The 278,460-nt window shown below is 47.7% G+C and overlaps 8 protein-coding genes, 2 long non-coding RNA genes and 1 pseudogene across 27 annotated transcripts; 5 read left to right on the forward strand and 6 right to left on the reverse strand.

The window, feature by feature from the left end:
• The first annotated feature begins 4,910 nt into the window (after window positions 1–4,910).
• Window positions 4,911–28,565, forward strand: Smtn (smoothelin). 6 transcript variants are annotated; one of them, XM_048343311.1, is made up of 21 exons: window positions 4,911–5,055; window positions 6,838–6,968; window positions 11,706–11,854; window positions 12,450–12,543; window positions 12,637–12,715; window positions 12,798–12,895; window positions 13,767–14,087; window positions 14,171–14,243; window positions 14,852–14,923; window positions 15,012–15,533; window positions 15,716–15,888; window positions 18,833–18,985; window positions 19,087–19,162; window positions 20,183–20,347; window positions 20,433–20,495; window positions 20,677–20,752; window positions 22,740–22,913; window positions 23,124–23,241; window positions 24,165–24,316; window positions 25,288–25,452; window positions 28,276–28,414. In XM_048343311.1, exons 2-20 carry the CDS (start codon window positions 6,918–6,920, stop codon window positions 25,430–25,432), a joined length of 2,754 nt encoding a protein of 917 aa, XP_048199268.1. In that variant the 5' UTR covers window positions 4,911–5,055; window positions 6,838–6,917; the 3' UTR covers window positions 25,433–25,452; window positions 28,276–28,414. The 6 variants fall into 6 exon arrangements, with proteins under 6 accessions (XP_048199268.1, XP_048199267.1, XP_048199269.1 ...); XM_048343310.1 differs by lacking the exon at window positions 25,288–25,452 and having other exon boundaries at window positions 28,276–28,565; XM_048343315.1 differs by lacking the exons at window positions 4,911–5,055; window positions 25,288–25,452 and adding an exon at window positions 17,757–17,849 and having other exon boundaries at window positions 6,903–6,968; window positions 28,276–28,565.
• Window positions 28,566–28,641: 76 nt separating this feature from the next.
• On the reverse strand, window positions 28,642–31,221 carry Selenom (selenoprotein M). Its single transcript, XM_048343316.1, has 5 exons — window positions 31,010–31,221; window positions 29,794–29,829; window positions 29,560–29,594; window positions 29,167–29,245; window positions 28,642–29,089 (listed from the first exon to the last, which is right to left on the reverse strand). The coding sequence occupies exons 1-5, from the start codon at window positions 31,136–31,138 to the stop codon at window positions 28,931–28,933; spliced, it is 438 nt and encodes a 145-aa protein (XP_048199273.1). The 5' UTR covers window positions 31,139–31,221; the 3' UTR covers window positions 28,642–28,930.
• Window positions 31,222–39,346: 8,125 nt separating this feature from the next.
• Window positions 39,347–40,524, reverse strand: LOC125349298. The gene is made up of 3 exons (XR_007210501.1): window positions 40,445–40,524; window positions 40,086–40,235; window positions 39,347–39,502 (listed from the first exon to the last, which is right to left on the reverse strand). It is a non-coding gene; the product is annotated as an uncharacterized LOC125349298 (long non-coding RNA).
• On the forward strand, window positions 40,300–52,529 carry Inpp5j (inositol polyphosphate-5-phosphatase J). 5 transcript variants are annotated; one of them, XR_007210500.1, is made up of 13 exons: window positions 40,300–40,909; window positions 42,408–43,669; window positions 43,933–44,046; window positions 44,170–44,278; window positions 44,499–44,615; window positions 45,084–45,259; window positions 45,573–45,684; window positions 45,854–45,963; window positions 46,367–46,550; window positions 51,001–51,138; window positions 51,246–51,346; window positions 51,472–51,576; window positions 51,733–51,768. XR_007210500.1 is itself a non-coding variant. In XM_048343317.1 (13 exons), the coding sequence occupies exons 1-13, from the start codon at window positions 40,805–40,807 to the stop codon at window positions 52,243–52,245; spliced, it is 3,123 nt and encodes a 1,040-aa protein (XP_048199274.1). In that variant the 5' UTR covers window positions 40,300–40,804; the 3' UTR covers window positions 52,246–52,529. The 5 variants fall into 5 exon arrangements, 4 of the variants coding, with proteins under 4 accessions (XP_048199274.1, XP_048199275.1, XP_048199277.1 ...); XM_048343317.1 differs by having other exon boundaries at window positions 51,269–51,346; window positions 51,733–52,529; XM_048343318.1 differs by having other exon boundaries at window positions 40,300–40,849; window positions 51,269–51,346; window positions 51,733–52,529.
• Window positions 52,530–52,893: 364 nt separating this feature from the next.
• Window positions 52,894–61,387, reverse strand: Pla2g3 (phospholipase A2 group III). The gene is made up of 7 exons (XM_048343321.1): window positions 60,874–61,387; window positions 59,474–59,606; window positions 59,105–59,239; window positions 58,374–58,660; window positions 56,364–56,493; window positions 56,138–56,254; window positions 52,894–54,269 (listed from the first exon to the last, which is right to left on the reverse strand). The coding sequence occupies exons 1-7, from the start codon at window positions 61,385–61,387 to the stop codon at window positions 54,071–54,073; spliced, it is 1,515 nt and encodes a 504-aa protein (XP_048199278.1). The 3' UTR covers window positions 52,894–54,070.
• A 21,425-nt stretch (window positions 61,388–82,812) lies between these two features.
• Rnf185 (ring finger protein 185) lies at window positions 82,813–118,804 on the forward strand. 2 transcript variants are annotated; one of them, XM_048343328.1, is made up of 7 exons: window positions 82,813–82,915; window positions 102,579–102,802; window positions 105,445–105,463; window positions 107,712–107,824; window positions 109,074–109,128; window positions 114,457–114,574; window positions 116,498–118,804. In XM_048343328.1, exons 2-7 carry the CDS (start codon window positions 102,627–102,629, stop codon window positions 116,593–116,595), a joined length of 579 nt encoding a protein of 192 aa, XP_048199285.1. In that variant the 5' UTR covers window positions 82,813–82,915; window positions 102,579–102,626; the 3' UTR covers window positions 116,596–118,804. The 2 variants fall into 2 exon arrangements, with proteins under 2 accessions (XP_048199285.1, XP_048199286.1); XM_048343329.1 differs by lacking the exons at window positions 82,813–82,915; window positions 105,445–105,463 and having other exon boundaries at window positions 102,749–102,802.
• On the forward strand, window positions 97,583–98,282 carry LOC125349302 (annotated as a pseudogene).
• A 5,900-nt stretch (window positions 118,805–124,704) lies between the features above and the next one.
• On the forward strand, window positions 124,705–192,429 carry Limk2 (LIM domain kinase 2). Of its 3 annotated transcripts, XM_048343323.1 has the most exons (16): window positions 124,705–124,878; window positions 140,255–140,351; window positions 171,479–171,614; window positions 172,390–172,499; window positions 173,841–174,029; window positions 174,453–174,558; window positions 174,746–174,942; window positions 177,375–177,561; window positions 178,497–178,583; window positions 180,473–180,604; window positions 180,825–180,881; window positions 183,363–183,428; window positions 185,144–185,318; window positions 185,993–186,048; window positions 186,644–186,801; window positions 190,692–192,429. In XM_048343323.1, exons 1-16 carry the CDS (start codon window positions 124,863–124,865, stop codon window positions 190,834–190,836), a joined length of 1,914 nt encoding a protein of 637 aa, XP_048199280.1. In that variant the 5' UTR covers window positions 124,705–124,862; the 3' UTR covers window positions 190,837–192,429. The 3 variants fall into 3 exon arrangements, with proteins under 3 accessions (XP_048199280.1, XP_048199282.1, XP_048199281.1); XM_048343325.1 differs by lacking the exons at window positions 124,705–124,878; window positions 140,255–140,351 and adding an exon at window positions 150,045–150,576; XM_048343324.1 differs by lacking the exons at window positions 124,705–124,878; window positions 140,255–140,351 and adding an exon at window positions 160,950–161,484.
• Window positions 167,426–182,917, reverse strand: LOC125349303. The gene is made up of 3 exons (XR_007210502.1): window positions 181,843–182,917; window positions 174,131–174,138; window positions 167,426–168,523 (listed from the first exon to the last, which is right to left on the reverse strand). It is a non-coding gene; the product is annotated as an uncharacterized LOC125349303 (long non-coding RNA).
• A 2,032-nt stretch (window positions 192,430–194,461) lies between the features above and the next one.
• On the reverse strand, window positions 194,462–212,488 carry Pik3ip1 (phosphoinositide-3-kinase interacting protein 1). Of its 2 annotated transcripts, none has more exons than XM_048343327.1 (6): window positions 211,330–212,488; window positions 210,299–210,421; window positions 210,079–210,198; window positions 208,543–208,740; window positions 208,359–208,437; window positions 194,462–195,748 (listed from the first exon to the last, which is right to left on the reverse strand). In XM_048343327.1, the coding sequence occupies exons 1-6, from the start codon at window positions 211,397–211,399 to the stop codon at window positions 195,544–195,546; spliced, it is 795 nt and encodes a 264-aa protein (XP_048199284.1). In that variant the 5' UTR covers window positions 211,400–212,488; the 3' UTR covers window positions 194,462–195,543. The 2 variants fall into 2 exon arrangements, with proteins under 2 accessions (XP_048199284.1, XP_048199283.1); XM_048343326.1 differs by having other exon boundaries at window positions 208,543–208,743; window positions 211,330–211,803.
• A 29,162-nt stretch (window positions 212,489–241,650) lies between these two features.
• Window positions 241,651–262,741, reverse strand: Patz1 (POZ/BTB and AT hook containing zinc finger 1). Of its 5 annotated transcripts, none has more exons than XM_048343334.1 (5): window positions 260,116–262,741; window positions 258,695–258,758; window positions 252,220–252,391; window positions 243,767–243,904; window positions 241,651–242,311 (listed from the first exon to the last, which is right to left on the reverse strand). In XM_048343334.1, the coding sequence occupies exons 1-5, from the start codon at window positions 261,384–261,386 to the stop codon at window positions 241,893–241,895; spliced, it is 2,064 nt and encodes a 687-aa protein (XP_048199291.1). In that variant the 5' UTR covers window positions 261,387–262,741; the 3' UTR covers window positions 241,651–241,892. The 5 variants fall into 5 exon arrangements, with proteins under 5 accessions (XP_048199291.1, XP_048199288.1, XP_048199289.1 ...); XM_048343332.1 differs by having other exon boundaries at window positions 242,127–242,311; window positions 243,767–243,839; window positions 260,116–262,497; XM_048343331.1 differs by lacking the exon at window positions 243,767–243,904 and having other exon boundaries at window positions 260,116–262,488.
• Between the last annotated feature and the right edge of the window lie 15,719 nt (window positions 262,742–278,460).

The following is a 278,460-nucleotide window of genomic DNA, read 5'->3' on the forward strand; positions in this document are numbered from 1 at the left end:
TGGGGATATGGCCTAGTGGCAAGAGTGCCTGCCTCGTATACATGAGGCCCTGGGTTCAATTCCCCAGCACCACATATACAGAAAACGGCCAGAAGGGGCGCTGTGGCTCAAGTGGCAGAGTGCTAGCCTTGAGCAAACAGGAAGCCAGGGACAGTGCTCAGGCCCTGAGTCCAAGCCCCAGGACTGGCCAAAAAAAAAAAAAAGAACAAAGTTGGAAGACTGGGCACTGGTGGCTCACACCTGTAATCCTAGCTACTCAGGAGGCTGAGATCTGAGGATTAGGGTTCAAAGCCAGCTGGGGCAGGAAAGTCTGTGAGACTCTTACCTCAAATGAACCACCAGAAAACGAAGTGTATCTGTGGCTCAAATTTACCAATTTGAGTGCTAGCCTTGAGCTCAGGGACAGGCCCTGAGTTTAAAAAAAAAATAATAATAATAAAGAACAAAGCTGGGTGCAGTAGCTCATACCTATAATCCCAAGAATGAGGGAGGTAAAAGTTAGGAGGGTCTCATTTCAAGACCAGCTCAAAAAGTAAGCAATACTCCATCTCATTCTTTAGCTGAATGTAGTGGTATAATCTGGTCATCCCAGCTATAAGGTTTAGTGTAAGTAGGAGCATCAAGGCCCAGGCTGGCCCAGGCAGAAATGCAAAACACTTTTCCAAAAATAAAGCTAAAAGGGGCTGGGGATATAGCCTAGTGGCAAGAGTGCCTGCCTCGGATACACGAGGCCCTAGGTTCGATTCCCCAGCACCACATATACAGAAAACGGCCAGAAGGGGCGCTGTGGCTCAAGTGGCAGTGTGCTAGCCTTGAGCGGGAAGAAGCCAGGGACAGTGCTCAGGCCCTGAGTCCAAGACCCAGGACTGGCCAAAAAATAAAAATAAATAAATAAAATAAAGCTAAAAGGACTGGGGAGTGACTCAAGTGGCAGAGCACCTGCCTAGAGACTGAAAGGACCTTAGTTTGACCTCAATGACACTGAAAAACAAAACAAAATGAAAAAATAAAAAAAAGAGTCAAGGGTGTGGCTTAGCCTGAAACTCAAGCTACGGGGACCGTAGTGATAAATTGCCACACATCTGTTACAAAGGATGAGTGCAAGAGATGGCCCAACCCATCAGATGACAACTGCACGGTGCCCCTCGCGAGCCCAGATTCTCCCCTTCACCCAGGTACCACGGGACCCCTTAGAAGTCACTCAAGTCCAGCCTGGCCCAGCCAGAGCTCTTCCCTGGGTCTATGAGGCTGTTCTGGAGTTCCTTGCTGCCTGGCAAGCCCGGAAGCTTGAGTGACACTGTTGCCCAGAGCAACAGCAGCTTGATGACATCATGGAGGCGATGGCCTTGCTGAACAGGTTTGAGAACCAGGTCCTCCAATCCTCCTCTTTGGGCTGTGACCTTGGGAACCTCCAGTTCTGCCCATGAGGAGGCTCACACACCTTGGACCCATACAACACCAGCAAGAACCAGCTCTTGGCCCAATGCAGTGGTACATACCTATAATCTAAGCTGTAGGAGGTGGGGATAGGAGAATCAAGATCCAAAGCTGACCTGGGCAAAAAGCATGAGACCCTATCTGAAAAACAACTTAAAACCAACATGACTTGGGGCATGGCCCAACTGGTAGAGTGCTTGCTTTGCAAGCATAAGTCCCTGAATTCCACCCACAGTACCACCAAAGAGAACACAACCAGTGCTCCTCAAGGGCCCCTGTGTTCCAGCCTTATTTGCCTGCTCTCCTCTACAAAGTCCTCACTACTCTGCCTCCCTCTGTACTCACACTCTCTTCCCCAGGCTGCAGGTCTTTGCTTCTCTCCACAAACCAAAGCCAGTGAGAGCTCTGCTGTCTGTATCTTCTAGAGTCCAGAAACCATGTCTCCATGCTGTGGGACTCCAAACACACACACACACACACACACACACACACACACACACACTACCACCTGAGCCATAGCTCCACCTCCAGCTGTTTGCTGGTTCATTGGAGATAAGAGGCTCATGAACTTTTCTTTCAGGCTGGCTTCAAACTTTGATCCTCAGATGTCAGCCTCCTGAGTAGCTAGGGTTACAACAGTGAGCCATCAGCCCCTGGCATGTGGATCTGTATTCTGTTCTACCAGCTTGGTATGATATATTCATTTCAGGACTAGAGTATGGAACAAAATATTACCCTTGGCCCCTGAGCTGCTCCAGAGACTCTCCATTCTGCCAGTTGGGTCTGGAATTCATGCTTAGGTCTGGAAGAATCAAAAGCCTTCCCGTTATAGCCCATTCTTTTAGGATGACCTGAAACAGATCTGTGCAACCCCTTCTTTTTCTAGAAAAGCAGCTGGAGGCCTAGGCCTCCCAGTGGCCTTCAAGAGTGATCCACCCTGATCACTTGGCATTCAAAGCCCATCTCACACAGATCTAACCTTCCCCCGTCCCTCATTTTCTGTTCTACCTGCAGCCCCTTCTCTTCCTTTTCCCACTTACAGGCCTTTCCCATTCACAGTTCCTCTGCCAAAATGCTCTTCCATGCCTTTCCCATTTCTCTAGAGTTTCCTTTGCACTCATGTTTAAGATCAGTTTGTACATTACCTCCTCTGAGAAGCCTTCCAGGATCCCCATACACACACCCCACACCCCCATCCAAAAAGCAGCAAGGTGGAAAGAAGAGTCTTCAGCTTTAGGTAGAATTCAACTGTTTGTATGCCACTAGTGGCCCAAGATACCTTCACTTCCTTGATCTTCCACTTCCTTCTCTGTTGAACCAGGCTCTATCTTGCAATGGTTGTCTGACATGTAATAGGTGCTAGACAAAACATCTCCTGATGTTTACTCTTTCCTGGGCTGTGGCTGTCCACCTTCTCAGTTTCAGCACTGGACTGCCCTTTGATCTCTAGATCACTGCTATCACCAGTCACCTCACTCCCTCACCCAGCATCACTCCCAGGAGGAAGAGAAAAAAGCACACAGCAGGTTTGGAGGTAGACACAGCCATAAGGGGATTACCTGTGGGCCAGGACATCTGCATTATCATGGCACCACCGGGAGTGAATGACTGCCAGTGAGACATGCATCCATCCACCCAGATACCTGTATAATTCCTCAGCAGAGCTACAGAGCTAACATGGAGCTGGCCACTCATTGGAGCCTACAACTGCCACTCAAGCAGACCCTGAGACTCTCAGGAGAAATTTAGGTGTGCCCTATTAGAAAAAGTGGTCCTAAGGGGCACCTAAGGTTTTCAGTGCAACACAGATGTCCTTGGAAGGCTCTCTGAGGTCCTGGGACCTTAAACTAATCCTCCAAACTAGGCTCTGTCTGCCCTTCCTCCCTGATGATGGGAAGGTCACTTCTTTCTTTGCACCTTAGTTTTCCAATGTGTAAAATGGGATTATTTCTCAAAAAAAAAGGCTGGGCACCGTCAGCTCATGCTGTAATCTTAAGTACTCAGGAGGTTGAGATATGAAGATTGAGGTTCAAAGCCAGGCTGAGCAAGAAAGTCCATGAGACTCTTATCTCAATCACTAAAAACGGGGGCAGTGGAGCTATGGCTCAAGTAGTAGAGCACTAGCCTTGAGCAGAAAAAGCTCAGGGACAGCAAGTACCCAGGCCCTGAGTCCAAGACCCAGTACCAGAACCAAAATAAGAAAGGAGGAGGAGGAGGAGGAGGAGGAGGAGGAGGAGGAGGAGGAGGAGGAGGAGGAGGAGGAGGAGGAGGAGGAGGAGGAGGAGGAGGAGGAGGAGGAGGAGGAGGAGGAGAGAAGATAAGAGGAGGAGATGAGATGACAGATGAGGGAGTTTGGGTGGATAACAATCCTTTCCTTGGATGTGTGTTTATTGGAAGATCACCATGGAGCTGAACCTAGGGACTTCCACAGTAACACTGACTGCCCCACCATCCCATGTCACAAAGCACAGATGCTAGATTCCGAAGGTGGCATGAATCACAGCTCCACTACCTGTGTGCCTTTGTCCTCATATGTATAATAGAACAACAATGCAGGTATCATTTAATTATGAGGATTCATGCGCTTGGTGCATAACAAGTACAAAAGAAATGAGTTGGTGTTTTTATAGTGTGTATTGGACAGTCAGGACTCCCTTCCCCACTCCATCAGCCTGAGCACCACCCCTCTTTGGTCTCCAGTCCTCACCCTAGGGTGGCTTTCCCTAGTGGGTCTAAGCTCGAGTTTCCTGATTGGACTCCTTGTTTGATCTTGGCAATGTTGGTTCTCTCTGGGCCGCAACTGTGCCCTCCTTGTTCAGTGACCGTCTGGAGTCCATACTGTGTTTAGGACACCAACGCTTCAAGAAGCAAACTCGTGTCGTGCGGGGCTGGGAAGGAAGAAGCAGGCTGGGCGAAGGGCGTGTCTGTGCAAAGCTGTGTGGGCCCGGGGAGCACGTGCATCGTGACCAGTCCTCTCCCCGCAGGTTCAGCACCGTGCCAAAGCGCCGCTAGCCACTGGGTCCCTGCTCTCCAGGGACCCGGACCTGGTGTCCCCAAAGCAGCCACCTCCGAGACCGAACACTGACGTCAGAAATGGGTGGTGGGGGGGGGGGGGGGACGAGTTCTCGTGAACAAAGGGGAAGGCGGGGAGGAGTTGTCCTGATGGCTTTGGTGCGCCTACGATCCCAGGTCACTTATCAGCTCAGGGAACCCTATGCGACCTTGGCATAGATCCTGCATCCAACCTCCCGCACCGACGCCCACACCACTCCGCCAGACACAGCACAGCAGCGCCAGGACTACAATACCCGACACCCTTAGCACGGGAGGGGTGGGGCCTCTCCTTGAGGCGTGGCCTTCAAATTGAATTCCCCCAATGAATCACGAGAGTGGGCTGGGCCAAGCTACGGATTGGCTGGGCCGGCGGGACGGGGCGGAGCCAGAGAGTCGGCTGGCGGGGCTGGACAGGCGGCTGTAGCACAAGTCCAGCGGACGGTTGCTGAGCAGACCTGGGGTGCCGGGTCGCGGCGCTTCCCGCTGGACCGTCGCTACTACATCTGTCAGGTCTCCAGCAAGCGAAATCGAGCCCGCGCCGGACCGGGCAGACCGGACTGAGAGGTGGGTGTGCGGACATCGGGGCAACACCAGGACCCTCACCCCCGACGGGTTCAGGGAGGGTGGAACACGGATATCTAGACGGGGCTTCTGGAACCCTCAGACCGGGGAACCCTCTCCCCAGCCAGTCACGGGAACTCTAAGCCATGGGGTGTTTGGCGGGGAGAACACCCACGGATCTCTCACACGCTGTACGATCCCCAGGGTTGTTCTTTTAAGGGGGGCAGATACCTTCGGGGGAAGCTCCACAGACAGACTCCGGGGGCCCCCTTCACAATCTCCTGGGGACCCGTCTGTGTCCCCTGGAGGGAAAGCTAGGACTGCCCGGGGGCAGAGGTGGGAGTCCCTAAGGAAGAAAAGATTTCTCACAGTCCCCCTAGGTTAGATACTGTCCTTCCCAAGAAGGAATAAACAGACAGGAGAACGTGCAGAAAGTCCACAGTGCCTAAGGCTCCCGAAGTGACACTTTTGGAGAAGGGAGGGTTACCAAAAGTAAACAGAGTGAGGGACAAGGACCCTAACAAAAGAGGTTGGGAAGCTGACACCCATCTGAGCCTACCAGGATGGAAGAGGTAAACAGACTTGAACAGGCAGGACCAGGAAAACCCCAACCAAGTGGATTTAGGACTCCCCCAGACTAAGTCACCCAAGATGGGGTGACTCCTCAAATGACTGTTCTGGAGAGGGAAGAAGAGGTGATTGAAAGGATGAATCAACTGGGAAGAGGGGGGGGTATTCTGAAGCCATTTCAGTCACTTTATATTAACTAAGCACATAGGTATGCTGGGCCATGGGCTTTCAAATTCCACAAAGACTTTGGAGCTCAAGGAGGAAGGAGAGTGTTGTTCTGGGATCCTGGGATGGGACAGAGAGGCACATTTTGATGGATGGGGATGGGACAAGGGTGAAGTGCCCTGGGCTCCTTGGAGCACTTTGGATGGGGGGGGGGGATGTCTTCAGAAGGGGGAAGTGTGTAAGATTTTTAATTAAATTCCTTCCTGCCCTTTGAGTTTTTTGAGTTCGTCCTTCCCACCCCACCCACCCAATGACAAATCTCTGGCCCTGTTTCCCATCCTCTCGAGTTTGCTTGAAGACTAGAGGTTGAGCGGTTCAGCTTCTGAAGGACATGCAGCATGCCAGCCGGGAAATGAATTGGAATTGGCAAAAGGAGCTGGGTGCCAGTACACCTGGCTTCATAAGATCAGACAGTTGGGAAGAGAGAAGGGTGTGGCTCAGAATTGATAGGTGTGTAGCTCCCATACCTGGGGTGAATGAAAATGACCAAAGCAGCCAGGACTAGGCTATGGGCTGAGCCCGTAGCCACAAACTGAGTTTATGGGGGGGGGGGGGGGAGGAGCAGGAGCAGGGGAGAGAGGCTGGGAGGGCCTTAGGGATGGGTAGGTGGGGCAGGAAACTGTGGAGACTGGCTGTGCACCCCCTGGTGGTGATCACAGCTTGGGTGGGCCTCAGTAGATCCTGCTTCTGAATCTAGTTCTAGGCCCTTTCTCTTTTCTGTTTGAGGCATTCAGACAGAATGCCAGCCTAGACCACACAGCAGACTGGCAGTCAAGCTGGCAAGGCTAGAACAGGGACACCTATTCTTGAAACGGAATTGGTACGTTTTCCAGGGAACCACCCTAGGAGAGGAGACCACTCCCAACTTGGAGCCACAGCACAGGACAAACACAGATACTCATGAGTTAGAGGGAAATGGAGGCACCAGTGCCCAAGTGCTTGTGGTTTCTAGAAGCTCCAGCAGTCCTAACTCCTGTCTGTCTCCTGCAGACTCCTCTGAGCTGGTGTCAGGTGCCATAGACACTGGGGATCTCACCAGGAGGTGACACACAAAGCTAGAGGCCTGCAAGATGGCAGATGACGCCTTAGCCGGGCTGGATGAGGGAGCCCTCCGGAAACTGGTAAGCGGCCCCATATAACACTATTGTGGCGGTGGGCAAAACCAAGCCAAGAAGGTAGGGGGCCAGTCGGCTGACAGAAAGAGGTGATGGTGGAGTGGTCTGAAGGGAGGGTCAGGACAACAGAGCCATGCTGGTTCCATGTGGCTGATGCAGAGGCCCTTGTGGCATGCGCCTCCTGTCCATGCCAGGTGCTAAGGCCTGACTCCTCCCAGTCCCCGGGCCCCCACCACCTGTTTAAACAGTAACTGCCATGGACTCGCCCATGTGCAGTCACAGGTGTGGGAAGGCTGGATCTGCCTGCCCCTGCCCAGCAACAGCCTGAGCAGTACCCACCTCTGGAAGCTGGCCCAATGATAATGATTAATAATAACAGGGCACAGCAGGGGGTATGCCTGGGGCTGGGGACCCCAGCTCACAGAATGTTCACAACTCCACTCAGTTGAAATCACCTGCCTGAAGGCACCCAGTTTGGAGTTGTGCCAGGATCCAAACCCAGAGAGGGCCATGGGGGTACCAAGAGTCCTGAGAAACACAAAGCTGGAGGAACCTATAAACACACTGCGGGGTGTGACTTCTGGTCTGTCGTTTTCCCACTCTGCACCTCCATTTCTTTACCTTTAAAATGGGAGGGAAAGGTGTGTGAACACAAAATCTAGGACCCGAGATTGGCATATGAGTGGAACAAGGTATGGGCCCAAGATTTAGGCAGGATGGGTCACATCCATCCCCCCACTCCCTCCCAACTTCTTTCTATCCCATGCAAGGAGGGCTGGAAGGCAACCCAGCACAGCGGGGATGTGCCCACCAGCAGAGCCAGGCAGCAGCTGACTTGGAGGAGGAGCCTAGCCCCCCCATCCCCCCCTGCTGCCCAGTCTCTGACCCTTGCCCAGAGGAGAAAATTAAAGATTTACTTTCCCTATTTTGAGTGATCCACTCCACCCTCATACCATCCCACTGGAAGCAAAGGCTGGAGCCCACTCACCCGCCCCAACAATTGCCTCGGGGGCCGGTGCCTTGTGTTCTGGGGGCTGGGCAGGCCTTGGGAGTGCAGAGAACCTGTTGCCTCCACCCGGGTATCTGCGGCCTCCATCTGCCCCTGCCAGGTAGCAACCAGGAGACGGAGGTGCGTTTCCAAAGGTGCCCGGCAGACAAGGCAGCTCCACCTCCCCTTCACGAGTCCAGTCTTGACCGGGGTAGCAGAGCCAGTGGGTTCCAGACACAAAACCAGGCCGGGTCTCCGCGCATGCCCATCGCTCCGGACCCACCCTGGAACTCGGGGCTCTCCAGCCGCCAGACCCCACTCCCGCCCTCCTCCTGCAAGCTTTGGGCGCTGGGGAAGGATTTCCAGAAGAAATCGAAGCGGTGATTTAAATCGAACTATTCCGCTCTCCCTTCCAACACACACACACACACACTCCGCAAAGCCTTGCCCTCCCCGAGATTCAGTCCCGCACCGCCCGCCGCCATGACGCCTCGGCACCGCCGAGGGTCACCGCCCGCGCCGCCCGTCCCCTCCCGGCCCCGGCCCCGGCCCCGCCGGCCTCGTGGCAGGAACCCGGGCGTCCCGAGCCCGGCTCCTCCCCGCGGGGACGGGCCTTAAAAGGGAAAGCCGGGCCGCTCCGCCCCTCTGCGCCCCCGCCGGCTGCGGGATCGCGGCAGCTGTTTCCGGCCTCGGCTCCCGCACATTCCTGAGGACGGGGCGCGGGGCTCCTGGGACCCGACGCACGCCCGTCCGCCCACCCCCGCCCCGGCGGGGTGACCCGGGGGAGCGGCCGGGGCTGTGGGCTCGGTTTCCCCTCTGTAGAAGGGACGTGCAGGGGGGCGGGAGGGGGGGTTTCCTGTCTGCGCCCGCCGGGCGCCCCGCGGGAGGCTGGGGCCGGCGGGGCAGGGCCTGCCCTGCAGCATCCCCTGGCGAGGCCTCGCTCCGCGCTCTGCGGGGGGGCCCCCGAGGGCCATCCAGGCCCTGGGATGGGGTGATGGGTGCAGATGGGGAGACTGAGGCCCATGGGGAAGCTGGGCCTGCCAGGCGACCCCTAGCTGTGAGAGCAGCAAGTGCTCATAGACCCTCCTCCCTTCCCGGGGAGGAGGAAGCACCTTCTTTCCTCCCTGGAGAATTTCACTAAGGCAGTTTCGGAAACCTCCCTTTTCCCCTTCCCCTTCCCACCCCCCCCCCCCGGTGGACAATGGCCCTTTGTACTTCTTCCCTCCCTCCCACAGCCCCCTCCGCACACAGGGAACGCTGGACACCGCAGAGACACTGTGGTGTGACCTTAGCCTGCAGGCCCAAAGAGAAAGGTCATTCTGGGAGGTGACCAGTGGGAATAGGTTTATGCCCAGGCCAACTGGAAGGAATCGGCGGGCGGTGTGTGTGTGTGGGGGGGGGGGGCGGGGTTCCCAATTTCCAAATGGAGACGCTAAGGTTCCTAGGGGTTGCAGCAATGGACAAGTGTCTAGGCTTTTTGTGCGGGGAGGACCCTATTTTTGAAGCTCAGAGCTAAGAATATTGGGAATGGGGACCCAGGAGACAGAGGGATAAGCATTGTGCCTCTGGGTCTCTACCTTTGGCAAAGGACTGTCAATCCCCAATCTCCAAGTATTAGGGGGAGGTGATCCCCCTTCTCCCTCACTGCCTCAGTAGGTCCCCTTAGGCTTTACCATCTCTTCAGCCAGGCCAGAAAGATCCCCAACACATTTCCAGGAGCCTCAGGGCTCCCCACCATAACAAGCTGGTTAGTCTAGGACAGGTCCTGGAGTCAGAAGTCCTGGGTTCATATTTTGCTTCTGTGATTTGATCATGAGCAAAGCACTTCTCCCTGAGATTTGGTTTCCTCTTCTGTCAGATGGCATAAAACACGTAGGGATTTTGAAGAGGAAGACAGAACACAAAGTCTGGCACAGTTTCTAGTAAATATGTCCTGTCCTTCCTATTCTTCATTTGCTATCTCTCCCTTTTCCTGTTTGGCTAGCATATACAAGGGAGATCCCACTCCCAAGCCCTGCTCCATCACTATCCATAAGCGGGAGGTGGGAGCCATTGTCCCATATGACTAATAAAGGACAAATAAAAAGATATGCCCCTGACCACCCATTGAGGGCTGAACTGGGTGGGGATTCTGGCTTGAGCTTGGGGGACCCTCTCATAGCTTCTCCGCAATGGGAAGCATGGAGGGCTCCATGTCACACACTCCACGCCCTTCACACTAATCCAGTTGTCTCTTGGCAGTGTTGAGTCAGCTCATACTCTATGCGAAAACCCATCTATCACGGCCCTTTACCATCTGGCTACCTGCACCATAGCAGGAAGGAAGGATGATGGAAGGGGAGGCCAGAAAGGAAGAGAAGAGGGGGCTCCTTGGCTAGAAGCTGTGAATGATTTGGGAGCAAGTAAAGGCAGAAGAAATCTGCCATTACTCAGGTCCCATCTGTCTATCATACCGGAAGCTTAGCACTAGGCGGCCTTCCTGGAGAGGCCCAGACTAGTCCTCTCCCTTGAGCAACACAGGATCCTTGTAAGATGGCTCTACCCAGTGGGTTGGGGGAGGCACCAGGATTGGCTGACTCAGCTCAGAGAAGTTACCCTTTTCTAGACCTGGTTATACAAGCCACACTTCATTTCCCAGGGACTTGAGAACTCAGAAACTGGTGGGAGCTCCTGTCCCCCATAAACAAACACCTTCTCTACAGCTCTGGTAGCCAGAGAGCCAGCTGCAATCTCTCTGGGAGATTGACCCTCTCACTCTGGGCCCTGGCTCCTCCGATAGTGGCTAGTGCTAGGTAAAAGACAGTGCAAGGAATAATATATATACTACATACCATATATAATACATATTATAATATATGGTATATATTATTCAATACATAGTTATATAATAGTTATATAAATAATATAATGATATAATGTAATAATATAATATAATATAATATAATGATATAATGTAATGATATAATAAGTAATATTATATAAATGTTATGTAATTATATTATATATATGTATATTCCCAGCCAGGCAGGGACTTAACTCTTAAGCACTTGCTCCTTTCTCATTTCTCCTGTCATCCCCTCCAACAGGGCTATGGTACTGAGATATACCATGAAAGTATCCAGGAATCCTTGTTAATATAGGGGTTATCTCCTTCCTGCCTTTCCTGGCTCTTGGGTTTATTTATTTATTTATTTATTATTTTTTGGCCAGTCCTGGGCCTTGGACTCAGGGCCTGAGCACACTGTCCCTGGCTTCTTCCTGCTCAAAGCTAGCACTCTGCCACCTGAGCCACAGCGCCACTTCTGGCCGTTTTCCATATATGTGGTGCTGGGGAATCGAACCGAGAGCTTCATGTGTAGGAGGCAAGCGCTCTTGCCACTAGGCCATATTCCCAGCCCCTGGCTCTTGGGTTTAATGAAGGGCTAGGATCGGGGGACAGGAGTCAAGTCTCAGGAAAGGGTGTCTAGCTGCTTGTTACCTGATCAGGTGGGTGGCTGCCGGCTGAGCACTCACAGAGAGTGCTCTACAAACCACAATGCCCAGCAGGCTTGCCAAGATCCCTGGTGCCCTGAGCTGGGTCACCCCCTTTGGACCCTGGGTGGGTGGTCAGGCACGTGAAGGGCTTGCCACAGAGGGAGTAGAGACAGGCCACTCATTGTGCCCTAGGCAGAGCCGTGGGCAGCTGGTGCCAACCCTCTCCCCACCCCTCTATGACCAAAATGACCTGCCTCCCTCTCTCCTGCCTCCCTTTGCAGTTAGAGGTCACAGCGGATCTGGCAGAGCGGCGACGAATCCGCTCCGCCATCCGAGAGCTGCAGCGTCAGGAGCTGGAACGGGAGGAGGAGGCCCTAGCATCCAAGCGCTTCCGTGCCGAGCGGCAGGACAACAAAGAGAATTGGCTTCAGTGAGTGGCAGAGGGGGTGGACCTGCAGGTGTGAGAGGGAATGGGTGCTAGGGTGGGTGTGGGCACAGGTGTGCCTGCTGACTGTGCAGGGGTAGAGTGTGCACACTTTGGGAATACACTGGGATGTTTGCGGGTGTGGCCCTGGTGGTGATTGCCTGGCTATGGGGTGTGGTTAATCCATCTGGGCAATGATTTTATTTGTTGGTTGGTTGGTTTTTGTCTTGGGGCTCAAGGCTTGGGCACTGTCCCTGAGCTTTTCTCTCTACCACTTTAAGCCACAGCTCCAACTTCTGGTTTTATGATGGTTCATTGGAGATAAGAGTCTCATGGACTTTGCTGCCCAGGCTGGCTTTGAACCACAGTCCTCAGATCTTAGCCTCCTGAGTAGCTAGGATTATAGGCATGAGCCACCAGCGCCCAGTTCTAGGCAGTGGTTTTAGTACCCACATCTAGGAGTATATATGAATCAGCATGTAGCTAGAGTGGCTGCAGAGACAGCTCCAGGCCCCTCTGCCAAGGCCCAGGGTCCCTTGAGTCCCATTGCTTCCCCAACTTGGCCATAGATATGGTCGTTACAATCATGGTGTCCCCACAGCTCTGAGCAGCGCGAAGCCGAGCAGCGAGCTGCCCTGGCACAGTTGGCAGGGCAGCTGGAGTCCATGAATGATGTGGAGGAATTGACTACACTGGTGAGGCCCAGGCCAGGGCAGGGAAAGTGGGGACAGGGCAGGTGAAGGCCTGCAATCTCACAGCCCCACAACTGACTTGCCTCTCGCTCACAGCTGCGGAGTGCCGGTGAGTATGAAGAGCGCAAACTGATCCGAGCTGCCATCCGCCGTGTCCGGGCTCAGGAGATTGAGGGTGAGTGTTCTGTCTTGGTCCCACTGCTCTGATGCCTATAGCATCTCCTAGCCCTCGCTTGACATTGCCCCTGCCCTTCTAGCCGCCACCCTGGCTGGGAGATTGGGCAGCGGACGTCCCAACAGCAGCTCCAGAGAGGACAGAGAGGAGCAAGCAGCACACAGGCCAGACCGGCGTGAGGTGGGGAGTGCGAACATGGGAGGGTGGCTCATGGGTTCCAGTCATACAGAATGCCCATGTATCTTTGCTGCACTGGTTTTGGCTGTGAGGGGGCGTCCCGCCTGTGTTCGGAGGGAACACTGGAGCTTTTTCTCAGGCCTCTTCCCACTTTCAGGCACTTCCTACCACATGCCTGCACTCTGGGCTGTGATTCTGTCCAGGCCTTCTCAAAGCCTGTATCTTGGGGACACCTGGGCCCTTCTCTTGCCTCCTCCTCTTTCCACCCCCACCCTGCCATCCCGCCTGCAGCCAGAAAGATCTCCTGAAATTTAAGTTTGACTTAGAACATCCTCCCCACCCCTAAACCTGTCCCTAGGCTGCCCTTGCCCTCCAGACAGCCCGCACACCCTTACCTTGGCTCAGCAGGGTCACAGCGCCAGGCTCCAGGTGACTGGTGGAGCACTGTTCCCAGAGTCTCCTCTGTTCGCCAGGAGTGTGAGAGAGAAGCTGGGCCATGCAAGTTCCCGAGATGACCAGCAGAGGCCGCTGGGTCCCCAGGCCTTGCAGAGCAGCCTGATGAAAGAGGCTGAGGCCAGAATCAGTAGCCTCTACTCTAGACATCTATTAGGAACCAAAGTCCCCAGGAGTTCCCTTCCCATTGACATGAGGACCTGAGCCTGTCTCAACTGCCTTGCCTAGGCAGTGCCAGGAGATGGGGGGGAGTAGAGATCGGAGACTACACCATGCTTATGCCACTGTGCCCACAGGAAGCCAGGCCCACCCCTCTGCTTTGCATGCCCTGCCCTGAGTACCTGCCAGCCTGGCCCTCCATAGGCTCAGGTAACAGTATAGGTCAGGGAAGCTTTGGTTGCATTTGACGGGTCCCCCACAGGTACCTGAACAGGAAGAACGACAGCAGCAGACAAAAGTCCCCGAGTCAATCCCAACCCCTGAGGACACCAGCCAGGATGTGACCACAGTGACAGTCCTGCTTGCAGCCCCACCTGAAGACACACCCAGCTCACCTGCCTCGCCTGATAGTATCCCCATCGTTGCTTCTCCTGAGCCTCTGCTCGAGCCTGCTGGGGCCCAGTGTCCTGCAGCTGAGGCTCCAGGAAGCGCTGAGCCACCTCTCAGCCCTGCACAGGCCCCCAGCCCTGAGCCCCCAGGGTCGCCATCACCTTCCAGCACTGAGAGGCAGCAGGGGGACAAGGTGAGTTTGGATGAGGGTCAGAGTTTCCAATCAGGTGAGCCAGCCTGGGAGACGACCCTGCCTATATTATGTCTCCTCTGCAGCTCCTGCCTGGCTCCACCGAGTTTTCCTCTGCCCAGAGTCCTATGAGGGGCCCCTCCAACACCAAGAGAACAGGTGAGGATGGATCCCAGCTTGGGTAGCCACTGGCATCTGCCTTCCCCTGTCCCAACCTCTCTTTTTTTCTGCCTGGACAGCTCCGCTTCCTCAGGTCCAGGCCGTCCTGGACACTGCCCACCTCCCCTCCACCCCCGCCACTGCCCCTGAAGTGTCCCCGCCCCTGGCCAGGCCCACCCCTGCCACCCATGGCCAGAGGCCTCCCTGCAGCCTTGAAAGGCAACAGGCCTCAGGCACATTCTTCTCCCCAATAAGGGAGTGCACCCATCTCCCAGCCAGATCCCATGGGCAGTGCTGGCCAGGGGGCTGTCCCCATCACCATCCCTAGGGAGGACCTGGACACCTTCCTGCAGCCCAAATCTAGCTCTAGCTCCTAAGAGGACCCAAGTGACCCTGGGGTTGGTTGGTGCTGGAGTAGAAGGAGGCCCTGTAGGGGAGAGATGCAGTTGAGTGAGCAGGCCTTAACAATGGATGATGTAGGATGGGTGTGGAGGTTGGGGGGCACAAGGGGATTGGGAAGTTATGGACATGTGGAAGGGAGAAATATGAAAAGTGGAGCCCTCCTCATAATCCACTTTCCTTCCCCCCCTCCCCCCACAAACTTCCAGACCTGGCTGGACCCCAAACCTGTCAACGCTCCCTGTCTGTGCTTAGCCCCCGACAGCCAGCCCAGAATCAAGGTACTAGTTTGCCAGTTCTTAACCAGCCACAATCTCTGGGCAGTCCTTTTCCCATTCAGCCACTGACAGAATCTCTTGTTCCTTCCAGTGTCCACTCCTCTTGCCAGCGGACCTTCTTCATTCCAGCGGGCTGGTTCTGTGAGAGATCGTGTCCGCAAGTTTACAGTTGATTCTCCTATGGCTGCCAGGCTCCAGGATGGCCCACCCCGGGCAGCTCTCACTTCCTTGACTCCCGCAAGACTCCTTGGCCCCTCCCTCATCAGCACCACTTCTGCCTCCTCCTCCTCCTCGAGCAGCTCCTCCTCTCAAGGCCCTAGTAACACCTCCTCCCAATTCAGCAAAGAGCGGAGAGGAACAGCTCAGCCCCTGGCCCAGCTTCAGAGCTGCCCCCAGGGGGAGGGCCCTGAGAGGCGGGGCTTGGCTGCCAGGTCCTTTGAAAACAGAGCAGGGGGGCCCAGGACCTGCTCAGAGGAGCCCAGTGCCCCACTGCCCGCCGGCACTGCAGAATCAGGGGGCAGTATGAAGACCACATTCACCATCGAGATCAAGGATGGCCGTGGCCAGGCCTCCTCGGGCCGGGTGCTGCTCCCTGCAGGCAGCCAGAGGGCAGGTAGGCCTCCCCCACTGCCTCCCCTGGGCTAGGTGGGAGTATCTGCAGCACCTAGCTCTGCACATGCAACAAGGTGTTGCTGCCAGGGCTCAGGGTGTCTCCAGAGGGTGCACTGGGTGCCATTGATCTTGGCTGGTGCCTCCCTATCCCTCCACCTGACAGCATCCCTTCTTCTCACCCAGAACTGACACTAGGGCTACGGACGCCCCCCACCCTCCTAAGCAGCAGCAGTGGGAGCAAGAGCACCATCACCCATGTCAGCCACCCTGGGACCCCAGCCCGGCTGGGCAGTGTCACCCGTGTCACCACCTTCAGCCGTTCCTCTCCTGGTAGCCGAGGAGGCTGCAGCATTAAGGTAAGACGGTCGCTCCCCATCCATCAGTGTCACTTATGTGGCTTAATGGTGTCGTCGTCAGCAGGGTTCCTCTGCTTGGCTCTTCTACTGGACACATAGAGAAACTGAGTTTCAGATCTGGAAGGAAAGTGGCCACAGGACAGTTGGTTGATGCCAGAGCTAAGATGAAACCATCATGTATCAGCCACCAGGCTCTTTCTTCTTCTCACAACACTGATCTTTGATCTTGATTAAGAATTGGTTGTTTCATGCCTAATAAACAGATGGGAAAACTGAGGCACTGAGGGGTTGATTAGGGCTTGCTGTCTCCTTCCTGAGGCATGCCATGCTTCCACCCCATGCTGGACATCTTTCCTGAGTGGTTAAGCAGCTCATAGGCTCATCCAAGATCATCCATTAGAAGATTAGAGATGAGTGATTAGCATCTGCGTCAGAAGCCTTGCTGGGGACTAACAGGCAGGGGGGCAGCAGGCAGGTGAGGCAGCAGCCTAGCAGGTGCGGGGGCGGGGGGGGGGGAACTGAATACGCCTCATCCTTCCATTATTCATTCCCAAGCCTGGGATAGCCTGGCCAGGAGCTCAGCTAGGAAGGGGATCCCCAACAGGCCACCCTGCTGCCCAGGTAATGTCCTCTGCGCTGAGCTGGAGACTGAATGGGATTATGGCTGAGGTGAGGCACTGGAACCATCTTTAGTCTTCTGAGAAATGACCTAGAAAGAATGAGGGGGTAAGGAAGCACTCTTCTTCCACCAAAGCAGGCCCCAGCTGAGCTCTGCCAGGGGCTTGGGATGGGGTGGCCAGAGAGGTGGTTGCAGCTAAGGCCCTTGGAGTAGATGGAAGGTACCAGAGTAAGATTTGGATCTGGCATCATCAATTTGCCTTAGTTTCCCCAACTAAGGGGAGCAGATGGTGTGTCTGTAAGGCACTTGCTCAAAGTCTGGAGTTGGATCTTGGCACCGTGGACAGGCTACAGGACATTTATCTTAGATCCAAATTATTTTGTACAAGCAGATCACTCAAGAACCAGCCTCTCTGTGCCTCTGTTTTCCCCCAGCAATTCAAGACTTTCTAACAGAGGGCAGAGACAGGCAGGCTGGAGAGTCTGGTGGACTGCATTCTCATAGTCAGTATACACGGTGACTCAGACAGATCTAGCTGCTACTTCCTGCCTCAGTTTTCCTACCTGTGAGGCACAGGGCCCTGGTCACACTGTTCCATCAGAACAGCGGCTTGGCTGTGCTGCAGGTTTGTGATCTCTGTAGGGCCAGGCCTGGCGGCCTGCCTGGTTGAGCAGGCCTCCCCTCCCCCACTGTCCCCTTCACAGAGGCGCCCAGAATAGGTTTCTATTTGGGCTGCAGCCTCCAGCTGGCTGGTGGCAGGCTGAGAGGCCAGCAGGGGCGGGGCAGGCCCGCTGCCCTTGCTTTCGCCCTCAGACCAACTGCAAAGACTCCATCTGACACTGCCAGCCTAGACAGCAGCCCCAGCTACCATCCCACCATTACGCCCCACAGAGTCCCCCCTAGTGCTATGCCGGGGGTCCCTGGACCTGGGCCTGGGCCTGACATGGCTGTGGTCTTGGAGGAACGATTGAGCCAGGCGTTGCAGGAACTGCAGGCAGTGGCTGAAGCTGGCCGGGCAGCCGTGACCCAGGCAGCAGATGAAGCCCTAGCCTCCGTGCAGCCAATAGCCCAGGCAGCTGAAGAGCTGCAAGCAGAGACTGCAGCCCTGAGCCGGCGGTTGGATGCACTGAGCAGGCAGGTGGAGGTGCTGAGCCTACGGCTGGGGGTCCCACTCGTACTGGATCTGGAACCTGAGCTGGAGCCCAGTGAGTTGTTCCTGGCTGCGGCAGACCCTGAGGCCCTGTTTCAGGCAGCTGAGGATGCTGGGACCCCCGTGGCCCACCCGCCTGCCTTCAGCACCCGCCGCCACTCCTCCACCGGCCCCACCCATACCAGCAGTCTCGTAAGTCCCACAGCAAGGGGGGGGGGGTGGATTTGAGCTAGGCCTGCTTCTACTGAATGGCCTGCTCTGAGCTTCAATTTACCTCTCTGAACAGGGGACTAGGGCACTGGGGCTCAAAGATTGAAATAAGATGTCAGGCTCTTGCCCTGAGGCACGTGTGGCAGCTGCCTTGGCAGCTCCTGGCATGGCCTAGCCCCTGCCCCCACCTCTATATGCCTCCTCTCCCCCCAGCCCCGCATCCAAGCCAGAAACAGCTGCCATCTTGGCTCTCCTTACCCTCATGGCAGATAGAGGGTCCCTGCCAGGAGGGGCGGAGCTGTAATAGTTGGCCTGAGACTTTGGCTTCAAGGGGATGGGAAGATACCTTGGGATTGGGGGGATGGGAACTAAGCTGGGGCAAGAGGTCCGTTAGAGGGTAGTTGCTCACAGGGGTGGAGGATGGGGGCAGATGTGGTAACAGAAGAGAGCTTCAGCAAGGTCTTGGCTGAGGGCAGCCCCAGTCAGGCACCTGGGTAAGAGCCCTAGGGCCTGGGTACAGCCCCCTTGACAAGGGAGTGTGGATTAGGGGCCAGGGTGGCCCAGACCTCAGAACTTGGTAAGATACAGCTCAGCCTGCCTGGGAGGGAGCTGGAAATGAAGCAGTAGGGGGAAAAAAATCAAGTTAAGGAATTCGTTTATCTTCAGCTCAGACCCCAGGTCACAGTGCACACATAGTAGGACAATGAATAAGTCAAGCAGCTACCTTGAGCCTCAGCTTTCCCTTCTGTTCAGTGGCAACAAGGAAATCCCTAGCACTTGTACAAGCGATTGCTACCATACTAATACTGCTACCGATAGGATTCCTGTGATTCTGGCTGTGTGGGAAGTTCTGCAATAAATTGTCACTGTCTCTTCCCTCCTCTCAACATCATCATGGCCATCGTGGGCAGGCAGGCTGGTAGGCTATAGTAGATGTCATTTATATGCACTCTCCCCACCCAAAGATGGAGCCAGAGCCGGTGGAGCCCGCCTCTACAGCAGTGGAAGTGGCTAATGGCACAGAGCAGACCCGTGGGGACAAAGCAGTAGAGGGACGGAGCCCCCTGAGCCCTGAGGAGTTGATGGCCATTGAAGATGAAGGTGTCCTGGACAAGATGGTATGGCAGATCTATTGGGCTAGGGACTGGCAAAGGGATGGGGCGGGGGGTGGGGTGGGGATCTGAAGGCTCCAGATGTAGAACGACATCTCTATCTGCAGCTAGATCAGGCTACGGATTTTGAGGAGAGGAAGCTCATCCGGGCAGCACTCCGTGAATTACGACAAAGGAAGAGAGGTAGAGAGACAGTTGCTTAACTTAAATTTAGCTGCTTGCTCGCCCAGCTGTTCTGCTCACTCATGGGGTCCAGCAACATATAACTGCCCTGGTCAGCTTCGCCCTACACCCAGCCCTTCCTTGCTCCAGCAGCTCCCTCCTCTAGCTGCTTCTCTTCTCTCAGCTACTCTATCCTTGGGCCCATTTGCTTTCCCACTTTGGTCAACCAACAACTCCTTCCATGAATCCAAATCCTCCTCTTCCTCCTCCTTTTCTTCTTCTTCCTCCTCCTCCCTAGTTACTGTCCTCCCCAAGGGCCATCAATGGCCACCTTCGCCTGTGGCCCTACCCAGCTTTCCTTTTCCTGAACCCAGCTCTTTCCTCCCCTGACCCTCCCTCCCTGGATCTCGCTGTTCTCTTCCTGATTCCAGATTCATTTACTTCTCCAGATCCTTGTTACTCCCTCCTTCTTCCAGGGCCCACTGCTGGCTGCCCCAGCCTCTGTGCCCTCCCCCCCGCCCCCCAAGGAACCCAGTTGTCTCCTTCACTAGCTTCCCTCTCAGCTGCTCTTTCTCTGGATTTGACTGATTCTCAGATACCTCCAACTCGTCCCTCCCTAGATCAAGAGCCTTTCTCCCAGCTGCACTTCTTCCCTGTAAGGCCCATTTGAAAGCCCATTCAACCATGGTGTTCACCCAACTCCTTCTTTGGAATCAGCTGCTCCCCCTCCCTAGGATTAGATACTCCCACCAGGCTCAGCTTCTCATTCCCATAGAAATATGGATCCAACTACCCCTTTGTGGTATTTCATATTTCCAGCTGTCTTATATTGCCTGAATCCATCACCCCCAATATGCACCCTGCTCTGTTCCCAGCAGTGGCTTTTCCCCTCCCCTCCACCATCCCCAGAGCAGCCCTTGTTACCTACTTGTGTCATTGGGGTTTCTAACAAGCTGCCCTCTACCCCCATTGTGTGTGCCCTGTGTGCTGTGTGGGCACTGGGTGACCCTTCTGGGCATGCATGGGGCATTCCCCACCCAGACCAGCGAGACAAAGAGCGGGAACGGCGGCTCCAAGAGGCCCGGGCACGGCCAGGGCAAAGCCGAACCAACACAACCACAGAGACTACCACAAGGCACAGCCAGAGGACAGCCGACGGCTCGGCGGTCAGCACGGTGACTAAGACTGAGCGGCTCGTCCACTCCAGTAAGGGGCCAAACCGGGCTCAGGGTGGGTTCAGGTTGAGCCCTGGTACCTGTCACACCTGTCCTCTCATCTCTGTTACCTCCAGATGATGGCACAAGGACAGCCCGCACCACCATGGTGGAGTCCAGTTTTGTGAGGCGCTCCGAGAGTAAGGCCACCTGACAGCACCCCGTGCCTTCCTGCTCTCGCCTCTTCCGGGTCTCTTCAAGTGCTCTCTCTGCATCTTCAACTCCTACTTGCTCTTCTCTGCCTGTGTCTGTCACCACCCCTCCCTGACACCTGATATACAGCCCAGGCCCTCAGCCTTCTCTCATTCCTCTTCATTGCAGATGGCAGTGGTAGCACCACTGTGCAAACCAAGACCTATTCCTCCTCATCAGCTTCTTCCTCCAAGAAAATGGGCAGGTAAGCACAAGTACCCACTCTGGGGGTTGTTCAGGGCCTCACTGCATACTCATTCTGCAGTGGGGCAAACTGAGATGCTAGGCATACAGTTAAGCAGGGGAAAATCCAGTCATGCCACACCCACTTGCTTTGTGATCTCCCTTAATCCTCAGCCACACCAAGGGGGAGGACGTGTGGTGGTGTGGGCGGCTCAGGGAAGCTAGAGTCTTGCCTATGGTCTGAGTGGCAATATTGAGCCTTTTTTTTTGTTGTTTGTTTGGTTTTTTTTGGCCAGTCCTGGGGCTTGGACTCAGGGCCTGAGCACTGTCCCTGGCTTCTTTTTGCTCAAGGCTAGCACTCTGCCACTTGAGCCGCAGCGCCACTTCTGGCCATTTTCTGTATATGTGGTGCTGGGGAATCGAACCCAGGGCCTCATGTATATGAGGCAGGCACTCTTGCCACTAGGCCATATCCCCAGCCCCCAATATTGAGCCTTTGATGAGGCCTATTTACAACACTGAGCCGTTTGCAGGTCACAGAGCACCTTGATGTCTTCAAGTGCTCATGAGACAGGAGATCTCCATGTTAGAGAGGATGGTAGAGCCTGGCAGAAGGCAGGAATTGGGGCCAGGTGTCATGGCACACACCTATAATCCCAGCTAATTGAGAGGCAGAGGCAGGAGGATCAAAGTCCAAGATCTTGGCAAAAGCACAAGATCCTGGGGCTGGGAATATGGCCTAGTGGCAAGAGTGCTTGCCTCGTGTACATGAAGCCCTGGGTTAGATTCCTCAGCACCACATATATAGAAAATGGCCAGAAGTGCCGCTGTGGCTCAAGTGGCAGAGTGCTAGCCTTGAGCAAAAAAAAAAAAAAAAAAAAAAAGCACAAGATCCTATCTGAAAAGCCAACTAAAAGTAATAAGACCTTTGGGGGTGTGGCTCAAGTGGTAGAGCACTTACCTAGCAGGCACAAAGCCAAGTTTGAACCACACTAAAAAAGGAAGGAAAGAAAGAAGGCAGGGAGGGAGCAAAGGAGGGAAAGAAGGAAGGAAGGGAGGGAGGGAGGAAGGAAGGGAGGAAAGAAGGAAGGGAGGGAGAGAGGAAGGAAGGGAGGAAAGAAGGAAGGGAGGGAGGGAGGGAAAAAGAAAGCAGGGACTAGATCAGAATCCAGCAGAGAACTGTTAAGTTCCAGAGTCTTAAATTCCATGACATTTGAGTTCCAGCTATGTTCCCATATCTTCTGAAATCTTAGACAAGGGGGCTCAACTTTCTTAAGTTTAGTAGAGACATAACTTGAATCCCACTCTCCTCCCCTGAAGTTGAAATGACACACTAGGAGGTTGGAGGAATGGCTCAGGAAGAGAGAGTTGCCTAGCTTCTGGGGAGCCTGGGTTCCTTCCCCAGCTTAGCAGAAAAGAAAATGAAGGCACTGAGCTACTATTATGTTGATGATTATTGTTCATGTACTGGTCTTTTTTTTTTTTTTTTTTTTTTTGCCAGTCCTAGGGCTTGGACTCAGGGCCGGCCTGGGCACTGTCCCTGAGCTTCTTTTGCTCAAGGCTAGTGCTCTACCTCTTGAGCCACAGCGCCACTTCTGGCTTTTTCTGAGTATGTGGTACTGAGGAATGGAACCCAGGGCTTCATGCATGGTAGGCAAGCATTCTAACCCTAAGCCACATTCCCAGCCTCTGGACTGGTCATTTTTATTCATCAAGAGTGCCCAGATTCTGTCACCTGTGACAATACAAAGAACTTCTCAGAAAGCTGCTGGGGGCCAGCTTGAGTGGAAGAGCTTGGGTCCCCAACTTCCTGTCCTTTGAGTTTTAGTGCCTGTGTGAATATGGGCATAATGAGGACCCTCCTACCTCACTGCCCCAAGTTGCTGGTGGTGAAGATGGGGGGGGGGGCGGGGGCGTTAGACACAATACCAGACCCCTCCATCAGCAAGCAGTGATGGAGCTGCTTGCTCCTCTTCTTCTGGCCTAACAGCCATTTTCCCACCCTCCAGCATCTTTGACCGAGAGGACCAGGCCAGTGCAAGGCCTGGTAGCCTAGCAGCACTTGAGAAACGCCAGGCAGAGAAGAAGAAAGAACTGATGAAGGCACAGAGTCTGCCCAAGACTTCAGCATCCCAAGCGCGCAAGGCCATGATTGAGAAGCTGGAGAAAGAGGGCACTGCAGGGTGAGTGGCTGAGGGGTAGGGGACAGTGTATTAGGGGGTGGGTCCTGGTGACGTCAGAGGGTGGGGCCTTATTGGGGATGGGCGGGGCAAAAAAAAGCTGCTGGGCTTTGTGGTGGGAAGGTCATGAGCAAGCCTGGGGTCTGCAGTTTGTGCCACTCTGGTGGTGGGCCCTGAACTTGTGACTCTTATCCATCTCCCACCCACCTACAGAAGCCCTGGAGGACCCCGCACACCTGTGCAGCGTTCCACCAGCTTCGGGGTCCCCAATGCCAACAGCATCAAGCAGATGTTGCTGGATTGGTGCCGAGCCAAGACCCGAGGCTACGAGGTGAGCTCGAGGAAACCCAGTGGTCTAGAGCCCTCCCCACCGCCTACCCTCCCCCCCCAAAGCTTAGGATACCCATCCCAGAAAAACACACCCTCCTGTACTTTCTAGCCGTCTGTGCACTGTAGGGGACTCAGAAAGCCTTTGGGGATGGGGACATTGAAGTTCAAAATTGATATGTGGGGGGAGGGAAGCTCAGGTGCTTGAGAACTTTACGTTCTATCCCCAGTCCTGCAAAAGAAGAGTCAAGCTTGGCATATAATGGTGTATAATGAGATCCTACTTAAAAGGAAGAAAGGGAAAACAAAAACACATGTTGTGGCTTAAATTCCAGAATAAGATGAAGTGGCAGGGTCCCTTGGGCATATCAGAGGTGTGGTTCAAGGCCCAATTCTATTCTTTTTCTTTTTCTTTTTGCCAGTCCTGGGCCTTGGACTCAGGGCCTGAGCACTGTCCCTGGCTTCTTTTTGCTCAAGGCTAGCACTCTGCCACTTGAGTCACAGCGCCACTTCTGGCCATTTTCTGTATATGTGGTGCTGGGGAATCGAACCTAGGGCTTTCATGTATATGAGGCAAGCGCTCTTGCCACTAGGCCATATCCCCAGCGCCCCCAATTCTATTCTTGGAGTCCTCTCTTTGCACTGTGGAGGCACTGGGTACATTCTGTGGCCCTGAGTGACACTGGGCTTCCTGGTAGTGCTGTCCCCCTAAGCCACAGACCTGGGAGCTGAAAAACAGAATTGGGGAGTCTGTTCTGACTGCTGTTCACCCCCTGGGAAGCCTTGAGCAAAGCTCCCACGTCTCTTTGAGCCCAGGTCCCTAGGTCTGGAATGCTGAAACAGTGGGGCGGGGGGGGGGGGGCAATGGGTGTGGAATTCTCCCCCCCCGGGGGGGGGGGTCCTGACCAGTCTTCCTTCCACCTGTAGCACGTGGACATCCAGAACTTCTCCTCCAGCTGGAGTGATGGGATGGCCTTTTGTGCTCTGGTACACAACTTCTTTCCTGAGGCCTTCGACTATGGCCAGCTGAGCCCGCAGAACCGGCGCCAGAACTTTGAGGTGGCCTTCTCCTCCGCTGAGTAAGTGGGGGGTCCACAGCCCTGCTGCTGTCGCCTGGGCTCTGCTGCCCCAAGACCTTCCCCCTCCCTGGAAGGGACCAGCGGGACTGTGGGTCTGCAGTGAGACCCCCCTTCCCCAGAGAGTCCTTGTCCTTCCCTGTCCACCTGCTGCTGAGTGTGCCCAGTGCCCGCCGGAAGGAAGGAGCGGCAGGCAAACCTACCAGCCCAGGCCAAAGCCTATCAGGTGGCCCTGTCCATCTCCCCTCCCCTCCTTCTGCTCCTTCTCCTTCCTTTCTCCCTTCCTCTGTCCTGCTCTCCTCCAACTCTCACAAGAGCTTCCGGCTCCCACGGGATCCCGGCGGGAGATTCCAAAAGGAGGCTCCTGGCCCCGGGCGCCGTGCCCGCTCAGCCTATATAGATGCTGCCAGAGCTTATATAGGACATAACAAGCCCTCCACTTTGGAATCGTTGCCCCTCTGCTCACCTCACCCTAGCACCCTCCTCCATCTCTTAACTTCTCTCCCCATTCTCATTCTGGTTCCTTCCAGATTTCTTCCTCCTCCTTCTCCTCCTCCCCCACTTCCTCTCACGCCTCCCTCACCCCCCCACCCTTCCCTGGGGCACAGCCCTTCCTTTCCAACCTCAGCTCCAAGTGTCCTCCTTCCCCACCCTCCTCATTCCCCGCTTGTCCCAAGAATTCTCTGCACCTGTGACTGGTTTGTCCCCACCCCTGTCTGCATCGCACACCATTAGTGATGGGTAGTGAGCAAGCACGTCCACCATGGGGAAGGGGCATGCGGGGGGCTGGCAGACTGCGGCACTGAGAACGTAACTGAACTCTTGTCTCTGTGTGTGTGTATGTGTATGTGTGTCTCTCTCTGTTCTCCTCCCTTCTCTCTTCTTGGCCTTTCCCTCCCCTCCTCCCCTATCTTCCTCCCACTGGGCCCTCTGTCTCCCCTGCCTCCCCTTCCCCGGCCCCCTACCCTCCCCAGGACCCATGCGGACTGCCCGCAGCTCCTGGATACAGAGGACATGGTGCGGCTTCGAGAGCCTGACTGGAAGTGCGTGTACACGTACATCCAGGAGTTCTACCGCTGTCTGGTCCAGAAGGGGCTGGTAAAAACCAAAAAGTCCTAACCCCTGCTCGGGGCCCCACGGTGAGAAACGCCACCTCTCCCACCTGCCCTGTTGCACTGGAGTCTGCTCATCCGGGCACAGAGAGGGGCTGGGAAGTGGGGGTGGGGTGGGGGTGGAGGGCTGCAGGGAGACACTTGTAAAAGTCAGGGGAGGCAGACAGGACTTTGTCTTCTGGTGCTTCAGGGCTCAGCAGGTAAAATCATTGTCAATGATCATTGATAATGAGCCAGATGAGGAGGAGTATGATGGAGATCAGGAGCCCAAGGGGCACACAACCCCCTGTGCCCACGTGACCCCCCACAGGCTGCAGGCTCACCTGCTAGACAGAGAACATGACTGTAGGAAAGGAAGTGGAGCCTGGGTGTGAGGTTAGAGGAAGGGGCGGGGCCACAGTCACTACATTAAATTTCCTCCTGAGGACAGCAGGAATCCTAAAAGCTATCTCAACAGGCTGGCTGGCTGGCTTCAGGTTAACATTCTACAACAATCTTTGGGAAGAAGCCTTGGAAGAACCAGATGGCTAGAGCTGCATCAGAAGCAAAGGGGTCAGGATTCCTGATAGATGTGTTTGGGAAGGGAAAGGAGGGACCATGTGGATTCTGGAGACGTGGTGGTGTTTTACCCCAAAGTGAGGAGCTTGGGAACAAGGCCAGTTTAACAAGAAAAGGTTTCTGGCTAGGATTATGGATTTTTCCCAAGCCAGCTACAGCTTTCCTCTCGTCATTCTACTTCAGGATCCCAGTAGAGAATTCCAGACAAATTCAGAGACGGGGAGAGGTGGGCTCAAGTGGATCCTCAGGGGTGGAGGGTTCTGGATCAGATCCAGGGCTCCAAACTGAGATTTCAGTGACACTTTTTCTTCTCCTAAGATTTTTCCCAACCATATTCTAGATAGAAGTAAAAATAGAGATCCGGCAGGGAGCAAAGGGGTTGCCCAAAGTAATGAGTCAAGGGAAGAGCCAAGTGGGGTGCCCTCAGATGCCTTTCCACAGGCCTGGGTCATTGTGGGAACAGCCCACATATGCTCCCATAGTCAGAGGTGCAGGTAAGGGAATATGCGCTTGGTGCAGTGTCTAGGTCATATATGGACTGAGGAGCAGCTGCCCAGTAGCCTGGAGGGGAGAAAGACCTATTGCGAACTCCAATCTTCTTGGAAAGTGTGACTCAGCTGTACTGTTGTACTGTTGCTGCAGTTGCCTGGTGTTTGGCCTGTCACTGGGGCAGCCTGAGCCCAGAGCCGTGCTGCCCCAGTGTAAACAATGGCTTTATAAGGTCTCCAGGGAAGGCACCAGGGGTGGGAGGGAGCTCCAGGTTGGGGGAGGGAGGCCTTGGGATTCCCGGGAAGATAACCACCACTGGAAGACACTTCAGAGAGAGGCTGCCTTGGTACCATGCTACAGCTGGGGAAACAAGCCCAGTTGTGGGGCAAGGATGACCCCAAGGGCAGGCACAGCAGCAGCAGAGCCAGGTACCTGTCACTCATCTGAAGTGTTTTTAAGGCTTCAGATAAGGTAGGGAATGATTCTATTGTTTATAGAAAGGAGGAAAGAGTCCCAGAACAGAGCAGGCTCTTATCCAACAACCACAGAAGGGAAGATCGGGGTTAGAACTTGGAAAAAAAAAAAAACACAAACAACAGAGGTTCTCTGTCTCTCAGGTTTCTTGAAAGAGTCCAGTGAAGCTACGAGAAGACCCTACCCCTACCACAGTGCTGGGTTTGGTTGTGAAGGTCTTAGCCTGTTTTGTGTCTTGGAAATGGGAGTCTTTCCTGCCAAAGCAAACTCAACCAGCAGCAGTGACAGGGTGCTTGTTGTATGCCAGGCATGGTAGGCAGAAGAACACAAGGAATAAAGTGGGAGTGATCTTGTTAGGCAGGTGTGGTGGTGCAAGACCTGGAGGTAAAATCTGGAGACAGAAGGATCTCAGATTTGAGACCAGCCTGGACGACAGTGTGAGACTATATCCAAAAACCAGAAAGGATCAAAAAGAGTCTAGGAGAGGAAGGGAAACAGAGCCATAGAGCCCACTCTGCCTTTAGAGTTCTGGATTGTCTGTTGCATAAAAGCCACATCCTACTCCATCTAGGGACGTGGGGTCTTCAGACAAATAGTATCTATGGCTGGGGCCTGTGTCCCCTCAGGCCAGCCCTGCATCAACCCACTTGAGGCTTAAAGCAAAACAGCTCCTCTGCTCTGACTCAGTTTCTCTAGGTGTAAAGAATACTTGCACTCTTAAGGATGGTCAGATAGGCCATCACACCCTTGAGCATTGATGATACCAGTTGGTACTGGTAGGGGGTCCTCAGGTGACTCTCCTGATCTAGTGAGGGCAGGTGACAAGGGTTAGAGAGCCACTTCACACACACACACACACGCACGCACACGGGCCCCCATTCCCAGCAGCAGGGTTGTCCCTGAGGGAAGGACAAGGGTTCCACGACCTCTTGGCAGGAAGCACCAGGTCAGACAGTTGGCAGATAATCATCAGGGATCATGGGAGTGAGTCTTGGTGCTGGCTATGGAGGAAGATTTGCCAACAATGAATGCCCTCGGGGTGTGCTAGCCCGACTGAGAGGCCTCTACCACCCGGAGTGTGCCATGGGGGTGGGCAGGAGACGAAGGTGGGCTAGGTCTGCCGCCAGGACTGGAGAGCCGACACCTGCCGGACACGGTGGGACACGGCCCTTTCCCCCACCTCGCCGGCCTCGCTTCTACCACAAGGGTTGCCTTTGGGCTTGGGCTGGTGGGGCCGGGGCTTGCCGCCTTCCTCGAAGACTTCGGGGTAGAGGGGTGCAGGAAGCTGGCCGCGCTGAGAACTACCCCACTCCTCCCCGCTTCCCGTAGGATGCTGGTGGACTGTGTACCCCTGGTGGAGGTGGACGACATGATGATCATGGGCAAGAAGCCCGACCCCAAGTGCGTGTTCACCTACGTGCAGTCGCTCTACAACCACCTGCGGCGCCACGAGCTGCGCATGCGCGGCAAGAACGTCTAGCGCCTCCCTCCCGACGCCGCGGCCCCGCCCTTCCCGCACCGTCCGCTCGCAGCGCGCCTGCGCACTGCCGCCTCGTCGGCCGCGGCCGCCTCCCCGGCAAGCACACGCTGCGTTTTGATAAATTATTGGTTTTCAACGATCCGGACTCGTCTCTCTGCCTCTCTCGAGGGAGTGGGTGCCCGTGGGGTGGGTCCTCAGCTCGCGTGCCCGGGCAGGTAAAGCTATGCCGGGTCTCCGGATGGTCTCCCCTGTGCCCGACTTCCCCCCACGCCCCCCGCCTGGAAAGGAAAGCGGAGTCTCAGGAAAGGCGGGAGCGTTTTAATGGAGCTGGACTGGGGGGTGGAGGGGAGGGACGGGGAGCGGGAGGAACCTCCCCCGTTCCTGCCCGGCTCGGGGACGCAGCGTCGGCCCTCAGCAAGGGAGATGCTCCCGGGGTGCTGAGCGCTTCATTCTGTCTCCGGGGCTCAGGCAGGGTGCTCCTAGCTCGCCGAGGCTCCGGACCTGTCACAGGTCGGCGCGATCCGAAGCGGCCTCGGGGGTCTTGGCCGGCGCCCACACGTACTCGGGGGGCACCTGCGCGTCCGGCGCCGACTTGCGGTAGAAGCCGAGCTCCTGCACCAGCGCGTTGATCTCCTCGCGAGTCATTTCGCTAAGTGGGATGCGCTGGAGCAAGGGGGAAGGGGCGTGGTCAGCGTCAGGGCCCCGGCCCCGCCCCTGCCCCGCCCCTCCTCAGGCCTCACCTCGAGCTCCGCGAAGCGACGATCCAACAGCACGAGTTCAGGGTCTGCCCCAGGGAGGTGTTTCATCACCAGGTTGTGGCTGAAGGGGTTGTTAAGGTGGGTAGGAGTTGGCAGGAGGAGTTGGTTTGGTATGTGAACCACACTGCTTCCTCTGCTGCGCGCACACGGGAACCAAGATCCCCGTTTACAGGGAGAAGATGTAGGGTTCAGAGCTATAAAGGACCCTTCTCTCCATCAGTCAGGCTTCTTATCCAATTTGGACACCATCTCAGAATCTTCTGGATGGTCAATACCACTCAATTCCACTTGTTAGAGGAAAACCCACCTGCCATCTCTATCTTCAAAGGTGCCTGGTGCCCTCCTTATTCCCCTTTCCCTCAAACAAAAGGATACTAGAGTGGAATGTCCTGGGTGACGAAGGCCTTCACCTGGGGGAGAGAACAGAGGATCAAAGAACATGATCCCTAACCCTTTCCCAGGTGAAAAATAAATCCAGTGAGGTCATCCAGCAAGTCAGGCCAGGGCTCCTGACCATGAATTCTCCTGTCCCCAGTCACTGAGACCACATTGCCCTCTCCTCAAGAGGTTCAGGGGCACAGAACCAGGGACCTCTTCCTTCAAACTCACCTCCTTTAGGCGATTCAGCTGTCATCCTCCACAGGTCTGGAGGTGGACAAAAAAATTGAGATGTCAGGAGGCCTGCATGTGTCTTCAGCCCAACAACCCCCCTCCCCGCCATGAAGAGCAATTGCCAAAGTGAGAAGGAGACTGTGGGCCCTTGTGCACAGAAGCACTGTATAGAAGGGGAAGATCAGGCCTAGAGACACCAGGGGAAACAGGAGCAAGGCCAGAGACCCAGAGGGGGCTGGCCCGCCCTGGGGCTCTAGCCTATACATCCTATTTATTCTTAATTCTCAGTACCCAAGAGACAAATATAATGACCCTGATCCTCTCAGGCCTCCCTAGGCCTGCCCTTTGGTCTCAGAAACTCAAAGGATAGGCAGACTTGGAGGAAATAGCTCAGAACTGCCTTGGGGGCCCCTATTAGAGGCATCTGCCATCTGGTCCCTACGCTACCCTAGGCCAGTCCTGCCAGCCACCTGCAGCCTGGCCCCACAGACCATCTGGTTGCTTCCCTGATTTGAGAGGATGGGAGAACTCCTTCAGGGAAGTCTACTTCCCAACAGGAGTCAGGATGCCAGTACTGCCCATTCCATACCTACCTTATCCTATCATCTTTTGTCAGAAAGCTAAGGGGCCCAGAGAGAGCTTGTGGGGGACAGGGAGGGGAATTTCCTGGGGGTAGCTGTGAAATGAAGTACTGGTAACCACGTTTCCGGCAGGCCCCCGTTTCCCAGCTCCTGCTTAGTGGAGGGGGCACCCAGAAAGACTTTCCTTCCCCCAGAGGAAGGAAGAAAGACTGTAGAGCTCCAGGCCCCAAAACTGGGACAGGGTGGGAATCCCAAGGGGGGGGGGAGGAATTTGGGAGTGATGGGGGTGTGGGAGTGAAGTTGGGTTCTGATGGGCCAGCTTGAGAGTCAACACCTGGGAAAGAGAAGATTGGGCCAATATGTCCAGGCTCCTCTGTCAGGCCAGATTGTGTAAAGGGCCTGCAGTGCGGCCAGATTAGAAGCAGAACAAAGGTTCAGAATGCAGGGCCACAAGATCGAGTCTCAGCCTTCCTCATGGAGACTAAGCATCCCATGGCTGGAGAGCAAAACGGGTCTCAGAGCCATGGGGGAGTCGGAGGTCTGAGTGTCCCTAGGGCTAGACGGAGCCATCATCCCAGGAATATGATGTTGCAGGGTTGTGGGGCCCAAGTGTCGGGAGCCGGCGCACTCACCTCCACCCGGGCCCGGGCCAGGCCTTGAAGACGATTCCAGTCCGGCCGGTAGCTGGTGGCAGCAGTGGCTGGAGCCACAAGCGCCGCGAGAAGCAGTAGCAGAGGCGGCGGCGGCAGCTGGAGGTTCATTGGTACCTGGCTGGCAGTGAGTAGATCCGCAGGCTGGAGGAGAAACCAGCCGGCCGCTGCGCCACGTCTTGGCCCTCGGGCTCGGCCCCGCCCCCACGAGAGGCCACGCCCTTCTGGAAAGACCACGCCCCCAAGAGCGCTAGGTCTCCGCCCCCCTGCCCTCCTCCCCCTCCCCGGGGCTCAGAAATGTCCCAGCTTGGTCTCTGCGTGTGGATGCATCCAGACAGAGCCACCTTGCGCCACCAGAGGGTGCAGGCAGACCGTAGGCTTCAGATCCTTAAGTTGAGGACAGGGAAAGTGAAGCCTGGGGGGAAATCCTGATTTGTACTTCTGATGTCTCTGGATGAAATTTCTATCCAAGTTTCGGTTCCTCAGAGCACGCATAGCAGCAATAGGAATATCGCCTATCCCGTGCCCTCCACCCAGGAGGAGGCTAAAGTAGATAAAAGAGTTACTGTGTAATAAAGCTTATGAGAACAGTATCTAGTCTGCACTGGCTTTCATTCTTCCTTACCTCTTCAAGGCCTCCGGAACTCTGTCCTGCAGCCTTGGGAAGCAGGCTCAGAAAGCTGAAGTGGATTCTGTTATGGAGATGAGATTTAAGCCCCAAAACATTCCTTCCCTCATCTCCCCAGATCAAAGATGATGAAATCTGGGTGCTGTTTTGCTTCTCATGTCTTCCACAGACACAGGAAGTAGTCAGCTCTTTGTCACAGCTGTGGGTCCAGCTGACCTGGACTTGGAAATCTTAGAAGTTAGATTTGCATCTGTACAGAACACACACACACACACACACACACACACACACACACACACAGAGAGAGAGAGAGAGAGAGAGAGAGACTTTCTCCTCATTCCAACCAGTACAGTATAACAATTACTTACATAGCATAAAAGTACACGGGAAGATGGATGGATGTAGGTTATATGCAAATACTAAGACATTTTATATAAGGGACTGAAGTCCTCAGATTTCAGATTTTTGTATGGGGGAAGGGGCAGGAACCAAACCTTGGCAGATACCAAAAGATCACTTAGCTTTCCCACTGGATCTTAGAGACTCCTCTTCACATTGAGCCAAGACTGCATTATGATTCTTCTAGATCAGAGGTATTTCTGCCTACTGGGCCTCTTTTTCTATTTAAAAAATAGGCATTAGGCTGGGAATATGGCCTAGTGGTAAAGTGCTCCCCTCGTAAACATGAAGTCCTGGGTTCGATTCCTCAGCACCACATATATAGAAAAAGCCGGAAGTGGCGCCGTGGCTCAAATGGTAGAGTGCTAGCCTTGAGCAAAAAGAAGCCAAGGACAGTGCTCAGGCCCTGAGTTCAAGCCCCAGGACTAGCAAAAAAAAAAAAAGGCATTAAAGGGCTGGCAATGTGGTTCAGTGACAGAACCCTGCCTAGCAAGCAGGAAGCTCTGAGTTCAAACCTCAATAGCGCCAGAAGAAGAGGAAGAGGAAAGGGAAGGAGGAGGGGGAGGGGGAGGAGGAGGAGGAGGAGGCATATTAAAAATATGATTTCATGCCAGACATTGGTAGCTTATACCTATAATCCTAGCCACTTAGGAGGCTAGGATCTGAGGATAGAAATTCGAAGACAGCCAGAGCCGATAAATCCAAGAGACTCTTATTTCAAATTAACTGGCAAAAATCCAGAAGTGGAGATATGGCTCAAGTGGTAGAGCTCTAACCTTGAGAAACAAAGGCCAGGAAAGAGTTTGAGACCCTAGTTCAAGCCCCAGTACTATCTCACACACATAGACAGACAGAGAGAGACAGACAGAGAGAAAGAGAGAGAGAGAGAGGGAGAGAATTGGATTTCACAACTACTTTGGTAAAAAGATGAACAGAATCCAAGATGGAATCATTTATTATTATTGTTATTATTATTATTATTATGGTTTACTTCCCATTTGAAAAGAAATTAAAATGAAAACATTTTTATTGACTCCGAAAAGTATTATGGGCTTTAATATTGTACCTACCATGCCTCGTGGATAACTCAGAGCTGAAGGTGAACTCTTCTCTTGTTCCTCTTCCCTTTTCTAACTTGACTATTAAAAACATAAAAATAACAGACTTAGAGCTGTCTTTATGTTTTTTATTTTATAGCATTATGGATTTATTTATTTATTTGTTTTTTGTTGCCAGTCCTGGGGCTTAGACTCAGGGCTTAGCACTGCTCCTGGCTTCTTTGTGCTCAAGGCTAGCACTCTGCCACTTGAGCCACAGCGCCACTTCTGGGCATTTTCTATGTATGTGGTGCTGGGGAATTGAACCCAGGGCTTCATGTATACGAGGCAAGCACTCTTGCCACTAGGCCATATTCCCAGCCCTTAGAGTTGTCTTTAATACCCATTTTCTATTGTGCAGGAGGACCTTGTAAAGTTTGGGATGGGATATCTGTTTATTTTGGTGGTACATGCTTTGAATTCTGGACCTCACATTTCCAAGGCAGGTGCTCTTCTACTTGATCTCCTTTGGGGGTTCTTTATTTTTGATTCAGAGATTCACTTTATGCCCTGAGTGGCTTGGGACTTCGATCTTCCCACTTGTGCATCCCCGTGTTGCTAGAAATGCCAGGCACCTACCACTGCACCTAGCTATTTGTTGAGATGGAATCTCAAGAACTTTTATGCCCCTCTGGCTTTGAAGTGCAGTCCCAATGTTTGCCTCTGACATATCAAGGATTACAGGCTTGAGCTACTGCACTGGATCCTGTTATGCTTTTCATGGTAGCACCTTGTCCTGCACAGTGTCAAGATGACCTGAATCAATAGGCCAGTAGCTGGTGACGAAGTATGGCCTTCTACTTCATTCTCGTCTAACAGACAGGAAGTCATCTTTTTTTTTTTTAACATTGTCAAATCCTCAGCCAAACTGTACTTATAAAGGTCTAATCATATGCCACACAATTGTTCATTAGTTTACCCAATTGAGGCCATTACTAAAGCGGGGGAGGGGGGAGCAATCATGTTCCTGTTTGAGAGGTGGACAGCAGGTGTGGAGGTATACACTTGTAATTCCACCTATTCCAGAGGCCAGTATTGAGAAGGTCAAGGTTTGAAGACAGCACTCCAGCAAAAGGAAGACCCCACCACAAAAAATAAGCTGAGCTTGGTGTTTCATGTCTGTAGTCCCAGATACATGATTGGTGTAGGTAAGTCAGATTGTGGTCTGAGACTGGCTCTTGGCAAAAACTTGATGCCCAAAATAATGAAAGTTATAAAGGGGAAGTGGCTGACCCTTACCCTGGCTCAGGGTCCTAAGTTTAAATTCCAGTATCAAAAAAAAAAAAGGAGGGGCTGGGGATATGGCCTAGTGGCTAGAGTGCCTGCCTTATATACATGAGGCCCTGGGTTCGATTCCCCAGCACCACATATACAGAAAATGGCCAGAAGTGGGGCTGTGGCTCAAGTGGCAGAGTGCTAGCCTTGAGCAAAAAGAAGCCAGGGACAGTGCTCAGGCCCTAAGTCCAAGCCCCAGGACTGGCCAAAAAAAAAAAAAAAAAAAAAAAAGGAAAGAAATGTTAACTTCAATGGATTCTGTAACATCAACATAGTAAAAAAAAAACACCATATATATATAAATACACATATAATACAATATAATAAAATACACATATGTGTGGGCATGTGAATATGTGTAAGCTCACATTTACAATCCTATCCACTCAGAATGCTGAGATCCAGAGGATCTCAGTTCAAAGCCAAAATGGGCAGAAAAGTCTACAAGATTACATCTCCAAAATAGCCAGCAAAAATAATAATAAAAAAAAAATCAGGGTGAAGTGCCAGCCAAGCAAGCAAGCTGAATGGCAGGGTCAGGTCCTGAGTCCAAACTACAGTAAATAAGTAAGCAAATAAGTAAGGAAAGAAATAAACAAATCCACGTGTGAGTAGATCCCCTCTCCCCTGCCCCCCCCAAAACCCTCTGAAATGAAACAATTAAAAAATGATCATCGTGGTATCTGAAATTTATATGTAGATGCTATGCTTTTATTTCTTCCTCTATATTTCTCTATACAATCAAACAAGTTGATTTTAGCTGAACCTTGGTTACACATCCATGAGGCATATTCCAGCAATTGCTCTACCTCAGCCCCTACCCAGCCCAGCAAGGGCCCCAGAGTGCTGGAGCCAGAGGCCCCATAAACCTGTGGTTTGTCTGCTGACAGAGCCCCAAACCCCAGTGCTCTGGGGCCTGGCTATCCACTGGACAGATGCCACCACACCACTCTCATTGCATTAATCTGGATGCTGTGGTCTGTTGGGGCCACAGTTCGGGCTGCTGAGGGTTGACCAGCCCGCCAGTGGAACCAGGGATGGAGACAGAGGCCACAGTAGTAAGTAACAGGAACATTCTGTCTTCAGCAGCAGAAGAAGCCCAGAGCCCTGCTGGTAATCCATGCCCCTTAAAGGCACATGTCATGTAGGCCAGCAGCCTTCGTCAAGGGCGGCAAGGACTAGGGTTTAGTCTGTGAAGTGGTCAGGTTCATTTAGGACAAGGGTCAGTCCTCAGTTTAGGAGTACGTTTAAACTAGGCATGGTGGAAACACACCAATTTTCCCAATCCTGAGGAGGCTAAGACAGGAGGATGACAAGTTTGAGGCCAGCCTGGGATAGAGTGAGAGTTTGCCTGAAAACAAACAAACAAATTAAAAGAAAAAAAAAACACAAAAAACCTCAAGCCAGGTACAGGTGGCTCATACCTGTAATCTTAGCTACCCAGGAGGCTGAGCTCTAAGGATCATAGTTCTAAGCCTAGCCCAGGAAGGAAAGGCCATGAGACTCCGATTAACCACCAAAAAGCCAGAAGTAAACTGTGGCTCAAATGGTAGAGTGCCTAGCCTTGAGCAAAAAACCTAAGGGATAGTACCCAGGCTCTAAGTGCAAGCCCTAGGAATGGCACTGAAAACAGCAAAAAAAAAAAAAAAAAAAAAAAAAAAAAAAAAAAAAACTAACAAATAAAAACAAAACTCAGCCAATTTAGAACTAAGTCAGCTAAAATTAGGCTCAGTTGATGATTGAGTTTAGTGTCCAGCCTGTGGCCAGGATTAAGGCTCAGTGTGTGACCAGGATCTTGGCTTGGTCAATGACTAAGATTAAAGCTAAGACTTTGACCAGATTCAGAGCACAGTCTGAGATCAAGGCTCTATATGTGACCAAATTTGCATGACCCAGGGTCAGAATTCAGTCTTAGATTGGGGTGCAGTCAATGATTAATGGAGCTCAGTGCTCCCTTAGTGATTAAGATCAGGCTAATCTTCCACTAGAATCAGGATACAATCTAAAACAAAAAATTAATCTGGATTGTGTTTAGAGATCAATGTATGACCTAGGCTCCCTAGGCTCAGTCTTAAGCTGGGATCAGTGCTCAGTCTAAGTCAAGATCTCAAATTGAAATTGGCCTTCTGTCAAGTTTAGATATGGGCTCAGTTTGTAACTGGAGTCATGGCTCAATTCTGAGGTCATAGATCTCAGTCTAGAGCTGGAGTAGAGGCTTAGTCTGGTCATGAGATCAAGGCTCAGTCAACACCACAATTAGTGTTCCAATTAGCTGTGGGATCAGGGCCATGACCAGGGCTTGCTCTGGCTCTATGCTCTCTTCTGAGTTCCAAGAAGGAAGTTTCCGGAAACATGGGAACTCAGGGGATTGGAGCCCCGCCCCAGGCAAGCTTATCAAGGGTCTGGTCCCTGCAGGAAGTTTCCCCTTGCCTGCTGAGGCTTGGTGTCCTACAGTCTTCTAACCTACATGGCTCTGCTGCTTGAGATCCCCTGCACTAGAATAAAAATAGCCACTCACTTCAGAGCAGCTGACAGCGGGTGCTGGGCTGCCTGGGAGGAGGGGGAGTGGGAGAGGGAGGAGGGAGGCCTGCACTCAGCCCCAGCTGTGTGACCTTGGGAAAGTCACCCCTCCTCCCATAGCCCACTTCCTGAGTGGCAGCCTTGGGAGGTGAGGATGACACCTGCCCCAGAGGGTGGGAACCAGCCAAGCCTGGCACTGACAGCATATGGCACTTGTTACCAATAGGGAAACTTGGTGTGAAGTCTTGGGGAGAAGAAGTACTCTTTTGTGCCCAATTCCTTTCATCCTGCCACCTTCCCACAACTCCTTCCATCTCCCCTATACTTTTCCCACAGTGACCAACAGCATGACTTTCATGGTGGGCCAGGTGATTAGGGGAGCCCCCTGAAGGAATGGAGGAGAGGAAGGAAGTGAAAGGACTGTTCTCAATTATCTGCTCCTAATACATCTAGCCAGAGTCGGAGCCAAAACGGCTGGGAGGGCATAATTCCAAATGGTACATTCTTTCCCAGCCACAACCTTCCATGATCTCCACTCCCCTCGAACCCCCTGACCTTTGCACCTGCCATTCTCCCTGCTTCCCCAGGCATTTCTTCTCTTCCATGTGGCATCCTAGACTCTCTTTCCAAAGCAGGATTCAGCATTCCTCTGTGGAGGAGTCTTGTCTACTGCTTCCCTACAAACACCAGACACTACTAGGCTGTGATAGCTTCTCTGATCCAATGGGGGAGCCGATAGCCAACCTGTCCCCAACCTGCGTCTTTCTTCCCCTGGCTTCACTGGCCCAACAGCCAGCCCCAAGAGTTTCTGGTAAGGGGTTTCATGAGCTGTCTGTAAGGCTGTGCTTTGGCATACTGACTCGCCCTGCAGAGGGAGGGGAGGGGGAGCCAGGAGGGGCTCCCCACTCTTTCCCAAGAGACAGCCGTCTCCAAGGGGGTGGTTCTCCCTGGCAGCTGCCCCCGGCCTGCCGCCCTGAGCCCCAGAGTCTGTTATCAACCTCCTTAGTCATCAAATCAGGAACACAAATATAGCTCCTCCCGGGCTCAACTCTCGGCAGGGGTCCGCCCCCCACCCCCACCCCCTTCTTTCTCTTTCTACTTCCAGTAACCCAGCAGTTTACTCCAGGCCTCAGTTTCAGAATCCACCAAATGGATGAGCTGGAGTAGAAGATGATGGTGATGGTGCTGATGAGGTCTTTTACCCAGAACTTGCTTGTTCTGGGCTCTAAGCTAAACATGGCATATGTATTCCCTTCCGTCATCTTTACCACATACTTAGGTATCTGCTGTTTTTAATCTGTCTTATGCAAATCAGGACCTCAGCCAGGTAAGTCAGTGGCCAGGCCAGAAACAAAGTCCCGGACAGCCATTCGGACCTCCAAAGAGGGGGATGATGGGAGATTCTGTGTGGGTTTTTGTTGTTGTTGTTCATTTGTTTTTGTTTTTTTGGTGTTTTTTTTTTCTCCTCCCTGGGCCAGAGGAGTCATTTGCAGAGTCATTTGCATGATATTTGCCTAGCTTCCCAAGGGGGCTAGTGTCTATTAGCATGGTCCCAGGGGCCTGGGCCTCCCCTCCCCCAGTCCTCCAGGACTGAATCAGAAGCTAGTATTCTTGGGGTGGGGGGGGGGTGGGGGAGTTGTGTTTTGTTCATTTGCCTTTCTTTTTTTTAATTTGGCATTTTGTAAAATGGGAGTGCAAGGACTGGGCGAAGGAACTTTATATTTTCTTACTTCTATGGAGACATCACCACCTCATCCTCTCTTACCTTCAATTCCAGCCTGTGTGTCCACTAACACAACCCTCCCCCCAACTCTCTAGCTCTCCTGTTCTCTTCTCCAGCTTATCACCAGCCTCCTTATCACTATCAGCCGATCACCTGATCCCAGTCAGCCCTCCACTTCCATCTTCGCAGCCATCAATATCATTGGATCCACCATCAGTCACCATCTCCACCATCACAGTCCACAGACCTGCCTACCCCAGCACCCTGACACGACCTGTGTCCTCACCCCTGCACACTCTGGCCTTGCAAAGACCTTCATGGGGCGACCCTGAGTAGAAGACAGTTGGGCCAAGACAGGAAGCCCACCCAGGGGCTCACGTGACCTTCACAGAGAGGTCTAGAGGCCCATGACTGTTGACCAATAGGAAGTGCAGGGCACTGAACACAGAACTCACAACACTTTTTATCTGAACTGGGTGAGATAGGTCCTCTCTAAGCAATTCAGCCTCTGTGTGTGTGTGTGTGTGTGTGTGTGTGTGTGTGCGCGTGTGTGCAGGCACACACACACACCAGTACTGGAGCTTGAACTCAGGGCCTGGGTGCTGTCCCTTAGCCCCTTAGCTTTTTCACTCAAGGCTCACACTCAATCACTTCAGCCACCCTTCCATTTCCAGATTTTTGGTGACTTATTTATTTATTTTTTATAAGTGTCTCTTGGACTTTTTTTTTTTTTTTAATGAGCTGGCTTTGAACCATGATCCTCAGACCTCAGCCTCCTCAGTTGCTAGTATAACAGGCATGGGCAACTGGCATCAGGCAAATCAATTCTGATTCTAGATAGGAGAGAAAGGACAAGAGATAGAAACACAGCCCATATCCATTTGGGCAAATGTGCCTTCTTAAGTTATTCACTCTCCTACTTCATTCATTCAGCAGACATTTCTCTAGGGCTGTGGAGGACCCTGTTGTCTTCTAGGCCTTGCCCATGAGAGCTCCAAGATCTGGTCTTCGTTGTTGTTTGTGCCAGTACTGGAGCTTGAATTTAGGACCTTGTACTTTTGCTCAGCTTATTAGCTTGCTCAGCACTCATAACTGGGTGCTCTACCACTTGGGCCATGCCTCCAGTCTGTCCTTCTGCTGGTTAATTGGAGATGGACTTTTCTGCCCAGGCTGGCCTGGAACCATTATCTCCACCTCCTAAGTAGCTAGAATTACAGACATGCGCCACCAGTGTCTGGCTCTGGGCTTGTTTTGGACACTTCGGCCAAATCTGTTTTCCCAGTACTGGACCTTTCTCCACCCCACTTTCCTTCCCTGCCTGGCAACTGGCTTGGGTTAGACTTGAGTTGCAGAGTCCCCCGTCGTCTCCCCACCCCCACCCCCAACCTCAGGAGAGCTTCACTGAGCCACACATACCTAGTGAGTGCTGAACTGAGGCGGCTGAGCAGAGGGGGTGGGCCAAGCCTCCTGTGGGGACATTTGAGGGCACTGAGGTGTCTGCGGAAGAGGAGGCGCTGGGGCTGGGACGGGAGAGGATTCCAGTGGCTGGAGCCTGGCTGTCTGGTTCTGAAATGGGAAGAATAGAACTAGGCAGGGGCAGGGGAGGAGAGGAGGTGGAGGGGGGGGGTTGGAGGTGGCATGAGGCTGGAAAATGGGGCAAGGGTGGGGGCCCCCCCACAGCAAGGCCTGGAGTCAGAAAGGCGATGGGATGTGGCAGGGACTCAGGTGTCTGGAGGCTGTGGCACTGCCCTGGGGACTGCTTGTCTTTGCCCTACCTGTAGGTGTGTCCATACCTGTCCCGGGAGCAAAGGGCTGTCCAGGCCTCCCCCACTCCTGGAGGATGGGGCGGGGGAGGTAGAGAGGGCCCCCTCCAAGCCTCCATTTGTGATCTCCGCCGGGGCTGACACGCACTCCCGGCTCCCCATAGCCACTCCGGCCTCAGCAGCCAGCTTGAAAGACTCCCGAGGAAGTAGCCCACCTGGCCCTGGCCACCTCGACGCGGGCAAGTGGGCGCCTGCGCCTTTAAATTCTCAGCAGGTTGAAAAGGGCTGATGACATCACTGGTTCCTGGGAGCTGAGGAGCTGGAGCCGGAGCCCTGGGATCCGGGCTGCCTGCTTGCCGGGGGGCTGCGGACATGGAGGGCCAGAGCAGTGGGGACAGCAGGAGGCTAGGGACCCAGATGAGCCTGAGCCCCTCACCTGTGCTCCATGGGATTTCTCAAACTGGGGCATCCTCCAAGGTAAGAGACCCCCCCCCCTAAATCTAATCCTCCAATCCCCAATCTCTGGTCTCACACCCCCACACATACTGCAGGCACCCTGGTGCCCCTGGCTAATGGATTGGCACTCCTCTGTGCCCGCCAAGCGGGAGCTAGACAAAGAAGTCGCCCTGGGGGTGGAAGGGCATGGATAGGATGCCCAGAGAGAGAGCCAGCCATCTCCAGAAAAGCGCAGGAGAGCCTTGGATTTAGTGTTCAGAGACTCATTCTCCAGCTTTGCTGTGTGACCTTGGACAAATTGCTTGTCTTCTCTGAGCCAATGCAAACATGAATGGGAGAGGGTCTTGTTTCTGAAACCTGGAACTGTGTGACATCTGGGATGTCTCAGGTTATGAGTGCTGGAGGCAGTGTGGTGGCTGGGAGGAGGGGGGGCACAAAGTGGGACACTTGCATCCAAGGAGGATGCCCCAAATGCAGACTCTCTAAGAGTTGAGTTTGAGAAGGGAGGTAGGTGGAGGCAGAGTTCCAGGTTCTCTGGACCGAGAAGGACACAGAAGTGCGTATCTGGAGGCAGAGATAGGGCCCCCGTGGGCTGAATTTAGACCTTCTTCTGTCCTCTCTGGAAAAGGATGCTTGATCCAGGGACCTGAGAAAGAGGATGGATGGGCTCTGAAGCACACTGCTGCTACCCCCTTGCCAGACATAAGGGAGAAGCCTCACTTGCGTGTCCTTACAGATGGGGCAGAGGGTAGAGGGGTTACAAGGGCACAGGCTGGGCATAGAGAGATGTACCAGGATCAACCATTCTTGCTACAATAGACTCATTCTTCCGTGCTTCAGGGGAAATCTTGTAAACGCTGGGCTCATATATGTAGAGGCGATGTACAGACCCTTTGCACAGATCCTTCATTTTATCAAGAGGGAAACGGAGGCCCAGGACAGAGAAGTGCTTGCCTGAAGTCATATGGAACTGGGCCAGCCTCAGCTCCCAGTTTTTCCCTCTGCATGGAGCTTGGGGAATGGAGGAGGACAGACAGGGCCTGGGATTTGGGGGACCTGGGGCCCTATGGTAGTGGGGGTGGGGATCTGAGTATGTTTGAGCACCATGGAGGAGAGGAAAGAAATTTAACAGGCTGAGTCCTGTGTCCCCTTTGGGTTTCAGGCCAGCAGCCCTTGCCCGGGTGCTGGAGAAATGGTAGTAAGAGGCTGCCCCATTGTAGGCAGGGAAATCAGAAGAGATTCAGACTCATATGCTGTCCCCCTCCCTTTTTGTTTTCGTCAATTTTTTTTTTATCTGAAAAAGAGGTCCTCAAATTTGAGGGGCCCAGATTTTGTCTTTTCTCTTCCCAAAGAGAAACTGACCTGCAGCAGAATGGATTGGAGTGAGATAGTAGGAAGGACTTCCTTGGTAAAGGTGTGCCCTTTTCCCCCCAGTTAAATAGGGCGTGCTAGTGGAAGGTGAAGTTCCACCCTCCGGTCAGGGACACTTTGAGTCATTCATTGACTTCTCCTTTCAAAGGTGGACTCAAGTTTTCAGCACCCAACAAAGATGGCAGCACCAGTACCCTCAGAGCCTAGGCTGGCCCCGGCACCTGTGAGACCTCGAGCAACTACGTCACCTTCCTCAGAGGGGCCAAGGCTGGCTCTGGCATCTCCCCGGCCCATCCTGGCTCCACTCTCTAACCCTGGGGGACAGAAAAGAGCCCCTGTCCCCCGCAGCTCGAGTCTGGCCCCTACATCTGTGGGCCAGTTGGTAGTATCTGCTGCTGCGGGCCCCAAGCCTCCCCCAGCCACCTCAGCTTCAGTCTTAGCTCCAACATCACTGGGGCAGCTTGTAATATCGGCCTCAGCCATGCCAAGGCAGCCCCCAAGCACTCTGGGACCCAGTCAAGCTCCAACTTCCAGGGACCAGAAGCCATTGTCACCCACCTCCAAGGGACCTAAGCCAGCACTGGCAGCCTCGGGCCTAAGTCTGGCCCTGGCTTCTCAGGAGCACCCTCTTCCATCCCCCTCCAGTCCTTCCCCGGGACCCAGTCCAGTTCTGTCCCCTTCTCGGGAGCAGACTCTGGCTCCAGCATCTGCAATAGCAGCCCCAGTTTCTGTGGGATGGGCACCAGCTAAACAGAGGGATGTCCCAGCCTCTAGACCTCTCCAACCTTCTGAGAGGCATCTCCAGCCTCCAACTCAGGCATCTGGTCCTACCAGCTCCCCAGCCTTAATCCAAACCTCCCCAGACCCCCGGTTTTCTCCTTCCTTCCGAGCCCGGCCTGAGGCCTCCCGAAATAGCCCTGAAGATCCTGTCCTGCCACGCCCACCCCAGACCCTACCCTTGGAAGTGGGTACTGGCCTTCCAGAGTCTGGCTCCCGCTCCCCTGGACTTTTGTCACCTACCTTCCGTCCAGGAAGCTCCTCAAGCCAGACTGTGCCCCCGCCTCTGCCCAAGCCACCCCGGTCTCCCAGCCGCTCCCCAACCCGCTCCCCTAACCGTTCTGCCTGTGTTCCCCCAGCCCCTGAAGTGGCTCTTCCCAGGCCTGGTACCCACGGTGCAGGGCCTGACACCCAGAGACCAAAGTCTGGCATCCAGAGTCCAGGGTCTGGTACCCAGAGTCCAGGGTCTGGCAGCCAGGGTTCAGGGCCTGGCACCCAGACTACAGGGGCTGGCAGGTGCCTGAGTCCTAAGCTTCAGGCCCAAGAAGCCCCAGTCACCATCTCTCCCACATCTATCTCAGCACCCTCATCTTGGTCAGCTCAACCTACCTGCAAGAGCGACCCCGGATTCCGGTGAGGGGTTCTTTCTTAAGAACAGTCATTGGGGCCACAGTAGCCATTCTTTACAGAGGGATGATGTAGTCTCCTGGGTTCCTCTTTGATGACTTCTCCTTGGAAGGGCTGTGGGCCGGACTGGGACTTTTAACACAGAATCCCTTCCTAAGGGATGGCTCCTTCCTGTGTTTTTTCTCCAGGGAGTCTGGTGGGAGGGGTGCTGGGCCTACTGTGGGCAATCGAGCCCAGCAATCAACCCTCCTATGCCTCTGCCTCCCCAGGATCACTGTGGTTACCTGGAACGTGGGCACTGCCATGCCCCCCGACGATGTCACCTCTCTCCTCCACCTCGGCGGTGGCAATAACAGTGATGGTGCAGATATGATCGCCATAGGGTGAGGGGCCAGGGTGGGAGGGGTCCTTTCCTGAGACCCTCGGGCCTTCTAGACCCCCACCCAGTGGCAGGGCTTCTAAAATGCCCCTCCAATCCGATGGCCACCTCTCCTTCGTGTCCCCAGGTTGCAGGAAGTAAATTCCATGATCAACAAGCGCCTCAAGGACGCTCTCTTCACTGACCAGTGGAGTGAGCTTTTCATGGACGCTCTGGGGCCCTTCAACTTCGTGCTGGTAATGCATCCCCCCAGAACTCCACCCTTTGGACAAGCAGGAACCCCTGTGGACGCCTGCCCCGCATCTGCCTTGATTCATCGTGGGGACTCGGTGAAATAGGAAGATGAAGGAACTGAATTTAAAGGGCAAGGGGAAAAGTAGAGGTGGGAGGGAGCTGGGGCGAGGGTGATGTGTCCCAGCCCCTCCCCTTTCACACCGTGACCCCCTCCTCCTGCAGGTGAGTACAGTCCGGATGCAGGGTGTCATCCTTCTGCTGTTCGCCAAGTACTACCACTTGCCCTTCTTGCGGGACGTGCAGACGGATTGCACGCGCACTGGCCTGGGTGGCTACTGGGTGAGCATGGGAGCGGCCTTCGGGAGGGGTTTAGTGGGGAAAGGGACCCAAAGATTGGCCCTTGATTTGTCCCAGGATCCCCAGGCATGCAAGGTCCCCTCCCGGATTCTGCACACCTGGCCCCTAAGGCCTGCCCCAACCCTAACTCCGCCCGACACCACGCCCCTGTTTCTACGACACGCCCATTTGTATAGTCCGCGCCCCCTCCCGCCCAGTCCCAAGGGTCTGCCTCTTTCCCTAGGACCTATCCACACCACACAAGCACCGCCCAACGCCACGCCCCACACTCTGGACCACGCCCCCTTTCTCCTCACTGCCCCGCCGCCGGGCTCGGCCTCTTTCCCTAGGACCCACCCGCTGCGTGTCCGAGCCTCGTCCATCCCCACCCCCCATTCTCTCCTACCTCTGGCCTCACCTTCTTGCCCAGGCCACGCCCATGACCTGGCCACCCCGCCCCCTGCCTCCTAGGGTAACAAGGGTGGAGTGAGCGTGCGCCTGGCGGCCTTCGGGCACATGCTCTGCTTCCTGAACTGTCACCTGCCAGCCCACATGGACAAGGCCGAGCAGCGCAAGGACAACTTTCAAACCATCCTTAGCCTTCAGCAGTTCCAGGGCCCATCAGCGCACGGCATTCTGGATCACGAGTATGGACCCGGCCGGGACTATAGCAGGGATGCTTGATGCCTGCCTGGGGTGGGAGGGTGGGTGGTAGGCAGCATTTTGATGGAGAGGGGTGGAGCTTTGCGGAGGGGCAGGGTCTTCCTGGGGTTCCCAACATTATTTCCTCTAGACCTCGCTCTCCCCACTCTCCTCTGCCCCTTGGCTGGCTGGAGGGTCTGGTGCCGCCCACCCATCCACTGCATCTCCAGAAGCACCAGTGCTGTCGCGCTGGATGGGGGCCAGGAAGGATCTAGACTGAGCCCTTCCACCCCATGGACCTCCTTCCTCTGTGAACAGCCTTGTGTTCTGGTTTGGGGACCTGAACTTCCGCATCGAGAGCTACGACCTGCACTTTGTCAAATTCGCCATCGACAGCGACCAGCTCCATCAGCTCTGGGAAAAGGACCAGGTACGGAATCCTAACCCCACTCCAAACTCCTAAGCACACAGAACATGTCCCAGAAGGCACATGAACCTTAAGTTTTGGTCCTCTCCCTCACCTACCCCACCCCCGCCCAACTTCCGGATGCTGGAAGACCCAAGCTGTTGTCCAATTCTGCCCTTCTGGAACCCCACAGCTCAACATGGCCAAGAACACGTGGCCCATCCTGAAGGGCTTCCAGGAGGGACCCCTTAACTTTGCTCCCACCTTCAAGTTTGACGTGGGTACCAACAAATACGATACCAGGTGAGCAGCTGGCTGAGGCAAGGCTGTAGGCTGTTTGTTTTGTGCCAGTCAGTCCTGGGACTTGAACTCAGGGCCTGGGCACTATCCTTAAACTTTTTTGCTCAAGGCTGGTGTTCTACCACTTGAGCCATAGCTCCACTTCTGGCTTTTTGGTGGTTAATTGGTAATAAGAGCCTTACAGACTTTCCTGCCTGGTCTGGCTTTGAACCACAATCCTCATATCACAGCCTCCTTGAGTAGCTAGGATTACAGACATGAGTCACCAGCACCCAGCTGGGATACAGGCTTTGGTCCTCTAGAAAAGGGAGACTGTGAGAAGAGGGGCAAGAGGCAAGGCTGGGCCTGTACTTCGAACCCTCCCCTCCCAAGTCCCTCAACTTCAGGCTGTGACCGCCCACTGCAGTGCCAAGAAGCGTAAGCCAGCCTGGACAGATCGCATCCTGTGGAAGGTCAAGGCTCCAGGTGGAGGCCCCAGCCCCTCAGGACGTGAGAGCCATCGGCTCCAGGTGACCCAGCACAGCTACCGAAGCCACATGGAGTACACAGTCAGTGACCACAAGCCAGTAGCTGCCCAGTTTGTCCTACAGGTGAGTTCTTAGCCTCATATTCTCTCTGTCTTCCTCCCTCCCTCCCTCCCTCCCTCTGTCCCTTCTCCCTCCCTCCATGTTGATGCTGGAGCATGAACTATGAACACAGGATCTGGGTGCTATCCCTGAACTTTTTTTGCTCAAGGCTGGTGGCTGGTGGTATTCTACCACTTGAGCCACAGCTCAATTTATGGCTTTTGGGTGGATAATTGGCCATAAGAGTCTCACATACGTTCCTGCCTAGATTGGCTTCAAACTTTGATTCTTTGATCTCTTCCTTTGCTGAGCAGCTAGGATGACAGATGTGAGCCACCAGCTCATTTTCATTTTTCTCTTCCGATGTCATCAGACCCAGCTGAACATCCAGCTGCTCACCAGTCAGCTTTTGCACTTGTCCTGTCCTTAGGTGTATCCATTTGTCATAACAGAGTGTGTGTTGGGGGGGTGGTTATAGTCTCTATTTTTATATAAGGATGCTATGGCTCAGAGACACATAACTTGCCCCAAGGTCACACAGCTCTTATGAAGAAGAGTTAGGGGGCAAGCAAAATAAAGAGCTGTGGGTGGATACATTCATGGCTCAAGTGATAGAACACTTGTCTAACAAGGTAAGGCCCCAAGTTCAAAACACGTGTGTGTGTGTATGTGATATGTACAAAGTTATAAAATGTTTTATTTTATACAAGGGACTTAAACATCCTCAGTCTCTTTGGTGTCTACCGGTAAGCCAATTCCCTAAAGATACTGAGAAATGACTATCTATCTATCTATCTATCTATATTTCTATCTACCTATCTGTATGTATGTATGTATGTATGTATGCATGCATGTGTTGCTCAGCTTGAGATTTAGGATTAAAGTTCCTGGTTGCCAAAGTAAAAAGTGATGTTCTTGCCAGGTGCCAGTGGCTCATGCCTGTAATCCTTAGCTACTCAGGAGGCTGAGATCTGTGGAGCAAGGTTCAAAGCCAGCCTTGGCAGAAAAGATAAAACTACTCAAAAAAAAGCCAGAAGTGGTGCTGTGGCTCAAGTGATAGAGCACGAGCCTTGATCACAAAGAGGCTCAGAAACAGTGCCCAGGCCTGGAGTTCAAGCCCCAGGGCTGGCAGAAAGAAAAAAAACAAAAAGTGATCATCTTAGAATGGCAGAAACCAGATGTCAGAGCCCATGTTAGCTGTGCTGTTTCTTTTCTTCTCAGGGAGAATCTGGGGCTCCTACTGAAGTAGATATGGGTTCCAAGTCACACAAAAGCTCAGTGATCGAAGTAGAACAGGGTAAATCTCCCTCTTTCCAACCCTGAAACCCAAACTCTGGGTTGTTTGAGTCACTGGATCTGATAAGAGCCCTCCCTACTGGAGAATGTTTTGCCTGGTAGCTTTGTCACATGATCAGTCAGTGGGACACTGGCCAATAGCCTCAGCTAGCAATGGAAACCTGCCTGCGCCTGGCTTCCTGCGTCCTTGGATATGAGTTTTAACCCTCAGAGACTTCCCCTTGAGAATTACCTACTCTGTCCTTTCTGCCTTGTCCAGGCATCTCTGTCCTTTCCTCCCTCCTTCCCTCCCTCCCTCCCTTCCTTCTTTCCTCCTTTGCTTTTTTGAGCTACATCCCCAACCCCAACTAGCCTTTTTATTTTATTATTTTATTTTGATACTGATACTGAGGTTTGAACTCAGGGCCTAGGCACTGTCCTTGAGCTTTTTTGCTCAAGGCTAGTTCTCTACCACTTTGAGCCACAACTCTACTTCAGGTTTTCTGATAGTTAACTGGAGATGAGTCTCATGGACTTTCCTTCCCAGGCTGACTTCGAACCATGATCCTCAGATCTCAGCCTCCTTAGTAGCTAGGATTACAGGCATGAGTTCCCTGTACTCAGCTAAGGCCTCTGTTCTTGGGAAAAGATTACCTGGAAGTGAAGCTGTGGCTCAAGTGGTAGAGCACCAGCTGTGAGCAAAAAAGCTAAGGGACAGCACCCAGGCCCAGAGTTCAAGCCCTAGTACCAGCACCAAAATAAAATAAAAAGGCTACATGGTATTGAGGATGAAGCTCAGTGGTAGAACATGCCCCTCACATGTGCCCCAGGTTCAATTCCCAGAACCACAAACAGAAAAATGAAGATGAAAATGATAAAAGTTTTTGTTTTTGCTATTATGAGGATTTGAAGCCAGGACACTGTGCTCTCACTGTACCCAGTGAGCCATGCCTACTGTTCTGGCTTTTTGCTCATTAGTTTTGGAAATAAGAGTCATTTGGATTTGTCTGCCTGAGCTGGCTCTGAGCCTTGATTCTCAGATCTCAGCCTCCTGGAGTAGGTAGGATTACAGGCATGAGCCACCCAGAGCCTTGTTGTTTGGTTTATTAGTTCTGCAGAGGATGATTTCATTGTTACATTTCTACACACTTACAATAGATTCCAATCAATCTTACCCCTTCTAACAAGAATATGTGTGTGTGTGTGTGTGTGTGTGTGTGTGTGTGTGTGTGTGTGTGTGTGTGTTTTAAAGTAACCATGAGCCAGGCATGGAGATACCAACCTGCAATTCCAGCAGTCTGGATTCTAAGGTAGGGAGGATTGAAAATTAAGGTTGCCTACTGAAGACCTGCTACATACCAGGCATCTTGAATGCCTTAATGGCCCTGAGATGTCCATATTTTCTTTCCTGCTTTACCAGTGAGAGAAAGAGAGGTTCTGAGAACATAAGCCTCTACCCAAGGTAACACAGTCAGAATAGGACTGGCAGTTTTGACCTTGCAAGCCTTTGGAGGACATTTCCATCCAAAGGCCTTCTGTGAGGAATCTAGGGACAGGAGAGAACATACTGGTTTCTTCTGGAACAGTTTGCCTGAACAGAAGCAGAGGGAAGGAAACTTGAAACCAAATCAACAGGGGAACAGACAAAGTCCTGAGCTGGCACCACCTGAAGGCCCTTCCCCAAGGGACACAAGTCAAGGCCCTGGCTGACTGCCACCCCAGAAACACCACCAATCAGGACACACTCACACTCTCACACACACACACACACACACACACACACACACACACCACAGCCACTTGACCTGGCTAGTCCTTGGCTTCTTTTTGCTCAAGGCTAGCACTCTGCCACTTGAGCCACAGCACCACTTCTGGCCGTTTTCCGTATATGTGGTGCTCGGGAATTGAACCCAGGGTCTCATGTATACGAGGCAAGCACTCTTGCCGCTAGCCCATATCCCCAGCCCCTGGACCTTCATACTTTATATAGCCAAGCACTAGTGGCTCACACCTATCATCCTAGAGAATCAGGAGTCCAAAATTCAGAGGATTAGTTTGAGGCCAGCCTGGGCAGAAGAAGAGTCTGAGACTCTATCTCCAATTACCCAGAAGAATCCTGGACTGTGGAGGTGTGAATGCCCAAGGGTAGACTGCCTGAGTACAAGGCCCTGAGTTCAAGCCCCAGCCACAACACAAAATAACTCAAAAGCTTCAGATGGGAAAAGTAAATAATGGGATGGTCAGAGCCTTGCCTGAAGTCACACAGGAAGTTAGTGATAGAGTCTGAGGCCTCTGGACACCCACCCAGGGTGTTGTCTTCGGACCATAGGCAAATCATTTATTCAGCACCTATTGTTAGATGGGGAAGTTTATGGGATGTCTTGTGAACCATTACAATAATTCCAGTGTTAAATAAGAGCCCCTGAGTTTACAGAGAACTCTGGGTTCAATGACAGAGCCAGTGTTAAATCGAGGATATGATAACTTTGAAGCTGAATTCTAGGGCCAGGCATGGTGGTTCAAACCTGTAATCCCAGCTACTCAGGAGGTTAGGGTAGGAAGATCATAGTCTGAAGCTAGCCCTGGGCAAAAAGGTGAGACCCTATCTGAAAAATCAGCTAAAGTATAAAGGGCTGGAGAGTACTGCTCCAGTAATAGAGCAGCTACCTAACTTAGCAAGTGGGAAGATCTAAGTTCAAAACATCAGTACGGAAAGAAAAAAAAAAAAGTAAATTCTACTCACTTATTAAAGAGGCATCAAATAGAAGGAAGCCTGGACTGAGAAGTAGAAAGTTTGACATTTATTCTAGACCTTTTTTTTTTTTAATGCCAGTCCTGGGGCTTACACTCAGAGCCTGGGTGTTGGTAGACTAGCACTCTACTATTTGAGCCATAACTCCACTTCTGGGTTTGTTTGTTTTTTGTTTTTTTGTTTGGAAGTTAATTGGAGATAAAGAGTCATGGGCTTTATTGCCTCGACTGGCTTCAAACTGCCATGCTCAGACCTCAGCCTCCCAAGCAGCTAGGATCACAGATGTGATCCTAGGTGATGGCAGCAGGCTCCTAGACCTGTCTTGCCTCAGTTTTCCAGTCTGTGAAATGGGCTCACATGCCATCCTCTCAGTTGAGAGTCTTGAGTGCAAGGGATGCTACAGGATATCCTCTGATGTCCCCTTCTGCCCCTGTCCTACCTGTGCAGTTTGCCTTTAGGGACGATGTGCCCTTGGTCCGGCTGGAGGTGGCAGATGAGTGGGTGCGGCCGGAGCAAGCTGTGGTGAGGTACCGCATGGAAACCGTTTTCGCCCGCAGCTCCTGGGACTGGATTGGCTTGTACAGGGTGAGAGGGGTGGGGCTGGGTGGCTATCCCTGGGGAGGAGGGGGCCTGGTGGAGCCTGGGGCATGGTTTGATGTGATGTCTGATTGGATGCTGGCATTGGGGCTCAGAGCCCTGCTTGCTCTCACTTCAGGTGGGTTTTCGGCATTGCAAGGACTATGTGGCATATGTCTGGGCCAAACACGAAGATGTGGATGGCAGCATCTACCAGGTGATTCAAAGGAGGGCAGGGTGGGAAGGAGAAGTGCCCCGCACCCTGGTGACCTCAGCTTAGGGTTGGGGGTGTCTTGAGGCTCCCACCTGACCCCAGCTTGGACCTGTCCTTTTGCCACCCAGGTGACCTTCAGTGAAGATTCATTGCCCAAAGGCCATGGTGACTTCATCCTGGGTTATTACAGCCACCACCACAGCATCCTCATCGGAGTCACCGAACCCTTCCAGGTAAAGGGGCCTGATTGGGGGGTCCCCAGAAGACCCCTTTAGATGCCACAACCTCCACGTGATCCGCCTTGAGGCAGGGTGGGAGTGGTTGCACTAGGCCTCAGGGGCCCGGCTCTCCCACGTACCCCAACTCCCCTCCATTCCCCTTCCCCCCAGATCTCGCTGCCTACCTCAGAGTCGGCCAGCAGCAGCACAGACAGCTCCAGCACCAGCTCGGAGGGCGAGGATGACAGTACTCTAGAATTACTGGCACCCAAATCCCGCAGCCCTAGTCCTGGCAAGTCCAAGCGCCATCGGAGCCGCAGCCCGGGCCTAGCCCGCTTCCCCAGCCTCGCCCTGCGGCCCTCATCGAGAGAACGCCGAGGTGCCAGCCGCAGCCCTTCACCCCAGAGTCGCCAGCTGCCCCGGCTGGCCCCCGATCGAGGCAATGGAGGTGGCAGCCGGGGCAGCAGCGAAGAAGGGTCCTCAGGGCTGCCTGGGCCCTGGGCCTTCCCACCAGCTGTGCCTCGAAGCCTGGGCGTGCTGCCAGCCTTGCGCTTAGAGTCTGTAGACCCCGGTGGTGGTGGTGGTGGCTCTTGGGGACCCGATGGGGAGGTTCCCAACTCTGACAGCCTGTCTCCCAGTCCCCAAGGCCGGCACGGGCTGGAGGAAGGGGGTCTGGGGCCCTGAGAGTGGAGAGCAAAGGTGCCCAGGTGGCCACCCACCCCTTGCCTCCATTGTCCACAAACCTGCCCGCCTCTCCTGCTGCTGCCCCCAGCTCCATCCCCACCTGCCACTCTGTCCTGGCCATGAGTGGCCAACTGGGGTCCCTTAAAACTCAGTTCTGGCACCTCAACTGTGACAATCAGCAAAGCCCGCCTGAGCCCCCATCTGGGAGGGATGGGTGTGGGGGGTCGTTGGCAGATGTTCCAATTTTGAAGGTCATCCATTAGGAATTAAATTCTCCAGCTTCACTTTTTGACTCCTTCCAGATCTCGTAACAGTCTGTGGATGAGGGTGACTAGTATAAAGCAGGGGCTGAAAAGCGAGGGAGTAACAGCACTCACATTCATTAAGCAGCTGCTGTACACAGGATATGTTCCTGGTCCCTTAATCCAAACCACAACCCTGTGGGTCAGTGCCCTTATACCCACTTCTCAGGTGAAGAAACTGAGACCTCAAGAAGTTACACCAGCGTCAGTAGCCCATGCCTGTAATCCGTGCTACTCTGGAGGCTGAGATCTGAGGATCACAATCCCAAGCCAGCCCAAGCAGGAAAGTCTGTAAGACTGATATCTAATGAACCACCAAAAAGCCAAAAGTGGAGGTGTGGCTCAGGGGGCAGAGTGCAAACCTGGAGTGAAAAAGCTAACAGTACCCAAGGCTCTGAGTTCAAGCCTCAGTCATAGCAAAAAAACAACAAAAAAAGGGACACAAATGTCTCAAAACCAGAAACACACCTTGGCTCAGTGCTAGAGGGAAATCAAAGTTTACTATGTGCCAAATGCATGTGTGCGCTCTCTCTAGGTAGATAGGTAGGTAGGTAGATACTCTCGCTTATCCTCAACTCTATGAGGTAGCTCATGGTTACGCTTGTGACCCCCTTTTCAGAGGACGAGACTAAGGCTAAGAGTAAGGGAGAGCAGTCCTTTGCCCAAGAGCATAGAGGGGATTTAGCTTTAGGCTAGAAACAATGGTATAGGCCTGGCTAAGAAGGCTGCAGCCAGATTTGAAGATTTAGCTCAGTAGAATAGCACTTGCCTGGTAAGTGCAAAGCCCTGAGTTTGGGTCTCAGTTCTAAAGAAAAAAAAAAAAAGAAAACAGCCACAGCAGTTATTAAAAGAAGGGTGCCCCTCCCTGGTCATTCTAATCCTAGCTGCTCAGGAGGCTGAAATCTGAGGATCACCATTCAAGGCCAGCTGGAGCAGAAACATCCACAAGATTCTATTCTCCAATTAACCAGCAAGTGTGGCTCAAGTGGTAGAGTGCCAGCTGTTAGTGAAAATGCCCAGAAAGAGCATCAGGCTCTGAGTTCAAGCTCTGGTATCAGTACAAATAAAGAAACTGCAGGGGAGCAAAAGAAGGGAGTTGAGAAGGCCTCTCCAGTGTCCCCTACCCCCCATCTTGGGTTCAGATTCAGGCAGTAGACATCTCTAATTTCCTACCTTCTGCCCTAAGCATCATAGCCAAGGTTTGTGGTTTTCTTAGGGAGGTTTGTGGCTCATGGATGACTCTTACAACAGGTACCTCCTCGGGATGCTCCAGTTGGTTACTGCCCTCTCCCCCCAATTCCATCTGTATGGGAAGGTCCCTGCATCAGAGTGAGTTTCCTGAGCCACATGCAGACACACAGGTTGTTTCACCAGCTTTCGGTCTCTCAGCACAGTAGGCAAGCTCCCTTCATCCAGCCTCCTGGTTTCCATACTCTAGGTCTAATCCAGAGAGAGGAGGCCGAGACTCCCCAGGGCCTGGGGGCAAGGTCCAAGCTGGTGCACAGGGACAGCTGGAACTGAGATCACTGGTTCTCCAATTGTTGCTGTCCTTTGCTGCCTCGGGCTGCCTGGGTGAGCTGGAGACATTGATTATAAAATGACACCGGGGTCCCGGGGGATTCCAGAAGCCACTTGTGCCCTTTGCCTGTGCTTTTAGAGTAGAACCGAAGCTGCCGTAAGTGGCGAGCTGACACCTTGATGGCCTTGGGGTCTCTGGAACAGCTGTGGGGAGGAAAGAGGGGAGACAGTGGTGAGGGCAAAAAGAATCTTACTCTGCGGATTAGGGGTTTGACACCCAGAGAGGATCAGGGCTGGGGCCAGTGTGACCAACAAGGTAAGAGGGGGCTCTATATTCTGTAAAACAAATAAAAACAAAAAAATAACTTTATTCCCTTTAAGCCCAAGGCCCTGGGTTTTGTTGCTCTGGTAGGCTAAGGAAGCCTGAGCCAGGAATTAACCTCAGTCCTCACATCTGTAAAATGGGAATCATTAGTGATTATCTTGGAAAGATTGAAGGTCAAAGTCAGATGTAAAGATTCATGCTTGCCATTTCCTCTACTCAAGAGCTAGAGATCAGGAAGATTGAAGCAAAGGGCCAACCTGGGCAAAAAGTGAACCATCTCAACCAACAAGCCTGGCAGGGTGAAATGTGCCTGTAACCTCAGCTCTGTGAGATGATGATTATCCTGAGCTGGCCTGGGACAAGACTTTCAAAACCAATAACTAAAGCAAAAAAGAGCTGGGGGCATGACTCAAGTAGTAGAATACCTACTTAGTAAGTGAAAGGCCCTGAGTTCAAACTAAATTATAGGCATGAGTCACCAGTGTCTTGCTTGCTTTTAAATTTTTGGGGTGTGTGTGTGTGTGTGTGTGTGTGTGTGTGTGTGTGTGTGTGTGTGTGTGTGTGTGTGTACTGGGGCTTGAACTCAGAGCCTGGGCCCTGTTCCTTAGCTTTTTCCACTTAAGGCTAGTCGTGCTTTACCACATGAGCCACATCTCCAGTTCCTTGCTTTATGTTTTGAGACAGGATCTCACTGTGTGATCCAAGCTGGCCTCAAATTCAAGACCCTCTAGCCTCAGCCTCCTGAGTGCTGGGATTACAGGAGTGTATAACACACCGAGCTTTCCTATAACCATTTTACAAACAAGGAAGTGGAGACTTGGAAAGGGGAACGACCTAGTCAAGAATACCAGAAATCATAAATGACAGCATCCTAGTGTTGGTGGCTCATGCCTGTAATCCTAGCTACTCAGGAGGCTGAGATCTGAGGATCATGGTTCAAGGCCAGCCTAGGCCAAAAAGTCCATGTGATTCTTATCTCCAATAAACCAGCAAAAAGAGAAAGAAAGTGAAGTGGGGTGCTGGTGGCTCACACCTATAATCCTAGCTTCTCAGAGGCTGAGATCTGAGGATCACAGTTCCAAGCCAATCTGGGCAGAGTCCATGAGACTCTTATCTCCAATAAACTATTCAGAAAAAGCCAGAAGTGCTACTGTGACTCAAGTGACAGAGCACTAGCCTTGAGCAGAAACATCAGGCAAGAATTCAAGGCCCCGAGTTCAAGTCCTAGCACCAGCACCAAAATAAATAAGATAAATGGTTCAGTGAAGATGCATTCTCCGGGCTGGGAATATGGCCTAGTGGCAAGAGTTCTTGCCTCGTATACATGAAGCCCTAGGTTTGATTCCCCAGCACCACATATATAGAAAACAGCCAGAGGGGCTGGGGATATGGCCTAGTGACAAGAGTGCTTGCCTCATATACATGAAGCCCTGGGTTCAATTCCCCAGCACCACATATACAGAAAATGGCCAGAAGTGGCGCTGTGGCCCAAGTGGTAGAGTGCTAGCCTTGAGCAAAAAGAAGCCAGGGACAGTGCTCAGGCCCTGAGTCCAAGCCCTAGGAATGGCACACACACAAAAAAAAAATGTACTAATAAGATGCATTCTCCTATATGCCAGGCACAGACCTGGACCTGGAACAGCATGTGTTGGGGGGTGGGGGTGGGGTGGATAATGGCATTCAGAGGCTCCCTGGGCCCAACCAGCCTGGGGAAAAGCCACTGACTTCCAGTTCTGCCATCACTTACCCTTTGACCTCGGCACAGTCCGGTGGAGGAGCCAGCTTGAAACAGGTGGTACCCAGCAGTTCCCAAAGCACATTGGCACCTGGAAGTGGGCTGTGCAGCCTCAGGAAGCGTGCCACACTGAGGGCAGAGGAGAGCAGGCTCAGGCTGGGACAGGATCTCACCAAGCCAGAGCCCCTTCACAGAGTCTGGAGCAGAGACCCACCCTAGGGGACATAGAGGGCCTCACCGGCGTGTGCAGTTGCAGGAGAAGAGGGGCCCCTGGGCACTGTTGAGCAGCTGGAACTTGGTTTCCTGGGGCCCAATCTGATGCTCACAGCGGTCCAGGTACCGGAAGCTGCGGCAAGCCCGGTGGGCATCTGGGGGCAGGGATAGGTAGTGGGATGGAGCCTGGTCAAACCAAGAGGCCCGACCAATGTCAGCCACCCTTGGTGGTTCACACCTACAATCCTAGCCACTCTGGAAGGTGAGAGCTGAGGATCACAATTCAAAGTCAGAAGGGACAGGAAAGTGTGTGAGACTCTTATCTCCAATGAATCACCAAAAAGCCGAAAGTGGAGCTGTGGCTCAAGTGGTAGAGTGCTAGCCCTGAGCACAAAAGCCCATGGACAGCACCCAGGCCCTGAGTTCGAGCCCCAGTGTAGGTACACACACGCACACCAGCACATATGTTCATCACAAAGAGTCAGGCTCTGTATCCTCACTTGTGCCTCAGGGACCCCTATATGGGTACACACAAAGCGCCACCATGGGGGAAACTAGATTATGAGGGCAGTCAGGAGAAGGCTTCCTGGAGGCAGAGACTGCTAAACTGAAGTTGGAAGAGGAAGAGGAAAAGAAAAGGCTCTAGGAAGAACAGCATATGCAATGGCCCAGAGGTAAGAGAAAGTCATGAGCTCCTTCCCCCATACCACTCCAATTTAGGGTTTCATGATTGCTAGGCAATCATGTCTATTACTTGAACCATGCCCTGCCCTTTTTGCTTTAGTCCTTTTCCTGGTTTTATTTTGTTTTCATATCGGGTCTTATATTTTACCCTGGCTAGCCTCGGTCCAAGATTTTCTACCCTCACCTCCTAAATTGCTAGAATTACAGGAATACACCCCCATACCTAGCTTTATGCTTGATTTCAAGTACCAGGGATCATACCCAAGTCATTGTTACTGATAAACAAGTGCTCTAACCACTCAGCTCCACCTCCATTCTTTTGCATGCTGCATTTCAGAAACCAAAAGAGGTTTGTGAAATTGGAGTTTTTTTTGTTTGTTTGTTTGTTTTTTGGCCAGTCCTGGGCCTTGGACTCAGGGCCTGAGCACTGTCTCTGGCTTCTCTTTGCTCAAGGCTAGCACTCTGCCACTTGGGCCACAGCACCACTTCTAGCCATTTTCTGTATATGTGGTGCTGGGGAATTGAACCCAGGGCTTCATGTATACGAGGGAAGCTCTCTTGCCACTAGGCCACATCCCCAGCCCCGAAATTGGAGTTTTAATTGAAAGGTAGGGTCTGTAGGGTCTAAAGGTTTCCCTTGCTGAGACTTTGTCAGTTGAGATTTTAAAAAGGAGCCCTCGTGGCAGTGGGAGGGGTTTAGTTTGGAATGAAAGACCCAATCCACTTGATGAACTAATTAAATTCATCACTGCAGTGTATGTATACCCGGCACCACTGGAACTCAGGACCTGGGTGCTATTCACTTAGCATTTTTTGCTCAAAGCTGGCACTCTACCTCTTGAGCCACATCTCTATTTCTGGCTTTTTGCTGGCAAATTGAAAGTAAGAGTATCATGGACTTGGCCTGGGAATATGGCCTAGTGACAAGAGTGCTTGCCTCGTATACATGAAGCCCTGGGTTCAATTCCCCAGCACCACATATATAGAAAATGGCCAGAAGTGGCACTGTGGCTCAAGTGGCAGAGTTCTAGCCTTGAGAAAAAAGAAGCCAGGGACAGTGCTCAGGCCCTGAGTCCAAGCCCAGGACTGGCAAAAAAAAAAAAAAAAAAAAAATAGTATCATAGACTTTTCTATCCAGGCTGGTCTCCAACCACGATCCTCAGATCCTCAGATCTCAGCCTCCTGAGTAACTAGGATTATAAACATGAGCCACAGGTACCTACCTACCTACTACAATATATTTTGATGGAAAAGCCTGGGTCCCTGGGAGGTACTTGGAGCAGGAAAGAAGCCACACATTTTCCCTTTCTCCCCACTCCTTGCACACTGGAAAGGACACCCCTGAGCTTACCCTGAAGGCTCCAGAGACTGGGCTGGGAGTCCCCCGGCTGGGTTATAAGGTTCACGTCAGTCCTGGCGGCCACAGGGACCTGGAGAACTGTGGTGTAGGCTGGGCTGGGCTGCCCAGACCTTGTGTGCTTTGTCCGCCTTGTCCAAGGATGTTGATTCCTTCTCAATTTGCTGGGGTCTGGGCTCCAGGGACTGGGGGTCAATGGAGTGTCTGGGGAGTTCCAGGAGGCATTATAGCGAGTCCTCGGCTGGAGGTGGGCGAGGGGCACAGAGCCATAGCTCTTACACCTGAAAGGTGGCAATTGGAGGCAATGGTTGACTCAGAATCCCTGCTTCCAGAAGCCCCCAAGGTCATCTCCATTGAGACCAACTCTCTGGCATTTCCATCCACCATCCTACTGGGTTGTGAGGAGGCACTCAAGAAGAGTCTGCGTCCTGGGCAACTCCCTAAAGAAAGGATGAGCCTTCTGGGCCCCAGTGGCTCACATCTGTAACCATAGCTACTCAGGAGGCTGAGATCTAAGGATCCAAGTTCAAAACCAGCCCAGGCAGGAAAGTCTAGGAGACTCTGATCTCCAGTTAACCAACACAAAAGCCAGAAATAGAAAAAGAAAGGGCAAGCCTGGAAGAAAGGATAGACAAATGGGCAGCACCATTCCCCCCTTCCTTTCTAGGGTTGGGGCCCCAGCTGCCTATTGGCTAGGAAAAGAAGTGGGGGAAAGAGTCACATACCCGCCCCACCAGTACCATGACACACACGCCTCCTGCTCCTTCAGCACAAAGCAGGGAATCTCCAGCACATTGAAGAAGGCCACGCCCATGATGTCAGAGATAGAGTCGCTGTGGTTCCTCAGGCATTGCTGAAACCTGCCCAGAGCTGGCATTTAGGCTACTGGATCACAGAGAGACTCTGCTTCCTCCTGCAGCCCAGCCTGCCACCCAGCCCAGTTGGTTTGAATTCACCAAGAGTTCCTTTGCTTCGGGCCTGGGGTCCTCACTGGCTGATCTTGGGGTTTTCCTTGGAATCCTAGCCTATACATGGAAACTGGGTAAACTCTATCCTGTCCCGGAGCCCCTGGGCCCTCCCTGCCTGCCACCAACCTGGCATCGCAGTCACAGTGGGAGATAGTATGGAAGCGGAAGTTCCGGATGCCATAGTTGTATTGCAAGGGCGAGATGGTATGTGGGCAGCGGTCATGTTCACGGCAGCAGAAGTCTGGGCCCCGGAAGATCCCTGCAGAGGAATTGGTGGGGCACAGGGCTCAGCAGTGAACCGGGCACCATCTAGCAGCAATGCCCATCTGGCATCAGAGGGGAGAATCCTGGTTCTCATCCCAGCCCTCATGTAACCCCCTTCACTCCCCTAGTCATTTTCCCATGAAACCCTCAGAGTTTCAAAGCTTACAAAGTTTGCTGTCCCTTCTGGGAAGCTCCCAGTGCCAGGCAGCCCACCCATGAACACAGGGAAAATGACTTCCTTGGAGAAACCATCGCCTAAATAAAACTACAAAGCTATGATGGTGTGGATAATGAAAGGGTGAATGGGAAGGGTGCAATCTTATTAGCACAATGAGGCACTGGATGGCTAAGATGCCAACCTGTCTCAGGTGCCAAGTTCTCTCCCCACCCTCCATGTAGACAAACAGCAGTCCATCATGATCCAAGCAATAATACCCCCATTTACTAGGCATTTCCCACATGCCTGGCACTTCCTATGTCCAAACTCAAGGGAGCCCTGCAAAGCATGGTGTCACCTTCATTTCACAAATGAGGAGGTCAGGCATGGTGGTACATGCCTGTAATCCTAGCACTTGGAAGTCATGAGTTTGAGGCCAGCCCTGAGCTATATAGCGAGATCCTGACTACAGTGGAGGAATCCATTTCAGCAAAGGGAATGACTTCCTCAGCTTGAATGAGCTGACCTGAGCTTACTGGCTTTTTAGCTCAGCAGACCCTGGACCCACCCTAGTTACCCTTTTCTTCAAAAGGGTGATTAATGTGGGCTCCTGGGTTGGAGTAAGACCTTTCTTTCTCTTCCTTCTTTTTTTTTTTTTTTTTGCCAGCCCTGGGGCTTGAACTCAGGGCCTGGGTGCTGTCCCTGAGCTTATTTGTGCTCTAGGCCAGTGCTCTACCATTTGAGCCACAGCACCACGTTGGGCTTTTTCTGAGTAGTTTCTTGGAGATCAGAGTTTTGTGGACTTTTCTGCCCAGGCTTGCTTCAAACTTGAGATCCTCAGATCTCAGCCTCCTGAGTAGCTAGAATTACAGGTGAGAGCCACTGGTACCTGGCTGAGATAGACCTTTCTAATCCATTCCTTCATGTAAGCATCCCATGGTAACAGTCATGATCACCCTCATTTTACAGACAAGGAAATGGAGGTTCAGAGTGGATAAGTCACTCCCCTAAGGACACAGCCTGGGAGAAAGGGAACTAGAGCTGAAGCCTATGTCTCCTTCATTAGACACCCAGCCCCACCCCCACCCCCATCCCCAGGGCTCACCCAGCTCCGAGGTGTTGGTGGCAGAGTCCCCAACTCCACACCACAGCGTGCCAGGCACTGTCCAGCCTCTCTTCCTTCGCAGGTGTCCTCTGCCAAATATTCCCTTCTTCTCGGCTGCCCGCTTCTCCCTGAGCCCCGCTGGGGGCCCCTGGAGTGCTCTGCAGGCCTCCCACTGGCCCTCAAGCCTGGCCAGGGCTCTCTGTAGCTCAGGTCCAGGGGTGTGGATGAAGGATCCCTTCGTGGACTCATGAACGCAGAGGGTCTCGAAGGTGGCGATGAGTTCTGGCTCACCCAGCCGGTTACACACCTGCAGTCTTCCATGGCCATCCCACTGGGCTTCAAATAGGGCCAAACCCTGGCTATCCTTGCTCAGAAAGCTCAAGGAACCCAGAGGGCTGCCAGGGATGGGCCTGGCCAAGTGGCAGAAGGTGCTGTCCCAGCGGAAGGTAAGAGAACCCCCCGGGAGTACCCCTAGGAAGCCCAGCACCCCTAACAGTACTCCCAGGGCCCCCATTCTGCACCTAGGTCAGCCTGGCCAGACAAAGCCCCGGGGATGCTTCTCCCACGAGGCAGCAGCTGAGGCGGCCGGAGCAGCGGCGGAAGCGATGCCCAGTGCGGCGGGGCCAATGAATGGAGTTGCGGGCGGAGGTAGGAGACTGGAGTATGGGATGATTTGGAGCTTGTAACCAAATCCACCGGCAGGGCAGGCTGCTGATTGGCTGAGGGATGCACCTGGCAGGATGCTGATTGGCTGAGGAGTGCGCCGGGCAAGCTGATGATTGGTTGAGAAGTGCACTTGCCCATCCCACGCCTCCGCTCGCTCGGCCCTTCCCAGCCCCAGCAGTCACCTGCTGCCAACCCTGCCTGGAATGGGGTCGGTGGGAGGCAAAGCCTAGGGTTCTGAAAACCGGGACGGAAGGAGGAAGCCGAGACTGGAGGAGGCGATTCTGTGTCTCCTTAGAAGAGAAGAAGATTTAGGGGTTTGGAGGAGGTCTCCTGAACCTGTGGTGACTGCCACACCCAAGTCCATCCCTTCCGCAGGAAGCCAGGGTGGGGTGAAGGAGACCAGGGCAGGGCGGGGACTCTGGAGCAACTTACCTGAGAGCTCCCAAGGCTTCTGGAAAATGAGGTACCTGTCCTCAGGCAAAGCTCTGCTCCTTTCTAGTCCTGGTTCTTAGAAAGACAGTGGGCTCAGCTAGAGGACCGTGCCCCAAGACTCCGGCAGCAACCCTCCTGGTGTGAAGGATCAGGCACACAGCTGGAACAGAAGTTGAAAACAACCTAGGCCAAGCACTGCTGGGTTGTGCTCATCCTAGCTACTCAGGAGGCTGAGGTCTGGGAGGACTATGGTTCAAAGCCAGGTTAGGGAAGGAAGTCTTATCTCCAATTAACCACCAAAGAGTCAAAAGTGGAGGTATGGCTCAAGTGGTAGAGCTCTAGCCTTGAGGAAAAAAAAAAAAAAAAAAAACAAGCCCTAGTACTCTGTCTCTCTCTCTTTGTCTCTGTCTCTGTCTCTCTCTGTCTCTGTCTCTCTCTCATACACACACACAAACACACACACACACACACACACACACACACACACACACACACCCTATCTGAAAAACAATAAAAAGATTGAGGTATGGCTCAAGTGGTAAGGTGGTTGGCCTAGCATACTTGAGACTCTGAGTTCAAACTCAAGTATAAAAGGCGTAAAAGGCAGGAAGAAAAGACCATCATTTTGGCATTTTCTTCCACCATATAAACTGTGGCCACCTCTGTTCCATTTTTCTATATCCGCTGGGAGATATCATAGCAGGAGCTCAGCTTTGAAGGTCAGACAGATTTAGTTTGGGTCCTGGTACCCTGTGGTGCTGGACTTAGAAACCAACATCTCTGAGCCCTGGTTTTCTCATCTGTATAATGAACATAATCATAGTAATTCATCACATAGAATGTTGGGTAAGACTCTTAGCAAAGGGCCTGACATCCAAAAGCACTGTCACTAGAGCCTTGGGACATCCTGGGGAGGAGAAAGCAAGTCCCAAAGTTTCTTTTCTCCTTCTTTCCTCCCTCCCTCCCTTCCTTCATTTTCTTTCTTTTTTTCATGCCAATACTGGGGCTTAAATCCAGGGCCTGGCCTTTAGCTTTATCACTCAAGACATTCTACCACTTGAGCCACAACTCTATTTCTGGCTTTTGGTGGTCATAAGAGTCTCACAGAATTTCTTGCCCTGGCTGGAAGCTAGGTTTACCACTGTGAACCACCAATGTCAGGCAAGTCCCAAGGTTTTTGAGCCACCACATGCCCAGTATCTACCAGCTCTGTCAAGACAGGGTTTGTGGGACAAGGGTTGAGGCCGTTGTTGGGCTGTGGAATTTGGGGCTTGTCCTATCCCTCTATTTGGTCCTCAGTTTCCCCCTCTGTGCAGTGAGTGCCACAGTGGGGTTGGTATCTGAGGTGTCTTCCTGTCCGAGAGGCAAGCTGGGGCCTGCTCAGCCCTGCAGGGAAGGTGTTGCTGGGATTTCTATTCATATCCACCCAGGCAACATCAGTCAGCCTACAGGCCAGGCCAGGCCAGGTACAGTGTCTCCCACAAGAAGCCCCTTAGAAGACACAGGGGCCAAACCAACAGGACAGGATGGGATGGGAAGAAAGGGGCCTAAGAGTTTTTCTGGGTCCCTACCCATCTAGGGTGAGGCCAGGTACTTGTCAGGTACCAATGGAGAGTGAGAGTGAGGGATAGGGATTGGAGGGAGAAGACATCCCTTTCATTCTCCATCTCTCCATCAGTTTTCCTTCCTTCCTTCCTTCCTTCCTTCCTTCCTTCCTTCCTTCCTTCCTTCCTCCCTCCCTCCCTCCCTTCTTCCCTCCCTCCCTCCCAACCTCTCTCTCTGAAACAAGGTCTCTCTGTAGTCCCAGGCTGGCCTCTAGCCACCCTGTTCTCCTGCCTCTGCCTCTCACTGTCTCTCTAAGGCTGTGATTACAAATATGCACAACCATACCCAGCCTCATCGCCTCATCACTCTGTGTCAGATTTTGGCTTCTCTATTTCTCTAACTCTTGGATTTTTTTTTTTTTTGGTGTGGGAGGGCGTTGGTCTTGGGCATTGAAATTGGGGCCTAAGTGCTGTCCCTGAGCTTTTTTGGTCAAGACTATTATTCTGCCACTTTGAACCACACTTTGAAACCACTTCTAGTTTGATGGTGGTTAATTGGAGATAAGAGTCTCACAGACTTTCCTTCCTGGGCTGGCTTTGAACCATGATCCTCCAATCTCAGCCTCCTGAGTAGCTAGGATTTTAGGCCTGAGCCACCAGTGCTCTGTCTCTTTTTATAGTTTTTCACTCACCCTCCCTTTAATTCCTTCTCTATCTTTCTTCTTTCTTATTTCTCTTTATTTTTCAGCCTTTCTGCTCTAAGGCTATCTCTGCTTCTTCCTCTCTCCATTTCCCCTCTCCTCCCCCTACCCACTATGTTTTCCCCCCAAGTGGGGCTCTTATCCAGGGCCTCATTCATGCTAGACAAAAGTTCTACCATTGAGCTAAACCTCAGTTCAGTCCATATTTACCTCTCGAACCTCAGTACAAGCATTTGAACACAGTGCCTTGCCTCCCTCAGCTTGCTTGACAGTTGCTCTGCCCCTTGAGCCTTGCCTCCAGAAGTGATCATGTTGCTGGTTATTTTGGATATAGAGTCTAAAAAAAAAATGCTCCAGCAGGGTGCTGGTGACTCACACCCGTAGTCCTTGCTACTCAAGAGGCTGAGGGGCTGGGAATATGGCCTAGTGGTAGAGTGCTCGCCTTGTATACATGAAGCTCTGGGTTCGATTCCTCAGCACCACATATACAGATAAAAGCCAGGAGTGGTGCTGTGACTCAAGTGGTAGAGTGCTAGCCTTGAGCAAAAAGAAGCCAGGGAGAGTGCTCAGGCTCTGAGTCTATGCCTTAGGACTGGCAACAAAAACAAAAACAAATAAACAAATCAAGAGGTTGAGATCTGAGGATCAAGGTTCAAAGCCAGCCCTGGGCAGAAAAGTCCCCATGAGGCTGGGATGTAGCTCAGTGGCAAAGCGCTTGCCTAGCAAGTGCAACATCCTGGGTTCGATCCCCAGTACCAAAAAAGAAAAGACGAAAAAAAAAAAAAGTAAAAAAGAAAAAAGGGTATGAAAAGTCCCCATGAGACTCATCTCCAATTAACTACTCAAAAATTGGAAGTGGCGCTGTGACTTAAATGGTAGAGTACTAGCCTTGAGCAAAAGAGTTCAGAGAGTGCTCAGGCCCTGAGTTCAAGCCCCATAACTGAGACATACTCTCTCTCTCTCTCTCTCTCTCTCTCTCTCTCTCTCTCTCTCTCTCTCTCTCTCTCTCTCTCTCTCTCTCTGTCATGGACTTTTCTGTTTAGGCTGGCTTCAATCCTTGATCCTCTGGATCTCAGTCTCCTGAGTCACTGTGATTAAAGGGTGAACCATCAGCAGCTGGGCCATATCCTTCTTCTCCCTCTCCTCAGCACATTTCTGCCACTCACCTTTCTCCCAGTTTGCCTCAACTTGTGATGCTTTGACTTGCCTTCCTTTCTTCTCTCTCTCCCCTCATCCCTCCTCCATCTCTTTTTCCCCCATCCTCTGTGTGTGTGTGTGTGTGTGTGTGTGTGTGTGTGTGTGTGTCCTTTTTGGGTTTCCCCTTCTCCTTCTCTCTCCCCCTTTCTGTATTTGGGCTTCCCCTTCAAACCTTGACCTCACCCCCCCCCCCCAAGTACCTCAGAGAGTTCTAAGTGTACAACGCCCTTAATTTACATTTACCAGCCAAGACCTCACAGGAGACTCAGCCCCTGGCCCTCCCTGGGAGGGGACTTCTCTTCAGTAGTGGAGGTGGAGGGGAAGCCCAAGAAGAAGGATGACTTGCTGGAAGCCCCTGGACAAATCTGGAGAGAAATCCGACCTGACTTCTTCTGTCCCCAGGACATCCCTCCCAGCACCCCAACCCTGCTTCTGGCCTCCCCACCTCTGGGCCTTGCTCAGCACTGGTCCTCTCAGGGCCCTCCCTCTGGCCTTTGGAGCTGGCCCTCCCAGCCTTACCCAGAAGGCTCTGTGTGCTCTCTGTGTGGGAGAATGGGGCGGGCAGTGCCTAGCTCCAGACCTTGCTGTGTTCATTCAAAAACCAAACAGTGACTGCGTTTCCTGTGTACCAGGCACTGGGTGAGACCCTGGGGAGGGGCAGGGAGAAGGGAGGGAGAGGAGGGGAAACACATCCCCTGGGGAAATGGGGTCTGCCAAGCCCTGAGAGGGACCCCCCCCAAAAAACCTAGTATCCATTGGATCCTTCAGGAAGACACTGCCAAGTACCACAAGAGATTTATTGAAGGAAGTGCTTGGAAAAGATGAAAGCCCAGGAAGCTGGACTGGGCAGGGAAAGCCTCCAGATCATGCTTCAGTGCTGACATCTCTGAAAAGAGAGGCCAAGGGAAGGAGGTTGGATAAGAAGAGTCTTGCATTGAGAAAGTCTCCAGCCAGCTAGCTGGGACAATGCTGCCAGGATTTCCCATGGACAAATCCCAGGCCCTGGTGACCCCACTGTGGCCAGTCATTGGCCAAGGGCTTCCCAAGAAGCCTGTGGTCTCCGCTTCCTCCTCCCTCCCAAAGCTGTTTCAGATCCTAAAGGGGCTCTAGCCAGAGGTTGTCAGCCGGCTTTTCTCTTCTGATGGATGCTGCGTGTGGGAATTTAGCCACCCATGGACTGGGGGCAGCTCTCAGTACAGACCAGGTGCCGAAATCCAGGGGGACAGAGAGAAGAAGCCTAGGAGGCAAACTTCTTCCAGATTCCAGGTTAAGGAGAAGGAATTTGTGGATACAGGGCCACCCTGTATGACTCCCAGGTAGGAGGCTGCCTCTCATATGCCTGACCTCAACTATGCCCAGCCCAAGAACTGAGGACATAAAAGACACAATCCTACCAGACAGCCAGTAGATGGGGGAAGGAACCCAATGGAGTCAGTCCAACAGCCTCTCAAACTAAAGTAGAAAAGACAGGAAGTCGGAGAGATTATAGAAACCATTTGACCATCAGAAGGCACTGTGGCTCATGTCTCTAATCCCAACTGTGGAGATCAAGAGAATTGCAGTTTGAGGCCAACCCTGGTAGGAAAAAAAAAATTAGCAAGACCCTATCTCAATCAGGAATCCAGGGTACACACCTAACATCCCAGCTATGTGGCCAATATAAACAAGAGGATCACAGTCCAGGCTGGCCAGGTAAAAAGTGAGACTCTATCTCAAAAATAACTGGGACAAGCCAGGTGCTGGTGGCTCACCACTGTCATCCTAGCTACTCAGGAGGCTGAGATCTGACAGTCAAGGTTCAAAGCCAGCCTGGGCAGGTAAACCTGTGAGACTCTTATCTCCAATTAACCACCAGAAAACCAGAAGTGGAGCTATGTCTCAAAGTGGTAGGGTGCTAGCCTTGAGCAAAAGAGCTCAGAGACAGTGCCCAGCCCAGGCCCCAAGTTCAAGCCCCACAGACAAAAAAAAAAAAGCTGGGGGCGTGGCTTGAGTGATGAGGACCTGTCTAGCAAGTGTGAGGCTCTGAATTTAGTCTCAGTGCTATAAAGAGGAGGAGGAGCAGGAGGAGGAGGAGACCATTTGACCTCATTTGGCAACATTAGAAACTGTGGTGGTTTAAAAATACACACACAATGCCGGGTACTGGTGGCTCACACCTGTAATCCTAGCTACTGTAGCTCAACTCCATTTGAGCTTTCAGATGAGCATACAGCCCAATCTGGGGTGTGTGTGTGTGTGTGTGTGGGTGTGTGTGTGTGTATGTGTGTGTGTGTTAGCACTTTTTTTTTGGTCGGTTGTGGGGCTTGAACTCAGGGCTTGGGCCCTGTGCCTGAGCCTCTTTGTGCTCAAGTCTAGTGCTCTACCACTTGAGCCACAGCACCACTTATGATTTTTGAATGGTTGGTTGGAGGTAAGGATCTCACAGGCACTTTCCTGCCTAGGCTGGCTTTGAACCACAGTCCTCAGATCTCAGCCTACTGAGTAGCTAGGATTACAGGCATGAGCTACTGGCACCTGGCTGTGATAGCTTTTGAAAGATATAATTCACCTGCCATAAAACCTATTCACTTACATATACTGTATCATCCAGGCACCAGGGGCTCACACCTGGACAGGAATCCAGCTACTCAGGAGACTTGAGATCTGAGGATCACAGTTCAAAGCCAACCTGGACAGGAAAGCCAGTGAAACCTTATCTTCAACTAACTATTTAAAAAAGCCAGAAATAGGGCTGGGGATATAGCCTAGTGGCAAGAGTGCCTGCCTCGGATACATGAGGCCCTAGGTTCGATTCCCCAGCACCACATATACAGAAAATGGCCAGAAGCGGCGCTGTGGCTCAAGTGGCAGAGTGCTAGCCTTGAGCGGGAAGAAGCCAGGGACAGTGCTCAGGCCCTGAGTCCAAGGCCCAGGACTGGCAAAAAAAAAAAAAAAAAAGCCAGAAATAAAGCAATATATAATTATAACATAAAATAAAGTGATAGCTCAAGTGATTGAGTGCTAGCCCTGATCAAAAACAAAACAAGTGGGGCACCGGTGGTTCACGCCTGTAATCCTAGCTCCTCGGGAGTCTGAGATCTGAGGATCACAGTTTGAAGCTAGCCCAGGCAAGAAAAGACTCTTATCTCCAATAAACAACTCAGAAAAGGCTGGGAATAGCACTGTACCAAGTGGTAGAGCTCTACCCTTGAGCACAAAGAGGCTCAGGGACAGTGCCCAGGCCCTGAGTTCAAGCTTGAGGACCAGCAGAACAGAAAAAAACAAGAACAAAAAAACAGGGACAACACCTAGGTCCTGAGCTCAAGCCCCAGAACTGGCACACACACACACACACACACACACACACACATACAAATAAGTAGGTATACAATGTTCATAGTTGTACAGCCAGCTATCACCACTGTTTTTTTCATTGCCCCCCTCCAAATAACCATTATTCTGCTTCCCTCATAGACAATGGTAACTATGAATCTATATCTCCACAGAGTTACCTATTCTATACATTTCATATAAAGTCACGCGCTGTTTAACAACTGGGCTAAGTCCTGATGACTGTATTATTAGGTTATTTTGGTCATTGTGCAAACATCATAGGGTGTACTTATGTAAACCCAGTGTAGTCAATCACTAGATGTGGTCTGTTGATGTAATCAAGAGATGTGTTAAAAATGAGGTGTATAGCTGGGGTGTGGTAGCTCATGCTTGTAATCCTAACTGCTTAGGAGGTGGAGAGCAACAGGAGTGTAGTTTGAGGCCAGCCCAGGCAAAAAGTTAGCAAGATTCCTAGCTCAGTGAGAAAAGCTGGACCTAGTGGCATATGCCTGTCATCCCAGCTACAAAGGGAGGATTAAGCAAGAGGATCGAAGTCAGGGGCAGGGTGGGGGCGGGGGGGAGGTGGGGAACAGGACCCTGTCTGAATAGTAATGAAAACAAAAGGGATGGATGGAGCATTCAAGTGGGAGAACACCTGCTTAGCAAGGCTGAAGTCCTGAGTTCAAACTCCAGCAGGGCCAAAAAGGAAACAAAGAAAATGAAGTCTATGCCTTTGCCTTCCGTGGAACAGGGCCTACTGCTTTATTATAGTTAATTCTTTTTGTAAGCAAAAGGAGCACTAGGAACATAATGATAAAAAGTATAGTAAAGGGGCTGGGGATATGGCCTAGTGGCAAGAGAGCTTGCCTCGTATACATGAGGCCCTGGGTTCGATTCCCCAGCACCACATATACAGAAAACAGCCAGAAGTGGCGCTGTGGCTCAAGTGGCAGAGTGCTAGCCTTGAGCAAAAAGAAGCCAGGGACAGTGCTCAGGCCCTGAGTCCAAGGCCCAGGACTGGCAAAAAAAAAAAAAAAAAAAAAAAAAAAGTATAGTAAATATGTGACTGGATAACAGATGTGATCATCATTTATCAAGTATCACATACTCTACCAAATTCTGTGTGCTATGTTTTTATAGGATTTGCTGGACTATAGGTTGAGCTTCACTATTAACTCCTGAAGTACATGAATAACACATTGTGTTACAACTTTATGATGGCTACACTATTGCTAGGCAATAGGAATTTTCCAGTCTCATTTTAATTTTATGGGACCATTGTGTTATATGCAGTCTGTCCTTGATTGTTAGATGGGGCTTAGCTATCTATAGAAGCTGGGAATATGGCCTTGTGGTAGAGTGCTTGCCTCGTATAGAAGCATGTAATCATTTTCTTTCCTCCCTCCCTTCCTCCCTCCCTTCCTTCTTGTCTTTCTTTTTTTCTTGTGACAGAACTGAGAATTGAACCTAGGGCCTCTTGCTTGCTTGTATTGGTTATTTTCAAGATAGGGTCTCACTTTATGCAGGGCCTGGCCTGTGATCCTCCTATTTTTACTTCCTTTGGCTGTGAAGATGACAGGTTTGTGCCTCTGAGTCCTAGCCACTGACAGATGGAATCTCAAGAAGTGTGTGTGTGCCAGTTGTGCCAGTCCTGTGCTTAAACACAGAGCCCAGGCTCTGTCCTTGAGCTTTTTTTGCTCAAGGCTTGAGCCACAAGCCTTGGCACTTGAGCCACAGCTCCACTTTCAGCTTTTTGGGGTTGTTAGTTGGAGATAAGCGTATTATGAACTTTCCTGTCTAGACTGGCTTCCAACCTCGATCTTCAGATCTCAGCCTCCTGGATAAGAAGGAGCCACCATTTCTGTCCTGATATGTGGCCTGTTATGATTGGCTCTTTCACATTAGGATAATGTCTTTGAGATTTATGTCTGTTGTAGCATGCAGCAGTATTTTATTCCCCTTTATGACTAAGTAACAGCTCATTGTATGCATACTCAACTTTGTCTATCAGTTCATGAGCTGGTGAACATTCGGGTTACTTATGTTTTGGCTATTGTGAATAATGCTGCGATGACTATTCAGGTACAAATTTTTATGTAGCCATATTTTGTTTCCCTTAGTTATATCCCTGGGAGTGAAATTGTTGAGTCATATGGTCAATCTATATTTAAAAATTTTAGGAAGTGCCAGACTGGTTTCTAAAGCAGCAGTGCCATTTTACATTCTCATCAGCAGTGTATGAGAGTTTTGATTTCTCTCCATCCTTGCCAACTTGCGTAATTGTCTGCCTTCATAACCATCCTGTTGAGAAGTGGTATCTCATTGTAGCATTTCCCCGATCGCTTATGTTGTTGAGCATCAACAAATGGCTCATCAGCCATTTTTATATCTTCTTTGAATAAACATGGCTAGCATCATTACTGTAACCAAATTCAAAGATCAAGATGAGCCTTGAGCCAAATCCACTCAGTGAAGAAAACTCTTGAATTTCTAACCTTCAGAAACGGTGTGAGAATATATATATATATATACATGCATATATCCTTACATTTCACAGCCCTGGAAATTGAACCCAAGGCCTTGTGCCACCAGCTACCAGTAGCCTGCACCAACAGACTTGTTTTAAAACACAAAATATTGGTCCGTTTTTTTACACAGCAATGGGTGATTAATATAGAAATCATTTCATTAAAATATATCACGAGTGCCTATAATTAATGCTACTGAAAGCCCCAGCTCACACAATAACACAAGAAAAATAAATAGAAAAGTGTGTGTGTGTGTGTGTGTGTGCACGTGAGCATATGCATGTGGATCTATGGGCATGTGTGTGCTAGTCCTGAGGCTTGAACTCAGGGTCTGAGCACTATCCCTGAGCTTTTTTTTTTTTTTTTGGCCAGTCCTAGGGCTTGAACTCAGGGCCCGAGCACTGTCCCTGGCTTCCTTTTTGCTCAAGGCTAGCACTCTACCACTTGAGCGACAGCACCACTTCTGGCCATTTTCTACATATGTGGTGCTGAGGAATCAAACCTAGGGCTTCATGTATAGGAAGCAAGCACTCCTGCCACAAGGTCATATTCCCAGCCCCATCCCTAAGCTTTTGTGCTCAAGGTGAGTGTTCTACCATTTGAGCTAGAGCTCTACATGCATCTTTTTGGTGATTAATTGGAGATAAGAATCTCACAGTTTCCTTCCCAGGCTGGCTTTGAACCGTGATCCTTGGAGAAATATGTACATAGTGAGGTTTTTCTGAGATTGAAACTTGTTCTGTTTGGGTTGATCTGATCAGAGGCATGAGCTCACATTCCCTCCCCTTTTGGGAAGGCCTGACCCCTAAGAGTCTAACTCACACCAACCGAAGAGCACTAAATGAGGACCAGGAGAAATGTTTGATTATAGATCTGAGCTCCTAGGAGACTGTAGCAGTCACTCCCATTTCTATAGCCAAGGACTCAAAGTCTCCAGCATAATTTTGATTTTTTTGAATTTGCACAAGATTAGGAGAATTGAAGCTAGGATTGATCAGCCTCTAAGCTTTGAGGGGCTTAATCAAGGCTCTCTTTGATTCCCCAAAATGGACACAAGAAGACTGGGTAACTAGTCTTTTTCCCATCCAGACCAAGGAAATGGGAACAGGAAGATTTGTGGGAAAGCATTTGGGTCCCAAAGGAAATCCCTGCAGTTTGACTAGCCTCTGCTGCCACCCAGTGGCTATCTAATGCCAACACCTTCCCCGTGAAACAAACTGAATGAGAAAGCTAAGGGACAGTGCCCAGGCCCTGAGTTCAAGACCCAGTACTGGCACAAAAAGGAAGGGAGGAAGGAAGGGAGGGAGGGAGGGAGAGAGAACTAATGCAAAAAGGACTGAGGGCATGGCTCAAGGGATGAGTGCCTACCTAGTACCCTGAGTTCAATCCTCAGTACTGCAAAACAGGCAATAGATGATAGAAGAAATGAAGGGAGAAGAGAAAAAAGGAGAAAGAGAAAGTAGAGAAAGGAAAAGAAAGGGTGAATGAAAAAGGAAGGAAGGAAGGAAGGAATTTCACGGAGCTGAACACCTAAGACTGGCTTTTCTTTATATGCAAATCATATTGGGGAGAGAGGGGGTGATTCCTGGATTTCTGGCCTGAACGTGGACAAACAAAGGGTAGAACATTTCTAAGGAGGCTGAGAGTGAACAGATGGGAGACTGAGACAATGAGGGCCTTTGTCCCTGTTTAAGTCTTCCTTGTCAGTAGACCAACCCCTCTCCCCCACCCAGCTTCCAGTCACCCACGCCTTAGCTATGTAGACCTTTGCTGCCTCCTGGTGGTGAGGTGCACATTCGCAGGCCTCTTCAAGGCTGCGGGCTTTAGCGTCACCCACACTTCTCTCCTGGAACTCAGGCCCAGCCTCTGCCTGCCCCTGCTGTCAAGGGTGTAGGCTTGCCCCTAGACAGCAAAACATTGTCTGGATATAGTGCTTGTGATGTGACTACTTAGGAGGCCGAGACAGGAGGATTGCTTGAGCTTAGGAGTTCAAAGTCACTCTGGGCAACATAGTAAGAATTGTCTCTTTAAAAAAAAATAGACTGGGGGCTAGGAGTATGGCCTAGTGGCAAGAGTGCTTGTCTCCTACACATGAAGCTCTCAGTTCGATTCCCCAGCACCACATATATGGAAAACGGCCAGAGGGGGCGCTGTGGCTCAAGTGGCAGAGTGCTGGCCTTGAGCAAGAAGAAGCCAGGGACAGTGCTCAGGCCCTGAGCCCAAGGCCCAGGACTGGCCAAAAAAAAAAAGACTGAAACTAGGTGCCTGTGACTCACGCCTGTAATCCTAGGTACTCAGAAGGCTGAGATCTGAGGATTGCGGTTCAAAGCTGGCCTGGGCAGAAAAGTCCCTGTGAGACCCTTACCTCCAATTAACCACTCAAAAAACGGAAGTGGTGCTGTAGCTCTAGTGGCAGAGCACTAGTCTTGAGCAAAAAAAAGCTCAAGGACAGTGCCCAGGCACTGAATTCAAGACCTAGGTCTAGCACATAAAATAAATAAATAATAAATAAATAGCGGGTTCTGCTGGCTCACACCTGTAGTCCTAGCTACTCAGGAGACTGAAATCTGAGGGTGGCAGTTCAAAGCCAGCCTGGGCAGGGAAGTCTGTGACACTTTTACCTCGAATAAACCACTCAAAACCCATAAATGGCTCTGTGGCTCGAAGTGGTAGAGCACTAGCCTTGAGCAAATCAGCTCAGGGACAGCACCCAGGCCTTGATTTAGAGTCCCATAACCTTAAAAAAAAAAAAAAAAAAAAAAAAGCAGAAGGGACTCAGGTCCTTTGAGCACCCTCTCCTGGCAAGTGAGGGTGTAAGGCTTTAGGTCACCACCACCCAACCTAGATCTTCAATCTTCCTGTTCCCCAAGCCTGACAGCCCTTGCTCCTCCTAAACCTGCTTGGTGGCTCCTATGTCTTGCTCTTCCCATCTCTATCCCTCTCTTTGCCCCCTGGAGAACGGAAATGCCTGGGTGTGGGCTCCCAACCCCCATGGTCCCAGCCCCTCAAACACCCTGCTGTCTGTCTGTACCAGGGAAGCAAAGCAGCACTCCAACAAGAGCTGGTTTGGGAGGCAGAATCTAATGGTGAGCTTGAGTCTTACTAGCTGGGCAACCTTAGGCATGTTACTTCACTTCTCTGGTTCTCCAGTGCCTTATCTATAATAATACATTCCTTGCAGATGTTGGGGCCAGGATTACTATTAAAGGAATAGGGAGGGAGAAGAGAAGGATGGAGAAGGAAAGTCAGGGCTATTAACATGAGAACCTAGAGCTGGGTCCTGGTAGCTCATAACCTAGCTTACTCAGGAAGCTGAGATCTGGAGGATAGTAGTTCACAGTCAGACCAGGGAGAAAAGTTCACTAAATTCCCACACCAAAATAGCCAGCAAAAACCAGGACTGGAGGCATGGTTCAATTGGTAGAGCACCAGCTAAGCAAACAAGCTGAGCACTTTGAAGGCCCTAAGTACCCACAAAAACAAACAAAAAATAAAAGTTAGGATATTCAGAGAAAACATGACAAGAAACAAAAATATTTCAATCTTTAAATTCCTTTCATACCAGAACAAAGTATTTTTAGTTTAGTTTTGTTCTGGCTTTTTGTTGTTGCTTTGTATGGATCCTAGGCTTGAACTCAGGGCCTGGACACACTGTCCCTTAGCTTTTCTGCTCAAGGCTTCTGCTCTGTCATTTGAACCACAGCTCTACTTCCTGCCTTTTGGTGATTATTTGGAGACAGGAATCTCATAGACTTCCCTGCCATGGCTAGCTTTGAACTATGATCTACAAACCCCAGCCTCCTGAGTAGCTAGAATTACAGGCATGAGCTGATGGCACCCAGCCAATCTTTTCCTATTGTGTTTTGATTGTGGCACTGGGGTTAAAACTCAGTGCCTCATGTTTGCTACCATTTGAGCCCTAGCCCAGCCTCAGAAGAAAGCTTTTAAATCAGCACAATTTGTTGTAAGTATCAGATATTAAGTCTGTGCCAGGCCCTGGCAGGATCAATGCCAACATCACCAACATGGCTTGCAAGGTCTGTGCCTCCAGGAGCTACAGCAGAGGAGTTATTACTAAAGATATTTTGAGGTTGAATTGCTTCCAAGTTTGGTAGTTCTAATTCTGTCACTTCTTGGGGAAGTTTTTCATAATAACAAGATGACATAAATAGTTCTGGTTCCCTAATGTTAAAGTTTCAGGACTGGGGTGATTACTTTCCAAAAAAGAGCCTTCTTTTTTTTTTTTTTTGGTTGGTCATGGGGCTTGAATTCAGGCCTAGGTGCTGTTCCTGAGCTTTTGTGCTCAGGACTAGTGTTCTTCCACTTTTGAGCCACAGCACCACTTCCAGTTTTCTGGTGGTTAATTGGAGATAAGAGTCTCACAGACTTTTCTGCTTGGACTGGCTTTGAATCACAATCCTCACATCTCAGCTTCCTGAGTAGCTAGGATTACAGAAGAAGCCAACTTCGTTTTTTTTTTTTTCCTTTTAGGGGTTGAACTCAGGGTCTTTCATTTGCTGGGTAAGATGCTCAACCACTCAAGTGGAAATGGAAGCTCTACTTGAATTCAGGGCCTAGTTGCTGTTCCTGAGCTTCTTTAGCTCAAAGATAGCATTTTGGAGCTTGAATCACAACTCTACTTCTGGCTTTTTTCGTAGTTTATTGGATATAAGAATCTCATGGACATTACTACCCAGGCTGATTTTGAACTGTAATCTTCAGCTCTCAGCCTCCTAAGTAGCTAGTATTACAAGCGCAAGCCACCAGCTTGTGGCTTAGCAAGTTATTCTTAATTATGGCTAATAGGTTCAGCACCTTCAGTATCTTTTCAGACTAAAAAAAATATTTCCATAATGTTGATGCTCTGAATTTTTCAAAGGAAATGCTAACTCAAGCAGGAATTTTGATTTTTGAGACAGGGGTCTTAACCATATACCCAGGCAGGCTGGCATTGAATCCTCCATCCTCCCACCTCACCCTCCCCAGTGCTGAGATTACAAGCGTGACCCCTAGGCCTGGCTAAAGCAGGAATTTTTGTTTGTGTCAATATTGGGGCTCAAACTTAGGGCCTTGCTCCCTCACTCAGCACTTTTGGTTGACATTCTACCAATTGAACCACAATTCCACGTCCAGCTTTTTTTTTTTTTTTTTTTTGGCCAATTCTGGGCCACGTCCAGCTTTTTGCTGATTACTTTGAAAGAAGTCTGTGGGATTTATCTGCCTGACATGGCTTCAAACTTCAATCTTCAGATCTCAGCCTCCTGAGTAGAACTATGGGCGTGAGCCACCAGCACCCAGCTCAAGCAGACTTTTTTTTTTTAATGTACATTAAACTGGATGATGGTGGCTCATGCTTATAATCCTAGCTACTCAGGAGGCTGAGATCTGAGGATCACAGTTCCAAGTCAGCTCAGGCAGGAAAGTCTGTGAGACTCTTATCTCCAATGAACCACCAGAAAGCAGGAAGTGGCACTGTGGCTCAAAGAGGTAGAGTGCTAGCCTTGAGCAAAAAGCACAGGGACAGTGCTTAGGCCCTGAGTGCAAGCCCCCCCCCCAAAAAAAAAAAAAAACAAAAACATTGAGAAGCTCCTGTGTGCTGAGCCTGTTCCCATTTTCTCATAACAACAATTTTTAGATGAAGGAATAAGTCAGAACACACTGTGATTAAAAGAGTTGGCATGTCTCCTTCTCCTCCTTCTCCTCCTTCTCTTCCTGCTGCCAGTCTTGGGGCTTGAACTCATGGCCTGAGCACTGTCCCTGAGCTTCTTTTGGCTCAAGGTTAGCACTCTACCACTTGAGCCACAAGCCACTTCTGGCTTTTTCTGTTTATATGGTACTAAGGAATCAAACCCAGGATTTCATGCATGCTAGGCAAGCACTCTACCATTAAGCCACATTCCCATCACTTCTTATGGGTGGGAGTTGAAAGGTAGCAGCAGGATTTCAAACCTGAGGAACAATGGGACATTTCACCATAGACTATTTTTTTAAGTTACAGGGGCTGGGAATGTGGCTTAGAGGCAGAGTGCTTGCCTAGCTTGCATGAAGCCTTGGGTTTGACTCCTCAGCACCACATATATAGAAAAAGCCAGAAGTAGCACTGTGGCTCAAGTGGTAGAGTGCTAGCCTTGAGCAAAAAGAAGCCAAGGACAGTGCTTCAGGCCTTGAGTTCAAGCCTCCGGACTGGCAAAAAAAAAAAAGTCATAAATGATGTGTTGTATGTCAGGTGATTCAGTGGGGAGGTGAGGAAATGGGGCTTTTCTCTAGATTGCATGCTACCTTAGAGGAGATTGCATGAGATATCTTATCTAGAAGAAGGAAAGAGGGGCTGGGGAGATAGCCTAGTGGCAAGAGTGCCTGCCTCGGATACACGAGGCCCTAGGTTCGATTCCCCAGCACCACATATACAGAAAAACGGCCAGAAGCGGCGCTGTGGCTCAAGTGGCGGAGTGCTAGCCTTGAGCGGGAAGAAGCCAGGGACAGTGCTCAGGCCCTGAGTCCAAGGCCCAGGACTGGCCAAAAAAAAAAAAAAAAAAAACAAAAGAAGAAGGAAAGAGTGGGCTGAGGCAATAGCTTTGATCTCAATAGGAGTCATGATAGGGATATTTTTGTTGTTGTTTTTCATTTCTGTAGTTTGGATAAGACCCATATGCAGACATCATTCCAGAGGCGTTTGTCAGTGTCCTGAGCCATCATGGTTCTAGCATGGCCTTGTTCTTTTTCTTTAGGTCTGAGACTGGGACTTGAACTCAGTACCTGATGCTTTCATTCAGTGGCCAGCCCTCTAACAATTGATCCACATGCCTCCAACCCCAATGTAGATGTTCTGTGACTTTGTTTCACTTTGTTTTTGTGCCAGTCACAGGGCTTGAACTCATGGCCTGAGAGCTGTCCCTGAGCATATTTGCTCAAGGCTGGCTCTCTACCACCTGAGCCAGAGCTCCACTTCCAGCTTTTTGCTGGTTAATTGGAGATGAGAATCTCATGGACTTTTCAGCCCATACTGGCTTCGAGCTGAAATCCCAGATCTCAGGCTCCTGAGTAACTAAGATTACATGTGTGAGCCACCAGTGCCTACATTCTGTGACATTTTTATGCTCAATAAAAGAATAATAAGGTCTACCTGTGTCAGGCCCACTATAGGATGTCAGCAATGGCGTTTCTCTTTTCTAATCTGGGTCTCAAATTCATGTTTGTTTGATTAGAACTATCCCCATGATACTTCTGTTCACAGTTGGCTGATTAGTAGTAAAACACCTATGAGTTTATTTCATTGACTATGAGCACTTCCTGCTCAGACTCAATCCCTAACAGTCCCTGGGTTATTGGTCAGTCCTTACAAAATGTTTATTGAGTGAATTAAGCAATGAAAGATTTTAAGGATTGCCTGGGTACAACTCTAAGTGTACATGATTTGACATACTGTGACAATTTGGAAATTACAAATCACAATTTGTTTTCTTATCTCTTTAGTCTCCTTGTTTTTGTTTTTCTAGATGGCACAGGGTTTAAACTCAGGGCCTCCGGCTTGCTAAGCAAGTGGTCTACTATTTGAGCCATATGCCTAGTACTTTTGGCTTTAGGTATTTTTCAGATTACATCTCTCTTTTTTTTTGCCGGGGGGGGGGGGCTAGCCCTGGACTGTGATTGTCCCACACAGCTGGGATTACAGGAGTGAATCACCAAGCTTTGATCTGGAAGTAGAAAAGTTTCTCCATTTTTTATAACCCATATAATGCTATTTTGGGTGGATCTAATGCTTTCTCGTGACATATGTGTGTGTATACGTGTGTGTGTATACGTGTGTATGTGTGTGTGTGTGTACCAGTATTGGAGTTTGAACTCAAGACCTGAGTGCTGTTCCTTGGCTTTTTCACTCAAAGCTGGTACTCTATCACTTGAGATATACCCCCACTTCAGGCTTTTTGCTGGTTAATTGTAGATAATAGTCTCATGGACTTGCATTCTTGGGACTGGCTTCAAGTCATGATTGTCAGATCTCAGCCTCCTAAATATTTAGGATTTCAGGCATGAGCCATCAAGTTCCTGGCTCTCATGACATTTAAGCCATGCACTTTCAGGAATGCTAGGTAAGTCCTCTGTCACTGAGCCACACCCCTGGCCTGACAGAAGACATGTGTTTTCTGAGTAGCTCACTGGGAGGCACAGAATCTCTACCTAACCTAACACCAGTCAGGTTGACCTTGATCTCTTAGATTCATTTGTTCTACTGGGATACAAATGTTCTATCATTTTTATCAATTTCCCTTTGTCACCAATGAGTAATTTGTAGAAGACATTGCTGTGTGAATATTCTGTTTCTCATCTCTTTTTTGGGGGGGAGGGGGAGTTGGGGAAGGGAGCCCAGGACGTTGCACTTGTGAGGCAAGTGCTTTGCCACTGAGCTACATCTCAGCCCAACATCCTATTCCTCTAGTTCACAATTCATTTGTGGTTTTTCTTACTCTCTCATGTTTATTAATTGATATTCTAGCTAAAGAAAGAGCCTGCCTTCTTCTTATTGTTCACTTATGTCAATAAAAGCTCATAGACTGGGAGCAGGTGTTTCCCTTCCTTTCCTCTCCTCTTTCTCTTTTTTTCTTTCCTTCTTGACTGCCACAAGGCCATCTGCTCTGCTTCACCATGCTTTTTCTGCCAAAGTGGGCTGAAATTCAGAATCCAGAACCTAGAGGCAGAGCAGACAACTGGGAATGCCTCTGGCTTGGCTATTATGGATAAGTTCCAGGAAGAAAGTCCACTGTTGAAACAGGAGGTGATTCATGTGGAAAACCTCAATGTTAAGTGGCAGTACTGCAAACCCAGCTGGGAAAACTACATGAGGGGGCTCCCTGTGCTATTAAGGGGACTGCAGGTCTCTTATGAACCTGAGCTGATGAGGCAGAAAATCTCCAGGCTCAACAGACAGAGGAGGAAAGGAAATAATTGAGTGGAAGAGAAGCAGGAAACAGGCAGCCATGACAATGGACCCGAACACTGTCCTGCAGCAGGTACACATGGTGAAGCAGCAGATTCTTGCTTGACAGGATGACTTCATGGCAGAGTGATTAGATTAGTAATGAGCTCAAAGTAGGGTTCAGGAACTGGAGGAAAAGTGTACCTCTTTCTTGTGCTGGAGTCATTCATTGCAGGAGGAAATATGCCAAGTACTTACATATATCTGGAGGTTGTAGGATGTGGTGGCTGGGGGCTTGGGCCTCAGAAACCTGCAGAATAGTGGGCACCCCAGTACAGTCCACAGAGATTAATTAGGGTGAGCATCAGTGCCTTCATTGTCTGTGTGTACTTCGGTGCAGCAAGGCCGAGTTCCTCAGGAGTGTGCCAGTGAGCTGGTCACTATACTCTTGTAAACTCTGCCTAGAGTAGCCACCATGGGGAACAGTGGGAGTGCTCACAGACACTGTCCCCAACTCAGTGGGTTAAGCACTACTGGAATTTAGGTCCCCAGAATGCAGAAGGAGTACACTGATATAATTCACTTTGGTCCCCTTTTGGTCATGGGTAAGACTGGGCTAAGGGAACTGCTGGTGAGTTGAGGTTAGGTACATTTGGAACAGAGGACATTCTGCTGCTTGTCAGAAAGAAATAACTGCCCACGGGAACCACATGGCCACATACCAGTATGGAAGCATAATCTTGTTTTATAGAATGATGGGTCCCCTGTCTATGCTCCACCTATACAGCAGTGTCTCAACTACACAGCACATCAGGGGCCTGCACAACCTACAGCAGAGTCACGTGTCTGCACTGAACACCATTGTACTATAATAATTTTTTTTTTTTGGCCAGTCCTGGGCCTTGGACTCAGGGCCTGAGCACTGTCCCTGGCTTCTTCCCGCTCAAGGCTAGCACTCTGCCACTTGAGCCACAGCACCGCTTCTGGCCGTTTTCTGTATATGTGGTGCTGGGGAATCGAACCTAGGGCCTCGTGTATCCGAGGCAGGCACTCTTGCCACTAGGCTATATCCCCAGCCCTATAATAATTTTTATCATGAAGTTAAAGCACTTTTTTGTGGTAATGGAGTGGTAATAGAACTCAAGGCCTTGCACTTGCCAGTTAGGAGCTCTACCCCTTGAGCCACACTTTCAGTTCAGGCTTTTAGCTGGTTAATTGGAGATAGAGTCTCTGAGATCTGTCTACTTGGGCTGATTTTGAATTGCTATCTTCAGATCTTAGCCTTCTGAGTAGCTAGGATTACAGGAGTGAGCCACCAGCACCCAACTCATCTCATTATTTTTTACAGGAAATGGATCTGAACCAACAGCAGGTGGGGCAAGTTTTGGATTTGTCTGTGATAAAGTGTGTGTGTGTGTGTGTGTGTGTGCACGCGCACATGCGCGCAGGTCCTGGGGCTTGAACTCATGACCTGGGCACTGTCCCTGAGCTTTTTTGGTCAAGGCTGGCACTCTACCACTTGAGACACAGTGCCACTTTTGGTGGTTTATTGGAAATAAGAGTCTCACAGGCTTTCCTGCCCAGACTGGCTTCTAATCATCATCATCAACAACTTCTCCTCCTCCTCCTCCTCCTCCCCCTCCCCCTCCCCTTCCCCTCCTCCTCCTCCTCTTCCTCCTTCTTCTCCCCCTCCTCCCCCTCCTCCTCCTTCTGTGTCATGGGGCTTGAACTGTGGGGCTGTCACTGAACCCTTCAGCTCAAGGCTAGAGCTCTACCACTTGGGGCACAGCACCACTTCCGGTTTTCTGGAGTCTCACAGACTTTCCTGCCGAGCCTGGTTTTGAGCCACAATCCTCAGATCTCAGCCTCCTGAACTGCTAGGATTACAGGTGTGAGCCACTAGCACCTGGCTTGGCTTTGTATCTTGATCCTCAAATCTCAGTGGATTACAAATGTGAGCCACACGCACCTGGCTCCCATCCTTCTTAGCATCTCTGGTGCAGCAAGATGTTTCGAGTTTATCTGGTACTTCTGAAATCAGCCTTTCTCCTCACAATCTGAAGTATGGATACTGGGCCTAAGCAATGCTATCTCGTCCCCACAGCCATCTTAAGGCCTTATCAGGGATATTTCACCTCGTTCCCCAAAACCAAAAGAGCTAAAATCGGCCATTCTGTGAATTGCACATGTGTCAAGTTGTTTATCCAGAAAGTCTTGCTACAGGGAACTCTTGCCCTAAGACCTTCTGCCACCATTTTCTCCCTAGCTTGCTTATGTATAACACTTCTGTTAGGTTTAGTTCCCCATCCACATCAAGTGGGTTTTGCCTTTATAAGCTTTTTGATAACATTCTGAGCTGCAAGTTCTTTGGGTCATGAATCCACCTGCAGTCACCAGCTTTCTAATAAAGACTCCCCCATTCGACCTCTCAAAATGTAGCTTCTCTGTGTCTGGCGATCCAATTCCCTTGTAACAGATCGACCCTCTCAGGAAGGAGCTACCAGTCACACTGGGTTGCTTTGCTTCCGGTCCGCAGGCGGAACCTTAGAACTCCGGTCCTAAGCCGGGCCCACGGAGTGGAGGACCAACCCTTTCCGGTTGTCGCCGGAAGTCCCTGCGAACGGGGGCGTGGCCGCGTCAGGTGACCGGAGTCCGCGTAGGAGGGGTCGGAGGTACAATCTTCCTGACTGACGCGGCGGTCTGTCTGTGGTCAGCGGACATACGGACAGGCACCGGCGGCCTTAGCAGGTATGTGAGAGGTCGGGGCTGCGGCCGTAGCCGTAAAAGGCTTTGCGGGGGACGGGGTGGGGGTGCGGCAGACCCTGTTCCGCCTTCCTGGGGTTAACGGGCCAAAATACCTGAGCTCTGGGAGCCCGGAGACCACAAACCCTACCCCAGCCCGGGTCTAGAAGAAAAGTCGGGCCGACGTTGTGTTTCTCTGGACCAAGAGTAGAGATTGGAGAAACGGAGGCCTTAAGAAAGGGAAGGGAGGGGGTCCTCCGAGTTCCCTTCCTAGGCAGAGCTCACTCCGACTCCTTGCCACTCCCCCATGAGGGATCCGCCGGATTCAGGGTCGTGCTGGAAACGAACTTGGCCTCGTGTAGGGAGGTTGAGGGGCGAGAAGGGTAGGAAACAGATTTGAAGAGGGTGACCAGGGTTCGACCTCGGCCCCTCCCCCGTGACAGCTAATAGTGAGTCCTAGGCCCATTCGCTTACCTGTGCTGAGGTTGGATTTTCCTAATTTACAAAACTGGGCTACATCTCCTCACGGTTCTCAAACTCGTCGAGAACCTGAGGCTTTGAAATTGCCTAGGATGTCGGCTTCGGCCCTTGACACCCCCCCCCCCCTTACAATCAGACCACTCATTGAGAGTCTGGGTTTAGAACCTAGGAAATGTTGTTTTGTATAATCCCTTTGCGATCGAGTCCTGTACCTACCCCCTACTACTGTTTAAAGCCTGCTTTTCTGGCGGTGACTATTAGACGGCCTTTCTTCGTGTGGAGGCAGTTCAGGAACTTTGAAAGAATTGGAGTTTTTCGCCTAGGAAAGAACACTGGACTTAACTGTCTTTCAAAACTGGTCGGGGGCTGGGGTGGGGGGAGGGATTGTTAAAGCCCAGAGGGCTTCCACTTCGTCTTTAAGAATAAAAGAGGCAGAGCTAGAACTCATCGGTAGATTTACAGGAAGACAAGGTTTTACTCAATGCAAGAAGTTTTTAATAGAAGAATCATCACCGGGGACTAGTGATGGTTCGGACCCATTGCCTCCTGTGGAGGAAAGTCTCTGCTTCCGGTAGTTATGTCTGGTGCTCGATCTGTTCTCAAAGTAAAGGTGACATTTCTTTGTCCTGCTTTCTTTTCTTGACACCTCCATCCTCCCAGCCTACATCTTCCTGTAAGTAAAGGCAGCTCTTGATCTTATGTAATATCTCTTCTTGGTTGTCCTGTATGCCATCTTTCTCTTTAAGGACTTTGGAATGACCCAACATCTGATAGAGGTGTCTGAACTGTTTGTTGTATGAATAACTAGACAGGAACCGTTTCATTGGTTACTAGCGTGTTTTCTAAGAATAACTTGGAAATGCCTCTGAAGACTTTGTGTACCAGAAGAAGCTGTTGAACTCTTTCACAAACAGAATGGAGGGCCCTTTAAAGTTGTTCCATCCAGTCTTCTCCTCCTTGGAACAGAAATCCCTCTTTAATCCTTTCTGGAGCAGGTTGTGGTTGTATGTAACTGAGAGAATTTTTACAGTTCATAGCCTAGCCAGCACATAAGAGCAGTCTTTTTATGAATTTGACCTACATGTCAATTTACAAATGATGCTTCTGGAATATTTTCTAGGTTTTGTTTGGTTGTTTGGTCCTGGTGCTTGAATCCTGGTCTCTTTCTTTTTATTTATTTCTTTTTATTTTTTGGCCAGTCCTGGGACTTGGACTCAGGGCCTGAGCACTGTCCCTGGCTTCTTTTTGCTCAAGGCTAGCACTCTGCCACTTGAGCCACAGCGCCACTTCTGGCCATTTTCTATATATGTGGTGCTGGGGAATTGAACCCAGGGCCTCATGTATACAAGACAAGCACTCTTGCCACTAGGCCATATCCCCAGCCCCCTGGTCTCTTTCTTAAGGCTAGCACTTTACCACTTGAGCCACAGCTCAAGATTTTTGTGGTTAATTGGAGATAAGAGTCTTACGGACTTTGTCTGCCTGGGCTGGCTTCAAACTGTAATCTTTATATTGCAGCCTCCTAAGTAGCTATGACTACAGGCATGAGCCACCAGTGCCCAGCTTCTAGTTTTTAATCTAATGCTAACTTTCCTTATTTGTGCTTTATGAAATTCCAAATAAATTATTTTTTCAGTACCTGATAGAATGCTTAAGAATGCTTGTGTTGTCTTGTGGAACAGTGATTCTATATTATGACCCAGTTCAGCTGACTTCTCTAAACAAAAGGTCAAGGTCAAGCGAAAAATTCTTGCCTGTGTTTTTCAACTTGTTTATGTTTCTCAAGCTGAAAAAAAGTTGTGAATATTTAGTTTCAGATGTTATAAGTTCTGGATAAAATGCTCTTAATTTGTTGGAGTTTTTAAAACTTCTCAATCTGGGAGTTTCTTTTTAAAGAAATGACATGAATTGGTGTTTGAGTTTATATGTTCTTCGGGTCACTGGCCTGAAGAGAGACCTATAACAAAAATCTGATGGTAAAACTGAGTTTGGGAAACCACATACCATTATTCTTTCCTGGAGCATTTAAGTCTATAATACCACATTAAAGGCATTGAAGGGTCCTGGAGTAAAAAGTAGACTTTACCTGCAAGGATAATAACTTGTTTCACTTGTTTAAGCTAGTGTTGCCAAATTTATTTGTTGTGATTTTTTTAATGGAGTACACATTGGTAAATTCTGATTGAGGGGCAAGGCTCGTGGGCCAAATCTAATCATATTGCTTGTTTTTGCATGGCATGTGAACTAAGAATGTTTTTTACATTTTAACCAAAAGAATAGGGCTCTGTGGGTGTGCAAGCCTGCACTCCCAGTTGTTCAGGAGATGAAGATCAGAAGGATTGTGGTTTAGCTGGTACTGGTGGCTCATGACTATAATCCTAGCTACTCAGGAGGCTGAGATCTGAGGATCGTGATTCAAAGCTAGTGTAGCCAGAGAAGTCCCCTGAAACTCTTATCTCCAATTAACCACTCAAAGACCGAAAGTGACACTGTGACTCTAGTGGTAGAGCACTAGCCTTGAGCTGAGAGGCTCAGGAACAACGCCCAGGTCCCGAGTTCAAGCCCCACAACTGACCTAAAATAAAAAGGAAGGATTGTGGTTTAAATCCAGCCTGAGAAAAAGTTAGTGAGACACATACCCCCATCCCAGCAAATAAGCTGGACATGATGATGCAGTCTATAATCTCAGCTACATAGAAAGCATAGGTAGCATCAATCCATCCCCAGCTCTGAACAAAAATGCAAGACCCTATCTGGAAGAATAATTAAAGAAAAATCAGAAAAAAAAGGTTGAAGGCATGGCTCAGAGTATAAGATCCCGAATTCAAATTCTGCCAGAGGAGAGAAGAAATTCAACATTGATAAAATACTACCAAGAATCTATATAATTTTTTCAATCTATACATTGTATTACAGGCCCACACTTGTAATCCTAGTTACCCAAGGGGTACCCAGGGGGCTGAGATCTGGAGTATCATAATTTTTTTTTTTTTTTGGCCAGTCCTGGGCCTTGGACTCAGGGCCTGAGCACTGTCCCTGGCTTCTTCTCGCTCAAGGCTAGCACTCTGCCACGTGAGCCACAGCGCCGCTTCTGGCCGTTTTTTCTGTACATGTGGTGCTGGGGAATCGAACCTAGGGCCTTGTGTATCCGAGGCAGGCACTCTTGCCACTAGGCTATATCCCCAGCCCTGGAGTATCATAATTTGAAGCCAATCTTTTTCTTTCATGCCTGTGAACTTGTTCTTATTTTACTATGAAATAGTCTTGTGAGTTCAGGCTTACCTCAAACTCACAATCCTTCCTCCTCAATTTCCTTAATATTTGGGCTTACAGGTGTGCTCCACAGTGCCCAGCACTGCAAACTTTTCAAATAGGGCTAACCAGTTATCTTATAGAATACATCAACCTTTTTCAGATTTAATTCATATATCACATAATTTGCTATTTTAAGATGTAAAAAACAGAGGCTTTACACACACACACACACACACACACACACACACACACTCACAAGGTTGTTTGCATAGTCATCACCAGTATGTAATTCCAGAATGCCCCCAAAAAACTACATACCTCGATTTGTGTATTCTGGATATGTAGCAGAAATGGAACCACAGGCTGTGCAGTAGTGGCTCATGCCTGTAATCCTAGCTACTCAGGGGGCTGAGATTTGAGATTCAAAGCCAGCCTGAACAGGAAAGTCTATGAGACTCAGAGCCACCAAAGCTGGAAGTGGAGCTGTGGTTCAAGTGGTAGAGTGCCAGCCTTGAAGGAAAAAGCTAAGGAACAGTATGAAGGCCCTGAGTTCAAGCCCCAATACCAGCACAAACATCAATGAACTGTACAATGTGTTGCTTTTTTTGTCTAGCCCCTTTTGTTAAGCATGCTCTTAAGGTTCACCCTTGTAGCAATATGTGACAAATACCACATTCTGTCATCCATCAGTTTATTCATTAGTTACATAACTTGTAGGCTCTTTTCAACTTATGGTGATTTTAAGTAAAGTTGCTGTGAGTTGGCACAAGTTTTTGTTTGAACATGTGTTCATTTTTCTTGGGCATATAGTTAGGTGAGAGATTCTTTGTCACATGGCAACATGTTTTTAAACTTTTTTTATTTCTTTCTTTGTTTTTTTTTGTCCAGTCCTAGGGCTTGGACTCAGGGCCTGTGCACTGTCCCTGGCTTCTTTTTTGCTCAAGGCTAGCCCTAAATCACTTGAGCCACAGCACCCACTTCGGGCTTTTTCTGTGTATGTGGTGCTGAAGAATCGAACCCAGGGCTTCATGCACGCTAGGCGAGCACTCTACCACTAACCAATAAGCCACATTCCCAGCCCAATTTTTTTGTATTTCTTAACACCAGTCTTACTTATGCCTAATAGATATGAAGTGCTGTCTTGCTATTGTTTTCTCCTGATGATCCCTATTGACTGATGATATTGTCTTTTTCATGTACTTATTGGCATCTAGATACCTTTTCTTGTTAGTTGTGAGGCTTGAACCTTGGGCCTGGTTCCTGAGCTCTTCAGCTCAAGGCTAGCGCTCTACCACTTGAACTACAGCATTACTTCCAGGTTTCTGGTGGTTAGTTGGAGATAAGAGTCTCCAGACTTTCCTGTCTGGGTTGGCTTTGAACCACCATCCTCAGATCCCAGGTTCCTGAGTAGCTAGGATTACAAGTGTGAGCCACCAGCATGGGTGGCATCTAGATATCTTATCTGGAAAAATAACATATTTTCAGATCCTTTGCCATTCTTAATTAGGCTGTCTGTCCTTGTGTACAATTTTGAACAGAAATGTTCAGAGAGCTTGCAAATTCTCCTGAAGCCCCTGGAAGTAAGCTAACTGAGAATGAACTGAATGGCAGGATGGGGTAATGCCAGCAACTTCCTGATTAAATGTTGTTGGATTTGTACATGCTGAAGCACAGAGTAAGTTGTCCATTTGAGACTGCTGATCAGGCAGGGTTTGGTGCTGTCCCAGCCTCTGCTGACCATGCAGAACTGGGGAGCCTGGCCAAGCAAAAGGAGCACTACTGGTACCCAGAAACAACAGCAGCAGCCCAGATGTGATGGAGTCCTTTGGTTGGGGAGCTCCTCTGGTGTTTGTTTAGGGGCAGGCAGCAGAGGAGATTATTGTGGCGCAAAACATTCAGAACCGGTAACCATCTTGGGCAGCTGTTCGTGGCTACAGGACTAGTGGTGTACCAGGCTATCTCTTTTTTACCTTCTTCCCTTTCTCCTTCCTTTTGTTTGTTTTTTTCAGTGTGAGACATTGAACAAGTGCAAGGCCTTGCACATGCTAATCAATCACTCTAACTTGAACTAAGCTTCCAGCCACTTGGGCTTTTTTTTTGGCCCCATAGCATTTGGCTATAGCCATCTCATCTTGGACATGTACTTGCAAACAACTCACTTCCAGTAATTTAAATTCTAAAAGCAATATATGCTTATTTTAGATATTTTGGAAGTATAGAAAAGCTTCCCTCTCCCCACCTCAATCATCACTAAGTCCATTATCTAAAGAGAGCCTTTGTTTCCAGGCACAGCTGGCTCACATCTGTAGTCCTAGCTACTCAGGAGGCTGACAGCTGAGGATTGAGGTTTGAAGCCAGCCGAGGTTGACAAATCCTTGAGATTCTTATCTCCAAATAATCAGCAAAAAGACAGAGGTAGAGGTGTGGTTCACATGGTAGGGTGCCAGATGTAAGCAAGAGTGAGAGGCCCTGAAGTTCAAGCCTTTGTTACAGTTGCTCTACTTGTTCCTGGTTGCTTACCACTGGGTAGATTTTTAATGGTTGAATCATTCACTGTACACAGTTTTGCCTTGCCTTTTCCTCAGCACTTGAACCATTCCTCTAGCCCATTCTACTTCAGTCATCTTTTAGATAGGGTCTTGTGCTTTTTGCCTGGATCACCACTCCTCCAACCTACATCTGCATTTCTGAGATTATAGATATGTACTACCACATCTGACTTACTCTTTGAGATAGAGTTCTACTAACTTTTTGCTGGGATTGGCTTTCAACCACAGTTCTTTTTTTTTTTTTTTTTGTGCCAGTCCTGGGGCTTGGACTCTGGGCCTGAGCACTGTCCCTGGCTTCTTTTTGCTTAAGGCTAGCACTCTGCCACTTGAGCCACAGCGCCACTTCTGGCCATTTTCTGTATATGTGGTGCTGGGGAATCGAACCCAGGGCCTCATGTATATGAGGCAGGCAACTCTTGCCACTAGGCTATATCCCCAGCCCCCACAGTTCTATCTCTACTTTTTCCAAGTAGGTTGGGATTACAGGTGTGCAGTAGCACATGAATTTTTTTTTTTTTGAGATTTGATATAGGGGTTTTACTCACTATGTTCCCTAGGCTAGTCTTGTACTTCTGGGCTCAACAGATATTCCTAACCCAGCTCCCAGAATGCTCAGTATCCTAAGAAGCTGAAACTGCACGTGTGTGCAACTGCAATTGCCAGAATGCCTCTTAACATTTTATTGTGGATGTCTCCATGGTCTTGCCAGTGTCCTCCTAAAAATTTATTTTCTTCTAAGCTATTTCCTTATTCAATAAGCCAGTAAGCTCACTGGATAATTGTACAGATATAATGTGTATAAGAACCACTCAGCATGTTCTCTAGGGTGAACTAAAATGTAATTTTGATTTTTTAAATAACAAGATTTAAAAAATTCTTTGTTGCAATAAAATGTGTACAGAATTGCCATTTTATTCATTCTTTAAATGTACAATTCACTGATATTAGGACAGAAACAATGTTCTGTAATGGTCATCACTATTTCCAAAATGTGTTCATAACCCCAGCTTGAACTCTGAACTTGTTTGAGCAATAACATTCCATCTCCATCTTTCCCACTCCCACACCTCTGATAGCCTTCAGTCCCTTCTCTATCTCTGAGTCTGCTTTTCTAGGTATTTCCTGCAAGGAAATATACAACATGTGACTTTTCATAGAACTATAAGCAGTTTCCCCAACTTTTTGTGTTGAGGTACAAAACATAAAATCCCCTTTTTTTTTTTTCTTAATGCCACTATTGGAACTTGAACACAGAGCCTGGACTCTGTTCCTGAGCTCTCTTGTTCAAGGCTAGCACAGTACCACTTGAGCCACAGCTCTACTTCTGGCTTTTTTAGTGCATAATTGGAAATAAGAGTCTCATGGACTTTTCTGCCTGGGCTGGCTTTGAACCTTGATCCTCAGAGCTCAGCCTCCTGGAGTAGCTAGGATTACAGGCATGAGCCCCTAGCACCAGGCTCCTAAAATCTACATTTTTTTTTTTTGCCAGTCCTGGGGCTTGAACTCAAGGCCTGAGCACTGTCCCTGGCTTCTTTTTGCTCAAGGCTAGCACTCTGCCACTTGAGCCACAGCGCCACTTCTGGCTTTTTCTATATATGTGGTGCTGAGGAATTGAACCCAGGGCTTCGTGTATATGAGGCACTCTTGCCACTAAGCCATATTCCCAGCCCTCTAAAATCTATTTTTAAGTATACACTCCAGTGGTGTGAAGCACTTTCATTTGTTGTGGAAACATCACCACATCTGTCTTCAGAACTGGTTGCATTTTGCCACACTGAAACTTTTCTATCCTCCCCCCCGAAAAAAAAAGTTTGAGACAATACTTAAAACTTTTCAAAAGTACTACTGACTCAATTATGTAGTATTTCCAGATGTGAAGAACATCTGCTGAAGAATATCTTGTCTTTGTAGGATACTGATTTTCCAAAACTTTGCTAGATTGATCTGTGTTGAACTGCTCAGTTTAAAGTTTTGTTCGGTGTCACATCTGACAACCTGTACTCATGTATTACTGCTGAGATGCCTAGCCCTGTGCTGAGTAAGGCACCTGGGAGCTGGGACAGGGCATGAGTAAACACCAGCAGAGTGTTGGAGTGTGACCTATTAAGTATGTGGGCTGGGATTGGAAAGCTTTGCCTCTGACTATGTCTGTGCCATGAGCAAGTGACATAACTACTCTGGGCCTTAATTTCACACCTCAAAGGATGATACAGTAGTATTTGCTTCAAGGTAGGCTGAAGAGATTAAATGAGAAAACTCATTTAAAAAACTGAGCAGAAAGCTGGCACCACTGGCTCACACCTGTAACCCTAGCTACTCAGTGAGGATCTTGGTTCAAAGCCAGCCCAAGCAGAAAAGTCCATGAGACTCTTATCTCCAATAAGCCACTGAGAAAACTGGAAGTGGCACTGTGACTCAAGTGGTAAAGCACTAGCCTTGAGCTGAAGAGCGCAGGGACAGTGCCCAGGCCCAGAGTTCAAGCCCCAAAGGAACCCCCTCCCCCACAAAAAAAAAAAAAAAAAAACTGAGCAAACTGTTAGCTGATGTTGTTGGTAGTGCTAAGAACTACAGCAGACCCCTGATTTTAATACTTTAGGGGAAAATCTGACCAGTTGTGATCAAGCTGTCCCAATCTGGATTTCCTCTCAGCAAATAAATAAACACAGTTGGGATGTCTGCCTAATCTTTCTTTCAAAAAGGATGCTCATTCAGAGAGGGAAGTTGTGACTTCCTCAGTTAAGCAGTCTCTAAGCAGAATCTTAGCATCTGGTGGTGGCTTGGCTCTGTGAGGAAGCAAGACACCTTCAATAAACTCTGGAGAAACCTTACTGCAGAGGGGAGGAGGGACTGACTTTTCTTGAAGATATCACTTTGAACCAGGCACAGTGCTAGCCCCTCACTGCATTCTGTCTTTACTACAGCTATCTTGTGGGGTAGGTAACAGTCCCATTTTCACAGATAAGTAAAGCATAGGCTGAGAGAGGAAATAACTTGTCTGAAGTCTTAGAGTAAGTGGCAGAACTGAGATTTGAACTCAGCTGAGTTGTGCCATGCTAGTTATTACACCATACAAGTGTTGTGGTTTGGTGTTTTGGGGTTTGCTTTTGTTTTTTGAACTCTGGGTCTGGGCTTGCTAAGCAGAGATTCTACCACTTGATCCCTCCTTTGCTTTAGTTATTATTTTTATTTATGGTTTGGTGTTTTGGGGGGGTTGGTTCTTTGGGGTGTGTGTGTGTGTGTGTGTGTGTGTGTGTGTGTGTGTGTGTGTGTGTGTGTTGCCAATCCTGGGGCTTGAACTCAGGGCCTGAGCACTATCCCTGGCTTCTTTTTGCTCAAGGCTAGCACTCTGCCACCTGAGCCAGTGCCACGTCAGGCCTTTTCTATATATGTGGTGCTCAGGAATGGACCTCAGGGCTTCATGTATACAAGGCAAGCACTCTACCACTAGGCCATATACACAGCACCTTGGGTTTGTTTTTGTTTTTTGAACTCTGGGTCTGGTGCTTGCTAGGCAGAGACTCTACCACTTGATCCCTCCTTTGCTTTGGTTATTATTTTTATTTAGTTATATGTATAGGGCCTTACATTTTTGTGCAGAGATGGCCCTCAGACTAAAAGTCTTCTATCTATCGCCTCTCACATAGTTGGGACCACAGGCATGCCCCACCATACCCACTAACTGATTAAGATGGGATCTTGCTGGGCTGGGGATATGGCCTAGTGGCAAGAGTGCTTGCCTCACATACATGAGGCCCTAGGTTCGATTCCCCAGCACCACATATACAGAAAATGACCAGAAGTGGTGCTGTGGCTCAAGTGGCAGAGTGCTAGCCTTGAGCAAGAAGAAGCCAGGGACAGCACTCAGGCCCTGAGTCCAAGCCCCAGGACTGGCAAAAAAAAAAAAAGATGGGATCTTGCTGACCCATCTGGACTCAAACCAGGATCCACCTGGTCCCCACCTGAGGTTGTTAAGGTTACAGGTATGAGCCACTGTACTGTACCTACATGCTATTCTTTAAAGGCAAAAGTTAATGAGCAGAGTCAAAGATATACAGTGGGGAAAAGATAGCCTTTTAAATAATTGGTGTTGGGAAGATTGAGCATCAATATGTGGAAAACCAAAAGTGGATCCCAGTTTGTCACCATGCATTAGTATCAACTCAAAGTGGATCAAAGAACTCAACATCAGACCTGTAACTTTGAAATTACTGCAAGAGGGAGTAGAAGAAACATTACAACCCATAGGCATAGGAAGAAACTTTTTGGAAAGAGTCCTAGGGACACAGCAGATAGGAGAGGGACTTAACAAATGGGATCACATCAAAATAAAAAGTTTCTGCACAGCTCAGGAAATGGTTACTAAACTAGAAGGACAGCCAACAAACTAAGAGAAGATCTTTACCAGCAATACATATGACAAAAGCCTAATATGCAAAATATACAAGGAGCTCAAGTAATCAACACCCAAATAAACTTCTCAGAAGAAAAAATGAGAATGGCAAAGAAACACATAAGGAAATGTTCATGATCCCTTGGCCATAAAGGAAATGCAAATCAAAACAACTCTAGCTTCCATCTCACCCCAGGTCGATTGGCCAGCATCATGAATTTGAACAACAAATGTTAGTGGGGATGTGGGGGGAAAGGAACTCTATTGTACTGTTGATGGGAATGTAAACTAGGACAGCTACTCTGGACAGCAGTCCGGAGGTTCCTCAAAAAACTAAACATAGATCTTCCCTACCACCCAGGCATACCATTCCTGGACATCGACCCAGAACAACACAAGCCAGGGTACCAGAGAAAAAGACCAGGGCAGCCCTGCAGGAAAGAAGCTAATCCTCTCTTGACCATATATTTGAAGGCCAGAGGTCTGAGTGAGGACTTGAACACTGTTCCGATCTTTTTTTTTAAGATTTTTTTTAAATTGTTGTTGTCAGTCCTGAGGCCTGAACACTGTCACTGGGCTCTTGTGCTTAAGGCTAGTGCTCTACCACTTTGAGCCACAGTTCCACTTCTGGTTTTCTGGTGGTTAAATGGAGATGAGTCTCACAGATTTTCCTGCCCAGGCTGGCTTTCAACTGCACTCCTCAGATCTTAGCCTCTGAGTAGCTGGGGTTACAGACATGAGCCACCAGCACCCAGCAGAGCTTCAGTTTTTTGTTTTTGTCCTGGGGCTTGGACTCAGGGCACTGTCCCTGCTCAAGGCTAGCACTCTGCCACTTGAGCCACAACGCCACTTCTGGTCATTTTTATCTGTATATGTGGTGCTGGGAAATTGAACCCAGGGCGTCATGTATACGAGGCAAGCACTCTTGCCACTAGGCCCTATCCCCAACCCCCATCTTTTTTTTTTTTTTTGCCAGTCCTGGGGCTTGGACTTAGGGCCTGAGCACTGTCCCTGGCTTCTTTTTGCTCAAGGCTAGCACTTTGCCACTTGAGCCACAGCACCACTTCTGGCCATTTTCTATATATGTGTTGCTGGGGAATTGAACCTGGGGCTTCATGTTCGGGAGGCAAGCACTCTTGCCACTAGGCCATATTCCTAGTCCCCAGTCATATTCTTTTAATATTATTTTTAGTACCAGTCCTGGGGCTTGAACTCAGGGCCTGGGAACTGTCCTTGAGCCTTTTTTTTTTTCCTCTCAAGAATAGCACTCTACCACTTTGAACCACAGCTCCACTTCCAGCTTTCCTTGGTGCTTACTTATAGATAAGAGTCTCACAGACCTTCCTGCCCATGTTGGGTTGGAACTGTGATCCTCAGATCTCAGCCTCCTGAGTAGCTAGGATTATAGGTGTAAGCTACCAGCATCCACCTCAGACTCTCAAATTGTAAAGTTGGTTTCTATGTGTCACAAGTTCCAATTGGCCTACTCATTTCTTCTCCAACCTCTGGTGAGTGTGATGTAGATATTCATAGAATTTGGACTCATCATTGCCTACCTGTGGTCTGGTGGCACTCTAGACCAGCACAGACAGGCTCTTAACAAATATGTGCCCTCCAGGCCAAGACCTTTGTTGGGATTATGTCAGCTATTTAGCACCCCGATTTGTAATCTTTAGTTGTTTATTTTTTGCCAGTCCTGGAGTTTGAATTTATGGGCCTAGGCATTCTCCGTAAGCTTTTGTGCTCAAGGCTGGCACTCTACTTCTTGAACCACAGCTCATATGGTTAATTGGGGATAAGAGTCTCACAGACTTTACTGCCGGGGCTGACTTTGAAGCACAAGCCTCAGATCTCAAGTATCCTAAGTAGCTAGGATTATAGGTGTGAGTCATTGGTGCCCAGCTCAAATTTGTAATCTTTGTAACAAAGATGAACACTTCTGGGCACCTCTGTGTATTCTAGTCCAGGGATTCTTTTAAAAATAAACAGAATTCCTAAATTCCTACAGTGCTCTAGAACCTAGGAATTTAAACCCAGAATGCTCCAAAGAGATTTCTTCATGAGCACAGGTTCCTCCACAGCTCCTACAAGGATATTCAGCTCTTGTGTTCTCTAGCTTGTCTAGTTCCTGAGAGGTGGACCAAAGGTAACAGGAGCAAGGATACTGGGCTAGTCACCTTTAGGCTCTGCCCTCCTAACAGTTGATCAAGTATTGCAACTCTACTTTAGTTTCAGCACCATGTTTGTCACCCTAGACATCTCAAATTGAGAAATGTTTTTCAAAACTAGATGTGTACTTGTTTCTTAAATAATCAGCAGTGTCCCGAATGTGCCAGGTGCTGGCTAGTCTGAGATCTCAGCAAGCTTGTTCCCTGCCCCAGTTTATCCCATTTCTCTGCAGCCACTGGACTGGGGGTTGTAGCTGAGGGTGGTAGCTGAGGGTGGTGCATTCTGAAGGACAGGGATGAGGTTTGCAGTCCCTATCAAAGACTTTGTTGTGTTGCTCTTGTGGTTGTGTCTCATTCTAGAGCTGAGTTTCTGAAACTACATTCATTAGAAAATTGCCTAGGATTTGGGAGGGTTGAATATTTTAAAAATAGGGATTCTTAAGCCTGATATTGCTCCTATTTAATCACTGAGAAGGAATTAAGAATGATATACTTCTTTTTTTTACCAGTGCTGGGGCTTGGGACTCAGGGCCTGAGCACTATCCCTGGCTTCTTTTTGCTCAAGGCTAGTGCTCTACCACTTGAGCCACAGTGTCCCTTCTGGCCTTTTCTTTCTTTTTTTTTATTAATTAAATTTTGTTGACAAAGTGTTGTGCAAAAGGGGTACAGTTACATAATAGGGCAGTGAGTACATTTCTTGTGATATCTTACACCTTCGTTTTTCTTTCCCTTCCCTAGATCAGGTAGGCATATACAATACCCCATGTACCAAAATCATATACAGTAAGCCACGTGGCGTGCACCAAAGGAAATTCACCTAGAACTTTAAATATAATGTCAACAGTAGAGTTTGCTTATCCTTGTCTTATATGATCATATATACATAGCTGTTGAGCTATTGTGATCCACTGAGAGGTCTATTTTAGACCTTTTTATGTTTAGTAGTTGCTTGGTTTTAGATACATAATGTAAGGTCGCTGACCCGAACCTGTGGAAATAACCATTTGACAAGAAGTTTTTTGTTTCGCAGACCTGGTCTGTACTGTTTCCCCCCCACACACATACCCTAACAGTCATATATCAAGGAGACCATGCCCCTTTGTTCTCTGTGTTCTAGGCTTGTCTCACTCAATATTATTTGTTCAAGTTCTGACCATTTCCCCGTGAATATCAATATTTTATCATTTCTAATCACTATGTAGTATTCCATTGTGTATAGGTACCACATTTTTTGGATCCATTCATCTGTAGAGGGGCATCTGGGTTGTTTCCGTATTTTGGCTATTGTGAATTGTGCAGCGATAAACATAGATGTGCAGATGTCTTTTTTTTTTTTTTGCCAGTCCTGGGCCTTGGACTCAGGGCCTGAGCACTGTCCCTGGCTTCTTCCCGCTCAAGGCTAGCACTCTGCCACTTGAGCCACAGCGCTGCTTCTGGCCGTTTTCTGTATATGTGGTGCTGGGGAATCGAACCTAGGGCCTCGTGTATCCGAGGCAGGCCGCTAGGCTATATCCCCAGCCCCTGCAGATGTCTTTTTGATATCCTGAGACCTGTTGTTCAGGATAGATGCCTAGCAGTGGTATGGCTGGGTCATAGGGTATGTCTATGCTGAACTTTTTGAGGAACCCCCATACTGTTCTCCAAAGTGGTTGTACTAATTTCTTTCTGGCCTTTTCTATATATGTGGTGCTGAGGAATCGAACCCACGGCTTCATGTATGTGAGGCAAGCACTCTACCACTAGGCCATATTCCCAGCCCCTAATAGTGAAAAAAATCATTTTAGGGGGGAAAAACCAGGTGTTTTTGTTGGAGCTCCCTTGTTAAGAATTTGTATCACTCTTTGCCCCATCTACTGTGAGAATGAAGACCATTCTCAGCAATCAGACTGTCAACATTCCAGAGAATGTTGACATCACTCTGAAGGGATGAACAGTGATGGTGAAGGGCCCCCGCGGAACCCTGTGGAGGGATTTCAACCACATCAATGTAGAACTCAGTCTCCTTGGGGGAAAAAAAGAAAAGGCTCTGGTTGACAAATGGTGGGGAAACAGAAAGGAACTGGCCATCGTTCACACTATCTGTAGTCATGTACAGAACATGATCAAGGGTGTTACACTGGGCTTCTGCTACAAGATGAAGTCTGTGTATGCTCACTTCCCCATCAACGTTGTTATTCAGGAGAATGGGTCTCTAGTTGAAATCCGAAACTTCTTGGGTGAGAAATACATCCGAAGAGTTCGGATGAGGACAGGTGTTGCTTGTTCCTTATCTCAAGCCCAGGAAGATGAATTAATCCTTGAAGGAAATGATATTGAACTTGTCTCAAATTCAGCTGCTTTGATTCAGCAGGCAACAACAGTTAAAAACAAGGATATCAGAAAAATTTTGGATGGTATCTATGTTTATGAAAAAGGAACAGTTGAACAGGCTGATGAATAAGATCTAAGTTAACCCATCTTCAGAAACACCATCCAGGATCCTAACAACCAGTTTGTGATACTTCAATGATGCAATAAAAGAATTCTATTGACTTGAAAAAAAAAAGAATTTTTATCCATGTGCCTCTTTAGCTCCTGTGTTAATATAATTTAGGGCCTCAGCTTGACCTTGCTCATTCTTGTAAATCCTCCAATTAGTAGCACTAGACGGGATGCAGTTGCCCCTTGAAGAACTGAAGGAACATGTGGCTGCATGATGAGTTTGCTCCGTACTCATTTCAAAGAGCACAAGTTACAGCGCTGCACAATGAATATGAGGAAAAATTAAGCCTAGGTATTCAGTTTAGTAAAGCTGCACGTTAATGGGTAGTCTGTAAAAGTATAGAGTATTGATGTTGTGTTGGGAAGTCTGTTTGGCACTGTGTGGCAGCCTATCCTTAGGCAAGTCCTCTAACCTCTGGCCTGAAGTCCTTATTGGTAAAACTGAGTATCAGAAGCCATGAATAAACTTTGAAAGCTACAACATAGATCAGGTCAAACTACAGAATGGCCATGCATAGTGGCATATGCCTATAGTACCAGCACCCAGGAAACTGAGGTAGGAGGATCACTTGAGCCCAGAAGTTGGAGGCTAGCTTGGACAACATAGTGACACCTTGTCTAAGAAAAAAAAACAAAAACCAACCAACCAACCATACAACTCATCACAGTGAGATTGCTATATAGTCAAGTCAAAGCTCTTTAAAGAGGACAGAATGGAGACTGGCAATGTAGATATACTCAAGGCCTATTTCCCTTTTGCTCTGTCCAGTTCCTGAGCCAACCAGCACCCTTTGTTCTCTAGCCACTAGCCTAGTCGATTGGGCCTGTAGAGGCTGGGGCCACATTCTTTTGTTCTACAGGCACTCAGTAGCAGTAGGTGCTGTCATGTTCACAGGGGAGGCTACTTATCTCTTCTATGGCATTGTGGTGTAGCATCCTGCTCAGAGTCAAGGAGAAGTTAAGAAGAGTCTCCAGGGATGTGTGTGTCTGCGCGCGCGCGCGTGTGTGTGGTGTGTGTGTGTGTGTGTGTGTGTGTCTGGCTCTGGAACCCTGAGTCATAGGCTATATGCAGAGAGGTTGTGAGTGGCTGGCTTAGCCAGAACCAGAAATGTATGTCTGCATCCACCCATGCAGCAGATGTTGCAGTGCCTACTTCCATGAGGTCTTCGAGCCTGGGGAAGGAACCACAGGGCCAGGTCAATCTAGCTCTGGGACCTTAAGATGGAATAAGGAGGTTGCTGCTAATTAGATCTCATACTTATATAGCCGAATCTTTGAACTAGGCTGGTCCCACTGCCAGATGGGTGCTGACCTTTCAAATATTGTTAACCTCTGCTGACAGTTCCCTACACAGGACTCTTTTCCCCAAATTACCCAGAGACTGACAGTATACCCAGTCTATTTCTTATAAGACAGCTTAACCTCTGCCAGTACCAGTCATAATTCCTGACTAATAAATGGTGAATGATGTAATTTTCAATCCCTGTGCAGTTTAAAGCTATAAATACAGCTGCCAATTTTAAAACTTTTGGGGCACATTCTCAAGTCTATCTAAATCTATCTTTCTAGATTGTAATCCTAATTAACCTCAAATAAATGTACTTTTCTCTGTTGTCAGCTAGGTCAGTTTTACTTTCAGTTGACAATTCCTTAAACAGCAGCAATATACAAGCTAAATCCAATTTTTGTTACTCATTTTACAAATTTCAGTTTCCAGTTGATTTGTCTGCATCTGGATCTAATAAGGTCTACATACTACAATATCTCAATCTGTAGCTCTGAATTTCACCCATGTTACACACTTTTTGGTGAACTTGGTTTATTTATCCAGTAAATGGGTACAGTAATTCATTTTTGTGACTTAATTAAAAATCTTATGTTTAGCCAGGCATTGTAGTATGTGTCTATAAACCTAACTCTCAAGAGGCAGAGGCAAGGGAATTATAAGTTGCAGGCTAGCCTGGCTCCAGAGTAGACCCTGTCTCAATAATGAAAAAGCTGTCCATGCTTTCAGACAAAGAGACTTCGTTGGTGATGCTGTGTACATACTATTGCATCACTACAGGAGCTGTTGTTAAGATTGATAGGTGTACTTGCCTAACTTTATGGCATCTTTCTTCATCTGTTTACGAAATTGGGGAGTTTCCTTGTTTATTTTTCTGAGACATACATAACTATATGTATACCAGGCTAGCTTCAAACTTTACATCCTCCTGTTTCTAGAATGATGGGATTGCAGTTGTGTGCCCTATACCTGGCTAGTTCTTAGTTTTTCTTTTAAAAGATAGGAAAGTTTATAGAATACACTTTCAGCAGGTCATCTCTAGAATGAGAATAACCTAGTTCTAGATTTGAGAAGTTGGAGACAGGGAAGCACTGAGGCTGAAAATATAGCTCAGAAGTAGAGTGCTTACCTAACCTGTGTGAGGCCCTGGCTTTGATCCTCAGGAGATATACAAAGGGGAAGAAAGAAAGAGAAAGACCTAATTCAAATACTTAGGTCGGTAATGACTAGAAAAGCTGGTTCTGTCCTTAGATGACAAGAGCAGATGTATATGGAGGAGAAAGTTTGGTCAGGGAGAAGGTTGTGGAGCTGAGTGAAACCAGCAAGCCACTGATCGTGCCAGCAGCCAGCCGCCCTTCTGGGACATAACGCAAAATGATGTAACTAAGTGAAAAAATGGTAGAGAGTGGCCTCCTCTCTCTGATCAAGTCACTAAGCTGCTGCTATAGTGAGAGATATTCCTAGCACCAAGCTCCAAGGCTGCCCTGTAAAAACTCAGTGGAAGGCCTCTTGGACTGAAGAAGACTGGTCCTCACTTCTTTGTACTTGGGAAGCTGAAATAGGGTGATCTACAGGTGTTCCAGTGGTGAGTCCTAGATTTGTGGAGGGGCTATCTGCTTTGGGAGTAGTGGGTGAGGTCACTTGGAGCAGCACAGGCTAAGCTGAAAAGAAGTGGGCACCTAGGAGACCATGTAGTTCAGGGCCTCATTTCACAGATGAGAGAAGAATGGTCCAGACAGGAGTAGCTGGCTCCTTTTAGTAATCGGAGGCTGGGCAAGGCCAGCATCCAAGCCTTCAGTTCTCTGTGGTAGCCAGGCATAGTAGCCATTTCCTTCTTTTGCAGTCTTTGAAATGATGATGTTGGCTGGGTTCCTGACAGGTTCTTAATGTATACTCAGAATTTCTAAGTATTGATGTCATTCTACACTGGCTGGATTCAACAATGCTCTGTTTCTGCTGACATTTGATAGTCAACTTGGTCTGTGGTGGTAAAGTGGGTTTTTGTTGTTGTTGTTGTTGTTGTTGTTGTTGTTGTTTTGGGGTTTGGTGCTTGCCCTAGGACTTGAACTCAGCTGTCTGTCTCTGAGTTTTTTGCTCAAGTGCTCTAACACTTGTTCTACAGCTCCACTTCTAGTTTTATTGGCACCTAATTGGAGATAAGAGTTTTAGGGACTTTCTTGCCTGGACTGACTTCAAACCACTATCCTCACCTCTCAGCCTCCTGAATACCTAGGATTATAGGCATGAGCCTACAGTGCCTGGCCATAGTAAAATGGTTTAAATACAAATGAGCCCTGGTCTCAGTTCCCTATGAATCAGCTAGCCAATATAAGTCAGGCTGCACTTTTCCAGGAGAGATTAGATCTAATCAAGATTGCCCAGAGCATAGCATGAGTGTACAGATTAGAATAAACAACTCTCCCTTCATTACGCATGTATTTATCTTTCACTTATACTGAGTAATACTGATTTTCCCTTTATAGAAGAAACATAAATTTCTTCTTTAAATGTGTTGGGGATAAAATGTTGACATATTTAGACAAAATAAGGTAGGTGGTATTCCAGCATGGCAGAAGGAGGCATGTGAAAGATTTCAATGAGGAAGGCCATCATCTGGTTCTTCCTTGCTTCCTTTAACAGTTAGAGGAATTGCTTTATATTCTGCTATTTACCAATCACAGCTTTGAGCAGATAAATTCCCTTCAGGGTAATACAGAGGCTGTCCAAAGTTAGAGGACAGCCTGAAAGTTTATCTTAGTTGAGCATATATTTATCATCTGGGTTGGTATTACAAAAGAATATAAAAACAAGACATCTTCTATTGAAACCTTGTGGCGGCTGCTCTGTTGCAATTTGTATATTTGTGATCTATACTCTGGGCCATGTTAAAGAGAAGTTCATGGGTACTATCCCATGGGTGTTGTTCCTGCAGCCCCCTGGGAAGTCTATTCAGGGTTTCTGTCATAATCAGCCTAGAACTGAGAGAAGATGCAGGTGTTGGCCTGGAATACAGGGGAAGTATGCTGCAGAAATGGGCAATTGAGGGCTTTCTGTTTTTCAGAATTTTCCTGGGAAGAATCTTCACCGAGCACTTTGCTAACAGCCAAGGATGGCAAGCAAGGGGCCCTCAGCCTCTGCATCCCCTGAGAACTCCAGTGCAGGGGGACCCAGTGGGAGCAGCAACGGCACTGGTGAGAGTGGAGGGCAGGACAGCACCTTCGAGTGCAACATATGCCTGGACACTGCCAAGGACGCCGTCATCAGCCTGTGTGGCCACCTCTTTTGGTCAGTACCCCTGCTGCTGTCCCCACACACTGGCAGCTTTGGAGAAGAAGGCTTCTTTGTGTCTACTTTGTTTCAGAGGCAGAGATTTCAATTCCCATCCCTGCTCTGGCATTAATGAGCCAGGTGACATTAAACAAGTCCTGTCTCTAACCTGGTCCTCTCCCATCTCTCCTTTAAGAGCCTTAGTTTACTACCTGCCCCTTGCTGTGCTGAGCCTAGAGGCAGTGTGGCCTAATGATTATGAGACTGGACTGTGGGCAGACTGTCTCTGCCACTTCCCTACTGGATGACCTTGGACAGGGTGCTTATACACACTGCTCCACTTGCAGGGTGATTTGCCAGTATTTAATACCCCAAAACATATAAAAAGTTTAGAAGAGCACACAGCATGGAATGCAGCAATACTGTGTGTTAGCTAAGACCAATTGTCACTATAGTTTATGTATGCGTGTATATCAAAGGCAGTGCAGGATCAGTGTCCTCACCACCTCCATGATTACAGAAGCCCTGGCTGGCTCTGAGAACCTATGTGAAAGTTAAATTTCCATATTTTCTATTGAGATTTTGAACCGAACCTTGAAGAATGGGGAATCTGAAAATAGAGAGGAGAGAATGGCAGGTAAGGTGAAGGGTGTGTGTCTGAGGGCCAGGCCTGGGCATTCTTGGGCTCATCTGAGCCCCTGGGCTACTGTATGCCCCTTCACTGCACCCTGAATGGGAGGTGGGTATGTAAGGAAACAAGAATATTTGTGGAGGTTTGGGCCAGATTATCAATCTCTGATTAAACTAAAAGGACATAGAGGTAATTTACTTTTTTTTTTTTTTGCCAGTCCTGGGCCTTGACTTCGGGGTCTGAGCACTGTCCTGGGCTGCTTTTTTGCTCAAGACTACCACTCTACCACTTAAGCCACAGTGCCACTTCTGGCTTTTTCTCTTTATGTGGTGCTGAGGAATCAAACCCAGGGCTTCATGCATGATAGGCAAGCACTCTACTTCTGAGCCACATTTCCAGCCTGTAATTTACATCTTAAGAGGAAAATGATCTGAATTTATTAGTATATCAGGAGAATAAGGCAGAGATTTTTGTTCCTGGGGAGCTTTCCCCCTAATGGTTGCCGTTGTATAAAGAAATCACTATAATCAGCCTTAACCTAGAAACTAGAAATTCTTCAGGGTACCATATTAAAAAAAAAAAAGTAAGATCTTGAAAGGAGTGACTTGGTTAAGAATTAGAAGAATGGGTACTGTTGGAAAGAACACAGATTGTAAAATAAAGGGTGATGTCCTTAAGCAATTCTTCTGTTTTCTCATCTGCGGAGTGGAAATAATTCTACTTCCTGGTAAGGTCATGTGACCATCCAGTGACATTAGCAGATAAAAACCTATTCACTTATCACCTAGCACAGTAGTTGCTTAATAAATTGTAAGAATCCCCACCATTGTTCAGTTCCTGAATTTTCCTCTGAGAGCCATTCATTCATCTCCATTTCTTGCCCTTAGCCTTTAACAAAGCTGCGGGTGGAGGTCTGTCATGATGTGGGGTAGCCCCTTCTGCCTTCCAGTGACATCATGGGTACATGTGGGAGTCAGATGTGAGGCATCTGATGTGTTTAGAAAGATTGTATATCTGGGCTGCGAAGCTAACCTGGTTAAGGAATTGGGAAAGGAGCTACCCCTGAGTGCAAGATTTACCCAGTGGGAGTAGACTCATGGGGCTGTGAGTCAAAGAAACCACTTCTGCATTTTCTATTGTTCTGTTATGTTGTAGGAGTACAGTAGATACTTGTTGAATGAGTGAATGAATGAATGAGTGAATTAAAAGCTAAAAATCTGGAATTGTATACCCTTTGGTTCAGCTCTATGTCATTTTTTAATATGCAGTGTTAGGTTTTTGAAAGAGCAGTAAATGGGAAGTGCAGAGACTTGGTTTTTCACCTGGTACAAGTAGTTGCGAGCTTTTGAGCATGGGTTTCATCCTTTGAAAAATAAAAACATTGAACAACAACAAATAATAATAATAAAACATCTAGCAGCAGCTCTGTAAGCTGAAGGCAGTCAGTTCCCCATCCTTTCCATTATTTAAAAAATGTTTGTAGAATAGAAGGGAACTTTTGAGCTACTCCCTGCCAGCATTGCTCTTAAGGCTGAGAACAGCCTGAACATTTTGTTCAAGTGGATCTGCCATCTTGGGAGTCCACACATCTATTTGAACTCAAGGGACCCATCTACTTCGGGCACAAGACAGTATGAATGTGCACGCACGCATGTGAGTGCCCACTGCATGACAGAGCTCCTGTGAATCCTCATGCCAAAAGCACTTTTAGGTTGGATTCCTTCTGAGGCAGTAACTTCTCAAAGGCTAACTTGTAGATAAATTGTGAGTGGTCTGGCCTGGGGGTCTGCATGTATAAAGGAGTAAAAACTATAAAGGAGTAAAAACTTACCAGGAGTAAAAACTAGATTCATAACTGAACTATCTTGTTTTTATTATGACTTTAGCTCAATAATTCTATAGATCCTCAGTGGAACCACAATATTCCAATTTTCCCATTCTTACTCCTCAAGTGTTTCTGCTAATAAAACCATTTTTCTTTTTTTCTCCTTTTCCTTCCTTGATCACTCATTGCCCTGGGGACTCACAGTTGGCCATGTTTACATCAGGTAAGATGCATTTCATTTTACTCTGTCTTTCATCACCTGTGGTTGCACAAGACATCCATAATCTCAAGAGACTTCTGTCAGAAGCTGCAATCTCCCTGTACCTGGGCTCATTTTTGTACTTACCCTTTTTACAAACCTGCTGGTGACTGGCACTCAGTGTCATAAAGGGATCTCTCTGGTACCTGAGTTGGTCCTGACCCTGCTATTGGTGGATATCTTGGCTTTGATCAGCCACTACCTCTCTGTGTCTCAATTCCTCATCTGTAAATTGGTTTGGATTTGGTAATATATTAGTTCCTTTGTATTTATAAGATTCTGCAGCGATAAAAAGCATCTCGCATATCAACATTCTCCCACACACAGTCTGAAAGATCTTGAAAATTTTAAGAAGAAAGGAAATTTTTTTTGTATCAACAGAGTTTATATAAGTGAAAAAAGTCTGCTTTCCCAGTTTTGGGCTTATTATGAAAACTGGTTGGCATTACATTCACAACTGGGTGTGAATAATCTCTGCCAGCAACTTCTCTCCAGGGTTGTTGGCAGTAGAGTTGCCACCCTTATAGGAATGTGGGGGAGGGACAAGTTATAGACTGTGAGAGCCTCAGAGTCTGGATGGGAGAGAGAAGGGGAGCTATGGATGAGCATTTTGACCCCAATGGAACTTGGGGCCAAATATTTTCTGCTAGTTGAAGAAGGTCACTTACATAAGGAAGGATATAAAATCATTAAACACTGCTCTATATCCCCAAAGTCTTTGATCTGCATTCATATAATCCTTGAATCTTTGGATACAGTTTATGTTCTAAATAAACTTTGAGGCTCTGGGGGTATAGCTTAGTGCTACCAGTGTGTGCTTAGAATATGCAAGGCCTTGGGCTTGATCTCTTATACCCAAAATAAGTAAAAATTGAGAAAAATATACATTTGAAATTATTCATTGTCTATGCAGATATTATGCATAGGTATAGCATAGTTTTAACCATCTTGTATTTGTTTTTAAGAAATTTAAGCAAATTTTGTTAGTTGGATGGTTTTGTTTTCATCCCTAGAGATTGAACTCGGGATGTTATACTTGTTAGGCATGTGCTTTACCCTTTGAGCCTCGCTGACAGGCCTTTTGGCATTGGTTGTTTAGGGTTTTGTATGTGTGTGTGCATGCACACATGTGTGCCTGTGCATGCATACATGCATGTGCCAGTAGTTTGAACTGAAGACTTCATATTCTTGCTCAGCTATACTCTACCACTTAAGCAAGGTGTCTAGTCTGGATTTCTTTGCTGGTTATTTTGGAGATAGAGTCTCACAGGCTTTTTTGCCCAGGCTGACTTTAAACCATATTTCCCAAGTTTTAGCCTCCTAAGTAGGATTATAGATGTGAGCCACCTGTGATGTAGTACCTCACAGCATTTATTTTCAAGTTAGGGTCTCCTTCTATGCCTACACTTGCCTGGACTTCAACCCTCCTATTTTTACTTCCCTGAGATAGCAGGTACATGCTACTGCAGCCAGCTATTGGTTGAGGTGGGCTCTTAAAAATTATTATGCCTGGGCTGGCCTTGAACTGTGATCCCTCAATCTCTTATCTCCCAAGTAGCTAAGATTACAGGCTTAAGACACTGTGCCTAGTTTAAGCAAAATATTTCCATTGTAACCAGTGAAAGGACCTACAAAAACTCGAAGGAGAATTCTTTTTGGTGGTTTTGGAAGAGGGGGATAGAATTCAGTGCAAAAATCAAAGACAGTTCCTACAAAACAATCAGATTTAGATAATGAGAAAAATCTGTCCTTTAACACATAGTAAATAATCATAAAATTATCAGCTTTCGTTTAGGTCCTGATGGGGAATACACAGTTGTTGGGCACATGCTATTAAAAGAGAAAAATCACAGAAAGAAAAACATGATTTACGTAAGGGTAATACCATTGTTCCTTTTGGGGCAAAAGTTCAAAGTTTGTTAAACTCATACTAGCTGTCTGATCTGAGGCTCCTTCCTACTATATGGCTGGTAGACCCTCCAGAGAAACAAAGAATGGAGGAGTCTGTTTAATTATGTGTTACTTAAAGACAATTTTGATTTCACCACTAGTAAATATTTATTGAGTGTTAGAAGTGCAGAGTCAGTTTCCTCCAGGTGTTTCCTGCTCATGTACTTAGAAGCAGCTGGTCTTGTTCTCCTGCTTGCTGCCTCTGACGGATGATTCTGTGGTGGCTGTGGGCCTTTCATGCATTTTTCTTTCTTATTTGCAGTGGTTGGAGACCAGACCTAACAGGCAAGTGTGTCCAGTTTGCAAAGCTGGCATCAGTCGAGACAAGGTCATTCCTCTCTATGGCAGGGGTAGCACCGGACAGCAGGACCCCAGGTAAGATCTAGAAGCATATCACACACTTACTTCTGCTGTTGGAGGTGAATTCGCTTTTACTCAGCACCTTCTGTTCCTTCCCTTTACTTGGTACTTGATGATTGCTCGCTCACTTTTGAGGCAGTCTGGTTCCAATGACAGCTGGCCAGGAAGGATGGGGTAGAGGGGACAGGAGAGGAGCTAAAGTTGCTTCTTACTGGACTATAGTAGTAGTATCTACTGTATATGATGATCCGGCAGTGTGCTGGGCCTGGGGACACAGCAGTGCCCAAGACCACATCACCATTGCACATGCCAAGCGCTGTGAGAGTAGGCTCACCAGCAGTGATGTAGGAAGTATGATGTGACAGGGAACTAGGAGTCTAGATGGCTTTGTGGAGTGTGGGATTTTAGAAATGGAGTTGTGGGTGGGCTCTGCCTCCTCCAAGTGCAAGTACTAAGGGTCCTTAATGCTCTGGTTCCCCAAACCTCTCCAGAAGCATCTTTTCCCTTCTCTCACCGCCCTCCAACATACCCTATACAGCAGATATACTAGACTTGTTTTAAAGGGCTTGCCCTTGCACTTCTGCCAGTCTTTGTTCTGTGCTCTGCTGCTTCTGCCTTCCCCAATGCTGCTCAGACACACTGCATCCCTGCCCTTCCTTCACTTCTGCCTGTCTTTTATGGGAGCCCTAAAGTCACCGCTTTGACACAGTCTTCCTCACATGACTTGCTCTCACCCATGTTCCCACCACATTCTGCTAATCCTTCCCACCTACTGGCTGATGGGTAACAAGCCCTCAGCTGAGTGTTGGTGAGATTGGGTGGTGGGAGTGGCATGGAGTACTGGCCCAGAAGTAACAGGAAGTACTGCTGAGGTAAATAGAGACACCCTGAATCTCCATCATTTCGGCTAACTGCCCTCTGCTTCCCTTGGGACTTGGGATTTCTGGTATCTGTGAGCAGGGAAGGGAAATGGGAGAGCAACTCCATCTCTCAGTCTGGGTCAGGATCTCAATTGCAGGAATTAGGCTGTGGTGCAAATCTGATGAATATTTTGTAGTTTCCTTTATGTATATAGTCTGTTTCCTTTATATGATGTTGGAAAAAATTGCATGTAAAATAATGACTTTGTTTTTGGTTTAATTCTGCATAAGTTTATGTGCTTGACAAGAAAGATCTTGACCTTTTTGGTGAAGAGCTTCTACTCCTCACAGGAAGCAGCTTAAAACATTCTGTGGTAGACTTACTTCATAACATTTCTTTTCAGAGAGAAGACCCCTCCTCGTCCCCAAGGCCAGAGGCCAGAGCCAGAGAATAGAGGGGTGAGCAACATTCTAGAAGCTTCTAGAAATGAGCCCTTTAGAAGTTTCCCTTTTAACACATGATTATACAAGTAAAAGGAAATTTATAAAATATAAAAAGGAAAAGACTAGGGGAAATCACTTCTAGCCATACCATCCAGAGATAACCATTAGGAACACTCTGACCTTCCTTTCCTTCCCCTCCCCTTCAATCTCTTCTCTCTCTTTTCTTTCTCTGATAGAGAGTATTATTATTTAGCTCATGTCTTAATCCTTTTTTTTTTTCCTTTGTGCTGGTCCTGGGCACTGTCCCTGAAGGGTTTGGCTTTTTTTTGTTCAAGGCTAGTCCCTCTCACATGAACCACAGCTCTACTTCTGTTTTTTTTTATGATTCTAACAGACTCTCCTGCTAGGGCTGGCTTTGAACCATGATTCTCAGATCTCAGCCTTCTGATTAGTCAAGAATACAGGCAAGAGCCACCAGGTGCCTGGCTTCCTGTGTTTGTACATGTGCACCAGTATTAGGACTTGAACTCAAGACCTGAGTGCTATCCCTTAGCTTATCTATTTAAGGCTAGTGCTCTACCACTTGAGCCAGAGTTTCACTGTAGCTTTTTGGTGGCTAATTGGAGATAACAGTCCCACGGACTTTCCCAACTGGACTGGCTTTGAACACTGATCCTCACTTAGATCTCAGCCTCCTGTGTAACTAGGAGGCATGAGCCAGTGCTGCCCGGCCTACTTTTCTATAATTAAAAAAATACCATGTGGCTCCTGTTTTGTAACTTTTAAGATTTTTCTTCTATTCTACAAATAGTCCCTTTGGCATGCTACTCATTATTCCAGGCACAGATAATTTATCAGGGGACACAGCTACACTCCCTGCCCTGATAGAGGTCACACATTCACAGTGAACACTTTCAACAATACAGCTTGAGATGTTACTGCAGTTATATTGCCAAGCATATTTTATTTAATGTCTAGTGCTTAGCTGTATAGACTTAATTTATGTAATGAATTCATTGTGGGATGTTTAGCAGCTGCTTCCCACCCTCCCCCCAACCTTAGGTGCTACTGTGGTCGAACACAGGCCCTTGTACTTGCTAATAAGCAAGCTCTTCATCACAGAGCCATACCTCCAGCCCTTCTTTTTTCTTAATTGAATAAGGATATTTCCTTCTTTAGAATAGGATTTTCGAGTCTAGGGTTTGGATACAAATTGAGAGTCTGTCAGCTCTTGCTGAATGATTATTATATGGGCAGAGTTGAATTTAAAAGCTTTATATGTGTGATCTCATTTAAGACATACTATTCAAAAGAGGAAACTGAGGTGCAGATAGCATGAAACACCTTGTGCAGGGCCACCGACAAGGCTGAAAACCCAGATCTAGATGATAACGGAATCCCTGCTCTTAACTACTGGACAACAGTCTTTAACCTTCTCAGGCTCTGGTTGCATTAGCAGTTCATGGGAACCAGAAGCTCAAGGAAGCCAGAGGCTCTGGCCTTGATGGCCACACTATAGTTCTAGCATTCATACATACCTAGGGCTATTAGTAATACTTTGTGTATATTCTGCCCCATGAAAATAAACACACCAAATGAGAACTTTGTAGGATCATATAGATACTGCTAGAAGGGATCTGTCCTCAGGACTGCACAAATGCAGCTGTAGTTCCTGATGAAATAATTGCACTTTCCCCAGTAAGGTAGCCTTAGTCCCAGGAGCCCTGAGACTCAGCCATACTGGATTTGAGCAGGAGGCATTTCTACACCGAGGAGATGGAAACCAGTTGGTTCTTCCAGTAGGTTTTCACTCTTAGCAAATCATCTGTTAGGTTTATAGGTAGTGCTGCTCAGCAAGAAGTGGTAGGGTTGCTTGGTATGGGACCTGTATGCCTGGCCACTTTTGTGACCTGTGAAAGATTTACAAATGTCAGTTTTATCATTGTCCTGAAAAAAAATCTTACCAATAATACAGGGCAGGACAAAAAATGTTAAAAGACATACATAGTAATTTAAGAGCAGAAGTTTTTTTTTTCTTTTTCTTCATTAAATGATCTAGTTTTAGGTCTAAACTCTACCCTTTGGTCAAGTTTTTTCATTTCTCCAAACATGAGTGTGGCATCAATAAAATGCACATGATGCTAATATAAGAATTAAACATGGGCCAGGCATGGTCATATACACCTTTAAACCAAGCTTGGGAGAGTTTGAGGTCAATCTGGGCTACATAGTGAGACACAATCTTAAAAAAAAAAAAAAAAGGAAAGAAAGAAAGAAAAGCTGGGCAGCAGTGACTCACGCCTATAATCATAGCTAATCAGGAGGCTGAGATCTAAGGATCATTGTTGGAAGCCAGCCCAGGCAGTAAAGTCTGTGAGACTCTTATCTCCAATAAACCACTCAGGGAAAGAAAAGGCAGAAGTGGCACTATGGCTCAAGTGGTAGAGCTCTAGCCTTGAGCACAAAGTAGCTCAGGGACATCACCCAGGCGCTGAGTTCAAGCCCCAGGACTGGCAAAAAGAGAGAGAGAGGGGTAAGAAAGAAAGAGAGAAAGAAGGAGAGAGGGAGGAAGGGAAAAAGGTAGGGGAAAAAAAGACAAAAACACAAAACATAATATATGTATCTTAGCATTTAATCCTGTGCTCAACAGAGTTCACACTTTGAAAATAGGACTTGAGGCACATATAATGACTCAATGCTATAAACCCAGCTTCTTAGAGCAGAGATTGGGGGAGATCTGATTTTGAGGCTAGCCTGGGCAGAAGAAAGTTTGTGAGACTGTATCTTGACCAATGGCACAATAGTATACATTTGTCATCCCAGCGATAGAAGACATACCAAGTAGATCTTAGTCCTGACAGGTCTGGGCTTAATGTTAAGACCTTATCTCACAAATAACTAACACCACATCAAGGGGTAGAGGCTTGGCTTATAGAATACCTGCCTAGCAAGTGTGAGGCCCTGAGTTCAAACTCCAGTGCTGCCACAAAAGGGTAAGAGAATGCTTATTTGCATTATTATTGTTCCTACTGAATCCTTTCATGTGAAAAATGAGCAGAGAAAACAAGCTGACACACTGAGACACCGAACTGCTGATGGTGGTGGCTGAGATTGGAAGGTGGTGAATAGGAGGCATTTTTTAATCAGTTATTCCTGTAATGTATGAACTTCTTACAACAAGCATATCTCTTTTATCAGAAAAAGTACAGTTTCCCTTCTTTTGGTATTGGTAATTGAAATCAGCACAAAATTGCTATTGCCTTACCACTTGAGCCATGCCTCCACCCACTTTGTGTGTTGGTTATTTCTGTGCCAGTGCTAGGGCTTGAACTCAGGGTCTGGGCACTGAGTTTTTTGGTAAATGCTAGCACTCTACTAATTGAGCCACAGCTCCACCTCCAACTTTTGGCAGTTAATTGAAGGTTCTGCCCAGGCTCTAGATCTGAACCATGATCCTCAGACCTCAGCTTCTGAATAGCTAGGATTTTAGGCTTGAGCCATCAATGCCCAGCTGTGTTGATTATTTTAAAAATATATAATTTTATTATTATGAAGGTATTGTACAGAGGGGTCACCATTTCATAAGTTATGTAATGAGTACATTTCTTTTTTCTTTTTTTTTTGACTATGTCACCCCCTTCCTTCAAGTTACATAGTTCATTTTCCACATAGTATGTGCTAAATAGCATGATTGCATTTGTTCACCTTTCCTTCCTCCCTTTCAGCACCCCCACCTTTGTGTTGATTATTTTTTGTTTGTTTTGTTTTTTGCCAATCCTGGGGCTTGAACTCAGGGCCTGAGCACTGTCCCTGGCTTCTTTTTGCTCAAGACTAGCACTCTACCACTTGAGCCACAGCGCCACTTCCAGCTTTTTCTATATATGTGGTGCTGAGGAATCGAACCCAGGGCTTCATATATATGAGGCAAGCACTTTACCACTAGGCCATATTCCCAGCCCTGTGTTGGTTATTTTTTAAGTAGGTTCTCACTTTATTCTCTAGTTGGTGGACCCTGAATTAGGATCCTCTTGTATTTCCCCATGTAGCTGGGGATGACAGGAATGCAGCACTGCCCAGCCATTGATTGAGGTGGAGTCTCATAAACTTTTAAGCCCAGCTGGCCTCAAACTATAATCCTCTGATCTCCACCTCCCAAGTAGCTAGGATTACAGGCTTGAGTCACCATACCCAGCAAAGTTTCACATTTTTAAAATTCTGTGTGACGGGGCTGGGGATATGGCCTAGTGGCAAGAGTGCTTGCCTCGTATACATGAGGCCCTGGGTTCGATTCCCCAGCACCACATATACAGAAAATGGCCAGAAGGGGCGCTGTGGCTCAAGTGGCAGAGTGCTAGTCTTGAGCAAGAAGAAGCCAGGGACAGTGCTCAGGCCCTGAGTCCAAGCCCCAGGACTGGCCAAAAAAAAAAAAAAAAAAAAAAAAATTCTGTGTGACAATATGAAAAGAAAAAAAGTAAGTTTTTGGTTTCTGGCTTTGTTTTGAGACAGTGTCTCATTATATAGACCATCCTGACATTAAACTCAGGATCCTCCTGCCTAAGCTCCTAAGTGCTATAAGATGCGTACCAACACACCCAAATTGAAAGGAAAAAAAATTTTGTTGGTTGTGGAGCTTGAACTCAGGACCTGGTCCCTGTCCCTGAGCTTTTCTGCTCAAGGCTAGCACTCTACCACTTTGAGCCACAGCTCCATTTCTGGTTTTCTGGTAGTTAATTGGAAATAAGAGTCTCATAGACTTTCCTGCCTGGGCTGGCTTCCAACTGAGATCTTCATATCTCAGTATCCTGAATATCTAGGACTATAGGTGTGAGCCACCAGCACCCAGCCTTAAAAGAAAATTCTAAGGGACAGCATTTACCCATATACTTAGGTGTTGTCATGTATTTGTCACAACAATGCTGAAACAGTTTTGTCTGATAACTTAAGACTTCTACTATTAGCCACTGACAGTTCTTTTTATTTTTTGCTATTACAGATAATGTATAGTTTATTTTGATGCTCCTTTGTCGTTGGAGGTTATTCCCAGTTATGTGTTATAAAGCATGCCTAGAAAATAACCTCAAGCCCTATGACCCCTAACTACTTTCCTTAGCAGAGCTTTTGATAAGAACTCATCTTTTTTGGCTCATTTCTAGCTCCTTAGCTTAAAGTTAAGCTAGGAAGGTAGAGGGGCCGCCATAGTTCCTCTGTATTGGGATCTAGATGGGCAGAAACAGGTGGCAGAGGGTAGGCATGGGTGCTATGACATGTGAGTTGTCTCCTGTTCCACAGATGTGGGAGAAACCTGTTTAGTTTCCTTCTCTGAACTGCATTTCTTCCACACAGGGGTTTCAAGGATTTGGATTTGGAGATGGTGGCTTCCAGATGTCTTTTGGAATCGGGGCATTTCCTTTTGGGATATTTGCCACAGCATTTAACATAAATGATGGGCGGCCTCCTCCAGGTAAGCCTAACTTCCTTGGGAAACCAAGAAGATACTTTAGTAATCCTGCTTGAAATCACCTTGGAATTTGGCAGTATCTAAGTTACAGGTGATTCTTACTCCACAAATAACCATCCTTTCCAAAATGTCTTAAATTCTTTCCAGACTACTGGTATTCATGCCAATGATATTGAGCCCTTTCTCAAGTATCAGGTGTCTATAGAATGCTCTCCATTCCAAACTCAGGGAATCAGTATGAATATGTCTGCATGTAGCTGTGTCTCACAGATCAAAGTTTTCAAAAATGTTTACCAAGATATAGATATACCCCATGTCCATAGAATGAAAAAGTATCAGTGATACTCAGCTGAGGAAAAGCCTAGTCCTCTATAAGTACTTCCCACTTTGACCCTGTGGGAGCTGAGAGGGACAAGGTGACCCACTGGAGTCAGGACCTCTGTGCTGAGGTATCTCTTTAGCTTCCCTCTGGACACAGGACATGGCTCACTCCAAGCCTCAGCCCTTTGGGAACTGTGCTTATCTCTGCCCTCGTTGCTGTTTCTCCCTCCAGCCACTTGTCCATCCCAGCTGCATTCAGAGTAAGCGCCCTGTTGTGGTTTTTTTTGTGTTTTTTTTTTGTTTTGGGTGGGGGGCAGTCCTGGGGCTTGGGACTCAGGGCCTGGGCTGAGCACTGTCCCTGGCTTCTTTTTGCTCAAGGCTAGCACTCTACCTCTTGAGCCAATGCGCCACTTCCAGCCTTTTCTGTTTGTGGTGCTGAAGAATCGAACCCAAGGCTTATGCATGCTCTCCAAACACTCTACCGCTAAGCTACATTCCCAGCCCTGTCTTGGATTTTTTGATGCTGACACCCCTGCAAGATCTGTATTATGGGGTCTACACTTTGGAACACAGTGTTGGGGTGCAGAAGTGATGGAATTCCACACAGAAGTTATCTGCCTTACTCTGCCTTGGCACATAGTAGGTGATCAATAAGTCTTTATTGACTGTTGGCCTGCATGAGTACTCAACTATGGGGTGTAGTCCAGCACCAAGAGATAACAAAAGCACCCTTGATTCCTTCGGACATGAAACACTCTCTCCTGTTCATGTGTTGTTTTCTCAGGAGACTCCACAGGGCTCTGGAGGAAGGTCAGGTCCCAGTAGAGCCAGCCAGAGCCATCCTGGTAGTTTGCTTCCTTCTAACGTAGTCCAAGGCTTAGCCTGGATTCCCAGTGAATTCCCCAGCCAGGCTGGACTCTGGGTTTCCTTTTCCTCTACCACAATCACCTTTTCCTCATCATGTTCGGTACAATTCACCCAGCTTGGATGATGATTCTCTTGCCCTTCTTCCTCCAAAGTCAGGACAGGGATCTCAAAATAGTAGCTTTTCTCAGAATGAAGAGGAATGGGGGCATAGGTCCAAACCCCAGTTCTATATCTGTGTTGCTGTGGGGGTACCTGTTCAGGAAAAGACAGGTGTGAGGCACCCCTGGGCAGCATGTGGAGTGGAAGGAGGGTACTGCTACGCCTCTGCCTCTGCCCAGGAGCCTCTCACCTGAGCAGGACACACTCTGTGCTTCAGCTGCTACTTGCTCAAAATGGGAAGAATGATATCTACCAAGTCATGTGCAGAACAATGCAGAGATGGCGCAGCACACCAGTAGCTTTTGTTTACTCTTGTTCCTTCTAGGACTTTCCTGCTAGTCAACTGGTTTATTTGCATTTGTGTGCCAACCCTTTTTGGGATAATGTGAGACCTTGTCCTCGTTATTCTATTGCTTCACATATTTTTCTGTTGCCTCCTTTCATTTGAGGGTTGGAAGTAGTTTTAGTATGCGGGGGTCTGTTGTAAGGAAATAGATTGCAGTCCTCTACTTGTGGCCCAAAGGGGCAGTGTTATCCCACAACCTTCTGATAGCCTTCCCTCTCCCTCCTTCTCTCTAGCTGTCCCTGGGACACCCCAGTATGTGGATGAGCAGTTCCTGTCACGCCTCTTCCTGTTTGTGGCCCTGGTGATCATGTTCTGGCTCCTGATTGCCTAATGCTGGGCTCCTGTCTACATCCATGGCAGGGCCTCTCGACTGGTGACGTGCCACTCCTTCTTCTGGCTAACCTTGACCTCTGAACTCAGCAGGGTCAGTAACCCTTCAAGGAGTCTTTCTTCTCTTAGACACATGGAAACTCAAGACCAGTTGGCGAGGACCCCCACCGCGTGCCCCCACGCATTAACACCCTTTTGTAACCTCAGGCCTTGGAGTTGAGTCCTTCTCATGGGTGGCACCCTGAAATCCTGTTCCAGCCTATTCAGCAGGTCCTGACTCTTGACAGGGAAGAGATGGGAGGAAAGAAACGGTGAGGGTTTCTTTCACTGGAGTTTTATATTACACAAACAAAGGGATGAACCAAATGGTATTTATGGAAACTTTTTCATCTCTTTAAATATCCGTTGGTTAGTGACCCCCCCCCCCAAGCCAGCCAGGGCTACTTGCACCAAGAAGTTCTGCCTCCAGGTCCCAGTGCTGCTCCCCTCCCTTTCCTCAGCCCAGACACAGGAAACTGCTGACCTGGGAAGATGATCACTGCAGCGGTGGAAGCTGAGGCCACTTCACAAATCCACCAGAGATGCGAAGATCTGTTATTGGCTGTGGACCTTGCTCAGTGTCTGTGGCTCCAGAAAACAGTTTAAAGGACCTCTTGGTTTCCTCGCATAGCTTGTCCCTGAGGAGATATGTCATTTTACTTGCAGGTGTTCCCCCAATCAGCTGTCCCCTCAAAACTGTGGGCACCTGTCCCCTTCTTCCAGAGGGCAAACAGCCAGATTATGCCGAAGCTGAGATTGACTGCTGTGCATTAGGAAAGACCTCGAGGTCCAGCCTTCAGTGGGGTTCAGAGCTCTGGTGCAGGAACCACCAAACACATAGCACAGGCTCTGAGAGCATCCTCTCTCAGAATGTGCCCAGGGAAGCTGGAGGTTCACCCTGCTGATATGGAGGACACCAGTGTCAGACACCAAGTTGTTCTTTATAAACAGGCAGGGAGTGGGAGACCACCACCCTGCGACCCTGCTTTGGGTAGGGCTTGATAGAGTTCCCCTGAAGCCAGGGAAACCTGTGGCTCTCAGCAGCAGCCCCTGATGCTCTGTCAAGACACGTGGCAAGCTGGGGACCTTCAGGACATGGATATGATGCGGCCTTCCTTCCTATGGAATCCCAATTTCACAAGCTTTTTCCTCTGAGCTTGTGGTTGTGAATCAAACAGGTTGTGAATCTCACCTTCCTTGAGACTTCGGTGGAGATGAGAGAAGGACTTCCATTAGGAACCTCTTGCTTACTTCTCTAGCCCACACCGCTCCTGGCTCACCCCTTCAGTGCCCAAAAACTGGGAAAAAGCCTTCCCTAATGGGCTTTGTTTTGTTTTTTTTACTCCCAAATTTGACTTAAGACCAGGATGACACAAGAGACCCTCCTTCCCTCTGCACAATGATATCCCCCTCCATTCCACCTGCCAATGCCAGAGTTCAGTGTTGAAACAGACAAAATAAAAAGTATTGAGTAGGTTATTTGTTCTTGAGTCCACTTGGTAGGAAGAAGCCACCAGCTTTTCAGTGTGCCTGCTGGATTTTAAACCTTCTTGCACATCCCTTGGAGTGCATTCCTTTTATTCCCTGGAAGTCACCAAAGGGGCTCCTGGAATGCCTGTACTCTAGAAAGAATTGATGAGATCCCTCTGCAGTGGCCCCAACCAGTAGAGGGAGAACTTCAGCCAGTTGAGCGTAACAGAACTGGATTTGTAGAAGAAAAGACTTGTGGGTAGGAGGACAGATCCTTTGGATTATGATGGAATGGAGTGAGCCCAGGAGGGCTCTACCAGCAAAGACATTTAGAAACACACTGGGAGAAAAGCTAGGTTGGCTATGTGCCCTTTGATTGTGAACCTTGTAGGTCCCCACGCTTACCCTGTGCCAGAGGCTGGGTCAGGAAAGCCAATTTGGGACTGCTAGCTCAGCCCTAACAGGCACCCTCCCCCATCCCCTTGCAGATTCACCATGCAGCCCTCTGCCAAGGCAGCTTTCTTCTTTCCTTGTGTGTGTGTTTTGTCTGTGTTCTCACCCCCACCCCCACCACCCTTATGAACCAGGTCCTGACCACAGTCAGAAAATGCAATATGTATAGCAGCACACTTGACCAGTCTCTGATTTTTCACTGTTGTGAAAGTGATTTGATTTAGAATGAAATAAACAGTTTTACACTACTTTGAGTTTTGACTTGTATCTGTGTCATGGGGAAAAGAACATGGATGGGAGTGGGTACATGGAGCTGGCTCTGGAAAGCAGCTCTGTCAGCCTTGCTAATATTTGTGGTAAGGATAAAAGTCTTCAAACAGCTATGGATAATTAGAAGTGAAAAATGTAAGCTGGAGGCCTGGCTTCATATGCAGTCCTGCCCAAGGAACAACCTGTCCAACAGGCAGCCCAAGTCCCGACAAGCTTATGAAATTCCTAAGCTTGCCAGCAACAAGCTGCTGTCTGCCATGGTCACCGAGAGCCTTTAGGGAATCAGAGTTACTCAGTGTCAAACTCCCTATGTTGAGTCTAGGGTAGATGGGCCCTCAGCTAGGTCCCCTCTCTTTGAACAGAGGCTAGGCCCTCCTTGAGCTCCTTCAGAAGCGATGTAGTATGAGGTGGAAAATGTTGAAGTTACGAAGTTAGGAATCTGCCTCAGCCTCAAGCTCCAATACAGTACAGCCACAGATCCCCTCAGCTGAAAGGAGCTCAATTCCCCCTTGGAGACTTTTGGCCTGACAGCTCCCAGATTGAACAGTGCCAAATGCAATGGGATTTCAGAGGTAAGGGAACTTCAGGAACTCATTGGCCCAATAAGAAAAGGACAGAATTCCTGTTTTCAATGAAAAACAAAACACAGTAAAAGAGGACAAGGATGCCTCCATGTACCCATCACCCAACCCCAGCAACTACCAACTTGAGTCCAGCGGTTGCAGCCTCACCACCCTGTCATTGTCCCATGTCTCCCTAAGTTGTTTCAAGCAAATCCCAGCCATGCCATCTGTGAATACATTTCAATGTGCATCCCAAAGATAAGGGTTTTTTTTTAAAAAAAAATAACCAATATACTATTTACATACTGTAAAAATTAACAATTATTCTCTAATCTCATATCCAGTCATTGTTCAAATTTCCCCAGTGATCTCATGACTCATTTGTATGGTTTTTGTTTGCTTGGATTTTTTTTTTTAACCAGGTGCAGTAGTGCACACTTGTATTCCCAGCTTCTAGGGAGACTGAGGTGAAAGGAACTTGAGTTCAAGATCCATCTGGGAAACACCACAAAACTTTGTCCCCCCAAAAGGGCAAAAACAAACAGGTACTGGTGGCACACACCTGTAATCCTAGCTACTCAGGAGGCTGAGATCTAAGGATGGTGGTTCGAAGCCAGCCCCAGCTGGAAAATCAGTGAGACTTTTTTTTTTTTTTTTTTGGCCAGTCCTGGGCCTTGGACTCAGGGCCTAAGCACTGTCCCTGGCTTCTTCCCGCTCAAGGCTAGCACTCTGCCACTTGAGCCACAGCGCCGCTTCTGGCCGTTTTCTGTATATGTGGTGCTGGGGAATCGAACCTAGGGCCTCGTGTATCCGAGGCAGGCACTCTTGCCACTAGGCTATATCCCCAGCCCCCAGTGAGACTTTTTAATCTCCAATAAACTACTCAGAAAAAGCTGGAAGTGGCACTGTGGCTCAAGTGGTAGAGCACTAGCCTTGAGCAAAAGATGCTAAGGGACAGCACCCAGGCCCTGAGTTCAAGCCTCAGGACTAGCGCACACACACACACACACACACACACACACACTCCTAGCACTCAGGATGCTGAGGAAAAAGATTGGGACTGTATAGCAGGACTCTGTCTCAAAAGTTAAATAGAAGCCCCTTGCTGGTGGCTTATGCCTGAAATCCTAGCTACTCAGAAGGCTGAGATTTGAGAATTGTAGTTTTGAAGGGAGCCCAGGCAGGAAAGTCTGTGAGGCTATCTCCAATTAACTATCACAATATTGGAAGTGGCCCTGTGGCTCAAAGTGGTAGAGCACTAGCTGTAAGTAAAAAAGCTCAGGGTCAGCGCCCAGGCCCTGAGTTCAAGCCCCATAACCAACAAGAACAGTAACAAAGAATGTTAAATAGATACTTGGAATTGAGATCCATATCCCCAGCCCCACCACTTGCATTTTTTGAGTGGTTAATTGGAGACTGGAACTTTTCTGCCTGGGCTTGCTTCAAACCAAGATCCTTATTACAGGCATGAGCCACTGGTACCCAGCTTCATCATTATTTTTTTCTTCCCTATTAAAAAGCCACATGTGCTGGGGATATGACCTAGTGGCAAGAGTGCTTGCCTTGTATACATGAGGCCCTGGGTTCAATTCCCCAGCACCACATAAACAGAAAATGGCCAGAAGTGGTGTTGTGGCTCAAGTGGCAGAGTGCTAGCCCTGAGCAAAAAGAAGTCAGAGACAGTGCCCAGGCCCTGAGTTCAAGCCCCAGGACTGGCCAAAAAAAAGCCACATGTGACTGTCATAGTAGACAGTGTAGATTTAGATTAAATTCATTGGGAGGTTGCAAAATGATGTCATTGAAAAAAATATATTTCTAGAGTTGAGAAAGGGTGTGTTTGTGGCTAGAATGGGACATTAACATTCCAGAGGATGTGGGAGCTAATGGGGAGCTGTTTGGGGGCCTGGTGGTTGTGGAAATGGTAAGGGACAGAATGCAAGGACAGAATGTGCTTAGCAAAAAGCAAAGGCCTGGAGTGAAACAGTGGGAAACCAGGCTGCAGAGGAAAACTTACTCCTTCAAGAGGAATTTGGCCTTGTATTTTATAGCCAATGGGGAGATAGTGAAGGGTTCTTTTTTTTTAAGCCAGGAAGTGACAGTCAGAAATATTTTTGGAATATTAATTCAATCTCTCTTAAGAGAGATGACTCCAGAGGGAAAGACTAGAAGACAGAGATTGGCTCAATATGAAAACAAAATGGCTCTGGGAGCATCGGGCTAGGGACAAATAGAACAGTACCCTTAGGGTGGCAGAACTTTGAGGTGCTTTTTTTCTTGTTCTTGGTTACCTGTTTTTATTTTGAAACAGTCTCTTGCTATGTTACTGTACAGCCTGGCCCTGAACTCCAGAGCTCAAGCAGTGCTCCTGCCTCAGCCTCCTAAGTGGCTGGTACTACAGGCATGAACTACCAAGCCCTACTTGAGTTGTTTTCCAAGGCTAAAGTCTTCAGAATGCTAGACTCAGAGACCTCACTGTGAATCAGACTTGAACTTCTGACCTTGGCCACTGACCACACTATAGTCAGCTAGATAAACTAGACTAGTGCCTTGAGTTCTAGAAACCCAGTGTATGTCTTCCCTTCCTAGCCCTTTCTTTCCCTCTAGAGATCTCCCTTGAGTGCACAAGTGACTTTGGAGTGTTCTTTGGGTCCATGGTAGAACGATAACTTTTGGCTATAGCATTTCTATAGATGACTATTTCCTTTACATTTCAACTTGCATTTCAGTTAGTTACCTGGACTCTGCAGAGAACTTAGGGGAGTAAGCTATACCCATTCTAGGCTGGTGATGATCATGAGGCTGGAGTTAGGGAGGGAGGGAGATGCAGGGGCCTGGCTGTAGAACCCAGGAACAGAAGACAGCAAGGGAGCTTGAGAAAATAAGTGTCTCCTCTTTTTATATGCAGGGTGAATAAAATCTCCACTCCCCAGTTTGCTGGTTATGAAGTGGTATGCCACAAGAGCTTCATGGATTCCTGTCACTTTAATTGAGTACACATCTTGTGTTTACTAGAAATCAAGAGATTTCCTGAGAAACCATAAAACCAACCGCTAAAGAGAGTTCCCAGGAGTTAAAAGAAGTTAGGCACAGCCCTCCTTCCCAACACACTCAAGATATCCGGAGCTACCTGCCACACCCATAGGAGAAAAGTCTCACCTCTATTTGCTTTGACATAGCTGATCTGGGCAGGAAGGAAGGGAATTGGGCTGGCCTTTGCTTGCTTACCCCAGTGCTGAGATCAAAGGCAGCTGTGCTGAACTTTGTCTGCCTGCGATGGCAGCGTAGGGGCGGGGGCAGGATCTATTTCCCTGGGTCCCATCCCTACCCCTTCCTGATCATTCAGATACTTTTCCATGACCCAAATATAGTCTGGGGAGTTGCCAAAGACCCAGGAGAAAATCACATGGGAGGGTCATCAGGAACTAGCTGAGATGGCCAGCCTGTCACTACAGGGAGCACCCTATCACTTTCCAAACCCCAAGAAGAAGTGTCTACTGTCCTAACTATGGTGCCCTGGCAACCTGCAGGACTATGTAGTTCCAGGCGTGCTTCTTTTGTCTTATGTGGAAGGTTTTTTTTTTTTGTTTTTTTTTTTTTTGCCAGTCCTGGGCCTTGGACTCAGGGCCTGAGCACTGTCCCTGGCTTCTTTTTGCTCAAGGCTAGCACTCTGCCACTTGAGCCACAGCGCCGCTTCTGGCCGTTTTCTATATATGTGGTGCTGGGGAATCGAACCTAGGGCCTCGTGTATCCGAGGCAGGCACTCTTGCCACTAGGCTATATCCCCAGCCCATTATGTGGAAGGTTTTGACTGCTTACAATATTTGTTAAATGGGAAAGTTCATATAAATACCTTGAGTGTTTGACTGTAGTGTACTAGAATTGACACACATTTAGTTGACCCTCAGTATCCACAGGTTAGCATCTATGAATTAAACCAACCTAGGATTGAAACTATTTGTGAAGGGGGAAAAATGCCTCTACTAAGCATGTTTAGACCTTTTTTCTTTGACATTATTCCCTAAATGGTATAACAATTATTCTATAGCATTTACATTGTTTTAGTATGTGTGTACACACACACACACACACACACACTCACACACGTGCTGTTATGGAGGCTTCAACTCAAAGCCTGGGTGCTGTCCCTTAGGTTTTGGCTCAAGGCTGGGACTCTGTCACTTGAGCCACAGCTCCACTTTGGGTTTTGCTGGTTAATTGGAGATAAGCATCTCACTTTCCTGCCCGGACTGACTTTGAACCATGAACCTCAGATCTCAACCTCCTAAATAGCTAGGATTCCTAGATGTGTGTCACCTGTGCCTGTCTGTATTGTTTTTTGTTTTTCTTTTTGTGCCAGTCCTGGGGCTTGAACTTAGGGTCTGGATGCAGTCCCTGAGCATTCTCATTCAAGGATAATACTTGAGCCACAGCTCTACTTCTGGCTTTTTGGTGGTTCTTTGGAGATAAGGGTCTCTCAGACTTTCCTGCCCTGGCTGGCTTTGAACTGCGATCCTCACATCTCAGCCCTTTGAGTACCTAGGAGTATAGGCATGAGCCACAGGCACCCAGCTATACTAGGTTTGCTTGCTTATTTGTTTTTTTCCCAATTCCAGGGCTTGAACTCAGAGGCCTGGGCACTGTCCCTGAGCTGCTTTTGCTCAAGGCTAGTGCTCTACCACTTGAGCCACAGCGCCACTTCTGGCTTTTTCTGTTTATATTGTACGGAGGAATCAACCCAGGGTTTCATGCATGCTAGGCAAGCAAGCACTCTACCACTAAGCCACATTCCCAGCCCTATACTAGGTTTTATGAGTAACCTAGACATGGTTTAAACTATGATTGTATATAGATTTTATGCAAAGAGTATGCCATTTTATATAAGGAACAGGGGCATTCCCGGACCTTTCTTATTGATATTTATTCATACTTTTGGTCCAAACATAACTTGCACTGAGCTTTCCACTGGGAGTCTAGAGACCAGGATTCCCATCTAAGATCTGCATCTAATAAAAACAGAGCCATTTTGAAGTTGTTGAACTTGACCTTATAATCCCTCAGACTTCCCCACGTGAAAAATGGAGCAGCACTACAGGTGCAGTCTGTGTTCACACCTACAGCTTGTCCATAACCAAAGCACGCGGAGAAACACGTCGCTTGAGCTAGGGGGCGCCAGAGAACACAGTGGATACCAAGCCAAGGGGGGCGGGACCCTGATGTCGGGGGCGTGGCCTGACCGACAGGGGCGGGGTCTAGTTTGGGGGCGGTGCTAGCAGGGCGGGGCCTCGGCAGGAGGGCGCCCTGGTGCCAGGTGCGGTTTGGTCCTCCCCGGGCGCCGTAGGCGGCGCATCCCGCTGGCGCCGGGGGCTAAGAATCCTCCGGTACCTCTGAAGGCTGTAGCGGGAGCTGAGTCGGGGAGGGGAGAGCTCCTGCGGCTCCCCCTCTGCCTTCACCCCCATTTCCGCGCCCTGGAACCATGGCCGCGCTGGCGGGTAAGGAAAGGGCTGGCTGCTCCACCCGGTCCCGCCGTTATCTCTCCGCAGCGCCCGGCGCCCGAGGGGAATCGGCCACCTGTGGAGTTTTCCTTCCGTGGCTGGTTGGATCCTCCGGGGTCCTCAGAGGCAGCATGGGGGGGGGGGGGGGGGAGAGGAGCTGCTCTCCCCGGGGACTTGAAGGTCGGGTCGGGGTGAGGTGGGATGGGGTGGGGAGCCCGGGAACTGAGGGCGGAGCATCCGGAAGACCGAAGGCTCCCCGGCGCGGCAGGCGGGGGGGGGGGGGCGGGGGGGGAAGGGGAGGCGGGGGCGCAGCTGCCCACGAGGTGAGGTCCGCAAGCCGGAGTACATCTCTTAGGTTCTCCCCAATTAAAACCCTTGGCGAGGAAGTTTGCCGGGATCGAGGTTCTCTCAGGGTTATGGGGTGTAGGTACAGGATCCTCTTAGGGTTTGGGGATCATTAGGTAGATGCAAAGTTCTATCATAGTCTATGGATTTGTGTGAAAGAAAACAAAGAGAGCTATGACAGAACCCCAACTTCTCATGGGACACCTATCTTGAGATACCTTGGGATCTCTTTCCTGGATCCTGTAACTCTGTCAGGAAATAAGAGTCCGGGTAGGGCTCCCTTAGACTTAGACTGCGGGGGCAGGGAGAGAGATTGTTCCGTTCTTGGGATTCAAAGATCTCAGCTTCGAGTGGGCAAAGTAAGACCCTGACATTCCAAGCCTTTCTTTGGTCTCTTGGCCACCAGCGAGATGTGTGTGGGTCAGAAGAATTGTTTAAGGGTGAAAGAGTTGGGTTAGGAGGTGTCTAGATGGGCTTGTAAGACTTCACACCCCACCCCCTGTCACCTCACACATCGCCTCTCCCCTCTACCCCAGGAACCCTGTGTCATTGTTTCCCAGCCATCTCTGTGGGGCCCCCAGCATCAGAATCCACCAGAATCTCGGCTTCTAAAAGCTTCCTAGAGATGCCAGGAGAGAAGTGGGAGGAGGATGTCTGGATATCAGCCTCTGCTTCCTGGCTTTTGGCCTGTGGACAGTCACTTCCTCTAGCCTGAATACAAGGACCAGGGAGCCAGTGGGGTCACTTCCTCACCATGGGAGCATGGGATTTTCCTCCCCATTGCTGTTGATAATAGGCTTCTCAGAAAATTGTGCAAGATTTCAGAATGCAGTAGTTTCTGGGGTGTGTGTGTGTTGCTGGGTTCCACCCCAATGCCTCCTGCATTCTACACAAGTGTTCTACTACTGAGCTACACACCTTTAGCGCAATATGCCCCTACTTCTACCCTAGACTGGGCTCAAACTTGTTATCTGATGCTTTTGCTTATGGATGACACTCTACCACCCGAGCCGTGCCTCCAACCTCAGTACTTTTTAAAAATCTAGATTCCTTTGAAAGAACAAGAGACTATCTAAAGGCTTTTAGATGTAATTTATGCGTTCTTTCACACAATAGTATTGTAGTACACTTTTCTGTGACTAAGGTAACAACTAAGTACTAGTTGAAATAAACCATTGAGTGCACCAGGATTCAGGAGTATGGATAGGGAATACTTACCATGTAAAAAGGGGGTCTTGCCAAGCACTGGTGGCTCACACTTGTAATCCTAGCTCCTCAGGAGGCTGAGATTTTAGGATCACAGTTTGAAGCCAGCCAGGGCAGGAAAGTCCATGAGACTCTTTATCTCCAATAACAGGGACAATGTCCAGGCCCCCAGTTCAAGACCCAACTCTTGCACACACACAGAAAGACACACACATAAAAAGAAAATCTTTAAGGCTGGTTGTTTAGCAAATTTATGCTAACTCCTGATACTTATCCTGAGGATAAGTAAAAGTTTGTTTGGCAAAGAAAAGAACATTCCAGGCAACAGCAACTGAATAAGAACCTGTAATCCTAGCTATTCAGGAGGCTAAGATCCGAGGACTGCAGTACAAACCCAGCTGGGGAAGGAAAGCCCATGAGTCTTTTACCTTTCATTAACCATCAATAAGCCAAAGTGGAGCTCAAGTGATAGAGCACTAGCCTTGAGCAAAAAAAGCAGAGCAACAGTGCAAGACTGAGTGGAATCCATGTGACTGACAAAAAAAAAAAAAAAAAAGATCTAAGGTAGGAAGGTGCACGGTGCCTTTGAGGGAGCTGGAGAAGTTCAAAATGATTTTTGTTTTTGTTTTGTTGTACAGGAGATAAAACCTAGGAGATGGCTGTGAACTCCTGGGTTCAAAGAGTCCATCTGTCTCGGTCTCTCAACTAGCAGAAACTATAGGTGTGAATCATTGCACTTCATTAAAAATGGCTTTTTTGGTGCTTTTCCGTGCATGGAAGAAAAACCTGCATATTGGAGAGTGGAAGGTATAATAGAATGCGGAAGGATTGTCAAGAAAATCCTCCTTAACAATACTTTATTCTCACGCAGTCTCCAATTCCCCAGGATTGAGAAATAATTTTAAAACATTTAGCATTGTATTACTGAGTCATTTATACATTTAACACTAATTATGAATAGTACAGTCTTGGTAACAGTGTCCCCAATTTATTTTTAAACATAGGCATAGTAATCCATAACCAGTAATTTAAATTTGTATTGAAAAGCCATGAATTTTTCATATTTCCACCAGTGCTTATTCCAATTCTTTTCTCATAAATGAAAAGGTAAAATGTAGTAATATCTGTAATATCCTAATGCACCTTAAATGACCCTTAAGTAACTCTAGTAGATTTTATTTTTATACACTTTTATTGCTAAAATAAATACAAATGAACAGTGTGTACATATATATTTTTTCAATTTAATTTAAAAAATTGCTGTTCCTGAGCTTTTTTTGTTGTTGTTCAAGGCTATCTACCACTTGAGCCACAGCTCCACTTCCAGCTTCTTGGTACTTTACTAGAAATAGGAGTCTTATGGCCTTTTCCTGCCTGAGCTGCCTTTGAACCACAATCCTCAGGTCTTTGCTAAGGCAGTAACTAGGATTACAGTACTGAGCCACCGGAGCCTGGCTTCGGGGGTGTGTGTGTGTGTGTGTGTGTAAAATGGCCTTTTGAAGAGCTAGGGATCAAACCTGGCTGTGTGTGTGTGTGTGTGTGTGTGTGTGTGTGTGTGTGTGTGTGTGTGTGTAAAATGGCCTTTTGCAGAGCTAGGGATCAAACCTGGGAGTCTTGCCCATGCTGAGTAAGCATTCTATCTCTGAGATGTTTAAAAATGGCTGTTTTTATGACTGAAGAAACTAAGGCTTAGACCCAACTTGTTCAGAATTCCATAGCCAGATGGGATCAGAGTTCACATTTTCCAACTTGAAGTTAGTGCTGCTTCAAGGGCTGTGTCACAAACAGAACAACAGGCTGGTTGCCTGGGTAGTCGAGCAGGAAGCAAGACTTAAGCTTTTACTTGTTATTCTGTTCAAGTTATATTCCAAGACACCTCAGATTCCTCTTGTGTAACCGGAGAATCAACAACAAAGAAAGCAAATATTTACTGAGTGACTGTGTTGTCTGCAGGACTGGGCTGGGTCAGGTTTTACCTCTTCAAATGTCAACAGATGTCAGAGCCAGGACAGATTTTTGAGATAATGCATAGCAGCCTTGTTTTACATCTGAAAAACGAGTGTGAGACTCTGGGAGGAAAATGAACTCATTTAGGGGTAAAGCCAAAACTAGTATCAGACTTCCCAGTGCTTTTTCCAGTATTCCTACCTGCTTAAGATATTTACTAAGGCACATAGGAAGTCCTTCATAAACACTGGTGGCAGGGCTGGGGATATGGCCTAGTGGCAAGAGTGCTTGTCTCGTATACATGAGGCCCTGGGTTCAATTCCCCAGCACCACATATATAGAAAGTGGCTCAAGTGGCAGAGTGCTAGCCTTGAGCAAAAAGAAGCCAGGGACAGTGCTCAGGACTGGCCTAAATAAATAAATAAATAAATAAAATAAACACTGGTGGAAATAAATAATGTGGGATTTGTACCTTTGGGAAATTCACTGTCAGTAAAGAAAATTAAACAAACTAGCCAGGTGCTGGTGGCTGACACCTGTACTCCGATCTGAGGATCACAGTTCAAAGCAAAGTCCATGAGACTCGTATCTCCAGTTAACTACTCAAAAACTGGAAGTGGTGCTGTGGTTCTAATCTATCCTTGCGATCAGGGACAGCACCCCAGACCCTGACTTCAAACCCCATGACCAACCAAAAACAATAACAAAGTTGCTGTTTGCCCATGATTCAAACCTGTTAAATTCTGAGATCTGAGGATTGGAGTTCAAAGTCAGCATGGGTAGGAAAGTCCTGAGACTATCTCCAATTAACCAGCTAAAGAACAGCATCCTGGCCCTGAGTTCAAGCCCCAGTACCAGCACACACACACACACACACACACACACACACACACACACACACACCTACACACCTGTTGTGAGGCTTATATGTAATATATTATAGAATATCACATCTGAGGGAGAATTCTGTTCATGCATGTATTTCACAAATATATAGAATGCCTACTGTGTGTGGTAGAGGATTGAGAGTTAGGGGAGTCAGGGGAAGTAGAGAGTAAGGCTGAGAGAGTAAGCCAAGTCAAGCTGACAATTGTGGAAATCTACAGCCTGCAGTAGAATGGTTTAGAGCCATGAAGTCACAATGTGGGCACAGGGTACCAACCTGGAGATGGGTACAATGGTCCTGAGATGAGCTATGTTGTAGCAGTGGAGTTGTCAGCACTGTCCAGTAGGAGATGCCACAGTACATGGTGAATTGGCCTTGGGTATGGGATGGAGGGACCAAAATAGGATCTAACCGATGTACAGGTTTCATAGCCCACCCAAAACACATCACATTCAAGGGACATTTTAGGCTTTACATATTCCTGGTGGATTTTTCTTTTTTGTTGTTGTTGATACTGGGGCTTGAACTCAGGGCCTGGCTGCTACCCTGAGCTTTTTTGCTCAAGGCTAGTGCTCTACCACTTTGAGCCATAGCTCCACTAATGATTTGGGGGCGATTAATTGGAGGTCAGAGTCTCATGGACTTTTTCCTGCCTGGGCTGGCTTTGAACGATGGTCCTCAGATCTCACCCTCCTGAGTAGCTAGGATTACAGGCATGAGCCAGCATGCATTACTTCAGCATTGCAGTGAGAGGATCTGAAGCACGCACACTGTGTGTGTGTGTGCGTGTGTGTGTGTGTGTGTGTGTGTGCCAGTCCTGGGGCTTGGACTCAGGGCCTGAGCACTGTCCCTGGCTTCTTTTTATTCAAGGCTAGCACTCTACCACTTGAGCCACAGCACCACTCTGGCTTTTTCTGTTTATGTGGTGCTAAGGAATCGAACCCAGGGCTTTATGCATGCAAAGCAAGCACTCTACCACTAAGCCACATTCCCAGCTCCACACACAGGTTTTTTGATCACCTTTCATTAATGTGTAGTAGAAATTAAGACTCCTTTACCTATCATTTTACATCCATTAGTAGCTAGAACATAAAACTATTGCCTGTTCCCATTCAAGTATTCACCCTAGGATTCTGTTTTGTGAGGTCTTTCTGCAAGCAATTTATCAAGGAAAGAAAGTCTTAAACATAGTTAAAAGCCTAGGCTTTGAAGTTCCTACCTCATGGAATCTTTGTATTCAATTAATTAATACCTGAATAGTGCTAAGGCATTATTCTGGCGCAAAGCAAGGACTCAAAGTAGTTTTTGTCTGACAACAGGTTGAAAACTACTGTGTAAGTCTATGGATTAAGTAACCCATTTTCTGTGAAAGAGATTCTTTGCAGATCTTCCCCAAATTAAAAAAAAAAAAAAAAGGCCAACTCATTCACAGTGAAGTAAGCTTCTGGTTAGGAATGGGAGCCTGAAAGCCAGGAACCTTCTATCTCATTCTCTCCCTACACTGTATCATATTACAGTACAGAGCCGGCCCCCAGCACCTGACTTGCCCCTGTCTGACTTACTTTTCTGTACATCCTGTCCCTCACAACCCAGGAGTATGCACCAAGGATCCTGGTCATTTCTGGACTAAGCTTTGCTTTGCACATAGTAAAGATCTGCTAGGTTTGTTTTGAAAATATTCACTTCAGATTTTTTTTTTTAATTGTTTTGTGTGTGTGTGCCAGCCTGGGCTTGAACTCCGGGCCTAGGTGCTGTCCCTGAGCTTTTTTGCTCAAGGCCAGCACTCTACCACTTGAGCCACAGCGCCACCTCCACCAGTGCCCAGTTTCCCTTCAGATTTTAGCTTATTCAAGCTAACCCCCTCAAAATGCATACATGAAAGAAGTAATCTACAAATATATCCAAACAGGTGCTCAGCACCATCATGGATTATTTTACTTCTTTAAGTCTGCTGAGAAAGATAGTTTTATGCTTTGTGTGGGGGAAGGGGTGCCAGTTCTGGGGTTTGAACTCGGCCTGGGTGCCATCCCTGAGCTTTTTCCACTCAAGGGTGGAAAAAGTGCTCTACCACTTGAGACACAGCTGCACTTCTGTTTTTTAGTGGATAATTGGAGATAAGAGTTTCATTGGGCTTTCCTACCTGGGCTGGCTTTGAACTGTGATCCACACCTCAAGCTCTTGGGTAGCTAGAATTACACATGTGAGCCATCAGTGCCCAGGTATTATCCTCTTTTTAAACATTACAAGAGAGTCTGGGAATATGGCCTAGTGGTAAAGTGCTTGCCTCATATACATGAAGCCCTTGGTTCATTTCCTCAGCACCACATATATAGAAAAAGCCAGAAGTGGCGCTGTGGCTCAAGTGGTAGAGTGCTAGCCTTGAGCAAAAAGAAGCCAGGGACAGTGCTCAGGCCCTGAGTCCCAAGCTCCAGGACTGACGAAAAAAAACAAACACAAAAGCAAAACATTACAAGACAAGCTCAAAAAGGATGAATAACCTGACTTATGTAACTATAATCTATCTGTACATCACCTTTATAAATAACATTTTTTTTAAAAAAATTTAAGGATAAATTCCCCTAGGACACAGAGCCAGACTTCAAATCCAGCTCTTAACCAATTCTTTTGTGTGACCCTCGCAATATTTTCCTAATAAGCCAAAGAAGGGAAGTAGGAAACAATAGCAAGAATAAAACTTTCTTTAGGTACCAATGACTCACACCTGTAATCCTAGCAACTCAGGAGGCTGAGACCTGAGATGGCAGTTCAAGCCAGCCAGGCAGGCAAGCCTGCAAGACTCTCGTCTCCAATTAACTCCCAGAAGACCAGAAATAGCACTGTGGTTCAAAGTGGTAGAGTACTAGCCTTGAGGATAAAAGCTCAGGGACAACATCCAGGCCCTGAGTTCAAGTTCCATGGCTGAAAAGAAAAAAAAAGCCTAAGAATGAAACTTTCCAAGATGCCTGTCCATGTCTTCACCTGAAAAGTGAGAGGCTGATGGTTTGCTGTTATAGACTCTAAAGTAAACATTTGATCCTTTTATTTATTTATTTATTTTTATTTTGCCAGTCCTGGGGCTTGAACTCAGGGCCTGAGCACTGTCCCTGGCTTCCTTTGCTCAAGGATAGCTCTCTACCACTTGAGCCATAGCGCCACTTCTGTCTTTTTCTGTTTATATATGTGGTGCTGAGGAATCGAACCCAAGGCTTCATGCATGCCAGGTAAACACTCTACCACTAAGCCACGTTCCCAGCCCCAGATCCTTCCTTTTATTAAAGAAGAATCTAAGGTCTAGAGAAGTTTAGAAGCTCCCTTAAAAAAAAAAATCAGGGGCTGGGAATATGGCTTAGTGGTAGAGTGCTTGCCTAGCATGCTTGAAGCCCTGGGTTCAATTCCTCAGCACCATATAAATGAAAAAGCTGGAAGTGGCTCTGTGGCTCAAGTGGTAGAATGCTAGCCTTGAGCAAAAAGAAGCCAGGGACAGTGCTCAGGCCGAGTTCACGCCCCAGGACTGGCAAAAAAAAAAAAAAAAAAGTCATCTAATCTTTTGTCTTGAAACACCTTCCTTTGGTAATATTTAGTGAACTAGAGAGGAAGAAAACTCATTGGGATACAGAAGAGAGTATGTGGAAGCACATGAATCATTACAACTAGCCTTGCTGGTAATCACCTCATGAAACTGTCATCTTTTTATTTTTATTTTTTATTTTGGTTGCTGCCTTGCCAGTCTTCTGGCTTTAAGTGCGATTTATACACCTGAACTGCCAGTTCCCAGAGGGGTCCAGAAGTTGCCATTCTTGTTGTTTTATGCTGTACCAAGTTGGCTGGTATTTGTTCCTGGTTCCCATTGTCTTGGTGAAACATGAGATTCATCAAAGATTTTTCTCAAATGAAAAGATAGGACGTGTGCATGTAGGTTCAGGCTGGGGCATTAGGATCTCATGAGCTCTCAGTGCTTGGAAATTTCTCATCATTTTGAAGTCCGAAAATAACTCATGTCCAGCAACCCAGTTTAGACGAAGTTTGAGGTGAGTGTTAAGCATTGGCTTTGAGCTGGGGTGCCAGGCCAAACCCTTACAACTGAATGGCTGTGTCGTCTTGAGTAGGTTTGAACTTGTCTGGAACTGCACAGGGAAATAAAAATGCAACTGGCCTGATAGTCTTGGGGCATAGGTTTGAGTTCCTGTGAAGACCAACTTTCACCAGCTTTGTGATGATTTGGCACATGTTTTCTCCAAACCAAAATGAAACACTTGGATTAGGTTATTTTAAGGGTTCAACAAGCCCAGAATGGTAATATACATACCTGTAACCCCTTCTATTTGTGAGGCTGAGACTGGGGGTTGAGAAATCAAAGCCAGCCTAGAGAGAGAGACAGAGAGGGAGGGAGGGAGGGAGGGAGGGGTAAAGCAAGCAGGCAAGCACTGACACTTGAGCCATATAAACAGTTCTGTCATCCTAGTATACTTTAGTACATTTCAAGATTATTCTAGTGGGTTCAGTCATATTGCTAATTATTAATTTGGGAGAGAAAAAACACATATAAAGTGAATATAGCAAGATTTAAAAGATCCTGACAATAAGAAACTCTGTAACAAGCCATTTGTAATAGTTCTTATCTTGGTTCCTTTTCTTTTCTATTCCTTTTCTTTTTCTTTTGAGACAGGGTCTTACTATATAGCCCAAGGTAGTCTTGAACTCAAGATCCTCATATCTCAGCTTCCCAGATGCTGGATTACTGGCATGCACCACTATTCCCAGCTCTCACCTTGTTTTTGTTGCACATTTAAACTACCCAACAAGCCCAATAATAAACCAAAGGCATTTTTTGGTTTTGTTTTGTTTTGTTTTTGCCATTCCTGGGGTTTGGACTCAGGGCCTGAGCACTGTCCCTGGCTTCTTTTTGCTCAAGGCTAGCATTTTGCCACTTGAGCCACAGCACCACTTCTGGTCATTTTCTATATATGTAGTGCTGGGGAATCAAACCCAGGGCTGCGTGTATACGAGGCGAGCACTCTTGCCACTAGGCCATACTCCCAGCCCTGAAGGTGGTTTTTTTTGTTGTTGTTGTTGATGATGATTGGTTATGGTGATTGAACTCAGGGCCTGGGTGCTGCCCCTGAACTCTTTCCCTAAAGGCTAAAACTCTATCACTTTGAGCCACAGCACCACTTCAAGTTTTCTGGTGGTTATTGGAGATAAGAGTCTCATGAACTTTCCTGGTTTCAAACCATGATCCTCAGATCTCAGCCTCCTGAGTAGTTAGGATTACAAGCATGAGCCATTAATGCATGGCTTGAAGGTTGTTTTTAGTTTCTTGTCCATCCATCATGGGTCTTGAACTCCAGGCCTGGGTGCTGTCCCTGAGTTCTTCTGCTCAAGGCTAGTTTCTAGTTTCTTAAGCACCTAATAAATGTTCCTTATTGTTATAGGCTGCTGTGGACCTTTACTTAATCAAACTACCTTTCTGGACTCTGGCAACCAGCACTCACTGTTGATAAATTTGCAAATAGGAGAGGCAAATACTGGGTAGAGGTGAATAGCCTGGTACAATGAGTTATTTTCTTACAGAAGAACTTCCCAGACAGCCTGGATTTCACAGTAATACTCAACACCCCATTTCTGTGTGTGTGTGTGTGTGTGTGTGTGTGTGTGTATGTGTGTCTGTCTGTCTGTAAGACAAGTTCTCACAATATGTCCATGCTGTCCTTAAACTCAAAATCCTCCCGTCTCAGCCTCCCAAGTGCTAGAGTATAGACATTCACTTACATTCTCTTACATTTCCTGGAGTTAAAGTTGTAAGATTCAAGATCATTAGCTTTCAGGATTGTAAGAGAGCTAAAGAGGCCCAGGAGCTGAGCACAGTAGAATGTGCTTCTCTTCCCAGCTATTAGGTAAGCTGTGGCAGGAGCATCATGAGTTTAAGGCCAACCTGGAGCCACATAGGAACATCTTGCCTTTAAAAGAAAACAAACGTTTAAGCAGGAAAGATAGATCTAAGTATGTTGAAGGTTCTGGGTGAATATCTTTACTAGAGTGCTTTCTAATAGAAAAGCAGTATGAATGTATGACAGAAAAACTGAAGCCAGGTTTATCCACATGAAACTTTCCCATAGGTTGTTATCCTGGGAGCCAGAATATTAGCTCTGTGGTAGAACCATATCAGTGGACCTTTGGAGAGAGCTTGTCTTGCGAAATCACTTTTTTCTTGTTTTCAATACTGGGGTTTGAATTCAGGACCTTGTGCTTGTCAGGCAAGCTCTCTACCATTTGACCCTAGAAATTGCTTTTATAGCTTGCAATTTGATCCAGCCTTTCAGTTAAATTTACTTCCAAGGAAGTTTCTATTCTGTGCCAGGCCTGTGCTACACCCAAAGAAGAAATAGTCAAGCTGTAGTTCTTGCCCCCTAGAACTTAATGAGAGATTGGGAAAGAGCTGAGGAAGGACTGGAAGAGATAGATATATGCATAGCAAACTATAATTAAAGAACAAATGGTAGCTTGGCACTGGTGGCTCACAGCTAGAATCCTGGCTATTCAGGAGGCTGAGATCTGAAGATCATGGTTTGAAGCCAGCCTGGGAAGGAAACTTACTAAGACTCTTATCTCCAATTAACCACCAAAAAGCTAGAAGTGGCGCTGTGGCTCAATTGGTAAAGTGACTGCATGACCAAGAAAGCTCAGGGACAATGTCCAGGTTCTGAGCTCAAGCTAGCGCGTGTGCGCGCACACACACACACTAAACGGTATATGGCAGATATAAACAAAAGAAAACAAACACTGCCTGCCTTTGAGGTCCCATCAAAGAAGAAGTTTGCTTAAGGGCAAAGGTAAAGAAAGTATAGTGAAGAGTGAGTAGTTTGTATGAATATCTGGGCACAAGAACACAAGTGTATGTAACTGGAATACAGAACTGTTAAATGTAGCTAGCGTTTCCTTTTGAAAGGGATGATGAGAGAGAGGTTCTTAGGGGTCACTGGGTGAAAGACGTTCACCGCATCATAAAATGTTAATTGAAGTTCGAGAGCCACACTTGGTTCCTCTAGTCCTTTTTTGGTTGTGCCCATACTGGAGTTTAAAATCAGAGCCTGGGTGATATCTCTTCACTTTCTTGCTCAATGCTGGCACTCTACCTCATGAGCCATACCTCTAGTTGCAGCATTTGGGTGGTTAATGGGAGCTAAGAGTATCTCAAAGACTTTCCTGCCTGGGCCGGCTTCAAACCATGATTCTCAGATCTCAGCCTTCTGAGTAGCTAGGACTACAGGTATGAGCCATGAGGGCCTGTCTCCCCCTAGTCCTTTGAAGGTAACAGCAGTCAACTTTAATGATGTATGAGTTTTGGTTCCTGCCAAGAGCCTTTGCACATGTGTCTTGTCCCCAGCCCCTATCTCCAGTGTTCTCCTGCCCTTCCCCCACTTTTTGCCCAGTTAATATATTTTTATCCTTTAGAGCTCAGCTTGGAATATTTTTGTTTCATCCCATTTTCCTAGTGGTGAGCTTGATATCTCCTCCATGCTACTTGCCCCTGTTATGAATATAATTCCATTACTGTTTGATGTTTGTTGTGTGCTTAATTCTCCCTCTGTTTGCTGCCTCTTTCCTTCCCCAAAGGTGTTTGACGCATAGCTGGCATGCAGTAAATGTCTGCTGAAAATATAGCTGGAACCTGTCCATTGAATTTAGCAATAAGCATTCGTTGGTGACCTTGTGTGACAGTTGCAAAGAAATAGTGGGGCCAGAAGACAGGTTTCAGTGACCGTCAGTGAGTGGGAAATGAGGAACTGAGAGCAGTGATAGGTAGATAGCTTTTTCATAGGCATGGCTGTGCAAGGGAGGAGAAGCCTCAGTAGAAGCAGGGAAAAATGGGATCCAGAGTTGTTTTAATAGGGAAGACTTGAATTGTTTGGGGGTTTTTGTTTGTTTGTTTGTTTTATTTTTGCTAGGACTGAGACCTGAACTCAAGGCCTGGGCACTGTCCCTGAGCTTTTCTCCATTCAAGGCTGTCATCCTACCACTTGACCCACACAGCTCCATTCCCAGTTTCTGCTGGTTAGGTACAGTTAAGTCTCATGAACTTTCCTGCCCAGACTGGTTTCAAATGGTGAATCTCAGATCTCAGCCTTCTAGGTAGCTAGGACTATAGGCCTGAGCCACTGGTGCCCAGCTGAGCTTATTTAAATGGAAATGAAAAGGAGCCATGGTGGGGGTCCAGATAGAGAGATACTGAAATTGGGCATCTTCTAAGAGATCAGATAGGATCGAATCCAAAATGGGAGGGGCCATGCTTAAAAGAGCATGCTCTCTGTAGACACTGGAGAGTCTTGACTTCCAGGTGGGGAGTCTGGGTGAGCCAACTAAGATTGTGCTATGGACTGAGAAAAGGAGCCCAAGACCTGAACTAGAACCAGGGTGAAGGAGAGAAGCCCACTACAGAGACACTTAAGAGTGGAAGCAGACAACTATGAAAACAGTGTATATCAGGCAGGAGAGAGGAAGGAGTCCTTGATTTTTGTGTCCTTCATGCGTAACACAAGTGTTGATTGAATTTTAAAAGTATGATTATATTGTTATTATTAAGGTGTTGTACAGAGGGGTTACCATTTCTTGACTGCATTTTTGATGTTTCTTAAAACTGGAGAAAACAGGCTCTCAGAGGGTGTGGCAATAACAGGTTTTCTCAAATAGCCTCACAGTGGAAAGTCCTGATCCTTTTGAATTCTGGAAACAGCCAGAAGTAATTCAGAGCCAAGATGTTATGTTGTAGAGGAAAAGTGGGTGGTCGGGTTAAACATCATTCTTCTTGGGTTAAAGAGTAAAAAACAAGAAACAAGGTGTTGGCTCTAAAATAATGAGATTTGTTAGGATTGGGGCAGGACAGCTCATAAACTAACACTGAAAGCCTTTCCATGTAAGGAAGCCAACCATGTTTCAACCAGGTATTTCAGAATTTGGAAAATTCACATTTGTGTTCATTAAAAACCTTCTCACTGGGGCTTGAGGGGTATAGCTCTGTGGTAGAATGCTTGCCTAACATACACGAAACCTTAGATTTGCTCATCCCTCTAATTCATTGTCTTATTTAATGTCTAACATGACCTAGGCCTGGTTTGAATGAGACTCACCTTTACCTTGGAGTTTTGTAGAAAGATGAGATGCTCTCTGACCATTGCCATTCTGCCACCTCAAAGGCAGAAAGGTCCCTCTTGAGAGTTTGAATTTTAGTTTTTAAATTGTATTTTTTGTGCCAGTCTTGGGGCTTGAGTTGGGGGCCTGGGTGTTCTTTTGCTCAAGGCTGACATGCTTTTTTTTGGCCAGTCCTGAGGCTTGAACTCAGAGCTTGAGCACTGTCCCTGGCTTCCTTTTGCTCAAGGCTAGCACTCTACCACTTGAACTACAGAGCCACTTCTGGCTTTTTTTCTGTTTATGTGGTGCTAAGGAATCAAACCCAGGGCTTCAGGCATGCTAGGCAAGTACTCTACTGCTAAGCCATATTCCCAGCCCCACAAGGCTAACACTCTTCTCACTTGAGCCACAGCTCCACTTCCAGCTGTTTTGCTGGTTAATTGGAGGTAAGAGTCTTATGGGCTTTTCTGCTTGAGCTGGCTTTGAACCACAATCCTCAGATCTCAGCCTCCTGAGTAGCTAGAATTACAGGCACGACCACCAGTGCCTGGCCAGAGTAAGAATAACTGATGGGGTATAGAACTTTTATTTCTAGGGAAATAGTGGAGTCCAGATTTTAAATTCTGTCGGCTCCTTTAAGTCTCCTCTGGGATCTGAGAGCACTGGCCCAGAGAGCATTGGCCATCTCAAATGGTACAGAGCAATCTTGAAGTGCCCAGAGCTATGCTCTGTCTATTGATGGCTCCTGTGCCTGTAGCAGTCTGGAGTTACCCAGGGAGAACAAAGCTGCATACACAGCACACAAGGGTGTCTTGTAACCATCTTTCTAGGGCTGAGTCGGGTACCACAGCTTGATTTCAGCTGCCCTCTTTATTTCAAGAAGTAGACATTGGAGCGACACCAAAAATGTTGTTTTTTGAGGAGGACCTGTGCCAATCCCATGCTTTTGTCCATACTGATCTCAGCTCCCACAGCTCCAGAGCATCCTTTCTCAGCCTTTGATAACTCTTTCCCATCTTTCAAGATTCAGCTCAAGTATTCACATCCTCTGTGGAGGGATGAGCAGGAATTCCCATGGGGGGATGAAAAGAGCTGAGGTTTTTATGAGGCAGACCTCAATGTGAATGTCCATCAGCCACTTAATTTGTCTCATACACACCCACTTGAACCAGGCTTCCCAGCCCTGTTTTTCTTTTTAAGTAAAGTAAAACTAGGGGCTGAGAATGTGGCTTAGTGGTAGAGTTCTTGCCTAGCATGCATGAGGACCTGGGTCCAATTTCTCAGTACCATATAAACACAAAAATCCAGGAGTGGCGCTGTGGCTCAAGTGGTAGAGCACTAGCCTTGAGAAGAAGAAGCTCAGGGACAATGCCCAGGTCCTGAGTTCAAGCCCCAGGACTGCAAAAACAAAAAACAAACAGATAAAGTAAAACTTTTGTGTGTTTTTTTTTGTCTCAGTCCTGGGGCTTGAACTCAGGGCCTGAGCACTATCCCTGGCTTCTTTTTGTTCAAGGCTAGCACCCTACCACTTGAGCCATAGTGCAACTTCTGGCTTTTTCCATATATGTGGTGCTGAGGAATCAAACCCAGGGCTTCATGTATACAAGGCAAGCACTCTACCACTTGGCCATATTCCCAGCCCAGTAAAACTACTTTTGAGGCCATGAGTTCTCTGTGTCTCTAAAGATAGACTGAATACTTTCCAGAGATCTTGTCGAAGGGGACATGTCATTGATCAGAGCCTCGGCCTCTTCCAAGAGGAGATTGTGTTGGCTCAATCTTATTCTTCGTGGTCAGCAATCCCTTCCCCTTGCCCCCTGCCTGCTCCCTCAAGCCTCTAACCCTTCTTGGTGTTGTGTGCAGGTGAAGAGGCCTGGAGGTGTCGGGGCTGTGGTGAGCACATCACTTCTAGTCAGAGATGGTATACCATCAACGAAGCCTGGCATAGCTCCTGCTTCCGGTAAGTCAGTCTTCCCTCCTGTCTTTACCTGTGTACTATGGGCTCGAAATCATCTTCGTATTCTGAAAAATACAGAAGCAAGCTTCTGACTTGAATGTAAAAAAAAAAAAAATTTCTTTGGTTGGGGGTGGGGAAGTGAGAGAAATGAAGGAAGGAAGAACAACTCCAAAGCCAGGTTGAAGTAGAAGAATCACAAATAAGCCAAGTACAACAAGGTAGTAGAGAGCCCTTTCTAGGCCCTCCTCCATCACCTCCACTTGATACTGATGAGGAAACTGCAGCCCAGAAAGAGTTGATTTCTGCATCTCCACTACTACTTATATTAATACTCAAGGGTTGTTTTTAATGCAGTGGGTAGTACTGGATACCTTGCTAGGTACCTTTTCCTTTGCTTTTTGTGCCTGGGGCTTGAACTCAGGGCCTCGGTGCCATCCCTGAGCTTTTGTGCTCAAGGCTAGTGCTCTACCATTTGAGCCACAACTTTACCGCTATCTTTTTTGGTAGTTAGTTGGAGATAAAAGTCTTACAGACTTTCCTACCTGGGCTGGTTCAAACTGCAGTCCTCAGAGCTCATCCTCCTGAGTAGTTAGGATTCCAGGTGTGAGCTATCAGTGCTGACTTTTTTTTTTTATGCCAGTACTAGGGCTTGAACTCAGGGCCTCTTGTTCTTATTTGGCTTTCCCCCTAGGAGCTGATGCTCTACTACTATGAGCCATGCCTTCAATCCAGCTTTTTGCTAGTTCTTTTCGAGATGGGAGTCTTAAGAGACTTTCTGCCTGGCTTGACTTCAAACAGATCCTCTAGATCTTAGCCTTCTAAGTAATTAGGATTACAGGCATGAGCCACTGGCACTCAGAATCCTAGTTTTCAAATTAACTTCATTATAGCTCAGATTATTGTGTAGAGGTAGCTCAGTTTCTTGAAATTACACAGATTTTTTTTTTAAAATCACAATTGGGGGCTAGGAATATGGCCTAGTGGTAGAGTGCTTGCCTTGTATACATGAAGCCCTGGGTTCGATTCCTCAGCACCACATATATAGAAAAAAAAGCCAGAAGTGGCGCTGTGGCTCAAGTGGTAGAGTGCTAGCCTTGAGCCAAAAGAAGCCAAGGACAGTGCTCAGACCCTGAGTTCAAGCCCCAGGACTGGCAAAAAGGAACCAAAAAACAAACAAACAAAAAAAAGAATCACAGTTGGCTCTTTTTCCTTATCTGGGCTACTAAATAGTCTATCACATAGACTTGTTGAGATTGAACTGAATGATATATGCAAAGTGCCCTGTACATGGTAAGCACCCACTGAATGGGTCTTCCTTTCTCTGCTCCATTGGTATCCTCAAAGGCGGGTGCTTGTTTTTGCCTTCTCCAGAACAGAAAAGACTGCCCAACCCACAGTCATTCCACATTGGCAGAATGTCTTTCATTCTGCCTGCTGGGGAGGCTGAGTGGGCATGTTGGCCCCCAGAGCCCAAGTGGGCTGGGCTGCAGTGGTGTCCTGAGAATAAGTGAGACTGTAAATAGGCCCCAGTGCTGTAGATTCCAGCTCCCACGTGGCTTTTGTCCCCCTGTGCTGGTATCAAATAATTGAGGTGACCTTTAAGTACTTGGCCTCTCCTTGGGAGCTGGGGACAGGGGCCACAGGAGGAACCTGGAAAGATCTGGCTTCTAAAAGAGGAAGCTGGTAATGTGGCTTAGCGGTAGAGTGCTTGCTTAGCATGCATGAAGCCCTGGGTTCAATTCCTCAGTACCACAGAAACAGAAAAGGCTAACAGTGATGCTGTGGCTCAAGTGGTAGAGTGCTGCTAGCCTTGAGCAAAAGAAGCTCAGGGAGAGTGTCCTCCCTGAGTTCAAGCCCCAGGATTAGCAAAATAAATAAATAAATAATTTTTAAAAATAAATAAAAGAGCTGGAGAGGAACCAGCATTTCCCTGCCCTGTTAGCTCCAACTCAGTGCTATTATTTTCTCTGTGGTTCTTGTTTGCCTTGGTTCCCCCTCCTTTCACTCCTGGGGAAGTCACTTGTACTTTTTCTGTGCTATTTAGTATGACAGGAACAGAGTGTCAGAGTCCTAAGGGACCTTCGGAAGAAAGCCTTTGGTTCTCCCTTTCATTTTTGAGCTGAGACTGACAAAGAATAGAACTGACTGAGTTCCGGGAATGGGTCTTGTCTTGCCATCTTACTCACATGGTCCAGTTTGCTCCTGCCATTTGCCTATTGGTACAATTACTTTCTGTTCAGAATGAGCGTGACAGAGTAGAACAAGCTAATCCTTAGAATTTCTGGATTTCCCGGGGCTAAAGAATATCAGAACTAGCAGGGGCTACCATCTGTATTTTACAAGTAATCTGTACGTTACAAATAAGAGGGTTGCATGGATCATACAGGCTGTGGGTGACAAAGTTGGCCTTAGCACAGGTTCTGGGTCATTTATAGGTTGAGTCAGATGTTAGCCTGTTAGAGAAGTGTGTGTGTGTGTGTGTGTGTGTGTGTGTGTGTGTGTAAGAGAAAGAGTGAGAGACACAAATGCATATACATAAGAAAAAGTTAGGCATTAGGCAAATTAGGTGGCTCATCACACCTGCAATCCTAGCTAATCAGGAGGCTGAGATCTGAGGATCGCAGAAGTCAGGCCAGTCAGGAGAAAGTCTGTGAGACCCTTACCTCTTATGAACCAGCAAAATGCTAACCTGACTGAAAAAGCTAAACTATAGAACACAGAGGACCCAAGTTCAAACTCCAGTACCTACACACACACACACACACACACACACACGCGTGCGCGCGCACACACACACACACACACACACACACGAAAGGCATTAATCAAGACATAAGGGCACACCCTTATAATCTCAGAGGCTACAAGGATCATGAGTTCAAGACCAGTCTGGGCTGGTCAAAGGGGAAATAAAAGGAAAGAAGTAAGTTGTGTTAGCGTGGTGAGTATAAGTGGTAGAATGAGGGTGTCTGGTTTTAAATCCCGAGATTACCTGATCTTATGTGACTTCCCTGAGCTTCAGACACTTCATCTGTAAGATGAGGATAAGAGTATCACTCATCTTACATGCTCTTTAGGAATGTGATGCCCTGTAAAGTGCCTAGCAGATGACTTGCCACTTAAAAAAAAAAAAAGCCTTGGTAATAATCATCAGCTGTCACTTCCTCTTGGGTCATATATATCTGCATACACCTTCTTGTATATATTTATTTCTCTTATTACACAGTCATTGGTCATCCAGAATTAAAGGCCATTTAGAACTATCTTGGCACAGTTAGATCAAAGATCATGCCAGAGGGGAAGGTAGAGTATCTGTGTCTCCTGGTTACAGCTTCATGTTGAAGACAGAGACTGGAATCCAGCTCTTTAGGGTATCTTCCAACTCCTGAACTTTCCCATGGTAAATTCATATTAGATGACATGGCTCCCTCCAGTGGAGCTTGCTAGTTTGCCCTGGGGAGAATGGCTATCTTTTGGAGCCAACTGGACTTCTGCCCAAATTGGAAGAAGATCTTTAGGGTTGGGAAAGAACCGTGTTTGTTCAACACTAAGAGGTAACTGGGGTTATGGGGCATCAGGTTGAGTGATCTTTTAAGATCTCTTCCACTCCAGCTTGCCTGTGATGCTAATGGATTTAGGTGTGTGGGTGTGGGCCTGGTGGAAACCGGACTTTCCCTTCTGAGCTGTTTGCAGAGAAATTCTGACTTCATGGCTCCCTTCCAGCCTTCTCTTGCCCAGCTGGACTACAGTTACTGTGAAGGAAATGACTTTTCTTTTCTCCTTCCCCTGACACCTTTGTTTTCCTAGTGGCAGGGTGGGGCTGGATTTTAGAGACCTTGTTGGAGTTTGGCCCAAAGCTCCCCCCACCTCACTTTCCCTTCTCCCCTTCTCCCTCCCCGACTCTACAGTCACATCCTTGATCCTGCCTCTGATAGCATTCTGCCAGATTATCTTGGGGGCCCAAGACAATAGGAAACCTTCTTATGGATTTAAGGCTGGGACTTGGGACTATGCAGTAGAAGCCAGCAGACAAACCTCTTGAAACTAGTCCTGTTTATAATTATGCTGCTGCAGTTGGGCATTTTGCCAGGATCCTTCTGAACTGGACACATGGTGAGCCAGTCCTCCTGCTTCCTCTCCCCTGTCTTCCCACCAGACCTGTTTAAACTCTTGAGTCCCTCTGGCCTTCCTTCAAACAATGCCATTGGTTTTAGATCTGGAGTCATGCTCTCTGAAGTTCTCTGGAGCTGGCTCCCTGCCCACTGGGGGCAGGAGAGCAATCAGAGGTCATGACATCTGTCGCTGACGTTCAATTGTAGAGCTTTCCTGACTACTTGACTGAGTTTTGGTTGTCGCTGCAGTTATGGTGTTAGGGATGAAAGCTAGGGCCTTACGTGTGCTAGGCAAGCATTCTGCCATTGAACTATATCCCTGACCCCTTTTCTCAATTCTTTTTTTTTTTTTTTTTTGTGGCCAGTCCTTGAACTCTGGGTCTGGGCACTGTCCCTGAGCTTCTTTTGCTCAAGGCTAGCACTCTACCACTTGAACCACAGTGCCACTCCCAGCACTGACTATTTGAGCTTTCTCTTGTGAGACTTAATTGGTTATGCCTGTGGTCTGTAAAGGTGTAGTGCTCGCAGAAGCCCGGCCATTTCATCAGTTGACAGACCATTTCCGCTCAATTTGTGAAAACTGATGAAGAAATGGCAGATGGAACCGCAGTGTGGTATAATGGCCGGCTGGCAGCAGGGTACTTTCTGTGATGCTTTTCTGAAGCCACATTCATGTTGCCTTCCTCTCACTGATAGAATCAGAATTACAGTAATAGTAATTCACTGAGCGCCATATCATGTCCTAGCATTCTATATGGCTTATCTCATTTAATCCTTAAGACAACCCAGTAAATGTAATACTCATCTTGCCTACTTTAAAAATCAGACACTTGAGCTGGGTGTAATCCTAGCACTCAGGAGACACAGGCAGAAGTTTGACACCAGCCTGCTGGTCTACATAGCAAGTTTGAAGACAGCCTGGGCTATGTAGTGAGACCTTGTTACAAAATAAAAAAAAAATAATAATGATAAATAAATAAAGGAAAGCTACTTTCTTTGAGTCAGAGCTAGTTAAGAGCTTATCTGGGATTTGAACTCGTGCAATTTTACCTCCTTCCTTTCCAGAGTCAGCATTCCTGAATATGAGCATGCCCTTTAACCTTACTGAAGGTCAGTTTCCTCTTCTGTAAAAGAGGGTTAAAACCCTCAGCCTGTCTGCCACATGCTGATATGTGTCAGGTAACAGTGATGAGCTCTGTTAGGCTTTTCTGGGTCTCTGGCAGTAGGTGATGCAACACTGCCATCTGCTGTTGAGTTGTGGACACTGCTGCCACATTTATTGGCCCAAGCTTTAGATTCAGGCTGTGACCTTCTCCGGAAACTGTTTGCTTGTTTGTCCAGTTTATCTGAAAGGAAACAACCAGCCAGTAGGTCATTATAGCTGCCTGGAGCCTGCTTGACCAAGGAAGGAAGGACAGGCACCTGGGCCTTCCCTCTGCCCCCACAAGAAACACCCACTTAAACACAGCATGTGACCTTCAAGGTGCGTTAATTCTGCTCTTTTCTTTGTAAGTGAGAACCAGGCCCCCAGAGAAACTCTACAGTTACTGTACTGAAGGAAGTATAGAGGTGGAGAGTTGGATCATTGACATTACACATTATATTAAGAACTTTACTTGCCTGATTTAACCCTCAAAATTGTCCTGTAACTTTATACAAAGCAGGAAGGTCTAGAAGGTAGAGTAACTTGTCTAAGGTCACACAGCTGAGTGTGTGTGTGTGTGTGTGTGTGTGTGCACGCGCACACACGCACATGTAGCAGCTAGGAACTGAACCATGCTAAGCACATACTCTACTACTGAGCTACATCTCCAGCTCACCCAGCTGACATTTAAAATCAGGTCTTTGGCTCCCAAAGTCTTTTTTTCCCCTCCTTCCACTGGACTCCCATGGAAGAACCAGTGAACTTGAAGTCAGAACACCTGGTTTTTGTCTGAGCCAGGCAAGCTATACATGTTGCAAATTCTTGAGCCACATGGATCTCTCTCTTTCTCTCTCTCTCTCTCCTTCCTTCCCTCCCTCCCCTCTGTCTGTCTGTGTCTCTCTTTCTCCTCTCTCTCTCCTCCCTTCTTTCTCTCTCTCCTTAGCTGGTATACTACCACCTGAGCCACGCCTCCACTTTTAGCTTTCTGCTGGTTCATTGGAGATTACAGGTGTGAGCCACTACTACCCCGCTCACTCTTCCAGTCTTTAGTATCAGATAGATCCTTGTAAACTCAAATAAAAAATGTTCCACAGCTGGGTGCCAACAGCTCAAGCCTGTAATCCTAAGATACTCAAGAGGCTGAGATCTAAGGATCACGGTTCAAAGCCAGCCTGGGCAGAAAAGTTCATGAGCCTCTTACCTCCAATAAACTACTTAGAAAAAGCCAGAAGTGGTGCTAACCTTGAGCACAAAGAGACCCAAGGACAGTGCCCAGTACAGTGCCCAGGACCTGAGTTCAAGCCCCAGGACTGGCAAAAACAAAAATGTTCTACCATCTGAGTACCAGCATGATGTCATAGGTGGAAAATAGCTGATCTCATATGACTGGTCATAATTTTAAAAAATGAACATGGCAGGTTGACAGTAGGACATACGAATATAGAGCTCAATAGATGGGCTGGAGCAAAAGATTCTGACTTGAGGATCATCCACCTATGAGTGGAAGCCAGGGGTGTACATAGACAGCCTAAAGTTACTGCATAAAACTGCCACACACTGGCTTATACCTACTTTTATCTCCAGTTAACCCCAAAAAAGCTGGAACTGCTCAGGGACAGTGCCTAGGCCCTGAGTTTGAGCTCCAGGACTGGTACAAAAAATTTTTTAAAAAGTTACATGAAACTATCTTTAAGCTCAGTGTGTAAGTTGTATATGAAATATAAATAAACTTTATATTTAGATTTGGGTAAGATTTCTCATCTATCTAAACATTCTAAAACACTTCTAATCGCAAGCATATTGTTTGTGCTAGTCCTGGAGCTTGAACTCAGGGCCTGAGCGCTGCCTAAGGGTTACTCAACCTATAGTAGCAGAGGAAGAAAAGGGGGAAGGGGGGTAGAGTCAGTCTGTGTCCCAGCTTCACCAGCTAACCACCTGACTGGAGTCAGCTGCTTAACTTTTCTCTGCCAGTTTCCTCATTTATAAAAGAGGAATGGTTTCCACCATCAATGATTGTGATGCAGATTAAATTTGATCCTATATTCAAAGTCCTTATCACTTTTGATAGAACGTAATCATTGTTGGCATTTGTTATTTGTGTCTGTCATTCTTGAAATGTTCTTTTCCCTTGGTCTCTGTGGCATTCCACAATCTCCTGTCTTCCTCCTACATTTCTGGTAATTCCAGTTTTCTGCTTCTCTCTCCAGCTCTGAAATTCCTCTAGGTGCACTGTCTTAAGCACACAGCCCTGTCTTTTTTTTTTTTTTTGCCAGTCCTGGGGCTTAAACTCAGGGCCTGGGACTGTCCCTGAGCCTCTTTATGCTCAAAGCTAGCGCTCTATCATTTGAGCCACAGCGCCACTTCCGGCTTTTTCTGTGTTTATTGGAGATAATAATATCATAGACTTTTCTGCCCAGGCTGGCTTCAAACTGCAATTCTCAGATCTCAGCTTCCTGAGTAGGTATCTAGGATTATAGGCAGGAGCCACCAGTGCCTGGCCAAAAGCTGTCTTACGCACACCTTTGACTTCCACTGCTGATCTTGAAATCAGGGTATCTTGTCCAACCCTTCTATTGAGCGCCATTCCCTGTCCCTTACTTTAAGTCAACCTGACATATCCTTTTTTTTTTTCTTTTTGCCAGTCCTGGGCCTTGGGACTCAGGGCCTGAGCTCTGTCCCTGGCTTCTTTTTGCTCAAAGCTAGCACTCTACCTCTTGAGACACTCCTGGCCTTTTCTGTTTATGTGGTGCTAAGGAATTGAACCCAGGGCTTTGTGCATGCAAGCACTCTACTGCTAAGCCACATTCCCAGCTCCCTGATATATCCATTTTTCTCTAATTCTTTTTTTTTTTTTTTTTTTTTGGTGGTGGTGGTCTTAGAGATTAAATCCAGGTCCTCACAAATGCTGGGTAAACACTTAAGCCACGCCCTAGCCCTGGTTTGGTCTGTTATTGTTGTTATTGTAGTTGTTGTATTTTAAGATAGGATCTTAGGACTCTGGTTGCCCACACTGCTTCAAACTTCTGAGTTGAATAAATTTTCCAGTTTCAGCATACCTACTAGTTGGGACTACAGGTGGCATGTCACTGCACCTTTCCCTGACATGCCCAGTTTCCTCAGATTCAGCTGGCTCTCCACCTTCTTCCCTAAAACTGGCTCCTTGTCCCTGTAACATAACTCACTAGGTGTCACTAGAATCTGCTCACTGCCTAAACAGGAACCTTGATACTTCTCTCTCATCCTTCATAGCCAGGCCTATCAGTTTCACCTCTAGCTCATATTCTGAATTTCTTGCCATTTCTTTCTCCACTAGCCTGTTTCAAGCTACCATCCTCTCTCATCTGGATAGCTACAGTAGCCACTGTCTCCCTGTAGTCTCTCCCAATGACTCAGTACCTCCCATTGCCATTCTCTCCAGACGCAATGAGCAATTTATTTTATTTTTATTTAATTTAATTTTTTAGTGCTCTTACTGGGGCTTGAAGTCAGGGCCTCACTCACTTACTCAGCTTTTTCACTAATAGCTGACACTACCACTTAGCTTTACAGCTCCATTTCTGGGTTTCTTGCTGGTTAAGTCAGATAAGAGTCACAGATTTGTTCACCCAGGCTGTCTTCAAACCTCGATCCTCATAGCTCAGCCTCCTGTGTAGCTGTGTAGGATTATGGATGTGATCCACTGGTGCCTGGTAACAACAGTGAGTAATCTTTTTAGGATGACTACATTCACACATAGTTGTCTCTTTCCTTTTACAGTTCCATGACTTTCCAGTATTACTGGATAAAGACCAAAATTCCTAACACGACCTCTAGTAAAGTTCCCATTGTCTGACTTCTGTCCATGTGTCTGAGCCTCCTGCTCTCTGTACTGTACTTCATTCTCACTGATTTTTTTTTGTTGTTGTTGTTGTTGTTTTGGGGGGGTCAGTCATGGGCCTTGAAATCAGGGTCTGGGAGCTGTTCCTGAGCTTTTTTGTTTGAGGCTAGCACATTACACTTTGAGCCACAGTGCCATTTCTGGTTTTCTGGTGGTTAATTGGAGATAAGAGTGTCATAACTTTCCTGCCCAGGCTAGCTTTGAACCATGATCCTCAGGTCTCAGTCTCCTGAGTAAGTAGAATTACAGGCATGAGCCACTAGCACCCAGCTTCACTGATTTCCTTTACATGGCCTCAAACACACCCTCTTTCCTGCTGACAAGGGCTGTGCCACAGTCTGGAATGCCACCTCACTCTCTTTTTGCCTAATTAACTCCTGCTCATCATTCAGATCTTTCCCGAATGACTCAGGGACATAGCTACTCCTCACCCCCAAAGAATAGGTCAGCTCCCCTGTCTAGCTCTCCAAGGCTTTTCCTTTGAAGCTTCTCTTGTGGTTTCAGTTACACATTTATTCATGTGATCATCTTCTTCATGACATCATGGGATGTCTGTAAACATCACTTGGTTGGGGACTAAAAGGTTTTTTTTTTCCCCTCATTGTGTCACTACCGACACAGTGTTGGCACAGGAGGGGAAATCGCTGAATGACTTGCCAGAACTGACCAAGAGATATGATGCAAGTGCGGCCTTTCCTGCGCTTCTATTTCCCCATGTCCTTCCCTTTGCAGCTACTGTGGCTGCAGTTCCTGTAAGGGGCAGGGAGCCATTGGTTCCAAACAGGGGGTTTTGGAAAAGTGTCTGCAAGTGTCAAGGTGAGAAGATAAGGTTTTATCTTCTGCCTTCAGAGGAACCATCACACAGTGAGAAGCTGGGGAAGCTGGCCCAGGAGTTATCTTCTCCAGCAGCAGGTCTGGAGCTGTATTTCTCTATAGCCATCAGCCATATTTCTAGGTACCCAAGCCTTATTTCTATAAGGCTTGGGTACCTAGGTACCACTGGAGAGAAAGGCAATGGAGGAAGAACAAACTCAGCTACTTTAACCCAGAATAATTATGAATTTCCATTAAATCTGAAAAATCTCAACTCCAGTGGTAAGTCAATTTGGTTATTTTATTTTGGTTTTTGTTTTTGTGCTGGGCCTGGGAGCTGTCCCTTAGTTTTTTTTGCTCGAGACTAGCATTCTACCACTTGAGCCACAGCTCCACTTCTGACATTTTGTTTGTTAATTGGAGATAAGAATATCATGGACTTTCCTGCTTGGGATGACTTCGAACCCGAGTCTTCAGATATCAGTGTCCTAAGTAGGTAGGATTACAGACATGAGCCCCTGGTGTCCGCTGCAAGTTTCCTTTGTTGTTGGAGTTTTGTTTTGTTTTGTTTTTGCCAGTCCTGGGCCTTGGACTCAGGGCCTGAGCACTGTCCCTGGCTTCTTTTTGCTCAAGGCTAGCACTCTACCACTTGAGCCACAGCGCCACTTCTGGCCATTTTCTGCATATATGGTACCAGGGAACGAACCCAGGGCTTCATGTAAGGCAAGCACTCTTGCCACTAGGCCATATTCCCAGCCTTCCTTTGTTATTTGTTTTTAAAAATTTAATCTTTGGACTGGAAGAATATATGATTTAACAGAGTGTGTACTCAGAATATAAAAGGTCCTCTCAGGTCCAACCCCTAATACTGTAAAACAATTGTTATTATTACTAAATGTAAAATAATAACTTTTATTTACCTTTGAAGGGTTGCCTTAGCTAAAGAGGCCCAGCAAGTACAGAGTAGAAAATATGGAATACTAGCACATTATTCCTTACTCTCTGGCACTATAGTTGGTTTACAGTGGAGAGAAACAGAAAGATAAGCTGACAGTTTCCAAGAATTTGAAAATGAAAATTGTCTTCTGTTAAACTAGTGAGGTTGATAACTATATAAAATAAGAGCAATATAATGTGGCAGTTAAGACCACAGACTCTTGAAACAGAGTTCTTGGGCTAAAATCCTGGTTCTACCATCTATAAGCTATGTACTTTGGGCAGGTTACTTGCCATTTCTGTGCTGTATTTTCTCATCTGTAAATGGAGTTGCTAATGTCCTGCCTCCTAGTCTTACAGGCTGAGTGAAGTCAGGTGTAGCCGTAGGAACAGGGCCTTGCACCGAGTGAGCACACGTGAATGATAGGCATTTGTTATTAGCTAAAAAAAAACATGTCTGCCAGGACTGAATTATATGTGAATTGGTGATTATTTTGTATACCTAAAGAATGAATTTTTTTCAAATATAACTTAGCTTAAATACCAATATAATAATGAATAAGTGGTCAGCAGTGAAATGGAAAGTGTGAAGGCAATGAGGCAAAACTAGTGATGTGTCCAGCAGACACATCCCCTGAAGACAGGGATGGCTTGATCACCCCTGCCTGGGATAAAGTCTCTTCATGGTTGTTCCTTTCCCTTTAAGTCCTCACATATAGAGCAGTCTTCTGATCACTAAATCAGAAGGCTACTTCCTGAGGGCAATGTTACAGGGTCTTACGATGTTGCTCATGCTAGTTTTTAAACTCCTGGGCTAAGTCAGTTGTCCTGCCTCCCCTTTCCAAGTAGCTGAGACTACAGGTATGCCCAACCACTGTGCCTGGCTATGAGATTTTGATCCTGGGAAGCATCTGGAAATAGTAACTTTAGGGGAGGTGAGTGCTTTGACTTCATCTGTCCATTTGTAAATGGATAGTGAGGTTATACCTCTCTAAGTATGATGAAGTCCAGTTTCTAGACGTAAAGACCAAAAACCAGATTCAGACAAGGTCATTCACTAAGGTGCCAGCCTTGGAGAGTCTCTGGGTTTGGCCAGCCAACCTTCTTCTGGTCACTACCATTACATCTTTCAGCATTGACATGCAGTATGGGATTTTGTTTGATTTTTGTCTTACTTAAATCCTTCCTTTTACCTAGGAAAAAGCTACCCAGAAAGATTCAGTGGCTTGGATAAAATCACACAGCAAGTGTTAATCCCAAGGATTTATTCCCCAGTGCATAAGAATGTCTATGTGAACTAGCATTAATATCAAACATTGCATTTTTTCTTTTTTATTTACTGCCTTTTCCCCTTCTTCCTTCTCTTCCTTCTTCCCTCCCCTCTCTTCCTCTTTCTTTCCTTCCCTCCTTCTTCCTTCTTTCCTTCCTTTCAAGTGTTCTGGGACCAAACTCAGAGCCTCATGCTAGGTTGCACTGAGCCACATGGAGCCCTTTTATTTTCTGATATTAGTGTCACAAAGCAGCAGTAAGTAGAAGAGATTACCTTTGGGGTTGTGATCTCATTAGGAATGCTTACAGCTCATTCAGATAAATCTCAGCTGTTAAAATGACAAGTCAGTAGCTATGTGACCTCAGGATGGAGGTCTAATTTTCTGGTAGTGACTATCTGGTGCCTAAACTTTGTGTGGACATATACACAGCCAGTTGTGGACTTGAGGCACAAGTTTCCATTCTAAAAGCCAAACTGGCATCTGTAAACCAGTGTTCTTTCTGGTGTCTCAGATTTCATGTCCTGTTGGTTGGGAAATTCTGTTCACTTAAATACCTCTGATAACCCTCAGACTCTCATCAAGTAGGTCTGGTCTTTTATGACTTATTCCTGTTCTTTGTTACCATCCTGAGCTCCTCTGGCCACATGCACCCAGTACTATAGCTTATGGATGTGCTCACTGTTACGTGATCATACCAGGCTCCTTTATGCCTCAGTGCATTTGCACATGCTGTTCTTTCAAGCTGGAAGCCTCTTGTCTGCCTGGCAATCAGCCTCTATAAAGTCAGCTGATACATCCTGTCCTCTGGGGAGGACCAGCCCCCCACCCCCATCATCCACCCCTACCACTCCTCACCAATCAAAGGAGGCTTTTCCTCACTCCTTATTATCTTCCTCATACTTCAGTTATAGCCTTGGCGGTATTTGTTTACACATCTAGCTGTACTCTTAGAGTATAAAATTCTCAAGGGTGGAGCCGTATCTAATTCATCTTTCTGCCCCAGAGCTTAGCAGAGGATGTGGAATGCAGCAGGCACTCAGAGTGCAGAGTGAATGATGTGTTTGTCAAATGACTGTTTGGATACTTGAATAAAACTCTTCCAGGGTACCCTCAGTATCTCTTTGTCCTACAGTGCTCTCCCAGGCAATGGGCTTTTCTTCTGAGGTAGCTGATGAAACAAGATGTCAGCCTGTAAGTGTCAAAGTTCATGAGATCGCCTGCCTTTTGCAGCTACAGCAGTCCACTGTGCTGTTTTTACTTTGTTCTCTCCACACATACACCAAAAACTGTAGGGATACTAACAAATTCTTTTTCTTTGTGCTCCTCACCATTACCAAAAATAAACCCTGAGTGCTTAATGCCACATTTGAAGTTGCTTTTTTTCTTTCCCGTGTCTCAGACATACTCTGTCCCTGCCTTCCTGACATACTCTGAAGCGTTCACCATCACATCACAGTATGCTCCACTCCACTCCATCAGTAGTATCCACTCTTCTAGAAGCAACATCTGTTTCTGCAGTTGGCTAATGTGTATTGTCACACATACTAAGAAAGGACTCTTCTTCTGAGCTATCCCCAGTCCTAGAGATAGCTCTTACGTAGAATGATTTTTTTATTTTTTTTTGCCAGTCCTGGGGCTTGTACTCAGGGCCTGGGCACTGTCCTTGACCATTTTTTCCCTCAAGGCAAGCACTCTACCTCTTGAGCCACTGCTCCCCTTTAACGTAATTACAGATGAGAATCTCACAAACTTTCCTGCTCAGGCTGGCTTCAAACAGGATCTGAGATCCTCAGATCTCCTCCTCCCAAGTAGCTAGGATTACAGGTGTGAGTCACCAGCCCCAATTTAGAATCATCTTTTTATATCATACCCTGATACCACTACAGTGCCAGTGAGAAAGGAAGGAGGCAGCTGCCACAGGTTACAAGTGAGAAAGAATGACACCAGGAAGGCAAAAGTGCCCAGCAACCCAAGGCTTAACAAAAATGTCAGTCACCAAACATGAATTTAAGTAGCATTCAGAATAAGATGAACAACCTATCTGTGCATCCTCATTTGTAATAGCAGAATAATGATGGTCCTTTTGGCTAGAAAAAAATTAAGCACAAAAGCCCTTAGGAAAGAATAAAGCAGTGTTTTTCAAGGTTCAATGTGCATTGCAAACACTGGAGCTTAGGGCTGAGAGTGTGGCTCACAGGATAGGTAGTACTTGCCTAGAAAGTGCAAGACCCTGAGTTCAAAGCACCCCCCTCACACCCCCCCCAAAAGAAAAACACTGAGGCTCCTGACTCATCTCAGTGACTCTGGTTCTGTGCCAGGGATGGAATTCAGGAATTTTCCTTTTTAGCAGGGTGTGCAAAAGAGTTCAGTGTAACTGTTCCTTCAGCCATACTTTGAGAAATACTACATGTATCATATAGTAAGTATAAAACAGTTATTTGAGGCAGTTTTAGTGTATCGGACTCAAAGTCTAAAATATGGGTTAAATTCCAGTTCTGCCAACTCAGTTTGTGACCTTAATAAGCAACAACCTTCTCTATTGGGGAAGAACCTTCATTCCATCATATATAAAAAGATGACAGCTTCAACTCCCATAGTAATGAGAATTAAATGAGAGCATGCATCCACAAGCCCAGCTCTGTGCCTGGCTCATGCAATTCAGTGTTTCCTGGAGTGAGAGCTAAGTATCCATCAGCCCTAAAATGTGGCATCATGTTAACTTTTGTCATCTTTTTTTTTTTTTTCCAATCCTGGGCCTTGAATTTAGGGCCTGAGCACTGTCCCTGGCTTCTTTTTGCTCAAGACTAGCACTCTACCACTTGAGCCACAGCGCCCTGGCTTTTTTCTGTATATGTGGTGCTAAGGAATCGAACCCAGGGCTTCATGTATATGAGGCGAGCACTTTACCACTGGGCCATATTCCCAGCCCTGGTCATCTTTTCTAGGAGTTCTACTAGAGTTTTCTAGAACTCCTGGCACCCACTTGGTTTGTTTATGCTGTATATTGTACATTCTTTTTGAAGCTTGGATATCTATTTCAGCATCTAGGAACAACCTACAGAAGAGCCCTTCCTTTGTACATTGTAAGTGCTTTCTACACATTAATTCTCACCACACTTCTAGTACGGTAGGTGTACATAACAGGGGGCTGGCTATTGTGTTGATTTAGTAGACGTCTATGGACATCTGGTGTGGGCTGTGCCTGTGCCAGGCACCAGGAGCACCCAAGCACCTGTCCTTGTGTAGTTTGGCCTGGCAGTAGGTAGAGGTGGGCACAAAACATTTGTGTGCGATGAGCTTGGGATGTGTTGAAGGAACCCTCCTTAAAGGAAAATGAGTAGTCTTTTAGAGTTGGGTTGTTAAAAAGAGAAGAAAGCTGCCAGCTGGGCACATAAGTAGCTGCAGAAGGAGCCAAGAGCAGAGGTTTCGGGACTACTGGGGAGATGTATGTGATCTGGTCAGGAGGAGAGTTGGCAGGACGTGGCCAAAGGAGCAATCCCGATGGGAAAACTAAAATGGCAGCCCCAGGCTCCTGAGTGAAGTGTACCTGGTGGGCTTTTACACACACACACACACACACACACACACACACACACACACACACAGAGCAAAAACAAACAGTAGGGGAAAATGTGAGAGTTTGCTGTAAACCACAGTGCTTTTTTTTTTTTTTTTTGCTTTTTATAAAGAAAATGTAAATAATATTCAGATGGTAGAACATGCATATTCTCCCCTCCTTGCTTCTTGTCTCACTATGGTAAGAGAGAAACCAATTACCTAGTGGTTTTGTTTGTTTGTTTTGCCAGTCCTAGGGCTTGAACTCAGGGCCTGGGTTCTGTCCCTGAGCCTCTCTGTGCTGAAGGCTAGTGCTCTACCACTTTGAGCCACAGAATCACTTCCAGTTTTCTGGTGATTCATTGGAGATAACAGTCCTAGACTTTCCTTCCCAGGCTGGCTTTGAACCATGATCCTCAGATCTCAGCCTCCTAAGTAGCTAGGCATGAGCCACTGGTGCCCAGTTTGTTTATACTGCACATTGTCCACTCTCTTTGGAGCTTGGATTTTTTTTCACTTTATATCTTACCCAGGAATCAATGTCTATTTCAGCCAGTAGGAGCAACCTGATTATTTCTAACAACCATGGCATCCACCCACTGATAGGCATGAGACTTGTTCCTAATCTAGCATTCAGCAGTGCTGAACTGTTTGAACATGTCTGCCTATCCATAGGAATATTTCTCTAGGCAAAATTTCTAGCTGTGGAATACCTGGGACCCTGTTTAAAAAAGACAACTGCTGCTGCTGCGGCTGTAGTTTAGAAAGTGATATAGAAAGGAGAAGCAGGGGCAGGAAAGATGGCCAGTGACAGGATATCCATGTGCTGACAGGGGTGTCTGTGTGCTCAGGATTGAGAGGTCCCAGATCCCCCCCCACCCACCCCCCACCCCCGGTTCCTTTCCCTGGTTGGAGTCCTCCCATCCAGTAGAGGGCCTCCCACAAACACACTTCCCCAGATTTTGGATTATTTCTGCAGAGCCTTCTTCCCAGGAGAGGTTGAGGTGATTCATTCATTCACCACTCCTCCCCTGAGCATTTACTGGGGCCGCCTGGAAGGCTTTTGTTCTCCGGCTAGTTACAGGTGCCTTGAAGCCCTAAGTCTCAGCTGGTTCTGAGGAGTCAGTTTGCCCTAGTCCTTGCCAGGTTTCCAACTTGTGAAACGTGCAGGAGATTAGCACCTCTCCTTCCCTTTCAGCTCCGACTGGAGCTGCCAGTCCAAGGATCCCTGCTGTTCCCTCTGGCAGCCATAACTGCTGAATCGGCTGCCAGGAGCTCCAGGGACCGAAAAGAGGCACTCCTCTCTAGGACCAGTGACCAAAGAGGGGACAATGTGACTTTTCACCTCCCAGTTCTGGGTGGTTTGGGCTCTTTGAAGTTGGCCCTGAAACCACACACTTGGTCTGAGCTGCCAGCAGCTTATCACATCTGGGGATCAGTCCTTCAAAGATTCCTCCTGAAGGCTGGATTTATGGGGGAGGAACGGGTTCCTCCTGGGAGGGGCTTCCGCTTCAGCTCAGGACCTGGGGAGACAGCTGTCCATCTTCGAAGCAGGGTGCGTGTGTGGGGGGGGGTTCTTTTGTGGCACTGAGAAGTCCTCACCAATTCCCCACTGAATCCTTTGTAAGGGTAGTGGGGGGAGAGAAGGCCCACAGCATCCCGTTCACATTCCTAGACACCGACTCACTGCGCCCGCCGCCACTGGAACAGCAAAGCTGTGTGAAATGTCAGGAGGAGTTATGCTCATGCACTCCCTGGCCCCCGGTCTCTTTGTGGCTTTCATTTGCTTCCATTTGCACTCTGTTCATCAGATGGAAATCAGAAGGTACAATTAGAAGATAATTTGCTAGTTCCAGACTTAATTTGGAACCCCTTCCTTGCCCGATCGAATTACAGGGGAACATAATAGATTTGGGGGGAGAAACAGTTGGCTCTGTAGCTAGAAGAAAGAGAGCTCCCAGCCCTCCAGCTAGGTAGTCCTTTCAGTATCCTCCCTCTTTTCCTCCCTCCCATCTCCTACCATCTCCTCTGTAGCTCTTGTGTGGCCTCCAGGCCAGAATCCTGATCCCCCTTAAGGCCAACTCGAGGATTAAACTCAACTTGAGACCCAAGGAAAATAGGGAGCCCTCAGGAACCTCCTAGGACTGAAAAAATGTTGAAGCTGGAAGCTATTTAGAGACCAAACCAAGGCCCAGACAGAGGCAGAGACTTGCTAATGGCCATGTAGCTAGCCATAGTAGTTGTAACAATAGCCTTAATGATATTAACAGCTAACATTTATCAATCTTTAATGTGTTCCAGACTCAGTGCCAAGGGCTTATGTGCAGTGCATGGTCACATTTAAACCCAGACAGCCTGGCCAACAGCCCAGGTTGAGCTGTAGTATAGTATGATAGAGCATAACCTATCCTGTCTAGTTTAGGTTCGATTCCTGATTTTACTTCTCAATTATATATCTAGATGACTGCACACAAGTGATTTAGCCACTCTGTACCTCAGCCCCTTTCTCTGCAAAGGATAGGGTGTCACAGGATTCCATATCCTAGAGGTTAATTCATTCATTCACAGGTAGTGTTAATTCATTCACACATTCTAGTATGCCTGGAAGTCTGGTACATGGTGAGCACACACCCACACCCATCTGGCACTTACTCCCCTCAGTTGCTTCTGGGGAGGGAGTGTGATGTGTGGTATGGGGGGAGGGAGAGTAGGTAGATGTGGCTTGAGTTGTGAACAAACGCCAAAGCCATTTTTCACTATTAGAGACAGTGAACGCAGTGGTTGAGCTCTGTGGCTCAAGAACACAAACTAGTAGACAGGGGGCTGGGGATATGGCCTAGTGGCAAGAGTGCTTGCCTCGTATACATGAGGCTGGGTTCAATTCCCCAGCACCACATATACAGAAAATGGCCAGAAGTGGCGCTGTGGCTCAAGTGGTAGAGTGCTAGCCTTGAACAAAAAAGAAGCCAGGGACAGTGCTCAGGCCCTGAGTCCAAGCCCCAGGATTGCCCCCCCAAAAAACAAACAAACAAACTAGTAGACAAACTGACCCATTGCCTGTTTTTGTATTGCCTATGATTTTTACATTTTTAAATGGTTGGGGGTTGGGGAAGAGCAGACTAATTCATGACATGTGAGATTCAAATGGCAGTGTCCACAAATAAAGACTTATTGGAACACAAACACATCTGTTTGTTCATATTTTCTCTCTGGCTGCTTTGGCAGTGTAATGGCACAGATGACTTGCTGTGAGAGTCTGCACGACCTAATGAACCTAAAATATTTGTACTCTGACCCTTTACACTAGACCACTGGCCCCCTTACCCTGACCTAGAGACCCACTGGGTTTGAAACCCAGCTTCACTTCTTACCAAATATTTGTTTTCAGGCTCTGGTGACTAAACCCCTCAAAAGCTCAAGGTTTCTCCTCAGTTAAGTGGGTATTGATTCTTCTTGCTGAAAACAAAACAGAGAACACTTAATACGGGACCTGGAAGTGCCCATTACATGTGAACTTGTTATCAGGGGTACAAACCCAGTCTCTCTTATCACACCCATTGTCTTCCCTGTAGGGAGTTGAGGAATGGGAGATGTCCCCTTGTAATCCAGGTACACCAGCTTTGTCATGGACTTTTCCTGCCCTGGTTCACCATGACAGACAATGGCTGCTGGGTGACCCCAAGTTCTTTCCAGTGGACAGGGGGTGTGCTCAGTAGGAGAGACTCTATGCCTACTACCCACAATCTTAACAGTGAGGTATTGGTGTGACCCGGGCTTCTTCAGAAGTCTTATTTTTTTTTCTTTTGCAGCCCTGCAGACAGGGCAATAAGGAACTTTCTTGATGTTGGGCTCTGCTTTGGTTAGCCCACTGCAGGGGCTCTTCAGGTGTGCTCCCATTACAGACACCTACACACACCATGGTGCCCTGGTTTTTAGTTTGAAAAGAAGTACCACTGCCCACTGAAACCAGTGGATGGCATCAGGGAATGAATCAGAGGGCACGGGTGACCTGAGCTTCAATCTATTGACAGAGGGCTTTGACAGATGTTTCCTCTTAAAAGAGGCCAAATGAAGCCTAGTAGCTCTAGAGTTCCAAGGGCCTCCATTCAAATCCCAGCCCTGCCACTGACTGGCTTCTTTCTTTTTTTTTTCTTTTATGTGTGTGTATGTGTGTGCTGGTACGTGAGCTTGAACTCAGAGCCTAGGCACTATCCCCTAGCTTTTTCACTCAAAGCTAGCATTTTACCACAATAGCTACAGCTCCACTTCCAGTGCTTGTGGTGGTTAACTGTGATCTTTGGATCTCAGCCTCCTGCATAGCTAGGATTACAAGCCTGAGCCACTGGCTACCAGCTCTAACTGGCTTCTTGACCTTGAGTGGTTCACCAAATCTCTTGGCACCTCATTTGCCTCTCGTATAAAGTGAGAACAATCCCCATTTCAGGGAACTTACTGTTGGGTGTGTATAGTGCTTGCCACATGGAGACACACCAGGTGTTGTCAGCTAATGCTCTGGGCCTCCTTTCCTTATCTGCACATAATTCTGCCCTAGAGTGGAAGTGACATCCCCTATAAGCTGGCTCTTGGGACTGTCACCAGGACAGAACAGAGGCCAGCCCTGAGCTGAGGGTGTCTCTGAGGAGCTGCCTCTCCAGTCAAAGGTTCCCCCCCACTGGGGTGGGAGGGTGGGGGCGTGGCCCTGCCTGGAGCTAGCATCTCGTGCTTTTCTTCCCCTCTAAGCAGAGTTACTGTCCTTTAGGCAGCTCTTGTAGCTGCGAGTGGCTGGAGTCAGATATGCCAGTCCTCTGTCCTGTGCTGTCCTGCCCTGAGCTCAGGGATGGACACTGGGCCAGCCCTGAGTTATTGTCTGCAGCGCCTGCCTGCAGCCTCGCTCCTGTCGGGCTCCACCCCTTGCCGTAAGGTCTGTTTCCTAACAGCTGCTCCAACCACACACCTCGGTTTTGCAGGAGCCCCTCCTCTTCCTCCCTCCCTCCCTCATTCGGGGTGGGACTGAAGGAGGCTAACTTGACAGCAACGCTTCTTTCTTAGCTAGTCACCGGCCCCTGCCTCAGAATGCCTGTGTGTGTCTAGCCGACACCGAGGTAGTTCTCCCTCAGTCCCCAGGGGCCGCCCCAGCTTCCAAGAACTAAGGAGGAGCCATCCCAAGCCATGAGCCCCAGTGGGAGTCTGCCAAGGAGCAAGTGGCCTGGAGTCCTCACGCTCCTTCTGCAGCTCCAGAGGGAGAGGTGAGCGTCGGGCAGCCCGCCCCAATCAGAGGTGCTGGGACGGGCCTGTCATGGTGGCTGCCTGCAGCCAGCCTGAGGCACTCCCTGACGGGATTGCAGCTGAGCCTGATCATCTAGACTGGGAAGAAGATGGGGAGTTACTTGTCCGTTCCAGCTTACTTCACCTCCAGAGACCCCTTTCGGTGAGTTGGTCTCTGAGTCTCCTCCCTACCTCTTCTCTTGGCTCCTGGACATGAGGGGAGATCAGAGTCCTCTCCTAGATCTGCTTCTTCCAGCTCATTTATCCCACTGCCATTGGTTCTGTCCGATGAGAGCGCTGTGCTCCCTACCCCACCCCCATTGTGCCCTGGAAATGATGAGGTGAGGAATTAGCACAGAAGGGAAGTTCCTGGGAGCCCTGAATCCCCTTCTTCCCCACACACACTTGGAAGAGCCTCCGAAAGATGCCTCTGACCTGGCTTGCTCTTGGTGTTACAGCTTTTTTTTTTTTTTTTTTTTTTTGGAGGGGGGAACCTTTTGGAGGGGAGATGGCATAAATAGGGTGCTGTTCTTCCAGCTTCCACATGTCTTACCTGCAGGCCATGCTGCTTGCCCAAGAATTTGTCCCAACAAGCAGGATGGGCAGGTTTTGCCAAACTGTGGGAGCTGGTAAGGCCTGGGTGTGGATAGCCTGGTACACAGAGGGGACCCTGTAAATGTTTATTCTCTATGGTTGGCACATTTGCCTCTGGCTTTGAAGGGCTCTGAGCTCCCAGGTGAGTGATGTTACAAGCCCGCCCCCCATCAGTCCCTAGGCCTAAGTGCCTGTAGGGGCCTTTCTGTGTGGGGCTTTCAGAGGGAGGTGTGGAAACTTTCTTCCTCTGACCTGCCTTCCTTACCTCACCGCCCCACCCCACCTCCAATAGAAACTCCCCAGAGGGTTTCTGGCCCTCTGGATCCCCTCTGAATGGAGCCATTCCTAGTTGGGGTGGGGCTTGTTTTTATTTGGGAGAAGTTTGTTCCTTGGGATGTCTCCCCCCCTCACCAGTGGTCCTGAAGGTTGATCTTTTTCTTCCCATTTCCCTAACCCAGCTCCTTGCCTAGATCTGGCTGCCGGAATATTAGTCAGGTGACAGGTTACTGTGTGGTTTCACTGACTGACTAGACTCTGGTAGGGTGGTGGGAAGTGGCTGGATTGAGGGAGGGAGATTGGAGACTGCTCCTGAATACAGACTGTACGAGGCACTTCGCTGGGCGCTTTACCCTTTACTCTCTCAACCCTAAAAAGATTTTTGTATCCCCATTTTTACAGAGGAGACAACCAGTTTCAGCTGCAGTAACAGGAAGGATCTGCCCTAGCCCTTTTTCCTGTCTTTCTAAGTTTCTTATCCTTGGGGTGAGGGGGACCATAGTGTCTTCTCTTCACATCTCACCCAGGAGCCTCCTAAGTTTGCTTTCCTTTCCCAGTAGGGAGCAGGAAAAGGAATAGTTTGCCTGGCATGTTGAAGAATTTCTTTTCTGAAGAGCCAGTGGGAATTGATCTTGAATTTTAAAAGGATTTTATCATGTGGAACCAAGATGCTAAGAGTTGTAACAGCCCTCATTAGTCCTCGAACTCTTAATCCTGGAGAGACAGCTTGAGGGATGGGTTGTTCCTTTAAGCTCCAGGAAAACAGTGCCCCTTTTAATCCTTGGAGGTGCAGACACAACTCAGAGGCTGAGTAAGAGCAGATCGTGAACTCTCAGCTTGCACCTTTGAAGGCCAAACCCCCTCAGTGCCACCTAGGTCCTGCTTTTCTTTATCTTATTCTCCCTCAGCCCCTCTGGGGAACATAATTATTTCACCCCAATCCCTCCAAACTCAGTTTGCCCAGCTGGTATGGGAGGGGGGATACTGATTCACTGTGCTACTGTAGACCCTCTGCCCTCCCCTAAATTAGAGGCCACATTCCTTAAACTATCTTCTGAAAAATTAGCCAGCACTGTACCCCAGGGGAAGGACTATCCAGACCCTCTGTGCTCCCAGATTTCAGGCCAAGTCACTGCTTAATTTAAAAAAAAAAAAGAAAAAAGAAAAAGCTGCTGCTTCTGGGCACTGGTAGCTCATGCCTATAATCCCAGCTACTCAGGAGGTTGAGATGTGAGAGCTGAAGCTGGAAACCTTTCCAGTCAGGAAAGTCTCTTCAAGTTGGAAGTGGAGCTGGGGCTCAAGTGGAAGAGCACTTAGAAAAAGCCAGTAGACAGCACCCAGGCCATTAGGTCAGTACCAACACACACACACACACACACACACACACACACACACTCACACTCACACTCACACTGTTTCGACCATCTATTCCAGTGCATCTTCAAGGGTTCTTTTGTGACAAGTGTCTGTTCCCTCTTTAAGCTTCAGTTTTCTCCTTCACAGAAGTAGAGACTAAACTTTCTGGGCTTCTGAACCGTGCCTTTGCCAGATCCTGTCAAACAAATTAAGTCCTTGACCCCTCAAGCCTCTGAAGTCCACAGGAGTTCTGAGGCTATAGGTGCAAGGAAAGTGACGCAACTAGATGCCACAGGGACATGATCAGGCGTGACTGAGGGAGGGAATGGAGAATGTCTGTGCTCTGTGCGTCCTGCCTGGCAGGCCACACTCGGCCGAGTGTGCGCTGTCTTCCCTGCCGCTGCCCTAGGCCCCTCATGTGAAGGCTCCATGCAACCACAGGCACTCCCCTCTCCTTTCCTTCTGTGCTGGGTGGGGATTGAACCTCATACATTTAGAAGCAGAGGAGCGAGCGCTCTACCACTCCCCTAACCCAGCGAGTTAACTGTGGTCTGATATCTTTTTCTTTTTATAGAATTTCTCTTAATGTCCAGCAGTGATTTAATGAGCCTGCTTTTACACATTATCTCTGGAAGAAAACAAGTGCATCTTTGTATTCTAAAGCAACCTACATTTAAAAGGAAAAATTATTCTTAACCCTGCCCAGTTTAGCAGTAACCTTTGGCAGCTGCTTTTGGTCCTCTGGGACTCTTTTTTTTTCTTTTCTTTTTTTTCCTTTGAGTCTGAAAAATGAAGGACTTGGATCAGGTGAGCAGTTCCCAATTCTGCAAGTTATATGGCCCCTCAGAGGCATACAAGCTCCATTCTGATCTTTTTTTCTCCAAATAATGGAAACCCTACCTTTTTTTTTTTTGCCAGTCTGGGGCTTGGACTCAGGGCCTGAGCACTGTCCCTGGTTTCTTTTTGCTCAAGGCCAGCACTCTACCTCTTGAGCTGCAGCGCCACTTCTGGCTTTTTCTGTTTATGTGGTGCTGAGGAATCAAGCCCAGGGCTTCTTGCATGTTAGGTAAGCACTCTACCACGAAGCCACATTCCCAGCCCTGGAAGCCCTATCTTTAGCTACAGTATGACTGCACAAATGACTTGAAACTACAAGCTTCCTGGCTTTTGATTGGAACTGCATCAGTGCATTTTGGTAATAGGTACTTCTTGCTGATCAGAGGATCATTCCTTATGTGTTCGGTTGTCTTTTTTTAAACAAGGTAACCATGTATCCTATAACAATTACAATTCAGCAGAGTCTACAGGAGGAAAGAATAATAAGGAAATGTTTGATGTTTTTTTTTTTAAGTGGGTTCTAATGAACCAGAGTCTCCAGGTCCCTATCCTGTCAGCCATTTGGGGATCTGGGGGATTATTAGTAATCCCCACTGTTGGTACTCTCAGACTATAGCAAAGGGAGCTTCCCTTTCTCCTGCTTAGCCCAGTCAGAGCTCAGCAAGAAGCTGGAAGAAGCTTTGCCATGACTTGCTGCTCTCAGGGAGATTAAGAATGAACATTCAACCTGGCCCTCCTCAAGGACATGGGAGGGCTTGTTCTGTAGCATGTGTAAATCCACTGTAATGGTAATTGTTCAGTAAGGTTGAAAATTTACCTGTAAGTGTGTGGTCTGAAGAATCTGGACATGCAGGAGGGTGGGGCCTAGCTCACTCTGCTTCTCTCAGCGTAGCACCTTACCTGCTTGTATTGGCCTGCATATTACTATATCCTGATAGAGAGGAATTGATTAGCACATTCATTTTAGGATGTTTCTTCTCTACTTTCAGAAACCTATTTGGCTCTGGGTAAAAAGCAGATAGATCCATGTTCCTGGCTCTAGGAAGGAAAAGGGTCTGTCTCTATTTGTGTTCTCAAATTGGAGATGGAAGGACTGTAATCCTAGCTACTCAGGAAGCTGAAATCTGAGGATCCAGGTTCGAAGCTAGCTCACTCAGGGAAAGTCTGTGAGACTCTTATCTCCAATTAAGCACCAAAAGCTGGAAGTAGAGCTGTAGCTTAAGAGGCAGAATGCTTTTTGATCACAAAAGATCAGAGACAGTGAGTTCAAGTCCCAGGAATAACACACACAAAAAAAAATTGGAGGGGAAAGAAATGAACACTGGCATCCTGGGTATCTGCTGTGAGGCAGATAAGCATAGGACAATTTTCATAATCCCATGTTATGAGATGCTCAAATCACTAGTACACTGTCCAAATGAGGAAACTGAGCTTTCGTGTCATGAAGTAAACCGACCTTAAGTAGCAGACGATAAATGAGTTCTTTGTGAAAACAAAGCTGTGTTCTTTGCTGACCCAGGTCTCAGTTTGGAGCTCAGCTGGCCCCACTGAAGTATCTGCCCAAGCTTGCTGTAGTGTTTTAGAAGAGAAGTTCTGGAAATGGTCTTTAGTGCATATGGCAGGGATCTTCTGACTGGAGATTTCAGCTCTGTGCACGCTTGCTCCTTGGGGGACCAGGATAACCAAAGCCTTAGTCTTGGGTTTCAGCCCAGATCTAACCCCCTTATCTGGGGATGCCCCAGAGCCTGTGGCTAGGGGAGTTTTTTTTTGTTTGTTTGTTTGTTTGTTTTTACTTTCACTTGAAACTAATGAATTGAAAGGTGGGGGAAGTGCTTTGGCTTTGGGAAGGATACATGGTGGGCTCTGAGTGGAACTTGTTACTGTAGTGTGAAGTTCAAGGGTCTTGGGCTTTCTGGGCAGGCACTCTAGTGCTTGAGCCATCCTCCCAGACTACATAGATGTTTTTGAGTAGTACCTTATATTTTTCAGAATATGGTTTGAATTTAAGGTACTTTTTGTTTGTGCCAGTATTAGGGCTTGAACGCAGGCCCTTATCTTTTTTTGCTCAAGACTAGTACTTTATCACTTCAGCCACAACTCCGCTTCTAGCTTTTTTTTTTTTTTTTTGGCAGTTAATTGGAGATGAAAGTCTGACAGACTTTCCTGCCTGGGCTGGCTTTGAACTTTGATCCTCGGATATCAGCCTATTGAGTAGCTAGGATTATAGGTGGGAGCCATCAGTGCCTGGCTGGATTCTTTTCTTTTAAGGATAGAGTGTTCTGGGAACAAAATACTGGGATGGATGGAGGGGGAGAATCAATTAACTTTCCCTACTTGAGCTAAAGGGGGAAGCATCACAAAACAATGACACTCAAAAGAATTGAGCTATCAGGACTCCAACCTCCTGATTATCACAGGTTAGGAAATCCTGAAGCCCTGAACACCCGGGTGTTGTTGGGCATTGCTTCCTAGCCAGATTCACAGAGGTTCAGCTTCCCGCATCATCACTTCTATGTCAGGCAGCTTTACAAAATGACTTGACTTTGACTTTGTTTTTCAGTCTTTTAATCTGTAAAATAAGGATCCTTGCACCTTGCATGGTTCACGTGAGGATTATAGGTAATATAAGGAAGATACTTTATATAGCGGCGGAAATATGGTCAAGCTACAGCAGATGTTAGTACTGAGCTAGATCTCCAGTATCCTAAGAACCTAATAATGTTCTAGGGCAAACAGGGTTTATGGACCCAGATCCAATCTTCCCATTAACCATTCATATCTCTGTTCTTAGCCAGGTGCCAGTGGCTCACTCCTGTAATCCTTGCTTCTCAGGAGGCTGAAATCTGAGGATCATGGTTCGGAGCCAACCCAGGCAAGAAAATCCATGAGACTAACCACTAAAAAGCCAGAAGAGGAGCTGTGGCTCAAGTGGTAGAGTGTTAGTCTTGAGTAAACAAGCTCAGGGACAGTGCCCAGGCCCTGAGTTCAAGCTCCAGGACACACACACACACACACACACACACACACACACACACTTCTCCATTCTTCACAGATACCTGTGGCATTGACTTTGGCCTTGAGCCCTTCAAAGGTATTCCTTGACCCAGATGTGTGCCTTGGTAATGTCGCTCTTCAGCCAGGTGTTCTTCCCAGCAGGCTGGTGTGTAGCTATCTCCTACTTGTCTGTACTCGTTTTTCTGCCTGCTCCCTCTCCTGGATCTGGCCAGGGCTACTTGCAGTGAACAAAAGCAGGATATTGGCAATAGAAAGGAGGGTGTGTTCTGGTGCTCCCATGCCCTGCGGTGGCGCACATACCATTGTGAGAGCGTAACAGAGCCCAGGTCTATAGTTGGGTACAACTATGTCTGCACCAGCTTTTCTCTGCAGCAGAAAGAAAGGAGAAAGACAGGGCCTGGTGACATGCTACTAGTTCTTGCCACTCCCGGGCCATTTTCAGGAACATTTGCTAAGTGCTTGTCCTGCTGAACCCTTGACTTAGACATGAAAGCACATCAAAAGTAAATAAAACATTGTCCACACTTCAGAAAACCCATAATCTGGTGAAGGAGAAAGGTGGTTACCAAGAAATGTGAAACTCAGAGGGTGAGAGACAGGAAGTCCTTGCTTCTTGGCTGGCCTTCTGCTAGACAATTCATTCAAAACCACACTTAATCCTTGCTGCTGCCCTGAGAGGTGACAGTGTTCTGTCTTACAAATGAGAAGCGAAGGAGTTGGCCCAAGTTTACTTAGATTAGGGGACCGGGGAGTCATCTAATGAAAAACAAATATATACACAGTTAAGAGAACCTGTCCCTTTATTTTACTAGTGGGGAAAACTGCACACAGGGAAAGGGGCCTGTCCAAGGCCATGCAGCAACCTTGAACCCATGTCTCTCTCTCCTGATTCAGAGCTTATCCCATGTGTAGCTTACTTTGAATTTGAGCCATATGCCCAGAACTTCCTGTGTTCTCTGCCCCCTTCTAGACACTTCCTATCCATATACTCCACAGCATACCCAGTTCTCAAGACTCTGAAGTTGAGCTGGGACTGTCGCTCTGTGGAAGATCACTCGCCTAGTATGAGTTTGATACACACTCACACACACACACACACACACACACACACACACACACACACACTACCTGAAGTTTGGCATCCATAGGACAAGTAGGAAAAACCACAGAATAGGAATAGCCAGTGGTATCTGGAGAAATTTGGGCACTCCAGGAACATAAAGGGTTTTCAGCATCCTGCTTCTCTAGCCCTTCTTAGCTCAGCAGCTTCCCACAGCGGCTTCAGCTCATCTCTGTTTCTGCCTCCTGCAGCTCTCTTGCCTTGCACTGTTAAAGTCTTGTTTTAGACCATCTTTTCTAGAAGGTGAGGTAGGGTAGCTTATATAGCTAAATCTTTATTGCTTAGCAAGTTACAATAATGTACTTACCTTGCAAAATACTTTCTCCTACACTAATTGATTTAGTCCTCACATTGGCTCTTTGTAGTTTTTTGTTTGTTTGTTTGCTTGTTTGGTGCCAGTACTAGGCTGGAACTCGGGGCCTTACACTCTTACTTGGCTTTTTCTGTTCACGGCTGGTGCTTTACCACTTAAGCCACACTTCTGCTACTAGCTTTTTGTTACTTAATTGGAGACAAGAGTTTCAATGTCTTTTCTGTCTGGGCTGGTTTTGAACTGTGATTCTCAGATCTCAGCCTCCTGAGTAGCTAGGATTACAGACATGAACCACCAGCACTGGCTTGTAGTTGTTAGTTATATTTTATCAATAAAGCTATAAGAAATTATCCCAAATTACCCAGTTAATAACATTTATTGGGTTCCTACTGTGCTGACTTTTTATAAATAAACTCTATATATTTAATAAATATTTCATTAATTTTCACAGTAGTCCATTTTACAGATGAGGGAACAGCCAGAGAAATGAAGTACCTTGCCTAAGGTAGATTTATCAATTAAATGTCAAGGCTAGAATTCCTACCAGAAGACAGCCCTATGCTTCCTCTGAGAAGCAAGGATATGGCCAGGGTGGTTGGTTCAAGGCCTTGACATCAATAAGAATAAGGAGAATAGCCAGTGCAGTGGCAGGGGCCTGTAGTCCCAGCCACTTGGCAGGTTGAGACAAAAGGATCGTTTGAGCCAGGACTAGCCTTGGCAACATAGTGAAATGCCATATTAAAAACAACAACAACAACAACAATAGGGAGTCCAACTAGAAGGAGATGATATTAGCCAGGGAGCTTAGCTATGTGTGCTGGGAATGCGGACATGGCCTAAAAACACACTTGACCCAACCAAGAACAGGAACTTTCCAACCGGATGACAAGTATCATTATCACATGGAAGAAAATAACAGCAATTTCACAATATAATCTGGTCCAAATTAAAATTTCCTCAGTTGTCCCCCAAAATGTCACTTATAGCTATTCCCCCCTTTTTTAAAAAATTCAAAACTGAATCCAAACTTGAGGTGTTACATTCAATACTGTGTCTCTGAGCTTTAAATCTCTGTGTAAAAGCTGAGCATGGTGGAGCCCAGCTGTAGTCCCAGCTACTTGAAGGCTGTGGCAGACAGATCACTAGAGCCCAGGAGTTTCAGACCAATTTGAACAACACAGTAAGATAACAAGATGAGATGAGGTGGGATGGGATGGGATGGGGTGTGGTGGGGTGGGATGGGATGGGATGGGATGGGAGAGAATATGAATGAGAATCTTTATAATTTTTTTTAAATTGTTGCTATAGAGGTGATTACAGAGGAGTTACAGTTACGTAAGTCAGGTAACGAATACATTTCTTTCTGGACAGCGTTGCCCCTTCCCTCATATTCTCTGTTTTCCCCTCCCATCCCCACCTACAAGTTAGAGTTCATTTTCACCATAACGTCCAACAAGTACCACTGCTGCATTTCATCCCCCTTTGTCCTTCCATTTCTGTGCCCTCCCAAAGACAGATAAACGAACAAACAAGACAAAAAGAAAATAAACTGAAAACAACAACAAAGAAAAAAAAAACACTCTTGTTTCCATTTCCTGGAGTTCATTTCAATAAATATTATTTTGTATGATTAGAGGCACATAGGCATGGTGCCTTTATGTTCCTCCCCTAAGTATATCTGTCATGTCCCCTTTATTTTAGATCTAGCTTTCACATATGAGAGAAAACATGGCACCATTTACCTTTCTGAGCTTGGTTTACCTCACTTAACATGATTTGTTCTAGGTCTATCAATTATGAATAAGAATCTTTAAAATAAAATTTAAAAAAAATTTTCCTCCCCTCCATGCTAACTTTATGGAAGAGTCAAGGCCAGTTATCTTAGAGTGACTTACATTCTAGATTTGCCTGAACTTTTTCATGCTTAACTTTTTTTATATTTATTTTTGGCTAGAGCACTCCATCAATAATAATGTTGGTGATGAATAGATTTTAGAGGGTAGAAGTGATTGTGCTTATTCGACTCAATACCTGTCTAATTCAGAGTTTATCCTAGCTAGACACATACACACATACCTCATCTGATGATATACACATTTCTTTAAATGTTCACTTTTCTGGCTGGGCGCCCATGGTTCACGCCTGTGATCCTAGCTACTCATGAGGCTGAGATCTGGATCGTAGTTCAAAGCCAGCCTGGGCAGGAAAGTCCATGAGGCTCTTATCTGCAGTTAACTACTCAGAAAAGCTGAAATTGGTGCTGTGGCTCAAGTGTTGACTGCTCATCTTGAGCAAAAGAAGCTCAGGGACAGTGCCAAGTCCCAGAGTTCAAGCCGCAGTACAGGACGGGTGCGGGGGTAATCCACTTTGCTGGAGGAATCTTCTTGGCTGCTCCTCCTCAGTTCTCAGAAGACTCCAAGACCCAGTGTCTGCTCCCAGAGGCAGGAGGCAGGCAGCACGAAGCTGGCCTCTGGAGCCTTGAATACTCCAACCCACTCTAGCCCTGGGGAGATGGCACTACTCTGTAACTTCCTCCATCTGGCTTTGTGTGGGAGAGAGGACTGTCCATTTTGTTGTCAGACCCAGGGCCAGAATAGCCTGGATCCCCAGATCCACAAGCATTTGTTTTCTTGTCTTGTCTCCCAGGTGTTCAGAATGCCAGGATTCCCTCACCAACTGGTACTACGAGAAAGATGGGAAGCTGTACTGCCACAAGGACTACTGGGGGAAGTTTGGGGAGTTCTGCCACGGGTGTTCCCTGCTCATGACAGGGCCGGCCATGGTGAGCAAGATCCTCTATTTCTCCCCCTCATTCTCCCCAGTCTATTGACAGTGCTCCCAGTTTTCCTACAGCCATTCTTTCTCATTCATTCGTTTGTTCATTTATTCATTCATTTATCAGTGTCCATTGAACACTTAGTGTCAGGTCCAATAAGAGATTTGATATCCAGGTACCAGTGGTTCATGCTTGTAATCCTAGCTACTCAGGAGGCTGAGATCTGGACTGTGACTCGAAGCCAGCCGAGGCAACAAAGTCTGAGACTCTTATTTCCAAATAACCATCAAAAAGCTAGAAGTGGAGCTGTGACTCAAGTAGTGGAATACCAGCCTTGAACAAAAAAAGCAAAGGCCCTATGTTCAAGCCCCACTACCAGCACCAAAAAAAAAAAAAAAAAAGATTTAACAGTCCAGTTTGGAAGTGGGGGAAGAGAGGCAGGAAGAGGACAGAATGCAGGGGGCTAAAAGACACTGTCACATGTTGTACTCAGGGAACCTGGAATGGATTGGCAGAGAGGTTCTGCCTCCCCTACTTGCTTTGAACAAGGGCCTTTAGGCCAGCTCTTGATTATTTCTGGGAACTGTGACTGTAACCAAAACCAATTTTCTGCCTTGTCTGAAAGTACAGGACATTACTTTGGAAGTTCTAGGTCAGAAAGTGAGAAACTGGGTTTTAACTGGAGTCTCTGATTAGGTCACTCACACACCTCTACCTCCACTGTTAGCCACAGTGATAACTCGCTTCCTCCCTCTGTACGACTTCTCCCTATCTGCTTCAGGTGGCTGGGGAGTTTAAGTACCACCCAGAGTGCTTTGCCTGTATGAGCTGCAAGGTGATCATCGAGGATGGGGATGCGTATGCCCTGGTACAGCATGCCACACTCTACTGGTAAGCCATTGCCCTCTGTCTTCCCCAACACAAGTGGGCAGAAGGACAGGTGGCAGTGTGAGTTGGGTGGAAAGATATTGGGGTAGAATCTATCCCAGCAGTGCAGTTTTTCACAGCTCTGTGACCTTTAATGACCTGTAAACAGAACCAATAACTTCTCTCTGTTCTCCATCCTTACCTGCTATGAGAATAACCTCACTCTGCCCTGCAGTCTCCCCTAGAGGGACAGAATAGCAGAGAAGATACTCTAAGAAGGAGCCCGCATTAAAGGAAAGGCATGGCGAGCTCACCCAGCTCTCCCCATCCAACTTGCCTTGGTTAACAAAAGAAGCCATCTGGGTCTGCTGGGAGAGGACAAAGGCTGGGGCAAGTTTCTTACCATTAGTCAAAGGCACAGCAAGAAAACTCAGGCCACCCTACCCACCCCCTTCTTCCCCAGATTCAGATTCTTCCAAATACACTACTTGCTACAGATCTGGCTCAGCGCCCTCATCCCAGGCTCCTCATTCTGAGTTGCCATCAAGAGTCATAGCATAAGCCAGGTGCTGGTGGCTCACACCTGTAATCCTAGATACTCAAGAGGCTGAGATCTGAAGATTGAGGTTCCAAGCCATCCCAGGCAGGAAACTATGAGACTCTATCTCCAATTAACCACCAGGAAATCAAAAGTGGAACTGTGGCTCCAAGTAATAGAGCACTAGCCTGGAGTACAAAAACTCAGAGACAGGGCCCTGAGTTGAAACCCCATGATTGACAACAAAAAAAAATTATAGCAGAGAGGGTGGTGGTGAGACAGGGGGTGAAGGTTATGTTATTTTTTTTTTTTTTTTTTTTTTTTGCCAGTCCTGGGCCTTGGACTCAGGGCCTGAGCACTGTCCCTCGCTTCCTTTTGCTCAAGGCTAGCACTCTGCCACTTGAGCCACAGCGCCACTTCTGGCCGTTTTCTGTATATGTGGTGCTGGGGAATCGAACCCAGGGCCTCATGTATATGAGGCAAACTCTCTTGCCACTAGGCCATATCCCCAGCCCCGAAGGTTATGTTATTTAAAGCCAAGGGTTGGGACTGAGAATGGCTTAAGTGGCAGAGTGCTTGCCTAGCATGCATGAAGCCCTGGGTTCAATTCCTCAGTACCACATCAACAGAAAAAAAATGGAGTGGGGCTATGGCTCAAGTAGTAGAACTCTAGCCATGAGCACAGAGAGGCTCAGGGACAGAGCCCAAGCCCTGAGTTCAAGCCCCAGGACTGGCAAAAAAAAAAAGCAAGGAGGTTCAGTAGTGGTTACTGGGTGGCTTCCAGGTAGGCCTCCAGGATCTCAGCTTGCTTTGTGCCCTCTCCCTAGTGGGAAGTGCCACAATGAGGTGGTACTAGCACCTATGTTTGAGAGGCTCTCCACCGAGTCTGTTCAGGACCAGCTTCCCTACTCCGTCACACTCATCTCCATGCCAGCCACCACCGAGGGCAGACGGGGCTTCTCCGTGTCTGTGGACAGCGTCTGCTCCAACTATGCCACCACTGTGCAAGTGAAAGAGTAAGTATTTTGCAGCAAAGGGCTGGTGGGCCTCAAAGGGCTCTAAATTCCAGGACACAGTGATCTCTTCATCCCCATCACCTACCTTTCTCTGAACTCACACCTAGACCTTGGCACTTGGGTTCTCTGTGCCTTATTAGCTGCTTTCTATCCAATGCTCAAAGCCAGACTCTCTCCCCTGTCAGGTATTGGGCTTCAGATCAGATTTGCTCCTTGAAACGATCTTGCTTGGGCAATGTGTATGAGTTTCTCATCTGTCCTTCCAACTGAGTGGCAATGCCCTTCATTGAGATGAAGCATCGTGAGAAGAATGTAGTTCTTTGTGTGAATGGCCTGGGCCTTGTGGGCTAGTCCTGGCACAGTGGAACTGCTCAGGTGAGTTATTACATGCCTTCACCCTGCCTCAATCTTTGTCTCTCTTAGGGTAAATAGAATGCACATTAGTCCAAACAACCGTAATGCCATTCACCCTGGGGACCGCATCCTGGAGATCAACGGGACCCCTGTTCGCACACTACGAATAGAGGAGGTACAGTGTGTGTCACCTGTCTTTTTATCTTGATATAGCCTATGATCACTAGTGTGACCTCCTGTATCAACCTACAGGTTCCCAGGGATGACCTGGCAGATGGGAGAAGATGCCAGGATGCCAGGCTGTGGGTGGCCAGATTTGGGGAAGCCAATGGGAACAAACCTTATGCTGCTTTTGGCCACAGGTGGAAGATGCGATTAGCCAGACCAGCCAGACACTTCAGCTGTTAATTGAACATGACCCCGTCCCCCAGCGCCTGGACCAGCTGCGACTAGATGCCCGACTTTCTCCCCACATGCAGAATGCCAGGCAATCGCATACCCTCAGCACTCTGGACACCAAGGAGAATCTGGAGGGGACACTGAGGAGACGCTCCCTGAGGTGCCACCTTCCAACCCAGTTCTGTCCCATGTCCACGATGTGATGGCTTATTTGAGGCCAACAGTGTTAGGAAGGGGGCAAGGGGCAGGCTATGAGGATTGTGCTGACCCAGCTCCCCTGTGGGACTCACAGTTCAGAGCCAGGGTCTGTGCAGACTTAGCAGTCTGCCAGGTTTCCTTGGAAAACAGAAGGTCAGGCTCTATCCACTAGATCCTGAGCTAGACAGGAATCAGTGATACTGCACCGTAAACGCAACATGGAGGAAGAAGAAGACTCAGAGCTGGAAGTAAGGGCACAGGTAGAGTGGGTTAAATATCCATAAGGACATTGAAAATGATGAAGAAAAAGATGAAACCAATTTGTTCTCAGATTTGCATCAGTAATCTTATACCTCAGAGCCTGCCAAGTAAATGAGGAGAGCAGTCACCTTGTGTGCAAGCCCTAGGTAGAGAGACTTACAGAATAGGAGTCAAGAGCACTGACTGTCAGGCAAAGCTACCCATTCCAGAGCTTCAAACTGAGCCCTCCCTCTTCCCAAATCACTACATCTCTCTGAGCCTCTGTATCTGTGTTTGTGAAGTGAGGTTGCGAGAGAAAAGTGTCTGTCTCACCAATTATGCAAGAATTAAATGTGGAAAAGGACATAGTTGTACAATGCCAGCACATGGTAGGGAATACTCAGTAAATGTGAGCTAGGAACCAGGCACTTGTGGCTTATGCCTGGAATCCTAGCTATTCAGGAGGCTGACATCTGAGAATGGCAGTTCAAAGCCAGCCCAGGTAGAAAAGTCCCTATGACACTCTTATCTCCAACTAACCACTCAAAAATTGAAAGTGGTACTGTGGCTCAAGTGGTAGAGCACTAGCCATGAGCACAGAGACTCAAGAATAGTGCCCAGGCCCTGAGTTCAAGCCCTGGGACTAGAAAAAAAAAAAAAGTGAGATAGGCTGATGAAGAATCTGGTTCTTTATCCACTCCTAGGTAAAATAGGCTGAATCAGCCCAGTCCTTCTTGGGAGGCATCTGTTAGAAATAGGGCCCTCCCTGTAGCTCATTCCCACCACTCTTGACTGCCTCTCAGCAGAGGACAGAAAAGGGCTTGACATGCATGGCCGAGATAGGGATTTCTGGAGAGCTGCACAGATACCTGAAAGGCCATCATGTAGGAGAGAGAGGGCAACTCATTTTCCCGGCTCTGATGGGTACCATCCGAGGAAGTTTGTAAAGCAAAAGAACAAGAGCAGCCAAGCCTGTGGTGCAAGTCAAGTCAGAAGCCATGCAGCTGCAGTGCTTTGTGAATGGTCCCGCAAAACTGGAGCTAATGACAGAGGAGTTTTCAGGGTTACAGCTCACCTGCAGTTCTGTGATCTTCAGCCTTCAGGTCCTCTTTCAAAGTAACAATCATCAGCCAGGTGCTGGTGGCTCACACCTGTAATCCCAGCTACTCAGGAGGCTGAGATCTGAGGATTGACGTTTGAAGCCAGCCAGAGCAGGACAGTCCATGAGACTCTTTATCTCCTATTAACCATAAGAAAACCAGAAGTGGAGCTCTGGCTCGGTACGAGAGCACAGCCTTGAGCACAAAAACTCAGGACAGTGCTTAGGCCCTGAGTTCAAGCCCCACTACTGACAAAAACAAGAAAGAAAAAAAAAGTAACAGTCATCAACCATTACTATTACTGGCTGCTTTTGAAAATAGAAACAGATTTATTGGTGGAAAAGATTAAAGGTGTTTATTATCTTAAAATTTAGGAAATATGGCTAGGTACAAGAATACACAAAAGAGCTGGGTGTGATGGCACAGGCCTGTAATTCCAGCAGTTGGGAGGTGCAAGCAGGAGAACAGCCTATCTAATGACTCCCTGCTTCAAAAAAATCAAAAAACAAAAACAACCAAATGTCTGTCATTTAAAAATCCCATTTACTTATTTCTTTGGAACAGTAACATGCTGTCCAGTTAGGACCTTGAATCAAACAGTTGGGGAGATAATAGGTTACTCTCTCTAGTGCTGTTCTAGGCTGATCATTACAAGTTAGTACACTCTAGTTAATTCTTCTAGGGAGGAAGAACTGAGTTCTTATGTCCAGCCTACTCTACAGTGCTGGGGACATACCCTAGGCTCTCATGTGTCCTTGGAATTGAGCTATCTCCACCCCCCCCCCCACACACACACATACACCCCCTTGCTCCCAGAGTTCCCATCTTAAATGTATTCTTCCTGTGCTCAAATAAACTGCTGATGTCCGCAGACCTAAAACAGCACATCTGTCTGATGTAAGAGCCCTGTCTCCCAATAATAGCATTTGAATTACAGACAGTAGAATGAGCAGGTATGCCTGAGGTTCCTGCCTTCAGGTGTTCTGACTAGTCTCAGAACTACTTGTGTCTCTTCCCCCCCTCCCACCCCACCCTCATCTTTCCTTATCCTCAGGCGCAGTAACAGCATCTCCAAGTCCCCTGGCCCCAGCTCCCCCAAAGAGCCCTTGCTTCTCAGCCGAGACATCAGCCGCTCTGAGTCCCTCCGCTGTTCCAGCAGCTACTCGCAGCAGATCTTCCGGCCATGTGACCTGATCCATGGGGAGGTCCTGGGGAAGGGCTTCTTTGGGCAGGCCATCAAGGTGAGAAACCAGCAGCAGCCAGTGCCCCCCAACCCCTCTCTCCCCCTTTCTGGAGTTTTCATCCGATGGACATACCCCATACCCTACAGGACACCAGGCTTCCTTCCCCTCTGCCCGTGATGGTGGAGGGGGTGCCCACTCTACTATCCAACCACCTAAGGGCAGCAGTGGATCTGTGGCTCTGGAGACAGCTTGGGATGAGCTGTGCTCTAAGCCCTCCTGCTGCCAGGCCATGGGTGTGTGTCAGGTGCCCACAGACCTGGGCATGCTACAGAGAGCACAAGTGGCTCCTGCCACCCTGGTGAAAAGTCTCAGGGACTAACCTTCTCTTCTCTTTCTCTCCTCCTCCTCCTCCTCCTCCTCCTCCTCTGCTGAGAGCTGGGAGGGGGGGTCAGGTAAGCCATGAATGTAAGCTTTGTGGGGCAGCAGGGCTGGAGAGCTCACCCCCCCCCCCCATCCACCCAGGTCCCTGGTGCATGTCTATGGCACTCACCCTCCTGCCCCCAAACTTCTGTTCACCCAAAGTATTCACTCCTGTGCCACATGACCAGAGCCCCTGCTTGGCTTGGCAGTGTCCCCTCCTGCCTCCTTCCCTATCTGTCTGATTCTCACCTCTCTGTGCATGCTCAGCTCTCGAGAGAAGAGAGTGTGCTTTCCTCTGAGTCCCCTGTTCTCCTATGCTGTGTCTTCTACACAAGAACTGTCCGTCTGATCTGATCTCATCTCCTCTGGCCCAGTATGTCTTAACAAGGAATGAGATGACCAGTTGCTTGATAGATTGACTGGTTGGTTTTGTGGTGCTGGGGTTTGAACTCAGGGTCTTGCGCATGCCAGACAAGCGCTCTGCCACTGAGCTTCATCCCCAGCTCATAGATTTTTCACAAGTTCTCTAGAACTACTTGTCTTTGCATCACTAATAGCCACTTTTCCTGTAGGTGACACACAAGGCCACGGGCAAAGTGATGGTCATGAAGGAGTTAATTCGATGTGATGAGGAGACACAGAAGACTTTTCTGACTGAGGTAACAAAATGGAAGTGGAGTTGCCACTGTGCCTCCTATAATCCCAGCTACTTGGGGAGGGTGAAGCAGACAGATTGTATGAGCCCAGGAGTTCTAGGTCAGCCTGGGAACACAATAAGACCCTGTCCAAAAAAAATAGGAAGGGAGGGAGAGAGAGAGGGAGGGAAGGAAGGAAGATACTGGAGTTGGAGGGTTGAGAAATTGGGTGTTACCTTTAGAATAGAGAAAATCTTACAAATGAATCATTTCAAGAGAAAACGTAGGGACTTGGGGCATAGCTTCAGTGGGACCTGGGTTCATCCCCAGTACTGCAATGGGGTGAGGGTGGGGGCACTTGGCTTGGAATCACTGTCTTAAAGACTGAGGGTAAAACAGTGAGAGAGGAAGGATAACATCAGTCAAGCTGCATTATACTGGACTTGGGAATGAGGCTTAGTGGTAGAGTGCTTGCCTAGCATGCATGAAGTCCTGGGTTCGATTCCTCAGTACCACATAAACAGAAAGGCCAAAAGTAGCCCTGTGACTTAAGTGGTAGAGCACTAGCCTTGAGCAAAAGAAGCTCAGGGACAGTGCCCAGGCCGGCCCTGAGGTCAAGCCCCAGGACTGGCAAAAAAAAAAAAAAAAAGCATTATACTTTTTTTTTTTTTTTTTTTGGCCAGTCCTGGGCCTTGGACTCAGGGCCTGAGCACTGTCCCTGGCTTCTTCCCGCTCAAGGCTAGCACTCTGCCACTTGAGCCACAGCGCCGCTTCTGGCCGTTTTCTGTATATGTGGTGCTGGGGAATCGAACCTAGGGCCTCGTGTATCCGAGGCAGGCACTCTTGCCACTAGGCTATATCCCCAGCCCTATACTTTTAAACTCATTCGTTGAATGGCAACTCTTTTGTACAACTATTTAAAGATTTTAAAAATATGTAATTTAAAAATGAGTGCTAGGTGCTGGGAATATGGCCTAGTAGTAAAGTGCTCGCCTCGTATACATGAAGACCTGGGTTTGATTCCTCGGCACCACATATATAGAAAAAGCCAGAAGTGGCGCTGTGGCTCAAGTGGCAGAGTGCTAGCCTTGAGCAAAAAGAAGCCAGGGACAGTGCTCAGGCCCTGAGTTCAAGCCTCAGGACTGGCAAAAACAAAAACAAAAACAGAAAAAAATGAGTGCTAGGAGAACATCCCTACTCCCTCTAAATTACAGGATAATTATTTATTCAATAAACACTTCTTGGGTTTTTTTTTGTTTGTGTTATGTGGTACTGAGGAATTGAACCCAGGGCCTGATGCATGCTAGGCAAGCATTCTACCACTAAGCCACATTCCCAGCCTAATAGACACTTCTTAAAGATAGCGCAAGCCAGCTTACAAGGGGTGGTGCTATTACAAGGAGCTCTCTCAGATTGTGAGAGTGATGGGCATGAAAACGGACCAGTTTAGTACAGCTCTGTGTTCTAATCATCTGAATGCCCTTGAACAGAACCTTGAGTGGGGCTCCTGAGAGCTGACACCCCTTGAGCACCTACAGAGTCTCCCCCACCCCTTCCACTTGGATCTGATAGAGAAGCTGCAGTTGGAAACACCTGTGAACCAGCTGCTGCCCAGCTCCCTCTACCCTCTTACCCCATCCCCAATCCTTTGTTTTCACTCCTGGCCCTCCCACTCCAGTTCCCCTAAGCACGTCCTAGAAAGGCAAGGTCCCAAGGAAGAGGCCTGTGATGTCATTCCCACCCATGTGGTGGTGGTCTTCCCTCTCCCCAAACCTAACACGTGACCACATTGCACCTACAGGAGGCAGAGAGGCAGCTAACTCCCTGAGGACTGCCAAGCATGCATAGTCCTTAAGGGAGAGAGGACTGGGTGGGAAGCTAACCATCTACCCCCCACCCTCCTCCACTCTTAGGTGAAAGTGATGCGCAGCCTGGACCATCCCAACGTGCTCAAGTTCATTGGTGTCCTGTACAAGGACAAGAAGCTGAACCTGCTGACAGAGTACATCGAAGGGGGGACCTTGAAGGACTTCCTGCGCAGTGTGGTGAGCACGCTGGCCCACTGTCACCAGGAGCGTCATTAGTTGTCAGTGGGACACTCAGTCCTTAATTTTTGCCTTTAATGGACCATGCATGCTAGGCAGGACCAGGCACAGATGGGGGGGGGGGGGGCGCTTCACTGGCACACTGTACTGACCCACAGGGACTGGACTGTGAGTGGTACAGGACCCCACAGCCTCTGATGGGTATTCTCTCACCCTGCAGGACCCATTCCCCTGGCAACAGAAGGTCAGGTTCGCCAAAGGCATCGCTTCCGGAATGGTAAGTACAGTGTGAGAATAAAGAGAGATGGATTTGAAGCCAGGCACCCATCCTGGATGACCTGTGTGGGTTGGATCATTCAGCAGTTGTTTAATGAGTTTCTCTCTGGGCCAATGACATTGCCCTGGCCAACTGTCCTCAGCCCACAGCCTTGTTCTCATAGGATTCCAGATCTCTAAGGGCAAACAAGGGGCCAACCATAGAACAAGGGCCTGGCTACTTCTATCACAGAAGCCCTTAGAGCAAGCAAAACACCTCACTGCCTAGTAAATCAGTAGAGGAGGAAATGAGTTCTAGATAAGCCCTAGGGGTTGGGGGTAGGGGGTCCTGTTGATAAAATAGCCCCAAAGTTTAAGCTGGTGACAGCAGCAAAGACATGGGAGGAAGGAATGATGTGTGACTCAAGAACAAATGAATCCAGTTGCGCAGATCCTAAGAGTTGACAAGTACTAAGTGCTTTCTGTATGCCAGACACTGAGCCGAGAGAGTAACAGGCATGATCATATTTACTGCGCATGACAACACTTGTTTCCAGATAAGAAGTCAAGACTAGAAAAGGACAGAATTAGGATCGTGAGCTTTGTCAGTCTGGCTCCTACACCTGAGATTTTAGCCATTCCTCCTCTCACAGGGCTCATGAAGACAAAATTCATGTGGAACAGTAGATTGAACCCTGTGTTTCAGGCTAAAGAGCTTGAATTTGTAGGAAGTGTGTGTGTGTGTGTATGCATATATATATATATGCATACATACATAATTAAGTAGTACAAAAGGTTCTAATTCCATAGAAAAATATTTTTTAAATTTATTTTATTTATTGCCAGTTCTGGGGCTTGAACTCTGGACCTGGCAGGGTGCTGTCCCTGAGCTTTTGTGCTCAAAGCTAAGCACTTGACCACTTGAGCCACAGGTCTACTTCTGGCTTTTTCTGTGATTAACTGAAGATAAGAATCTCATAGACTTTCCTGCCCACGCTGGCTTTGAGCTGCAATTCTCAGATCCCAGCCTCCTAAGTAGTTAGGATTACAGGTGTGAGCCTAGAAAAGATTTTTAAGCAAGAAAATTTTGTGATCAGAGCTTTTTTCCCAAGTGAGTCTGAGGTGATCTGTAGGTTGGAACAGAGTTGGGAGATCCTCAGGCAGGGACAACTAGATAGAGAGCCAGCAAAATATTTTGAGTTTCTAAATTAAGGTAGCAGCAATGGTGACAAGACTGGGAGATAAAGTGGGCTCAGAATGGAGCGAGTGGATGGCAGTGAAGGCACAGAAATGGGGAGAGGAGTTGGGGTGGCACCTTGTACCTCCATTTACCAGATATTGATAGTCAGGAACAGGTTTGGGAACATCAGGATTGATGTGTGCTGAGACTGATCTACTAGCTGAACCTCCAGCTCTCCTGGGCATGAAACTGGCTGGAGCTTGAGGCAGAAAATTGGGAGATCGGCTGCTGGTCACCTAAGGGTCCCCACAGAAGAGGCCTCTGGAGCTGTGAGACAGAAATGCATCTATGTAGCAAGATGGCTTTGAGCATGGCTGGTGATGAGGAAGCGTCTGGGTGGGAAAAGCAGACCCACAGGGGTCTCAGGAGCAGGAGAGATGTCGACAGCCTTGAGGAAGAGATCCACAGACCACCAGATTATGAGTCATGGCACACAGGAAGAGCTCCGGGGCTATGTTGACCTGAGTGTGTGAGTAGCATCTCCCATATTGGCAAGGGAAGGACAGGAAAAAGAAAGTGGCCTTTGACAGTGACAATAGCTTGTTTAGAAACAAGTTTCTTTCTAAACAGAAACATTTGGATACAGAGAGGGTGCAGTTCTAGGATAGACCTGGAGGAGGGTGGAGTGAACAGTAGGAACATGGAGCTAATTAAACTAGGAAGGACTCAAAGTTCCTGAAGCCAGAGAAGGGGAGCTGGGTACCCGGGGGCACTTACTTCAGAAGGCCTTGGTAGCCGGGCATGGTGGCTCACGCCTGTAATTCTAGCTACTCAGGAGGCTGAGATATGAGGATCACGGTTCAAAGCCAGCCTGGCCAGGAAAGTCTGTGAGACTCTTATCTCCAATTAACTACCAGAAAACTGGAAGTGGCGCTGCGGCTCAAGTGGTAGAACAGTAGCCTTGAGCTGAAGAGCTCAGGGATAGCGCCCAAGCCAAGCCCCATGGCCAACAAAAAAAAAAAAAGAAGAAGAAAGCCTGGGCAAAGGTGGTACTAGAGCCCAGTAGTGGACTTGAAGACTGGAGGGAGGAGCTGTGAGGACTCAGGTCAGCACTGAGCTGGTGACTGTTGAACCAAAGGATAGGCTGGAGCCAGCAGCTTTCTTTTGATGTCGCCACAGGAAGCCTGGCCCAATTTTGTCCAGGCTGGGTTCTGAGGTGGGCGGGCATGGCCTGGGTAAAGGAAGAATAGGTTTCATGGCCCCCAATTGCAGAGTCAGGATCCAGTTGATTGACTGGCCCTTTGGCTTGTATTTGTGTTCCAGGCCTATTTGCACTCCATGTGCATCATCCACCGGGATCTGAACTCACACAACTGCCTCATCAAGTTGGTATGTCTCACCATGCAGCCTGGCCTCAGCCTCTTTGAGGTCAGCTGTCCTGGCTTCTTTGTCACAAAGGAAGCTGACTGTCCCCTTGGCTCTAGGCCAAAGTATGGCCTAAGGGCTTCTCTTGCCTTTCCTGTTGCTTCCAAAGCTATGTGTCTTCGAGATGGTCCCAGACTCAGGTACACACTTACCTGTCTCTCCTCTCAGTAGCAGCCCAAGCAATCATTTGATTAGAAGTGACTGCAAGGCTAGGGATGTCGCTCTGTGATGGAGCACTTAACCTAATTTATGCAAAAGAGAGAGAGAGAAAAAAGGAGAGATGACCAGAAATTCCTGAGCTATATATAGAGAGTCCTACCATTCTGCTGACCCCATTTTTCTGGCACAGGCACTCAGCCTGAGGCCACAGGCCCAGTGAATTCACAGTGACCAGTTTGAAGCCAGTATTCCTCCCACTCCCACCCTCTGGCTTTGATTGCTACAGTGTTCTTTCTCCTGTTGATTTGCAATCTGGCTTCCTGGGTGTCCACCAGTCAGCCCCGGCTCTACCCTTTGGACCCACATCAAACAGCCTTAATCCCTTTTCACATGACTGCCCTATAGTTATCCAAGGAGCTTATCCCCCCCAGGTTCCCCATGCTGACTGCCTCTGCCTTGCCTTTTTTTCTTAACCCTAGTTCAGACACTTCCCTCAAATCTTTTTGAGGAGTAAGGCACCACAGGATAAAAACAAAACCCAATCCTAGCTATTCAGGAGGCTGAGATCTGAGGCAGCCTGGGCAGGAAAGTCTGTGAGACTCATCTCCAATGAACCACCAGAAAACCCAAAGTTGTATAGTGCTAGCCTTGAGCACTAAAGCTCAGGGACAGCGCCCAGGCCCTGAGTTCAAGTCACAAGGCCTACACACACACACACAATCCCTTGCCCCGCCTCTGAGTTCCACCCTCCAGTTTGCAGAGTCCTACCTCCACCAGAGCTCCAGAGTGTGAACTCCACTTTGAATTATGGGCATATAGCAGACTGACAAAAACCCAAATGCTTGAACGTACCTCCTGACACTTTCTGCTCTGACTCTCCTTTACTATGTACTTTACCATGTAGTCCCCTTGTTCGTGACTTTTTGTTTGTTTATTTCTTTGGTGCTGGTCCTGGGGCTTGTACTCAGGGCCTGGGCACTGTCCCTTAGCTTTTGTGTTCAAGGTTACCACTTTGAGCCACAGTTCCATTTCTGGCTTTTTTTTTTTTTTTTTTTGTAGCCAATTGGGGGTTAGAGTCTCTCAAGATGGGCACTGGTATCTCATTCCTGTAATCCTAGCTACTCAAGAGGCTGAGATCTGAGGATTGCAGTTCAAAGCTAGCCCAGGCAAGAAAGTCCATGAGACACTTATCTCCAATAAACTACTTAGAAAAGGCTAGAAGTGGCACTGTGGCTCAAGTGGTAGAGCATTAGCCTTGAGCACAGAGATACTCAAGAATGACCAGGCCCTGAGCTCAAGCCCCAGGACCAGAAAAAAAGAAATTTAAAAGAGTCTCACAAACTTTGCTGTCCATGCTGCCTCGAACTGTAATCCTCAGATCTCAGCCTCCTGAGTAGCAAGGATGACAGGCTTGAGCCACCAACACCCCAGCAGCCCATGACTTTTCTGGCCTATGACCACCCCAAGGCCAGGTTCAAGGACCTCCCCACCAGGTCCTGAACTAGCCCTTGTCCTTCCAGGACAAGACTATAGTGGTGGCAGACTTTGGGCTGTCACGGCTTATTGTGGAAGAAAGGAAAAGGCCCCCCGTGGAGAAAGCCACCACGAAGAAGCGCACCTTGCGCAAGAATGACCGCAAGAAGCGTTACACAGTGGTGGGAAACCCCTACTGGATGGCCCCTGAGATGCTGAATGGTGAGTCCTGAAGCCTGGAGGACCGTCCTAGGGGGCTGTCACCTCTGACAGGGAACCCTGGGAGACCAGTTAATGGTGGTTTTTAATCCTTGCCAGCCCAGGCCTCATATACTCGTTCCTCCCTGAGCTCAAGAATGGGAAGTGGTCAGGGTACCATGCTGGTCACAGCATGAGTCCTGACTGGATTCTGTGTCCTAAGCATAGCTAAAAGGTCAGTATACATTGCCCTAGCTTTAGCTTTTGCTTTCTCCTGGCTGGGAACTGAAGTATGGTGCCCCCTGGTGGACGCTGCTCACACTATCTCTGGATAGTGTAAGGTAGAAAGGTAGAAGATAGTGAGATGGCAAAAATGGCCTAGGAACAACCCTTTTCAGTTCAGTGGCTCCCCCAGAATTACACAGCTGCCGGTGACAAAGCCTGGAAGAACCAGGGTGCAGTTTGTTTTTCCGTGATGCCATGCAGTTACTTCCTGAGCAATGTGTTTATAAGGTCCCTTCAACAAAGGCCATCCAGGGCTGGAGAAAGATGATTTCCAAGTGGTGCCTCTCCCCTCAGATATCCCCTCAGAACTTGTTTTAGCCATGACTCTTGGCTGTGGTTTGGCTTAACCCTAAGCCCCATGCACAGCAGGTAAAGGATGCCAACTTAATAGTTGCTTGCTTCTGTTTCCCAAGGAAAGAGCTACGATGAAACTGTGGATGTCTTCTCTTTCGGGATTGTTCTCTGTGAGGTGAGCTCCCCCACAGAGGCCATACAGGCCTCACAGCTTTGCCCTCCCTCACATCTGGGCTTCTTCTAGGGGTAAAGAGCTTGTCATAAAGTTGACATGAGTGGCTAGGTGCTGGTATATCTCAAAACACTCCACCAAACACACATTCAAGATCGGTGATTCCCACAAAGCTGTGAATGGGGTAGGCAGGAGAAACCAAGGACAGTTAGAATAATGAAGGACAATTTTCATAAAAGTTGTTTCCTTTTCATAGATAACAGTTGTGTACAAAGTATTAAGCTATGTACAAAGTATTAAACCAAGGTCTCAAACATGAACAAGACCCAGCTCCCTCCTTCACAAAGACTTGACTCTAGCAGAGGATGGACACAGGCAGCTGACAGCCTGCATGCCAACTCAGAACACTGCTCCCACCACAGTGAAGCCAGTCCTAAGCCGCGCTCAGGAGCCAAGAGATAAGAGGTCTAGATGAACAAGATCTAGGTTTTTACCACTCTTCTGTGCCTCCATGTGTCCACACACCAGCATCCCTTTCCCCTGCCATCTGTCTCTAGCACCTGGAGGACTTCCTGACCAGCTGTCTTCTCACCTGCAGATTATTGGGCAGGTGTATGCAGATCCTGATTGCCTGCCCCGCACACTGGACTTTGGCCTCAACGTGAAGCTTTTCTGGGAGAAGTTTGTCCCCACAGACTGCCCCCCTGCCTTCTTCCCCCTGGCCGCTATCTGCTGCAAACTGGAGCCTGAGAGCCGGTATGTTTCTCACCCCTGTCTCAAGCTCCAGGCACAAAGGCAGTAGCCTTGAGCACCTAACAGCTCTTCACACAGCATGTTTGATAAAGGCATAGTAACTGGATCAGGTACAGAGACACTGTTATTAAAAGAAAGTTTAAGCTAGGTGCCCATAGTGCATACTTAGTCCTAGCTACTCAGGAGGCTGAGCTTTGAGGATCACAGTTCAGAGCTAGCCTGAACAAAAAAAGCCCATGAGGGGGCTGGGGATATGGCCTAGTGGCAAGAGTGCTTGCCTCGTATACATGAGGCCCTGGGTTCAATTCCCCAGCACCACGTATACAGAAAACGGCCAGAAGTGGCTTTGTGGCTCAAGTGGCAGAGTGCTAGCCTTGAGTAAAAAGAAGCCAGGGACAGTGCTCAGGCCCTGAGTCCAAGCCCCAGGACTGGCCAAAAAAAAAAAAAAAAAAGCCCATGAGAGTCTTATCTTCAATTCACCAGCAAAAAAAAAAACAAGTGGGGGCTAGGAATGTGGCTTAGTGGTAGAGTTCTTGCCTCACATACATGAAGCCCTGGGTTCCATTTCTCAGCACTACATATATAGAAAAGGCCAGAAGTGGTGCTCTGGCTCAAGTGGTAGAGTGCTAGCCTTGAGCAAAAAGAAGCCAGGGACAGTGCTCAGGCTCTGAGTCTTAAGCCACAGGACTGGCACCAAAAACAAAAACAACAAAAAAAAAAAAATCAAAGTGGAAGTGTGACTCAAGTGGTAGAGCATCAGCATTGAGTGAAAAAGCCAAGTGCAAGTGCAAGGCATTGAGTTCAAGCCCCAGTACAGGCACCAAAAAATGAGAGGGGGGTGGGGTGGACTATGCATTAGGTGCTGTTGTGGGTGTCAGAGCAGAGAACAAAACAAAGGTGTCCAGCCTCAGGAAACCTGCATTTTTTTAAGGCCCAGAGCTCTAATTCTGGGGAAGCAGACTAGCAAGGAGAGTTGAGAAACACAAGATTGCATAAATAAACTGTGCTGACTATTCAAAGGGGACAAATACTCTGGGAAAAGTAAATAGGTTATCCGACACTGGTGGCTCACACCTGTAATCCTAGCTACCCAGAAAGCTGAGATCTGAAGATCACAGTTCAAAGCCAGCCCTGGCAGAAAAGCCTGAGATTCTGATCTCCAGTTAACTGCCAAAAAGCTGGAAGTAGGGGCTGGGGATATGGCCTAGTGGCAAGAGTGCTTGCCTCGTATACATGAGGCCCTGGGTTCAATTCCCCAGCACCACATATATAGAAAACGGCCAGAAGTGGTGCTGTGGCTCAAGTGGCAGAGTGCTAGCCTTGAGCAAAAGGAAGCCAGGGACAGTGCTCAGGCCCTGAGTTCAAGCCCTAGGACTGGCCAAAAAAAAAAAAAAAAGCTGGAAGTAGAACTGATTATGGCTCATATGACAGTACATTAGCCTTGAGCACAATCGCATATTTAGAGCTTAGGATGGATGGATGGATGGATACTTCTATATGAATGTGTATCTTTAAGTCTAGATTCCACAAATAGGCAAACAATACAGCATTTAAACTTGATTTTTATTTATTTATTTATTTATTTATTTTGCCAGTCCTGGGGCTTAGACTCAGGGCCTGAGCACTGTCCCTGGCTTCTTTTTGCTCAAGGCTAGCAGTCTACCACTTGAGCCACAGCGCCACTTCTGGGCCTTTTCTGTATATGTGGCGCTGGGGAATCGAACCCAGGGCCTCATGTATATGAGGCAGGCACTCTTGCCACTAGGCCATATCCCCAGCCCCCAGCATTTATAATTTTTTTTTTTTTTTTTTTTTTTTTTTTTTGGCCAGTCCTGGGCCTTGGACTCAGGGCCTGAGCACTGTCCCTGGCTTCTTCCCGCTCAAGGCTAGCACTCTGCCACTTGAGCCACAGCGCCGCTTCTGGCCGTTTTCTGTATATGTGGTGCTGGGGAATTGAACCTAGGGCCTCGTGTATCCGAGGCAGGCACTCTTGCCACTAGGCTATATCCCCAGCCCCAGCATTTATAATTTTGAGATTGGCTTAAGGTGTTGCTTTCCAGCCCCATCCACCCACTGTCCTTCAAAGGATATAATTTCAGTTTTCTTTATGGCTGAGTAACACTCCATATACATAGGTACCATATATTCTTTATCTGCTCATTGGTTGTTGGACACATTGGCTGATTCCACAGTTGACTATTGTGACCAAAGATGCAATGAACACAGAGATGCAATTGTCTTGCTGGCATATTAGTTAACTCTTCCTTCAGGTATATGCCTGGGAGAAATGTGGTAGGCTCATTGGGTAGATCTATTTTATTTTTTTTAAGGAACCTCTATCCTGATTCCCTGCACTAATTTGCATTCTCACCAACAGTGTCTGAGGGTTCTTTTTTCCCTTCCTCCTCACCAGGATTTGTTTTCTTCATAGATGCCATTCTAACTGGGCTGAGATGAATCTTTTGATCTGTAGTTTTGATAGGCATTTCCTTTATGGCTAAGGATGTTGAACATTTCTTCATGTTTCTCTTAGCCATTTGTATTTCTTCTGAGAAATATCTATTTGTCCGTTTATTAATTGGGTTATCTTTTCATTTGCCTGGATATTAATTAGGTTAATTTGTTCTATTGTTTTCGAGCTTTGTGTAGTCTAGATATTAATGCATATCCATTGAATAGCTAGCAATGATTTTTCTCCTAATCCCTGGGTTGCCTCTTGGTCCTGGTGATTTCCTTCTGCTGTGTAGAAATGTTTTGTGCATTCTTGCTCTTATTTTCTGGGCAATTGGAGTCCTAGTCAGAAAATAATAACCTGTGCCTTTTTCTTCCAGAGTTTTCCTATAGTAGTTTCGGATATTACATTTTGATCTTTTGACCTATTTAGAGTTGATTTTGGTACAAGAAAAAAGACAATGGCCAAGTTTCAGTCTCTGGCAGGTAGATTACCCATTTTCCTCGCACCTTTTTGTTGAATAGGCTTTTCCCCAGTGTATGCTTTTGACTCCTCTGTCAAAAATTAGATGGCTGCAACTGTGTGGTTTGATTCCTGGGTCTTCTGTTCTGCTGTTCTTTTGTGTCTGTTTTTTGTTGTTGTTTTTTTTTGTGCTCTATGGCTCTATAGTATAATTTGAAATCCAGTATTATGATAGTTCTTGCATTGCTCTTTTCTGCTCAGGGTTGCTGTTACTATGAGTTACCAACACTAGCCACACCAGCCTTCTGATTGAGGGTTTTTGTTGTTTTTTTTGTTTTTGCCAGTCCTGGGGCTTGAACTCGGGGCCTGGGCACTGACCCTGACTTCCTTTTGCTCAAGGCTAGAACTCTACCACTTGAACCACAGCACCACTTCTGGCTTTTCCTATATATGTGGTGCTGAGGAATCAAACCCAGGGCTTCATGTTTATGAGGCAAGCACTCTACCATTAGACCATATTCCCAGCCCTTGTTTTTGTTTTTTGGCTGGTTGGTTGTCAGTCATAGAGCTTGAACTCAGGGCCTGGGCACTGACACTGAGCTTTTTTTGCTCAAGGCTAGCACTCTACCACCTGAGCCATAGTGCCACTTCCAGTTCTCTGGTGGTTAATTGGGGATAAGCATCTCATGGCCTTTCCTGCCCTGCCTGGCTTCGAACCACGATCCTCAGATCCTCAGATCCTCAGCCTCCTGAGTAGCTAGGAATACAGGCAGGAGCCACTGAAGGCCGGCCTTCACCAAGGTATCTTTAATCTTTGTAGCAACCCTGTGAGGTTAGGCTAATATCATAGTATATGCCCATTTCTTAAAGAGGAAATAGCAGTTAAGGAGTTTGCCTGAGGAGGTAACTGAGCCCCAGGCATGGGTCTTACTTTGCTACCTCATAGTCCACCTGCCTAATTCCCCTCTTTTCTTCCCAGACCGGCATTTTCCAAACTGGAGGACTCCTTCGAGGCGCTCTCCCTGTACCTGGGAGAGCTGGGCATCCCGCTGCCCGCAGAGTTGGAGGAGCTGGACCACACAGTGAGCATGCAATACGGCCTGACCCGGGACTCACCCCCCTAGCCCCGGCCCTGCCCCCTGCAGGGGGGCCTTCCACAGCCAGCAGTGCCCCCTCTGCGCCTGGCCCTGCTTGTGAACAGGGCTTTCCCAGGCTTCCTGTGTTCCTGTGGAGTGGCGGCACATTCCGAGGCACAATGAGCCATCCCTACTACCTCCCCAGAAGGGCAAGCAGGCGCAGCACCGGCAAAATTTATCTCCCCACATTTGGGGGGTGGGGGAGGGGGCTGGTTACTGTCGATAAATCCAACACTCACCTGAAAGCTGTGAAGATTTAAACTAGGAGCCTGGCCTCGGGGGCCAGGAGGAATCTGTTACATGGTGTTACCTGGGACCCCTGGCTTACAGTAATCAACATGACCTGGGCCTGCTGGGCAGGACCCCAGCCGGAAGCTGCCTGTGGCCTCTGATGACTGCTTTAGCTGGACTTGAAGTGGAAGTGTGGACAAGAGAAAGCTGGGTGACCAAGTCACACACTCAAAAGGTTGAAATGACAGTGGATCTCACGTACACTCCGGGTGCTGGCCCTCCCCAGAGCACAGAGTGAGGGAGTAGGTTTTGAAGTCTCCTAGTACATAGTGGAAGCTGCCAGCAATCAAGGCTGTTAGTTCACTGGGCTCCAGCCAGTGTACACCAATGTAGGCAGGAAGCTTCCAGTTCGCCTTCTCATCCTACGACTGGAGATCAGCCAAGAACTCAGCGACATCTTCTCGGTCTCAACAAGAAAATGGAAAGAAAGAGCCTCTGCCGTCTAAAAATAGCATCTCCTGGCTGCTGTCACTCATACTCTGATGGGCTTGGTCTGATGGGCTTGCCTAGAGCTAGATGGAATCTGCAGGACTGTGGCCTGCTGCAGGCCTCGGGTCTAAGATAGAGAAGGGGAAGGAGGCTCAGAAATCTCTTGCCGGCCTCCCTGCAGCAGCCACAGCTCATCCTCCAACACGCCTGCTCTAGATAGTAACTTGGATTGAGAAGAAGTGGTGAGACAGTGTCCCAGAGCTGAGCTGCTGACAGGGAGGCAGCTCCCTGAGCTGGGCCACTGGCTTCTACCTCCCTTGTTAGCTGGCCCAGCTCATCGCTCCAGGCTTACAGCCTTCTGAGCCACACCTCGGGGCCATGGCCCTTGGGAAACCTGGGGACACCTTCCACCTTGACCCCCAGACCTCCAGAGACTACAGGTCACCTCAATTTGCCTAATTGTCTCTGGGATTACACCCTATTTATCAAATTGGGAATGGGTTTGGGGTATAAATGCAATGTGTGGTGGTTGTATTGGGGGGAGGGGGGGAGTGATCCGGGAGAGTGGTTGCTGTTAATATTACTTTCTTATATCTATTGGGTGGTATGTGAAATATTGTACATAGACTGGATGAAGTTATGAAGTGGGTTGTCATCTCTGGCCAGAGTTTACTTGCTGTGTAGCCTGTACTTACACGTGGACTTTGCACGCTTGCTGTAGGGTTGAGTCCTAGGCTCCCAGCAACAGCATGGTTCAGCATTCTGTGGCTGCTTGTGTTTCCGCTGTCCCCAGCAAGCGTGGGAGTGGCAGGCCTGAGCTGGGCCATTGAGTAGATTCAATAAATTAAGCAGTTAACAGAAGTGATCATACTGTCAGTGAAAAGTGACATAGGGCCTGACTCAAGGAAATAACGGGGGGGGCGGGGGGGCATCTGCTGCCCACATTCAGGATCAGCCTACAAGACTCCCCACAGCAGGGAGTTCTCACTCCCAAGTGGGATTTCTTTTTAGACCCCCTTTTAGTCTGTTCATGCAAGTCCCATTGAGGCAGCCCCTTCCAAGGATCAGGTCTCTGATCTCCATTCATCTCACAAAGCCTTCTGCCTGCCTGCCTGGGCAGGGCCCCAGGAAGGAGCTCTCCATTGCCACCTTTAATGCAAACATCTCTATGGTCCTGGCATCCTAGGTTTTGCTCCTTGTGGCTGCTTGTCACCTGTGGAGTGGAGATGCACAAGCCACCTGAACCCATGCATAGGAAGTGCTCCAGGACATCTGTTGCTTCTGCACGTGGGGAGATAGAGAACTGACCACTGGGCAGGAGGGTACTCTCTGATTGGTGGGGTCCTGGACACAAACCCAAAGTCATTCCTCCCATGCAGCCCCAGAACTCAAGAGAAATGCAGCTTAAGAATAGAATAGGGGCTGGGGATATGGCCTAGTGGCAAGAGTGCCTGCCTCGGATACACGAGGCCCTAGGTTCGATTCCCCAGCACCACATATACAGAAAACGGCCAGAAGCGGCGCTGTGGCTCAAGTGGCAGAGTGCTAGCCTTGAGCAGGAAGAAGCCAGGGACAGTGCTCAGGCCCTGAGTCCAAGGCCCAGGACTGGCAAAAAAAAAAAAAAAAAAGAATAGAATAGGGTTCCTGGAAGAAAAAAATAAAAAATAAAAACTGAGCTGGGCACTGTAGCTGAAATCTAAGGATCGTGGTTCAAAGCCAGCCTGGGCAGGAATGGCCATGAGACTCCAATTAACCCTCAGAAAACCAGAAACGGTGCTGTGGCTCAAATGGTAGAGCAAAAAAAGCTCAGAGTCTGTACCCAGGCCCCAAGTTCAAGCCCCATAACCAACTGAAAAAATAAAATAGCTGATGGAGTCCCCATTGCTGACAAAATCAGAGTGATGTCTGAGCACGGGCTGAAGTCACCTTGAGTATATATCTAAGAGCCTTTGAACCTACAGCTGAAGTCCCCTGCTAAAAGTCCAAGCTAGCTGGTAGTTGATAAGCTTTATTGCTAGAGCCCTGGGCAGCCCCTCCCCTCATTCTCCCCACCCACCCGACCCTCCTTTGCCTATGGCTTCACAGCCTATTTGGGTGTTCAGCTCCCTCTACCTTGGAAAGAATGCCGGAGGGGAAAAGGCTTACAGGGGCCAGCTGCGCCTTGGGAAACCCGCACGCACGGTTCCTGCAGCTGCAGCCTCTACAGGATTCCTGGTGGTAACGACCAGGATGCAGAGGCTGCTGTTTTCAACTCTTCAACCAGTTCCAGGATCCGGGTGGGTAAAAAGAAGGTTGGAGCTCACTGCACAGGTGAGTTGCGGGACGGGGGGTTCCCCACAACTCACAAAAAGTAGGCAACATGGGAGGCTTGTGGGTTTTTTTTTTTTCTTATTTTTATAGAAGTTGAATGCAGAGCAATTTCCTGTACTTTATACACAGGTGTCAAGAATGAGGTATATCAAACATGTATACAGAGAAATGCTTTTATAGAAAAGTAGAAACCAGTAATGTTCTCTTCTCCATCATCACTAACACCAAGGGACCCCCTGAGGTCTAGGTCCCCTCACAATGGCTCTTGGGAGTAACCTGCTGATGGGAATGGGCCCCCCTCACACACACCCTCCTCCACATCAGGCAGTGGCGGGGCTCTGGGCAGGAAGACCTGTGGCTGGAGAACACTGCCAAGGCCTCTGAGTGTCACATCGGAACTTGGAGGCCTCAGCTTCGAGCACGGTGCTGTGTATGTACAATCGCACTCGAGTCTAGAAACGGGGCTCTCCTGGCCATGTCAGGAGCTTGTTCTCTACCTTTGGGCAGTCACTTTTCCTTACCAGGGCCCCTAGGTTCCAAAGGCTTGGAGAACACCAAGGCCTTTTCCAGAGGTTCTTGATTGTTTTACAAATGGCAGGGTTGTGACTCTAGCCCCCAAGTCCCACAGGAAGTGCTGGCCTGGTGATGGTGGCTGCTCCTCAGGACTGCCTGCAAACCAGGGCCCAACGGCAGGCAGGCAAGCCCTGAAGTGCTTTATTTTCCTTGTCTCTCAGCTTAATTTCCGGGTTCCCCTCTCAGCAGCCTCTCAACAAATGCCCGTGTCATTCCCATGGCTGGCTACTCCCTTAACAGTGCAAAATGAAGAGCAGGGTCACTGTCCACCCCAGGAGAGAGATGATTTAGGGCATCCCCAGGTCCATTTTCTGCCCTGAGGCCTAAGGCAGGAGCAGAACCTTCTCTATCCTCTTCCTAAGTGGAATGTTTAGTGCAATTCTCCCCTTCCTTTCCTTAGTGAAGCAGGAAGAGTCCTTGGGCCCAGGCCTGGCCCGTGGTTGTCAAGGCACATGCTGTCCTCCTTGGCTGGATCACACCCACCAGCCTCCAGCCTAGATCCCTTTCTCAGTCCAAAGCTCGGGCTTTTGTCCAAACTCATTTCCGGTTCTCAGAATAGGGAGTTCCCACTCAAATATTAAAAAAAAACAAAACTATATATATATTTTTTTCAATGCTGCCCCCTGACCTGCTTGACCTTAACTATGAATAACAGTGTGCGCCACTCAAAGCTCATGAAGAACAAATGGGAAAGGCGGAGTGAGGCCATCATAGATGGTAAAGCACAGAGGAGTCTGGGAGAGTTCCCCCCTGGTCGGTCCCTGGTTCGAATCCACGGGGGGGCACAGACAATGTTTGGAAGCCCTTGTCAGCAGCACCGCTGTGGGAGCTATGCCACTGTCTCCACCCACAGGCAACAATCCTCTGCTCCAAAGCATGGAGGAGGAACCCCGATTGCACTCTTCCCAGCCCTGCCCTCAGCCCACAGTGCTACCTGCTTCTGTCATGAGGATTCACCAAAAAATAATAATAAAACAAAAACCAGTGGGGGTAGAGTCTTAACCACAACACAAAAATGTAGCTCCTCCTAGCTGTAGGAAGTTGGGCTGTCCTGCACACATATCTGCATGGGTTTCTGCCCCCTGGAGAGGCTCAGGCCCCAGGGGTGCCGGCCTGGCCCATTAAAGGGGTGCTGCCCTCTTGCAGCTCCACAGGAGTCTGGTTGGTGTGCACCACGATGGTCTTCTCGTCCACAATCTCACAGGTGGGGTTAGTGAAGGCAGACAAGGGCAGGGTGATGCGCTGCAGCTCCCTCTCACAGACTTTCTGCTCATGCTGCTCTTTCAAGTCCTTCCCCCTGCAGGAGAAAAGAGGACTGGTCAGGTACTTGAAAAGGGCAGGGGAGGGTCAAGGGTGAGGTGAGATAGAGGAATGAAGAGAAAAGGCGGCAAGATGCAGTCCAAGAATTTGATGTAAGCCAGGCACCAGTGGCTCACGCCTGTAATCCTAGCTACTCAAAAGGCTGAGATCTGAGAACCATGGTTTAAAGCCAGCCTAGGCAGGAAAGTCCTTAACACTCATCTCCAATTAACCACCAAAAAACCTGAAGTGACACTGTGGCTCAAAGTGGTAGAGTGCTAGCCCTGAGCAAAAAAGCTCAGGGACAATGCCCAGGTCCTGAGTTCAGGACCGACAAAAAAATAAAAAATTCAATGTATATCCTACAAAATGAAGAAAAGTAAGGAAAGGGGTGGGATGGGATGGATAGGTGAAAAGAGATGACATGGGTGACATTGGTCAAAACACTTTGTAATTGTTGAATGGCAACTCCTTTGTACAACTTTTTTTTTTTGGGGGGGGGGGGGCTTGAACTCAGATTCTGAGCACTGTCCCTGGCTTCTTTTTGCTCAAGGCTAGCACTCTACCACTTGAGCCACAGAGCCACTTCTGGCGTTTTCTATACATGTGGTGCTGAGGAATCAAACCCAGGTCTTCATGTATATGAGGCAAGCACTCTACCACTAAGCCATATTCCCTGCCCTCCTTTGTTTTTAATTTCAAAAATATGTATTTATTGGGGCTGGGGAATATGGCTTAGTGGTAGAGTGCTTGCTTTGCATGCATGAAGCCCTGGGTTCTATTCCTCAGTAACACATAAACAGAAAAAGCCGGAAGTGGCTCTGTGGCCCAAGTGGTAGAGTGCTTAGCCTTGAGCAAAAAGAAGCCAGGGACAGTGTTCAGGCTCTGACTTCAAGCCCCAGGACTGGCCAAAACAAAAAACTAAACTAAAACTAAAAGGAGAAAAGTATTCAGGTTGGGCCTACACCCTGAGGACCAGACAGGAACAGCTCTGGTCACAACCAACCAAACATTGGCCTAATCCAGGACTGCCACTAATTCAGGACCTTGGTCAGTTTGTTTTTTGTTTTATTTATTTTATTTTTTTTTTTTTTGGCCAGTCCTGGGCCTTGGACTCAGGGCCTGAGCACTGTCCCTGGCTTCTTCCCGCTCAAGGCTAGCACTCTGCCACTTGAGCCACAGCGCCACTTCTGGCCGTTTTCTGTATATGTGGTGCTGGGGAATCGAACCTAGGGCCTCGTGTATCCGAGGCAGGCACTCTTGCCACTAGGCTATATCCCCAGCCACTGGTCAGTTTGTTTTTAAACTTATTAAGGTGCTTCTGCATCTCTGGTCTCTGCCTTCCTATCTACAAATTAAGGATGGTGCCAGTCTAAGCCTCATATAACAGCAGTGGGGGTTCAGTGGAGGTAATGTAAAAGTAACAGACTTAAGCAAGCAAGATAAAGAATGTTCATTAAACCAGGGCTCCAAGGCAGACAGAGAACTATCTCAGGTCCACCCCCAACCTCTAAAATGAATGCAAAAACTGACCTTCCCATCCCCACGTCCTAGGTGTGAGCCAGACTAGCAAAGGACCATCTGCAAATCATGTTGAGGAACATCAGGGCTACTTGGGCCAAGAGAAACAAGACTTTCTGGGCCTCTCAGAGTTGTTACTTGCCTTTGAATTCTCATGATATTCTATTACCCAGTCAAGCCATGTTGCTACTGTCTAACTTGTAGGGAGTGCCCACTCCTTGCTAAGTAGCTAAGTACTTTATATACGAATTATCCCATTTTATTCTCAGCTCAATTACATCCTAGCCAGGCACTGGTAGCTCACAGCTGTAATCCTAGCCACTCAGGAGAGTGAAATCTGAGGATCACAGTTTAAACTCTGCCTGGGCAGGAAAATCCGTTAGACTCTTAACTCCTAACCACCCAAAAAGCCAGAAGTAGAGTTGTGGCTCAAGTGGTAGAGCACCAGCCTTGAACTGATAAACCTCAAGAACAGCACCCAGGCCCTGAGTTCAAGCCCCAGGACTGCCCCCCACTCACCACCCCACCTCCCCCAACAAAGCATTACATCTTTTTCTTTTCTTCCTTTTTTTTACTTTTATTTATTTTTTTTTTTTTTTTGGTGGTACTGGTCTTTGAACTCCGGGCTACTTGCTTGCTAAGCTTGCTTGTTCGCTCAGCTAGCGGTCTGCCACTTGAGCCATGCTACCAGCTTGGCTTTTTGCTGGTTACTTGAAAAAGAAGTCTAGTTATATTGCTGCCTAGGCTGGCTTCAAATCACAGACTACCAGATCTCAGCCTCCTGAGTAGCTAGGATTAGAGTCGTGAGCCACCAGCATCTGGCTGCTTTGCTTATTTATTTTTATTATTATTATTATTATTTTTTGCCAGTCCTGGGCCTTGGACTCAGGGCCTGAGCACTGTCCCTGGCTTCTTCCCGCTCAAAGCTAGCACTCTGCCACTTGAGCCACAGCGCCGCTTCTGGCCGGTTTCTGTATATGTGGTGCTGGGGAATCGAACCTAGGACCTCGTGTATCCGAGGCAGGCACTCTTGCCACTAGGCCATATCCCCAGCCCCTGCTTTGCTTATTTTTGAGGTGGAATCTTGTTTTATACTTGGGCCACCCTGAGTTGTGATTGTGCTTCCCTCCCCCCATCAAGTCACTGGAGATGAAGGCCATTACCACTGTGACATTGTGTATCCACCATATCTGGAATAACAGGTTCCTGCCACCTGGCCCAACCATTGGTTGGTTGGGATAGAGTCTCATAAACTTCTTTTTTGCCTGAGCTGGCCTCAAACAGCAACACACGCACACACACAGAGAGCTCTGCCTCCCAAGTAGCTAAGATTATAGGCTTGAGCTATGGTGCCTGGCTGTTACTCATTTTCTAAACAAGGAAATGGCTCAGAGATGGCAGGCTCAGAACAAGTCTGTTGGGCTCTGGCTGGAGCTCAATGTTCTGACCTGATTAAAGTTATCCCTTTTTAAAAAAATGGTGGAGCAGCCTACTCTGGTTGTCCATGTACGGGGCCTTTCCCTCCAGACATGTACACACACATACACACACACACACACACACACACACACACACACACACAGTGCCAGCTGAAGGATTCAATGAGTGCCTAGCACATGGCAGAGCAGATCCAACACCCAGAACCCAGGGCAGCAATCCTCTGAGACCTACAGAACTTGGGCTCAGTCAGGGAAAAGCCTCTCAGGAGAAGCCCTGAAACAAGCAGGTGATGGACAACTTGATAAAACAACACAGGAGCCAGTTTTAGTTCTCCCCAGGGACCTATCTGTAAACAGATCACTAGCCTTCATGATGTGAAGCACTATGAGACTGGTGACAAACATGGGTGGGGTGGGCAACTGAAAGAATGAGGCAGAATTTGCATAGGTGCCTCTGAATTGTCTTGTATCTGCCTCTTTCTCTTCCTCTCAACTCTACTGTCTGTACTCTGGGCCTCATGCTTGCTCCACTGCCACTCTACCATTTGAGCCATTCCTCCAGCCCTAGTTATTTTGGAAATAGAATCTCAGGCTTTTCTGACCAGGGTTGCTTTGAACTGTGAGTCTCTGGATCTCAGCTTTCTTCTTCTTTGTGCCAATACTGGGGCTTGAGCTCAGGGTCTGGGCTCTGTCCCTGAGCTTTTTTGTTCAAGGCTAGCTGCTCTAGCACTTGAGCCACAGCTCCACTTCTGGGGTTTTTGGTAGTTTATTGGAGTCTCAAGGACATTCCTGCCTAGGCTGGCTTGTAATTGCATAGATGTCAGCCTTCTGAGTAGCTAGAATTACAGGCAGAGCTACTGCCACCCAGCTCTCCACTTCTTTTGTGTCTTTACACAACCATCTCAGCCTGGGTGACACTTGACAAAATGGTTTCTCCATGCCTTGCTTTCCTCAGCTGTCTCAAACAAGATAATGACTGTGAGGATCATTTTGAAAAAGAGGGAAGCTGGGCTGGAAATGTGACTTAGTGGTAGAGTGCTTGCCTAAGCATGCATGAAGCCCTGGGTTCGATTCCTCAGCACTGCATACACAGAAAAAGCCAGAAATGGTGCTGTGGCTCAAGTGGTAGAGTGTTTGCCTTGAGCAAAAAGAAGCAAGGGACAGTGCTCAGGCCCTGAGTTCAAGCCCCAGGACTGGCCAAAAAAAAAAAAAAAAAAGAAGCTGTTATAAAAACTCAGGAGGCTGGCATATTTTCCCAGGATATGACTTGACTCACTAAACAACGTTATCTTCATTTGGTTTCTCAAGGAAACTCCTACTGACTGGCCAAGGCAAGCATTGTTTTTATGACCTTGGTAATTCCCTCCTCTAGACCTTAATCTCATCATCTGGAAATTAAAGAGTTGGACATGATCATCTCTAGGGCCCTGAACATTCTGTGACATCCCTCACATGGCCTAAGATGATGGCCTGTTTCTTATTGTGAGGCTACAAGAGACAGAGTTGTGAACTCATCCCCCTGAGTCACCCTGAGGGGCTGCGGATTACAGAATTTCTGAATATACAGCTGAGGCTCCCTACCCCATCCTTCTTATGAGCCTCTGTACTCAAGGCCACCAACTCCCACAGCAGAGGCCCTCAGAGGGGAAATGGAAGCACAGTACTCATAGGGAGAGGGCTATCTGGACCAAGTGCTTTCCCCAAGTCACATCCTGACACCCAGTCATCAGCTGCCATTGCCCAGAAGAAAGCCCAACCTCCCTAATGAAGCAGCCAGATTCCAAGCCCGGGCACTGTGGCTCATGCCTGCAATCCTAGCCACTCAAGAGGTTAAGATCTGAGGATTGCAGTGTTAAGCCAGTCCAGCATAGTCAAATCCATGAGACTCTTATCTTCAATTAGGCAGCAAATTAAAACAAAAAAACTGGAGTTCTGGCTCAAGTGGTAGAGTGTCAGCCTAGAATGAAAAAGCCAGACCTGGGCATTGGTCGCTCACACCTGTGGTCCTAGCTAGATCTGGGGATTGCAATTCAAAGCCAGCCCAAGCAGTAAAGTCTGTACGACTCTTACCTCCAATTAACCACCAGGAAACTGGAAGTGGTACTGTGGCTCAAAGTAATAAAGGGCTAGCCTTAATCAAAAAGAGCTCAGGGGGCTGGGAATATGGCCTAGTGGTAGAGCACTCGCCTCGTATACATGAAGCCCTGGGTTCGATTCCCCAGCACCATATATATAGAAAATGGCCAGAAGGGGTGCTGTGGCTCAAGTGGTAGAGTGCTAGCCTTGAGCAAAAAGAAGCCAGGGACAGTGTTCAGGCCCTGAGTTCAAGCCCCAGGACTGGCCAAAAAAAAAAAAAAAAACTCAGGGACAGCACCCAGGCTGTGAGTGCAAGCTGTTTGACCAACCAAAACAAAAGGCAAGGAAAAGCCAGTCAAGGGCATGAGGCCCTGAGTTCAAAGACCCAGTACTAGCACAAAAGAAAGAAGAAAAAAACAAAAAAGAAGCCAGATTTTTCCAAGCTGTTCATATAGGGAACAAATCTAGACTTAATTTTAGTAAGAGAGTCCCCAAGCTAACAAAAGATCAAAAGACAACTTACAAAAGGAGTAAACGAGTGTCTTTTACCAAGGCCTGAACTTCAAACTTGAAAGGGATATAGGAAGAAAGCCAGAAACTCAACAACTTCCTGGGTACCTACCAAATTACCAAGAAATGAGTCTTTCCATCTGCCAGGATGAGTAGAGCTATCTACTGGCGGCCATGCATCTCATACGTGCACCATCTTTTCATTCCCAACCTTGTAAGATAATCCTCTCCCCATCCTATAGATGAAGAAACTGAGGCTTTGTCGTTTAAATTTGCGAGCCCTCCCAGCAACCTCCTTTACCGAGCCTGCAGCTGTGAACACAGAGCTGCTGCTAACGGACAGGGGGCGTTCATGTGTAGTTATCAGGCAGAATGAAATTGGAAGAGCTGCCATGGGTAAAGGAAGCAGAGGATTTGTTTCATACATTTAGGAGACTAGAAGCACATCCAATGCTACGTATCCCGCTGAGAACGGTGCCTGGGGAGAGGGCGCCCCAGCTTCTCTGGGAGAGTGGAAAGAGGCCACAAGGCACTGACCATCAGGATGCCCAGCACCCCCCCCCACACACACACACACACTCCCTTGCGAGTGGGGGACAGCCTGTGGCAGCTGTCTGGCAGCCAAGAAAGAACAAAAGGCTTATTCACTGACTCAGCTCCTCTCCCAAGGAGGGGGTGGGGGGTGGTGTTGACTTGTTTTTCCCTCCTCATTTTATCAGGGAAAAAAAAAAAGGCGCTCCCTTCAGAGCTAGCTAAGACATTGCTGTTTAGAACAGGAGCAGGGAGCTGCCCAATTGTATAGTCTGCCCAGATGAACCTGAGCTGAGGGCCCTAAAAGAACATGGGAACAAAGACCCAGCCCGGCTGAGCTCCCAATCCACCTCCATCTGCAGCCTTGCCTCCTGGGAGAGGATGTCTGCGGCCTGCCCACCCTCCCCAGCCAAGGGGAAGTGCCCCGTCCATTAGCCAAGGCCTCTGGCAGAGTTCAAGGCATGCAATAATTAATGACTGCTCCAAGGCTGGGAAAGACAGCTAGCGAGGCAGGCCAGGGAGAGCAAGTGTGGATGGATGGGACTGCTGCCTGCCACAGTGATGACTTCCTCTCCCAGCGTTCCCCTAGACAGAACAGGTTTCTTCCGTGGAAACAGGCTATTGTGCCACCTCGCCACATGAGACAGGCTTCCCAAGGCACCAGCTCCAGGCTCCCGCCACACTAACTCTACTCTGACAACAAACCTATTACAACCACCTCTTTCACAAATGAAAGGGCAGCTGAGCATCAGTGGCTCACACCTGTAATCCTAGATACTCAGGAGGCTGAGACCTGAGAAACTGAGTTCAAAGCCAGCCTGGGCAGGAAAGTCCATGAGACTCTTATCTCCAATAAACCACCAAAAAAGCTACAAGTGGAGCTGTGGTTCAAGAGGTAGAACACTAGCCTTGAGCACAAAAGCTCAGGGATAGAGTCTAAGCCCTGAATTCAAGCCCCAGGACTGGCACCAGAAAATAAATAAAAGGGGGAAGTGAAAAAGCAGATGTACAGAGTTTACATCATCTGTTGGAGCAAATGGCAGAACTGGGATTTGAATCAATGCAGACACCACCAGGAAATATGTGTCCTTCAAGGAAACACCAGAGTTAAGAGAATCATCATCTCTAATTCCCTACTCCTGTTTAACAGATGAGTAAACTTAAGCCCAGAAAATGTAAAGCACTTGTCCATTATCACATCCAAAACTGAGGGCAGCTCTAAAAGCGTGTGTGTGTGTGTGTGTGTGTGTGTGTGTGTGTGTGTGTGTGTGTGATATGCCAGGACTTGAACTCAGATCCTTGTGCCTCAGGTTTCTTGCTCACAGTTGGTGCTTTACCACTTGAGGCATTTCTTCAGCCTAGCCTTTTGCTGATTTATCAGACTTGGAATCTAGAGGATTTTTGTTTTTTTGTTTTTGTTTTTGTTACCAGTCCTGGGGCGTGGACTCAGGGCCTGAGCACTGTCCCTGGCTTCTTTTTGCTCAAGGCTAGTACTCTACCTCTTGAGCCACAGCTCCACTTCCGGCTTTTTCCTATATATGTGGTGGTGAGGAATTGAACCCAGGGCTTGATGTATACGAGGCGAGCACTTTACCACTAGGCCATATTCCCAGCCCTCTAGAGGATTTTTGTTGTGTTTTGTTTTGTTGGCCCAGGCTAGCTTTAAATTATGGCCCACCAAATCTCAGCCTCCTGAATGCTAGGATTATAGGCATAAGCCACCAGCACATAGTTGATTCTTTCGATTTCTAAACCCAGCTATTTGGGGAAAAGATTCTATTTTTCCTATTCTCTTTTGGAAATCAAAGCAAATTTCCAAGAAGCTTGAGGGTCTTAGTGAACTTTTGGTGACACTGGTCTTTAGACATACCTTCCTGTCTAGCTCTCAGTTCTACTGTAAAACAATATGAGAAAAAACCAACAACAATGTGATAGCCCTTCCAGGACCCTAGCAAGGCCTAGCAAAGAATATTGCAGAACTACAGTACTTATTCAGAAAGCACAGCTTGGGACTCCTCTTTCAGCCTCTCTCCAGATGGAGAGCTTCTGCTACTTTCTTCCATAGCTTTTTTTTTTTTTTTGCCAGTCCTGGGCCTTGGACTCAGGGCCTGAGCACTGTCCCTGGCTTCCTTTTTGCTCAAGGCTAGCACTCTGCCACTTGAGCCACAGCGCCACTTCTGGCCGTTTTCTGTATATGTGGTGCTGGGGAATCGAACCCAGGGCCTCATGTATACGAGGCAAGCTCTCTTGCCACTAGGCCATATCCCCAGCCCCTCCATAGCTTTTCTTTCACTTTCATTCTTTTATTTTGTTCTTTTCTTAAACTCTGAGATTGGAACTCAAACTTGGTATCTGCTACTTTCACTTACTGACCAGCACTCTACCACCTGGGCTATACCTCCAACCCTTCTTTCACTTTCAAATAAAATTTCCCTCTTCAAAAAACAAAAAAAAAAAAAAAGAAGAAAAGAAAAGAAACCACAGCCGGGTGCAGTGGCTCATGTCTGTAATCTCAACTACTAAGGAGGTAGAGATCCCAAGGACTGTGATTTGAGGCCAGCCTGGGCAAAGAGTTAACACAACTTCATCTCAACCTATACTTGGTCATGGGTACCATGCCTGTCATCCTTGCTGTGCGAGAAACAGTCACAGGATGGCAAGACTCAATTCCCAAGAGTAACTAACGTGAAAAGGGCTGGGAACGTGGCACAAGTGGTAGAGTATCTATTAAACCCAAGCTCTGGTGCCTTGTCCCAGAATCCAGCACTTTAGGAACCATCATCTTGCAGGGTTGGAGGCAATGGAGCCTCGGATGGAAAATACCTCCATACTACCAAAGGGGGGTAGGGGGGAGGGATGAAGGATGGAGGGAGGGAGGGAGGGAGGCAGGCAGGCAGGCAGGCAGGCTGCTACTGTAGTTATGACTCAATTGATGTCTATGGCTTATACATAATACTTAATAGCATTGGGTGAAGTGGTTCACACCTGTGATCCTAGCTACTCAGGAGGCTGAAATCTGAGGATCCCAATTTAAAGCCAGCCCAAGCAGGAAAGTCTGAGAGACTCTTATCTCCACAAAACTACCAAAAACGCCAGAAGTAAAGTGTGTCCCAAGTAGTAGAGAGCTAACCTTGAGCAAAAGAAGCTCAGGGAGAGCACTCAGGCCCTGAATTCAAGCTACAAGACTGGCACCAAAAATATCTATCTCTTTTTTTTTTTTTTTGTCCTGGGTTTGGACTCAGGGCCTGAGCACTGTCTCTGGCTTCTTTTTGCTCAAGGCTAGCACTCTGCCACTTGAACCACAGAGCCACTTCTGGCCATTTTCTATATATGTGGTGCCACTAGGCCATATTCCCAGCCCCCTGGCACCAAAAATAAATAGATAGATAGATAGATAAGTTGGTGAGTGGGTGGGCACATGTAATGTATTGCCATTTGACAGGCAGGTTCAGAAAACACCTGAACATGTATAGTTCATACCCAGAGACTTTGTTCTATGGGGAGGGAGTCAGGAGCTGAGAGCTTCTCTGTAGCCTACATGTGGTTTCCTGTTGTACAAACTGTTCTCAGAGCATGTTTGCAAAGGAAAAGGGTGGCCTGGCGGTTGGTAATCAGGCAATCTGGTGACTTGGTGCCTTTCACTGAATTTATAGGAAAATAAATTCAAGGCCACAGGGCAATGCTTTGACAACCTAGCAGAGTAAATCTAGAAAAATAATAAATAAATAAATAAATAAATCCCTGGCTTTATTGCTGAGCTTGGAATGAAGATCATAATCAAGTTCAAGAACCTGGCAAGGCCTGGATACTGTCAGGAGACTGGAGGACAGCCAAACACTAACCAGTGGCTGAGAATGGAGGAAATATTCCAAGGGTCAAACTCAGCCAACATGAAGGGAATATGAATTGTATGGACAAGGCCCATGACACCATTTCCTCTATGTCTCTCTCTGAACCAAACAAGCAAGTGTCCCTGGACTGGTCATGTCAACCATGCCACTGTGGGCCACAACCTCAGTCTGGGAGTCTGGATGGCCTCTCAGGTCAATACTTCCCCTCTCTGGACCTCTGTTTCCTGAATCACAGGGAATGAGGCCTGGAGAGCCCTCATCCAGCACTCAGGTTTTCTTGGAAGAGAAAACAGCTGGGGCTGGGGATATGGCCTAGTGGCAAGAGAGCTTGCCTCCCATACATGAAGCCCTAGGTTCGATTCCCCAGCACCACGTATATGGAAAACGGCCAGAGGGGGCGCTGTGGCTCAAGTGGCAGAGTGCTAGCCTTGAGCAAAAAGAAGCCAGGGACAGTGCTCAGTCCCTGAGTCCAAGGCCCAGGACTGGCAAAAAAAAAAAAAAAGAGAGAAAAAACAGCTGTTGTTTACTGACCATTTACTATGGGCCGCGTGCTGAGCTACACAGTTGCACGCCTTAGTCTCAAGGCAGTGCAGCAAGTAGAAGGAACTTGCCCAGAGTTACACAGATAGGTATTGGTGGCAGGCACAACTTCTCTCCACCCAAAGCTAGGTAGGTAACCTTATACAAGGCACACATTCTCTAGCCTCAGTCTCCTCCTCCGAGGAATGACAACAGCACATACTTCTTAAGAGTAACTGGGAAGAGGGACAAAGGGTAAACAAATGCAGCAGTGGTACTCAGCAGACACTATGTTGATAATGAACAATTTGTGGGTGGGGACAGGAGGGAAAAACTGGGAGAGACCAAGGGAAGGGGTGACATTGTCCAAAAAGAAATGTATTCATTGTGCACGTACCTGACTTATGAAACCATAACCCCTCTAGAAATCACTTTTATAATAACAATGAAGATATTCAATAAGTCCTTTTACAGACACTGGTAGCCCACACCTGTAATCCTAGCTACCCAGGATACTGAGATCTGAGCATCGTGGTTCAAAGCTAGCCTAGGCAGGAAAATCCATGAGACTCTTATCTCCAATTAACCACCAAAAAGCCAGAAGTGAAGGCTCAAGTGGTAGAGTGCTAGCCCTGAGTAAAAAGGCTCAGAGACAGTACCCAGTCCCTGAGTTCAAACCCCAGCAAAAGGACAAATCAACATCACCATCACCATCATCATTATCTGAGAAATGTATTAGAATATGCCAAGTATGTGAAGCCAGGTGGGGGCCTATAGTAAGTGTTCACTATTTCTGGGATTATTACTGCACAGGCTCCCTTTTGCATCTGTCAGCACCTCAAAGCACATCCTAGGTTTATATGATCCTGAGCGATCTACCTAGACTGTGGCTCAGACATGGCACTGAGCAGGGGAAAATGCAGGCCATTGCATGCCTTGCTTCTCTTATTGGAAGATTTCTCAGACCAGAGGACAAATATCACACTCTTATGGCTGGAAGTTAAAACCCCTGGCTTATTGATTGAGATGGGAGTCTCATTAACTTTTTTGCCTGGGCTGGCCTCAAACTTTGATCTTCTTGTTCTCTACCTGCTGAGACATTGGTGTTACAAACATGAGCCGCTAGCATGCAGCTTTAGATTCATTTCTTCAACTCATTTCTTCCTTCTTACTCTAAAGAGACACTACATAACTGAGGCTCAGCCCTAAATGCAACTCCAGAAGGTTGGAAATCTTTTCCAGCAGAAGGATTTGGTAATTCACAAAAAGAATTCCACTTCCAGGTCCCTGAATTAAATATCCAGCCTAATTTCTATAGGACTACACATTTCCATGCTGAGCACCTGAGGTTTTTTAGGGGGTTTGTTACCAACGAGATGGATTTGAACCCAGTTCTGCCTTTCCAGGCAGTATGATATTGAACAAGTCACTTTACCTTTCTGAAAAAGGTTTCTTCATCTATAAAAAAAAAAAAAAAAACAAGACACCAGGAGCTGGTGGCTTATACCTGTAATCCTAGGCTAAGATGTGAGGATCACAGTTCAAATTCAGCCTGGATAAGAAAGTCCATGAAAGGGCTGGAATATGGCCTAGTGGCAAGAGGGCTTGCCTCGCATACATGAAGCCCTGGGTTTGATTCCCCAGCACCACATATATAGAAAAAGGCCAGAAGTGGCACTGTGACTCAAGTGGCAGAGTGCTAGCCTTGAGCAAAAAGAAGCCAGGACAGTGCTCAGGCCCTGAGTTCAAGCCCCAGGACTGGCAAAAGAAAAAAAGAAAGTCCATGAGACTTTTACCTCCACCTCCAATTAATCACCAAAAAAAAGAAGAAAAAAAGTAAGAGGCACTGTAGCTCCAATGGTAAAGACCGCCAGCCTTAAGCAAAAATAAATAAATAAATAAATAAATAAGGTTCAAAGCCCAGGCTCTGAGTTCAAGCCTAATAAAAAAGACTTTGGGGTGAAAAATCAAGGGTATCAAAAGGGTCTTTCCAATGCCACTGGGTCAAGACTAGAACCAAGTCTCTACAACACTGGCCTTTTTTTCTCTTTCCCTAACTACTTGCTTCATTTTGGGTAAGAAAGCCACAAAGAAATCTGGTTTGATTTTCAGTGCCAAGCCCTTCACCTCCTCCCATGAGCCCATAAGAGATGCTACTGACCTCTTGTAGGTATAGCCCAAAATGATGCCAGCTCCAATTGCAATGATGATCACCATCATGGTAATGCCCAGCACATAGCCTGCCAAGGACACAACAAAAAAATCCTATTAGCCACAACACAGACAATCAGTAAATGACATCTGTTGATGAATCCAAACAATGGCAGTGGTACAGGTGGCCGTACCCAGAGTTCCCAGATCCTTTTTCTCTTTGGAGCTCATCTGAACCCGCTGACTGATCCCAATCACTGGCTGTACTGCGGCTGCTTCACTCCTGGCTGGCAGGGCGTTGGCAGGAGGGAATGCCTGCACCTCCTGGTCATCTGAAACTTCAGATGGCTCCTCTGGCTCTGTTGCGGAGGTTGGGGCTGCCTGGGAAGTGGCTGCTGGGGATGAGATGAAAAAGAGTTCTCATCAGAGACTGGCCGGAGTGAATTCCACACCTTAAGCCCAACTTGGACTTAAGCACTGACCAAATTGGGGAGATGTACCTTGGAATGTTCTGCCATACTGAAATCAAACCTTGCCCCAGAGGCAAGGTCAGGCTTGAGTCAGGCCATGGTTGAAACGTGATGGAAGTCAACTGTGATCTCCTGTCTTCATTCTCTTCAAATCCTTGCTATCTTCCAAGACCCAGCTCAGTTGCCATCCTCTCCAGGGATTCCCCCCTACCTCCAGGAGACATGCTTTACCTTAATTATTCCACTTAATCCTAGAGAAATCGGTACTCAAGAACAAGCCGGCTTTCCGTGTGTGTGTGTGTGTGTGTGTGTGTGTGTGTGTGTGTGTGTGTGTGTGTGCTGTTCCTGGGGCTTGAAATCTGGGCCTGGGAGCTGTCCCTTAGCTTTTTTTACTCAAGGTTGATGCTGTACCACCTGACCCACAGCTCCACTTCTATCTTTTTGGTGGTTAATTGGAGAAAAAGATTCTCATGGACTCTCCTGCCCCAGCTAACTTTGAACTACGATTCTCAGATCTCATCCTCTTGAGTAGCTTGGATTACAAGTTTGAGCCACCCGAACCAAGCTTTGAATGATTTATTCTGTGACAGTACTGGGCTTGAAGTCAGGGTGTGGGCGCTGTCCCTGAACCTTCTCACTCAAGGTTACCACTCTACCAGTGAGCCACACAACTCCATTTCTGGCGTGTGTGTGTGTGTGTGTGTGTGTGTGTGTGTGCTATGGTGGTTAACTGAAGAGTCTCATGGACTTTCCAGGGCTGGCTTCGAACTGCGATCCTCAGATCTCAGCCTCTTGAATAGCTAGGATTACCGGTTATAGTCAACTATGAACCCTGCCATCGCCTTTGGTAGGTCCCTGAAAGTTCTCGGTGGCTCAGAACCCTGAAACAGCCTCTTCCCGTTCTAGATCTTGTGAACCAAAAGGCCTAGCACACCGGACGCCTCACCGAGGATCGACAGAAGCCTCAGGGCGCACGGCGGAGCCACCCGCCGGCCTCCCACGGTTGTTTACAAGCGCTCGGGGAAGCTGAGCTCACTCGGAGCGGCGTCAGCGACCAATGGGTTGGGAGCCCTGCGGCCTGGAGACAGTTCTGGCCAATCGAGTGGCGCGAGGGGCGGGACCAACGGCGTGCGGCTGCACGTGCGTTCCGGGTAGAACCGGCGGCTCTCGGTCTGGCCGTCCCCGGGCCCCGGGGCGCGCGGAGCTTCCGGCGGTCGCCGAGCGTGAGGGCCGCGGTGAACCTGTGGCGGGGACGCGTACCTGGGCAACGCAGGTCCTCGCAAAGTCGCTTTTCAGGGGCACCGGCCTCGCTGCTGACGTAACACCAGGGCCCGCGCGGATCCTGGTCTGGGTTCCTGCAGTAGTTGTGGTTGTCGGTGCCTGTGAGGAGAACGTGGGCTCCGTGAGTTCTGGGGTCCGGGCCTGGGCGCCGCCGCCGCCTCCGTTCCCCCCCCCCCCCCACTCCCTGGGGGACACTCACCCGACTCGGAGGCCGTCGCCAGGGCCAAGCCGACCAGGGCATCCCGCCAGTTGAGACAGAGGAGGCCGGGCGCGGGTGAGGGCTGGTCCTCTCGGTACAGGTGGCCGTTGTCCCAGAAGCAGCCTGTGAGGAACAGGAGCCCCCAAGCCCTCAGGACTCTGTGATTGGGGGTGACCCACGCAATCAAACGAGCATGGCGATCGGAGATGGGGGGCTCCCACCTCCCCTGCCTCAAAGGCTGAGGTGCCAAGTGAAAAGAAGAGAGCCTGACCCTCGCTCAACGCTCCCAGGAGAATGTTAGCTCTTTTATTTATTTGTTTACTTATTTAATTTTTTTTAAGCCGCAACGCCTTGCAGAAGTGCATGGAGACGGTCACTCTTGAACTTCAGAGGGGGAGGAAGTGGCCTTGGCTGAAGGTAGAGGTAGATGGTGGGACACTGGAAGATTGGTGGACAGCCAGACTTGAAAGTCATCTCTGTGTTGCAATGTCCACGTTACATAAACTCCCCCGTTTCTCCTCCGTGGACACGGCCACTTTCTGTCAGTGCTAACAGGGGACCCTTCCCTCCCCGAGAGATTTCTACAAAAACCTTGATTCAGGAGAGAACCTTAAACCAGAGGGAATCTCGCTGGCTGGCTGTGACTCTCATCTCCCATTGCCACTCTGCAGGAGGAGGCTGGGGAGGGACGATCTGTGCCCTGACCACACTGTAGGAGAGGCTTCCAAACGCCAGGACTTAGGGCGCAAGGGTTGGGGGTAAGCAAGCTCCATCTACTCCTGACCAAGAAAAGAGAAAGAGAAAGTGGCTACTTGCCTTTGTTCTTAATGGCAAAGATGGAGCTATATGCCCCTGGCAAGGAAAAGAGAGATGGAGAAAAAGCTTTCATAGGATAACAAAAACAACAACAGCTAGAAGCTTTGTTTCCCATTATCCTGTCCATTTGGGGGATATGGGGGGTGGGATGGGGAGGGGCTGTACCCAGTCTTCTTTATTAAGTTCCTGCAGAAAGGAAAAGATTGTAATCTCACCTCCAGATCCGTAGGCTTCAGTTAAGAGTGTGGTGCTGAGGAGGAATGTTTGTACCCAGATCAACAGCATCCTTGCCGCCTCCTGTGGTACAGGTGATCGGACAACCAGTATCCAACTGGGGTCCTTTTTGGCAGTAGCTTGGCCTCCTAGTCTCAGTCTTGCAGTCAGACCAGCCCTTGTTATGCTTGTTCTGGTAAACAGCCTCTCTTTAGAACTGGGAGCTTCCCAGCTAGCTCGCTGCAGCACTGCGAGGTGTTTTTCTGCTACAAGGCGCCCCCTGGGTCCTAAGTCTCCTATGCCCTGTAAGATCACTCACCCGCAGCCAAGACAAGAGGAACTCAGCCAAGGGAAGAAAGAAGCAGAGAAGTTCAGGTTGTGCCTAGGCAGTGGATCCATTTGAGACCTGCATGGCTGCATCCTCAGGGGATTTTTTTTTCCCCCGTCATCTCTTCTGTTTTCATTTGTGTGAGTATAGGAAGAATAATTCTGTGGAAAGGCATCCAAGAGGGGATTGGGGGTGGGGATTATCAGCACTAAAAGCAAAGAGCAGTTTCATCAGGGAATTCAAGGCCACATTAGGGGCACAAGTGAGAGGGTCTGAGTGGAGTGACTATACCCATCCTTGAATAAAGAAAAAGCCTTTGTGGTTTATACATGTTTATGAACACTGACTTTTTAAAATTTAAACAGTGTTCATTTTGCCAGGGTCAGATTTAGTCACATTCTTTTGCTTCCAATTGGGATATCCATATATAGTAGGAGTACAGAAGGAGTATCTTCCGTTGAAAAATACATATTGGGTAAACATTGGTAGTTTTGCTAAGTTATATTGGATGTCTTTTTTTTTTATTAGCCCTGGATTTATACAGAGGAAGGTAAGTAAAATATTTGCTCCTTCTCTTGTCCGCTGTGGGAAATACATTTGTGGTGGTTTATTTCTGTTGTGAAATCTCACCACATCCATATGACTTAGGTTTTTTGGAGTTAGGAGAAGAGCCCTCTTCCTGTTTGGCTGACAGTCGAAGTTCCCAGGCAGCCTCAGTAAATTGAGAGATAGAACAGAGTGATTCGCCAAGACTACCTTGTGACTCAGGCAAATCCCAAAATAGAAGTGGGAGACTCTTTCCATCCACAGGCACTGATTTCAGGAGGGGGGGGAAAAAGAACAAAACTTAATAACTTGTACAAGCTTTGTCATGGTAGAAAGCTAATGTGAATGCAGCTAATTTAAAGTGAATTTGAATTTTCTGTATTCAGGTTTTAAGAAAAGAAAGGGATACACTGAATTTAAGGGACATTAAGAGGACTGTAAGAGACATTACTTGGATTTTACACTCTCCTAGCTCCTCTCAAAGCTTCTGACCCAATGTCTCTTGACATAGTCTAAACTGGAAGTTATGTCTGTAAATGTATTCTCTCTCTCTCTCTCTCTCTCTCTCTCTCTCACACACACACACACACACACACACACACACACACACACCATGACGACAACACTTTAGAATTTAACAATTCTAATATAGAGGTCTTTTTAAATGATCTTTTATAGTTTATTTAATAGTGGGGTTTTTTGTCTTTTATAGTTTTGTTTTTCCCCAGAGCTGAGGACCAAACTTGGGGCCTTGAGCTTGCCAGACAGGTACTCTTCCACTGAGCTAAATTCCCACCCCCTTAAAATGAATTTGTTAATTTTAGAAATATTTTTTAAGAATGTATGGAGCTGGGGATATGGCCTAGTGGCGAGAGAGCTTGCCTCGTGTACATGAGGCCCTGGGTTCGATTCCCCAGCACCACATATACAGAAAACGGCCAGAAGTGGCACTGTGGCTCAAGTGGCAGAGTGCTAGCCTTGAGCAAAAAGAAGCCTGGGACAGTGCTCAGGCCCTGAGTCCAAGCCCCAGGACTGGCCAAAAAAAAAAAGAATGTATGACAAGGGGCTGGGAATGTGGCCTAGTGGCAAGAATGCTTACCTCACAGATACATGAAGCCCTGGGTTCGATTCCTCAGCACCATATATATAGAAAAGGCCAGAAGTGGCGCTGTGGCTCAAGTAGTAGAGTGCTAGCCTTGAGCAAAAGGAAGCCAGGGATAGTGCTCAGGCCCTGAGTTCAAGACCCAGGACTGGCAAAAGAGCCAAAAAACAAAGTATTACAAGCCAAGCACCTGTGCCTCATCCCTGTAATCCTAGTGACACAGGCTGAGATCTGAAGATTATGATTCAAAGCCAGCCCCAGCAGGAAGGAAAGTCCATGAGAGTCTGATCTCCAATTAACCACCAGAAAACCAGAAGTGGGGCTGTGGCTCAAGTGGTAGAGTGCTACCGTTGAGCTGAAGAGCTCAGGGATGTAAGCTTATAGAATGTCCCCTGGCCCATAAGCTCTGCCCTTGGCTACCTGAGGGGCAGGCGGAGCACCTCCCACCTTAGTTGCATGAGGGTATAAAGACCCCCCTAAAAGAGAGTTCAGGTGCCATTTTCCTCTCCTCTGTGGGAACTTGGCCTTGCCTGTCCTGCTGGCAATAAACTCTTTTGCTCTACATGACTTTGTCTATGGTCTGTGATTCTTCTGGGACAATTTTCCTTTCAAGGGACAGCACCCAAGTCCAGAGTAAAGCCCCACAACTGACCAAAAAAAAAAAAAAAAAAGAATGTATGACATAGTCATGCCTGTAACCCTATCTACTCAAGAGGATGAGATCTGAGGATCATGGTTCTAAGCCAGCCCAGGCAGAAAAGTCTGTGAGACTCATCTCCAATTAACTACCAAAAATGCTGGAAGTAGAGCTATGATTCAAGTGGGAGAGTACCTCCTAGCCTTCAGTGGAAAAAGCCAAGAGACACCACAGAGGCCCTGAGTTCAAGCCCTAGTACTGGCACCAAAAAAAAAAAAAAAAGTGATATGCTGGGTAGAGTTCTTGATAATGGAATTATATCTGAACAAAATATTTGAAATCTCTGCCTTCATGAAGTTTATATTCTGCCTGGGAAGACATGGTAAGTATGTATTTCACATAAAATGTCAGTGTTAAGAATTATGAAAAAAAGTGAAACAGGATAAGGAACATAATAATGGTATAGTATGTCACTTACTTAAAAAGAAGCCTACTTAATAATTTTTTTTAAAGTTTAAACCAGAACACCAGCGGCTCATACTATTCAAAAGTCTGAGATCTGAGGATCACAATTCAAAGCCCATTTTCATACTATCTACCATACCCATGTAGGGATACTATTAAGTCTACCTCAGAGAGTAAAGTCTGTGAGAGTCTTATCTCCAATAAATCACCAAAAAGCCAGAAGTGGAGCTTTGTCCCAGATGCTAGAGTGCCAGCCTAGAGCAAAAAAGCTAAGAGATAGTGCCCACGCTGAGTTTAAGCCTCAGTACTGGCACACACACACACACACACACACACACACACACACAGAGCACTGTTTTCAGAGACTGGGATATTTCTATAAAAGGCTGAATGGGCCAGGTGCTGGTGGCTCATGCCTGTAATCCTAGTTGTCAGTAAGCTAAGATCTAAGGCTCACTGTTCAAAGCCAGCAAAAAAAATCATGAGACTTTTTTTTTTTTTTGTCAGTTGTGGGGCTTGAACTCAGGGCCTGAGCAGTGTCCCTGAGCTCTTTTGCTGAAGGCTAGTACTCTACCACTTTGGGCCACAGCACCATTTCCAGTTTTCTGGTGGTTAATTGGACATAAGAATCTCATGGACTTTTCCTGCCAGGGCTGGCTTTGAGCTGTGATCCTCAGAGTTCAGCCTCCTGAGTAACAAGGATTACAGGCCTGAGACTCTTAACTACTCCGAAAAAGGTAGAAGTGGTTCTGTGACTCAAGTGGTAGAGCACTAGCCTTAAGCAAAAGAAGCTCTCAAGGACAGTGCCCAGGCCCTGAGTTCAAGCCCCAGGGCTGGAACAAGAAAAAAGGCTGGGGGGCTGGGGATATGGCCTAGTGGCAAGAGTGCTTGCCTCGTATACATGAGGCCCTGAGTTCGATTCCCCAGCACCACGTATACAGAAAATGGCCAGAAGTGGCGCTGTGGCTCAAGTGGCAGAGTGCTAGCCTTGAGCAAAGAGAAGCCAGGGACAGTGCTCAGGCCCTGAGTTCACGGCCCAGGACTGGCCAAAAAAAAAAAAAAAAAAAACAAAGAAAGAAAAAAGGCTGAATGGAAGTGTTCTTTGTGCAGTTTTCCTTATGCATCCATTCTGTTTACTCTTTTTTTTTTTGGCCAGTCCTGGGGCTTGGACTCAGGGCCCAAGCACTGTCCCTGGCTTCTTCTTGCTCAAGGACAGCACTCTGCCACTTGAGCCACAGCGCCACTTCTGGCCATTTTCTGTATATGTGGTGCTGGGGAATTGAACCCAGGGCCTCATGTATATGAGGCAAGCACTCTTGCCACTAGGCCATATCCCCAGCCCCTGTTTACTCTTAAACGCTGCAAGAGACCTCTGCATTTTTTTTATTACACATTATTAGCATGCACAAGGTCCTGGATTCAATCCCCAGCATTTATTCAGAGAAAGAGAGAGAGAAAGAGAATACATGAATAAATACATGAGAATTGTGAATTTCGGAAAAGTACAGGGTTTTTGAAGTTGATCCCTCAACACCTAAGCCTTTGCCTTTATATGTAGTATTTTGTCTAAAGAAATATTTCTCTTTATACTCTGAAATGATTTTCCCTCCAGTTACTGGAGATTGAACCCAAAGCCTCATAGATGCTAGGTAAGCATACTCCCATTTGAGCCTCACCCTCCTCCTCCTCCTGAGGGCCTGGCTGCTTTTGCTGGGTTATAAATTACTCTCTGATTGTGAGAGAGGCAAGCTGTGACAGGCCAGTGCTAGTACTGTTTTCAGATTATCTACTATGCCCACGTAGAGTTGCCCTTATTTCTACCCCAGAAGCCTGGGGCATCCTAAACTGTCACTGTTGTCTAATTTTTCTATGTAAAAAATTGTTCTTTCCTAGCTTACATATTTTGATATACAGGAGGATTACATTTCATGTTACATGTCTTAGCAGGAGAAAGATAGAAAACAAACCAGAAGAAATGTGTTTTTTTTTTCAACTTAGTCATTCCTATTTTGCCCCCCTAGAACTAATTTATTAACATGTTTCGACTCTGATTTTTTGTTAGGGATAAAAGACTTGTTTTTCAGTCTTTCCAAGACATATTCAGTACCTACCTTCCTTAAGGAAATCAGATTTAGTTACAGAGATGTCTGTCATAATATTGATGATCTGCTTTTATTCTGATGATTCACATTCAAATTTTGCTTTGTCTCTTGCTGCAACCTGGCCATATTTTTATGGTTTATTACTCCAAACTTCAGCTTTTTTTCTGAAAACATTACTGCAATAACAGTGATACAACACTATTCAGATACATATTTTTTAGATTGTTTATATCCCTGAAGACAAGACGGTAAAACATAATACTCATAGTTTACTAAATATTTCAGAGATGTTTGACTCTTGGTTGCATGTTAAGTAAGTGCTAATCCAGAGACAAAGGCATGCTATTATTAAATCAGGAAATAGTCTCCAGAGCATTCCCCAAGAAGGATGGGCAGTTCATTTTGATAACAGAATATGTTAGTGGAGGAGCTCTAATAAGGAAGTCATAACAGTGTTTAAATGCTTAAGAATGAGATTGTAATTGTAGCTACTCAGGAAGCTGAGACTTGGAGGATCTTAGTTCAAAGCCAATCGGAGCAGAAAAAAGTTGTGAGACTCCATCTTCAGTTAAGCAGCAAAATCCTGGACTGAAGGCATTGCTCAAGTAGAAATATGATAGCCATGAGCAAGAAAATGAGAGGGCAAGATCCTGAGTTAAATCCCCATTCCTGGTGTGCATGTGTTTGTGAGTGCAAGCACATGCACCTACACAATACTTAAGAATCTCTTTTAGTCACAAGGTGTACTTCCAAGATCTTTGGAGTAAGATCTTTGGAGTTGGCTCCAGCTATTCATTAGCTCCTTCCTTCCTTCCCTCCTCCCTGTGGATTTCTGTTTTGAAAAAAGGTCTCTTAGTATCCCAGGCTGGACTCAGATGAACAATCTTCCTGCTTAGCTATGCTTGGCCTCAGTTATTCTCTTCATAGAATGAGCTAGAGAAATAGCCATTAAGAAGCTTGTTAAGACAATAAATAAGAAAAAAAAGCTTGTTAAGGAAATATTATAGTCAAAATATATTACTAGGTGCAGGGATCATGCCTGTAATTCCTAGCCGCTCAAGAAGCTGAGATTCAGAGGTTCCAAATTCGAAGTCAGCCAACCCCAGCAGAGAAGTCATGAGACTCCATCTCCAGAATAGCAAAGGACTAGGGTCTAGCTCAAGTGGAAGAGCACTTGCCTAGCAAGTGCAAGGTCCTGAGTTCAAACTCTAGTGCCACAAAAAAAGAAAAACAATTTTTTAAAAATAATCTACCAGGGGGCTGGGGATATGGCCTAGTGGCAAGAGTGCCTGCCTCATATACATGAGGCCCTGGGTTCGATTCCCCAGCACCACATATACAGAAAATGGCCAGAAGTGGCGCTGTGGCTCAAGTGGCAGAGCGCTAGCCTTGAGCAAAAAGAAGCCAGGGATAGTGCTCAGGCCCTGAGTCCAAGGCCCAGGACTGGTCAAAAAAAAATAATAATAATAATCTACCAGGGCTGGGAATGTGGCTTAGCGATGGAGTGCCTGCCTAGCATGCATGAAGCCCTGGGTTTGATTCCTCAGCACTACATACACAGAAAAAGCCAGAAGTGGAGCTGTGGCTCAAGTGATAGAGTGCTAGCCTTGAGCAAAAGGAAGCCAGGGACAGTGTTCAGGGCCTGAGTTCAAGCCCCAAGACTGCCAAACAAATAGTAATAATCTACAAAAAGCTAGTCTTGAGAGCATGATTCAGGTGTTAGAGTGCTGGCTGTGAGCAAGTAAGCCTAGCAAGCTCAAGGTCTTGAGTTCAAACACTGGTAGTCACACACACACACACACACACACACACCCCTAATGAAACACAATGAAAAGGTAAAAAGGAGGCTGGAGGTATGGCTCAAGGGGTAGCAAGCCCAAAGCCCTGATTTCAATCCCTAGTACTACAAAAATAAATAAATAAATAAATAAATAAATAGATTAATAAAATATAAAACAGCCATAAAGGCTTGTTGACTACAGGCTACTTTCAGGCTACTTTGTGGCACTGAAGCCACAAAAGCAGAAAAATGGGGACCATTGCACCACTGGTTTGAAGAAATAAAGGGAAGAATAAATTGCTGAATGAAAATGGGTTTTGACTTGGAGGCCAGCCTTGGGAAACATAACTTTCACAATGCTGGCTACAAAGTCTGCTGTGTCACAGGGAGGCCAGAGACTATAAATTTAATTGGCCGGTAAGATTAGGCTGCTACCATTTGAAGTAAAATAATCTAGTAAGCTACAATTCTACCTCTATTGGAAAGAGGTCCGATATTATCTAATCTCAGTAAACTGCTGTATTAAAATGTACCAACACGGGCTGGGAATGTGGCTTAGAAGTAGAGTGCTTGGGGCTGGGGATATGGCCTAGTGGCAAGAGTGCTTGCCTCGTATACATGAAAACCCTGGGTTCAATTCCCCAGCACCACATGTACAGAAAATGGCCAGAAGTGGTGCTGTGGCTCAAGTGGCAGAATGCTAGCCTTGAGCAAAAAGAAGCCAGGGACAGTGCTCAGGACGTGAGTCCAAGGCCCAGGACTGGCAAAAAAAAAAAAAAAAAAGAAGTAGAGTGCTTGCCCAGCATGCATGAAGCCCTGGGTTCGATTCCTCAGTACCACATTAACAGAAAAAGCTGGAAGTGGCGCTGTGACTCAAGTGATAGAATGCTGGCCTTGAGTAAAAGGAAGCCAGGGACAGTGCTCAGGCCCTGAGTTCAAGCCCCAGGACTGGCAAAAAATAAAAATACTACCATTATTGTTGGATTGTTGGCATTCATTGAGCCTTGGATAAACATTAGCTGTCATTGTTAAGAATTTCTGTGATGGCGCCGGAGGCTCATGCCTATAATCCTAGCTATTCAGGAGGCTGAGATCTGGGGATTGTGGTTCAAAGCCCTCACAGGCAGGAAAGTCTGTGAGACTCTTATCTCCAATTACCCACCAGAAAATGGGAAATAAAAAATGAAGTAACTTAAAAAATGTACTACCTTAAAAAAAAATCTTACAAAACTGAATGATGGTGGCTTAGGCCTTTATTTTTAGCTACTTAGGAGACTGAGAATGGGAGAATAAACGTTCAAGAACAACCCTGACAGGAAGTTCATGAGACCTTCTCAACCTATAGCTGGGTGCAGTGATATGCGTTTGTCATCCTAAACTACATGGGAGGCTGAGATTGGGAGGATTGTGGTGCCAGGCCACCGAGAGAAGCTGAATGTGCTAGCATGTAGCTGTGGTCCAGGTCATGACAGGAAGCCTAGAGTAGGCAGATCACATCCCAGGCCTCTTCTAAACAGGAAGTGAAATCCTATACTAAAAATAACCAGTGAAAAACAGGGCTGGAGTCAGAACTAGCAAGTGCAAGGCCCTGACTTCATACCCCAATATCACACAAAAACAAACTACAATTAGGCTGGAGATATTTATAGCTTGGTGGTACCATGTGCAAATCCCTGGGCTTAGTCTTTTTTTTTTTCCAGTCCTGGGCCTTGAACTCAGGGCCTGAGCACTGTTCCTGGCTTCTTTTTGCTCAAGGCTAGCACTCTGCCACTTGAGCCACAGTGCCACTTCTGGCCATTTTCTATATATGTGGTACTAAGGAATCAAACCCAGGGCTTCATGTATACAAGGCGAGCACTCTTGCCACTAGGCCATATTCCCAGCCCTGGGTTCAGTCTTTATAAACAAAAAAAAAAGGAAGGAAGGAAGGAAGGATGGACAGAAGGAAGGACAGACAGACAGTGCTAAGTTCCAGCCCAGGACTGGCACGGGCATGCGCGCGCGCACACACACACACACACACACACACACACACACACACACAGGTTATCTGTATATTTCACATGCACTGAGCCCTGATTAAGGACTCAGTGACATGAACTAAATCTACCATACATGGTAGATTAATGTAAGTCAGATATTGATCTATGAAGATTACATAGGAGAGGATAGGAAAGATTCTCAAAAGGGATGAATAAGTTGGGTGCTGGTGGCCTTACACTTGTAATCTTAGCTACTCAGGAGGCAGGCTGAGATCTGAGGGCTGATGTTCAAAGTCAGCCTGGACAGGAAAGTCCATGAGACTCTTCAATTAGCTACCAGAAAATTGGAAGTGAAGCTAGTCCTTGAGCAAAAGAGCTCAGGGATAGTGCCCAGGCCTTGAATTCAAGCCCCATGACAAAAAAAAAAAAAAAAAAAAAAAGCTGAATAAAGTCAACATACATTATATGGGCTGAAGGCATGGCTCAGCTGTAGAGCACCTGACTAGCACTCTAGTGTGAAGTCCTAAGTTCAAATCCCAGTACTGCTGGTGTGACAGAGGGAAGATAATACATTTTATACACGTATATACACATATGTCACAATGAAACCCCCATGCACAATTACTATGACAGACAGACAGACAGACAGTTATATGTCCTGGGTGGGAGAACACCAAAGTAGCTTAGAAAGTATTTTTGTTCTCTCATCATATCCTGATTATTTAATTATACTATTATAACTTATTCTGCTAGCCTGAGTATCTTCTACGTCAGTGACTACATTTTATTTATTTATTTACTTTCAAACAAAGTACAGAGGGGTTACAGTTTCATACATAAGCCACTGAGTACATTTCTTTTTTCTTTTTTTCCAGTCCTGGGCTTGGACTCAGGGCCTGAGCACTGTCCCTGGCTTCTTTTTGCTCAAGCACTCTGCCACTTGAGCACGGAGCCACTTCTGGCTATTTTCTATATATGTGGTGCTAGGGAATCAAACCCAGGGCTTCTTGTATAGGAGGCAAGCATTCTTGCCACTAGGTCTTATTCCCAGTCCCTGAGCCCATTTCTTATCAAACTTGTTACCTCCTCCTTCATTTTTCTCCCACCTTCCCCCCTCCCTAGCTCCCTCCCCACTCTTTCTGCAGTTGGTTTACAGCATATGGTCTTGTAAGTATTGCTGTTGCATTGGTTCACCTTTTTGCATTTCCTTTTATCATTTCAGTTTATTCTGGTACATCTCCCAATGATCTTCTTCTTCTTCTTCTTCTTCTTCTTCTTCTTCTTCTTCTTCTTCTTCTTCTTCTTCTTCTTCTTCTTCTTCTTCTTCTTCTTCTTCTTTTGCTAGTCTGGGGCTTGAACTCAGGGCCTAGGCACTGTCCCTGAGTTTCTTTTGCTCAAGGCTAGCACTCTACCACTACAGTCCATTTCTGGCCTTTTCTGTTTATGTGGTACTGAAGAATGGAACCCAGGGCTTCATGCATGCCTGCCACTTTCCCAGCCCATCTCCCATTCTGTTCTATCATGTAGATTATTCTCCTTAAAAGTGTCTTCACCAGGACTGGGATGGAGCTCAGTGACAAAGCTCTTGCTTAGCATATATATATATATATATACAGTTAAAAAACTTCAGGCTAGGAATGTGGCAGGGTGGTTCCATCTAATCTCTTCTTATGATGGCCTTTTAAATATCACAAACATTCATTTTATATAAAATATCACTGTATATGCACACATATTTGTATGAATGTATATAGTATGTATGCACATCACTTATATATGTATGTATGTATATACATACATGTCTCACATATTAAGAGCTTTTACTGTTATTCCATCACAGTGAAATGTAGAGAGAGGGGAGGAAAAAGATCGCAAACAAGTGTGACTAAAAGAAATGTAAAGACAAGAGAAACCAACCTCTTACTGCTATGAAGCCCAACCATAAGATCTGATTGCAGTCCTCCTCAGCTTCTGAGGTTCAGTTAGCAGAAAAAAGTGTTATGGGAAGGTGTCATAAGTGGACTCCCATTGGTCCCCAAATGGCAAACCCTGAGTCCAATAATAGAAGGTTAAGTACCAACTTGAAGCCCTCAGTGTGTTCTTTGAGTTCCCAAGGATATTTCTACCTGGAGCTTTCTTCTACATTTACCTTAATGGCTCAGTTGGAAGTCAGCCATCACAGCTAAGTGTTCTTGAGTTTTGTGCAGCTCTGGCTGCAGCTTTCTATTATCCTGACATTACAAATAGAAATTCTGCCCAGCTGCAGCCAGGCTATGGCCACTAAGCCAATATTTCAGCATTTCCACTTTCTAGGATCTTATCCTGTACAACACACAGAGTGGCCTAACCTTTTGTCACCTTTGCACGTCATTGGAGTTCTGAGAGTCTCCCAGTTCTTAGAATGGCTGTGCTATCAGCCAGCAGTCTGCTTTTTGCTTGGAGAGCCTGCTTCCTTGGATACAGTATGAGAAGCTATTCCAATTAATGTTAAATTGTTAATGTATATAAACTATGAATGTAAGAAGTACCTTGCCAGGTGTGGCAATACACACCTGTAATCCAAGTACTCTGGAGGCTGAGGCAGAAGAATTGTCAATTCAAGGTCAGCCTGGGCTAAACAGCAAGACCAAGCCTCAAAACCAACCAACAAAACAAAACAAAGGCTGGGGAGGTAGCTTTAGAGTAGAGTGGTAGCCTAGCGTACAGTCATATATTTAGAGCTTGTACTATTATTATTAACAGTATTGCTGTGAAATCTAGAATCAGAAGCTAGAACTTAGCTGAATCTTTTATTTTTGCTCTTGTAATGCTATAGAAATAGGGTTGAAAATATTTGGTTTCCATTCAATTTTATGGCCATTTGTCAGCTTAATGCTATGAGATCCAACTGTCTGGGGAACACATCCAGGTTTGTTTTATTACTCATGTTGGTACTGGGTGTTGAACTTAGAGCCTGGGCTCTGTCCCTTACATTTTTGCTCAAAGCTGATGCTCTATCACCTGAACCACAGCTCCACTTCCCACTTCTTTTGGTTACTACTTGTAGATAAGAGTCTCACAGAGGGGCTGGGAATATGGCCTAGTGGCAAGAGAGCTCGCCTCTTATACATAAAGCCCTGGGTTCGATTCTCCAGCACCACATATCTAGAAAACGGCCAGAAGTGGCGCTGTGGCTCAAGTGGCAGAGTGCTAGCCTTGAACAAAAAGGAAGCCAGGGACAGTGCTCAGGCCCTGAGTCCAAGCCCCAGGACTGGCAAAAAAAAAAAAAAAAAAAAAAAAAAAGAGAGAGAGTCTCACAGAGTTAGAGGCATAGGCTCAGGTGTTAGAATGCCACCCAATGAGCAAAAGCTTCAGATACCAAGTTAAAGTCCTAGTCCCAAACTAGAAAAAAAAAGGAGTCTCATAGGCTTTCCTGCCCAGGCTGTCTTTGAACTAAAATCCTAAGATCTCAGCCTCCTGTATAGTTAGGTCACTTTTTAAAGTGTTTTACTTGTTAGAGCTTTAATATCTCCTCTTTGGACTCCAAAGAGACTTTTTGTGAGTTGATAATGGAATGGTTAATCCAACAGTCTCTATTAGAATGATGCATATATTGTTGAACTACTCGATATTTACCAGTGGTTCAACATGGGACAGTAATAAATGTTATAATTAACATTTACTGAGCACTTAGTGTAAGCTTATAGAATGTCCCCTGGCCCATAAGCTCTGCCCTTGGCAATGCGACTCTGCCCCTGGCTACCTGAGGGGCAGGCAGAGCACCTCCCACCTTAGTTTCATGAGGGTATAAAGACCCCCCTAAAAGAGAGTTCAGGTGCCATTTTCCTCTCCTCTGCTGGTAATAAACTCTTTTGCTCTACGTGACTTTGTCTATGGTCTGTGGTTCTTCTGGGACAATTTTCCTTTCACTTAGTATATGACAAATGCTGTTCTTAGTGCTTTTGTTTTTGTTTTTGACAGTCCTGGGGCTTGAACTCTGGGCCTGAGCACTGTCTCTGGCTTCTTTTTTGCTCAAGGCTACCACTCTGCCACTTGAACCACAGTGGCACTTCTGGCTTTTTCTCTATGTATGTGGTGCTGAGGAATCGAACCGAGGGCTTCAGGTATACGAGGCAAGCACTCTTGCCACTAGGCCATATGCCCAGCCCCTCCCTATCTATCTTTACAGAGATTATAGGCATTGTCCAAAGGCTCCCAGAGACATCACAGTCTCCTATCTACAAGGTGTCTTTCCTGTCATCATTATCAAACCATCCCTTTCCCATTGAACAACAAAAGGAAGAATGAACATCTCCTATATCTCAGCATTTTCCCCAGGGGAGATTTGAGTTTCTTCTTGATTTCTAACAAAGTTCTGAACTCTTTATACATATTATGGATTAAACTATCTTGCACAAGTTGAAATTAATTTTTATAGATCAAGTGATGAATGATATTTGAAAGTATACAGTTTCAGGTTGATTTAATTCGTTTACTCTTTTTTTTTTTTCCTTTTGGATGACACTGGGGTTTGAATTCATGGCCTTGCCCTTGCTAGACAAGTCCTACTACTTGAGCCACCCTTCCCTCACCCCCAGCCTTTTTTGCTTTAATTACTTTTCAGATAGGGTCTTAAGCTCTTTGGTCAGCATCCACTTGTACCAAGAGCTCTCTGGTTATTGCCACCATGCCAAGTTAAGGTGAAGTCTTCCTAACTTTTTGCCTAGGTTGACTTTGAACCATGAGCTTCCAATTCTCTTGAGTAGTTGGGATTACAAGTGTAAACTGCTTCACCTGGCTGTATTTGAGATCCCAATTTCCATAGTAGCTTTTCTGACTGCCAGGCCACATACAACTGAGAATTAGTAGATACTCTATGGGAGAAATGAAAAGCATGTGGCCCTGGATATTTGAAGCTGGGAGGCAGCTTGGTGTTGTAATGAATATTTTTCAAATGTGGTAAAATATGTAACGTGAAGCTTATCATCTTAGCCATTTTTCAGTGGCTAGCTTGCAAATGTTAATGCATGTTCATTGCTATGAAATCCTTCTTTAGAACTCTCTTCATCTTGCAGAACTGAAACTCAATATCCATTAAATAATTACTCACCATTCCTCCTCCTACTCCAGCCCTTGGCAGTTCTGCTTCTGAAAAATGAATTTGACTACTGTTGATACGTCATATAAATGGAATTATACAGTATTTGTATTCTGTAACTTGTTTATTTCACTCAGCATAATGTTTTCAAGGTTATTTATTTTATAACATCAGAGCTTCCTTTAAAATGGAAATATTTCATTATATATACATAATATATATAATATATTATATATATATGCTTTTTATCTCATCATTCACCAGTGGCTTCTATGAATAATGCTTCTGTGAGCATGATATACAAATATCTCTTTGAGACTTTGAGACCCTGATTTCAATTCTTTTGGGTATATCAAAAGTGAAATCACTGAATAGTATAGTCAGTTCTATTTTTTTTCGATCTTTAATTTTTTGGAGGAATTGCCATACCATTTTCTATAGTGGCTCTACCATTTAGTATACCCACCAATAGCATACAGGACTCTGGTTTCTCTGCATCTTCCTCAATACCTGTTTGCTTGTTTGTCTATCTTTTCTTTTTTCTTTTCTGTCTCTTTGAACTCAAGGCTTCATACTAGCTAGGCAGTCACTCTACCATTGAGCCATGCTTCTAGCCAATTTTTGTGCTGGTTATTTTAAAATAGAGTCTCCTTCCCTTCCTACATTACAACATGCCTATTTTAGGCTTTCCATGGTAGTCAGAATGGCAGAACCAATGGCCACCTATCAATTGAGAAGGAGTCTCATGAACTTTATTTGTCCAAGTTGGCCTCAGACTGAAGATTTCTCAGCTCCCAAGTAGCTAGGGTTGTAGGTGTGAGCCACCAATGTACACTTTTCTAAGTGTTGTTTTGTTGTAGTTTTTTGTTTGTTTGAGCTCAGGGTCTCATACTCTCACTTGGCTTGCTTGCTTATGCCTGTTTCTATACCACTTGAGCCTCACCTCTAAGCCAGCATTTGTCTGGGTAATGAGAAATGAAGTCTGAAGGTCTTTTCTGACTGGGATGACTTTGAACTACTGATCCTCAGGATCTCAGCCTCCTGAGATAGCTAGGATTACAAGTGTGAGCCACCAGTAACCAGTTCTTTTCTTTTGGCCAGAGACCAAGATTCAGTACCCGACACTTTCACTCATTGGCTAGTGCTCAGCCATGCTTCCAACCCATCCAGCTGCTCTTGATGGCAGATGCTTGGAGCCAGAGGCAAGTTTTGGAAAGGGAAAAAATAACACAGTTGTAGAGTACCCTAGCCAGTCCAGGCAGGTTGGAGGAGGAAGAGAACAGCTTGTTAAACACAGTTCTGGGAAGTGCAGCTTTCTGTATAAGGGCCAGGGACATCAGCTCCACTGCCAGCTGAAGTCAGGAGGGCAAAAATCTGCAGGGGTTTGTGACCAGTTCTCCTGTAAGACCAGGAGAATTCTGACTACATGAGCCACTGAATGAGCTAGTCATGGTGTGAGTGGATTAGACCCCATAGTGAAATAAAGATGGGCTTTTATTCCCTTTACAGCAAAGCTGCCTGGATTCAGACACAGACGGCATGGAGGCAGAGTAGTTCCCAAGTTTTTTTCAGGCACCTGTGAAAACTGAGACTAGAGTGGTCATGATGTGAATGGGAGTGGACCAAGAATGTGTGATCCTATGCTGGATACAAGACTCTATCTTCCAACTCTTGAGAGCATTAACAGCTCTGTGCACTCTGGGGGGAGGGGCCAGTGCGGCCTTCTTCAGCTCTCTGTAAAGACAATAAACTCCCTACATCTACTCAACAACTTAGATCACTTTTTGTTTGCTACATATGTAGGTGCATCCTAGGGCTTGAACTCAGAACGTACAAACTGTCCTTGAGCTTTTTTGCTCAAGGTTAGCACTCTGCCACTTGAGCCACAGTTCTAATTGCAGATGAGTCTCATGAATTTTCCTTTCTGGGCTGGCTTTGAACTGCAGTCCTCAGATCTCAACCTCCTGAGTAGCTAGGATTACAGGCATGAGCCACTGGCACCTAACTCCTAGATCACATTTCTCAGTGGTTTATACCTACTTGTCTTTTCTACAACACAGCTTTTCTGAAAGTGGAGAGTGGCCGAATTGATCTCTGCAGATTCTTGCCAGCTTCAGTCATCAGCAAGGTGCTAAGGTGCTAAGGTGCTAAGGGCAGAGCCTCTCTTACTTTCTTCAGTCTCAAACTTCAAGTAGCAGAGCAATTCCACCTAAAGCAGAACATGGAAAATAGCATTTTGTTCACTTTCAGGACCCAAGTAAACATGTTACTTCTCCCAACACACAAGGGAGTAAATTGAATCTGAAAGAACTCTAGGGTGTGAATTATTCTCATTAGACTTGAGCAAGTAAATTAGTCATCATTAAGGACTGTTTGGGCTGAAGATGTGGCTCAGTGGTAGCATGCTTACCCATCATGCACAAGGCCCTGGGTTTGATCTCTAGCACAGGAAAAAATGTATTGATATCATTTATGATTTTTAAAAACTGTCCACAAAGCATAACTATTAGGAATGTCTTCAATTTGGTAGAGAAAATATACAAAAACCTATGGCTAACATTATGTTTAATATGTAAGTTTTCTTGCTAGGCTCAGGAATAAGACAAAGATGGGTCCTCTCACCTTTTCACCATTGTTCTGGAAGTCCTAGGTAAATACAGTGAAACAATGAAGAGAAATCAAAGATCTACAGAGTAGGAAAGACAAGCTGTCTTTGCTCCCAGATTATATAATCATCTGTAGAAAATCCAAAAGAACTGATAGAAAAACTCCTAGAACTAATAAGTAATTGTACAGCAAGGTTTTGAGATACAAGGTTCTTATACAGAATCTATATTCTATATCCCCAGCTGTAAACTAGTAGACTTTGAAACAAAAAATCCTATGTATATGTTACCTAAATTCAACAAGATATGTATAAGAGGTACATGATTAAAAAAAAAAAAAAAAAAAAAACCTACAGGGCTGAGGATATGGCCTAATGGCAAGAGAGCTTGCCTCGTATACATGAGGCCCTGGGTTCAATTCCCCAGCACCACATACAGAAAACGGCCAGAAGTGGGCACTGTGGCTCACGTGGCAGAGTGCTAGCCTTGAGCAAAAGGAAGCCAGGGACAGTGCTCAGGCCCTGAGTTCAAGGCCCAGGACTGGCCAAAAAAAAAAAAAACACACACACAAAAAAAACCTACAAAACTCTAAACAAGGGCTGGGAATATGGCTTAGTGGTAGAGTACTGGCCTTGCATGCATGAAGCCCTGGGTTCGATTCTCCAGCACCATATAAACAGAAAAAGCCAGAAGTGGCACAGTGGCTCAAGTGGTAGAGTGCTAGCTTTGAGCAAAAAGGAAGCCAGGGACAGTGCTCAGGCCCTGAGTCCAAGCCCCACGACTGGCAAAAAAAAAAAAAACAACTCTAAACAAAATTAAAGGACTAAATAAATGAAGAGGAATCTGATGTTCATGGATATAAACATGAAAAAAATGTCAGTTTGGGGCTGGGAATGTGGCTTAGCGGTAGAGTGCTTGCCTAGCATGCATGAAGCTCTAGGTTTGATTCCTCAGTACCACATAAACAGAAAAAGCTGGAAATGGCACGGTAGCTCAAATGGTAGAGTGCTAGCTTTGAGTAAAAGAAGCTCAGGGACAGTGGCCAGGCCCTAAATTCAAGCCCCAGGTTTGGCAAAAAAAAAAAAAAAAAAAGAGAGAGAGAGAGAAAGAAAGAAAGGAAGGAAGGAAGAAAGAAGGAAGTAATGTTTTTGAAATTTGATCTATAAAATCAAAACTATTTCAATGAAATCCCAGTAAGTTATTTTATGGATATTGATAAGGTACAATTGATTCTACAATTGTATGTGGAGAAGCAAAATTCAGAAACAGCCCACACAGCATTCAAGGGGAAATAAACTTAGAAGATTGATCATTTTTTACTTTGACACTTACTATAAAGCTACAGAACAAGTCAGGAGTAGTGGCACAATAGCTACTCTCTCTCTCTCTCTCTCTCTCTCTCTCTCTCTCTCTCTCTCTCTCTCTCTCTTTCTCCCTTTCTCTCTTGCCAGTGCTGGGGCTTGAAATCGAACCCAGGGCTTTATGCATGCTAGGCAAGAACTCTACTGCTAAGCAACATTCCCAGTCCCTGGTGAAGTTACTCTAAAGGCACAGTTTAAAGGCCAGTGAACCAAAGCACAGGGACCTGTTGGGGGGTGGGGAAGCAAAGAGAAATGGGGAGGGGCAGGGGAATGTATAGCTTAGATAAGTGGAAGAACAAGAGCAAATGCTTGCAACTTCAAGGTAATAATTCTACCAGTACTGAAAGAAAAAATAAAAGCTACCCACATAGAATACACCGATTTTTTTTTCCTTTGCAGCAGGTCACACTATGTTGCCTAGGCTTGTTTTGAGCTCCGAGGCTAAAATGATCCTTCTGCTTTAGCATCCCAAGAAGCTAGGACTACAGGCATACACTACCATGCTCAGCTGATAAACTGATCTTTTACAAAGAAGCAAAGGCAATACAATGGAGTCAAATAGTGCTTTCAGGGCTGGGGATATGGTCTAGTGGCAAGAGTGCTTGCCTTGTATACATGAGGCCCTGGGTTCGATTCCCCAGCACCACATATACAGAAAATGGCCAGAAGGGGCGCTGTGGCTCAAGTGGCAGAGTGCTAGCCTTGAGCAAGAAGAAGCCAGGGACAGTGCTCAGGCCCTGAGTCCAAAGCCCCAGGACTGGCCAAAAAAAAAAAAATAATAAAATAAATAAATAAATAAATAAAATAAAAATAGTGCTTTCAACAAATAGTGCTTAGAAAACTGGACAAAAAAATTCATCTAGATACATCACTGTCTCATAGACCTAAAGGTAGAAATGTAAAAGTAAATGTAAAGCTTCAAGAAGAAATGAGAACATCTAGATGACTTTGGGTATAATGATTACTTTTAGAGGCAGCACCAGGGGCATGATGCATGAAAGAAGTAATTGACTAGCTAGACGTCCTGAAAGTTAAAATATCTGTTCCATACCAGACGCTGGTGGTTCATGACCATAATCCTAACTATTCAGGAGGCTGAGATCTGAGGATCGCAGTTCAAAGCCAGCCTGGGCAGGAAAATCTGTGAGAGTCATAGCTTCAGTTACCTACCAAAAAGGCTGGAAGTGGAGCTGTGGATCAAGTGGTAGATCCTTAGTCTTGAACAAAAGAGCACTCAGGCCCTGAGTTCAAGCCCCAGGATTAACACACACATACACACACACACACACACACACAAAAAAAAAAAAGGAAAAGAGGAAGAGAATGGGGTGGGTAGGAATGAAACAAAAACTACACATATTCGTACCATATGATTCAGCAATCATGTTCATTTACACAAAGAAGTTGAAAACATATGTCCACCCAACAACCTACACATGGATGTTTATAGCAGCTTTATTCATAATTGCCCAAACTTGGAAGCAATCAGGATTTCCTACAGTAGGTGAATGAATAAATATAAATATGTTGTGGTACATCCAAACAATAGAATATTATTCAGTACTAAAATAAATGAGCTATTAAAAGATATGGAGGAACTTTAGCTGGATATTGCTAAGTGAAAGAAACCTATTTGGCTGGGCATGGTGGTTCATACATGCAATCCAGCATTTGGGAGACAAGGCAGAAGGATTGCCAGTTTGAGGCCAGCCTAGGTTATACAGAAAGAAAATAGGGGCCGGGAATATGGCCTAATGGTAGAATGCTTGCCTCATATACATGAAGCTCTAGGTTCGATTCCTCAGCACCACATATATAGAAAAAAAACACAGTGGCTCTGTGGCTCAAGTGGTAGAATGCTAGCCTTAAGAAAAAAAAAAGCCAGGGACAGTGCTCAGGCCCTGAGTTCAAGCCCCAGGACTGGCAAAAATAAGATAAAGTGGCAGGGCATTAGTGGTCCATGCCTATAATCCTAGACATTTATGTGGTTGAGAACAAGAAATCACAGTTCCAGGTCAGAAAAGTTTGCAAGAACTGTTCTCAACTCATATTTAGGCATAATATCATACATCTGCCATTCTAAGCTCTGTGAGAAGCTGAAATTGGGAGGACCATGGCACCTGCCCCGAAGGAAAAGTCTAAGCTTTTTGTGAAGGGAAAGCTGGGCACCGTATGCCATGCCTGTGATCCTGGCTGCCCTAGCAAGCCCATAGTTGGCAGATCATGGCTCAGGCACACACCAGAGCAAGAGGTAAGACCCTAGCCTAACCAGTGAAAATACGAGCTAAAGACTTAGCTCAGTGGCATTTTACCAGCCTAGCAAGTAATAGGCCCTGAATTCAAAACCCAGTACAGGGCTGGGAATCTGGCCTAGTGGCAAGAGTACTTGCCTTGTATACATGAAGCCCAGGGTTCGATTCCCCAGCACCACATATATAGAAAATGGCCACAAGTGGTGCTGTGGCTCAAGTGGCAGAGTGCTAGCCTTGAGCAAAAAGAAGCCAGGGACAGTGCTCAGGCCCTGAGTCCAAGGCCCAGGACCGGCAAAAAAAAAAAACCAGTACCACCAGAAAAATGGAAGAAGGGAAAGAAGCCATTCGTATAATATTGTGGAAAAGGCAACCAAGGTACCAGTAGTTCACGCCTATAATTCTAGCTACTAGTCAGGCACTGGTAGCTCACCCCTGTAAACCTAGCTACTCAGGAGGCTGAAATCTGCTGATCACAGTTCAAAGCCAGCCCAGGCAGTAAAGTACCTGAGATTCTTATCACTAATTAACCACCAGGAAACCAGAAGTGGCACTGTGGCCCAAGATGGTAAAGTGCTAGCCTTGAAAAAAAGAGCTCAAGGGCAGCACCCAGGCCTTGAGTTCAAGCCCCAGGACTGGTGAGGAAAAAATCTTAGCCATTCAGGAGGCTGAGATCTAAGGATTGAGGTTTGAGGCCAATCCAAGTAGGAAAGTCTGTGAGACTCTTATTTCCCAATTAACCACCAAAAATCCAAAAGTGGACCTGTGGCTCAAGTGGTAGAGCACTAGCCTGGATCAGAGAAAAAGCCAAAGATGGGTATTAGGCCTTGAGTTCAAGCCCCAATCATGGAGGGAGGAAACAGGGAGAGGCAAACATTCGTTAACAGTGAAAAGCAGTGATTTCCATTAGTGGATGGGGAGGTAAAGTGAAATGGCAGAACGCAGCAAGCTTTTAGGGCAGTAAAGCTATAATTCTATAATGTTTAATACAGGTAATTATATATAATGACATAAGAATGAAATATGTTGCACCAAGAATGTAAACTATGGACTTTGGCCAATTGTGATGCAGCTGTGAACAAACGCACACCACTCTAGTGGAGGTGTTGATGGGGGGCGGGGGAGAAGGGTCGTATGTAGGGGCAGAGGCTACATGGGAAATATCTGTTCCTTCCTCTCACTTTTGCTGCAAACCTAAAACTGTTCTAAGAGAAGAGTAAAAATAAACATTTTTTATGTCTATAAACATTGTAATTGAATTGTAAGATAACAGATGGAGACTGTTTTTAAGAAGCATTTTTGTTTGGTTGGTTGATTTTAGATAGTCTTTTTTTTTTAAATGATGTGGGAATCAAACCCAGCATCTCACACATACTAGATGAGTGGTCTACCTCTGAACCACATCCCAAGCCCCCATCCTAATTCCTGAATGCACTTATGGCACCTACCATAAGCTACCCAGTAGGAAAGAAGAATTTCATTTGATGTCATGGAGGACAGCTATATAAAAATGCTAAAAAAAAAAAAAGTGGGCTGGGAATATGGCCTCGTGGCAAGAGTGCTTGCCGCATATACATGAAGCCCTGGGTTCAATTCCTCAGCACCACGTATATAGAAAATGGCCAGACGTGGCACTGTGGCTCAAGTGTGCTAGCCTTGAGCAAGAAGAAGCCAGGGACAGTGCTCAGGCCCTGAGTTCAAGGCCCAGGACTGGTTAAAAAAAAAAAAAGCTAGAAAGTACTCTTTGATGAGGCAGGGCACTACCAACAATCCCGTGTCCTGCAATCCTGTGTCCTCATATTGTTTTTTTCTTTTAAAAAATTGTTATAAACGTGATTTACAGAGAGGTTACAGTTACATTAGTCAGGTAATGAATACATTTCTTTTGGGACAATATCACCCCTTCCCATCTTTTTTCTGTGCATTACTTTTGACACTGTTCAGATCTTATAGGCTGTTTTATTTTTCTCAAAATCTGATATTTACCTTCTTTCTTTTATTGTCAGTCATGGGGCTTGAACTCAGGCCCTTGGAAAATGTTGAATGGACCAATGCCATTCTGATTGAAGAAAGACAGTCTTATTAAGTAGGAGGCCTAGAGGGTAGATGCTCCAGCCAGGGCCGTCACACATGGGTCTTTGGAAATATGAACAGTCAAGGTCTGCTTGGGATTCCCATATGCCTCTTATTTACACATTGGAAAGCATTAAAACTATTTTCAGAAACTGGAGTTCCAGATAGTAGGGGCCCGTCATGGGTACTCACTCTCTCTCCAGTGATCTTGCTTGACCTTCCCTTCTGAGCTTGGGCACTGGCTTTGCAAGAAGGTTCTGAGGTACAGGGCTGTGTTTTTGTGATGTTGGAGCATTTATATCAGGACAGGTTATATCATCTTATCTTGTGTTTATCCTGGCATCCAACCTCAGTAGGTATCTGCTTGAGAGCATGGTCCATCCTGCCCGAATTGGAGTCACATCCTGATAGCTGGCCAGCTTTTCCCAGGTCTCATCAATGTGACTGTCAGCAGGTATTTGGACTTGAGGGGCAAGTTTGACTTCACACTGTGAGGCCTCTTTATTCCTACCACACCCATTTTATATAGCTAAATCCTGAGTATGCCCTAGGAACTTATTCTAATGTCACCACCTGATCTCATTTAACCTATTCCCTTACCTCTCAGCATACTCTTTCTTGTATTATAGGCATTTAGTAATGTATATGTGCCATGTCCTAAACTACCCTGTAAGCTAAGTTCCTTGCCAGTAAGACTCAAGTTTCTCAGCACAGTCACTACCTTCTGTTGAATTTCTGTTGAATGAATTTGTGGCTTTGAAGAACCAGGCATCATTCTAGGTAATGAGAATTCAGAGATAAATATGCATAAACAACTCAATTTGCAAAGAAGCCTGGTCTCATATATAGAGCCATGAAAGTATGATACAGAGGCTCAGTGATGTGGCTCAGTGGTAAAGCACTTGCCTAGCATGCATGGGTTGAGCCCTAGCACTGGGGGAAGAGAAAGAGGGGATTTAAAAGTAGAAATACAGAGCCCACCAGGGTACTGGTGGCTCAAGCCTGTAATACCAGCTACTCAAGAGGCTGAGATCTGAGGGTGGCAGTTCAAAGCCAGCCCGAGCAGAAAAGTCTATGAGACTCTTATCTCCAATTAATCATCAAAGGGCTAGAAATGGAGCTGTGGCTTGCATGGCATGGCAGAGTGCTACCCTTGATACCCTTGAGCACAAAAGCTCAGGGACAATACTCAGGCCCTGAGTTCAAACTCCAGGACCAGGACCAACACACCCACACACACACACACACACACACACACACACACACACACACACACAGTGGAAATACATGCATAACCCAGAAGTCGCATTAGAGGAAGTCTGACCTCTACAGCCAGACAGTTCAGGATCTGATTCCTGTCTCTGTCCTTTATTGCTGTGTGACATTGGCACTTAACTTCTTCGACCTCAGTGAAGACAAAACATAGTACTTGCCTCATTGAGTTGCTACACCTAAGATAGAGCTCAGCATGTAGTTGTAGCTGTAGACACACCAGCTGCCCTGTGGAGGGCAGGGAAAGCTCAGTATTTAGCAACCATCTGATTTAAGTGTCTGAATGAGAGTTCCCAGGTAGACAAGAGAGAAAACCTTTCCGGGGGGGTGGGGGTGGGGGATGGGGGTGGGGAGGGAGAAGGGAGGAACAGGGATTGCATGAATAAACCAATAGTTTCTCATCATCCAAAGCAAAGCTTGAAAAGCAATTAAATACAGGCTCCACTGCTCATGGAGTTCATGCTCCTCAATGTGGGTACCAAAAACGTCCAGATTTTTATTGCAGAAGGAAAAAAAATCAAAGTGAATGCCCTCAGAGGGAGGGAGGAAGGGAGATAGCAGTTGGGGCTGCCACAGGCTTTGACCTCTGCTTGGGGTGGACATGCCAAGGGCTAAGGCACCAGTTTTTGGAGGGCAGTAGACTGGTCCCAGAAGGAAAAAGTTGTTTTCCTGGTGTGCCTATTCATAGAAATACAAAGAAGCTTTATTCCAGGGCTGCTACCTCAGCACTGCCCCGTCCTCAAAGAAAACTTGTTTTGTTAGGACAGATTAGTCTCTTAGATAAATATTTGGCATTTCCTTTCAGAGCAATTTAGCAAGAGATGCAGATGCAGACATTAATCACGCTGCCCTCCCTTTCCTGGGCACACCATCTGAAGCACCCTTCATTCTTGGAGAAACACCAGGAAGGGTTAGTGGCTAGGGGAGAAAAAAGGGACAAGGGAGAGAGAGGTGTATGAGGAGTAGAACTGGCTCATAGAGACCCTGCTGCCAGATACTCCTGGGGGCCAGGCACGATTATGTAAATAGAAGGGGTCCTCTGGAGGACACTGCTAGCTCTAGTCTAGGGTCAACTTCAAGGGTGAGTGAGTTTCAGGTACCTTATGGGGGAAATGCTGTCATCATCACGCCAAGAGGGAGAGGGCGTGGCTATGGGATATCCTCCTACTAGCACCTCTTAAGAGGACTGTAAACTTCTGGATTGGCTGCCTAACCGGCAGCCCCCCATTTTTTTGTCTCTGGTGCCTCAGAGAACAAGCTTTTCAGGAAAGAAAGAAAGTCGATGCAGACAAGCACTCAGACCTAGAGTGGTAGAAGCAGGATTCACTCTCCACCCGTTCCTACTGCCGGCTCCCTATGGCTCTCTTCCTCCTGTCCTTCCTCCTCAATCACGTGAATGGGAACAAAATTATCAGAAAGAGGGTCTGGCCCTCCTGAGCACACTGGGACTTGGTATGGATGGGTGTTAGAGTTCCTTACAATGACCTTGGCTCGGGGGTGTGGCATTGCACTGTGCATGGATCAATGGATTGATCTGTAGACAGGACAACCTTTGTGTATCAGATCGATTTAACTCCCATGAACTATGAGCATGTGGGAAGCTGGGACCTGAATCTGAGCAAAGCACAAGGGAAGAGTCAAAAGAAGCATGAGCAGCCAGACTTGTGAAGTGGTTGGCAGAGGGCAGCTGGTAAGTTAAGCTTAGACCTCCTGAGTCTGTACAGGCTGAGCTAAGGCGTTTTACTTTTTGCTCTTCTAATTGGCCAATACTGGCCTTTTAACTCAGGGCCTTGTGCTTGTCAGGTAAGCATTCTACCACTTGAGCCATGGACTTTAGTTTCTTCAGAGAGGGTCTGATTTCCATTCTCCTACCCAGCCTCTGGTATAGCTGGGATTGCAGGACTGAACCATTAGGCCTGGCTGTTCAGATGAGATCAAACCACAGCCTCCCAAGCCTCTGCTTCGAGTAGCTAGATTACAGGCATGAGCCACCACACTAGTACATGACCAACAGTTATACTTTCAGGGTTGTTGTTTGTTTGTTTTTGTTTTTGCTGGTTAAAACCAGCCTAGGCTGGCCAGGCACTGGTGGCTCACACCTGTAATCCTAGCTCCTCAGGAGGCTGAGATCTGAGGATCTCGGTTCAAAGCCAGCCTGGGCAGGAAAGTATATGACTCTTTTCGCCAATTAACCACCAGAAAACCAGAAGTGGTGCTGTGACTCAAAGTGGTAGGGCACTAGCCTTGAGCAAAAAAGCTCAGGAACAGCGCTTAGGTCCTGAGTTCAAGCCCCATGACTGACAAAAGAAAAAAAGAGAAAGAAACAGTGCAGGTAAATTCAAAGGGACCTTTTGAGTATCTGCTAATTTTCTTTCACAGCTATCAGCTCATTTCTTTCCCAGCAGACCTGTAAGCACTGCTACCATTTTCTAGTGAGGAAAAGAACACAACTGTGGGTAGAAGGATCTGCACCCAGCAGCTGTCTCCCAAGACCATCATGAACCAGGGCACAGTGACAATGACCTGGAGAAAGAATTGCTCCAGTGCTGCAGGTCAGAGGAAGGCAGAGCAGGTAAGGAAGGCTGGGAAAGGGGTAAGACTTAAGTAAGGCACACTGATATGAAAGAAAAACCTTCTGGACAGGTAGTATGTGGGTTAGGGCCAGACCACAAGGACTAAAAATGACAGGAGCTAGTGGGTCATCTGGTTGGACAGAGTTGGTGTTAAGACATAGCAGCCCCCAGTGTATAAGAGGCAGTGAGGAAGCAGACTGGGCCTGGTTGCTGTGTTCAGATCCTCATTATGTTTGGGACAAGTTGCTGAATTGAAACATGAATTCAACTGTGTAATATGTCTAAAAGGGTGCTTAGCACTCTTCAGTAAACAAATGTGTTTTTATAACTACTGTTTGGTTTCGTTTGTGCCAGTCCTGGGACTTGAACTCAGGGCTCGAGCAGTCCCTGAGATTTTTTTTTTTTTTTTTGCTCAAAGCTGGCACTCTTACCACTTCAGCCACAGCTCCACTTCTGGCTCTCTGGTGGTTAATTGGAGGTAAAAGTCTCACAGACACCCTGCCAGGACAGATTTCAAACTGTGATCGTCAGATCTCAACCTCTTGAGTAGCTAGGATGACAGGCTAGAGCCACGTGTGCCCAATGTTACTGTGTTTAAAAAATATATATATATATATATAATTATTGTAATTAGGAGGTTGCTTTAAAGACCTGATACATTAAGAAACAAAAGACCACTTGCCCAGTGTGATGGTGTATGACTATAATCCCAGTACTCAGGAGGTAGAGACCTAAGCTATGCAGGCAGAGAGCTCCTATCCCTCACCAGACAGATGGATGGATGGATAGATGTGGAAAGATGATATAGATAGATAGATAGATAGATAGATAGATAGATAGATAGATAGATAGATAGATAGAGTGGAGATTTATGCTTGGGGAGTACCAAATAAGAAGCATGAGATTCATGCTTGGGAAATCCAGAGGAGACAAGGTAGTGTGTTGTTGGCTTGGGAGACCCCAAAACTGCTAAGGACACTGAGAGGCAAGACAAGAACTGAAATTTTCCCACAGGGAGCCTGATAGACTGAAGTTTCACAGCAACTCTTCCCGTCATTCCTATGTCTCCAATTCACAGATGAAGAGAAGGCTTGGAGAACTGTCCGAATTGTCAAAAGAATCTCAGAAAGTAGATCCTGAGATTGTCCATAGCCTGACCCTGCTAGGTGCCCCCTACCTTTTGCAGGGCCCTGGAATACTTAGGGCTGTATCTACTTCACCCCAGAGTCAATCCAAGTATGAAGAATGTACTTTCTCACAGGGTTATTGACCCTCAGTGGCTTTTTTCCTGATGCATTATGCAGGCTTCCATTATGGGTATCCAGCGCAGTTCTAGGTACTCACATGTGCATTAAAGGATCACTGAAATCTTGGGAATAAAAGCTCTGGAGTCAGCCAGGTGCTCATATCTGTAATCCTAGCTACTCAGGAGGCTGAGATCTGAGGATCATGCCAGCCTGGGCAGGAAAGTCTGTGAGATTGCTATCTCCAGTTAACCAGATACACACAAAAAAAAACCAGAACAGAAGTGCAGCTGTGGCTCAAGTGGTAGAGTGCCAGCCTTGAGTACAAAAGCTTAGGGACAGTGCCAAGGCTCTGAGTTCAAGCCCTAGAACTGGCATACCAAAAGAAAAAGTTCTGGAGTCAAAACAAACCCAACTCTGCCTCTGCCATTTACCTTAGGACTGAGACGTGATGGTGCTCCCATCTCCCTTTTTTTTGTCATCTGCAGGAAGGAGGGGAGAGTTGGAACCAACCTCAAATTGTACTGAGGATTAGATGTCTGTTAGCTCATGGTGGTAGTCTTCCAAGCCTGTTTTACTTAAGGAAACTGAAGCTCAGATTCGCCTAGGGTTGGCAATAAGCAGATAAAGCTCAGGAACAAAACCTCTGAAACACGTGCAAGACATTCACTCTGTATACACCATGTTTCTCAGACCTCCAGGTAGGTAATGCTTTAAAAAAGGGGGCTACCTGCTGGCTTTGTTGTTCCCTTCCTGCTATGTGACAGATGATCTTTAACTAGAGTCCCTACCTATTCATGAACATGGTCAGGGGCTCTCCAGGGGGCAGAACTAAGAATGTCTTCAGAAGGTGCTCAGGCCAACCCAGTCTAATCCTTAGCTCAAAGCTAGGCCTCTACATTAAAACCGGACTAATGGGGCCAAGCTGGTTGATTCGGTGACAGTAACATATCCAAGATTTCATATACATGGCTGATTTTGTTTTGTTTTTGTCAGTCATTGGGCTTGAACTCAGAGCCTGGGTGCTGTCCCTGAGCTTCTTTTGCTCAAGGCTAGCACTCTACCACTTGAGCCACAGTGCCACTTCTGGTTTTCTGGAGGTTAGCTGAAGATAAGAGCCTCATGGACTTTCTTGTTTGGGCTGGCTTTGAACCACAACCTTCAAATTTCAGCTTCCTGAGTAGCTAGGATTATAGGTATGAGCCACTGGTGCCCAGCCACCCAGTCCTTTTTTCAAAATTTAAGTCTAGCTAGGAATATTTACTTTTCAACAAGAACACTAATGTATTTAGTGATATTAATGTGAATCTTTTGTCCCTACTGGTCTATCTTTCTTCCTTTACCAGTGTTTGTTCTTTCTGTTTACTTCTTGTTTGGAGATTAAGTTCTGTTTCTTTTCATTTAGGTTTCCTTCTTCCCTGAGATTTCTCAAGATGCCCAGAGCAACTTAAGTCTGCCTATCCCCCTTGCTCTTGATTTTGTTCCCATTGACTCTCTCTGTGCTTTTCTTGCCCTGTTTGTTGTCTTCATTCAGACACTCATCACTAAGGGGGCAATCATATCATATCACAAAGATAACATGTCCCAAGTCCCTCCTCAGGTCCTAGCAGATTACTACATGGACTGCTGTCTCACTAGGTCATCACTTTCTCCCCGAGTCCCAATCCCTGCCTCATACCCTCCCTTCCCTCTGGCTCATTATCCCCTTATTTAAATGTTTCATTCCTTGTACTTCTTATTATCATATTTAAACCTGCTTACTTGTTATTGTCTGTCTCTTCTAAGCTCTATGAGAATATCTTGTGAGGCACAAGGTCTGAAACCATGACTAGCACACAATGAAGACAGCATATGAATGTCTGTTGAACAAATGGACGAATCCTAGCAGCTCAATCTTCAATGGGAACATTACCCATCAATCATAGTAGAGCTGACGCAATGACAAGATCTCTTGTGATTCTGCCCCCGCCCCCTAGTACATTATGTATCTCTGGGTCCCCAAGACCACCCCCACAACTAAAAAACTGGACTCATGGGAACAGGTAAAGTAAGGTACTAGCGTTTTTAATACAGTCTGATCAGACTAATTCACATCACAAGGTCAACCTGGGCTTGCTCATGTGTGATACAACCAAGGTACACAAGGCCCCTACCTGCTGGTTCTTCTACCTTTCTGGCTCCCAGTAGCATTGAAACTTCTTACCCTCCTGACCAGACTAGCATTTTTTTAAATTTTGCATAAAACTATTTCTTCCATAGACTTCAAACAATCAACTAGCCAAGTTAATTATAGTACATCTAAACGAAGTTTAATTCTAACCCTAATGTGTGACTGCGGTTTACAAAGAGCTCTGTATCACCTGAAATAGCTTTCAGTAGCAATTCACTACAACTTGTCCTAAAAAAAATATAATAATAATAATAATAATTAGAGAATTAAAACCCAACAGCAAGTTGAATGGTTAAAATCATGTAAGAACTGGAATTTGGGGGTGGGAGTGTCCTCAATAGCTGAGCTTGTCCTAGCAGTAAAACAGTTGCCTCCAGCAGGGCCCTGTAGGCCAGGGGCTAAGCTCAGGAGGCTCTCAGAGGACACACACCCTATGGTCCATTGGATGCTGCAGGCTTCTGGCTTCCTTTAAAACAGTTGGGCATCAAGGTTATATGTGTGAGGGAGACACTATTGTGGTTTCTTTTGAGGGGTATGAAGAATTAAGAGAAGTGGGAAGGGACCAAAACCACTGAGGTCCTAGAACGCCATAGGGTTTGGATCTGGGATTGGGATCACTAAGGACTGAGCACCAGGAATTCCAGCTTCCTCACATTAGAGAAACTGGGGCTGGTGCTGACTTACAGGCCTATGTAGTGTTTTCTGCCCTCTCCCCCCTCTCTCTCTCTCTCTCTCTCTCTCTCTCTCTCTCTCTCTCTCTCTCTCTCATCCCTGGTCTCGCAGATATTTCTGCAGTCTCAGATGAGAATCTATTCTAAAGACCATTGAGGGGAATGGGTGATTGAGTGGGAGTAAGGTTAGGGTAGGGATGGGAGAGGGGTTTAAAAATGAATAAAAATCTCTCAGCTACAGAACCCCAAAACATTATTTCCCTCCGCATTCACAGCATTTCTCAGCAGTCCCTGGATGGCTGTTCCCATGGGGACATAGCATCTGCCTCACTTCCCCTCAGGCCCCATGGGCTGCTGGTCCACCTCAGGATCTACTAAGGATGATGCAAAGGCCGACTGAACAATCTGAAACCCAAAGGACTCGAGGAGAGACATGTTCTGCTGGGGAGAGAAAGGTGAGCCAAGGGCAGGGCCCAGGTCCCCCAGGGGGCCCCCAAGGGCCCGGACATGCACCTTCTGAATGTGTTTGTTCAAGTAGGACTTAGATCGGAAGAAGCTCCCACATTCAGGGCATGGGTACTTCTTCTCCCCATCAGACTCCATTTTGTTTTTAGGAACGGCCATGTCACAGGAGAAGGAGCCGTTGGCACTCTGCTTTTCAGGTGTCTTCAGGTCACTGGCATCAGAAAGGTCACCATAGGAGTCGGAGCTCTCAATCGGATCCTGATGTGAGCATTTCTGGCCTTCTAGAAAAAAACAAAACATAAGAAAGAGATGAGGCCAGGCTTTGGAAATGCCCTCTTCTAGAGGGGTCATGAGAGGCCAGTTCACAGGCCTATGGAGGGCAGTCAGTGGCCAGCCATTGCCCTGGCTTCTGCCATGGAGGTTTAGCTGGGCTGTCTGGGAGACTGGAGTGTCTATGGGTGGGAGGCCATCAGCCTCCCTCAATGTGGACTCTTCATGCAGGTGTGTACATGTATTGCTCACCATCATTGCAGCCTGCTCCAAAAGAAGGGTACAGCCAGGGGGCCTCTATTGCTTTTGCCTAGCACAACTCAAAGACCCCCAACCTCCTAGGTGCTCTCTTGGGTGCTTTTAGGGGTACAACTACTCAGATGATGCCCAGCAGGTCTACCAATGGTCTCATTTCCAGTACTAGACCAGCTACAGCTCTCATAATAAGGGCAGAACCAGAACTGTGAGGTCCTCTACCCAGCTAGACCCCACTGACAGCTCAGACAGAAACCAATCCAAACACAAGCCCTCTCTGGCCACCTTCCTCCTACCAAAACCCTTCTGGAGCCATGCAGCCAAAGCACACAGATTTAAAAAGCAACTCTAAACAACGTAAGTCAGCTGGGTGTCCCCAGCCAGGGACCCAGGACAAGCTAGGCAAAGAGACAAGCCTCACTGTTCTGTCTTGCCTGGCCCCCACACTGGGGTCTTCTATCAAACAGCAGCTTCCTGCCTGGATCCAGAGAGTCATGCTGGATGAGAGGTCTATGATGGGTGCATGGAGCTTGCCATCTCCACCATCTCCCCATCTCCATCACCTCCTGTTCTGAGAAGGAACCAGTGTGACACACCACCACACAACCTGTACCAACATGTAACAGTGGGCCTGGGAGCTCTCCACAAACCAACTCTGAGTCAGAGGCATCAGGTAACTCTTTTTTTTTTTTTTTTTTTGCCATGCATCTTGTGCCACAGCCAGAGGCTCTCCACAGAACAAGCTACTTACAGCAACCAACTACTTTAATCACAGAAGCCAGCCACTGGCTGCCACCTGGCCATTGGACCAACCAAGGAGAAAGTATTCAGCCCCAGCTCCATACCATCCTCCAAGGCAACAGGCAGTAGAAAGAACCAGAATGACTCATCATGCAGGTCTCCTCTTTTTGCCCTGGGCCTGGGATGTCCCTACAGGGCTTCTGGGGTGACAGCCAGCCAGGAGAGAGGAAGACGGACTGAGGAAGAGGAAGTTCGGGGGCTAGATCTCGCAGCGCCCTAAAGCCTTGCTCCCTGCTCTGGAATGAGATACTAGTGGAGACTTTTACCCTAGAGGCCAAGGCACTCAGATCTCTGAGCCTCCTCAAGGCAGCCAGAAAGCTGGCAGCTTTCCTGCCTCCCCACGCCCGGCCCGGCGCCCCCACAACACAGTCTGCGCAGAGAAGCAAAGTGCAGAGCAAGGGGTCGCTTGCCTTTGTTGCCATAGGTCCTGGCGCAGTGGAACGCTGCTCCCCCATTCGGGATGGGCTCCTGGTGCCTGGAGACCTGGGGAAGGGGAACACCGTGGTGGGTTTTAACATGGACCTTTAAGTAGGAGGCAGAGGAGAAACCTAAACAAGACAAAAGGAGATGAAATCCCACAGCCAGCAAGAGACGTGTCTCTGCTTCCCCACGGCCTCTCCTTTGGGCTACTTTGGCTAGCATTCCCAGCGCAGGTGCACCGAGAAGGAGCTGCTCCTTGGGCTCAAAAACAGATGTAATTGCAATGAGCTTGGGCTGAAGGGTGCTCGATTCTCTGAAAGGCTGCAGGGAAGGTCCCAGGCCAGTTGCCTGGGGGCCCGGCCTGAGACCCTGCTTCTCCTAATGGCGCCAGCGGCCAACTGCCTCTGGACTTACTTGGTGCCTCAGCTGTAAGTAGTTGAGTGATTTCCCACAGCCCCAGGTCAGCTACAGGGGCCACGGCTAGAAATATGGGCAGACAATGACTCCAAATAGCAGAAGCCTGCTTAACACTTCTAGGAAAATCAGTTGGAGATAAAATGCCATCCTCAAGGGGTGTCTCCAGGGGATCCCTGTCTTCTGTCAAGGATTTCAACTTGAATTTCACAGAAAAGAAGTATGCCATTGAACCCCACCTCAGCCAAGGATCACAAAACACCTTTAACAGAAACCAAAGCTCCTAAGTGGGATTCCAGAGCACTAATAGTTTATACTTAATCCATCTCAGATCTGGTCATCACAGTCTCAAGTACTTTCATTCCCTTTTAAAAATGACAATCATAGGATTTAGAGAGATACACTGCTGATGGGGAAAGGCTGGAATGTGTCGTGAGATCTGAGGATCACAGCTCAAAACCAGCCCAAGTAGCAAAGTCTGTGAGACTTTTATCTCCAAGTAACTACCAAAAAGCCAGAAGTGGAGTGTGCTAGCCTTGAGCAATTAAGGAAGGAAGGAAGAAAGGAAGGAAGGAAGGAAAGCTCAGGGACAGCACCTAAGCCCTGAGTTTAAGCCCCAGCACCAGGGCTTAAAATCAATCTGAACTGCTACAGCTGGTTTGTTTTTGTTTTTAAATCTTATTTCATTTTTTGCCAGTCCCGGGGCTTGGACTCAAGGCCTGAGCACTGTCCGTGGCTTCTTTTTGCTCAAGGCTAGTACTCTGCTACTTGAGCCACAGTGCCACTTCTGGCCATTTTCTGTATATGTGGTGCTGGGGAATTGAACCCAGGGCATCATGTACACGAGGCAAGCACTCTTGCCACTAGGCCATATTCCCAGCCCCTGCTACAGCTGTTTAAATGCTGCTGGAAATGTAATAAAAGTTCATCTTAGCCAGGTGCCAGTGGCTCAAATCTGTATCCTAGCTACTCAGGAGACAGATCTGAAGATATGAGTTGGGAGCCAGTGCAGGCAAGACAGTCCCTGAGACTTTTGCCTCCAATTAAGCACCAAAAAGGCTGGAAGTAGAGCTGTGGCTTAAGTGGTTGAGTGCTAGCCTTGAGCAAAAAGCTCAGAAACAGTGCCCAGGCCCTGAGTTCAAGCCCCAGGATCAGCAGGAAAAAAAAAAAAAAAAGATTCATCTTTAGCGAGCACTACTAGTATTCCCCATCCTAGCACATTGCACACACTATTCTACGGTTTTTTGTTTTTTTTTGGGGGGGGGGAGCAGTAATCAGATTTGAACTCAGGCCTCATACTTGTTACGCAAGCACTCTACCACTTGAAACACACTTCTAGCTCACCACAGAAATTTTTAACATATATGTTGAGAATTATTATTATTGTAATTTTTGCCAGTCCTGGGGCTTGAACTCAGGGCCTGAGCACTGTCCCTGGTTTCTTTTTGCTCAAGGTTAGCACTCTACTACTTGAGCCACAGCACCACTTCTGTCTTTTTGTATATATGTGGTGCTGAGGAATCAAACCCAGGGCTTCATGTATACAAGGCAAGCACTCTTGCCACTAGGCCATATTCCCAGACCCCTGTGTTGAGAATTATTATAACCATTTTACAATGAATAAACAAGAGGCTTGGTGAGGAAAAAGAACCTTCAGTAATGTCTACAGCTAAATGGCAGAACTTGTACTCACTCCAGCCCCAAGGCCACCAATAAATGGCCCGGAACCACTGGCAAGCAAGCCAGTGGGAGCCTGGAAACCTTTTGGACTTTTTTTTTTTTTTTAAACTTTCTTTGAACTTTTGCAAAGTCATTTGCAAGGGCATCTGCAAAGTTCATTGTCACCAAGAATCTTGTCATGTTGGTAAGATGGAACAGATGCTGCTGGTAAACAAAGGGCAGACTCATGGGAAGCAGATTTAACAAATACTCCTGACAGCAACAGTTGGTGATTCTGGAAAGAAATGTGGGACCAGGAGAATTTCCCCTCATTTCCTAACGCAGCTACTTTAAAGACACAGCTAGACCAGGTACCACTATCCTGCCCTGCCTAGGAGAGTGAGTTGCCTTGAACTATAACTTAAATGGTTGGCCTGGGGCCAGTCACTGGGGGACAGGCTGGCTGGACCCACATAAACATTCCCAAGAAGGAGGCCAAGTCAGGAATGAATGGGAATGAGGTTCTTAGCCCTGCCCCTTGTTAGGTGGCACTGGGGAGACTTCCTAAGCCGAACCCAAAGACAATGGCCTCTAGCAACTAACACCAGATGTTAGAACTCTCTGATAAGATGATTGATGCCACTTTAGAAAGGAATTTTTCTTTGGTTGCAAATCCCTTGTGGGGCATCTGAAGTAACAGGAAGCCCTCTAATGGCACGCCAAAGAAGGTCTACTGCAGAGTGAACAGGAGATGAACAGTAGGATGCCCAGAGTTTCTATTTACTCTGTGTAGGGAGAACTGTACACCAAGGGAATAGAGCAGGTGCTCAATAAAAACTTCCTGCATTTTCCTGGAAAACAATTTTGAGAAACAACGTGGCTGAGTGCTTTTAACTTTACCCCAGCTGCAGACTGTACTATCTATAGCAAAACTATCTGGCGGGGTGTCAGGAATGGATTCGCAGCTGCCACTTAAAGCTGAGAATTTAAACACGGAGCAACTCAGCAGCCAAGTGTTGGAATGAAACAGAAGCTGAGTTTCGGAGCAGAGTACATCTTTGAAGCCAGACATATTTAGTTGGAATTTTAAATGCACCCACCCATTCACCACTGATTAACAAAGAGCAAACAGGCAGCTTGATCCAAGCATTCCTACCAATACAGCAAGCCACCACCCTCACGCCAAAGATGAAGAGTTTACTAGTGAAAGACCAATGTTCCTTAGTTGCATTTTCTCAATGGTTATCCTTGCCATTTGCATTCCAGAAGAGAATTCTCCTGAGGCTTCTTTCATCTCTGTAAATGGATTGGGAGCTGCTCTTCCTATGTTCAAACCCTGGAGGGGCAACGGCACAACTGCTCAGTAGAATGACGTCAATCCAGAGGAATCATAAATTGTCCACATCTATCCACTTATCTGCTCACCCAATTGGAAGAAGGCTCCTCTACCTTTGAAGCAATGGTGTTTGAGTCCAAGTGTTTCTGTCCAAGATTCTAGTGCTCTGCACAATGCCACTTCCAGTTTTCTGGTGGTTAATTGGCAATAAGAGTCTCATGGACTTTCTTGCTTTGGGCTGGCATTGAATCATGATCCTCAGATCTCAGCCTCCTTAGACACCGGCGCCTGGCTTGTCCAAGACTCTTGACAAGCTTTCCAGTGCATATGCCTATGTTATAAAGACTCTACTACGGAAATTTTAAAGAGAAGAAAATCACCAGACCAGGTCGTATAATTCTCCCTCTACTACTTCCTCTACAAATGATATAAAGCATGTCCTGGAATGTTGCTAGGAAAAATATTAGGTCATCTTTACCCTAACTGGGCCCTTAGCCCCACACAGATTGCCTTCCTTCTTTCCCATTATTCTCAGCCAGGAGTCTCTTTTCATGGTAAAGACTGAATAAGGCCAGTCTACCTATAGGTCAATAGCTAGCTGATAGTTTAATGATTTTAGGATTGAAGGCCCTCACAGGGTACCCAGAAGTTCACTCAATTCAATCTTATTTCCTGGTGTGGTCAAGTGCCTAATGTTTAGCCTCTGTTGGAACCACTGCAGAGTTGCAAAAACAAGATATCCATTCATTTATATTTTTTGCAGTCCCAGGGACCCTGACATATCCTAAGAAAGTTTTGCCTTGGATAATCACACAACCCTAAGAATATTCATATATTCAAGAAACTCCTGTGGCTGAGAATGTGGCTTAGTGGTAGAGTGCTGACCAAGCATGCATGAAGCCCTGGGTTCGATTCCTCAGTACCACATACACAGAAAAAACTCAAAGTGGTGCTGTGGCTCAAGTGGTAGAGTTCTAGCCTCGAACAAAAAGAAGCTCAGGGACGTGCCCAGCTCAGGAGGCTCTTGGTGTGTGTGTGTGTGCACGCACATGTACGTGTACTGTACTGGGGCTTGAACTCAGGGTCTCAGGAGGCTTTGTGGCTTATCACTGGTACTCTACTACTTGAGCTATGCCTGTAGTTCAGGCTTTTTTTTTTTTCTTGCCAGTCCTGGGGCTTGGACTCAGGGCCTGAGCACTGTCCCTGGCTTCTTTTGCTCAAGGTTAGCACTCTACCACTTGAGCCACAGTGCCTCTTCTGGCCTTTTCTATATATGTGGTGCTGAGGAATCGAACCCAGGGCTTCATGTATATGAGGCAAGCACTCTTGCCACTAGGCCATATTCCCAGTCCTGAGGCCTTTTTTTTTTTTTGGCCAGTCCTGGGGCTTGAACTCTAGAGCCTGGGCACTCTCTTTGAGCTTCTTTTGCTCAAGGTTAGCACTCTACTACTTGTGCTGCAAGCAGCACCACTTCCAACTTTTTCTGTGTATGTGGTGCTGAGGAATCAAACCCAGGGCTTCATGCATCCTAGGCAAGCACTCTACCACTAAGCCACATCCCCAGCCCCATAGTTCAGGCTTTTTGCTGGTTAAATGGAAATAAGATTCTCATAGATTTGTCTGATAACCTTGATACTCTGATCTCAGCTTCCTGAGGAGCTAGGATTGCAAGTGTAAGCAACTGGTGCCTGACTCTACATTCTCATTCCAGTATCTCAGTGTCTTTAGTGTTCTTCTTGGAGAAAAAAGCCTTCTGTCCTCTTTCAATTATCTCCTCTTTGTGTGTGTGTGTGTGTGTGTGTGTGTGTGTGTGTGTGTGTGTATGTGCATGTGTCTTCCTATTTCTGCCTTAAGAAATGAATCAAAAATCCAGAGATAGCATCCTGCCCCTTCACTTCTGATAAAGAGTTTTCTTTTCTTTCTTTCTTTCTTTTTTTTTTTTTTGCCAGTCCTGGGCTTTGGACTCAGGGCCTGAGCACTGTCCCTGGCTTCTTTTTCGCTCAAGGCTAGCACTCTACCACGAGCCACAGCGCCACTTCTGGCTTTCTCTATATATGTGGTACTGAGGAATCGATCCCAGAGGCTTCATGTATGTGAGGCAAGCACTCTATCACTAAGCCATATTCCCAAGTGTTATTTTCTTTTCCTTCTGAAAAACCAACATAAGTTTGGCCATAGCAGTTTATCTTTTTGGAAGACTTTCTGCTTTGACTCTGGCTGAGACCCAGAGATGTTTAGTCTGTGATCCAGATTTAGCCTGTTTTTCTAAGAACAGGTATGCTCTGTATTCTATGAGCCCACCGGTCACATAGGTTATACTTGTTGCCAAGTGGGTTACTGTTTGTTTTTTCCTGATCCTGGGGCTTGAAGTCAGGGCTACAGGATGCTCTTACTTAGCTTTTTCTTTTTTTCTTTATGCCAGTCCTGGGGCTTGAACTCAGGGCCTGAGCACTGTCCTGGCTTCTTTTTGCTCAAGGCTAGCGCTCTGACACTTGAGCCACAGCGCCACTTCTGGCCGTTTTCTATATATGTGGTGCTGAGGAATCGAACCCAGGGCTTCATGCATGCGAGGCGAGCACTCTACCACTAGGCCACATTCCCAGCCCCTTACTTAGCTTTTTCACTTTACCACTTAGCCTCACTTTCACTTCTGGCTTTTTTTTTTTTTTTTTTTTTTGCCAGTCCTGGGCCTTGGACTCAGGGCCTGAGCACTGTCCCTGGCTTCTTTTTGCTCAAGGCCACAACGCCATTTCTGGCCATTTTCTATATATGTGGTGCTGGGGAACCGAACCCTGGGCTTCATGTATATGAGGCAAGCACTCTTGTCACTAGGCCATATTCCCAGCCCCACTTCTGGCTTTTTGTGGTTAATTGGAGATAAGAGTCTCGAAGATTTATCTGCCTAGGCTGCTTCAAACTATGATTCCCAGATCTCAACCTTCTATGTGGCTAGGATGATAGGAGTGAGCCACTGGTACTCTGCCCAAGTCCTCTTTACTATCCTTTGGGGAAAGAACCCTAGTGTACAATACTTGTTAAACTTACCATATTAGCTCCATATTTTTTTAACTTTTTTAATTTTATTTTGCTGGTCCTGGGACTTAAACTCAAGAGCCTGGGTGCTATCCCCGAGCTTCTTTGGCTCAAGGCTAGCATTCTACCACTTGAGCCACAGCATCACTTCCAGCTTTCTCTGAGATGATCAGAGTCAGCATTCAGGGACATAATCAGTCATGCTTTTTCTGAAGTAAGAGTCTCATGGACTTTCCTGCTCAGGATGACTTAGAACTGCAATCTTCAGATCTCAGCCTCCTGAGAAGCTAGGATTACAGGCGTGATCCACCAGTGCCCAGTGATCAGCTCGATCCTTACTGTCAACTTTCCTGCTGTTTCCTGTTGCTTTTCTTTCCTCCCAAACTGAGCATCTAAGGGCCCTGCATCTCCTCTCCAGTTCTTGCTGAATTCCTCATTAGCATTAGCATTCATCCTTTTCCTCTCTTACTGATTCTCAGCCTCTGGTCTCTATGTCAGTTCTGGGACCAGTAACTTCAACATTGAAAACTTAATGAAAGTATTGTTGATGGCATATTATAGTTATTTTAGGAGTGCTGTTGGGAAGCCAGGTGAAGATGAAGCAAGATAAGAAATAAGCTTTTTTAGAGAACTTGGGCTGTCCTGATGAAGTCACTGCATGCACAATCCACGGCTTGCTCCCCAGGGAAAGCTGTCAGAAAACAGGACACACCACTTCAACAGCTTTCAGTACTACATCTCCCCTTTCAAAGCAGGTTGTCTGACAGAACAAACATCGATACCCAGTGGCTTTTGAGACAAGCCTGAGGTATGCAGTTCCAGAAAACCAAGAGAAGGAAGCTACTCACCAGGACCTTCTGAACACATGGAGAGAGCCCAACGCGCCCAAGGAGTCCAGACAAGGCCTGCTGTGCCTAGTCCAAACCCAAGTGCCAGCACTGTTACAAAATATAAGAATGGGGCCTCCCAAGTGTTCAGCAAACCCAGTTCACAGAACTTTTACCTACCTTGTCTCTTGGGCTCCTCCTCACAACAACCCTATGAAGTGGAAAAGGTGAGAGTTCCTAACCCACTTTGGAAGAACCTCAGACATAACAAGGTGAAGGGCCAGTTCAAGGCTACTCCATGAGAGGCTGGGACTAACCCCTGGGTCCCTTGATTCTTAGTTCATTACTCAACCTAAGCCACATCCCAGCCTAACAAAAACATGGGGGCAAGCATGCCCTGCAAAGCAGCATATCCAGCAACGCCCCCACCTGGCCACAGGAGTTCACCATGCAGAAGCCTCTTCACACTAGGGGCAGACAGTTGCCTTGACCTCCTTCAGCCCAGACAGGGAGCAAGCTGCCCCATGGACACTGTGCTTGCGACACATAAACTCTGAGCACTTCCAACAGCCAACTCAAACCGGCAGAACCTCAGAGACACCTGACTTCGTCTAACGCAACACGGCTGCCAGCCTCCACCTCAAGCACTCTGCCCTGCTCAGAGCACTCCCTGCTCCCATCAAGGCCATCATCTACTTGTGTGGGTTCTTTTCAAACCATTCATGCTAGAAACTTTCTGCCTCTGCTTCCTCTCCAAACTCAATCTCTTTTCCTGGCTGCTCAAGATCCTCTGCCAGTGAATCATCTAGCAAAAGCTTTGAAGCAGGACCTCTCTACGTTCTCCTTCAGGGCCCAATAACTCCCTCATCGACCTCAACAGTTCAACAGTGCCTGCAAAATGCATCCATCCTGCCCCCTGAGCTGTTGGTACAAGTTTGAGAATCACCTCTCCTCTTCCTGTCGCTGATCTCTTAGCATCTCCCGAACTTCTTGGGAAGGAAGGAATTGCAATCAGCTAGCTGGGTGATCAAAGTGTGTTTTAACCATTCAGTGGGAAGACAGGACCGTGCAGAGTGAAATCTGGAGGTGGGGGGGTGGACGATGACTCCTCTGAACCTCCCACACACAAATCCAGGCCCAACCATGGGACATGACAAAACAGTGGGGAGATTACCTCGGTTACAGATACTGCAGAAGTTGCTGGGCCCCTCGCTATGCTTCTTCAGGTGGTCCGCCATGTACGCGGCCCGCAGGTACTTCCCACACACCTGACAGGGCACCTTGTCTTCATGACAGGCCAGATGGGAGCGCAGCCGGTCTCGAGTGGCGAAAGAAGCATTGCAGGTCTAAGTGCAGAAAGAAACACCAAAGTGAGGCGAAACCAGGTATTCTGACCTAACATACTACATGGCAAAAAAATAGTTTCTAGCCATCTGGTGAACTCCTACTAGGAAGACAGTGTTAAGAGTTGGGTTCAGGCTCTCTATTCAGAATGCCAAGAGCTGCTCCTCATTTCCCAGGATGCTTTCTCACACACACACCCCAAATTGGAAGTATTGTGTCTTTACCATAGATGTGCCCAGACCAGGGTAAACTAAGCTCTGTGTTCCTCCACGGAGTGAGGAGTTAGGTATCTGTTCATTCTTAACTACGAAGCATCAACTTTAGGTGCACTGGCCATTAAGTGAATCACGGATGTTTTTGGAATATAAACCACTCTTCCTGTCCTCCATCCTGGTCTGTCCGGATTGCTTCATACAAAGAATTCAATGTATTCGTTTCATTTAGCAGTAACATTAGTCTTTGCTACAGGGAAATGAAAAAGGCAGGAGAAAGCGGCAGAGATAACTGAATATTTTCCTGAGTCTGAATTGAAACAGCAGCCCGTAAAATGATAGCTTTGATTGTGCTAATGTGAGAATTAGCAGGGAATGAAGGCCAGAGGCTTTGAAAGCATTAAGTGCTGGAAATGAGGACAGTGACACCAGCCTGCACTGACTAAGCAGCCCCTCAGCTTAACCTGAGAGGTGTCCATCTTACCCAGCCCTTCAAGGCAGGCTGTGTGGCACCCCTAGGAGGCAGGGGTACATTCCACATCTACACCTTGTCCTGAGCACTGACTTCCAGCCAAGACCCAGAGTACACAGTTCAGGCGCTGAAAGTCAGCTTCTGCACCCTAGGAACCCCCACGTCCCCAGGCATTTCCCAGGGCTTGAGGGACCTGTTTAGTAACGGGCCTTATCTGTCCCCAACAAGCTTTCCTCTTCTAGGGTGTACAAAGGCACCCTGGCCTTGGGAGACACCACATATTTGAAAGTACCAGAAAGAGGTTTCCAAACTGTTTTGGTTCCATGGGTAGTGTCCAAGTCACTTGTGCTTACTGTTTAGGACACAGAGAGAGTAGCATCTACCTTCAGGGCATTACAAATGAAGTATGAACCCACTGAAGAACTTACAGCCCATTTACTTGCTGTACCAGAGCTGCCTCTACTGCCTGGCTCAACGATAGGGTTCCCGAGAGCCTGAGACCTCAAGGGTCTGAGCGAGTCAGCACATGCAAATCATTACTTGTCTCCTCAACTGTACAACCAAAGCAAGAATCAAACTCATGCAACACTAGAGGCAGAAGACACCATTGTTGGCCACCCTATCCCCAGATGTCTGTACCAGCACAGGCCCAGCTGATCCCAGTCATCGTCCAACTTAAACAGAACCACTTATCCTAGAGAAATACTGCTTTTATTTATTTAATTTTTGCCTTTTTTTTTGGTACTGGGGATCAAATCCAGGACATTGCACTTGCTAGGCAAATGCTTTGCCACTGAACTACATCCCAGCCTGAAATACTGCTTTTAATCTATTTTGTTCTGTTTGTCTATGTTAAGGTTCCTTGTTTAATGATTTGGAATCTTAGCCAGGTGCTCACATCCATCATCCTAGCTACTCAGGAGGCTGAGATCTGAGGATCCCAGTTCAAAGCCAGCCTGGGCAGGAAAGTCCATGAGATTCTTATCTCCACTAAACTGCAACTATAGCCAGGAATGGAGCTGAAGCTCAAGTGGTAAAGCATCAGCCTTGAGCACAAAAGCTCAGGGACAGCGCCCAGGCCCAGAGTTCAAGCCCTAGGACAGGCAAAAACAAATTAAAACAACAATTAGGAATCTTAACTAGAAAATCAACTTGCCCAGAACTTGGCATTTTCAATCCTGGCTACTCAGGAGGCCGAGACCTGGAAGATCACAATTCAGAGCCAGTTCAGACAGAAAAGTCTGCAAGACTCTACGCCATCTAACCAGCAAAATGCTGGATTAGAGGTGTGGTTCTACTGGTAGAATGCCAGCTGTGAAGAAGAAAACTGAGCAAAGCACAAGGTTCCAAAGTCAAGCCCTAGTACTAGCACAAACATAACGAAAAATAGTCAACTCCTAGAGAAAGCAACAGTCTAAACATACTCCCCATGGCCAGACCAGGACCTGAACAATCTTCCCAGCTACTTTAGAGGTCTTCTTGTCTCTCCCAGTTTATAGCTAGGCAAACTAAGACCCTGTGAGGATCAGGACAGGTGATATAGTGAACCGGGTCCAAGGATAGGCCTTGTAGATTCAGTCAAGGCAGTATCTTATGAGAGAAAGGTGATAGCGACCCTTGTCTTCTTTCGGATCTGGGCTCCACTGACAGAGAAAGATGACAGGATTTGAGCAGAGAAACCCCAGCAAGTAGGTGACTCAGAAAGCATCCTGGATACTCAGTCTCTGGGTCACAAGTAGGCCTCACTGCTGTCAGGGGGACCCTGTGGCCCCCAAGTCAACCAGCCTATAAACTACAGCAAGGGCTGTCATTAGTACCCATGAAGGATACACCTGCTTATCCAGAGGGAAAAGGTGGCTTTGCAGTGACCCAAGGACCACCCCTCCAACAGTGAGAACAGCATGTTTTAAACCTCGGGACTGGAAGGAACCAACGTGAACTGTGAAAATGGGTCTGAAAGCACACATTCAGGATTCTGTCTTCCCTGGTCCCCTGGGAGAGGGAGCCACCAGGGAACAATGAAGGGGATGCCTTGTTTCTCTCCCCAGCTTTCTTTTGGGATCTGTCCTCTCCAGGCTTTGCCTATCATGCTTTGCTACCTAAAGATGATGGGCAGCCAGTCCTCAATTATCCACAAGTGGATTATCCATTTGGGGATTAGCTAAGCAAAATTAAAAAACCCTAGACTAGGCTGGCTTCCCCCAGCCAGTCCTCCATTGATTATCTCTCAAGGAATGAAAGCTAACTTTAGCCTGAGCAAACATAATCAGGAATGTAAATTTGCTACTGGGGAGAAAAAGACACAACAAAAACTTTCTCTGTGTTACAAAGCCAAGCTGAAGGAAGCACTGGCTTGTTTGTATGAGGGTTAACCTTCTGTACCTGGGATCCCCAAGGTTTTCTGAGGAATTTGTCCAAGTCTAGGCCTGCCAGAAATTCAAACACAGAAAATGAAAGAGCCTGATCACAGGACCTAGGAGAGAAGAGGCTGAGAAAGACAGAGCTCAAAGGGCATACCCAGAACCTCTATGCTGAGACTACTTCGGAGAAAAGTGCTTCCCATCCTGCAGACAGTGGGAAGACAGAGCGTAAGCACCACAAAGCCTTTGGTGCTTAGAATGCCTATCATGTCTCTAGCCAGGGCTTACACAGCCTGCAGTATTAGGAGGCATACCCGCAGAGACTGGCCCAGGTCTCCTGAACTGGGTCATCACCACTTAATAATGAGTCCATCATGCTCACCTCCGACAGTTCTTAAAATTGTTCATCCTATGAGCTGAGGCCCAAATGGTACCAAAGGATGCTAGTATACACCTCTACACCTGGTGGCCTATGGAGTCTAAGAGAAACACACCAAAGTCCAGCCCTATGGGTCTTGTCAGTCCCCTCCTTGAACGCACCCCAGTTCACTTTTGAAAGCAGCCTGAGATGTAGGGCCACTGGGAGCAAATGGAGAGATCTGAAGTGCTCCCGGTCTGAGCTCCAGGATGAGTTCCTGGGAGAAATGTGCCCCTGCACACCCCCCCCACACACCCCCAGCTCATAAATGCAACAGTGCCTGGGCCACATGGGGCAGTTAGAAGATTCAGGCCAAGCCTCAAAGAGGCTTATGTTTCTATGCCAAGTCTGAGGCTTCCTGCCTCTGCCTTCACATGGCCTTTCTACTCAAGCCAGGGTGCCAGTCTCTGTGACTGGCCCCTTTCATCCTTTGTGGCATCAGGAGGGACCAAGAGGTAGGGTCTGTGCCCAGTCTGCCAGAGACCCAAGGGACTAACTCCCAGAGAGCCATCTCCTCACTGCTGACGTTCTCAGCATACTACACAACACCAAACAGATGTCCTGCTGTTTAACCAAGCCCAGGCACACCTGGCTGGCCCCTCCGTACATGAGAGTCAGTATGTCTTCACCTACTGGGTGGTTGTTAGGGGACTCTGGTTACAAGGCCAGAGGTGGTGGGTCAGACGGTCTACGAGTGTGTGCTGAAGGGGAGGGGAGGAGAAGGAAGGGCAGGAGCAGGCTCACACAGCAAGGGACAGTGATGTCGGTGTTATGACACAGACCAAGGACAAAACACACAAAGCCTCAAATGTTAGAATGAAAACTTTTATCAGTCCTGTGGTCCCCGCGGAGCCTGCGGGGTGGGGAAGGGGGGGCATTAAAGAACACACCAATGAGATTTGGGGTTGTTGGGGGTCTACATCTGCTTTTATCATCCCTAAACCCATATATTGGGGTGGCCCAATATAAAGCTACTCATTAGTTTGGTTACTAAGCGGATAAGCTAAAAGAAAAAAAACTCCAAAAACATGACATTCTCAACTAGCCAGAAGTGACAGCAGTCCTGTCTGAGTAGGGAAGAGGACAACCAGGGTGACCCTAGTTCAAGCTGTACCGGAGGCAAGTGACAGGAGTGGCCAGACTCCTTTCTAAAACCCGGCAAGTGAAGCAGCTAAGTCGGGGTGTAGCTTCTGGGAAAGCACCAACCTCCAGAATCACCCAGATACGGGCAGATGCCTGAGGGTCACCTGTTTAAAGGGGAGGCATGAGAGCCCAGAAACCCGGAGGCTGGGGCAGACTCACACAGAGGAAAGGTTCACCCTGCTGGTCAGTCCCCTTCACTGGGAGCCCTGAGTTGGGAAAAACTCCTCAAGTCACAGGGGAGGACCTGGTGGGCAGGGACCACCTTGCTGGCCTCTCCCCCAAAGCAGGAGTATCTATCATTTAGACCATCAGGGGACTCCTATTCCCCTCTCCAGGGAGGCTCAGGCTAGCCTACAGGCCACTGGCTAAAGGCCCGGCCACCCTCTGGGGCGGTCCAGCCCTGCCTCAGATACCCTGGTGGGGCTGGACAGAAGAGAGTGTTGCTGGAGTGTGCTGGGCTCAGGTTTTCGAGGGCTGGGAACGATTTTTTTAGAGAAAGGGAAAAGGCGGTGTCAGGAACCGAATGGGACGACCTCCACAAAGCAGGCTGGGCAAAGTCCCATGATGGCAGGTCGCTAGGAAGAGGTTCCAGGGGCGGCAGGCCGCTGCTGCTCCCAACCCACACCTGGAAAAAGGGCAGAGAGTGCAGGTTACCCCCCCAGGCCACCGGGCACACCCCCACTGCCCTCTGAGGTCCTCCTATGCTTCTCAACACACTACTTAAGAGTTGGAATGTGCTCCATGATGAAAGAACTAGAAATAGAGAGGGAGAAAAGGCAGCAAAAGCAAAGACAGATCCTGGCAGGCCCACCCTGGGTTACCCTCCTCAGCAGAGGCTGCCTGGCCTGTGCATATTGGCCCCCCTTCCTGTGGCCCTGCCTCTTGCCACCAACAAGTTGAGGAGAAGCAGCTTGTCCCAGCCAGAGGCTGTAGTGAATGCCCCACAACCTGCCTCACTCTTACTGGACAGGCTCTTGGCTCAAAAGAGGAAGAAAACAAGAAGACAGAGGCACATTTTCCATCCACACAGAAAGTCTCAGGAGCAAGGAACAGAAAACTCAGTCTTCTGGGTACCAGCAATGCCTCCAGTTATGGTTCAAGTAGACGGGGGTGAGAATCTGCTCCAGCCTTCCCTGCCTGCTATTACATCTTGCTCTTCAGTACTCCATAAACCCTGGCTGTGGGTACACATGACTCAGAAAGGGCTAAATGGGTGCTTATGCTCAGAGGCACCCACTCCCCTCTACTCCCTCCACCCGACTTTGTGCCCAAGGGCAAGGAAACCCAGAAGGAGCTCCAGCTCAGGTTAGAGCCCTCTTAAATTCCTACAATTCCTACAAAACTGCTAGCAACCAGCAGCCAGGCCCAGCAAGGTGCCACATCCCTCCAGGACAACACTTACGCCATGTGGCCCACCTTCCAAGGAACTGGCAAACACCAGGAAAGGAAAGCCAAGCAACAGTGAAGACAAGATGGGGTGGGAACCAGGACCAAGCAACCAGGAAGGAGGGAACATCAAGCCATGGGGGAAGGGGAGGGGGCTGGAGTGAAGAACAAAGGAGGGCAGAGGGAGGAGGATGGAGACAGAGTGGGAGGTGTGCAAAGCAGTGGTCAGTCAGCCGGCCCCAGCACACACAGTAGTGACTGTGAGACCAGCAACATTCTCTTTCTGCCCACCTTTGCCCTGGTCTGGCCCCTACCTGACACTTGTGAGGCCGCTCAGAAGTGTGCACCTGCTTGATATGTCCGTTCAAGTGATCAGGCCTGGAAAAGAGAACCAAGAGGGACTTTAAAAGAAGACACTGAAAGAAGGGCATAAACTTGCCCAGCCCCCCAACTCCCCCATGTACACACAGAACTGAAGAGGACTCTGTCTCCCCACCCCCAGCATGACAAAGACAAAGTCACCACCCAGCTTGGGCTTCCTAGGCCTATTTTCTCAGGGGGGGATGGGAAGCAAATGTTTGCCTCTGATCTTGCCTCCCCACCCCCCAACAGCAACTCAATGACTTCTAGGACCAGAGCCCCTTTAAAATGAGGCTGGGTTGCCTCAAGGCCTTTCCAGGAAGGGGGGTGGGGGAAGGATTCATTGTCCAGACTAAAGCCCCTTAGAAACTCAGTGTTCCCCTCCCCCCAGCCTCTCCCGCAGTGGCAGCCAATGAATGCCACCCAGATGGAATTCAGTCCCCAGAGGCTAGCTACCGGGCCTTAAGTCTCCAGCTGGGTTGGTAGGCCAGATGCCCGCCTGAGCAGGTGGGCAAGGGCTGCCCAGACCGGTAAGACTGGTTCCTGGTTGGGGCCCCTCTGAGGGAATTCTCCACTCCTAGGTTCTCACACAGGGGATCCTTAGGACTCAAGTTAAAACCAGCCTCTTAGTCTAAATATTTTCAAAGAGAAAAACCAACACCCGCGCCCCCCCCCCCACCAGCTCCCAGGCAAGCCCTTAGTTCCCCAACAGACTAACTAGGAAGTAAGTTGAAAGGAAGTCCTGTTCCCCCTTCCATTCTCTCCTCAGAACATCTGGAGAATCTGTGGATTCCCTTAGGTTCTGAGCTACCAAGTGAGAGCAGACCAAAGATCACAGCCTTGGATGTCCAGCTTTAAAATGTGCTTCAATCCCAGGGGTCATGTGAGTGGCCAAGCAGGAATCTACTAACTGCAGGATTGCCAAGGCTCTGGGCTGAAGGACATGATGCCTGGGGAGTCCCAGATGCACTGGTTCCAGTCCTTCCCTCAGCAGCCATTCAAGCACAAGAAAGTCTTGGGAGGAGCCTGGCCTCCTGCCCCCAGAGGGGGCCTCAGGCCTGGTGCTGGAAGCACAAAGGGAGCCCAGGGAGAAGAATAGCAAGGCCCAGTGGCTTTGGCCTGAGGAATCTAGCCTCTTCTCAGAGGCTCAAGGAGACAGTACAGCACACCTAGTGCCAGAGAACTTTTCTGAAGAGAAGCAGCAGCTCTTGGAACCTCAAAATCAGGGACCTTCAAACATTCTCTTCAAACCTAGCATGGTTAGTGCCCCCCACCCCCACCCCAGTTTCCACATCCTCAGATCTTGGCAAAAAGCTGCCTGGTGAGGGAGGGCTGAAACAGGTCGTGACGGGGGTGAGGAACGCGCCTTTCTCACCTGGAGAAGCCTTTCCCACAGCTCTGGCAGATGTAGGGCTTGCCCACGGACCCATCATGGGACCGCACATGGTAGGACATGCGGTCTTTCCTCTTAAACCGCAGTCCACACACAGGACAGGAGTAGGGCTTCTCCCCAGAATGAGACAGCTTGTGTCGGTTGAGATGGTACACATCGCGGAAGATCTTGCCACAGATCTCACAAGCCACCTGCTTCCTGGTCCGGCTCCTCTTTCGGGGGCCGTCAGGGTCCTCAGAGATGGGTAGCCCATTCTCCCCCAGCCTCGGAGGAGGAAGATCGATGTAGCCCAGCTGGAGGCTGGTGACACCGTGCTGGGCCTCGTGCTGCCGGAGCCGGTTGGCGTCGGTGAACACCTTCCCACACAGGCCACATGGAAGGATGCCTGCCTCCCTCAGGCCCCCTGGGGACCCGAACATGGAGTCCAGTAGGTTGGCCTTCCTTGGGCGGCCCCGGCCTCGCTTGCTAGTCAGTGGAGGGGCACTGGATGCCACATTGGGGAATGGGGAAGTCAGCAGTTGGGGGGACAGGGGTCCAGCCACCATGGGCAAGCGGTCCACCCCAGGTAACACAGGCAAAGAAGCTTGGCTGGCAATGGCTGCACCTGCTGCCCGGGCAGCCTCCTCCTCCGGCTGCATGCTGCCCGCGATGCCATTACTATTGGCTGCCAAGGCTGCCCCGTTAGTCATGTCCAAAGGGAAGCCCAAGTCGGAGGTCCCAGGAGGCCGAAAGAGCATGATGTCGGCCCGGGCAGGGGGCACCAGGATCTGCACGTTGGACTGTTTGATGACTTCCTGGCAGATCTCGATGACCGACCTCATCAGCAGGAACTTGGCGGCCGTCATGAGCTCGGGGAAGCTCTCCAGGCGGACCACGATGCGGGAAGTGTAGGCGAAGTCCAGGATGTCCCCGAACACCTTGGAGCTGATGGTGTGCATTTCCAGCTCCCGGCTGCCCCCGGCCCCGCCGCCCGGAGCGGCCGCCGCGCCCCCCACGTCCGCGGGACCCCCGTCGGCAGCACCGCCGTCGCCCAACTGGGCGCTGAACACCGACTCAAAGTACTCGCTGCAGGCGGCCAGCACGGCGCGGTGCGCCGGGAAGCTCTCGTCGCCCACCCGCAGGAGCACGTCGCAGAAGCGGCCGCCGTTTTTGCGCTGCTGGTTCAGGTTGTGCAGCATCTCCGTGCTGTGCCTGCTCACCTGGTAGGTGTAGCAACCCGACGGGCCGCAGGAAGCGTCGTTTACCCGCTCCATGGCCGCCGCCCCCTCCCTCTCTCCGGGCCGCGGCACCCACCCGCCCCCCCTCCCTTCCCCGAAGCGCTGAGAAGCGGGGCGCCGCGGACGCGTCCACTCCCCGCACGTGCCCACGGCCGGGGGCTCTGTAGTCTCGCAGGTGCGCCCAGCGCACACGCCCCCCCTCCCCGTCCAGATCCGACCGTCTAGACGGCAGAGTGCACCACCCCCCACATCGCCGCCGCCACCCCCACCGGATCGCGCGCTCCCCTCCTCCGCGCGTCCTCCTCCCCGTCTCCGTCTACCTTGGGGGGGGGGGAGGGTGCGCGTGCGAAGAGGTGCGCCCCTCCGGCAAAGGCGCCCGCCACCTCCCCTCCCGCCCGCTAGGCGGCGCCGGCGCCCGGCCAAGAGGGGCGCGCGCACGCGGGAAGGAGGAGGGGGGGGGGGGAGGAGGAGGAGGAGCAGCCGGCCGCGCAGGCGCGCGCGCTCCGAGGCTTTTCCCGGGCCCGCTGGGGGCGCGCGCTGCGTCCCCTGCAAAGCGCGAGCCGGGGCGGGGGCGCCGGAGCAGAGGAAACAAAAGGCGAAGGCGGCGGCGGCGGGGCGCGCACGGGGGCGGAGGCGCGGGCTCAGGCTCGGCGTCTCGTGGCGGCGGCAGCTGAAGCTGGCGGGCGGCGGCGGCGGCAAAGATGGGCCCTTTCCGGGGCCAGGCGCAGGCGGTGGCGGAGCGGCGGCGCTGCGGCCCCGGGCTCCGTGTGATCGGAGCGGAGGAAAGATGGCAGCGGCTGCACTTCCTCTTGCACTTTCACCCCTGGGGGGGGAGGAGAAGGAGGGGGGCGATACCAACAACACCCCCCCTTCTCGCTTGCAGGAAAAAAAAAAAAAGGCGAGCTCGGCGTGGGGGGGTGGTCCGATCCCCCCCAGGCCCTGCACGTGCGCGCCCGGATCCCAAAGCCGGGGCCGCCCCACGCGGCAAACTTTCCACTTTCTTTGTGCCGAGCGCCCCCCCCTCACCCAACCGAGGATGCACGTCCCCCCTTCCCTATTTATACACCCCCCCCGCAGCTCCGCTCCCCCCTCCCGCTTCCTGCCCCCCCATCCCCCAGCTCCGCCAATGCTAGCGCAGACTGAGCCCCCGTCCGGTCCCCGCCTCCCACCCCGCCCGCGGGGCCGGGGGCTGCAGTTTCAGTCCCCCCGCCCCGACCAAAGCAAACGTAGCGCCAAGCCAGCAAACCAGCGCCCACTGCCCTCCCTTACCAGCGGAGAGTGTTGGCCAGGCGCTGGGAGAGGAGAGGCCGTAGGGGGCAGATCCGAGCCCCCCAGCCGCTTTCGCGCACCCGCAGGTCGGGCGGGCGTCCGCACCCTTCGTGGGCCCACTTTGATGCGCGAAATCCGCAGAAGTCGCCCGGGTTCTCTCCCCAGGTCCCAACCCTGGGGCGGGTGTGTGTGTGTGTGAGAGAGAGAGAGAAGGGGGGGTGCAGGCGGAACCCCCGGAGCCGTTCCTGCGTCTCCCAGTGACCGAGGTGCTGGAGAGCTGGGGAAATGAGACCATCCGTCGGACTCCCCCCTCCCCCCAGCCCCGTTCTCGAGCTTTGTACCCTGGGGAGCGGGAAGTCACCAGCTTAGGGAGGCGACTCTAAGGGAAGGATGGACTTAGAAGCAGGGGTCCCTCCAAGACACACACAGGCACGCACGGGTCCCAGCAATCTCCCGGGAAGTAGATGTGCCCGAGGGATCCAAGAGGGCCATCGGATCTCCCCGTATCCGAAGCCGGCCCAGCTCCCGCAGCCGGGCGCTCTGACCACGGGCCCCGCCGCCAGGCTTGGGCGCTTTTGTCCCTGGCCCGCCCGATGATGCTACTGCACGAGGGTTAGACACCGAGGTTCTCCGGCCGGGGAAGCGCCGGCAGCCGCCGCGGAGCCCCACGGATCACAACCCGAGGCTACAGGCGCGTGCGAGCGGGAAGTTCCCACAGTTGCAAAAAGGGAGTGAAGTATGTGTTCCAAACTTTCCACGGTTCCAAACTGAGCGCTTCCATTAAGAGAAGCGGTGTGTGTGTGGGGAAAAGCATTCTGGGTATTAGCATGCAAATGAAAGGGCCCAGCTTGCAACCCCGCCCTGGATTCCCACCGCGGTGCGCGCCCCGCCACGCGCTCCCGGGGGCTTCCGGGCGGGCGTGGCTCGAGACGACCCGGGTTCAAACCCTTCCCCTGAGCCCTCTGGGTGTGTGTGACCTGATGCCAGCTAGTTCCTTGCCTTCACTGAAAACTCAGGTCTCCTAACCCAAGGCAGCAGCACCTGTCTCATGCAAGGATGAGAGTCGAAGGCCCTGTCGGCGCTGGGCCTCATTCTGAGCTGCATCTTTTGGAACAGCCTCCACCTTTCCTTATGCGTGCATAATATCTGCCTAACTCTAGAGAGAAGGATTGAAACTTGAGGGAACTTCCCTGAACCTGGAGGCAAATGAGTGTGGTTTTTGTTCTTGTTTTTGGTTGTACCGAGGTTTGAACTCAGTGCCTTGCACTTAACTGGGCTTTCTTTGCTTGATCCCTTGCTGGGCTAGAGCTCTACCATTTCAGCGAGATCTCCAGCTGAGCTTTTTGCTGATTATTTTGAAGATGGAGTCTCTAGGGCTTTTCTACCCAGATTGGTGTCCAACTGCTATCCTCCAGCCCGCAGCCTCGTGAATAGCTAGGATTACAGACATGAGCCATTCGTGCCCGGCAGGGAACTGGTAATTTTTGTGTTCAAGAGTGTTGCTAATTCTGCACTGCTTGGAAGCAGCCACAAAGAAAGAAGGAATGGGTCTGATTACTGGATGTCCCCCGCGTACACACACACATCCTTCTTGCCAAAGTACTTGTGACTATTCCTATTTCCTGATGTGAAACCAGGAAAGCAAGGCACTTGCAGGGCCATAGAGACAGTGCTAGAGTCTCTTCCAACCCATTAGCCCAATTTCACCCCTTCCTCACCAGCTGCCTCTGAACCCCATCAGTAGCTCTGGTGAGCCAGGTTCTGGAAGTCTGTGCTTAGGAAACACAGTGAGGGCTCACATTCCTCATTCCTGTAGTCCTAGCTACTCAGATGACTGAAATTCACAGGATTGAGGTTCAAAGCCAAGCCTGGACCAAAAAAAAAAAAAAAAAAATCTGAGAGACTGACTCTCCAAAGTTACTCTGAAGACTCTCAGCAGAAAGCTAGACTAGAGGTGTATGGCTCAAGTGACAGAGCACCAGCTGAGCAAGCTCAAATGTCCAGCTCCAGTACTGGCCAAACAGAAAGAAGGAAAGAAAATTCCCTAACGAGCTGTGATGCAGGGAACCCCGTGAAAATAGCGGTTAGAGTGTTCCTAATATCTTCACCCACTGTACTTGGAGGAAATCGGGCATATATCAGCCCCAGTTGCAAATAATTGCAAATAATGTACTTCTTTTGGGAAGTGACCAGAACCCAGTTGTGACCCAGCCCATGGCTTTCTCCTGCATATCACCTTAACAGTGTGTGCCAGAGAGCAGGCTGCAGCGATCTGTCAGCTTCATTTGTAACTTTGCATCTTGCTTATTTGTTGGACTCCCAGGAATCCCATTCTGTAACTTCAGACTTAGAAGATGTGTGTGTGGGGGGGGGGTCATTGTTTTGTTTTTTTCATAGTACTGGGGATTGAACTCACAACTCCTCCTTGAAATGCTCCACTGTCCAGCTTGGCCATGAGTTATCTTTTCTCTTTAAACATTTTAAAGTATCTACTGCCACTTGGTACATTCACAATGTTACACAATCACCTCTGTTAAGATGCAAAACATTTTATCATTCCCCAAAGGAAGCTCTATCTTCTTTGTATTCTTTAAAAGTCACTTCTCATTCCCCTCTCTCCTCATTTCCTGACATTTCTATTTTTGTTTCTTTATTTGTTTTTAGTTTTGTGTGTGGGGGGTTGTTTGTTTTAATAAATGTGTGTGTGCCGCTACTGGGGCTTAAACTCGGGGCACTGAGTTCTGGGTACAGTCCCGTAGATTTTTTATTCAAAACTGGCACTCTACCATTTGAACTACAGATCCACTTCTGGCTTCTTGCTGGTTGTTTGGAGACAAGAATCTCATGGACTTTCTTGCCTGTGCTGGCTTTAAAATGAGATTTTCAGATCTCAACCTCCTGAGTAGATAGGATTACAACCATGAGCCTCTGGCACCCCGCTTAAGTAACCCTGTTTTTGATGTTCCTTTTCTCTTAAGATCTGTTGAAAGAGACTGTGACCACATTCTCAATTCCTAGGCCACACCTTGAAAAGATGCAGAGCTCACAATTCCTGAGTATGCCTCCTGCTGCTGGCCTGTTGGACCTTCTTCTGTTGCCATGGAAACCACACACCTCAGTTTTGACTGTACAGGAGCTGGATAGCAAACTGAGAGCATCTTTGTCTCCTAGGTTACCAGGACTTGTCAAGGTCATTCATTCATTCATTCATTAGATTGGTATTGATTAAGCACCTACTAAGCACCAGGCCCTTTAAAAAAAAAATAAAACAATGAACAAGCTAGACCACACACCCTGCCCTCAAGGACCCAAAGCCTAGATGAAAGAAAATGGAGAAAAATAGAGTTCTGGTTCCCCTCTCCAGTTCAAATACCCCTGTTCATCCAGATCCTGTTCAAATCCTCTTTTCCTAAATCATCTTCTCCAAAAACTCAGATCCAAGTGACAACTCTCAATGCTCTCATAGCTTTCTTGTGCCTTTTTTTTGTGTTATCACAAAAATCTGTGCATTGCAAAAAAATATAGAAAATACACGAAAAATAATCTGTCATTTACTACCAACCATCAGCAGTTATTTGTTGCCACCATTTCCTTTTGGTCTTTTTCTATATGTATATATTTCCCTTTAATTTTTTTTTTTTTTGGTTGGGGGCTGGGAATATGGCCTAGTGGCAAGAGTGCTTACCTCGTAAGCACCACATATATAGAAAAGACCAGAAGTGGTGCTGTGGCTCAAGTGGCAGAGTGCTAGCCTTGAGCAAAAAGAAGCCAGGGACAGTGCTCAGGTCCTGAGTTCAAGCTCCAGGACTGGCAAAAAAAAAAAATTGTTGGTCATGGAGCTTGAACTCAGTGCCCGAGCACTGTCCCTGAGCTTTTGTGCTCAAGACCATACTCCACTTCTGGTTTTCTGGTGGTTAGGAGATAAGAATTTCATGGACTTTCTGGCCCAGGCTGGCTTGGAACTGAGCTCTTCAGATCTCAATCTCCTGAGTAGCTAGGCATGAGGCACCAGCGCCCAGCATATATTTTCCTACCGTCCCCTCCCCCCAGGCATGGGGATTGAACTCAGGACTGGGGTGCTTTCCCTTAACTCTTTTGCTCAAGGCTAGTGCTTTACCACTTAGAGCTACAGCTCCACTTCTGATTTTTGAGTGGTGTTTGGAAATTAAAACCTCATGCGGACTTTTCTGCCTACGCTGGCTTTAAATCGCAATCCTCAGGCCTCAGCCTCCCGAGTAGCTGGGATTACAGGTGTGAGCCACCAGCACCCAGCAACTTTTTTTTTTTTTTTTCTGATTGTGGGGCTTGAACTCTGGACGTGGGTGCTGCTCCAGGATTACAGGCATGAGCTACCAGTGCCCAGCAAGGCTCCCCCCACCCAATGCTGCTGAAACCTATTTTATATTCTGCTTTATAATCATATTTATATTATTAATCATAATATATTTTCATCTCAGCACATCTCAAAGATGTGCTGAAAATCACAGTAGCAAAGATAAGGCATTGATACTAACTGCCAAATTTTTAAAAACTTTTCTGGTGGTAATGGGGTTTGAACTCTGGGCTGCACCTTTGCTAAGATTGCTTGCTCAACTTGTGCTCTACCACTTGAGCCATGCCTTCAACCCAGCTTTTTAAAAGCTGGTTATTTTGGAGTTGGAGAAAACACAAGAACCAGGAGCCCTAATCTCTACCAAGCAGCCAGAAACTATTCATTCCTACAGGATTGCTTGGGAGGCAATGGGCAGGCAAGTTCACTCTCCTTCAATGTTATGCTGTGTTGGCCCCTTAATAAGTGAGGCACAGACAAGTCTAAGTGTCTGCATCCTGCTGACATTATAACATTGAATGAAATATACCGAGTTTATTTCTTCTTCACAGCCTCTGTGTGTGTGTGTGTGTGTGTGTGTGTGTGTGTGCCCGCACACACACACATGCTAGTCAGGGCAGAGACCTTGAATTCAGAGCCTGGGTGCTGTCTCTGAACTTCTGTTTGCTCAAGGCTAGTGCTATACCACTTGAACTACAGCTCCACTTCCAGCTTGTTTGGTAGTTTATTGGAGATAAGAGTCTTGTGAACTTTCCTGCTCAGACAGGCTTCAAACCATGACCCTCAGATTTCAGTCTCCTTGCGTAGGTAGGATTACAGGCATGAGCCACCAGCATCTGGCTTTCACAGCCTTTTCTTCTTTTTTTTTTTTGGCCAGTCCTGGGGCTTGAACTCAGGGCCTGAGCACTGTCCCTGGCTTCTTTTTGCTCAAGGCTAGCACTCTGCCACTTGAGCCACAGCGTCACTTCTGGCCATTTTCTGTATATTTTCTGTATATTTGGTGCTGGGGAATTGAACCCAGGGCTTCATGTATACGAGGCAAGCACTCTTGCCACTAGACCATATCCCCAGCCCTTTCACAGCCTTTTCTAAGGGTAGAAATAATGCTTTCTCATCATAATCATCATGATTATCATTTTACAGGTGGAAGAGGGTCTTTCCACATTGTTCAGGCTGGTCCCAAACTCCTGAGCTCAAAGAGCTCAAGAATGTCCTGCCTCATCCTTCCTTCCTAGTGTTGGGAATATAGGTAAGTACCACTCACATTACCTTTTTTTTTTTTTTTTTCCTTTTAAGTGAGGTGACTGGGAAGTTAGGTAGTTTGTCTGTTCTGCACCAGTGTCTAAACAGAGGTCAGACTTTCCTAACTTCAGTAGCCAAACTCTTATCACTGAACCCTGAGCCTTTCCCCCCAGGACTGGAGCTTGACCTCAGGTCAGGGCCTTAGCACTGTCCCTGAGTTCATTTGCTCAAGGTTAGTACTCTACCACCTGAGCCACTGCTCTACTTCTATTTTCTGATTAATTGGAGATAAGCATCCCATGGACTTTCCTGCCTAGTCTGACTTTGAACCTCCATCATCAAATCCCCGGCCTCCTAGTAACTAGGATTACAGGCATGAACCACCAGACTCTAGCTTTCTGTCTCATTGCTTGACAGTTGGATTCTCATTGCAACTGGAAAGAAATTGCCAGTTATCTACCTGCCTTAGAGGCCCATGTTCTTGAGGTCTAGCAAGGATCTGACAGGAGGCAGAGGCTTTGGGGTTCTTACTGGGGTTATCTTGGCCCCTCAGTGCTGTGGTCTTCAGAGAGCCTGACAGGAATCCTGTGCCTCCCATTTATCATCACCATGTTTCCTGCCTGTCACCAGCAGGGCCTTAACTCCCTCACTTTCAGTTAATGAGGGACAAAAAAGAAAAAAAAAACTGTCATGTGCAGTTGTTACTTTTTTTATACTTTAGTCTGTGGAGATATTTTCTTTCTTTCTTTTTCTGGAGACTAGACACTATTACATGCAAAGCCCATACTCCACAACTGAGCAACACCTCCAGCCCAGAATGGTCTTTTTTTGTTTCTGATTAATTGAAGGTGTGAGAGTGAAGGCTCTTCTAGGAACAGGGAACATCATAAATGATAGACTATAGCATATACATGCTCTACTCTCTCTCATACACACACACACACACACATACACACAGAGCAACTGACCAACTAAACAAAATCACCTACACATTACAGAGAAATAAGATTCTTGATATATAATGATTAATTAAAGATAAAATTATTTTTATTAATTTACTTTATTATAGAGGGAGTGATGTGCAGAGGGATTATAATTACACAAGTCAGGTAATGAGTGCATTTCCTTTGGTACAGTGTCTTCTGTTCTCTCTCTCCCAGTCCCTCCCTACCGTCTCCACCCATGAGTTGTGTTGTTCACTTTCATCAGTGTCCAGTGAGCTCCACTGCTGCACTTTTTCACCCTTTTGCACTTAAACTCTCTACCCTCCCCCAATCCTTCTGAAGGTGTACACTTGAATATACCATACTTAAGGTAAAGAAGACATAATCATCAAAACTAGAAAAGAAAGGAAGGAAGGAAAGAGGGAGAGAGGGAGGAAGGAAGGAAAAAGGTCTCTTGTTTCCATATCTTGGAGTTTATTTCAGTATGTATAGCATTTTATTGTGTCGTTTGTGCTTCTCTCCTAAGAGTATCCTCTTTTGGTCCCACTGTGTGTGAATATCTAGAATCATGCAGTTTAGATCTAATTGCCCCATATTAGAGAGAACATGTGCCGTTTGTCTCTCTGAGCTTGGCTTGCCTCACTTAACATGATTTGTTAAAGATCAAATTTTAAAATATAAACACCTTAATGATTGGAATGGAGATTTGTGGTGGGGAATCTGCCTAGCATGCACAAGATTCTGGGGTCCAATCTCCAGCACCACACACACACACACACACACACACACACACACACACACACACACACACACAAAAGACAACACACAGTGGGCGCTTGTGGTTCATGCCTATAATCTAGCTACTCAGGAGATGGAGATCTAAGGATCGCAGGTCAAAGCCAGCCCCGTCAGGCAAGTCAGTGAGACTATTGTTTCCAGTTAACTACAAGAAAATTGGAAGTGGACCCGTGGTTCAAACTGGTAGCAAAAACTGAGCAAACTGAGCAAAAAAGCTCAAGGATAGCACCCAGGCCCTGAGTTTCAGCCCCATGACCAACCAAAAAATAAATTTTAAAAAGTGAAGTTTTTTTTTTTTAGCCAGTGTGGTTTCACATATCTATAACCCAACATTCAGGAGGCCAAGACAAGATGATCCTGAGTTCAAGGCTAGTCTGGCCTACAGGAAGCTTCATGTATCTATAACCCAACATTCAGGAGGCCAAGACAAGATGATCCTGAGTTCAAGGCTAGTCTGGCCTACAGGAAGCTCAAGGCCAGCCTAAGCTACATAGAGAGACTATCTAAAAAATCAAAGGATAAATCCATCCAAAGGCTGGTGGCTTTTGCCTGAAATCCTAACTACTTGGGTGGCTGAAATCTGAGGATCATGGCTTTCCAGCTTTCCCAGGAAGATCCAATTAACTAGCAAAAAGCTGAAAGTGGAGTTATTGCTGAAATGGTAGAGCACTAGCCTTGCTCAAGAAAAGCTCAGGGACAGTTTCCAGGCCCTGTGTTAAAACTCCAGGACTATGTGTGCATGCAACCCTCCAGAACTGACGAGAGAGAGAGAGAGAGAGAGAGAGAGAGAGAGAGAGAGAGAGAGAGAGAGAGAGAGAGAGAGAGAGAGAGAGAGAGAGAGAGAATTTCCTCATGTTACTCTTTTTGCTTTGTTTTGTTTATGGTCAGTGCAGGGCTTGAACTTAGGGCCCAGGTGCTGTCCACAAGCTTTTTTGCTCAAGGCTAGCACTCTACCTCTTTGAGCCATAGTGCCACTTCTGGTTTTCTGGTGATTAATTGGAGATGAGTCTCATAAACTTTTCTTCTCAGGTTGGCTTTGGACCATAATCCTCAGATCTCAGCCTCTAGAGTAGCTAGGATTAAAGGTGTGAGCCATCAGCAGCTGGCAAAAATAATTAAAAAACAAAACAAAACTAGAATGGGTCTTAGAGGAACAGAGTCCAGATATTCCAAAATAATGTCTCTTTTGCATCTGATTTCAACTTGCTGTGCCAACATTCTATCTAAGAGCTTTGGGGGCTGGGAATGGGAATATGGCCTAGTGGTAGAGTGCTCGCCTTGTATACATGAAGCCTTAGGTTTGATTCCTCAGCACCACATATATAGAAAAGGCCAGAAGTGGTGCTGTAGCTCAAGTTGGCAGAGTGCTACCCTTTAGCAGAAAGAAGCCAGGGACAGTGTTCAGGCCCTGAGTTCAAGCCCCAGGACTGGCAAAAAATATATATATATCTGGGTCCTAGCTAATTTAGTCTTTGACAGTTGAGTGGAATCTGAGCTAAATGCCAGACTGGTGGTTAAACGGAAAACCCTCATGCTTGCTTTATCAACTGGCTCTCTACTACTTGAGCCACATCTCCAGCCTTGTATTTTGGTGGTTAATTGGAGATGGAGTCTCACAGACTTTTCTGTCCAGGCTGGTTTTGAACTGTGATCCTTTAAATCTCATCCTTTTAAGTAGCTAGTATTGAGGCAAGAGCTACTAGAATCTGGCTCTAGATGCACTTGTGATAGTTGTCCTGTCACCACTGTCACCGCTTAAGTGTGTGTGTATGTGTGTAGACAGATTCAAACCAGGTGCAAATCTAAGTCCCTCCACCTACTAGCTGGGACATTGGGGATGGCTCACCTCCCTTCTCCAAGCTTCAGTTTTGCACAGAACCATACTACTAGCTATTACCTCAGGGAAAAGTGATGGATTTCAACATAAAAGAAAATTTTTACTTGATACTTCATGAAGTATTGCAAATTAACTAAACTCAGGCGTTTACATTTTTACAAAGTCTTCCTCCACCAAATCTTCTTACTTAAACCTGTCACTCTACCACTGAGCCATACTTCACTTGCTTGTTTTTGGTTGTGGGGCTTGAACTCTTGGCCTGGATGCTGTCCATGAGCCTCTGTGCTCAAGGCTAGTACTCTACCATTTGAGCCACAGAGCTACTTCTGTTTTTTTTTGTTTTGTTTTTTTTTTTGTTTTTGTTTTTTCATAGCTAATTGGAGGTAAGAGTCTCACAGGGACTTTTCTGCCCCTGATAGCTTCGAACTGCAATCCTCAGATCTCACCCTCCTGAGTAGCTAGGATTACAGGCTTGAGTCATGGGCGCCCAGCTGAATTCATTGTTTTTGCTAGATAACTGGAGCACAAAAACCTTGAGAAATGGGGACTGGGAATATAGCCTAGTGGTAAAGTGTTTGCCTCCTATACATGAAACCCTAGGTTTGATTCCTCAGCATCTCATACATAGAAAAGGCCAGAAGTGGTGCTGTGGCTCAAGTGGTAGAGTGCTAGCCTTGAACAAAAAGAAGCCAGCGACAGTGCTCATGCCCTGAGTTCAAGCCCCAGGACTGGCAAAAAACAAAACAAAACAAAAAATCTTGAGAAATGCTAGGTGCTAGTGACTCATGTCTGTAATCCTACCTGCTCAGGAGGCTGAGATCTGAGGATTGCAGTTATAAAGCCATCCCAGGCAGAAAAGTCCACGTAAGACCTTATCACCATTTAATCACTCAAAAACCAGGGCAGTGCCCAGGCCCAGAGTTCAAGCCTCATGAGTGACAAAACAACAACAACAACAAATAAATAAAAAATCTTGAGAAATGTCTGTCTTGGCAGGCTTTGAACTTTGGTCCTCAGATAGCCTCCTGAGTAGCTAGGATTACAGGTATGAGTAAGTGGTAACTAGCTAATTTTTCTGTTTTCTTTTGCTGGAATTGAAACCAGAGCCTTGAGCATACTTGTCAAACTGAGCTACACTATTATCCTTTCTCTTAGTAAGAGATTTTTTTTTTTTTACAGTACAGGGATTTATACTCAGAACCTGATACAAGTGTTTTGTCAGTTGAGCCATCCCTCCAGTTCATTTTTAGTTATTTTTCATATGAAGCCTCTTATTTTTTTTCCCCTAGGTCAACCTTGGACCAATATTCTCCACCGTAGCTGGGATTATAGGTAGGAGAATATTGTTTTAAATTATATTTCTATTATCTTTTTTTTTTTGCCAGTCCTGGGGCCTAGGCAATATTCCTGAGCTCCTTTTTTGCTCAAGGCTTGCACTCTACCACTTGAGCCACAGAATCACTTCTGGCTTTTTCTGTTTATGTTACTACAGAATCAAACCCAGAGTTTCAGGCATGCTAGGCAAGGACTCTACCACGAGGCCACATTCCCAGCCCTATTTCTATTATCTTTAAGTAGTTGTACAAAGGGGTCACCATTCAACAAATTTAAAATAAAATTTTAAAACAAACTAGAATGGACAAAGTTTTAAAGTTGACCATTGGTTCTTTTGTTTGTGTCCTTTATTTGTATGGTTTGGTTTTGAGACAGGGTCTCATGATACAGCCTAGGTTGACCCTGAACCTGAGATCTTTCTGTCTAAGCCTGCCAAGTGCTAAGATTATTGTTTTGTGTCTACTTGTCAGTATAGCAGTAGCTTTTAACATGTCATTTGGAATCTTCTTGTACAAAAACGAAACTCATGCCTCAGGTATTTTTTTGTTGTTTTGTTGAATCTTTCTGTAATAATAAGAAGAACAAACAGCCACATTCAGTGGCTCAAGCCTGTACTTCTAGCTACTCCAGAGGCAGAGATATGTAAGATCATTATTTGAAGCCAGCTGAGCATGAACTCGAGACCCTATTTCAATTAATAGCTAGACAAAGTAGCTCATGTCTGAATCCTGGCTATATGGAATCATAAATAGAGCAACTTCAGGCCAGCCCAGGCATAAACACTAGATTCTATTCAAAATATAATAAGGGGGCTGGGAATGTGGCCTAATGGTAAAGTGCTTACCTAGCATACTTCATGGAGCCCTGAGTTCAATTCTTCAGTACCACATACACAGAAAAAGGCTGGAAGTGGTTCTGTGGCTCAAGTGGTAGAGTGCTAGCCTTGAGCAAATGAAGCTTAGGGAGGACAGTGCCCAGTCCCTGAGTTCAAGACCCAGGCCTGGCAAAATAAGTATGTGTGTGTGTGTAATATATATGGGAGAAAGGGCTGAGGAAATAGCTCAGGTGGTAAAGCACCTGCCTGACAAGCACAGGGTCTTGAGTTCAAATTCCATTACAACAAAAAAGGAAAGAAAGGAGGGAAGTTGGAAGGAAGGGAAGAAAAAGTAAAGGAAGGAATTCAGGATATTCCCTTTGACCAAACCCAAGGCTGTGTATATAATTTTCAGGATCCAATGTAAACAAAAAATTCAAGGCCCTTTTCATAAAAGGCATGGGAGAAAATATTGTGGAAAATTATAACATATTTCTTCCGTGGTCTCTCTCTGGACTTATCATAGCATTTTTTTCCCCCAGTCCTGGGCTTGGACTCAGGGCCTGGGCACTGTCCCTGGCTTCCTTTTGCTCAAGGCTAGCACTTTGCCACTTGAGCCACAGCGCCACTTCTGGCTGTTTTCTATATATGTAGTACTGGGGAATCGAACCCAGGGCCTCATGTATACGAGGCGAGCACTCTTGCCACAAGGCCATATTCCCAGCCCCATCAAAGAATTTTTTATTTGCTATTTTTAATGTCATGCTGAGCAAAGAAAAATGAAGCAATAATTTATTAGCATAATTTTTGCCATTCATGTTAATGCATATTGTTCATTGCTGGTTTTAAGTAGAAATACAAGAGAATTTAGCTCATGTAGAATTATCAAATTTACACAATTTGCATTTGGTAGATTTTACATGAATAGTTGTGTTTGCTAGAGTGGTGGAAATGCTGCACAAAATGACTATTTTTATTTACTTATTTTTGGTTGGGGAGGTGCAGTACTAGAGTTTCAACTTAGGGCCTCAAACTTGCTAGGCAAGAGATCTACCACTTGAGCCTCCTTCTAGTCTTCCCTTCCCCTCTTCCATTTTTCCCTTCCCTCCCTTCCCTGCCCTCTCCTTTCCTCCTCTCTCTTTCTCCTCACTGTGTTGAAGATTGAACCTAAGGCTTTGTGTATGCTAAGGACATGTTTTTATCACTGATTTCAAACCTAAGCCCTAATTGTATGTCTTGATATCTACATATTCTACTCACTCTTTCTTACCTGTAGCTTCCTGATGAGTAAGGAAAGGCCAAAAGGCAAGAACTATGGCTTACTCAATCTTTTCCATTTGCTCATCCTTTTTTTTTTTTTTTTTTTTTTTTTTAACGTGTGTGCCAGTATTGTGGGCTTGAACTTAGGGCTTGGACACTTGAACTGATGCCCAGTTTGGGCAGGAGAGTCTTTGAGACTCTCTTTTTTTTTTTTTGCCAGTCCTGGGCCTTGGACTCGGGGCCTGAGCACTGTCCCTGGCCTCTTCTTGCTCAAGGCTAGCACTCTGCCACTTGAGCCACAGCACCCCCTCTGGCCATTTTCCATATATGTGGTGCTGGGGAATTGAACCAAGAGCTTCATGTGTAGGAGGCAAGCGCTCTTGCCACTAGGCCATACTCCCAGCCCTCTTTGAGACTCTTATTTCTAGGTAACCAGCAAGAAAACTAGAAGTGGAACTGTGGCTCAAATGGTAGAATGTTAGCCTTGAGCACAAAAGGTCAGGGACAGCACCCAGACCCTGAGATCAATCCCCAGGGCTGGCACAAAAGAAAATTGTAGCTAGACAGGAAGCTTGTCTATCTTTCCTTTTTAAGACTGGAGAGCTAGCCAGGTGCTAATGCTCTCGCCTATAATCCTAACTACTCAGAAGTCTGAGAACTGAGAATGAAAATTGACAGCCAGTTTAGGCAGGAAAGTTCATGAGATTCTTATCTCCAATTAATGACCAAAAAGCCAGAAGAAGCTGTGGCTCAAGTGGTAGACTGCTAGCCTTGAAAACAAAAAACTCAGGGATGGCACCTAATCCTTGAATTCAAGCTCCAGGACTGACACACACTAAAAAAATAGACAGGAGTGCTAAGACATTAGAATTTTATCCCCTATCTGGTCCAATTGGTATACTGAGAAGACATCTGGTTTTTCTTTTGTTTTTACAATTGAAAGCTCTAAGTAATATTAAGAATTCTATCTAAAAACACATTTCACAATAAGAAAGATGAACTGTGAGGAATTTATAAGCCCATAACAAAGAGAGCTGCCATGTTCTAGATATATAAAAACTTTCTTTTTTTTAAAATAGAAAGCCTCTTTTATTTTTATTTTTTTTTTCCAGTCCTGGGCCTTGGACTCAGGGCCTGAGCACTGTCCCTGGCTTCTTTTTGCTCAAGACTAGCACTCTGCTGCTTGAGCCACAGCGCCACTTCTGGCTGTTTTCTATGTATGTGGTGCTGGGGAATCGAACCCAGGGCTTCATATATAGGAGGCAAGCACTCTTGCCACTAGGTCATATTCCCAGCCCTATAAAAACTTTCTTACCAGTAGAAAAACTGTGAGACTGGTAAAATAGCTTACAAGAAGCTGGGCTCCGGTAGCTCACACCTACAATCCTAGCTACTCAGGAGGCTGAGATCTGAGGATCGAGGTTCAAGGCTAGTCCAGAAGCACCACTTCTGGCCTTTTCTATATACGTGGTGTTGAGGAATTAAACCTAGGGCTTCATGTATGGGAGGCAAGCACTCTTGCCACTAGCCCATATTCCCAGCCCCTAGCGCCTTGCTTCTTAAGACTAAAGTTTAAAGGCCTCAGATATGGATCTTTCTTCATGGATATTTCCTAACCATAGGGACAGTGTGCGATTCACTGGCCCCAGCCCTATCACAGTACCAGGCACCATGAGTGCTCAGTAAATGAATAGGGACGACCACCCAGTGGTGGTTGGGAGTGACTGTTACTCTTTGGTGCACTATTGATAGTTTGTGGGTCCCGAGTTATCTTTGAACAGTAAAAGTTGTTACTCTAGTTGCAGACCTCATGGGGACAGATTTGTTAAGAAGAACCTACTTTCAGAGCAGGGATGTCTTGATGTTGTCAGCCAGTTAATTCCTTAAGCACTCCAAGTTAGGAAAGGGTTGCTGATTTGATTTTATCTGTTTTCTAAGACTGATCTTTGATCACATCCAGATTCCAGCTGGACTCACCCTCCTCTTCTTTCTTCCTCCATTACTAATGGTGCAGGATCTAATTACCTCATTACACCTTAATTTATTTATGAAAAGGCTGAGGTTAAAGAAAGAAGAAAACTCCAGGGCCCTTTGGGGACTTTCTCTAAAAGCTTTCCTTTCCCTTTCCCTTTCTTTAAGCTCAATAAAACCTCCCCTTTTGGTTCTTGGTAAGTTGGAAGCATTCATATTTACAAATTTAAATAAATAAACTTCCTTCCCAAGGTTGGGTGGAGATCAGCTGTAGGAATGAAGCCTGGCCTGGCCACTCCTGATGGATTAATCTACCAACAAGAACTCATGGATGCTGAAATAAGCTGCTTTCAAAACCTGGGCTTGCTAGCTTCCCTTGTCATAAGACACGTAGGGAGAAAGTATCTTTTGAAATTAAACATTTTTGTTATTAAACAAGTAATGTGTGAATAAATTCATCCAATAAAAAATTTAAATAGTGAAACATGTAAAAAGTGAAAGGGCTTCTCCCTTTCCTTCCATCTTACCCCACTAGGGTTGTAATTGTGTGTGTATGTGTGTGTGTGCCAATTCTGGTGCTTGCTCAGGGTACTGTCCCTGAGCTTCATTTGCTCAAGGCTAGTGCTCTACCATTTGAGCCACAGCTCTATTTCTGGCTTTTTGGTAATTTATTGGTGGTAAGAGTCTCATGAGTTGGGCACTGATGGCTCAGGCCTGTAATCCTAGCTACTCAGGAGGCTGAGATATGAGGATCAGGGTTCAAAGGCAGCTGGGACAAATAAAGTCTGTGAGACTCTTATCGCCACTAAACTAACAACAACAACAATAACAAAGCCAGAAATGGAGCTATGGTCAAAGAGAATGCTAGCCTTGGGCAAAAAGAAGCTCCTCTGGGACAGCCTGAGTTCAAGCTCAGCCCTGGCGCGCGTGCGCGCACACACACAAGTCTCACAGACTTTCTTGCCCAGGTTGGTTTTGAACCTCTACCTTTCAACCTCAGCCTCCTGAGTAGTAGCTAGGATTATAGGCCTGAGCCATTGGGCAACTGGATGAATTTCTTTTCTTTCTTTTGGACAGAATCTTACTATAGCTTCACCCTGGTTTCAACTAATGGGCTCAAATGATCCTCCTGACTCAGCCCCGGCTAACAATCCTAGCTCTGGCATGAATTCTTTTATTTAGATCTCCCGACAACGTACTTTCTGGTCTGGGGCTGTAAGCCAAGTAGTAGAGTGCTTGTTTAATAAGTGCAAAGCCCCGGGTTTTAGTCCCAGCCTGGATCACAAGGCAAATAGGCAAACAAAAACAAC

The sequence above is a fragment of the Perognathus longimembris genome, chromosome 3 (assembly GCF_023159225.1).
Source record: "Perognathus longimembris pacificus isolate PPM17 chromosome 3, ASM2315922v1, whole genome shotgun sequence".
Taxonomy (NCBI): Eukaryota; Metazoa; Chordata; class Mammalia; order Rodentia; family Heteromyidae; genus Perognathus; species Perognathus longimembris.

What these genes read in the sequence shown, in the direction of transcription:
- Pik3ip1 (XM_048343326.1), bottom strand. Translation starts at nt 211,399, where the DNA reads ATGCTGTTGATCTGGGTACAAACATTCCTCCTCAGCACCACACTCTTA. An exon ending in TGAAGCCTACGGATCTGGAG is followed by an intron (nt 210,422 to 211,329) that starts GTGAGATTACAA and finishes TGTTCCTCACAG; the next exon opens with GCTGCTTCTGGGACAACGGC. An exon ending in CGAGGACCTGCGTTGCCCAG is followed by an intron (nt 208,744 to 210,078) that starts GTACGCGTCCCC and finishes TCTCATCCCCAG; the next exon opens with CAGCCACTTCCCAGGCAGCC.
- Smtn (XM_048343315.1), top strand. Translation starts at nt 6,918, where the DNA reads ATGGCAGATGACGCCTTAGCCGGGCTGGATGAGGGAGCCCTCCGGAAA. An exon ending in ATTACGACAAAGGAAGAGAG is followed by an intron (nt 19,163 to 20,182) that starts GTAGAGAGACAG and finishes TTCCCCACCCAG; the next exon opens with ACCAGCGAGACAAAGAGCGG. An exon ending in TGAGCGGCTCGTCCACTCCA is followed by an intron (nt 20,348 to 20,432) that starts GTAAGGGGCCAA and finishes TGTTACCTCCAG; the next exon opens with ATGATGGCACAAGGACAGCC.
- Pla2g3 (XM_048343321.1), bottom strand. Translation starts at nt 61,387, where the DNA reads ATGGGGGCCCTGGGAGTACTGTTAGGGGTGCTGGGCTTCCTAGGGGTA. An exon ending in CACCAACACCTCGGAGCTGG is followed by an intron (nt 59,607 to 60,873) that starts GTGAGCCCTGGG and finishes ATTCCTCTGCAG; the next exon opens with GGATCTTCCGGGGCCCAGAC. An exon ending in CACTGTGACTGCGATGCCAG is followed by an intron (nt 59,240 to 59,473) that starts GTTGGTGGCAGG and finishes AGCTCTGGGCAG; the next exon opens with GTTTCAGCAATGCCTGAGGA.
- Patz1 (XM_048343334.1), bottom strand. Translation starts at nt 261,386, where the DNA reads ATGGAGCGGGTAAACGACGCTTCCTGCGGCCCGTCGGGTTGCTACACC. An exon ending in TGTGGGAAAGGCTTCTCCAG is followed by an intron (nt 258,759 to 260,115) that starts GTGAGAAAGGCG and finishes TCTCTTTTCCAG; the next exon opens with GCCTGATCACTTGAACGGAC. An exon ending in CAGGACCTATGGCAACAAAG is followed by an intron (nt 242,312 to 243,766) that starts GCAAGCGACCCC and finishes GTTTTTTTCTAG; the next exon opens with AAGGCCAGAAATGCTCACAT.
- Limk2 (XM_048343323.1), top strand. An exon ending in TGGCATAGCTCCTGCTTCCG is followed by an intron (nt 140,352 to 171,478) that starts GTAAGTCAGTCT and finishes CTTGTCTCCCAG; the next exon opens with GTGTTCAGAATGCCAGGATT. An exon ending in GCACACTACGAATAGAGGAG is followed by an intron (nt 174,559 to 174,745) that starts GTACAGTGTGTG and finishes TTTTGGCCACAG; the next exon opens with GTGGAAGATGCGATTAGCCA.
- Inpp5j (XM_048343317.1), top strand. Translation starts at nt 40,805, where the DNA reads ATGGAGGGCCAGAGCAGTGGGGACAGCAGGAGGCTAGGGACCCAGATG. An exon ending in AAACTGGGGCATCCTCCAAG is followed by an intron (nt 40,910 to 42,407) that starts GTAAGAGACCCC and finishes CTCCTTTCAAAG; the next exon opens with GTGGACTCAAGTTTTCAGCA. An exon ending in AGCTCTGGGAAAAGGACCAG is followed by an intron (nt 45,685 to 45,853) that starts GTACGGAATCCT and finishes GGAACCCCACAG; the next exon opens with CTCAACATGGCCAAGAACAC.
- Rnf185 (XM_048343328.1), top strand. Translation starts at nt 102,627, where the DNA reads ATGGCAAGCAAGGGGCCCTCAGCCTCTGCATCCCCTGAGAACTCCAGT. An exon ending in CAGAGCCAGAGAATAGAGGG is followed by an intron (nt 109,129 to 114,456) that starts GTGAGCAACATT and finishes TCTTCCACACAG; the next exon opens with GGGTTTCAAGGATTTGGATT. An exon ending in TGATGGGCGGCCTCCTCCAG is followed by an intron (nt 114,575 to 116,497) that starts GTAAGCCTAACT and finishes CCTTCTCTCTAG; the next exon opens with CTGTCCCTGGGACACCCCAG.